At 45.1% G+C, this 287458-nt stretch overlaps 9 protein-coding genes across 17 annotated transcripts in view; 5 read left to right on the forward strand and 4 right to left on the reverse strand.

Moving 5' to 3' along the window:
* Positions 1-16856, forward strand: part of LOC115464337 — a 133760-nt gene extending 116904 nt beyond the window's left edge. The window contains exons 34-41 of the mRNA XM_030194726.1: positions 40-131; positions 5455-5639; positions 5848-5991; positions 12275-12351; positions 12835-12926; positions 13205-13328; positions 15176-15225; positions 16426-16856. Of these exons, the coding sequence (XP_030050586.1) occupies positions 40-131; positions 5455-5639; positions 5848-5991; positions 12275-12351; positions 12835-12926; positions 13205-13328; positions 15176-15225; positions 16426-16620 (959 nt within the window). The 3' untranslated portion in view covers positions 16621-16856. The remainder of the gene's footprint in view (positions 1-39; positions 132-5454; positions 5640-5847; positions 5992-12274; positions 12352-12834; positions 12927-13204; positions 13329-15175; positions 15226-16425) is intronic.
* A 17973-nt stretch (positions 16857-34829) lies between these two features.
* CFB (complement factor B) lies at positions 34830-109645 on the forward strand. 3 transcript variants are annotated; one of them, XM_030197322.1, is made up of 19 exons: positions 34830-34891; positions 38265-38391; positions 55348-55563; positions 56605-56790; positions 58564-58737; positions 59239-59337; positions 67552-67685; positions 72376-72514; positions 73852-73983; positions 76111-76200; positions 77763-77897; positions 79971-80071; positions 87055-87169; positions 87467-87614; positions 88018-88097; positions 107295-107407; positions 107607-107742; positions 108457-108506; positions 109245-109645. In XM_030197322.1, exons 2-19 carry the CDS (start codon positions 38271-38273, stop codon positions 109398-109400), a joined length of 2325 nt encoding a protein of 774 aa, XP_030053182.1. In that variant the 5' UTR covers positions 34830-34891; positions 38265-38270; the 3' UTR covers positions 109401-109645. The 3 variants fall into 3 exon arrangements, with proteins under 3 accessions (XP_030053182.1, XP_030053181.1, XP_030053183.1); XM_030197321.1 differs by having other exon boundaries at positions 34857-34891; positions 38207-38391; XM_030197323.1 differs by lacking the exon at positions 34830-34891 and adding an exon at positions 37562-37613.
* A 13316-nt stretch (positions 109646-122961) lies between these two features.
* Positions 122962-142156, reverse strand: LOC115466212 (negative elongation factor E-like). Its single transcript, XM_030197326.1, has 11 exons — positions 142010-142156; positions 134593-134688; positions 132744-132813; positions 132398-132543; positions 130026-130100; positions 127427-127464; positions 126414-126622; positions 126157-126301; positions 125444-125498; positions 124643-124745; positions 122962-123104 (listed from the first exon to the last, which is right to left on the reverse strand). The coding sequence occupies exons 2-11, from the start codon at positions 134665-134667 to the stop codon at positions 123031-123033; spliced, it is 990 nt and encodes a 329-aa protein (XP_030053186.1). The 5' UTR covers positions 134668-134688; positions 142010-142156; the 3' UTR covers positions 122962-123030.
* Positions 142157-142958: 802 nt separating this feature from the next.
* SKIV2L (Ski2 like RNA helicase) lies at positions 142959-173768 on the forward strand. Its single transcript, XM_030197327.1, has 29 exons — positions 142959-143212; positions 143515-143636; positions 145717-145826; positions 146318-146435; positions 148676-148790; positions 149701-149775; positions 149896-149949; positions 150950-151140; positions 151602-151745; positions 151975-152120; positions 152775-152921; positions 153121-153205; positions 153914-154020; positions 154656-154802; positions 155168-155261; positions 156592-156804; positions 157604-157714; positions 162278-162389; positions 164351-164469; positions 165739-165876; positions 166610-166747; positions 167503-167607; positions 168871-169015; positions 169180-169306; positions 169616-169826; positions 170628-170738; positions 170955-171173; positions 171944-172084; positions 172179-173768. Coding segments are annotated over exons 1-29 (3747 nt in total). The 5' UTR covers positions 142959-143211; the 3' UTR covers positions 172380-173768.
* A 6402-nt stretch (positions 173769-180170) lies between these two features.
* On the reverse strand, positions 180171-198560 carry ATP6V1G2 (ATPase H+ transporting V1 subunit G2). The gene is made up of 4 exons (XM_030195333.1): positions 198498-198560; positions 195285-195472; positions 194370-194470; positions 180171-180511 (listed from the first exon to the last, which is right to left on the reverse strand). Exons 2-4 carry the CDS (start codon positions 195364-195366, stop codon positions 180341-180343), a joined length of 354 nt encoding a protein of 117 aa, XP_030051193.1. The 5' UTR covers positions 195367-195472; positions 198498-198560; the 3' UTR covers positions 180171-180340.
* A 5156-nt stretch (positions 198561-203716) lies between these two features.
* Positions 203717-230846, reverse strand: NEU1 (neuraminidase 1). 2 transcript variants are annotated; one of them, XM_030197330.1, is made up of 7 exons: positions 230571-230846; positions 223926-224118; positions 223571-223833; positions 223039-223221; positions 216311-216530; positions 215226-215285; positions 204676-204764 (listed from the first exon to the last, which is right to left on the reverse strand). In XM_030197330.1, the coding sequence occupies exons 1-6, from the start codon at positions 230658-230660 to the stop codon at positions 215260-215262; spliced, it is 975 nt and encodes a 324-aa protein (XP_030053190.1). In that variant the 5' UTR covers positions 230661-230846; the 3' UTR covers positions 204676-204764; positions 215226-215259. The 2 variants fall into 2 exon arrangements, with proteins under 2 accessions (XP_030053189.1, XP_030053190.1); XM_030197329.1 differs by lacking the exon at positions 215226-215285 and having other exon boundaries at positions 203717-204764.
* Positions 230847-230857: 11 nt separating this feature from the next.
* Positions 230858-243756, forward strand: STK19 (serine/threonine kinase 19). 2 transcript variants are annotated; one of them, XM_030197331.1, is made up of 7 exons: positions 230858-230938; positions 235233-235349; positions 236730-236875; positions 239767-239999; positions 240276-240373; positions 241137-241284; positions 242065-243756. In XM_030197331.1, the coding sequence occupies exons 2-7, from the start codon at positions 235244-235246 to the stop codon at positions 242108-242110; spliced, it is 777 nt and encodes a 258-aa protein (XP_030053191.1). In that variant the 5' UTR covers positions 230858-230938; positions 235233-235243; the 3' UTR covers positions 242111-243756. The 2 variants fall into 2 exon arrangements, with proteins under 2 accessions (XP_030053191.1, XP_030053192.1); XM_030197332.1 differs by lacking the exon at positions 230858-230938 and adding an exon at positions 230955-231099.
* Positions 243757-250926: 7170 nt separating this feature from the next.
* DXO (decapping exoribonuclease) lies at positions 250927-265588 on the forward strand. 5 transcript variants are annotated; one of them, XM_030197334.1, is made up of 7 exons: positions 250927-250995; positions 256759-257177; positions 260333-260559; positions 260667-260886; positions 261212-261347; positions 262265-262359; positions 264074-265588. In XM_030197334.1, the coding sequence occupies exons 2-7, from the start codon at positions 256768-256770 to the stop codon at positions 264192-264194; spliced, it is 1209 nt and encodes a 402-aa protein (XP_030053194.1). In that variant the 5' UTR covers positions 250927-250995; positions 256759-256767; the 3' UTR covers positions 264195-265588. The 5 variants fall into 5 exon arrangements, with proteins under 5 accessions (XP_030053194.1, XP_030053199.1, XP_030053198.1 ...); XM_030197338.1 differs by lacking the exon at positions 250927-250995 and adding an exon at positions 255644-255690; XM_030197335.1 differs by lacking the exon at positions 250927-250995 and adding an exon at positions 255984-256015.
* Positions 265589-265689: 101 nt separating this feature from the next.
* Positions 265690-285595, reverse strand: LOC115466216 (kelch-like protein diablo). The gene is made up of 9 exons (XM_030197333.1): positions 285006-285595; positions 284151-284513; positions 282922-283108; positions 282673-282819; positions 281122-281250; positions 276739-276915; positions 275331-275477; positions 266894-267059; positions 265690-266076 (listed from the first exon to the last, which is right to left on the reverse strand). Exons 1-9 carry the CDS (start codon positions 285348-285350, stop codon positions 265917-265919), a joined length of 1821 nt encoding a protein of 606 aa, XP_030053193.1. The 5' UTR covers positions 285351-285595; the 3' UTR covers positions 265690-265916.
* Positions 285596-287458: the final 1863 nt, after the last annotated feature.

Consider the following 287458-nt stretch of genomic DNA (forward strand, 5'->3'; position numbering starts at 1 on the left):
TCCGTCTTTATATTTATTTAATATCTTTTCCCTGGACAGATTTTCCAGATTTTGGGGATATGTGCGGTTTGGCTAATGAGTCATCAGTGGCTACGATACGAGAGAAATTCCCTTGGCTGGTTCACATCAAGGTCAGGCCCGGGTCTACTCTGCTGGTCTTTTCCATAAAGTTCATTATGTCGATTCATTCACCAGTTGGCATAAAGTGGGTGTTGACGGCTCTTATTTTAAGCCCCTGCGTGTTTATAAAATAGACAAAACCAGCCCCCATAGTGCACTAATTCACACACAAAGCCTACCCCTTCTCCAAAGCTGGGATAAATATGTGCATGCATTCTATGTGTGTATCTGAATATTTTACAATACACAAGTTCATCACAACTCTAACCTACCTCTATCTACTCTTCAACCCTGAGACCACCTACCCACCCATCATTGGCTGCTCTTCAACCCTAGGACTACCTACCCACCCACCTCTGTCTACTCTTCAATCTTGGGACCACTTACCCACCCACACTGCCTACAGTTCATCAGGGGCGTAGTCAGATACCCAATTTTGGGTGGGCCTGGGCCCAAGATGGTGGACAGAAGAACTCCGTCTTGTCCCACAAATGATTTGGTCTCTCCCTCTCTCACCTGCATACATATGGTCTCTCAAACATCCCCCCCCCCCCCCCCCCACACACACACACTGCATACCTTTTAAATAGCAGATTGTCACTGGCAGTGAGCAGCAACTAATACACACTGCTCATGTTGGCCCCACAGCCTTCCTTCTGATGCAACTTCCTGATCCGCATAGGCGGGAATATATCAGAGGGAAATCTGTGGGGCCGGTGCGAACAGTATGCATCAGTCACTGCTCACTGCAGGCAAAGATCTGCTATTTACAAGGTATGCAGGAGGGACAGTTTTGGGGAGTTTTCGGATGGTGGGGCTTGGGGATCCCTGCCAGCCACATCATAGATGTGCTGCTACTGGGTGGGCCTGAGCCCAAAGTGGGTGGGCTCAGGCCCACCCTTGGCTACACTACTGCTGTTCATCCCTGGGATTATTTACCCACCCACCTCTGCCTACTCTTCAACCCTAGAACCAGTGGCGTAGCAAGGGGGGGCGGGAGGGGCGGTCCGCCCCGGGTGTCAGCTCAGGGGGGGTGCTCCCTGCCAGCTCCCCCCCCCTCGGCGCATCAACACCCCCCCGACCAGCTCCCGCACCCTACCTTTAAAAAGAATATCGGAATCCGAGGCGAGGCGCAGCGCCTCGCACCTGCCCTGCATGTAAAAGAAATTTGGACCGTCGGGCCTTCCCTCGCTCTATCTGTCCCGCCTTCCACTGACACAACTTCCTATTTCCGCAAGGGCGGGACAGACAGAGCGAGAGAAGGCCCACGTGCAGGGCAGGCGTGAGGGGCTGCGCCTCGCCTCGGATTCTGACATTCTTTTTAAAGGTAGGGTGCGGGAGCTGGTCGGGGGCTGTCGATGCGCCGAGGGGGGATGTCATCGTGCTGCACCCGGGGGGGGGTGCAACGGCGAACCGCCCCGCCCAAAGTGGCAGCCCCCCCCCCCCGTTACGCCACTGCCTAGAACCACTTACCCAGCCACCAGTGGCTACTGTTCATCCCGGGAACCACTTACCCATCCATCACTGGCTATTCTTGAACCCCGGGACTACCTACCCACTGACCTCTGCCTACTCTTCAACCATGGGACCACTTACTCATCACTGGCTACTCTTCAACCCTGTGTGCCCAAATTTGCATACCCAACTTTGGGCAACCTGTATAAAATCTGGGGAACAATACTTAGAATAAGATTTAAGTACCAAGATTTAAACATAAATATACAGGGTGAGGCAAAAAAAAAAAAAAAATAACCCCCTAGAGTTTACTGTCATTTTCTCAGCAACCACTTGGAATTTCAACAATAAAGAAAGGCCCGAAAGCTTGTCTCGACGAGCCCAGTTAAACAAGGGCTGGGCCCGTTCTGGGCAGGAAGGAGAGAGTGCGTGGGTGGGGGGAGTGAGGGGGGGTTAGTGTTCTCGGCCGGAGGGCTTGGGGGCTGGAAGGATTGGTTGGCTTAAAAGAAGCCATGTTCCAAATGCACTCCAATTATGAATATACAAACTTTTTAATATAACGACACATAAACATCCACATACATTTTTAAATCACACACATATTTTGCAGGGCTCCTATGCACCCATAATTCAACCCTTATTACACCGATTCAATACTGATAGCTCACAGTCATTCAGCATGACCTATTCAGTCGTTAATTGTACCAAGCTGGTCTAATAATTGTCCGCAAGTTCAACCTACGGCGGGCCTTAACCCGCTACGTGATGATGTCTCAACTTGCAAAGATCCTTGTGCTCGGTTTTTGTTGACTCCGATATTATTTATCCTTTTACCATCCAACTTATATGGGTCACGGGTCACTTTAACAGGTACTGGGGCGCCACAAAAATCAACAATCCGTGCTAAAAAGCAAGGATTTATTCAACGCCGTTCCTTAATAGGTCGTGCTGAATGACTGTGAGCTATCAGTATTGAATTGGTGTAGTAAGGGTTGAATTATGGGTGCATGGGAGCCCTGCAAAATATGTGTGATTTAAAAATGTATGTGGATGTTTATGTGTCGTTATATTAAAAGGTCTGTATATTCATAATTGGAGTGCATTTGGAACATAGTTTAGTATTGCACTCTGATTTAAAACAATATTCCCCTGTATTTGTTATATTGTTAAAAGAAGCCAGCCAGCCCTTGAGCCTGATTCTTGCTTCCAATTGGAGGAGAGGATGCCGGAGGCGGGGCAGTGGGGAGGGAATAAAGGCTGGGCTTCCTCCAAGGCTCAGGGCATTTCCTGATCCTCGGAGGCGGCTTTGCCCTCCCTCCCACCCTCACATTTAATTGAGGGGGCGAGGCTTCCTTTGTTGTGTTGTAGAATTCTGTTTTCAGGTGAATGGTGTTGGATTTGTCGCAGCGGCAAAAACCCAAGCTACAGGAGCAATGGCTCATGGGGATGAGCCAGGGCATTAAAGGCGGGTCGGGTGACCTGGAATAAATGTGTGGAGGTCCACACAGGTCAGGGCTCTTGCTGTTAGGGCGGAGCCAGGAAGAGGAAGAGTTGCGGTGACAGCAGGAAGTGGAAGTTGCTGCTTTGCTATCAAGGCGAGCGGTGGAGGGGGGCAGCTGTTGATGTTATGCTTTAACAACTGTAGCTCGGGGGTGGGGTTATCCTTTACTGATGTTAATTGAAAGTTTTAAATTGTTAATAAATCAAGCTGCAGCCTATGGTTACCCCACAATTGTGTGCAGAAAAGTTATTGATTGATGACGTATGGGGGGGGGGGGGGGGGGGGAAGCAAAGTAAGTGGGAAGGGGAGGGGTATGCCTGGTCGAATGGGTCCCTGCTCCAAGGGTTAATTGTACGTGCTTATTTAGTCATCATACTTACATCTTAATATTAAACAACAATTAATTATCTTAAGCTTTGTTGATGTTACCGACATTTTAACATTACTATCTACTGATTTTTGCGCGTTAAAAATGTTCGAGCTAAAACAGAGTAAAATTACGTCATTCAAACGATACGTGTCAAAATTTCGCAGTCACTGTGAATACTCAAAGTGTCCACCCCCAGCTTTAACACAGACCTTCAGTAGCTTTGGGAAGTTATTAAGAGCCTTGTCGATCAGTCCCTGTGGCAGGCTGTCCCAAATCATCTGCAGCACTTCATAGAGTTCAACGATTGTTTGGGTGGAGCTTATGACAGGCCTCTGACATTGCTTCCTAGACATGGTAGTCCAAGGGGTTTAGGTCCCACAAATATGGAGCTTCCAATCTGGAGCCACTATTGCCTTTGCTCCGAAACCTTGTTCACGCAGTGGGATTCTAATTTTGTCCACTACCGACACCTTGCCCACGATTGACGTTCCGATCCGAAATGCTTTTAAAAGAAATCATCTATAAATTATCAAATAAAAATTATTCAAATTATTGTTCACAAAAGTCTCTGTCACTGTGGTGTCATTAACAATAAGCCGGTACTCCCCTCCCCCCCCTTTTTTTTTTTTAAATAATGGTAGTTCTACAGTGCAAGTGACACAAGGATATGGTCTTTAGACGATGGTTTAAAAAAGTCCAAATTTATTGTGTAGCTCAAAAGACATGGAAAGTTCAGATCAATTGTGTAGCTCAAAAAGGCTTAACCCGGCCATGTTTCAGCCAACTGGCCTGCTTCAGGAGTTTTTGCAGTCTTTTAAGCTTGTCTATAGAAAAACCATGTGTCTGTCGATATTCTACCAGATAGAAACCTTGTGTACAAAGCTCGATGCTCAGAAAACAATGTTTTGGAGGAGGCAACTATTCACTACTGATTGTGAACAATGTTCTTTTCCTAGCATGAAGATTCATACACAACGTTTCTATTTGGCAGCAGATCGACAGACACATGGCTTTTCTATAGACACTCTTAAAGACTGCAAAGACTCCTGAGGCAGGCCAGTTGGCCGAAATATGGCCGTGTCAAGGCTCTTTGTAACATAGAGGGGCATAATCGAACGGGGACGGCCATCTATAAGGGCGGCCATCTCTAATGACGGCCCCATAAAGCGGAGTACCCGACCGTATTATCGAAACAAGATGGGCGGCCATCTTTCGTTTCGATAATACAGTCGGAGCCAGCCAAATCTCAACATTTGAGTCGCCCTTAGAGATGGCCGACATTGGTTTTCGCCGATAATGGAAACTAATGGCAGCCAGCTCAAACCCGGCCAAATCCAAGCCATTTGGTCATGGGAGGAGCCAGCATTTGTAGTGCACTGGTCCCCCTCACATGCCAGGACACCAACCGGGCACCCTAGGGGGCACTGCAGTGGATTTCACAAAATGCTCCCAGGTGCATAGCTCCCTTACCTTGGGTGCTGAGCCCCCCAAATCCCACTCCCCACAACTGTACACCACTACCATAGCCCTTAAAGGGTAACGGGGGGCACCTAGGTGTGGGTACAGTGGGTTTTGGGTGAATTTTGGAGGGCTCCCATTTACCAACACAAGTGTAACAGGTAGGGGGGAGATGGGCCTGGGTCTGCCTGCCTGAAGTGCACTGCAGTACCCACTAAAAACTGCTCCAGGGACCTGCATAGTGCTGTCATGGAGCTGGGTATGACATTTGAGGCTGGCATAGAGACTGACAAAAAATGTTTTTTAATTTTTTTGGGGGTGGGAGGGGGTTGGTGATCACTGGGTGGGTAAGGGGAGATGATCCCCGATTCCCTCTGGTGGTCATCTGGTCAGTTTGGGCACCTTTTCAAGGCTTGGTCGTGAACAAAAGGGACCAAGTAATTATGTCAAAACCGCCTGAGGTGAATCTCTTCATAAAGGCAGATAATAAATCCCAATAAATAAATGAATTAAATAAAAATCTACACGAAATATTTCTGTTTTTTTCCAGGCACCTCTAGGGTCAGACTCCTGCCTGGGGTCTTTAATTGCCACTAAGTGGGTCTTAACGGCTGCTCATTGCTTCCCTTTTACCATTGACTGGGGTCTGTTTTCCATCGGGATCAGGAGTGACCCAGGTACAGAATATAATTACAGGTATGAGATGCCTTTGGCTGCTGTCAGGGTCCCAGATCAGCAGAAAAAAAAGAGATGCCAATGATCAGAGCACCATCTGCTTATAAGAGACAGTCCATGTACAATAGAAAATTTTAAAAGATCTTTCTCCTGGGATATTTATATCTAAATTTTATTTTGATGTTCTTCCCTTTCTTCAAGGAGAAAGAACATGGGCTGAGGAGAGCAGGTTTTCCTTCAGTCTGACAAGGGCTTTCTGTCTCCGCAGAGCAAACTACAGTATCCGGAATGTCCACGTGCACAAACTCTATGACTACCGTAAGAAGCAGCACGAGCACATTAAGGAATTCTATGAATATGACATTGCCTTGGTAGAAATTCAACATGAATTCAAATTCTCCAAAGTGGCCAGGTAAGGAGCTGATGTCAGCAGAGGCTGGTTCTACCACAGAAGAAAAGTCGCTAGAAAATTAGGAGTCCAAGAATGTAGCATCAGCAAAAGATAGGGCTGGGGATTCTCATGGGGTCATCTAGAACCAAAGAAAGATGGTGTTCAGAAGGCCCTAAGGAGGTCATCTAGAACCAGATAAATATGATGTTCATGAGGACCTCAAGAGGTCATCTAGAATTAGAGATAGATCCTCAGGAGGTCATCTAGAACCAGAGAAAGATGGTGTTCAGGAGGACCTCAGGAGGTCTAAAGATAGGGTTGGGAGGAACCTCAGGGAGTCATTTAGAATCAGAGAAAGATGGGGTTCCATGGGACCTTAAGATGACTTCTAGAGTCATAGAAATACAGGGTTGGGAGGAACCTCAGGAGATCATCTAGAACCAGAGAAAGATGGTGTTCAGGAGGTCATCTAAAGACAGGATTGGGAGGAACCGCAGGGAGTAATTTTGAACCAGAGAAATGGGGTTCAGGGGGACCTTAAGATGACATCAGCTCGATTATGCACCCACACATTTAGGTCTTTTTAAACACCACATTTTTCCTTTTTCTTGAATTTACGGTTATTGACCATTTGATGGTGTTGCATTTTATTTAAAGACTCCTGATGCAGGCTACCAGCTGAAACATGGTACGGTTTCAAGACTTCACCAACAAATTGTTCATTTGTCTCTGGATTGCCTGGTCTATTTCCCACTTTTCTGTCTTTGCTCCCACATCAAGAGAAAGACGGTCTCATCATAACCATAAAGAAATCAAATCAAATCTAGCCCAGAACAAGAATATCTAAAACTGAACCTAACCACAATCCCTCCCCCGAAGAAATTAATATACTATCCTTTATGCTTCAGAACTCATCCCAAAGAACAGTCCCAAATTACAATGGATCTAAGAAAGCAGATTTATCCCCCCTGTAAGAGAATCTTGCATCCAAAGCCACCACCTCAGGTCTCAAGGCATGAAAGTCATAAGAACATAAGAAGGGAGAAGGGAGTTTGATTTCAGCTGAAAATGCACAGGCATTTTTGGTCAAAACCCAATACAAAATTCAGTTGGCCTCTACTGCCACAGGTACACAAGATCCTGTGGACATTCAAGGCAACACCAGAACACTTACAAAGAGCATTCTATAACTAGGCACATGCTGTTATGCTTGCCTTGTTTGTATAAGTGCACGGAATAGTAACATAGTAAATGATGGCAGGTAAAGACCTGAGCGGTCCATCCAGTCTGCCCAACAAGATAAACTCACTTTACATGGTATGTGATACTTTATACCCAAGTTTGATTTGTCCCTGTCATTCTCAGGGCACAGACAGACGTAGACTCTGCCCAGTACTGTTCTTGTACTAAGTTCTAAAGCTAACATTGAAACCCCTTAAAATTTACACTCCAGCCCATCCCTATCTATTGAGTCACAATCTGGGCATAGACTGTAGAAGTCTGGCTAGTTCCCGTTTTGTTTCCCAATTTCCGGCGTCACCACCCAATCTCCACTAAGATTCCGCGGAACCATTCCTTCTAAATAGCATTCCTTTGTGTTTATCCCACGCATGTTTGAATTCCATTACCGTTTTCATCTCCACCACCTCCCATGGGAGGGCATTCCACATATCCACCAACCTGTCTGTGAAAAAATACTTCCTGACATTACTCCTGAGTCAGTCCCGCTTCAATCTCAATTCATGTCCTCTAGTTCTACCGCCTTCCTGTCTCCAGAAAAGGTTTCTTTGTGGATTAATACCTTTCAAATATTTGAACGTCTGTATCATGTCACCCCTGTTTCTCCTTTCCTCTAAGGTATACATGTTCAGGTCAGCAAGTCTGTCCTCGTACGGTTTGCAACGCAAATCCCATACCATTTTAGTAGCTTTTCTTTGCACCGCTTCCAGTCTTTTTACATCTTTAGCAAGATACAGCTTCCAAAACTGAACACAATACTCGAAGTGGAGCCTCACCAACGACTTGTAGAGGGGCATCAACACCTCCTTTCTTCTACTGGTTATGCCCCTCTATATGCAGCCTAGCATCCTTCTGGTCACGGCTGTTGCCTTGTCGCATTGTTTCTTCACCTTTAGGTCTTCAGACACCAACACCCCAAGGTCTCTCTCCTGAGTCAAGCTTACTAATCTCTCCCCTCCTATTCGGTATCTCTCTTTTGGTTTCTGCACCCCAAGTGCATCACTCTACACTTCTTGGCATTAAATTTTAACTCAAAATACTATAGAAACCTCATTATCTTCTCAAAACTATTTACATAAATATCTTTAATATATAGTGATAGTGCTCAGTTTCGGGTGCATGTCATTGAGCTAATGAATAACTCATTAAGTCACACCTATGCCCACCATCATCGCACTATGTGTTCTTCCCTCCTTACCAGTTATTTCTTGCGAACCTCTCCACTCTATTACAGCGTGGAGGACTTTTATACGCCTGTCAAAAATCTCTATAATTTAGGGTTTTAACAAATTATGCAATTATTCAGGCTTTCACTTATCTTGTAGGGGCGTGCTGTCTCACATGTTCTTAAATAGTGCTGATTGGTGAGTTATAGCTCATGTTGTCCACTTTCTTTTTTCTTCTTTTTCCTTTTGCTTATTCCATGCTCCCCAATTCCGTACGTGAATAAAGTGATGCCACACACCGTGTTCTCTATCTTTGTTTTCTCCATCCCGTTCCCTATATGCACACATGTTTCGCTTTGCACGTCCTCAGGGGAACGATTAACTGTAATAGAGAAATATATTTATTTATTTGTTACATTTGTATCCCACATTTTCCCACCTATTTGCAGGCTCGATGTGGCTTACATAGTACCGTAGAGGCGTTCGCATATTGTGGTATGAACAAATACATTAATGCTGTGGTAGAATAAGATTCATGTGTAACAGACACATTAAGGAATCGTAGAGAGGAAGAGTTATTATATGTCCATTACGAGCTTTGGTTTCGTTGTGTTGCAGCGTACAGGCATTTAAGTTGGGTCGGTAGGGTAAGCCTTTTTGAACAGGCTAGTTTTTAATGATTTCTGGAAGTTTAGGTGATCATAAGTTGTTTTCACGGCTTTTGGTAATGCATTCCATAGTTGTGTGCTTATGTAGGAAAAGCTGGATGCATAGGTTGATTTGTATTTGAGTCCTTTGCAGCTTGGGTAGTGGAGATTTAGGTATGTTCATGTTGATCGTGTTGTTTCTAGTTGGTAGGTCTATGAGGTCTGTCATGTATCCCGGGGCTTCGCTGTAGATAATTTTATGAACCACCGTTCTCATTTCACTCCTATCCATCTAGTTACTGAATGCATCAATCCCTTTCATCTATATATATTCTTACTGGCATATAAAAGTCCTCCACGCTGTAATAGAGTGGAGAGGTTCGCAAGAAATAACTGGTAGGGAGGGAGGAACACAGAGTGCAATGACGGTGGGCATAGGTGCGACTTAATGAGTTATTCATTAGCTCAATGACATGCACCCGAAACTGAGCACTATCACTATATATTTAAAGATATTTATGTAAATAGTTTTGAGAAGATAATGAGGTTTCTATGTATTTTGAGTTTCACTAACAGAGAAACTGGGACTTTGGTTTAATTCCCCAGAGACTAATAATATTAAATTTTAACTGCCAGACCCTCGACCATTCTTCTAAGGTACGGAGATCCCTTCTCATCGTTTCTACTCCCGCCAGGGTATCCACTCTATTGGCTATTTTCATGTCATCCGCAAAATGGCCACACCTTTCCTTCCAACCCTTCAGCAATATCTCCCACAAATATATTAAACAGATTCGGCCCCAGCACCGACCCCTGAGGAACCCCACTGCTCACCTTCCTTTCCTCCGAGCGGATTCCATTTACCACCACTCTCTGCCACCTGTCGGTCAACCAGTTTCTTATCCAGTTCACCACTTTCGGTCCTAAGTTCAAACCTTTCAGCTTATTATAAACCAGGGGTTCTTCAGAAAGGGACTACGTTTTTCCTACAATATCCCTGTAAATGTGTAGTTAGATATTGTTGGTGGAGGTGTACATTGTACTTATGAAGGCCTGAACCAAGCAGTTTCAGTGCTGCTAAGTATCTAATATCTAAGAATTTACAGACGATGAGAAGTGGAAATTTCTCTTTTTTCTGTAAATTACAATGGTATTAAGCAGGCCAGGTGAAGCAAGTACCCCCACCTCTTCCCCCCACCTTCCTCTGACCAAGCAAGTGAAAGGCAATGAGCTCCTGCCATTTGTTGTCCATTTGCTGTTCACATGAATGTGTGTATTAACCTTTGAGAGACTTTTAGGATGCAGATCAAAGGAAGTTCCAGGTGTAGGGGGCAGGGTTGACAGAGGAGAGAGAGATAGAAATCCTGTAATAAGGACTGGATAAGAAAACATTATTCAATTGGTTAAATGAGTCTTTTTTGACCCTTCTCACCTTACAGCTTTCTTGCCAACAAAACGGATCACTGGGGTGTAATCTATACCTAGTGATTGGCACTCTTTATTTTGGGATTTGGGAATCCTGTTAACATGTTAGGTGTATTACCTTTCTATTTTTTTTTTCTTTTTCCGCTAAATTAGATTCTCCATTGTTTGTAATCTGGGATCATATAATGTGGACTTGAGTTTTATTTTCAATGTATAATATTCCTGCTTTTTCTTTGATATTAATATTGGAAAGTATGATTTTCTGTACAAGTGTTTTGCTTGGTTGTAAAAGTGAAATATTGATAAGTAAAATGTAAAAAAAAAAAAAAAAGAATAGAGTAGAGTAGAAATTCACGGGAGAAATTCATGAGTTAGGAGGTGAGAGTCTGATACACACAGGGAGAGGGATCTTGGGGTGATAGTATCTGAGGATCTGAAGGCAATGAAACAGTGTAACAAGGCAGTGGCTGTAGCCAGAAGGATGCTAGGCTGTATAGAGCGAAGTGTAACCAGCAGAAGAAAGGAGGTGTTGATGCCCCTGTACAAGTCATTGGAGAGGCCCCACCTGGAGCATTGTGTTCAGTTTTGGAGGCCATATTTTGCTAAGGAAGTAAAAAGACTTGAAGCGGTGCAAAGAAAAGCTACAAAAATGGTATGGGATTTGCGTTGCAAACCGTATGAGGAGAGACTTGCCGACCTGAACATGTATACCTTGGAGGAAAGAAGAATAGAGGTGGCACGATACTGATGTTCAAATATCGGAAAGGTATTAATCTGCAAACGAACATTTGCCAGCGACAGGAAGGTGGTAGAACTAGAGGACATGAACTGAGGTTGAAGGGGGGGGGGGGGCAAACTCAGGAGTAATGTCAGGAAGTATTTTTTCATGGAAACGGGTGGTGGATGCATGGAATGCCCTCCCATGGGAGGTGGTGGAGATGAAAATGATAACTGTATTCAAACATGCATGGGATAAACACAAAGGAATCCTGTTTAGAAGGAATGGATCCACAAAAGCTTAGCGGAGATTAGGTGGCAACACCGGTAATTGGGAAGCAAAGTTAGTGCTGGGTAGACTTCTACAGTCTGTGCCCTGAAAATGGCAAGGACAAATCAAGGTCAGGTATCCATATAAAGTAGCTCATACAATGTTTATCTTGTTGGTTAGACTGGATGGACCATACAGGTCTTTATCTGCCGTCATCTACTATGTTATTATATTTATATGCATAATTGCACTGTTCTATAAGTGCTATAGCTTGTAACCTCTAGGGGGTGTACGCATGGGTGGAGCTAAATATATAGACCAATGAGTTAATAAAGATTATTCCGTGAATTAAGTGATATAATTCTGCATTGTTAGACAATGAACTAAACAGCAAAAGTTATGATATATTTACTTGTTTGCTCATTTCAAAATCTCATCATTAATGTTTTCTTCATACTTGTAAAAATATATTGTATGCATTTCTAGTCTTAATTATTAAGCCACATAGAACAATAATTAATATTTGGATTATATGGGATATAAGCACCAATAAATAAATAATAAGCGCTGCCATACTGGGACAGCCCGAAGGTCCATCAAGCCCAGCATCCTGTTTCCAACAGTAGCCAATCCAGGTCACAAGTACCTGGCAAGATCTCAATACAATAGATTTTATGCTGCTTATCCTAGAAATAAGTAGTGGATTTTCCTAGTGGGCAGCAGCAATGGAAGAATCACTTCACGTGTCTTACATGTGATATCACAGTTAACACAAACTTATGTTCTTCTGCAGTCTGGGGTCCCAGCTTTCTGAAAGTCTCTTTATTTTGATGTTTCAGGCCCATCTGTCTCCCTTGCACAGAAGCCACAAACCGGGCATTAAAGAAGCCAGCTCAGATGACCTGCAATGAGCAAGGTAGGTGATAGATGGGGGCATGCAATGAAGCTACAAAGTAGTAAATTTAAAATGAATTGGAGAAAATATTTCTTCACTCAGCGAGTACTTTAATTCTGGAATTCGTTGCCAGAGAATGTAGTAAAAGCAGTTAGCTTAGCGGGGTTTAAAAAAGGTTTGGATGGCTTCCTAAAAGTCCATAAGCTATTATTAAGATGGACTTGGGGAAAATCCACTGCGTATTTCTAGAATAAGCATTATAAAATGTATTGTACTGTTTTGGGATCTTGCCAGGTACTTGTGACCTGGATTGCCACTGTTGGAAACAGCATACTGGGCTTGATGGACCTTCGGTCTATCCCAGTATAGAAACAGGTATATACTTATATACTTGAAGAGCAGCTTCAGTCTCCATGGCTTTCCCTCTATGGTTGGGGGCAGGGGCTAGGGGAATGGGAGAAAGAAGTAGTTCCCCTAACATGGCCCTTCTCCTTGTCTTCTTAGAAAAGTACCTGATCTCCGTCCATGATGTCCCGGCACATTTCCATACTGCTTCTGGTAGAAAATTGAATGCTAACATCAAGGCCCAGGACCAGGTATGCAGGTACCATGCATCCTGCCACCCTTATGGTGTCCATCGGGTGAGACAAGCCCAAGGACTGTAAGATCTGTGGGATAGCAGCATATGAGCTCTGCCCAAATCTATTTGTACCAATCGATGTACAGTTTCCATTCTGCATTTGCCAGTTCGAAAATGACAAGTGCCCTTCTCTATTACACTGTCTCTCTCTCTTCCTCCACCTCTTTCAGTTTCCCTGGATCTCTCTCACTCCCTTTGTCTCTCCCTGTCACCCTGTCTGTTATCTTTTCACAGAAAGATACCTGTAACAATGAGATCTCACGCTGGCCCGACTTCGAGAATGTGACTGACATCCCTGGATACACTTCACAGTTCCTGTGTACTGTTATGCAAGGGCGTGATGTAGCGGCTTGCAAAGGTACCACCTGGGGAAGCCACCTACCTCCCTCCTACCCCAGAGTGAAGGTTCAAATATGCACAAAGCCTTTGGTATGAGAAACCTGGCCACTAAACACCTGTCTGGGTGATATTCAGCGCTGGCCAGGTAGGTAACCAGTGGCATAGCTACGTGGGCCACGGGGGCCTGGGCCCCCCCCAAATTTCCTCTGGGCCCCTGTTTTCGCTGGCAGGGGTCCCCAACCCCTGCCAGTTGAAGCCTTGTCCAGTGCCGGTCTCCGGCGCCGCATTTCATGCCCTGCTCTGTCTTCCTTTCACATCTGGCATGCTCCTTTTAGTGAAACTGAGCATTCTCAGTTTCACTAAAAGGAGCGTGCAGGACATGAGGGGAAGAAAGAGCACAGCAGGCAATGCGGCGGTGGCGCCAGAGACCGGCACTGGACAAGACCAGCTGATGGGGGTTGGGGACCCCGACTAGCCAAGGTATTTGCTGCAGCAGTGGGAGGGGAGCGGCAGAGCAGCGAGGTGGCGGTGGGGGAGGTGGCGGCGGGGCAGATCAAAATGTGCCCCCCCACCTCAGGCTCTGGCCCCCTCCCACCGCGAGGTCCGGCTACGCCTTTGGTATAAACCGGCCAAAGATATTCCGGGTATTTTGACTGCGTAATTTGGCCATCAGTTCAGGAGAGCTAGCATTAGCGGTGAAGTGCATTTTTTTGTTTAAGCACTGCTGCAGGCGCAACTCAGGCAGGGGAGGTCTTCAGCTTTTGGGGTTTGGCATCCCTGCCAGCTCAGGTATTTAGATTTTGAGGAGCAGAGGGTGGAGACCGGGGGATAGGGGAGAGAGAATTGCATGCTAACCTACGTTGGGCTAAGGCCCACAAAGAATTGGCCGTCTGGCTACGCCTTTCGCTGAATGTGGTCACTGGCTTAGTGAACAATGCTATAGATAAATCCTATGTCTTAAAATTCCTGACATCAGACTGGAGGGCTCTCCCTTGCACAAAAGTCAGGGCCCGGGAGGCTACAGCCAACAGACAAATTTGAAATCTGTTCTCCCTGTTATATTTCTCAAACTTCCCTCCAGAATTTAACTCCCCCTTACTTTAATGTATCTGCCAATTAGATACCCCCTATTTCCCTTGGATGGACAGGATTTCTGAAATTACTAGTACATCTTGCTTAGTATGTCATTATTACTGAAGTACAACAGCATTGGTGAAGACTGAGGAATTTTTCTAGCCACATTTCTGGGTCAAAATTCTACAAATCCTAGAAACCTATGCCTGATGACATCACAATACAAGTTTTAGATTCTGAGGGTGTGGCAATGGCTGATGACTTCATAGTGCAGGCACACCTGGCTCATGGATTATGGCAATGCCTGATGACATCACAATGCAGATGTTAGATTCTGAGGGTGTGGCAATGGCCAACAACATCATAGTGCCAGTACCTCTAGCTCATGAATTATGACAATGCCTAATGACTTCACAATACAGGTATTTCAGATTCTGAGGGTGTGGCAATGGCTGATGACTTCACAGTGCAGGGACCTCTGGCTCATAGATTATGACATTGCCTAATGACATCATAATGCAGGTATTTCAGGTGTGACAATGGCTGATGATGTCACTGTGCAGGTGTTTCTTGCTCATAGGCCATGATAAGCCTAAAGACAGTGGTAGAATTCCACCTAAGCAACTTCTACTATGCTGATAAGCTCAAGGAAGAAGTAGGTGCACTTGATCCCTCTCCCAGATATCGCGACATGGTCCTTCCATATGCTTCAGGGGGCCTGTACTTATACTGTGGCCTGATTATGTCGCATTAGCACCATGAACTTTGACCTGCTTCTCTTTCTCTTTCCAGGTGAATCTGGAGGAGCACTTTATGTTGACAAAAGTAAGCGGTACATCCAGGTGAGTATCGATGAGTGAAGATAAGTCTATCATTGTTCTTCATAATGTATATGAATTGTACCCGGGCATGTCTGTGGCGAGTACCCCAGAGAAAAAGCATCATCTTTTATCACAAGAAGAACACAGGGACTGAGACTCATGGAGACTTCAGCAAATGCAGTGCAGATAGCAGAGATTCCCAGACTTTCTCAGTTCACAGCACCCGTGTCTAAATAATTTTTTCACGGTGCTCCTAGACCTTACATTTCCTTTGGGTCTTCTCCCCTCCTCACACCCCCCGTGACAGTGTTGTCCTACCATTGCTGGTGGGGATGCCCAAGCCTTGCCAGCTGAAGAGGTCTGCTGTCTGAGCCCCACCCCCGCATGGTGCCTGGGCAGCAAGGAAATTGTGGTGTAGTTCATCCACCAATGCCAGCATGCCCGCACATGCTCAGTTCATGTGCATAAAGTGGGCATGCACAGGAGTGCCGGCTGAAGCATGCTGCCAATTTACTCGCTGGTCTAGCAACACAAGGGATGGGCTCAAAGCACGGGCAGTAGACCTCGTCAGCTGACAGGGTTTGAGCATCCCCGCCAGCCATTCCACAGATGCCACAATTTTGGAAAGGGCCTTAAAACGTTCCGTAGTGCACAGTTTGGGACCCACTGGCATATGGTCTGATAATACCAGAGGAGACTCTAGTAAAATGTGAAGAGGGCAGGGGATGAAAATACCACAGAAAGACCCCAGCAAAATAGAGAGAAAGTGAAGGGGCAGAAAAGAACGGTGGTTCATTGTAGCAAAACACAAAAAATACCAAGGGGATGAAAATACCGAAGGGAACTCCAGCAAAATGGAGGAACAGTGCAGAGGCTGAAAATGTTGGAGATGGTGAACATGAAAACTGTATGTGATTTCTAGAAAACATGAGATATGCACATATGATCTCTAAGGTAGAGCGGTATTAATGGGCAGATTGGATATCCATATGGTCTTTATCTGCTGTCATTTTCTCTGGTTCTGCCTTTGACTGTAGCAAAGTGCAGGGTTTGAAAATACTACAGCAACAAAAGGCAGAGAGCGGAGGGGCTGAAAATACTGAAAGGAACGCCAGAAAAATGTGGGGATTATTTCTAGTGTTGACTTCCTCTGGGTGCTGATGCTGAGGTTTGTAGGGTGAATTGTTGAAGTTATACTCTTGTTCCTCTGCTCGCTTCCAGATGGGAATCGTCAGCTGGGGCGTTTATAACCCCTGCAGGAATAAAGCGTACGATTTTTCTACTCAGCCCCCGGAACTGATACGAGAGACTCCCAGGCCTGGACAGAACCCTCGAGACTTTCACCTCAACCTCTTCAAACCGGAGATCCAGACCTGGCTGAAGGAGAAGCTGAAAGGGGTGATCAGCTTCCTATAGCAGTAGTGACTGTGTGTGCAGACAGCCCTGGAGATTAACATGTGGACACGCATACACGCAGACAGGGTCATAAGCATGAACACGCACAGAGGAACACAGCAGGGCACAGACACAAGAACACTCACATACATTGAGACGTACACCAGGGTGAACACGCACCCACCAGAGCTGTCAAGTTACCCATTCCAGGATGGAGAATTTTTGGCTGGTCCTAGTTTTAAACTTACATCCCAAAGCAGTGTGGGATTTGTAGTCCATAATTCTATTCATTGAAATCAATGCTGCAGGTCCCATAATGCACCAGGATGAGGTTGGCAGAAATCCAGCACCAGCCAAGATTTCAATGGGTAAAATCAGGAACTAGAAATCCCACACTGCATTGGGATGCGAGCTCACAACCAGGACTGGCCAAAAAGTCTCCCACCTGGACCTGGGTAGCTCTCAGAGCTACCAAGTTACCCATTCCAGGATGGAGACTTTTTGGCCGGTCCTGGTTTTAAGCTTACATCCCAAAGCAGTGTAGTATTTGTAGTGCTGCAGGACCCATGATGAACATAAGAGTAGCCATACTGGTTCAGACCAATGGTCCATCTAGCCCAGTATCCTGTTTCCAAACAGTGGCCAAGCCAGGTCACAAGAACCAGGATGAGGTTGGCAGAAATCCAGAATCAGCCAAAAAGTCTCCTTCCAGGAATGGGTAACTTGGCAGTTCCGATAGGGTTGCCAACTGGATTCAGTGGGTTTGCGAATGGGGTAAACCTAAGATTGGATCAACCCTGTCAGGTGAATCTGGATCCAGTTGGCAACCCTATCCAGATTCACCTGACAGGGTTGATCCAATCTTAGGTTTACCCCATTGCATGCAGGGACATGTAGTCTTCTTTTACGGAGGTAATTCAATTGGGATAGCAGAACTACAAGTCCCTGCATTCAATGGGGTAAACCCAGGACTAGATCAATCCTATTGGGCAAGTCTGGATCCAGCTGAGAATCTGTAATGTGCATGTCCAAAAATCCAAGACTCTGCAGTACCCTGTCGATGAAACCTGGAGTGCCCATACAGTCACACAACATCAAACCGTTGTGATCTCACAGCCATCTCCAAAAATATCTGCCTGGACTCAGAGTGCCTCCATCGTTTGTTCTCATTATCTGCTCAATGAAGCTAGTCAAGGCAGACAGTTTTCACAGTGATATTTCTCCCCTGCCCCTTCCCCATTAGAAAATAAGTGAGAAGGTGCAGGGCTGCCAAGGGGTGGGGGGGGGGGGGGCAAAATTCCCCGGACCCAGGCCTCCAAGGGGGGCCCGGTGCTGGGGTCTCTCTCATGCTCCTGACGGGACAAGGGGGATCATGTCCCGACAGGAGAAACAGAGAGAAAACTCTGGCACTGGGCCCCTCTTGGAAGCTGCGGAGGACCCAGAGGAGCAGACACTGCAGGTCTTCCTCCATGCTGCTCTTCACTCTGCCCATCGCTTGCTAAGCGGTTGCTTTTCCTCTCAGGCGCACATGCTCGCTTTTGAAACCGAGCATGCCCCGAGAGAAAAAGCAGCCACAAGGGCAGGCAATCAGCAGAGTGAAGAGTCAGCGCTGGAGGAAAACCTTTTCTGCTGGCGGGACCTCGGGATCCCCACCAGCCAAGGTATTTGAATTGCAGCAGCAGACGATTGTGGTGGGGGAGCGGCAGAAGGGGGGGGGGGGTGGCAGCCCTGCCCCGGGCCCAGTTCAGTCTCTCGAGGGCCCTGAAAAGGTGGGCAGGGCTGTACGTTAGAAATCCAGGGGGTTTGAGAGAGAGTGTGATATGCCAAATTGAGGGGAGGGAGAGAAGGGTGCTGGACCAGGTGAAGGAGAAAGGGTAAAGGGGAGCCTCAACTTATACACTTGTCACAGCAGTTTTCCTTATTTTTCTCCCCAAAACTGGCCTCAATTTATACATAATATAATTATACATGAAGACATATTAATATAATAACACAAAACTTGTCGTGTGCCATCCAGCTCCATCACCGAACAAGCAAATCACAGTGCCAGATTTCAAATGCTATGTCAGGGATCAGCGTTCGTCTCCAAAATGTACACATCGATATTATTCCAGGGTGTGTGCGATTGCAGACGAGTGCTGATCCATGATGCAGGATTCAAAACCCAGTGCCATATCGAATACATAAGTGCCTTTGTTGAATTACAAGCAATTTGCTCGTTCAGCGGTGGAACTGGACGGTGCACACGACAAGATACTTACCTAGAAAGTCCTAGTTCTCCATTTTAAGATAAGTTAGAAGCACTTTAAGACAACACAAGGTCATTGGTTTACCAGCCATGGACAGAGTTTTTTGAGGTTTTGTTTCTGATTCATCAGCGAATTTATGCTAATGTAATCTGTGTATTTTCTTAATATTCTGATTTATGTATCAGCCAAGTGATCTTTACGATCTGAAACGATAATTTCACATATCGCCTTGTTGAGACTTGTACGCGTGCATTTTCCAGGGCACTTGAGACTTTGTGGGAATGTCCAAAATATTTGAAAACTCACTGGATTTGTGAAGGCTTTTCTAGAGAGATCATTTCGGACTGGACTTGCTGGATGTATAGATGAAGGTTTGAAATGTGGACTGATGTGGTTTTGTATGTGTTGGTTTAAATTATGTGTTTGATTGTAATCCACTTTGGTTAAAGCAGGATATAAATGTAGAAAATAAATAAAATAAATATAAATTTGTGAGAGGAATTTATGGTCTGTAAAATCCTCATGGGAGTGAAACAGGTAAATGTGAATCGACTGTTTACTCTTTCGAAAAGTACAAAGACTAGGGAACACTCAATTAGCACATTTAAAACAAATAGCAGGAAAATATTTTTTCACTCAGAGTAAGTTAAGCTCTGGAACTCATTGTCGGAGCAAGTGGTAAAAGCAGTTAATGTAGCTGAGCTTATGTTTCAATAATTTTTATTAGGGAGACCACAATAAACATATCTAAACAGTGCTGAATTTCCACTCTGTCTTATAATCTAGTTAACATATCTTCACTCGCAAACACAATGGTGACATCTATAGATCCACTTATCTCTCCAGTGACTTTAACATTTTCATCCCCTTCCCTCCCTCCTCCCCCCCTTCCCCCCTGTCCATTTGCTATCACAGACTCTTATTTCGCAGATCCCATACTCTGAATGCTCTAAAGCACCAGTTACATGTTCATTATTGCCCCTTGGCCTGGGATGTCAGCGTAAGCCAAAATGGGGTCCAACAGGCCCAAACATCCGAACAACAGGGGGGTCGTTGAATTCTCAATGTAGCTGAGCTTATAAAAGATTGGACAAATTCCTGGAGGAAAAGTCCGTAAACCATTATTAAGGTAGTCCTGGTGAAAGTCACTGCTTATCCCTGGGGTCAGTATCGTGGAATCTTTGGGATTCTGCCTTGAATTTATAACCTGGACTGGCCACTACTGGAAGCTGTATACTGGACTAGATGATCTGACCCAGTAAAAAATGATAAGGATCCAGTGACTGACAAAGAGGAGCTGGAAACTGTAGGGTTGTGCCTACACCCTTGCTCCATGTCTGAGGACCCCTTCCTCCACCTGTAACGTATTTGTTTTCTGATAGGAAGATATTATTTGTCCAAGTAAAATGGAGCTATCTGGTTTTCCTAGTATGACAGGTGTGTTCAGTTCTCCACTCACTCTGTCTTTCTCCCAACCCCAAAAAGAATGTGACCCCCACGCCCTGTTACAAAATGAAGAGGCACTTTCATCCACCACCACCACCACCATCTGTGCGACTGCATGCAGCCAGAGATTAATGGACACTGGAAATTTACCTCAGAAATTTCCCTGTTATGTCTGGAATTCCTCATGCTCCAGGACTGTTTCCAGGTACTTCCCCATTCTCTGTGCTTTCGTACTCCAGAGAACCAGGGCTGAGGTATGAAGGATACTGACCTTCAAAGCCTCACTGCTAAAGCTGGGAGAAAAGAGTGACGTACAGGTCGAAGCATTTTACCATAAATAATGGGGAAACCCCATTTGTAGAGGGGTGAAGAAAGCCCGGAATATCTCTAGATGCCAAAATCCAGAAAAACACTTGTCCCCGATGTGAAAACTCAGATACAGGCTATTAATTCAGGGCTTCTTAACATCATCCTCGGGACACACGTAGCCGGTCAGGTTTTCAGATTACCCACAATGCAGAGGCGTAGCCAGACAGCAGATTTTGGGTGGGCCTAGTCAAGAAGTGGGTGGGCACCAAGTGTTTCTCCCCCCCCCCCCCCCACAATGTGATGAGGCCAGTATCAGCAGCTTAGGAAGCTTAGACTGCTGAAGTGGAGAGCAGTGTTTCAGCACCATCAGGGGGAGGTCTTCAGCTGGCTGAGCTTGGGAACCCTACTAGCTAGCACTAAATGGGTGGGCCTGAGCCCTAAGGTCGATGGGCCCCGCCCACCCAGTGCCCACCTGTGGCTACGCCACTGATATGCATGAGATAGACCTGCTTGCCCTATCTACATGGTATGCATATTCATTGTGGGTAATCCTGAAACCTGACCGGCTAGGTTGTCCCCAGGGACCGGGTTAAGAAGCCTGAAATTAACCTGATAATTCTGTCTGGCCATTTCCTAAGACGTGTCCCCAGGGCTAATTATACAAGATTATAAGCAGGGGGATTCCACTACATCACATTAAACTGGCTGCCGTTGAAGCGAGAGGGATTTTTAAACTCTGCATCGTGCAAAATGCCAGAATATCTAAACCATGGTAAAACTTTGTCTTTGTTTACACCGGAGTCTGCAAATGCCGCTCCGGGACCATGTAAAGCCACATTGAGCCTACAAATAGGTGGAAAATGTGGGATAACAAATAAAATAAATAATACTACCTGAAAAGAGATTGAGAAGAATGAAGGGAATCTTCTGGACCTAGTATTTCTATCACAAAAGTGTCAGATTTAGACAGTAAACTCAACAACCGTATCCTATCTATCAGCAAAACGGGGAACGATATGCCAGTGACAGGAAGATCATATCATAAACAGTCGAAGACATCATGTATTCAGAAAATACATGTGTACGGTACCCCAATACCCCCCCACTACACCGTTATGACCCTAAAATGTAACATGTTTTTCTTCTTAAAATGTGTCGAGTCTAAAACGTAACAATATACTTGATGTCTTAATGTAAGTTGCGCTGAACTCAGTCCGGGAAGCTATGACTATAAGAAATAAAGTAAGTTACCCCAAATAATTACAGTGGAATCTGTGTCAACAGTTACGTCAGCAAATTGTTCTGTAATGCGCTCAACCAACGAATGTTAAAATTCCTAATCAACAGCAAAAGTCTGCACAGATGCCGACTCGACAATTTCTATACTGTCAAGGAGAAACAGGGGTGACATGATACAGACGTTCAAATATTTGAAAGGTATTAATCCGCAAACGAACCTTTTCTGGAAACGGGAAAGTGGTAGAACTAGAGGACATGAATTGAGGTTGAAAGGGGGCAGACTCAGGAGTAATGTCGGAAGTATTTTTTCACGGAAAGGGTGGTAGATACGTGGAATGCCCTCCCATGGGAGGTAGTGGAGATGAAAACTGTAATGGAATTCAAACGTGTGGGATAAACACAAAGGAATCCTGTTTAGAAGGAATGGATCTACGGAATCTTAGCGGAGATTGGGTGGCAGCGCTGGTAATTGGAGAGTAAAACCAATGCTGGTCGGACTTCTACGGTCTGCAACCTGATCGTGGCTGAATAGATATGGATGGGCTGGAGTGTACATTTTAAAGGGCTTCGACGTTAGCTCCAGAACTTAGTACAATAAGAGTTCTGGGCAGACTTCTACGGTCCTGTGCCCTGAGAATGGGCTAGGACAAATCAAACTTGGGTATAAAGTATCACCTACCATGTAAAATGAGTTTATCTTGTTGGGCGGACTGGATGGAGTGTTCAGGTCTTTATCTGCCGTCATTTACTATGTTAATAGAATTCAGCATTAAAGCCATCCAGTCCTGGGGCTTTTGCTGACCTGATATTCATATTAACGTATTGCAGTATGACTGGTGAGTTTAACTTCTCAATTTGAAATAAATTGAGACTGATAGTTCAATCTTTAATATTATTTCAGATTCACTATTGCAATGTATTAAATGTGGGTTGTAGTAATCTCGCTTGTAAAATGTTACAAACATTCCAAAATGTGTTGTTTTCAGTTTCCAGATTTGACAGGGCTACATCCGCAGTGGCGTACCAAGGGGGGGGGGGGGGCGGTAGGGGCGGTCTGCCCCGGGTGCACGCCGCTGGGGGGTGTCGCGTGCCTGTCCGCTATGTTCGTTCTGTGCTCCCTCTGCCCCGGAACAGGTTACTTCCTGTTCTGGGGCAGAGGGAGCATGGAAATGAACGAAGCGGACAGGCACACGGCACCCCCCCCCCCCAGTGGCATGCACCCGGGAGGGGGTTCTTTCGCCAGGGGGGGGGCACACTGCACCCAGGGGGCGGGGTGCATCGGCGATCCGTCCCAAGTGTCAGCCCCCCTAGGAACACCACTGCTACATCGTTCTTTGTTAAATTGCATTGGCTTCCAGTGGAGGCCCAGTGCAATTTTTAAGTTAAGTATGTTGAGTTTCATATTGTGTACGGTCAAGCTCCAGAGTATATGATTAATTTGGTGCTGTTACCAAATCATAAGAGTCAGGACATCTAGATGTTACCTGGAACTTCATTAACCAAGTCCTAAAAAGTAGTTTATTGGTCTTTTCCATCAGAATCTTTTCCATACCAAGCAGCAAAATGGTGGAACTTATGCTACTGATAATTTGTATTTCCCTAGGAATGCCTAGCTTTCTGTTTGTTAACTGTGCTGAACTCTGTTTTGGGTATACGCAGGACATAAACAATGTATTATAATGTAATGTTCCAGGTGATTTTTGTATTTAAAAGATAGGATATGACCTCACCTTGAATATTGTGTTCAATTCTGGTTGCTGTATCTCAAAAAAAATATATATATATATAGTGGAATTAGAAAAGGTTCAAAGAAGAGTGACCAAAAATGATAAGGGGATGGAGCTCCTCTCGTATGAGGAAAGGCTGAAGAGGTTAGGGCTCTTCAGCTTGGAAAAGGGACAGCTGAGGGGAGATATGATTGAGGTCTATAAAATCCTGAGTGGTATAGAACAGGTAGAAGTGAATCGATTTTTCACTTTCAGAAAGTATAAAGACCAGGGGCACTCAATACTTTAAAACAAATAGGAGGAAATATTTTTCACTCAACGAACAGTTAAGCTCTGAAACTCATTAACAGAGAATGTGGTAACAGAGGTTAGTGTATATGGGTTTAAAAAAAAGGTTTGGACATGTTCCTGGAGGAAAAGTGCATAGTCTGCTATTGAGACAGACATAGGGAAGCCACTGCTCACCCTGAGATTTGTAGCATGGAATGTTGCTACTCTTTAGGGTTCCAGAATCTTGCTACTCTGAGATTCTTCATGGAATCTTGCTATTCGTTATGATTCCGGAATCTTGTTACTCTTTGGGGTTCTGGAATGTTACCATGATTTGGGTTTCTGCCAGGTACTTGTGACCTGGCTTGGCCACTTTTGGACACAGGATACTGGGCTAGATCAACCATTGGTCTGACCCAGTATGGCATGTTCTTATGGTCTTAGTCTGCATAGTTTAGCTCTTTGGCTCAGTATTTACAGAAAGGGAAGGTAATGTTCCTGAAGCAGGAAACAGGCCTGAAAAAATTATGACATGATGACAAATATGTTTCCATAAAAAGAAGAATTTGCATTACTTATACAAATGAAAGCTGACAAAGCAATGAGAAACCACAGAATACTGAAAGACCTCATAAGAGTTGATTGCACCCTTGGCAAGCACTATGTTTACAGTGCTGTACAGTGCAGACACACAGAAGAGGCAGTCCCTGGTTCATAGAGCTTATAGTCTAATTAACAGACAGACAAAACATACAGAAAACACATAATGTAGTCTAGGCATTTCTATTCCACTTTATCACCACCCCCCGTAAAAAAAAAAAAGCTCTAGGCGAATTACAAAGATAAAAACAATGGTCCACAATTCCATTGAGTTACAAATAAAACATCAGTTAGATTAACCAGAGCCACGGGGGGGGGGGGGGGGGGGGGGGGGGGGGGGGGGGGGGGTGGGGCAGGGGGACAAGATTCTCCAGGCCCGGCCTCCAAGGAGGGCCTGTCACCAATAATCAAAAGAGACTGCTGTACCATCCACAGGTCTTTCTTCCTGCCGTGTCCTGCCTACGCGGAAACAGGAAGTTACTTCACAGGAGGCGAGATGCGGCAGGAAGAAGATCCTATAGCTGGTAGAGCACTCTCTTGTTCACTGCTGTGGGTGGAGGGGTGGAGGTGGTAGCAAATAGCAAAAGCTTAAAAGTGAGGCTGAGATTGGAAAGGAGAGCTAATTGTAGGAGGGTTATATATGACCCATTGAGAGAAAAGGTACCAAAAGTGAGGTAGGTGAGCTATTTATACCACAAGATAGAGGAGAATCAACTACATAATTCTGCTAAATACAGGGGAATCGACAACATAATCCTGCAAAATTTCAGCCTCAGGTCGCAACTAATTACATCTTTAAGAAATGAGAAACGTTTATTAATAAATGTATATCATAGAGGCCATGAAAAGGTGCAAACCACACATATTTCTAGTTTTTATTTTAATATTGCTATTTTGCTTTTCTTGAGCTGGGAGCAGATCTGGAATTGCAAGACAGCAATTTTTTCTGGCAACTACCTTTCTAAGGCTGTAGAAATTTGTGGTTTGACATTTGGCCTATGCTAACTTGTGATAAGTTGCTGGTCAGCAACTAAGAGTCAGAGGCTCTTATGACTAAGGACATGTGCAGTATCCAGATAAACAAACAATCAAAACAACCTTGACCAGGACAAACTTGAAAGTTACAGGCCAGTATCCAACATCCCGTTTCTAGGGAAACTCATAGAACAAACAGTCTGTGTTCAACTTAATGAATGCCTAGAAAAGAGTAACTGGCTAGATCCATGTCAATCTGGATTCAGACCTGGTTATGGAACAGAAACGGTCCTCGTATCCCTGCTAGATGATCTTCACAGAAACCGAGACAAGGGATTTGCCTCGATGTTAGTACTGCTAGATTTCTCAGCAGCTTTTGACACTGTGGATCATGATATCTTGCTAGCACGACTGACAGAAACAGGTATCAATGGAACAGTACTTGCCTGGATCAGATCCTATCAGACAGGCAACAATCCATAATGATTGGCAGCAACTCATCACCACCATGGACACTGACCTGCGGAGTACCACAACGATCAATACTGTCACCTATTCTGTTCAATATCTACCTCAAGCCACTAGCTGAGCTGATTCGGTCAATGGACACTCAGTTGTACATCTATGCGGATGATGTGCAGCTACTCATACCCATTGAACCTGACTTACCTACAACCTTGAATAAACTGATCACTTATCTAACATCAATTCAAGAATGGGCTAAACACAACAAACTTTGCCTGAACCCAACTAAAACCGAGCTTCTCTGGGTCCCTAACACAAGTGGATACATACCTGACATCAAAATCCCTTTTGGGAAGTATGAACTCCCCCTCAAATCACAAGTCAGGAACCTTGGAATACAGTTAGATTCAACACTTACTCTGATTCCCCAAATCCAAGTAACCTTCAAGAGCTGCTTCTACTATTTACGACAGCTACGCTGCCTCTCTCCTTACATCAAGTATCTCCTTACATCAAGAAGGTAAATCTTATCTCAGTTATGCATGCCATGGTAGCATCAAGACTGGATTACTGCAATGCACTATACAATGGTCTCACTACAAAGGGCCTGCACCAGCTCCAGTTGATTCAGAATGCAGCAGCAAGACTCATAGAAGGTTGCAAGCGACGTGACCACATCACACCATTTTTGCAAAAACTTCATTGGCTTCCAGTACAATACAGGGCTAAATTTAAAACTCTATGTCTGATCTTCAAGGCCCTGAAAGGAAATGGCCTCGAGTATCTGAAGAACAGGATGATCCTCCACACACCGCCAAGAACACTAAGGTCCTCCCAAGGACTTTCACTAATTACACCCTCTCCAAAAGACATTACACGATGATACTCGCAAGCGAGCCTTCTCCGGAGTAGCCCCCACACTCTGGAATGAATTGCCTGAAAGGCTTAACACAAGACTACCTCTACTTCAGGAAGCAAATGAAAGCTTGGCTCTTCAACCAAGCCTTTAATGGAAGAAGTAACTAACTTGTTAGTCTCACTCACACACACAAGGATTGACTCGGGCTGCACATACTGCAGCGGGACATGTTTATCCACTCCTACCCTAGCTGAGATAATATTTAACCATCTCTCTGACCTCACTTGCAACTTTCTTCAAATCAATCACCTTACTTTCTAATTCTTCCTACTTTCTTACTCATCTATATGTTACAACTTTGCCTTACCCTTCACTACCAATTATAATGTTCTAGTACATATTGTGTTGTCATGGCAAGTAGTATACCATGCCATACTTTGTATTGTTGTTTGAACATTTTTACTGCTCATGTTTGATCTCTTACTGTACACCGCCTTGAGTGAATTCCTTCAAAAAGGCGGTAAATAAATCCTAATAAATAAATAAAAGGGGAAGTAAGTGGGTGTGAGTAAAATTATAGCCTTAGCAAGAGGGTGAGGGTAGTAACAGAGTAACTTTACCCATTATCTAACTATCAATTTAAGGGAATAAGCTGTATCATGTTCCAACATGTTCCATCAAATTCTATCATTTAACAGGAAATAGAATATTCTGGAAAGATGCATATTCATTAGGTAGGAAGGGTAATTAAAATTAAGATAATGAAGAAAGGAAGAAAAAGTATTTAAGAGGAAACAGAACCGAGGATGGAGAGCCTCAGTGTGTCTACTAGCAGGTGGACATATTGACAGCTCCCAGGGAAAACTCTGTTTTTATTTGCTACATATTATACTGTATTGGAAGTTTATTTGTTACTATTTCAATAATTACTGATTGGCTTCTTTGATAATTTGAATAAACATTTACTATGTCTAATACTTATTTAGTAGCCAGAGTTTTTCTTGCCTGGAATTCTGCCTGGGGGAGTAAAGATTTACTCGAGGGTCCCCCCCCCCCCCCTGGAGATCTCCAGAAGGCAACCCCTGTCTCTGAGGCACAGACAGGAATGCATAAACAACAAACTTTGTGGAACGTGAATAGCATCAAAGTAGTGAAAAAAAATTGCATAGTCCTGTTCTACTGACCCTATAGTAACACCAGACTTTCAAAACTCCAAACTTTCATACTCTCTGTCATTTGGGTCCCCACTTTTAGTATGGTTTATAGTTTATTAACACTTCCTATACGCCACAACCAACTAGTAGATCTCAGCGGACTACAGTGTAAAATAACCCACAGATCAGGAAATTAAAAAAAAACCAGAAAAGAACTACAAAATTCATAATACTGGAAAGGAGTAATCACTCCTACAGTATCTCACAAGCCAAAAGAAAAAGAAGAGCGAAGAAACAGAAAGAAAAAGGAACAAGCCACAGGGCAGAGTGGAAACAGCCAAGTTGGACTTAGTCCAAAAAGAAGGCATTTTTAAAGAGCCACAGGGTTTTTTTTACTAAGCCGCGGTAGCATTTTTAGCTCACGGTAGAAATCAGCTGGTGGTAAACGCCGAGACACCCGGTGAGCTAAAAATGCTACTGTGGCTTAGTAAAACACCCCCCAAGTCTTTAGCTTCCTCTTCAACATCAGCAAAATTCGCCCTTTCCTATCTGAGCAAACCACACGAACTCTCGTCCATGCTCTCATTACCTCTCGCCTTGACTACTGCAACCTACTCCTCACCGGCCTCCCAAGTAGCCATCTATCCCCCCTTCAATCCGTTCAGAACGCTGCCGCACGTCTTATATTCCGCCAGAACCGATATACTCACAGCACTCCTCTCCTCAAATCACTTCACTGGTTTCTGATCAGATACCGCATACAATTCAAGCTTCTCCTCCTTACCTACAAATGCACTCAGTCTGCGGCTCCTCACTACCTCTCTACCCTCATTTCCCCCTATGTCCCCGCCCGTAACCTCCGCTCACAGGACAAATCCCTCCTGTCAGTTCCCTTCTCCACCACTGCCAACTCCAGGCTCCGCTCATTCTGCCTTGCCTCACCCTTTGCCTGGAACAATCTTCCTCAACCCCTACGCCAAGCCCCCTCCCTACCCATTTTCAAATCTCTGCTTAAAACTCACCTCTTCAATGCTGCCTTCGGCACCTAACCTTTCGAGAAATTTAGTATGCCCTATCAGATTGACTCTACACTTGTCTTTAGATTGTAAGCTCCTTGAGCAGGGACTGTCCTTCCATGTTAAATTGTACAGCGCTGCGTAACCCTAGTAGCGCTTTAGAAATGTTAAGTAGTAGTAGTAGTAATGGTTGTTCAGTGGCAATAGAGAGAGGGAGGGAATTCCAAAGGAAAGGGGAAGCAAAATAGAAAGTGCAGTGCTGCTCATTTCCAGGACCAGCAAAATAGAAAATCAAGCTGCTCATTTCTAGGACTAAGAAGAACCGAGCGATAGCCATTTATTAATTCATTTAATACATTTATTATACCCCACATTTTCCCACTGTTGTAGGCTCAAAGTGGCTTACACAAAACTGTAGTAGGGCTACAGTACAAAAGTACAATTATACAGTATAACAGTAAGATTATAAACAGACTAGTAAAACAGGCCCGTTTCTGACAAATGAAAAAGGCGCTAGCAAGGTTTTCCTCGGAGTGTGTATGTTTTAGAGAGAGAGAAAGTGTGTGTGTGAGAGAGATGGAGTGTGTGAGACAGAGTATGTGTGTGTTTGTGTCAGAAAGAGAGAGAGAGAGAGAGACGTGTGTATGAGAGTGAGTGTGTGACAGAGAGATAGAGTGTGTGAGAGACAGAGAGAGTGAGTGTCTGAGTGGGGCTCCGAGTTCCAGGCCCCCCTCCCTCCCTCTCCAGCATGTTCCATGCCAGAGAGAAGCCTTGAAGCATTCGTGCGCTCTGTAAGGCTCTATCTCCTCAATTGATGACACATAGTTCCGGAACATTGCAGGAATGCTTCAAGGCTTCACTTTCTCGGCTTCAGAATGTTGGTGGTGCATTTTATTATATAGGATTGTTATCAGTTTAACACAAGATAGTAAAGAAAATATAAGGTATTAGTGTCCATGAATTATTTTAAACCATTTATAGAATGCTCAGCGGGTCACATATGTAGAATTAATAGAGGAAGGGGTAGCCTATTTGAGGGGCCATTTTACTAAGGCATGCAAGCGCCTACGTTTGTCCAACATGCGTCAAAATGGAACTACCACCCGGCTAGGCGGTAATTCCATTTTTGACACGCGTCCAAAACAGGCGGTAGAAAATATTTTCTATTTTCTACCGCCTGGCGCTTCCCCGGTGGTAGTCGGCAGTTTACACATGCTGACGCATACCGCCCGGATAGCGTGCGAGACCTTATCACTAAGTCAATGGGTGGCGGTAAGATCTCAGGCCAAAAATGGACGCGCACTGGTTTTAATTTTGTCGCATGTCCATTTTTGGACACAAACAAATGTTTTTCTCCCCCAGGCATGCTGAAAAATGGACCTGCACACGTCCAAAACACGCACCTACACCAGCGCAGGCCACTTTTCGGAGTACCTTAGTAAAAGGGCGCCTGAGTTATTTGATTTATTGATTTGATATACCATTTTAACAATTGGGACCGTGTTTACTAAGGTGCACTAACGTTTTTAGCACGTGCTAAAAATTAGCACATGTTAATGGTATAACCAGCAGGAGGTGTTGATGCTCCTCTACAAGTTATTGGTGAGGCCCCACTTGGAGTACTGTGTTCAGTTTTGGAGGCCGTATCTTGCTAAAGATGTAAAAAGACTGGAAGCAGTGGTGCAAAGAAAGGCTACAAAAATGGTATGGGATTTGCGTTGCAAACCGTACGAGGAGAGACTTGCTGACCTGAACATGTATACTTTGGAGGAAAGGAGAAACAGGGTTGATATGATACAGACGTTCAAACATTTGAAAGGTATTAATCTGCAAACGAACCTTTTCTGGAGACGGGAAGCTGGTAGAACTAGAGGACATGAATTGAGGTTGAAGGGGGGCAGACTCAGGAGTAGTCAGGAAGTACTTTTTAATGGAGAGGGTGGTGGATATGTGGAATTTCCTCCCGTGGGAGGTGGTGGAGATGAAAACGCTAATGGAATTCAAACATACGTGGGATAAACACAAAGGAATCCTGTTTACAAGGAATGGTTCCATGGAATCTTAGCGGAGATTGGGTGGCGACGCCGGTAATTGGGAAACAAAATGGGAGCTGGGCAGACTTCTACAGTCTATGCCCTGATCGTGACTGAATAGATAGGGATGGGCTGGAGTGAAAATTTTAAAGGGCTTCGACGTTAGCTTCACAATGTTTAGTAGAAGAACAGTGCTGGGCAGACTTCTACGATCTGTGCCCTGAAAATGGCAAGGACAAATCAAACTGGGGTGTACATATAAACTATCACATACCATGTAAAATGAGTTTATCTCATTGGGCAGACTAGATGGACTGTACAGGTCTTTATCGGCCATCATTTACTATGTTACTCTTTGGGGTTCTACATGGAATGTTGCTGGTAATTGGGATTCCAGAATCTTCAGAACTTTTAATAAAAGAACAGTACTGGGCAGACTTCTACAGTCTGTGCCCCGAGAATGGCAAGGACAAATCAAACTCAGGTATAAAGTATCACATACCATGTAAAATGAGTTTATCTTGTTGGGCAGACTGGATGGCACGTACAGGTCTTTATCTGCCATCATTTACTATGTTACTCTTTGGGGTTCTACATGGAATGCTGCTACTAATTGGGATTCCGGAATCTTGTAACTCTTTAGGATTCCAGAATCTTCAGAACTTTTAGTGCAAGAATAGTGCTGGGCAGACTTCTACGGTCCCTTCAGAACTATAAGTACAAGAATAGTGCTGGGCAGACTTCTACGGTCTGTGCCCTGAGAATGGCAAGGACAAATCAAACTCGGGTATAAAGTATCACATACCATGTAAAATGAGTTCATCTTGTTGGGCAGACTGGATGGACCGTACAGGTCTTTATCTGCCGTCATTTACTATGTTACTCTTTGGGGTTCTACATGGAATGTTGCTACTAATTGCGATTCCGGAATCTTGTAACTCTTTAGGATTCCAGAATCTTCAGAACATTTAGTACAAGAATAGTGCTGGGCAGACTTCTACGGTCTACGCCCTGATCATGACTGAATAGATAGGGATGGGCTTGAGTGTAAATTTAATTCTGTACCCTGAGAATGGCAAGGACAAATCAAACTCAGGTATAAAATATCACATACCATGTAAAATGAGTTTATCTTGTTGGGCAGACTGGATGGACCTTAAAGGTCTTTATCTGCCATCATTTACTATGTTACTATATGTTACTACGTTATTATGTAATGCTAGAGACACCTATATAATCCTATGGGTGTCTCTAGTGTTAGTGAGTGGAGGAGTGGCGTAGTGGTTAGGGTGGTGGACTTTGGTCCTGGGAAACTGTGGAACTGAGTTCAATTCCCACTTCAGGCACAGGCAGCTCCTTGTGACTCTGGGCAAGTCACTTAACCCTCCATTGCCTCATGTAAGCTGCATTGAGCCTGCCATGAGTGGGAAAGTGCGGGGTACAAAAATAAAAAAAATAATTTTTAGCACACGCTAAAAACATTAGTGCGGCTTAGTAAACAGGGGCCCTTAGAATTAAAGTGGTTTAGAACTGAAAAAAAATACAATTTAGATACACAGTGCATCTTTTGATTAAAAAAAAAACAGTCAAAAGCATATGTTGACATATCATCAAAATATTACAGACTCAAAGATCTTTAAAGGCATTTTCAAAAATCCAAGTTTTCAAAATTTTACAGAATCCAAAACAACCGGATAACAACATCTAACAACTTCTACAAAGGCAAGAGAGTGTAGGCAAAAAGCAGAGATGGTAGAGGCCTTTTAAAAACTAACTTGCCTTTCACTGACAGCTTTAGCTATGCGTCACCCCCTCAGCACCATCATGCCACCACTCCCACTCCCAACCCCAGACCTCCAATGACAACCATACCTGGACTTGCATTCTCGTTCTCCTTTTGAACCTCAAGTCTCCCAGATCCCTGAACTTGTGATTGAGGCTCCCAACAATGAGTCAAAGTGGTTCCTGTTGGGGGGGGGAGGGGGTGGAGAGGCCCGTAGGGTTACCATATGGCTCCAGAAAAAGGAAGACAGATTGAGCCAGTCTGGGTTTTACTTCCATTGCATTCAATGGAAGCAAAACCCGGACCGGATGAATGTGTCCTCCTTTTTCTGGAGCCATATGGTAACCCTGGGAGAGGGGGAAGGTGACAAGTTGCATCTATTCCCCTCTCCCCCCCCCCCCCCCCAGAATTTTTCTGCCTCAGTCCAAGTGCATCTATGCAGAAATCCAGGCCTGTTGTCTTTGATGAGAGTAGAGGTTCCAAGAGGCAGTGCATTGAATACAGATTCGCCCAACAGGGTTGATTCAGTCCTGAGTTTACCCCATTGCATGCAGGCCGAGAGTTGTAGTTTTGCTTTTCTTGGGGAACTGAATTGGGCTATCAGAACTACAAGTCCATGAATGCAATGGGGTAAACCCAGGAGTGGATAACTTCTTTTGGGTGAATCTGGAGCCAGCTGGTAACTCTAGTTAAATGTTAAAGTCTGTAAGGGGGGGGGGGGGGAATCCTTTACATAAAATGTTGAAGTTTATACAGTTTACATTTGACTGCAGTATTGTGGTAGTAAGTTACAATGCCTGGAACTGATATTGTTTAGATTTTATTGCCCAAGTATATGAGCAACGTGACGAATATTGTATGTTGTTTTATTAGATTACTGAATAAAGACTTCTTACAAATTAAAAAAAAATGTTAAAGTCTGACCTGGGCTGAACCACTACACAACAAAGGATTTGGGCTTCAGGCGAGCTGAAGGACAGGGAGGAATTTTGCTTAGTGACAAAATAGCAACAGATTTCTGAGTGAGGTAGGTTAACAAAGAGAAAGAGGCCAAAAGGGAACCAGAGAACAAAAGAGCATAAATATCTGAACAACCAAATGGAGGAGGAGAATGTGCTTGGACAAACATAGACCCAGAAATGCAGAAGAATAATGGCCAGTCGGTGAAAGAGGCTAAATACCTCTTTAAATATACCAGGGAGAGGCAGGAGAAAGAGGCAAAGATAAAAGGAGGAAGTGGTTTTATTCAGCAGGAAACAGAAATCATAATCAAGATTTTACTGTTTGTTGTTGGCAGAAAGGATTGCTGCAGATCCCCCTCCAGAGAAGGAAGTACCTGATCAGGCAGTGTGGGACACTCCAGAATATCGAAAGGCCACAGGAAAGTGCCAAACGTGCCCTCATGGCTTTGATAGCCTTTGTGGATACAGATGTATTAGAAAAGTAACAGAGAATTGCAAAATTATAAAGTGGATGTTACAACTCCCCTGTGAGGAAAGGCTAAAGAGGCTAGGGCTCTTCTGCTTTGCGGGGAGATACGATAGAGGTCTATAAGATACTGAGTGGAAATGGGTAGAAGTGAATCGCTTGTTTATTCTTTCCAAAAACACAAGGACTAGGAGGGCATGCAATGAAGCTACTACGTAGTAAATTTAAAATGCATCAGAGAAAATATTTCTTCACTGAACATATAATTAAACTCTGGAATTTACTACCAGAGAATGTGATAAAAGTAGTTAGCTTAGCAGGGTTTAAAAAGGTTTGGACAACTTCTTATAATAAAAGCCCATAAACCATTATTAAAATGGACTTGTGAGAGCCAAGGACAGTGGACATCATCCCACACCACAGTGCTCAGAAGGAGGAGATAGAGAACCACAGACCTCTCTTCAAGATCAGTAATGGATAATGCTCTGGAAATGCTACTGAAGAAGAGAAAGTGCCAGACCTCAAAATTATCAGACTACAGTTTCTCAAAGGGAAGATCCTGTCAGACAAACCTGACAGAGTGATTGAAGTGGCGTGTTGCAGGAGGCCAAAACATGCCTTCTTTGAAGTAACAGGAGGAACTATCTGGGTCCCTGCTCTGGAGTACTGCCAGACAAAAGTAACGAAGGGTGAACTAGCCAGGGAAACACTGGTAGCAGATGATTGTTGCCACATCCGAGTAAGTGAAACTGATGTTTCAGCCATCGTACTGTGGCTTCCTTCTGGGTATGCTGCAGAGGCATAGTAGCCAGACCTTGACTTGGGGGGGGGGGGGGGGGGGGGGGGTCCTGAGCCCAAAGTGTGGGGGAGGCACATTATGTTCCACCTCCCCACTGCTCTCCGCCTCTCCGCAACCCGACATACCTGGGCTGACGAGTGTCCCCATGCCCCGCCAACAGTAAGCCTTCCTGTGGTGATACTCGGAGCCATGCTGTCTGCCCTGCTTTCCCGTCCTGGCATGCATGCTCGGTTTTGGTGAAATTGAGCATGCATGAAGCTCGCTCATGCTCGGTTTCACTAAAAATGAGAATGTGCCCGGGGGAGGGGGGAAAGCAGGGCAGGCAGCGCAGTGGCAAGTATCGCCACAGGAAAGCTTCTGCTGGTGGGGCTTGGGGGCCCCTACCAGTCAAACTAGCAGACCTTGGGGACCCCAAACCCAAATTTGGGGAGTCCCAGGACTCCCGTGGCTACTCTACTGATTGGCACTACATCAAGCCTTTGAAAATAAATAAATAAATGCTTGGGTAGTACGCGGAAATCTTGTCAGACCCAGGACCCAGAGCTGAGTTTTCCATTCAGGAGGAGACTTTTTAGCTGGTCCTGGTTTTAAACTTACATCCCAAAGCAGTGTGGGATTTGTAGTCCATGATTCAGTGCTACAGAATCTTGATCAAGGATCATTATCACCTATAATCTTTGACTGTCCTATTATTTAATAATTCTGAAAAGCAGTTTGGTCTCTTATACAGAAAATATTAAACTCCCTATCACACTGTCTGTAGTAATTTTGAAATCTGATCTTCCATTTATAACTATTCCCGCCTCTCTTAAACTCTTGGTAGATATTCTTAAGTATAGAAGTGTTGCCAAACTGGGACAGACCGAAGGCCCATCAAGTCCAGTATCCTGTTTCCAACAGTGGCCAATCCAGGTCACAAGTACCTGGCAAGATCCCCAAACAGTACAATACATTTCATGCTGCTTATCCCAGAAATAAGCAGTGGATTTTCCCAAGTCCATTTTAATAATGGCTTATGGACTTTTCTTTTAGGAAGCTAGCCAAACCTTTTTTAAACCCCGCTAAGCTAACTGCTTTTACCACATTCTCTGCAACAAATTTCTTTCAAGTGCTATTCAAATAATTCTGAAATCTTGGAAAAGCTCTACTACCATACATGACATATTATGTTGGCATAATGTATGTCAAATATATAAATTCAAACTGAAGATTGCAGACAAAATTAACTCATATTCAAGAACCAAACAACTTTGGCTTCCTGTGTGTAGAGGACTATTTAACTTCCACCCACTGAGAGACATGATATCTTGTGTAATTTCCTTATGTAACTGATCTCAATTTTTCTTTCTCCGGTATTGTTTGCTTGTTTGTTGTACAACTATTATTGCATTTTATAGGTGTTTCTTTGTTTAAAGCTATACTTTATTTTGCCACTTTATAAAACATTCAATAACATATTTGAACAACAAAAAATCAGGGCTGTAGGTCCCATAATGCACCAGGATGAGGTTGGCAGAAATCCAGAACTGGCCAAAAAAGTCTCCCTCCTAGAATGGGTAACTTGGCAGGTCTGTATCTGAATGTGAACAAGCAACAGACACAAAAGCTGCGTACAACCTTCAGTTCATGCTCCTAGGTCTGCTGAATGGACATTGGTTTAACTTTGACCAAAGTTAATTGTAGGAAAACACATGGCATAAACAAACACACGTTCAAATATTTGAAAGGTATTAATCCGCAAATGAACCTTTTCCGGAGATGGGAAGGCGGCAGAACGAGAGGGCATGAAATGAGATTGAAGGGGGGCAAACTTAAGAAAAATGTCAGGAAGTATTTTTTCACGGAGAGGGTGGTGGATGCTTGGAATGCCCTCCCGCGGGAGGTGGTGGAGAGGAAAACGGTAACGGAATTCAAACATGCGTGGGATAAACATAAAGGAATCCTGTTCAGAAGGAAGGGATCCTCAGGAGCTTAGCCTTGAATGGGTGGCAGAGACGGTTGGGAGGCGGGGCTAGTGCTGGGCAGACTTATACGGTCTGTGCCAGGGCTGGTGGTTGGGAGGCGGGGATAGTGCTGGGTACACTTATACGGTCTGTGCCAGAGCCGGTGGTGGGAGGCGGGGCTGGTGGTTAGGAGGCGGGGATAGTACTGGGCGGACTTATACGGTCTGTGCCCTGAAAAAGACAGGTACAAATCAAGGTAAGGTATACACAAAAAACTAGCACATATGAGTTTATCTTGTTGGGCAGACTGGATGGACCGTGAAGGTCTTTTTCTGCCGTCATCTACTATGTTACTATGTTACATATACACAAGCAAAAGAAAATACACAAACACACTCAGGAGACACAGAGACTGGCATGAACACATTAAATAACATACACACATGCCCATGGTTCATTCCTGTCATGGAGAAATTGCCCCCAAGACCGACCATAGTTTCTCAGTTCCAGGAGGGAAACCTTTTGGCCAGTTCTGGTTTTGAACTTCCATCCAAATGGATTGTGGCATTTGTAGTCAGCACGGAGGATCCCATAATGCATCTAGATTGGGGTTGTCAGACATCCAGGACTGGTCTAAAGTCTCCTTCCTGGAACTGGGTTACTTGGCAGCTCAACACACTTACACACAAGCTCGCAATGGGACTGTGACCTGCCTTCAGGTAATTATTCACCCGAAAAGGTTGATCCAGTCGGGTTTATCCCACCGCATGCAGGAAGCGTAACTGGGAAGATGGAACTTCAAGTCCCTACATGCAGTGGGGTAAACCCAAGACTGGGTCAACTCTCTCCAAATTTAGAGCCAGTTGAAAACTCATTCTTTTTCTCTCTCTAAGACATCAGGTTTACTTTTTATTGTCAGACTCTTCTAAACCCCTTTTAATACAGCAGAGCTGCCAAGTTACCCATTCCAGAAAGGAGACTTTTTTTGGCCAGTCCTGGTTTTAAACTTACATCCCAAAGCAGTGTAGTATTTGTAGTCCATGATTCTATCCATTGAAATAAGTGCTGCAGGTCCCATGATGCCGAGGTTGACAGAAATCCGGGACTGGCCAATATGCTCCCTCTTGGAATGGATAACTTGGCAGCTCTGATACAGAGGCATTTTTCTTCTAAAGCATTCTACAGCTTTTGGCCAAATTCCCCTGGAACAGGTTCCAGTAAACCATTTCTTATCAAGGCAGAAAAAGTTGAAAGGATGTAAGCACTGAAGAGATTGCACAAGCCCTGAGCACCCTCCTCTTCCTCCCCTCAGCCGTCCCCTTTACCACAGGGCTGGACTTCACACCCCTGTCCTCTTTAATACCTCCCAGTCCCAGATGCAATGCAGAGCTGAGATCCGGACCCCACTGCTGAAGTGGAAGAAGAGGGCACCTCCAAAGATGAAGTTTTTTCCAGTTTGCATCTCACTTCTGGTTCTCTATTCAACCCAGCAGGCTGGTAAGTGAGAGCAGTTTTTAAATCCCTACAGACTAGCCATGCGGGGGACTGGAATGGGCAGACAGAGAAACAGGGAACAGTCTATCTCGCTTGTGTCAGTTGTGCTCTGACAGGTCTTCCCCCATCCTACTATTATCATTTCTAAAGCACTACTAGGTGTACGCATAAGGTTGCCTGATAGCGTTGATCCAGTCCTGTGTTTACTCCCTTGCATGATGGGACTTGTAGTCTTGCTTTATTACTACTTTATCATTTCTATAGCGCTACTAGACATACGCAGCGCTGTACACTTAAACATGAAGAGACAGCCCCTGTTTGATAGATGTTACAATCTAATCAGGACAAACAGGACAAATAAGGGATAAGGACAATGAGTAGCAAGATTCCATACAGAATCCCAAAGAGTAGCAACATTCCGTGCAGAATCCCAAAGAGTAGAAACATTCTGGAATCCCAAAGAGTAGCAACATTCAATGCAGAATCCCAAAGATTAGCAAGATTCCGGAATCCCATGTGCAGAATCCCAAAGACTTAGTAGTCTGCGTACATCTAATAGTGCTATAGAAATGATAAGTAGTAGTAGTAGTACTACTACTACTTATCATTTCTTTAGCACTATTAGATGTACGCAGCACATGAAGAGACAGCCCCTGCTTGATAGATGTTACAATCTAATCAGGACAGACAAACAGGACACATAAGGGATAAGGACAAAGAGTAGCAAGATTCCGTGCGGAATCTCAAAGAGTAGCAAGATTCCGGAATTCCAAAGACTACTACTACTACTTATCATTTCTATAGCGCTATTAGATGTATGCAGCACTGTACACTGAACATGTAAGAGACAATCCCAGCTCGACAGAGCTTACAATTTAATCAGGACAAACAGGACAAATAAGGGATAAGGGAATTACTAAGGTGGGGATGATAAAGCATACATGGATACTGTACAAGTGAATAGGGGTTAGGAGTTAAAAGCAGCATCAAAAAGGTGGGCTTTTAACCTAGATTTGAAGACGGCCAGAGATGGAGCTTGACATACTGACTCATACTGAAGCTAGTTGGCAACTCTATATATGCAATGCTGTACAGACACATATAAGAGACAGTCCTTGCTCAATAGAACTTACAAACTAGTAGAGACATTCTGGATCTCTTTCCTCCATCTGCCATTAAGGGGTCTCGGGGGAGGGGGGAGGGGCAATTTTTGAAATGGTCAGGATGGTTTGTATGCCACTGGGGACCTGCAAACTATTTTGCACAGGGCAATGCTACGTATTTCCCTCTGAATATGTGGGTCAGACCACTTTGTATTTGTTTTCCTGAAAGTGCAAAGTTCACAAAAAACATAAGGGGATTCGGAAATGAAATGTTCATAAAACCCTTTCCCCTCCCTAATCCCGTCCCTGGACCCGCCCCTTTTCCCCACTGCACAACGTAGCTACAGGAGATCTGGGAAGTGCAAGTTTGAGCTTAGGCAGTTGACTTGGGTAACTCGCATCTCTGTACCCTGCACGCTTGACTTTGCCACTGTTTGGATTTGCATGGAAGTGGTGCATATCGTGCATTGTGGATATCCTGAAAAACCTGACTTGTTGGGTGTGTCTCGAGACTGGGTTAAGAACTGCTGTTCTAGAGCTCACCCTGGTCTCTCTGTATATGTCTAATAGAGAAAGGCCACCATTTTGGTGACCCTTCCTTGAATGCCTCCACCCAGTCAATGTCCTTCCATAGCTATGGTCTCCAGCACGTCACACTGTTCTCAAAGTGGGATTCTCACTAATATCGCTTCTCTTTTCGTAGTAATACCTCGTTTCATGAGTCCAAGTGGACCATTAGCTTTATCAACTGCTTTGTCCAGGGTAGGTGTTGGGAAGGGGCATGCAAACAAGGCAGTTGCCCTGGGCCCCCATATTACAGGGCCATCTTCCTTCATTTTCTCTGTTCTAAATGTGAAGGAAATACAGCCCACTTCCAAATTTCTGACCTGGCTTTGTCACACTGGGATCATCGGCGATGATAACCCTTGGGTCTCTTTCCTCTGATGATTGCTAGTTTCTGGTCTCTGAAGGGTTCTTGGAGTTTTGCATCCCAAATGAATTGTTTTACATTTTGTTTTGATTAACTGTAGGTGCCACATTGCTGAGCATTTTTCTAGCTTTTATAAAGTCACCAATTGTTTCGTCTATACCTTCTGGCTTGTCACATTGTCACACAATTTCCTAACGGGCACACTATCCTCTATACCCTTCCTCAAATTCACGTGAAGAAGTCTGGGTCTAACACTGGTCCCTGTGGCAACCTGCTGGTCACTTGTCATTCACCAGAGGGGATCCTACTGACTGTCATTCCCAAAGTCCCGTTGCGCAATCAACTTCTCACCTTATTTACCATTTGAGTTCCAAAAGTCTTACTGAACTTCAGACAGATCACATCTCTTGCATCCCTTGATCACTCCAGCAAAGAAATCAATCAAGCTTTTGCAACCCACTGGTTTTATCCATTAGCAGTGCTTCCATTACCTTACCCAACACTGAGGTTAAACTACCAGGTCTGTAATTTTTCACTTCTACCTCGTTTCTTCCCATTTTGTTTTAGACTAACAGTACTACAGCTGCTCTTCTCCTATTCTCATAAGATGTAAGCTGAACAAAGCTGGGAGAGATCAAATCTGCACCCCCCCCCCCCATAGTATTCTGAGAGGTGGACCATCAGGACCTGGAGCTTTGTCTACTTTCTTTTTTTTTTTAATTTTAGTTTGTTTTCAACCTCATTAATGCCAAGTTACAAACTGTATTCCACATCAAACAAGAGTCAACAATTCTTGTCTAACAAGGAAAACACCTCCCATCCCCTTTCCTCCATCCCCCACCCAATCTCACATATTACTGATTGATAAATCCTAATGTAATATCTCCAGGAAGGTTATTAGAGCTGCCCAAACCTTTTTGACTTTATTCTCATTTATCTCATCCACCTTACTGGAGCTTCCTTTTGAGGATGCTGCCTCTTGCTGGGACAACACACTCAGACCAAGTTTCTCCTGGTCCTCTCCTATTACAGCTTCCACTTCCACTAACACCCGCCCCCCAAGGGCTAGAACCCGTCTCTCCCCTCCCCCCAGGTTTCATAGTGGATTTTCTTTTATGCTCAAAGGACAAGTTCATAGGGCAGAGAGTCATTGAATGGCGTTACCACAACGCAGATTCTCATCAGGTATTTAAGACGGCCTCTTCCCATTATAACCGGGAAATTCAACTACCCAAATGTAATTATTACCTTACACTCCTTAGATTCTCCAAGAGCCCTGCTAGGGACCTGTTTCAATCAGTTGCTCGTCTCACTGAGTGTTGTCCATCTTACTCTTCTGATCTATCTTTATTCCCTTCTACTGATGCACTTAGTAATTATTTCTCAGACAAAATAACTTGACTTCAGAACACCTTTGGCTGATAATATATTCTTTGGAACCTTCTGTTTCCTTCATGCCACTGGACACGTCCACACTAAGTGCTGCACGAGACTTGTTCAAATGACTATATCTCACTTTTCTTTCAACTTAGACCCATTTCCCTCTAGTTCGTTAAAACATGGTCTGTCTCCTTTACTTCTTTACCTGGTTTCGACTAGTCCACTGGTGTTGTTCCTTCCTCTTGGGAAAAAAACCCATTGTTACACCCCTCTTGAAGAATCTGTCTAGCAATCCTCTTGTTCCTTCTCATTATAGATCCATCTCCAATCTTAGTATGGTCTCCAAGATCACTGAGAAACCTGTATTCAAGCAGCTCCTGTCCTTTGTCAATGATCTATCAATTCTTCACCCTAGGCAAATCAGATTCCAATCCAATCATAGTACTGAAACTACCATCACATGTCTTTAAGCGAACTCCATTCTATTCTGGATAAAGGAAATGTGGCACTTTTGGTCTCTCTTGATCTTTTGGCAGCTTTTGATTTGGTCAATCACTCTCTTCTACTCATGTGTTTACATGCTATCGGCATTGAAGGTGCATGGTTTACTTCTGGGTGGTCCTTTTCCATATCTGTCTACTTCTATGGAATTTCCACTTCAGTGCGGGATCCACAGGATTCTATTCTTTCCCCTCTCCTTTTTAACATCATTCTTAGCCCTTAGCTACTGTCCTCCAAGACTGTAACATCTGTTTCTTTTTCTGTGTGGATGACATCCACATAATTTTCCCAACTTCTTTCTCCTCTACTAATCTTGGTCCTTTGCACTCAGCTTTACAGGCACTTTTTAATTGGCTCTCTTCACACAGACTCATATTAAGTACTTCTAAGACTGCTGTTTGTTGAGTAACCGGGTTCCATCCTCAACTTTCTGTTTCCCTTACACTTTTCAATCTTCCTATGTCCTTGGTCTCCTCCTTCCGTTACTTCGGGGGTTATTATTGACTCTCATTTTTCTTTTGAGCATCAGGAGGTGTATTTTCAAAGCACTTAGACTTACAAAGTTCCACAGGGCTCATTTGCAAAAGAGAAAAATGTCCAAAAAGTGTCATAAAGCAACATTTGAACCGATTTCTTCTCAAAACATCCAAATCAGTATTTTCGAAATCTGTTTTGCAGAAGTCTATCTATGCATTTCGTCTACAGTGCGTCCAAATCACAAAGGGGCAAGTCGAGGCATTTTGAAAACAGGATTAGGGCAGGCTTAGGGTGTTCTTAACACTTGGACATTTTACAGCCATAATGGAACAAAACTAAAATGTCTAGAGCAAAAACTTCACATTTTGGTCTAACGAATAAGACACAAAAAGGTGCCCTAAATGACCAGATAACCACCAGAATGATTCAGAAGTGACCCTTACTCCTCCAGGGGTTATGGACCCCCTCCCACCACCAAAAAATGTGAATAAATATAGTACTCACCAGCCTCTATGACAGCCTCAGATATTATAGCCAGGTCCATTAGAGCAGAGTACAGGTCTCTAGCGTAGTCTAGTGGTGGGTGCAGTACACTGTAGACAGGTGGACCCAGGCCCCTACCTGTTACACTTGTGGAAGAAACTGTGAGCCCTCCAAAACTCACCAGAAACCCACTGTACCCACATTTAAGTGCCCCCTTCACCCTTAAGGGGTGTTGTAGTGGTGTACAGTTGGGGGTAGTGGGTTTTGGAGGGCTCAGCAGACAAGATAAGGGAGCAATGGTAAGATGTGTACCTGGAAGCATTTACATGAAGAAAACAACAATGTCCCTTGGGTGCCCCACTGCTCTCCTGGGATGTCTGGCGGACCAGTCTACTAAAAATGCTTGTCCCTCCTACATCCCAATGGCTTAATTTTCTCTGTTTTTCACGTGTGTGTGTGTGTGTGTGTGTGTGTGTTTTTTTTTAATGGCCTGAATAGATAAACGTACAGAGCACAAAACCTTGTTACAAATGGTATTTTCAAAAAAATAAAAAAGATAGACATTTTACTTTTTCGAAAATGTTTACATTTGCTACTTGGATTTGGGAAGTTTAGCGCTAAATATCCAAAGTCCAACTTAGACGTCATATTGGAAATGCCCCCTCCACATACCTTTATAAGTCTAAGTGCTTTGAAAATGAGCCCCCAGGTATCCCACATTCTTAAAAAGTGTTTTTTTTTCTGGTTACATTCTATTAGATATTTTTTGATTTTGCCTCTTTACATACACTGATTCGTGCTTTCATTATCTCTCGATTAGATTATTGTAACACTGTTCACGCTGGTATTTCTCAAATTCACCTTCGCCGACTTCAGACTTTGCAAAACTCTGCCGCCTGTCTCTTACAGAGTGCTAAAAAAAATACGATCACGTTATCCCTCTGTTTCTGCAACTGCACTGGCTCCCCTTACTCTACCGGCCCTGGTTTAAAATATTGGTCCTTGATCACAAGGTCCTGCACACAGGATGTCCCTTTTATCTCTCCTCAGCAATTATTTCTTTATACCCCTATCTCCTCCCTCTATTCTCTTGACCCTCATCACTTGGGGTCCTTTTACTAAGGTGACCTGAAACATGGCCTGCGGTAGTGTAGACGTATGTTTTGGGCTCGCATAGAATTATTTTTCAGTGCACCTACAAAAAATGCCTTTTAAAAAATTTTTTGCAGAAAATGGACGTGCGGCAAAATGAAAATTGCCATGCACCCATTTTGGGTCTGAGACCTTACCGCCAGCCACTGACCTAGTGGCAAAGTCTCACGTGGTAGCCAGGCAATAATGACCTACGCGTGTCCGATATGTGCATCCAAAAATAAAAATTATTTTTCGGACGCACACCAAAAATGAAATTACCGCAAGAGCCACGTGGTAGCCGGGCGGTAACTCCATTTTGGCGCACAGTTATGCGCTTAGTAAAAGGGCCCATTAGTTCTCCCGTCTGCTAAGCAAGCGCACTTGGAATAACTTTCCTCCTTACATCAGATCCAAGCTGTCCCTGCCCAGGTTTAAGTCGCTACTAAAAAGTCATTTTTTAAAAACTTTCATTCAACTTGCCGATGGATTGACTGCTCCTGAACTCTGTGAACTATGCAGTACCACAGGTGTCAAATTCTCTCTGACTCCTTTTCTTTTTATACTTTTGTCTATAGTATTTAATGTTCTGGTTATGATTGATTTGTCTTTGCTCTTTCCTGTTTTTACCTTAACTGGAGTTTCTTTCTGTTTTTTATACTGATTTAGTTAAAACAAATTCGACTCTTTTTTTTTTAAGTAAAGGCGGTATGTCAAGCTTTGGAGTTAACATATGTTGTATCACAGTACGCTTTTCCATCATAATTACTTTGCAAATTCTATTATGCAAAACTATTTTTATTGGTGACTTACAATCATACATACTGTGAAAAATACAGCAATACATCGGTGTATACAGGTACAGCAGCTATACAGGAATGAAAAGATACCAGTGAACCACCAAATTTCCTTGTAGAATATCCCCATGACCCCCCCCCCCCCCCCCCACACCCAACCTACCACTAAGTCCAGCCAGTATGAACCATAACAAATTACTAATACAGAACTCCCAAACCTCATATCTATCCTCGTCCCCTCCCTACCCTCCCACTCAAACCAAAAAAACAACAACCCACAACCAAGAGACTCCACTCTTAAGAAACATGATAATATAACCTACTAAGGTATAATCAAATGGGGGGACGGACCATCTGTACTCTTATGGCGTCCCCCATGAAAGATTATTGGACAAGCACAGAACAGACCATTTAAAAACAAAAGCCTCTTATATCCCTTGGAGACCCCCAAAGCCGAGATTACACTCTTGCCACATGACAAAGTATTTACTTTGCAAATTCTATTAATCCCATACCTCTTACTTGTGGGCTCAAGTTGTTTCCAATGATAAGAAACATAACCCCTGGGTGCACAAAGGCATGTTTTTATAGCAGTGTTTCCCAAGCCTGGTCCTGGAGGCACCCCAGCCAGTCAGGTTTCCAGGATATCCACAATGAATATTCATGAGAGAGATTTGCATGCACTGCCTCCACTGCATGCAAATCTCTCTCATAAATATTCATGGTGGCGTCTTATCATGCAGTGCGCACTAATCGTTAGCGAGAATTAAGGAGGAGATTCTATGTATGGCGCCTAAAAAATCAGCGCTGAAATCGGTGTCGACTAAGCATATTCTATAATTGACATCTAGATTTTGACGCCGATTATAGAATAGTTGATATTTCAGCGCCGCTATCTGCGCACTAATCCATTTATGTCAATGAAAACCCGGTGTAAATCTCAGTGCGTAGATTTAAACACATACAGGGGCGTAGCCAGACCTCACGGTAGGAAGGGGCCAGAGCCCAAGGCTGGGGGCACATTTTGAGTGGCGCACCACCGCCCCCCAAAAAACAAATACCTTTGCTGGCAGGGGTCCCCAATCCCCGCCAAACGAAGCCTTCTTCAGCATGGTCTCCGGCACAGCCGCGTTCACTGCCTGCCCCCTGCTCTTCTTTCTTCTTGCTCCTCCTGTGCACGCTGATGCTCAGCGTCAGCATGCACAAGAGGAGCAAGAAGAGCAAGGGGCAGGCAGCGAAAGCGGCTGCGCCGGAGACCATGCTGAAGGCTTCGGTTGGCAGGGGTTGGGGACCCCCGCCAGCCAAACCAGGGGCCTGGATGAAATTTGCGGGGGCCCAGGCCCCGGTAGCTACGCCTCTGGGCACACAGGGCCACATTCTATAACTAGGAGCCTAAATTAGGAATGCCCATGAAACGCCCATTTCCCCGCCCCTTTTTGCCTCGTGCGTTAGAAGCTTGGCGCACGCTGTTACAGAATATGCTTAGCGAGTTGTGCACCTAAATTCTATTTGGTGCCAATTAGTGCTCATTATTGCTTATTAAGTGCTGTTATCAGCGCTCATTAGCTTGCTAAGCCAATTAAGTTGTGTGCGGTGTTATAGAATCCACGCTGATTTCAGCGCCTAAATCTAAACACACTATATAGAATCCGGGGGTAAATCCATTATCATGCCTTAGTAAAAGGGCCCTCAAATGCCATCTCCTCTCCCAGAATGTCCGCAAAATAGCCAGTTTCGGTTAAGGCGCTTCCAGTACCGCTATCCAGTTAAGGACTGCTGAAAAAGACCAGCTAGCCCTGGACATGTGCAAATCTCTCTTACACATATTCATGCTGAGAACCTGACCCATGGTGGCCCTAGAGAACTGGGAATGGTTAAACCTTCCCCTTTCTCCTCTTTAGCTTACAGTAAAGATTGAAATATTCCACCTCTGGGAAAACTCAGCCCCCTTAAACATCGTATGTGGCCACCTTATTGATTTTTACTGGCAAAGACAACCCGCCCTGCACCGAAACTCAGAACGGAATTGGTTTCAACATGTGGAACTTGCCCATCGACAAGCTAGAGCTGATTATGAGGGGTAAATATTTGCTAACGTAACACCACTGAACAGTTTCTGGTAACAAGCGCCTTTCATAGCAGAGGTCTGATCGCTAATCGCTTTATTGATTACCTCAGCAAGTTCCTCCTGCCTCTTTATATACTTCCAGCTCAGTGGTTCCCAAACCTGGTCCTGGTGGCACCCCAGCCAGTCAGGGTTTCTGGATATCCACAATGAATATTCATGAGAGAGATTTGCATGTAGTAGAGGCAGTGCATGCAAATCTCTCTGGTGGGAGCCAGTACCAAGAGCCTCCAATCACAATTGCCTGGGGATTTCTCTTCTACTGTGCAGTAAATATTTGAAATTCTAATATGTATAAAAGAAACTACATAATATATATAAACACCCCATAAGAGGTATGAATATTTCAGAAATATTATTAAGATGGACTTGGGGAAAATTCACTGCTTATTTCTAGGATAACTGATCAAAACGTACGGCTAAATTCTACTACAACTCAATCAAATATACAAAACCACAGTTAGTAGAAAAATATACTGTGTATATGTACTTACTGCTCGTTACTGCCTATAATGCTATCTTTTTCTTAGGGAAAGTCTCATACAGTCGTAGGGGTTTGTTCTGCAATTTGCCAATTGTGGCATACCCCAATTTTACGACACATTTAATCACAGACAATCCCTTCCTCCACCCTGAATGACCCTGAATGAGAAAAGGCTGTTACGCTATCAATGCAAGATTAACCCCTTGAAAAAGCTGTGTTGAGCGGAACAGGCACCTGTCGGGGGAGCGATTTGCACCTGGAGATTTAAGCTAAGTTATGCATTTCCATTACAGAATGTGCACAGCCTAGATTTAAAAAGTTCAAAGCTTCATCTCAACATAAGAATGTATAGTGCATGCGCGTACATACTGTACATGTGACAAAGCCCTCTTTGTGTAAAGAAGAACAACGTATATATTAAAAAAAAGTTGAAAAGATAAAAAAGTTATATAAACAGTAAATTTGTAAGAAAAAAGTGGGTGGAGGAAGGGATTGTCTGTGATTAAATGTGTCGTAAAATTGGGGTATGCCACACTTGGCAAATTGCAGAACAAACCCCTACGACTGTATGAGACTTTCCCTACGAAAAAGATAGCCTTATAGGCAGTAACGAGCAGTAAGTACATATACACAGTATATTTTTCTACTAACTGTGGTTTTGTATATTTCTAGGATAAGCAGCATAAAATGTATTGTACTGTTTTGGTTTCTTGCCAGGTACTTGCAACCTGGATTGGCCACTGTTGGAAACTGGATGCTGGGTTCGATGGACCTTTGGTCTGTCCCAGTACGGCAACGCTTATGTTCTTATTGCAAGAGGACCCGTCTTCAGAAAAGGAAACACTACTTACCAATTTTAAAACTCAAGATGTCACGGTGTCCCTTTACCTCAGGTTTCAGCTCTCTGAGGGGCCCTTTTACTAGTGGAGGAGTAGCCTAGTGGTTAGTGCAGTGGACTTTGATCCTGGGGAACTGAGTTCAATTCCCACTGCAGCTCCTTGTGACTCTGGGCAAGTCACTTAACCCTCCATTGCCCCTGGTACAAAATAAGTACCTGAATATATGTAAACCGCTTTGAATGTAGTTGCCAAAACCTCAGAAAGGCAGTATATCAAGTCCCATTTCCCTTTCCCTATTTGAGATTCTACATGGAATGTTGCTACTATTGGAGATTCTAGATGGAATGTTGCTACTATAGAGATTCTGTTGCTACTATTTGAGATTCTACATGGAATGTTAATGTTGCTATTCCACTAGCAACATTCCATGTAGAAGCCTGCCCTTGCAGATCAGCAACGCAGCCGTGCAGGCTTCTCTTTCTGTGAGTCTGACTTCCTGTACGTGCAGGACGTCAGACTCACGGAAACAGAAGCCTGCGTGGCCGCATTGCTGATCTGCAAGGGCAGGCTTCTACATGGAATGTTGCTAGTGGAGGAGTAGGCTAGTGGTTAGTGCAGCGGACTCTGATTCTGGGCAACTGGGCTCAATTCCCACTGCAGCTCCTTGTGACTCTGGGCAAGTCATTTAACCTTCCATTGCCCCTGGTACAAAATAAGTACCTGAATATACTATGTAAACCGCTTTGAATGTAGTTGCAAAAACCACAGAAAGGCTATATATCAAGTCCCATTTCCCTTTCACTAAGCCGCGTAAGTGTCTACGTGCGCCCAATGCGTATCAAAATGGAGTTACCACCCGGCTACTGCATGGCTCTTGTGGTAAATTAATTTTTGGCGTGCGTCCAGAAAATAATTTTTATTTTCGGCCGCACGTATTGGACGCGCGCCAAGTGGCATTTGGCACACATAGGCTATTACCGCCTGAGAATTTACTGCTAGGTCAATGGCTGGTGATAAGGTCTCAGACCCAAAATGGACACACAGCAATTTTCATTTTGCCGTATGTCCATTTTGGCAAAAAGTTTTAAAAAGGCATTTTTTTGTAGGTGCGCTGAAAAGTTATTCTGCGCACGCCCAAAACCTGTGTCTACACTACCGCAGGCCATTTTTCAGTGCGCCTTTGTAAAAGGACCCCTGATATAAGTCTTTACATTTAAAAAAAAAAACCTCTTCCTTCTCTCTCAAAGAAAGGAGGAATGAAATTATTTAAATTAAAATTAATAGATGTTAGCAGAGAAAAGATGTTACACTCTGAAGATTAAATGTAAGTTTTAATTAATAAACATAAAAATGTTATTCAAATTGTAATAGTAAAGTTTCAATTAAGTTTATATTTAAATATGAAAGGAAAAGTTTTTAAATATTGAGGGGTCCTTTTACAAAGGTGCACTGAAAAATGGCCTGCGGTAGTGTAGACTCGTGTTTTGGGCACGCACAGAATTATTTTCAGCGCACCTACAAAAAATGCCTTTTTAAAATTTTTGCCCAAAATGGACGTGCAGTAAAATGAAAATTGCCGCGTGTCCATTTTGGGTCTGAGACCTTACCGCAAGCCATTGACCTAGCGGTAAGGTCTCACGCCGTAACCGGGCAGTAATGGTCTACACGTGTCATATGCCACTTGACACGGATAGCTGCCGCGCGCCAGAAAGTAAAAAATATTTTTCGGGCACATGTAGTGGACGCAGACCAAAATTGAAATTGCTGCGAGGGCCACGCGGTAACCGGGCAGTAAGTCCAATTTGGCACACGTTGGGCACACGTAGTTACCTACACGGCTTAGTAAAAGGGCCCCTGAATGAGTTAACAAATAACTTGTGTTACAAAAGTAGGAAGTAATCTTCCTTATGGCCTGCATAACAATTTCCCTTCATGTGTCTATATTGTATTTCAATTATTTTACAAAAATTCTGAACTTCAGTTTAAAACTATTACAGGTAAATATTTTATTTGTTTGTCCTTACAGTCTTTTTCTCATATAAGTAATGCTTTCGCTTTCAGGGGTCCTTTTACTAAGGCGCGCTGAAAAATGACTTGCGGTAGTGTAGGTGCAGGTTTTGGGCATACACCAATCCATTTTTCAGCACGCCTGTAAAAAAAGGCCTTTTTTAAAAAACTTTTGCCGAAAATGGACGTGCGGCAAAATCAAAATTGCCGCACGTCCATTTTGAGTCTGCGACCTTACTGCCAGCCATTGGCCTAGCGGTAAAGTCTCACTCAGTAACCGGGCGCCAAATGCCACTTGGCGCGCGTCCGCAAATAAAAATTAGTTTTCAGCCACGCGTATCGGATGCGCACCTAAACTGAAATTACTGCAAGAGCCACGCTGTAACTGGGCGGTAACTCCATTTGGGCGCACGTAGACGCTTACGCGGCTTAGTAACAGGGCCCCTCAGTTTGTTGTGTGATGCTGGTGAGTGTACACTGTAAATGTTAACTTATTTGTCTTCCAACTTCCTCAAGCCAAATTCAGCGTTGGGTCCTTTTCTTCTTTACCTACACGTATTCTTAAATGAATAAAAAAAGGAGGAAAACTATCTCCCTATGTGTTTGAATTAATTTTGGGGTATGTTTACTAAGGTGCATTAGCGTTTTTAACGCGCCCTTACATTTCTATGGGCGCATTAAGCGTTTAACGAGCATCAACCATTAATACGTGTTAAAACCGTTAACAAGCCTATAGCACACCTTAGTAAACCTAGGCGTTTATGTTTTCTGACAAGATTCCTAAACTGTATTAAATCTTACTTTTGAAAATAAAATAAGGTTAATCTCTTAATTATTTTTCCTATACTATCTTTTACTTAAATCCCTATCTCAAACTTTCTGTCTTCTGTTGGACTGGAGTTCTTCAGAGGGTTTCTTCCTTCCAGTCAGTTTTCACATTCACTTCACTCACTTCTTACTAAACTTAGAAAAGTTTCAATATCCAGCACCAAAAATAATATCTTTCCTAAAATATGTTTTAGAATTTTATGAGAGAGACAAACAAGAAAAATGTCAAATTCATTTCTCTCTCTTATCAACATTCTTCCTAGAAGTTCTTTTCAAATTCTCAGAACTAATAGGATTTCACTCCCCTTTATAACCTTTGAGAAAAGCTATGAACTTTCTACATTAAGGGGCCTTTTTACTAAGCCGCATATGTACGCGCGCCCAACGTGCACCAAAATGGAGTTACCGCCCGGCTATCTTGTGGCTCTTGTGGTAAATTTCATTTTTGGCACACGTCCGATACTCACAACTGAAAAATAATTTTTATTTCGGTCACGCGCCAAGTGGCATTTGACATGCGTAGGCCATTACCACCCGGTTACCGCATGAGTCTTTACTGCTAGGTCAATAGCTGGCGGTAAGGACTCAGACCCAAAATGGACGCGCTGCAATTTTCATTTTGCCGCTCATCCATTTTTTGTAAAAAATATTTTTAATGCATTTATTTGCAGGTGTGCTGAACAGTGATTCTGCGCGTGGCCAAAACACGCATCTACACTTTTTCAGCGCACCTTAGAAACAGGACCCCTAAATTCTCAAGTCTACGCATGCCAAAATGGAGTTACCGCCCGGTTACCATGTGGCTTTTGCGGTAAATTTCATTTTTGGCACATCTGAAAAATAATTTTTATTTTCGGACGTGCATATTGGGCATGCGCCGAGTGGCATTTGACACGTGTAGGTCATTACCACCCAGTTACCGCGTGAGTCTTTACTGCTAGATCAATGGCTGGCGGTAAGGACTCAGAGCCAAAAGGGCCGTGCGGCAATTTTTATTTTGCCGCATGTCCGTTTTCGGCAAAAACAACTTTTTAAAGCATTTTTTGCAGGTGCGCTGAAAAATAATTCTGCACACACCCAAAACACGCGTATACACTACCGCGGGCCATTTTTCAGTGAACCTTAGAAAACGGACCCCTAAATTCTCAATGGTTTATACACAAGTTTCCTCTCATTAACTGAGCGAGTAATCTCAGAATTTTCAGAAATGCATTAACGGGTTCTTTTACTAAGCCGTGTAAGCATCTACGCGTGCCCAACGCACACCAAAATAGAGTTATCACCCAGCTACCACGGGGCTCTTGCAGTAAATTTCATTTTTGGCGCGTGTCTGATACACGCACCTGAAAAATAATTTTTATTTTGGACGAACACCAAGTGGCATTTGACACGCGTAGGTCATTACTGCCCGGTTACCACGTGAGTCTTCACCGCTAGGTCAATGGCTGGCGGTAAGGACTCAGACACAAAATGGACGCATGGCAATTTTTCATTTTGCCGCACGTCCATCTTCGGCAAAAATTGTTTTAAAAAGGCATTTTTTTTGCAGGTGCGCTGAAAAGTGATTCTGCGCGTGCCCAAAACACGCATCTACACTACCACAGGCCATTTTTCAGCCCACCTTAGTAAAAGGACCCCTAAATTCTCAATGGTTTATACACAAATTTCCTCTCATTAACTGAGGGAGTAGTCTCAGAATTTTCAGAAATGCATTAAATTTACTCACTAAACACTTCCTCTAAACACACACTCTCTATCCTTAACTCTTTGCTCAATATAATTTTCAAATTCACTTTTACTAAATTTCCTCACAGACACCAATCTCGCAACACCTTTTCCTTCTTTCCAGTCCAACTGTCAACTCCCCAAAATTGCAGAACTTCCCCTCAGAAACAGGTTCCAGCTGTCAGTGGGGCAGCCAATCGGATTCATGTCATAGGATTTGACAAGCTCAGATTCATGCACAGCTCCTACCATTATAAAAACATTATAATTTTAGGGGCCTACGCACGCCAAATTGGAGTTACCGCCCGGTTACCGTGTGGCCCTTGTGGTAATTTCAATTTTGGCGCGCATCCACTACGTGCGTCTGCAAAATATTTTTTTTATTTTCTGGCGCGCGTAACGGACGCGCGCCCAGTGGCATTTGATTCACGTAGGTCATTACTGCCCAGATTCTTCACCGCTAGGTCAATGGCTGGCGGTAAGGTCTCAGACCCAAAACGGACACGCGGCAATTTTGATTTTGCCGCACGTCCATTTTCGGCAAAAAAAGAGGCCTTTTTTACAGGCGCGCTAAAAAATGGATCGGCGCGCACCCAAAACCCGTGCCTACACTACCGCAAGCCATTTTTCAGCACGCCTTTGTAAAATGGACCCCTTACTATTTTAAACCTTCATTTTTAAACTTTAACCGCTCAGAATACCTTACAGACATGATTTAAACATTATTAAGTAAAAATCTGCATTTTTTTAACCCCCAAGAACTTTCCACAAGAATTCCCAATAATTACCCTCGTCAATATTCAAACGGAGCTCCAATGACATTGTAGCACACATTTCTAAGCTCCTTACACCTTAATTCTTTATTTTAAAACTTCTTAAACACTTCTTTAGAATTACTTTAAATATTAACTTAAGTGAGAAGGTGTCCTTGCAGGTCTCCTTTACACCTACAGCGTATGTACCCAAAATTGTGCTGTTTTTGGGACACTCTTGGGCTTTAATGACTTCCCCTCGCATCCCAGCATCCTTAGAGTCAGAAATCTCTTAAATGTGCCATTCGCGCATGCAGGATTGTGCAATAGCGCCAATCATGCCGCAATACAAATTTACAATAAACAAACCCTTCTATGGGTTAAAACATGTTTCCTACTAATTTTCAAAAGAAACATTGGTGGTTTAAGGGTCCTTTTACTAAGTTGCGCAAGCGTCTACATACGCCCAATGTGCTCCAAAATGGAGTTAGCACCCGACTACCACGTGGCTCTTGCAGTAATTTAATTTTTGGCGTGCATCCGATACACACGTCTGAAAAATATTTTTTATTTTCAGGGATCATGTAACGTACGCACGCTGAGTGGCATTTGGTGCATGTAGGTCACTACCGCATGGTTACCACATGAGTCTTTACCGCTAGGTCAATGGCTGGCGGTAAGGTCTCAGACCCAAAATGCACGCGCGGCAATTTTCATTTTGCCGCAAGTCCATTTTTGGCAAAAATTTAAAATAGGCCTTTTTTTTTACAGGTGCGCAAAAAAATGGATCAGCGCATGCCCAAAACCTGCACCTACACTACCGAAAGCCATTTTCAGCATGCCTTTGTAAAAGGACCCCTTAGTGTCTCCCGGACTCCACAATATCTTAAGAGCCATCCAGACTGTCAGAGCAACAGCGCATGCGCGTGACATCATCAATGAAGTCACTGCCCCTTACAGCATTGTGCCGGCCCCCAGAGCCATTCCCAGGGCACAGCAAGGCCCAGCATCACCCGGGGATCTCCTAAATGCTGATGCCGGCTCTTCTCCACCTCAGAGCAGCCCGGAACGGGTGCTCCCGAGGCAGGATTGCGACCACCGTGAACCCCACCCGCTGGCACCCAAAATGCCTGCCCCAGCTCCCCGAGTCCTCCCCCAGGTAAAAATAAATTAATTTTAACCACGGGTTACATTATGACATGTTGAGCAACATGGAATCTTCTGGTAACTATAGAGGCTTTTTGAGAAAACTGATTTGATCACGCATTCAGATCTTTGAAATACAATTTTGAGGGTTGAATCAGAACATTATTTCAAAAAATATCCTGGCACACAGCTCAACCAGAAATTCTATACTTTTTAGCTGATGGATAGTTGTTCTCGGTGTCTTTTGCAGGCTCAGCAGAGCTGCCTGAAAAGACCTGTGACCTGAAGAATGTGGATATCGTAGGAGGGGAGTATACCCTTAACAAAGATGGCAGCAAGCTGCAGTTCAAGTGCCCGGAAGGGAAGTACCCGTACCCTGTGTCTAGCAGGAAATGCACTCATCTTGGCAAGTGGAGCACCATGAGAAGTCCATCTGGGAAAGCCGTTGCAAAGGCTCTATGCAAAGGTGAGACCTTTTCATTCTATTGGGGTTGGGAGCAGCGAGATGGTGTTTCTCAAAATTCTTTTCAACATGGACCATAGCTGCACTTAACCATGGGTGTGAACAGGGGCGTAGCCAGACCCCAAGGTGGGGGGGCACATTTTGGTCGCTGCCCCCCTCTGCCGCGCCGCTCCCCACCCACTGCTGTACATCTTGGCTGGCAGGGCACCCCTACCCCCCGCCAGCTGAAGCACCGCTGCCGCAAATACCTTGGCTGGCGGGGGTCCCCAACCCCCGCGAGCTAAAGACTTTGTCCAGTGCTGGTGTGCGACGGCGCCGCCACATTGCCTGCCCTGCTCTCTCTTCCCCTCACAACCGGCACAGAAGAGAGAGCAGGGCAGGCGATGTGGCAGGAGCATGCCAGATGTGAGGGGAAGAGAGGGCAGGCAATGCACAGAGCAGCACTAGACAAAGTCTTCAGCTTCTGGGGGTTGGAGATCCCGCCAGCCAGCCAGGGGTCCAGCGCAAATTTGGGGGGGGGGGGCGTAAGTCCCCGTAGCTATGCCACTGGGTGTGAATGGCTGACTGTTGCATGAGGAGAATGGGGGCATTGGTGACAGCTAGGAATGGATGACCATGGTGTGAAGTGAATGGGGATCACTGACCTTGGTAGAAAGAGAATTGTGTGTGTGGGGAGGGGGGGGTTCACTGAGAATGGATGACCACGATGTGAAGTAAATGGGGGTCACTGGTGATGGCTGGGAATTTTTTAATTTATTTTAGTTACATTTGTACCCCGCGCTTTCCCACTCATGGCAGGCTCAATGCGGCAGGCAATGGAGGGTTAAGTGACTTGCCCAGAGTCACAAGGAGCTGCCTGTGCCGGGAATCGAACTCAGTTCCTCAGTTCCCCAGGACCAAAGTCCACCACCCTAACCACTAGGCCACTCCTCCATGGATGACCGCAGTGTGAAGTGAATGGGAGATCACTGATCTTGGTAGAAAGGTTTGAATACAGGAGAGGTCTCCATTCTCCATCTGTCTAACCCCCTTCTTTGTCCTCAGATGTGACATGCCCCACCCCCGTGCAGTTCGAGCATGGTTCCTATCACCCTCGACAGCAGTATTTCTACAACGGAAGCGTCTTGACCTTCGAGTGTTACGAAGGATACATACTCCAGGGCTCTGTCAACCGTACCTGCTTACCCAATGGAAAGTGGAGTGGCCAAACCACCATTTGCGATGACGGCTGTGAGTTATAGAGGCATGGCTCCCTGATGATGGGGAAACAACCTTATTCTGAGATGCCATAAACCTGTGTCTGTTGCCTCTTCCAGTTCCACTTAGGCAAGGGAGTAGGGACAGCTGTAGAAACTAACAAAATTATACCGTCCATGCTGATGGTGAAATCAGCAGTGCCAGATAAAAGTAGTACTGTGTACAGATTCATAACAGGAAAATCCCAGCGTACATCTGCCTTTTCAGTCTCTTGTAGTTAAAGTTTAGGATATTCTATCTCAACTATTTTTATTAAGTGTTGAAGATATAAACTTCATAATCAGAAATGTTGTATTAGTATCAAAATTAAAGTCTCTCAAGTATTAAAATACTATATGCAATCTGTAGGACCCTATTGCTAGTGGTTGTGTTATATGTAGTAGACTGTGGATCGCTTATAGTTTAATGTGGTTTGAAAATGTCCTATAGTTAGGCTACCTACGGAACAATACAAGAATATCGTGTCTCTGGTAACATCCAAAACTAAACAAAATAAACCAGGACCTTAGCCACCGATTATTAAAGTCTCAGCTGTCACCAATGCACTAGTCCACTCATCCAATATTTGTAATACAATGCACACCCATGAGTAGCAAGGGAACCCTCAGATGATTTTGCCACTTCTCATGCAGTCAAGCATACTGCTCTGAAATGGTATAGCGTTTCTTTCATCGGGTATCCCTGCAGTGAGTTCGGAAGTCTTCCGAACTCACTGCAGGGATACCCGATGAAAGAAACGCTATACCATTTCAGAGCAGTATGCTTGACTGCATGAGAAGTGGCAAAATCATCTGAGGGTTCCCTTGCTACTCATGGGTGTGCATTGTATTACAAATATTGGATGAGTGGACTAGTGCATTGGTGACAGCTGAGACTTTAATAATCGGTGGCTATAGTTAGGCTAGACATTACCCTGTACTTAGACTAAAGGCTCCTTGTAATTATTTATTTTAAAAAATTATAGGTTGTCAATCTACATAGTTTAAACTCAGATAAAAACAACCAAACTTAAATCAATACAAACACAAATAAAATCAATACAAACACAAATAACATTTAAAAAATAATTTAAGCTTGCTTCTGTGTTTAAAATATTCTTAAGGGGATCTTTACTGCATGCTAGTCATCATGACCGCAACCTGGGCAGGAGTCTTTCAACTGCCTTGCTGCCAGTGGGAGGCTGTGCTTCCACATTGTATTTTCAGTTTCTAAGGACAGACAGGTCCCCTGGAGTCCTGCCAAGGAGGCTTGAGAAAGAACAGGAGATGGCGTGACATCACAGAGCTGAAGCCTGTCCACCCAAGGAGGTTTTCATTCTTCCCAATGCAGCTGCTGCCATCTTGGTACACCCAACAATGTAATTGATAGGGCAACAATTTCCGCCTACTGGCTTCAGCCCAGATAATGAGCAAAGCATGCTCTTGCCGTCTCCTGTTCTTTCTCCAACCTCCTTAAGTCCTGCGGAGCTTTCCTGTCCTTCATTAGTAAAAAATGTCATAGTGAAACAGCACCAACCAGTGGCAGGACTGTAAGTGGAAGACTCCCACTCAGCTTAGAGGGAACAATGCCGCCAACATGGCTGCCCCTACAATCCCTGCATTTAAACTGTAGGTCAGGCAGACAACAGGCCCCCTGTATTTTTTTTTCTGTGGGCTACCTGTAGTCATTGTCAAGGTATTTACAGGTGACTGCTTGGTCCAACATCCCAGCTGCATTTTTGGACCCACCTTCTCTTCTCTGTTCCAGCTGGGCACTGCAAAAATCCTGGAACACCTATAGGTGCTATCAAGTTTGGAACCCAGTACCGAATTGAGGACAAAGTGAATTATCAGTGTCAGAACAGACTTGTCATGTTTGGCTCCAGTGAGAGGGAGTGTCTGGAATCAAAGGAGTGGAGTGGCACAGAGCCCACCTGCCGAGGTACAAGCATCTGCTGGTCTCCCTCCATGGTCTGCTTTCATCATGTGCCTGTCTTTCTGTGCTAGGAGGGACATGGTTGACCCTCAGCCCCTTCCAGTAGTCGCTCCTGCCCTTCTGGCATCCCCATCAAACTACCTTTAAAGGGGATCCTTCATGAGTGGGGATTTAGATCGGAGTGGGGTGGGATGAAGGGATGTGCTGGGGGGGGGGGGGGGGGTCGGGCAGGGGACTGGATCGGCCCTTTATGCTGTGGCCGTGAGCATTGAGGCATGGTTTTGAGCCTGTTGCTCTGGAATGCGGGGTGGCAGGCTAGCAGGGATATTCTTTTACCACAGGATTCAGCAACCTGTGGTACGAAGGTACCACAGATTGCTGAAACCTGTGGTAAATCAAGGTGGGGTAAAAGCCCACCATGAACTGCACTTTGATACCTTTCTCTTTTAGGCTCCATGATATATAGAATGAGTCACTTGGACTTTAACCCTATTTCCTTCATCCTAGCTTGGTACACCTACGACACCCCTGAAGAGGTCTCCGCCTCCTTTATTTCTTCACTGGCTGCTGCCATCGAGGTGGCAGACCCAGACAAGGTGGACAACAGTAAGTCATGTTATAGAGACTAAGGGTTTATTGTCCCTTGGAAAGAAACAGTGTGAAGCATCCAGGAAGAGTTTCAGTATCAGAAGAAGAAACGTCAGCTATTGCTGTGCGGCCTCTGATTTTAGGTTTTAAGCTAGAAACACCAATAAAGCACCCCCACTGCAAAAATGCTAAACGGCATTAACAGGGCCACTGTGGGGCAGGGGGGACAAATTTCCCTGGGCCCAGCTTCCAAGGAGGGCTGGCGCTGGCCATAAATTCCTAGACATGCCCTCTGTGGTCTGATATCACTGTCATCCTTCCCTCCTCCCCTTCAACAGTCCTCCATCATTTCTGAAGGGCTGCCGGCAGCGTCAATAAGGAGAGCAAGCTGCCTCTGGCTGGCACCGGAAGTGTTCCCTCTGCCTGCCTCCTATGACACAACTTCCTATGTCTGTGTAGGCGAGACACAGCAGATTAAATGCTTCCAGGCCAACCAGAGGCAGCTTGCTCTCTTTATTGGCATTGCCAGCTGCCCGCAGAAACGATGAAGGATTGCTTAAAGGGAGGAGGGAAGGACGACAGTGATACTGGACCATAGGGGGGGGCAGGGAAGAAGGGTAAAAGATGCCAGCCTGTATGCAGGGAAGGAGAGAGATGCCAGTAAGCAGGCAAGGGGGAGAGGGACAAAGATGGTAGACCAGGGGGGTGGGGGCAGTGGCAGGCCCTAAAGATTGTTTGCCCCAGGACCAACTTTGACTCTCGGCGGCCCTGGGCATTAAGCTCATAATGCACAGTTAGCGTATGAGAAAAGGCTACCATGTAAATGCATTAAAGCATTTTGCAGTATTTTCTCATGTGCTAACTGTGCGTTATGGGCTTAATGCCCAGGTCTGCCAAGAGACAAAGTTAGGCCCGGGGCTTTAAGCCCATAACGCGCTAAGGGGGAAGTTATCAACATATGGTGAAATAACCTGAATTACAGTAGCCCAAGCCAGGCTAAAATTTGACCTGTGTCTTCCAAAATACTATATGGATTGGCCCCTGATTATTTCTGCATTTTAATAGCTCTCCCACTAAGGAATGCATTAATGGGCATTCAAGATTTTCTTTTACTTCATTTTCTTAGTTGCAAGGGAGTAATTTATAAATCGATTTAGGCTTGGGGGGTTTTCTTATCTTGCAACAAAGATGTGGAATTTACTGCCGAAAAAGATAAGATGGATAACTAATTATCTACTTTTCTGTAAAACCTACCTTTAAAAAAATGTTAATTAGCAGAAATCTAGTTATCATGATCAATGTTCAAGAATAGATAAGGGAAAGGGAAATGGGACTTGATATACCGCATTTCTGTGTTTTTTTGCAACTACATTCAAAGCGGTTTACATATTATATTCAGGTACTATTTTTACCAGGGGCAATGGAGAGTTAAGTGACTTGCCCAGAGTCACAAGGAACTGCAGTGGGAATCAAACTCAGTTCCCCAGGATCAAAGTCCACTGCACTAACCACTAGGCTACTCCTCCACTAGCAACATTCCATGTACAGGACGTCAGACTCACAGAAACAGAAGCCTGCGCGGCCGCATTGCTGATCTGTAAGGGCAGGCTTCTACATGGAATGTTGCTAGTGGAATAACAACATTAACATTCCATGTAGAATCTCAAATAGTAGCAACAGAATCTCAATGGTAAAATTATGTATAATCATACCTGATAATTTTCTTTCCATTAATCATAGCTGATCAATCCATAGACTGGTGGGTTGTGTCCATCTACCAGCAGGTGGAGATAGAGAGCAAAGTTTTGCCTCCCTATATGTGGTCATGTGCTGCCGGAAACTCCTCAGTATGTCGATATCAAAGCTCCATCCGCAGGACTCAGCACTTAGAGAATTACACCCACGAAGGGACACTCTGCCCAGCTCACCACCGCCGAAACGGGGGAGGGGAATTAACCCAGCTCATCCCCACACAAGTGGGGGGGGGGAATCCGTCCAGCTCATCCCCGCGGAGCGGGGGAGGGACACCACACCCGCCGATGCGGGGGGATCTGGCTTATCCTGCAACCGCAACCACGGGAGGAGCTGACTGACCCTAACACCGCCGAAGCGGGAGGGGTACAAAGCTGCCCTACAGCCGCACGAAGCGGGAGGGAGTGCCGGCAGAATTTATGTCTCAATCCAGCCCCGTAAAACGGAGGGGAGAGGAATGCAGCAGCTCACTGTAACACAAACTCGTCTTAACTCTTGAAGAATCCAAGTGAAAAAACTTGAACACGAAGTCTTTCTGAAGTAACTGAAGACTAAACTTGAACCTGAAATGCAACCAGAATAAAAACAGAACAGATATCTGGGAGGGGCTATGGATTGATCAGCTATGATTAATGGAAAGAAAATTATCAGGTATGATTATACATAATTTTACCTTCCATATCATCAAGCTGATCAATCCATAGACTGGTGGGATGTACCGAAGCAGTCCTCACCCAGGGCGGGACATTGAAATCCCTGACCTCAACACTGAAGCTCCAAACCGGGCCTCCGCCCGTGCAGCCACAGTCAAACGGTAATGCTTGGAGAATGTATGAGCCGAAGCCCAAGTTGCCGCCTTGCATATCTCTTCCAAGGAGACGGGCCTTCAGCTGGATAGGCGGCACCTTCCCCGCGGCCACATAAGCCGCTGCAATGGCTTCCTTGACCCATCTTGCCACTGTAGGCTTAGCAGCCTGCAGACCCTTACGAGGACCTGCAAACAGGACAAACAGATGATCCGATTTCCGGAAATCATTGGTCACTTCCAAGTATCTGAAGATGACTCGTCTCACATCCAGATATTTAAGAGCAGAGTACTCCTCTGGGTAGTCCTCCCTACGAAAGGAAGGGAGACAGAGCTGCTGATTCACATGGAAGCGAGAAACCATCTTGGGCAGGAAGGAAGGCACTGTGCGAATAGTCACTCCTGCCTCAGTGAACTGCAGAAAAGGCTCTCGACATGAGAGCGCCTGGAGCTCGGAAACTCTTCTGGCTGAAGTGATAGCCACCAAAAAGACTGCTTTCAACGTCAGGTCTTTCAGAGATGCCCTCGACAAGGGTTCAAAAAGGCGGCTTCTGCAATGCTCTTAGCACCAGGTTGAGATTCCACGCAGGCACCACTGAGTGCAGAGGAGGGCGCAGGTGATTAACTCCCTTGAGAAAGCGCACCACATCTGGCTGCGAAGCCAGGGAAGCACCCTTCAGGCGGCCCCTGAAGCAAGCCAGAGCCGCTACCTGGACTTTAAGGGAACTGAGCGACAGGCCTTTCTCCAGACCTTCTTGCAGGAACGCCAACACTGAAGAAATTGGAGCAGTGAAGGGAGAAAGAGAGCCTGCTTCACACCATGCTGCAAAGATACGCCAAACCCTGGCGTACGCAGTAGAAGTAGAGCGTTTCCTCGCTCTCAGCATAGTGGCGATGACCTTGTCTGAGAAGCCCTTCTTCCTCAGACGCTGCCGCTCAATAGCCAGGCCGTAAGACCAAAGGGAGAGGGATCCTCCATCACCACGGGACCCTGATGTAACCGGCCCTGCTCCACTGACAGCCGCAGAGGATCGTCGACTGAGAGCCTGATCAAGTCCGCATACCAGGGACGTCTGGGCCAATCCGGACCCACCAGGATTACCCTGCCGGGATGCTTTGCCACCCGGTCTAGCACCCTGCCCAACATGGGCCAGGGCGGGAACACATAGAGGAGCTCTTGTGTCGGCCACTGTTGGAGAAGAGCATCTACTCCCAGGGATCGAGGGTCCCGTCCTCTGCTGAAAAAGCGCGGCACTTGGCAATTGGCCGATGACGCCATCAGATCTAGGCTCGGCTGGCCCCAGCGCTTCGTGATGTCCAAGAACGCCTGAGCAGATAGTTGCCACTCTCCGGGCTCCAAGGTATGGCGACTGAGAAAGTCCGCCTTGACATTCATGACTCCGGCAATGTGGGCCGCTGAAAGCTGCTCCAGGTTCGTTTCCGCCCACTGGCAAAGACTCATAGCCTCCTTGGCTAGAGGGGCGCTCTTGGTACCTCCCTGGTGGTTGATATAGGCCACAGCCGTGGCATTGTCCGACAGGACCCGTACAGGCTACAACACCAGTACCGGGATGAACTCCAATAACACCAACCGAATGGCTCTGAGTTCCAGGAGGTTGATAGACCACTTGTCTCTGCAGGAGACTAGAGCCCCTGCGCTGTCCTTCCCAAGCAGAGGGCTCCCCAGCCCATCAAAGAGGCGTCTGTCGTGACGACAATCCACTCCGGGGTCACCAGAGGCAATCCTGCAGACAACTTGTCTGTCTGCGTCCACCAGCTCAGCGCCTTGCGCACTGCTGGGTCCACGGGAAGGCGCACAGCATAATCCTCCGACATCGGAGTCCAGCGCAGCAGCAGAGATAGCTGTAGTGGTCTCATATGAGCCCTGGCCCAGGGCACTACTTCCATCGTGGCCGTCATAGAGCCCAACAGCTGCACGTAGTCCCAAGCCCGAATAGGAGAGGCTACTAGGAACTAGTCCACCTGAGCCTGAAGCTTGACAATCCGATTGTCTGGCAGGAACACTCTGCCCACTTGGGTGTCGAATCGAACTCCCAGATACTCCAGGGACTGAGTCGGGCGCAGCTGGCTCTTCTTCTTCTTCCAGTTGATGATCCATCCCAGGGAGCTCACAAGAGCAACTACCCGGTCCATAGCTTTGCCGCACTCTGCATAAGAGGGGGCTCGGATCAACCAGTCGTCCAGATAAGGATGGACTTGTACTCCTTCCTTTAGCAGGAAGGCCGCTATGACCCCCATTACTTTGGAAAAGGTCCGCGGAGCAGTAGCCAACCCGAAAGGGAGGGCTCTGAACTGGAAGTGTCGTCTCAGGACTGTAAAACGCAGAAAGCGTTGGAGAGGAGGCCAGATGGGAATATGCAGGTACGCTTCCTTGATGTCCAAGGAAGCCAAGAACTCTCCTGCCTTCACTGCCGCTATAACAGAGCGGAGAGTCTCCATGCGAAAGTGCCTCACTTTCCAGGCCCGATTGACCCCTTTGAGGTCGAGGATAGGCCGGACAGAACCTCCTTTCTTGGAACCACAAAGTAAATGGAGTAACGTCCCTTGCCAATCTGATTTTTTTGGCACCGGAACGACCGCACCCAGGCGGATCAGGTTGTCCAAGGTCTGCTGCACTGCCACAGCTTGACCGGAGACTTGCAGGGAGAGAGTACAAACCCGTCTCTTAAGGGTTGGCAGAACTCTAGCTTGTAGCCGTCTCTGATGACTTCCAGCACCCCACGCGTCTGAAGTTATAGTGGTCCACTCGCCCAGAAACGAGGACAGCCGTCCTCCAATCTGCACTGGGGCGTGGACCAAGGCCCCGTCATTGGGTACGAGACCCAGGGGGAGGACCGGAGGGAGCACCTCCGGGACGGCGGTCTCTGCGAAAGGAATGCTGCTTGGGGGAGAAATTCCTCTTGAAGGAAGAGGGGGCAGAGGAACCCGACTTGCCCGGGCGGTACCGACGGGCTTCCAGCAACCGTCCTCTGGAGGTACCGGGACGAGTACTAGCCCGAGCCCTGACCTCTGGTAATTTCTTGCCCTAGACGTGCCGAGATCGGTCACGATTTTGTCCAGCTCGACCCCAAAGAGCAGCTTGCCTTTAAAAGGCAATCTAGCCAGGCGGGATTTAGAGGCGTGGTCAGCAGACCAATGTTTTAGCCAAAGCCACCGCCGCGCAGAGACTGTCTGAGCCATGCCTTTAGCTGAGGCTCTCAAGACATCATACAGCAAGTCTGCCAAATAGGCTAAGCCCGATTCCAGGGCCGGCCAATCAGCCCTCAAGGAAAGATCCGAGGGGAAAGCCCGCTGCACCATAGTCAGGCACGCCCTGGCCACATAGGAGCCGCAAACTGAGGCCTGCAAACTTAAAGCAGCTGCCTCAAAGGACGACCTTAAGGCCGCCTCCAATCTTCTGTCTTGGGCGTCCTTTAGGGCCGTGCCACCTTCCACCGGCAACGCCGTTTTCTTAGTCACCGCAGTGATTAAAGAATCCACGGTAGGCCACAGATAGGCCTCACGTTCACTCACAGCCAAAGGATAGAGGCGGGACATAGCCCTAGCCACTTTAAGGCTCGTTTCCGGGACATCCCATTGAGCCGCAATTAAGGTGTGCATGGCATCATGCACGTGGAAGGATCTAGGCGGGCGCTTCGTCCCCAGCATAATGGCAGAGCCAACAGGGGCTGAGGGAGAGACGTCCTCCGGAGAGGAAATCTTCAAAGTGTCCATGGCCTGTAAAAACAGGTTGGGCAAGTCCCCTGGGCTAAAAAGCCGCGCTGCAGAGGGGTCATCCGCTCCATCCGAGCGGGGATCTATCTCCTCCAAGGAATCCGCAAAGGACCGTTGGGAGACCTCAGACACGCTGCCCTCATCTACATCGGAGGAGACAAAGTCCTCCAAGGCCTGGAAATCAACCCGAGGGCGTTTACCTCTGGGAACCTCAACCTCTTTATCAGAAGAGGGAGCAGGGGCAGCGTTTTGCATGAGAAAAGCCTGATGCAGCAGCAAAACAAACTCGGGGGAGAAACCCCCCAGACTGTGCACTTCTGCAGCCTGGGCAACAGCCCTAGACGCACTCTCAACCGGCGCTCGCAATAGCGGGGGAGAGACATGCTGCGCATCCAAAATGGCGTCCGGCGCGAAACTCCGCGAAGGAGCCGCGCGGGAAGAACGGCGCTTAACTTTAGCCGCTTGTGCCGTCGCCCAAATTAAGGGCGTTCATGGCATTAATGTCTCCAACCTCAAGGGCGGCCCACGAAGAAGCCGTCCGAGCCGCGTGGCCGGCCAAGATGGCGGAGGCGAGGAGCGGGGGATGGGCGTTTATGGCAGGAAAAAACCGCCACGCCGGAGGAACGACCGGGACATTCATCGGTCACTAAACTGTCACCCATCAAGGGCGAATCAGGTTGTAAAACCCCCGCATCCCCTCTAGAAGCGCTCCAGCGATCCGGGGAGCGACCCTTTGCGCCCTCGCCCTCCGACGCCATATGCCACGAGGAGAAGAATCGGGGAACCCCCTGCCCGCTATAAAAAGGTAAAATTACCTGCTTGCCGCTCCGAGCTGTAACGAACTGGTGTCCCAGTGAGTAGCTGCAATGAACGTTTAAAGAAACGTCGAATTAAACGCCTTTAAAGACGTTTAAAATTTTTTTTTTTTTTTTTTTTAAACGGAGCCAGCGGGAGGGGGGAGAAAGGAGGGACCTGGCACCACCAGGTTTGCACTTGCTCAAAAGAGCCCTCAACCCCAGGCCTCAACAAAACCTAAGGATTAGGCTTGGAGGCCTAGCCAGAGCTGCTGCTGTGTGTGACCACCACCTGCTGAGATAGAGAACATACTGAGGAGTTTCCAGCAGCACATGACCACATATAGGGAGGCAAAACTTTGCTCTCTATCTCCACCTGCTGGTAGATGGACACAACCCACCAGTCTATGGATTGATCAGCTTGATGATATGGAAAGTAGCAATATTCCATCTAGAACCTCCAACAGTAGCAACATTCCATGTAGAATCTCAAATAGGGAAAGGGAAATGGGACTTGATATACTGCCTTTCTGAGGTTTTTGCAACTCCATTCAAAGTGGTTTACATAGTATATTCGGGTACTTATTTGTACCAGGGGCAATGGAGGGTTGCCCAGAGTCACAAGGAGCTGCAGTGGGAATCGAACTCAGTTCCCCAGGATTAAAGTCCACTGCACTAACCACTAGGCTATAAATATACAGCATCAACCGCTTATCTATTCTTCAACATTGGTCACGATAACCAGATTTCTACTAATAAATTTTTTTTAAAGGTAGGTTTTACGGAAAAGCGTGGTACATGCATGACAAGTCTTGCCGCAGTTTAAAAAAATATATATATGTTTTCATTTTTATACTTATTCATAATCCATACCTTTATGGTTTACTGTGTCTGAGAGCTTTAGGGATATGCATCTATTCCTAGGATCTATGTATTTACTGTCATCTGAATATGACAGCCTTTTGAATTGCTATTATTGTAACGTAAATGAGAATTTCTACAGTGCTTTATCTCTATTATAAGCCACATTGAACCAAATTTGTTTGGATAATATGGGATATAACAGCCAATAAATTAAAGTGAAATGAAAAACATGCCATCCAGATACACCATAACCATGAAGGCTTTCCTCTCTCGTGCCTACAGTATTTTCGCCGAGGAAAATAAAGATCGAAAAAGGCGGAAAGTTGGATATTTACATACTCCTGGATGCGTCTCTTAGCGTTGGGCAGGACGATTTCAAGAAAGGCAAAGACAGCGTCATTAAACTCATTGAGAAGGTAATAGCACAAGAAAGAACTACTGGTTTGAAAATCACCTGTTTACCTGGTCCCTGAGTTAGAGTTTACAATTTAAGGGGCAGATATGCTAAATGGTTTTTTCCCCCCAAAATAAGTAATTCTACATCAATTATTCTGTATCTGGAGAATTAAATATTATTCACTAAGAAATTAGTGGAGAAAAAGACCTCAGTGTGAACGACAGACACCCCAATTTGAAAGATATACCTTCATTTACAAAGATGGCTCCTTTTAATCATAAGACTAAAAAACACTTTTATGTATAGAGTGCCCCTCCACGATACAGAAATGAGAAGAGACTATAACTGAAATGTTTTAAAGTTATACTCTTACCTTGGATGCAGCTTTCAATAAACCTGTCAACCCTTCACTGAAATACAATCAGAGTCCCGATCACTTCTTTTAAATACTGTAGGCACAAGAGGGGATTTTAAAAGAAGTGATCGGGACTCTGATTGTATTTCAGTGAAGGGTTGACAGGTTTATTGAAAGCTGCATCCAAGGTAAGTGTATAACTTTAAAACATTTCAGTTATAGTCTCTTCTCATTTCTGTATCATGGAGGGGCATCCTTATATAATAATTCTCACCTCCAACGTTCAGACGCTGCCTGGAATTGTGGCTCCCCGACCCGTCCCCGAGTCGGAGGTGGTCTGCTTCATGCTGTAGATAATAGTGACATCATACATCCCACACCAGATTGACCAGTAGAAGGGAGAGGGGAGGAGCCGCGATGCAGGGAGCAGCCAATCAGCACAACAAAGCAAGCAAACCTATGACATGCTGCAGGACGTTTAATAGACAAAAGTGAGCCAAGCAAGTTTACAGTAAGCAAGGAAGCCCACTGGTTAATCTCTGTTTCTACTCCCCCACACAGCCGTCATTGGTATACACTCAAAAACAAGCAAACCTAGGAGCTGTTTCAACTGGCTAGACAGTGCCTTAAAATGTGGAGGACAAAAGGGGGGGGGGGGAGACAGACAGACTCTGCAACTGGGAGGGAGGGGGGGACCCTGCAACTGGGAAAAAGGGAGGGAGGGAGGGCAGGAAGGGGGGACCCCCCTGCAACTGGGAGGGCAGGAAGGAAGGTCCCCCCTGCAACTGGGAGACAGACCGGGGGGGGGGGGGGGGGGGGAAGACTCTGGAACTGGGAGGGAGGGGGGACCCTGGCACATACTCTCATTCTCATACACACACTTGCACCCAGTCTCACTCTCTCTCTGTCACACACACACACACTCGCACATTCACTCTCTCTCTCACACAGTCACTCTCACACACACTATCTCAAACATATACACTCTGAAGAAAACCTTGCTAGCGCCCGTTTCATTTGTGTAAGAAACGGGCCTTTTTTACTAGTTTTATACATAAAAGTGGAGCTTTTTAGACTTATGATTAAAAGAAGCCCTCTTTGTAAATGAAGGTATATCTTTCAAATTGGGGTGTCTCTCATTCACACTGAGGTCTTTTTCTCCACTAATTTGTTAGTGAATAATATTCAATTCTCCAGATACAGAATAATTAATGTAGAATTACTTATTATTGGGTGATATCGAGTTCTCAGACTCCCTACTTTCTGAGTTTCCCCCCCCCCCCCCATTATTTTTTGTCCATGGGGGGGGGGGGGAACCCGGACCCAAATGTGTTGTTAATTCACCTTATTGGTACAAAAACATCAAAACCATCCTGAGCCCCTCAGTGCTAATAAGGCCTGAGCTGCCACAGAATAGCTATTAGACAAAACAATTTGATCTGTATTGGAAATATTTAAAATCTCAGAAAAATACTCCCTTAATATTTATTATTATTTTAAGCAATTTAGGGACCCTTTTACTAAGCCACATAGGCGCCTACACGCACCCAGTGCACGCCAATTCGGAACTACCGCATGGCCCAGGTGGTAATTTCATTTTTTAACGCACGTCCAGTACATGAGCTGGAAAATATATTTTATTTTCCGGCACGTGGTGCTAGCCGGGCAGTAATTGGTATTGTACACGTGCTGACGATTACCTCCCGGTTAATGCATGAGACCTTACTGCTAAGTCAATGGGTGGTGGTAAGGTGTCAGGCCCAAAATGGACGTGCACCAATTTTTATTTTGCCGCACATCCATTTTCAGCCCCCCCCCCCCCCCCAAAAGGCCTTTTCTGCAGGCGCGCTGAAAAATGGACCGGTGCACATCCAATACACATACCTACAACAGCACAGGCCATATTTTCAGCGCATCTTAGTAAAAGGACCCCTTACAAAATAATTCCAAGAATAAATCTTGATACAGAAAAGATGAATAATACTGAAATATCCAGTGTATGCAAAACACCAAAAGCAAAATATTATATAATCCAATCTCTTGTCCAAGGTATAATACCAAAGGAAAAATCACAACACTAATGAAAATTAGAAACAAGAAGAGAGTAGCTCGGGCTTAAAATTAAATTAAGTTCATTTTTGGAATCCAAGACTGTTGTAGCTCCACTTTCACAGCCAAAAGTAGTCATTTTATCTACTCCCTTAGTAAACAGTCTGGATGTTCAGATTTTGAGCCAGCTACAGCCATGGGATCTGGAGCCGCTGCTCCAGGTCTACGCTGTTCCTTACAGCGGGATGAGCTACCGGCCATCAGAAGTTTTCCTCTTAGCTCTGTTCTATGACCGAAGGGTCCGATATTGAGCTCCCAAATCTGTGTCCTATTTTCAGCCAAATGTAGGGGCCCCTTTTACTAAGCCACGTAAGCGTCTATACAAGGGGCGTAGCCAGACCTCAGTGGGAGGGAGTCCAGAGCTTGAGGTGAGGGGGCATATTTTAGCCTCCCCCTGGCACTGCCGCCCCTTCCCCACCATTTTCGAGCTCCTTCTCCGCCGCCGCCAGGTATCTGCAGGACATCAGGAGTCAAGACTCACAGAAACAGATCAGCGAACGTGCCGGAGAGGAGACCAGTGCTGAAGAGGACTTCGGCTGAGTTACCTGGTGGCGGCGGGGGGTGGCGGGAGGGGGAGTCGAAAGTAGCGGGGGAGATGCGGGGGTCAAAAGTGGTGGGGGGGCCAGGGCTAAATCTGTGGGGGCCCATGCTCCCGTGGCCCCACTTTGCTATGCCCCTTGTCTATGTGCATCCAAACGCATGCCAAAATGGAGTTACCGCCCAACTACCACATGGCTCCGACACGAGCATCTGAAAAATATATTTTTTTTTATTTTCGGGCGGGCATAATGGACATAACCGCCCGGATTCTTTACCGCTAGGTCAATGGCTGGCGGTAACGTCTCAGACCCAAAATGGACACGCGGCAATTTCGATTTTGCTGCACATCCATTTTTACAGGCGTGCTGAAAAATAGATCGGTGTGTGCCCAAAACCCAAGCCTACACTACTGCCAGCTATTTTTCAGCGTGCCTTTGTAAAAGAACCCCTTAGGGCCCTGTTTACTAAGGCGCTTTAGACCTTTTAACACACCTACAATTAACGCGCACACTAACCATGTCATCGCCTATAGGGATATTGTAGGCACGTACACAGCTAACGCACATACTTTAAAGATGCTAACATGCCAATAACGCGGCTTAGTAAACAGGGCCTTTAGAAGCCTAACTCCTCTGATTACTAAGCTGCACGAAGTGAATGGGCTGTGTTGGAATTAGCATGTGGCTTTGCAATCGGGGGAGGGGGAGTTTTCAGCAGAAGATTCATCTTAAGAGTTTAAAAGTTATTCTTATAAATTTAGGCCTTTTGTCTTGGAAGATATAGTGGAATTAGAAAAGGTACAGAGAAGGGCGACGGAAATGATAAAGGGGATGGAACGACTTCCGTAGGAGGAAAGGCTAAAGCGTCTAGGGCTCTTCAGCTTGGAGAAAAGACAGCTGAGGGGAGATATGAATGAGATCTATAAAATAATGAGTGGAATGCAACAGGTAGACGTGAATCACTTGTTTACTCTTTCCAAAAATATTAGGACTAGGAGGAATGCAAATGAAGCTACAAAGTAGTAAATTTAAAACGAATCGGAGAAAATTTTTCTTCACTCAACGTGTAATTAAACTCTGGGATTCGTTGCCAGAGAATGTAGTAAAAGCAGTTAGCTTAGCAGGGTTTAAAAAAAGGTTTGGATGGCTTCCTAAAAGAAAAGTCCATTAGCCATTATTAAGATGGACTTGGGGAAAATCCACTGCTTATTTCTAGGGTAAGCAGCATAAAATGTATTGTACTTTTTAAAGATCTTGCCAGGTACTTGTGACCTGGATTGACCACTGTTGGAAACAGGATGCTGGGCTTGACGGACCTTTAGTCTGTCCTAGTATGGCAATGCTTATGTTCTTAACCAGTTGCCATGTGGTAATAATAGCTGCACTGATAGAACAAGGATGTCCACTCTCTGCCCCCTGACAAGCCCCCTCCAAAAATAAATTCAAAAAATTATTAGCGCCCGGTTTAGCATGCACTAATTTGGCACTTACCACAGGACGATGAGGGTATCTTGCCATTTTAAGCTGCATTAGGCATGCATAGCACCTAACACAGCATAGTGAAAGGGCCCCAAATCCTTTGAATACTGGACCTTAAGCATATAGACTGTGGTTTTTTCCCCTTTCCCCACCTCCCATGTCCCCAATTCCTCTCCAGCCCCAAATACCCTCCGTTTGATGCACTCCTGCTCAATTTTCCTCTACAGGTCTCCAGTTATGACATCAGCCCCAGATATGGGGTGATAACCTTTGCGACTGAACCTAAAATCATCATGAACATACAGAACAATAACAGCACAGATGCCTCCGAGGTCATAGATAGATTGGAGAAATTCAGCTATAAAGGTGAGTCATAGAGTTGCTGGAGGCACATCATCACTCTAAATTTTGTGTGGGGGGAATGAGGTCCTCCTGGGAATCCTTTGTGGAGGATGCAAACACTGGTTTCATTTTATCCAGACCCTTTTTTGTTGACTCTTTCACGCTTCTCAATAGTTATCTATATATAGCATCTACAAAATTTATCACATTTACATATTTTTTAAGTTCAATCATCTTTATTAAGGTTATACCAACAGAAAAGGAATGGAAAACAAAAATGAGGACGTTATAATGCCTTTGTATCGCTCCATGGTGTGACTGCACCTTGAATACTGTGTTCAATTCTGGTCGTCGCATCTAAAAAAACATATAGTGGAATTAGAAAAGGTGCAGAGAAGGGTGACGAAAATGATAAAGGGGATGGGACAACTTCCTATGAGGAAAGGATAAAACAGCCAGGGCTCTTCAGCTTGGAGAAAAGACGACTGAGGGGAGATATGATAGTGGAGTGGAACGGGTAGATGTGAAGCGTCTGTTTACGCTTTCCAAAAATACTAGGACTAGGGGCATTCTATGAAGCTACAAAGTAGTAAATTTAAAATGAATTGGAGAAAATTTTTCTTCACTCAACGTGTAATTAAACTCTGGAATTCGTTGCCAGAGAATGTGGTAAAGGCAGTTAGCTTAGCAGAGTTTTAAAAAGGTTTGGACGGCTTCCTAAAGGAATAGTCATAGACCATTATTAAATTGGACTTGGGGAAAATCCACTATTTCTGGGATAAGCAGCATAAAATGTTTTGTACTTTTTTGGGATCTTGCCAGGTATTTGTGACCTGGATTGGCCACTTTTGGAAACAGGATGCTGGGCTTGATGGACCTTTGGTTTGTCCCAGTATGGCAATACTTATGTACTTATGAACAAAATAAAAAAAAAAAAAGAAATCCCAGATTTCTACAATCCAAATGAGAGACATCAGGCCTACAGTCCAAATATTCCCTCAGAATAATGTATCACATTTCTAAGAATCCTGCTCATTGTGTGAATCAGATGCTGTTCAATACCCATTAGTGATAGACCAAGAACCCCCAGTGCCTCAAAGAGATCTGGTTTTGAGAATAACCATATTATGGACATTAACCTGGTCATTGGCTCAAATAGATGTGTGTGTAGTGAATATTAATGGTGGGGATCCTGAAAAAATACAGTCAATCCTAAAAGGTGGCCCTTCATCTCTGACGCCCCAGGCCTAGCTGATGGCCTACTCAGACGGCAAGATTCACAAAATTTTCTCAGGCTTTCCAGATGAAGTTTTGTTCTGAGAAACGTCAGAAAAACGTGACTGTCGTGTCTTCTTTTAAAGAGCATGCAGATAAAGCTGGAACAAACATTCGTGATGCCATGCAGGAGGTCTACAATATGATGATACTTCAACAGCTCATGCAGAAAGATACATTCATGAAAATCAGGCACGTGCTGGTCCTTATGACGGACGGTAAGTCTGTTGTAAAATTCAGTGCTGGCTGGTCCTCAGTTTACATATTGCCTTAGACTATCTACACCACAGGGCACTTACCCCATGATAATCATTCAAGAACATGCTTCCTTAGATCCTAGGGTGTGGGAAGGATGGAAGAGTGGAGGTGTTTATAATCAACTTTCTACCCAGTGACAGAGTGGCCTCTGCCTACACCCACTCTTCAACTATCTCCATCCTAGGACACTTGTCTTCTTCAGTTCTATGGATATTAAGAGGGTACTACTACTACTACTTATCATTTTCTATAGAGCTACTAGACATACACAGTGCTGTACACTTGAAAATGAAGACACTTGTAACTGATAAAAAGTCCATCCTACCACATAGTAATATGGCCCCTGCCTACAGTTCCCCTTCTGCAGTCTTCATTATTTATTTATTTATTACATTTGTATCCCACATTTTCCCACCTATTTGTAGGCTCAATGTGGCTTACATAGTGCCGGAGGGCTGTTTGCAGACTCCGGAGTAAACAAATACAAGGTGATGTTGTGGAAGGATAAGGTTCATGTTGTTGGGCCACATAAAGGAATTGTACAACGGAAGAGTTGTGTGATGGCCATTACGAACTTTAGTGTTGTTGTGTCGCTGAGATCAGGCGTTTATGTTGGGTTGGTAGGGTATGCCTTTTTAAACAGGTGGGTCTTAAGTGATTTTCTGAAGTGTATTATAGGTACTTATCTTATGATGATCCCTGAAGAACGAGATTTCTCAGATACTTTAATACTACGGTTGCCCTTATCCCTGATGTTGTTCATCTTACCATCAAGTGACAGATGCTGCTTACACTCATCCTTCTGTAGTCTTTGTTATGTTACCAGCATTCAAGAACAGGCATCCTCGAATGCATCAGAAGTGGTCCCTCCCCTCCTCCAACCAACGGATGGTTGATCCTATTATCTAATAGCAAAGCCTTCACATCTCCATTCGTGGCAGGCTTGTCATCAAGAAGAGAGCGTACACATATATGGGAGAATTCTGCATAGGTTGCCCAAAGTTAGGTGCCAGAATGATCCACACTAATCTGGAACTATCGCCGGCCCAATGCGGCCGCCGGTTGTAGTTCTGGCTGGCGCATGCACTCTGGGAATTCTTTTTTCAGTAACGCAGCGCTAGCCTGGCGGTAATTGGGTATCGCTGCACACTGCCCAGTTACCACTGGGTTACCACAGGAGCCCTTTCTGCCACCTGAATGGGTGCCGGTTAAGTGCTCCTCACCACATGGCCATGTAGCCATTTTTGGGGGGGTGCATTTTACCCAGTGCAGTAAAATGGCCCCTGCCGCTACCGCAGGGCTCTTTGACCTGCAGCTTATTAAAAGTACCCCTAAGCGCAAATTCTATAAAGGCTATTGTGCAGAATAGCCTTAATAGAACACTAGCTTAGCGTGCAGTTCACATGTAACTTTAGGCAGATTTACGTCTGCTAAAAGCTGGTGTAAATGCTGGTACCCAACTAATGGCAGTTAGGCACAGAAATACAAGTATTCAATAACGTCACACTTAAATTCTGGAAATGCCCCTAACCTGCACGTGCCCCTCCCACGGCCATTCTCTTTGGAGCTGCGCGCTATGAAAATTAGGCAGGCATGTTATAGAATAAGGCATAAGGCTTATCTGTGTGTAACGCCTAATGACTGTCAATTAAGTGTTTAACACCTATTATTGATCGTTATCATCAATTTAGCCAATTACTTTATGCATGGATCTTTGATCAATGTGCAAAATTGAGCACCTAGCTTTGGACAACCTATACAGAACCCTCACCCCCCATATTGGGTATTTGATTTTGTCTATTAGACTTGCAGTTCCATCCTTCTCCTTCCCAAATTTAATCAATGTCTACACTGGCATAATAAAATGTTGTAGCTCTGCACTTGTCAACCTCAGAGTTCATTTAACCTGGAGAATGGCACAACGTCAGGCCAATATTTCATGACATTTCCCATAAAACAACATAGATGTAACAATCTCTTCCAAGAAGCTTTGTAACGCACATGATATTTTTTGCTCTCTCAATGCCCAGACCCTTCTACCAGAAACCCAGAAACACAGCAATAATCTTTCTTCTTGGCTTCTTTAGGTAAATCCAACATGGGTGGTGACCCCAAAGTTGTGGTTAGGAACATCCGAGACCTCTTAAACATCAGGAAGACAAGAGAAGACTTTCTTGGTAGGAACAATCCTTTGTTCAATTTTTCTTCATTAGAAAGAACCAAGAGTGGTCGTGGTAGTGGTGAGGATTACAGAGGAAGAAAGGAGCGATGGCAATGATGATAATTAATGAATGGGGAGGATGAAACCAAGGGTGGTGATAAAGAGTGCATGGAAAGTGATGAACATGAACGAGTAAAAATGGAGATGACGGATGGTAGTGGTGGTGATGATAGCAATGATGCTCGTGTGATTGTGGGTCATAATAACATAACATAGTAACACAGTAAATGACGGCAGATAAAGACCTGTACGGTCCATCCAGTCTGCCCAACAAGATAAACTCATTTAGCATAGCAAGTCAAAATATCAATTAAGTACTAAAAATCATTTTAAAATTCCATAAATAAAAATGGTAATGAACATGAATAGTAGCTAGCTCAAAGAGTGCACAAACATACAGCTGTCAAATATGCGTATAAGAGAACATTTGTGCAGTATAACATTATTTCCACAAAGCATTTGTCAGATGATATACCAGCAGAGGAATCATGTAGAAAGAGGAACGAACCAAGCAACGTGGAACTAGTCTACCTGTTAGAACATTTATAGTGATTGATCCCAAGCTGTGGAATTCATTGTCATTGGAGTTGCATTAGGAGATTAAATTATCCAACTTTAAAAAAAAAATTGAAGGCATGTTTTTTTTCAAGGGCCTTTGGTTGACAGTGTAATCTTATTGGCTACTGTTGTTTGTTTTATTAATGGAAGGAGGACTATGTTTTTATGTTTGACAAAGGGAGGGTGGTGGGGTTTTAATTTGCTATATTAGTTTTAAATTTATCGTGACACACTTCAGGCTTATTGGTGAGGAACGATATCAAGTAAAGTAAAGAAATGGAGGAGCACATAGTGGAAATATTCAGAATAATTAATAAATTGGAAATAATTATACCGGTAGGTATGAGTTAGCCCAGAGTGACAAGGAGCTGTAGTGGAAATCAAACCCAGTTTTTCAGGCCGCTGCACTAACCACTAGGCTACTCCTCCAGTGTTACAAAATAGTATCATTTCCGCACCTAACTTAAGTTTGAGATCTGTACTAAAGCATTATTCTATACAGCTCACTTAGCTCTAAGTGACCTTTATAAGATTTGCGCTGAGCACGGACCTTAACGGCACCCAATTTGGGGCGCCATATACTGAATCTGGTTGTAAATGTGTATCTTTGGCACTTAGGTGCAGAAACTTATACCAGCTCTATGGCCAACATAAGTGCTGACGTCTATAGACGCATATTTTCACTGATACGCAGGTATTCTATAAAGAAAAACTAGGCACCTGCATTCCACTATAGATCAGGCTCCTACTTGATTATCAGTTATAGAATTGCCTCTGTAGTGGGTATTATTGATCCACTGTTCAGGTTTGTGGAGGTCTAGCATGTCATCTTGCATAGACTGGTGGAATATGAAACATGGATCCATAGGATAATAGATGAATGGAATGAACAGAGAAGAGAGAATCCGATGATCTATGCACTTTGGGGATATTTCTTTATCTCTATCTCTTGCTTTCCAGATATCTACGTGTTTGGTTTGGGTGACATCGATGACGAAGAAATCAATGCATTGGCATCCAAGAAGGACAATGAACATCATGTGTTTAAGCTGAAGGATATCGCAGACCTACAGAAAACCTTTGAGGACATCATAGGTGGGCAATCAGGGTGATACTTCCAAACCACCTGATTAGATCCTTCCACCTCTGGTGGAACAATGCTAGGTACAGCTGTCCCACTGGCTACTTGAGAAGTTCCAAAAAGTGGGTTATTTATTTATGACATTTTTACCCTACCTTAGCCCAAGAGTGACTCACGGGGTTGTATCTGTCGCACTGTGCAGGTTTACTTTTGCTAGGATTTCTTAGGGTGTAATTTCATTTTATAGTTGAAGTGCTCTATGCTTGAGTTACATCCTGTTGCCTTTTAGGGATCCACTATGACTCAGGTTCAATGTGGCTTACATAACAATTAAATGAATGATACATATTAAAAATTACATAGTGTCAGGTTTTCTCACGGAAACACTAGGTTTGTGAGCCCTTGGACCACTGCCGAGGAGCGGCAGTGGCAGGCAAAACCACCTCCAAACTAGAGACAAGTCAGAACAGGACTGGAACCCCGGACTGGAGTTGCAGCTGAGGCAAACAAGCTGGAACAGACAGAGCAGGTAGACTTCACCTGCTCCTGACCACCATTCCCCAGGGGTTGAGCCCCTGGGTTCAAGCAGCCGGCAGGACTTACAGGACAGGGCAGGAACTGGATACCAACAGGATACACGCAGGGGCTAGAATACACAAGGGAGGCTAGGCAGACTAGGACTCTCAGACAGACAATACCACACTAGGTAGAAAGCAGAGAGGCTCAATAACAAGGACTGAAAGCTGCAAAGCAGCCACTAAGAAAGAAACACAGACAACCAAGAACTAGACAAAGAAATACAAACAAGGAACAAGGCTCAATAACAAGGACTGAAAGCTGCAAAGCAGCCACTAAGAAAGAAACACAGACAACCAAGAACTAGACAAAGAAATACAAACAAGGAACAAGACTAGGAAACAAGCAATAAAGAACTAGCTAAACTACACAAAGACTAGACTAGAATCAGGCAAGGAATTCAGACAATACACTGGACTAGGCAGAAGTGCACAGAGCACACCAACATAGCAGGGACCTTAAACGATGCAAAGGCAAACACAGAAGTCTCCAGATGGCTAATAAAGCCCATCAGCTGATGAAGTTCAGCTGCAGGAAACACAAGGCAGCTACCGGTGCTGTTCAGGCACAAACAAGAAAAGCAGTCTGGCAGTCCGGAAGATCTGGACCGGACTGGGCTGAAGTCAGGAACATGAGACGGTCCATAGCAGCCACCGGTTCTGGCCACCAGAGGGCGAGGTGAGCACAGACAAGGAAACAGTCACCACCGTGACAAACAGATTATAAAGTACAATAAATAATGCTATAACATTGGCTTTGTAAAACAAAAATAACATATGTGATGAATTAACCTGGATGCAACTGTTCTTAAGGGCAGATGGATAGCGAAGAAGATTAAATCATAATTAAATTTGTAAATAAAGAAATGAAGATGAATAAATATGGGTACAAATAGGGCTAGATAGGATAAGAAAGAAGATGGGAAATGAATTGTATGGAGAAAATAACTTGCATTGTGCGACAGATACAACACCCAATAACATTCCTGTCCTATCTTGATTTGTAATTCTTTTTACAATTTCCTATTAATTATCGTAGACCGCATTGATCTGTGTGCCAGTAAAGGCGGCAGTATATCAAATTTAAATAAATAAACATTAAACATATCCTGTTTCCCAAAGCACCACAAAGATGGTCCATATTCAGAAACCAATCCCCTTGGTTGAGATTGTTCCATCCCAATTCTGTGAAATCCTGATCAACTCCACAGGTTTTCTACCTCCCATCTCAATGCTCTGGATTCTACCAAGGAAGAGCCCAGAGGGCCAGAATGCAATGAAAAAGAAATTTAGAAATAATTATATAAAAAAAAACAAAAAAACAGAACTGGGCCGGGATCTTTCAACAATATGGTGATTGATTGGTGTATTTGGATGAGTAGGAGCCCCTCCCTCCCCCCAATCATAGTACATCCATGTTACAAGGGTAAAAGCCAGGACCGACTGTTAGCCTCCAACAACATGAAATTGCCTAGTTACTTCATCTATAACCTTCCATCTTTCTGCCTGCAGATGACACGGATGCCATGGACATGTGTGGGATGGGAAAGGAGTCCAATGATCCTGAGGATGCGCTTATAAAGAACCCATGGCTAACCACCATCACCATCTCTGTGAGTGATCAAAGATCAGGGGCATATTGGCATGGGGGCAGGGGGAGCACGGGAAACCAAGAGTGCCTCATCATGGATGCAGCACTGCCCAGGAGTTAGGGGTAGAATTCCCCATAAAGGGGGGGGGGGGGGGGGGAATTCTACATATGGTGCCAAAAAACCCCACCTAAAGTTAGGCGTAATTTATAGAATACGCATAGCTCCCTCCCCATGACTACAGGCATGGCCATTCACGCCAACTAAAACCCAGTGTAAATGCTGCACTTAACTTAGGCATGGATAGTGCGTATGCTATAACAATGCACACAAATTTTAGAAATGACCACAACCCATCCACACCCCTCCCACGGCCACGCCCCCTTAGATCTATGCAGCAGAATTTATTTGCACTACTTTATGCTTTATCAAGCTGTGCACGTAAATTCTAAGTGGTGTCTATGGAACTCCCTTCCTATTAAAATCAGAAAAGAGAAAAACTACACTAGTTTTAGAAAAAGGCTAAAAACCTATTTCTTACCAACCACCACCTAGTAACTCGCACCTCATCCTCCTCCCTCTCAATCATAGTCGCTCTTCATAAGATCTAGATCATGTTCCTTCTCCTCTCAAGCTATTAACAATCCTTACCTGACGCATTTCATCATTATACTCTAATCATTATAAACTGCACTGAACCCTGACAAGGGGATTATAGAAGTACTAGTAAAGAAGGCCCGTTTCTCAGAGCAATGAACCGGGCGCTAGCTTGTTTTGGGGGGGGGGGGGGTGACTCACATACGGAGAGCAGTGTGTGTGTGCGCGAGTGAAAGTTTGAGTCTGTTTGCCTCACCGCTATACAGGAGCTTTCCTGTCTCCCTTGCCGTCTCCCGATGTCGTGGAACCGTCTTTTGTCACGCTGCCGCCTTCTTCCATGCGGGGTCCTCCTAAACGGACATGTCAGCGTGTAAGGTTTCCGTGTTAAAGCGTTGCATCGTTCTGGTGCGCTTTAAGACAGAGGCAAGAGAGGCTGATATGTCAGTGAATGCTGTCCGTGACAGAGGGAGGAGTGAGCGGCGGCGATGATGGTTGCTAGACATGGGGGTAGGGCAATCGATTTTGTCCTTCACGGAGGGTTGTGGGTTGTTGGATGTCGTTTGTGAAGGTCCGGGTGGGTGGAGGTTGTTTGTGAGGGGGGCGGGATTGTTTGGTGGGTCTGGGTGAGTTGAGTTTGTTTGTGAGGGGGGCGGTATCGTTTGTTGAATCTGGATGGGTGAAGTTTGTTTGTGAGGGGCGGGAGTATGGTGTCCGTGAGGGAGGAGTGAGCGGCGGCGAGGATAGTTTATGGTCAGGGAGGTACGGAATGTATTTTGTCCTTCATGGAGGCTTCATGGGTTTTTGCAGGGTTTTTTTGAGGGAGGCTGGAGTGTTTTGTGGGTGGAGGTTGTTTGTGAGGGCGGCAATCTGTGCAGGAGGGTTTAGTGGGTGCGGCAATGCGATTCGCTGAGTGTCATAGCCCCGCCCTCAATGTCATCCCGTTGTGGGGCAGACAGTCATGGGGAAAAATTCCGATCTACACCACCATGCAAGCGGAAGTTGCAGCTTCATTAGAACGTTGGGGTTGCGAATTATGTGTGGAAGGGGCGTGGCTGAGGGCGGGTCTATGAGTGACAGTGCGAGGTGCATGAGTGACAGTGAGTGGTGCTGACAGCCTAGCCTACCAACAGTGCAGGGCTTCAGTGTTTCCCTGCCACAGAGTGAGCTTCAGAATGTTTCAGGTGAGAATTATTTATATAGATATTTATTTATTTTTAGATTTTGCTCACGCCTTTTTCAGTAGTAGCTCAAGGTGAGTTACATTCAGGTACTCTGGATATTTCTCTGTCCCAGGAGGGCTCACAATCTAAGTTTATACCTGAGGCACTGGAAGGTTAAGTGACTTGCCCAAGATCACAAGGAGCAGTAGCGAGATTTGAACCGGCCACCTCTGGATTGCAAGACCGGTGCTTTAAACACTAGGCCACTCCTCCACTCCAATAAAAGCCCCAATTTTGATTTGATTTGTTAACCAATCGTTGTGTGCACAATTTGGCCATGTGGCCAAAATTGCAGGAGCATCTTTAGTTGCCATATATAGAATTCCTCCCAAAGTGCAGAATCCATCCATTTGGGATCCAGAAATCCAAGTACATGATGGAAGTTGCAATGTTCTACATGTAAGAATACATCAAAAAATTCCTTGGTTGCAAGATCTGCATTGGCTACCTGTCAATGCTTGCATTGAGATTAAGGTACAGTCCTTCCAAAAGTGCTGTCTCAAACACTCAGCTAGACTGTCAGCTAAACCATCACTGTGAAGACTCAGAACTCTTGAACCAAAATCTTCTTTAATGCAAGTTCAAACAAAGCAAAATAACTTACAGTTTTGTAGTGCTGTACAAGGGTGTCTGCCCTGCAGATTGGCAGTCTGTTCTCAAATAGCCCCCGTTCTAGTTTAGCATGCATGGAGGGGCTAGGAGAATTTCAGATCTGTGCTGGAAGTGGATGCTGTAAATACTTTTAAATACACTCGCACCTAGAGAAACACAATATAGCTCTGGTTGTATCACTAGACTTACCTTCCATGTTTGATTTGGTTAATCATACACTTTTATTGTCCCAACTTGCAACACTAGGGTTATCCAGATTAGTTTTTTCTTGGTTTACCTCTTTTCTTTCAGATCGGACCTATCAAGTAGTCAGCCTCTCCTCTAGAGCCCACCCCGGCCTCTAAACTGCAGAGTTCCCCAGGGCTCTGTTCTTTCACTTCTTCTCTTTAACATTTTTCTTAGCCCCCTTGCTGCTCTTATTCAATCTCGTAGTATATCTTTTCACTTCTATACGGATGACATTCTACTATTTTTCCTACTAGTCCGTGCTCTCTTTCCATCCACCCATTGCGAGACTGCCTTTTTGCAGTTGAGAAATGGCTTCTCGCACACAGGACGGCGCTGAATAGGGATAAAACAGTAGCCTGTTGGTTTACTGGAGGATGCCCTAGACTAACTGCGGCCCTAAATCTGTTTGGAACATCTATTATCCTGGTCCCTTCTTTCCACTATCTAGGTGTTATTCTACATTCTCATCCGACATTCACACCCCAAATATCTAATGTTTGTAAAATCGTTTTTTTCATCCTTAGACAGCTGCATTTGGTAAGGAAGTATTTTGATCACAATTAGGCATATTTTCAAAGCACTTAGCCTCCCAAAGTTCCATAGAAACCTATGGAACTTAGCCTCCCAAAGTGCTTTGAAAATATGCCTCAATGTATTTCACTCACTCATTTTGTCCCTATTAATTTCTAGAATAGATTATTGTAATATTTACCTTGGATCTCCATGCTATATACTTAAGCGACTCCAAAATTCCGCTATTAGACACGTTGCCATGATAAGAGATCAGATCTTGTTTCCCCTTTATTCCTAAAATACCACTGGCTTCCTATCAGCCAAAGAATCATTCACAAGCTAACCCTTACCTTCAAAGCATTCCGAATAAGTTTTCCACCATACTTATCTAACCTTACCATCCCATGCATCTACTCAGGTCTCTAACTGATTTTCGTCTGGTCCTTCCCAACCCAAAATAAGCCATTCTTGAAACTACCAGGCATTGTGAATTCTATTTCACTGCTCCTTTCCATTGGAACTCCTTCCCACATGATATTAGAGTGGAATCATTTAAAAAATTTAAGCCAGCCATAAAAACTTGGCTGTTCCATCAAGTCTTTAATACCTCATAGGATGTTTGCCACTGTAGGTTCGGTTCTCTTCTGTATTTTGCTTAAACTGTCTCCTGCCTCCCCTCCCTTACTCTCTTTCTCCTTCCCTTGAAACCCTCGTTGCTATTCTAGCCTAGTTTGGAGGAATGAATGTGACACTTTCCTATCAACATATTGCAGTTACTTTCCTCATTTCCTCTTATTGTTTTTTTAATTTGTACATCGCCTAGATCTATCCATTAGTTAAGGCGGTATATTAAGTTTGCCATAATAAATAAAAGGTGAGAATTTGATGATGTTACAAGGCTTTTGAAAGGCTTAAAGCAGCAAAGGCATAGTGTTTGAAACAGCTCATAACAAGCATGCTACAGATTCCTTTCACTCAATGGAGAAAGAATGGACAGGCAGTCTACAGCCCAGTATACACAAGGACACAGGGCCAGCCAACAGGAAAAGTTCCACAAGGCATATGGAACAGGGACAGGTGCTCAGGAAGAGCCTATCACAAGAGAACTACAATTACATCACTTTGTAGTCCTATGCCACTTAAAGAGCACAAAACATACAAACAGGCACCCTTCCTCCATGACTATGAGTGAGTGTATACAATTATTACTGGTTGTTGTCCTCAATCACTTGTATAGTTGCTACCCTTTCCTTCTTCTTGGTTGACATCTCCTAGCTCCATACTTAAGCTGTGTTTTCCATCTGTGAAAAATCTTCAACTAAACCATTTTCACGATCGTTTTTTTTAACTATCAAATCTAGTAAGATATGGAATCTACTACATGTTCACATTCAAACTTTACCTACGTATTTTCAATTTCGCAAAGCCTTGACAACCTATCTTTTTAGTGAGTACTTTGATTCTATTCTATGAGAGAGTTTGCGGATTCTTGTATTCTGAACATTATTTTAATTACAAAATGATATAATGTTAATGTGATTTAGATGTTATGTAACCCGCTTTGACTCCATAGCTGATTTAAGAGGGCTATAAATGCCGGAATAGAATAGAAAGCTGGTATGCAAGAACCACGAGAGACACCTTGAGATGACAAGTCCAGTGATCAAGGTAGCAAAATAATGTAATACAACAGTGATTGGATGCTAGAATGTTTAGGCACAAGGCAAGTGGGGATGTGTACAGGCAAAATATTTTCACTTTTGGATTTTTCTAAATTTTTTCACAATTTCAGGTATTTTATGTTGGTTCATTCCATGCATTTGTTTTAATTAAAAAAAACTGTAATGAACATCAGAACTCTTCATGTACTACTACTACTACTTATCACTTCTATAGCGCTATAAGGCATACGCAGCGCTGTACACCATACATGAAAAAGACAGTCCCTGCTCAAAAAGCTCACAATCTAAATTGGACAGGCAAACAGACAGAACAACTAAGAGGTAAGGGAATTAAAGAGGTGGGGATAAAAGGGTACAGGGCAAGTGAATAGAGGTTAGGAGTCAAAAGCAGCGTTAAAGAGATGGGCTTTTAGCCTGGATACATATATAGATAGATATATCTGTACAAAACAGATATATGTGTATTAATTTGAAGGTTGGTGCATATTCAATCAATTTTGCAAGCCCTATGGGTCTGATATTCAGCTATCGGTGGGCAGCAATTTTTAAGGCACTCATCATCATGGCCTGAATTTCACCTGGATATTCAGTGCTGGGCATTAATATGAGTATGTGGACCTTGCCCAGCTGCCAGACATTATTTGACTTTGGGGCTCATTTTCAAAGCACAGACTTACAAAATTCCATAGGTTACTATGGGGCTCATTTTCGAAAGAGAAAAACATCCAAAAAGTGGCATAAAGCAGCATTTGGATGAATGTCTTCTCAAGATGTCTACATCGGTATTTTTGAAAAACCTATGCAGACGTTTATATATGCAATTCATCTGCAGTGTGTCAAAATCACAAGGGGGTGGTTTCAGGGGTGGGCTTGGGGCATTCCTAACGCTTGGACGTTTTACAACCACAATGGAACAAACCAGAAACACCCAGGGCAAAAATCAAAACGATTTGGTCTAGACCCGTTTTTAGAATGAATAAGGTACATAAAGTTGCCCTAAATGACCAGATGACCACTGAAAGAAATCAGGGATGACCCCCCCCCCCCATTCCCTAACCCCCTCTCACTCCCAAATATGTAAAAAAAAAAAAGTACATACCAGCCTCTCTGACAGCTTCAGATGTTATAGTCAGTCCTATTAGAGCAGCAAACAGGTCCCTGGAGTAGTGTAGTAGTCAGTGCAATGCACTGTAGAGAGGACTTGGACCTATATCCCACTCTACCTGTTACACTTGTGGTGGAAACTGTGAACCATCCCACACTCACCAGAAACCTACTGTACCCACATATAGGTGACCCCTTCACCCATGAGGGCTATTGCAGTGGTATACATTTGGGGTTGGTGGGTTTTGGAGGGCTCAACAAACAATATAAGGGCATATTGGTGACATGTGTACCTGGGAGCTTTTATATGAAGTCCACAGCAGTGCCCCCTAGGGTGCTCCATTGCTCTCCTGGGATGTCTGTGTGGCCAGTCTACTAAGAATGCTGGCTCCTTCTACATCCCAATGGCTTGACTTTGTGCGTTTTTCACTTGGATGTTGTGTGGGGGTATTTTTCTTAATGGACCAAAAAGATAAAACACACAGAGCACAAAAACATCTTGTATGTGGCTATTTTAGAAAAAAATAAAGGACATTTTGCTGTTTCGAAAATGGCTATATTTCCTGTTCAGATCTGGAACATTTTGTGCAAAACATCCAAAGTCCAACTTAGATGTAATATCAAAAAATGCCCCTCTATGTAACTTTGGGGCTCATTTTCAAAGCACTTAGACTTACAAAGTTCCATAGGTTGCTATGTAACTTTATAAGTCTAATTGCCTTGAAAATACAGATCTTTGTAAGTCTAACTGCTTTGAAAACACACTTCGACATAACTTAGGCTTCCTATCGTGGTCATCTATATCTGGGCGTCCATACCCCCCTTTCCACGTTTTAGTTGTTCATTGTAAACTGTTTAGATATTTCTTAATTGGCGGTGTATCAAATAAAGCTGATACTTAGACGGCACCTGGATCGAGTATTATGTTCAGTGGCTGTTCTACATGTGGAAACAGCATCCAATTATGTAGCAGGGGACGATTCTGGATGTAGTCCTGCCTACCTCAGATAGCTGAAGTCTCCTCTCATTTCTTTTCCCTCCCATCCTCTAGCGCACAGATGGAGAAGAGGCCTGTAAGGGTGCACTGGTGTCAGAGTACTTCATCATAACTGCCGCTCACTGCTTCAACGTCGATGATGAAGCTCATCTAATAAGTGTGAAAATCGGTGAGGTTTTTTTTTCCCAGTGTTCCTTCTAGTCCATCATTTCCCTTGACCCTACTTCTTTCCCACTCTTCATCCCCTCCCTCAATACTCATCTGCCTTCCCCACCCCAACCATGTCGGTTTGCCTCCTGCTAGGGCAAATGATGGTAGTAGAGCTTCCCTGTTCCTCGCCCCACTTTTCCATTCCTTGTGTGCTCTGGCTCTCCACCATAGTAATCTAGATGGGAGGGAAGGTGAGCAGAGGGCCCAGTTTCAAATCTGAAGTCTGTCTTGACCCAATCCCTGCTGCTACCCACAGGGCGATCACTGAACAAAGTGGAAAAAGTCATATTTCACCCCAACTACAACATCAATGCCAAGAAAGCAGAAGGCATTAATGAATTCTACGATTATGACATTGCACTGGTGAAAGTCAAGTCAAAGGTGAAGTTCAACCCTGAAGCCAGGTGAGTCTGTTTCATGGGAGCAACTGCAAAGTGTTGCATTTAATAGCCCGAAAGGGTGCCCTGCAATAGATGGTAACACCAACGAGAACACATCATAGAATATTCCACAGTCTTAATCTATGGTGGGGAGAAGCCAGACCATCGAGGGCTACATCTGGCAGAACTGGCATTCAGGTGAAAGTCATAAAGATTTACCAAGCTCCAAGTCTCCTTTCTCAAGGGCTTTGGATTTAGATCTCATCTTCATCTCTGTAGCTGGCTCAAGTCCACACTTTCTCCTGTTTTTAATGGTTGAAGCTCCCAAGCTATTTGATGGTGGACTGCTGAGGACTGAACATGGGTGACTGATGTCCCACCCTCCTTTTTCTACCACTCAAAGGCTTTTCTTTGTTTGATCTTTCAGACCCATCTGTATCCCCTGCACAGAAGGCACGACAAGGGCGTTGAGGAAAGTTCACCCAGATACCACCTGCAAGGACCACGGTAGGAAAACTCCTGATGCCTTAAATAAATACTGATCCAGCCCACTGCTGTCCTCTCAACCCATTTTCCTAATGACCCGCTATGGGCCACAGAAGGATGAACAATGGAATGGATGGATACATGGGGACAGATGGAGAGTGGATGGATGGATGAATGGACTCAATGCTAACAGGCTGATGGACAGAAGAATAAGTAGAAAGACTCAATGTATGTAAATATGAATACATACAGGGTGTGGCAAAAAAAAGTAACCCCCTACAGTATTATTTCAATGAGAAATTTTACATATTTAGTCAGCATACTTGCATATTAGGTCAAAATGATCTGCTTGACCGATCGAGCTCTTCATACAAGTTCTCCTTCTTACCTAGCGTCTTTAACTATCCCTTATATCCCGTGCCATGCACTCAGATCTTGACTCAAATCGCCTTGTTCTTCCATCCCTTCAAATGGCTCACTACAAATCCATTCGGTCTTCTGCATTCTTTTTATTGCCATATATGTGCTGACCAAATTGTGGTAACGTCTGTTTTCCCAAATTCAATTTACAAATTTTTATTTTTTATTATTTGGAGAAAAAAGCCTCTGCGCGTCCTCAGTCATTAATATCCTATCCTATGTAATAATTTGCACATCCGTTTGGATGCCTGGGTTCGTAAAACACTTCCCATTCAATGGGAAGTGAGAGGGAAGGGAAGCCAGCAGCAGCCACTGGAGGTGACTACAGAATCGCCCCCCCCCCCGAGTTCCAGCCCCCTCCCCTCCATGACCCCCCTCCCTCCCTCCTTCCACTCCCGTCCAAAGTCTACGCCCCCCTCCTCCTCCGAGTTCCACCGCCTGCGCCTCCCTCCCTCTCTCTCTCTGTGGCCTCCGAGTGGAAGCAGGACGTGTGTGGCTGCCCCTCCCCTTCGTAAGTGCCAGCTGTTAAAACTTTTTACCTCCTGGTCCGCCGGCAACAGTGAAGTCGAGCAGGCACGGCACGGCACTTCAGACTGCCTTCGCTTCTGTTTCAGCTCTGCCTCTGGTCCCACCCTTCCGCAAACAGGAAATGAGGACGGGACCAGAGGCAGAGCTGAAACAGAAGTGAAGGCAGTCTGAAGCGCCGTGCCGTGCCTGCTCGACTTCACTGTTGCCGGTGGACCACAAGGTAAAAAGCTTTAAAGAACAGCCAGCACTTACGAACGGAACTTTTTACCTCTTGATCCGCTGGCAACAGTGAAGTCGAGCAGGCACAGCACGGCGCTTCAGACTGCCTTCGCTTCTGTTTATATATATATATATATATATATAATAGGCATTACTGAGACCTGGTGGAAGGAGAATAACTAGTGGGACACTGTCATACCGGGGTACAAAGTATATCGTAGTGATAGGGTGGACCGGACTGGTGGAGGGGTAGCATTGTATATTAATGAGAGCCTTGACTCAGATAGATTACAAATTCAGCAGGACACAAATCACACCCTTGAATCATTGTGGGTTGAAATTCCATGTATAAAAAGGAAAAGGACGGTGATAGGAGTGTACTACCGTTCGCCTCGCCAGGATGAGCAGGTAGACGCAGAAATGATAAAAGAAATCAGAGACGCAAACAAAATGGGCAATGTGATAATAATGGGTGACTTCAATTATCCAAATATAGACTGGGTAAATGTAACATTGGGACACGCTAGAGAGATACAATTCCTTGATGAAATCAAGGACAGCTTTATGGAGCAGCTGGTGCAGGAGCTGATGAGAGAAGGAAAAATTCTAGACTTGGTCCTTAGTGGAGCGCATAATCTGGTGAGGGACGTTATGGTACTGGGGCCGCTTGATAACAGTGATCATAACATGATCAGTTTTGATATCAACCTTGAAGTAACTATACACAGGAAGTAAAATCCGTTAGCGTTTAACTTTAAAAAAGGAGACTATGATAAAATGAGAAGAATGGTGGAAAAAAAACTTAGGGGGACAACTGAGAGGGTAAAAACTGTACAACAGGCATGGACGCTGTTCAAAAATACCATCCTGGAGGCCCAGGCCAAACATATTCCACAAATTAGAAAAGAAAGACAGAACTCCAAAAGACAGCCGGCCTGGTTGAAAAGTGAGGTGAAGGAAGCTATTAGGGCTAAAAGAAATGCCTTCAGAAAATGGAAGAAGGAACCGTCTGAAAATAATAAGGAGTGTCAAAGCAAATGCAAGGCGCAGATAAAGAAGGCCAAGAGGGATTATGAAAAAAAGATAGCATTAGAGGCAAAAAAGCATAGTAAAAAATTTTTTCGGTATATTAAAAGCAGGAAGCTGGAAAAAGAATCGGTTGGGCCGCTGGATGACCGAGGGGTAAAAGGGGCGATCAAGGAAGACAAAGACGTAACGGAGAGATTGAATGAATTCTTTGCTTCGGTCTTCACCGAGGAAGATTTGGGTGGGATACCGTTTCGGAAATTATATTTCAAGTGGACGAGTCGGAGAAACTTACTGACTTCACGGTAAACCTGGAGGACGTAATGGGGCAGTTCAACAAACTAAAGAGTAGCAAATCTCCTGGACCGGATGGTATTCATCCTAGAGTACTGATAGAACTGAAAAATGAGCTTGCGGAGCTACTGCTAGTGATATACAATTTATCCTTAAAATTGAGCGTGGTACTGGAAGATTGGAGGGTGGCCAATGTAACGCCCATTTTTAAAAAAGGTTCCAGGGGAGATCCGGGAAATTACAGACCGGTGAGTCTGACGTCTGTGCCGGGGAAAATGGTAGAGGCTATTATTAAAAACAAAATTACAGAGCACATCCAAGGACATGGATTACTGAGACCGAGTCAGCACGGCTTTTGTGTGGGGAAATCTTGCCTGACCAATTTACTTCAATTCTTTGAAGGAGTAAACAAACATGTGGACAAAGGGGAGCCGGTTGATATTGTGTATCTGGATTTTCAAAAGGCGTTTGACAAGGTACCTCATGAAAGGCTAGAGAGGAAATTGGAGGGTCATGGGAAAGGAGGAAAAGTCCTATTGTGGATTAAAAACTGGTTGAAGGATAGGAAACAGAGAGTGGGGTTAAATGGGCAGTATTCACAATGGAGAAGGGTAGTTAGTGGGGTTCCTCAGGGGTCTGTGCTAGGACTGCTGCTTTTTAATATAGTTATAAATGATTTAGAGATGGGAGTAACTAGCAAGGTAATTAAATTTGCTGATGACACAAAGTTATTCAAAGTCGTTAACTCGCGACAGGATTGTGAAAAATTACAGAAGGACCTTACGAGACTGGGAGACTGGGTGGCTAAATGGCAGATGACGTTTAATGTGAGCAAGTGCAAGGTGATGCATGTGGGGAAAAAAGAACCCGAATTATAGCTACGTCATGCAAGGTTCCAAGTTAGGAGTTACGGACCAAGAAAGGGATCTGGGTGTCGTCGTCGATAATACACTGAAACCTTCTGCTCTGTGTGTTGCTGCGGCTCGAAAAGCGAATAGAATGTTGGGTATTATTAGGAAAGGTATGGAAAACAGGTGTGAGGATGTTATAATGACGTTATATCGCTCCATGGTGCGAGCGCACCTTGAGTATTGTGTTTAATTCTAGTCGCCGCATCTCAAGAAAGATATAGTGGAATTGGAAAAGGTGCAGCGAAGGGCGACTAAAATGATAGCGGGGATGGGACGACTTCCCTATGAAGAAAGACTAAGGAGGCTAGGGCTTTTCAACTTGGAGAAGAGATGGCTGAGGGGAGACATGATAGAGGTATATAAAATAATGAGTGGAATGGAACAGGTGGATGTGAAGCGTCTGTTCACGCTTTCCAAAAATACTAGGACTAGGGAGCATGCGATGAAACTACAGTGTAGTAAATTTAAAACAAATCGGAGAAAATTTTTCTTCACCCAACGCGTAATTAAACTCTGGAATTCGTTGCCGGAGAACGTGGTGAAGCCGGTTAGCTTGGCAGAGTTTAAAAGGGGGTTAGACGGTTTCCTAAAGGACAAGTCCATAAACCGCTACTAAATGAACTTGGGAAAAATCCACAATTCCGGGAATAACATGTATAGAATGTTTGTACGTTTGAGAAGCTTGCCAGGTGCCCTTGGCCTGGATTGACAGCTGTCGTGGACAGGATGCTGGGCTCGATGAACCCTTGGTCTTTTCCCAGTGTGGCATTACTTATGTACTTATGTAGCTGTGCCTCTGGTCCCACCCTCATTCCGCAAACAGGAAATGAGGGCGGGACCAGAGGCAGAGCTGAAACAGAAGCGAAGGCAGTCTGAAGCGTCGTGCTGTGCCTGCTCAACTTCACTGTTGCTGGTGGACCACGAGGTAAAAAGTTTTAAAGAACAGCCAGCACTTACGAAGGGGAGGGACAGCCGCACATGTCCTGCTTCCACTCGGAGGCCACAGAGAGAGAGGGAGGGAGGCGCGGGGGATGCATGGAACTTGGAGGGCAGGGAAGGAGAGGAGAGGGAGGGAGTTCTGGAACTGGAACGGGAGGGGGGGTCCTGGAACTCGACCGGAAGGGGGGGCCTGGAACTGGAAGGGGAGGGCCGGTCCTGGAACTTGACGGGCAGGGGGGTCCTGGAACTCGAAGAGGGGGGAGGGGGGTCCTGGAACTCGAAGGGGAGGGGTGCATGGAACTTGGAGGGAGGGAGGCAGGTAGGGGGGCATGGAACTCAGAGGGGAGGGGGGCTCCGAGAGAGAGGGAGGTAGGGAGGGGGCCCTGGAACCTCGCTAGCACCCGTTTCATTTCTGTTGGAAACGGGCCTCTTTTACTAGTGTTTTTTATGATTCGCTGGATGTCAACTCTTCACTGAACCCGTGTTAAGTTGGAAGACTGGGTACACAGAGATATAAAGCATATACACCAGGTCCTTCTCTATCATTGATCTTTAAAAGAACCTCCATGATTTTTAATTCAAAGTATAGGCATAAATTCTTCTCAAATCTTCCCAACAAAGAACTGTGAGCTGTGTGTACATCACAAATGTCTACCTTATTGCTGATTTGCCTGCTTTTCAGTTAGGTAAGACAATCACAGCCAACTGAGGTCTTTTTCCTCCTTTTTTAGTGAAAAAGAATAAAAGAAAAAAATAGTACAAAGACATTTAAGAAATGATATAAGAACTGTAGTGTGTATGCACTTACTATTTTGTATTCCAGATTCTGGAATTCATTTGAAGTGTCATTGATCCGCTATTTGAATTTTTGGGGTTTTACAGTGCAAACATTTTTAAATGCATACAAATCACTGGGTGGTCACACTAAAAAGAGCGAGCCTTCTCCGGAGTAGCCCCCACACTCTGGAATGCACTGCCTGAAAGGCTCCGCTTAACACAAGACTATCTCTACTTCAGGAAGCAGGTGAAAGCTTGGCTCTTCAACCAAGCCTTTAATGGAAGAAGTAACTAACTTGTTAGTCTCACTCACACACACACACAAGGAGTGACTTGGGCTGCACATACTGCAGCGGGACATGTTTATCCACTCCTACCCTAGCTGAGATAGCATTTAACCATCTCTTTGACCTCATGTGCCCCCTTCTTTAAATTAGTCACCTTACTTTCTAACTCTTCCTACTTTCTTACCTATCTATATGTTACATCTTTGCTTTACCCTTCACTATCAATTAAAATGTTCTATTACGTATTGTGTTGACATTGAGGGGCATAATCAAACGGGGCGCCCAAGTTTTCCTGAGGGTGTCCTCGCAGGACGTCCCTGCGAAAGGGCGGGGAAACCCGTATTATCAAAACAAGATGGGCAGCCATCATTCGTATCAATAATACAGTCGGGGACGCCCAAATCTCCACATTTAGGTCGACCTTAGAGATGGTCATCCCTAGAGATGGTCGTCCCCGATTTTCGGCGATAATGGAAACCGAGGATGCCCATCTCCGAAACGACCAAATGCAAGCCCTTTGGTCGTGAGAGTAGCCAGCATTCTTAGTGCACTGGTCCCCCTCACATGCCAGGACACCAACCGGGCACCCTAGGGGGGCACTGCAGTGGACTTCAGAAAAAGCTCCCAGGTGCATACCTCCTTTACCTTGTGTGCTGAGCCCCTCAACCCCCCCCAAAACCCACTCCCCACAACTGTACACCACTACCATAGCCCTTAGGGATGAAAGGGGGCACCTAGATGTGGGTACAGTGGGTTTCTGGTGGGTTTTGGAGGGCTCACATTTACTACCACAAATTTAACAGGTGGGGGGTGGGGATGGGCCTGGGTCCGCCTGCCTGAAGTGCACTGCAGTACCCACTAAAACTGCTCTAGGGACCTGCATACTGCTGTCATGGAGCTGGGTATGATATTTGAGGCTGGCATAGAGGCAAGAAAAAATATTTAAAAAAATTTTTTTTTTAGGATGGGAGGGGGTTAGTGACCACTAGGGGAGTAGGGGGAGGTCATCCCCGATTCCCTCCGGTGTCATCTGGTCATTTAGGGCACATTTCTGTGGCTCGGTCGTTAAAAAATAAGGACCAAATAAAGTCGGCCAAGTGTTTGTCAGGGACGCCCTTCTTTTTTCCATTATCGGCCGTGGACGCCCATCTCTTAAGCACGCCCCAGTCCCGCCTTCGCTACGCTTCGGACATGCCCCCAGGAACTTGGGTCATCCCTGCGACGGAAAAGCAGTTGAGGGCGCCCAAAATCGGCTTTCGGATTATGCCGATTTGGGCAACCCTGGGAGGACGCCCATCTCCCGATTTGTGTCGAAAGATGGGCGCCCTTCTCTTTCGAAAATGAGTCCAATAGTAAGTAGTAACTATGCCATACTTTGTTTTTGAATATTTTTACTGCTGTAATTGTCTATTGCTCATGTTTGATCTATTCTTACTGTACACCACCTTGAGTGAATTCCTTCAAAATGGAGATAAATAAATCCTAATAAATAAATAAAAAAGTCAGTAACTTCGCTGTGTTTAAAAATAACCACATTCCACTTGGCATATAAATGTACATAGTAAGAAACAAATAAAGTTGTAAAATTTCACATCAACGTTCCAAGTGGTTGCTGAGAAAACAGCTTAAAAAACTCTAGGGGGGGAGGAAGTGACGTCACGAACCTGAATGGCTGCTTAGGTCCATAGCTCCGCCACAACCTTCCTTCATTGAGCTAAAAACAGCGATCTTCTGCAGCAACATCGTGCTCGTTCATATCCAGCTAGAGAGCCTGAACAGAGAGCAAACAGCTGACGGGGTTTTTTTTTTTTTTGCTGCCGGTTGGCGATAATGGCGGCGGCGAGAAAGGAAAGTCTCCCTGACAAGCAGACAGGCCGAGCGCTGCGGCGCCATGTGCTCTCTTCCGCACCTCCCTCGCAATCGGACTCGGATTCTGCATCTTCAGTGATCGGAACGGGCAAAGTGAGTTCAAAGAGAGGGCTTTCTACAGAACTAGCGAAGTTCCTCACGGAGATCCGTTCCGAGATTAAGGCCTCTAAGGAGGAAATTCTGGAAAAAATGGACGGGCTGAGCGTTGATCTTCGAGAGCTCGGCGGCCGCGTGGAAGACCTTGAGGTGAGAGTGGACGAGAATGCGGAAAAACTGATTGAAACCGAGACGCGCCTTTCCAAAGCGCTAGCCTTCAATGCGGAATTGCAACTAAAGGTAGATGACCTTGAAAACCGGGGGCGCCGAAACAATTTACGATTTAGGGGCGTCCCGGAGGTTGAGGACCGCGAGGATGTTGGCGCCATTGTTAAGTTGCTATGTGGTAAACTGGTGGACAACGTGGACATCTCGATTGAGCGTGCACACAGAGCGCTGGGCAAACGGCAAGACAACAGACCGCGAGATATAGTGGTTTGCTTTACCACGTTCACTACCAAGGAGCTGGTACTACAGAAGGCAAGACAACTGCCATACATTGATTACAACAATGCACAAATCCGGGTCTTTCAGGATCTATCTGCTCACACATTGTTTTTGAGGCGAGAGATGAAACCTGCCCTGGAGGTACTGATAAAGAAAAAAATCCCCTACCGCTGGGCATTTCCATTTGCCCTTTGTTTTACTGCTGGGGGTACCTTGCACCGGATCCGCTCCATTGAAGAAGTTTGGAAAATCCTGCGCCGTGAGGGTCTGGTGGCCACAGATGGTCCAGCACCGGAGTTGGCCCCCGTCACACGTGCTAAGCTTCAGAAGTGGCAGAGAGTCCAGGACAAGGCGAAGAAGGCACGGACTGAAACTTAACAGGACTGTGTTAATACGTCTGTAGGTTTTGCATGCTTTTATTGTCCGGATGGCTCACATTGTGGTAAAATGGAACTATCCGGCTGTCGGTTAGAATGATTTCTAAAGTAAAGTTAAGGGGGGGGGGGGGTTTTGATATTTGCGTTAAGCTGGGTTGGAAGGGAGAGTGGAAGAAGGGGGTTAGGAGTGTATTTGATTCAGCTTCTTGTTAGGTGGGAGTAGTGATAGGTTAGCAGAAGTTTGGATAGCATGGGAGGGGGGTTGGGGGGGGTTGGTCTTGGGAGCCAGGACGGGAGAGTGAGTGCTTCCTCAGTCTTTCCTAGGTAAGGGTTCATGTTCCTTCCTAGTGGTTATCAGGGGGGGATGGAATGGTTGGGAAGGGGTAAAGGGCAAGCTTTGGGATGGTGTAATAGGGGGTACATGAGGGTGGAGTGGGTGGGTGGGGGGGTTCCCTATTTTGGGGGGGGGGTTGGGATAAAGGGGGGTTGTGAATCTGACTGTCATTCTCCCTTTGCAATACAGGCTGGCTACAAACAAGTGATATAATGTCTGATTTTAAGGTACTTACCTATAATGTGAAAGGGCTTAACTCTCCATATAAGCGTCACGCCCTCCAGCGAGAATTACACTTATTGAGCCCGAAGGTAGTCTTCTTGCAGGAAACGCACCTGTTAAGAAAACATGAGGGGCTGTTGGTTTCTAAATTATATCCAGGTGTATACTGTGCCTCGGATGCCAAGGGGAAAAAGAAGCGAGGGGTTGCTATATTGTTTAACAAAGATGTTCATGTTCAGGTACTCCATGTCAGGAGAGACACTGAAGGTCGTTTTCTGTTTATGCACGTGCAGTTGGAGCGGGAGGAATACACCTTGGCTAATGTGTACGCCCCTAATGATCACCAGGAAATATTTTTTGGGTACCTACATAAGGAGTTGCAGCGGTTTGCACAAGGTAAGGTGATCATGGCTGGAGACTTTAATGCTACGATGCAACCGGGGCTGGACAGGTCTGCTCCTCCTGCTCCGGCTGATCAAACCGCCTCCCGGGCTCTGAGACACTTAGTAGAAGACATGGGACTGTGTGACTGGTGGAGACTGTGTCACCCTGGAGGCAGAGACTACACCTTTTATTCATCAGCACACCGTTCCTATTCCAGACTGGATTACATCTTTCTTGACAAGACCCTGTCAGAGGGAGGGGGGGATTCTGACATAGGCCAGATTACAATCTCAGACCACGCTCCGGCCTGGTCGGTCGTTCCCTCGTTAGAGGGGGAGCGGCGGGACAGGAGATGGACATTCAATAATTGCTTGTTACAGGACCCTCAGATTGTTGAGGAGTTCCTTCCAGTCCTAAGGGAATACTTTGAGATTAACATGGGATCGGGTCCAGACTTGAGTATAGTATGGGATGCTTTTAAAGCGGTGTCGAGAGGACACTTTATTAAGTGCGCTAGTCGAAGAAATAGAGATCATAAAGAACGATTGATAAAATGCATGGAGAAAATTGGTGAGCTAGAGATAAGGTATAGAGCTTCAGGTCGGGTGTCTGATTATCGTAAGCTGCAAGATGTGCGACTGGAGTTGGCTGCTCTGCATGAGGATAGTTTGCAGTTTGTCCATGCACGATTGAAACAGATTTGCTATGAAAGATCCAATAAGCCTGGGAGGATGTTGGCTATGAAATTGAGAAAGATCAGAGCGGCTAGACATATTGTGCGTGTGAAGGATGCAAGTGGGGCTATGCTATATAAATCTGCCAAGATCAGGGAGCGCTTTGCTCAGTTTTATGAGTCCCTTTACAGGGAGGATGCTGCCGTGCAGGAGGGGGAGATGGGCAGATACCTGGAGGCCCGAGGTTTGGTTGTATTGTCGGAATCGCAAAAAAGAGCCTTGGACGCACCGGTGACATTAGACGAGGTGTTGCATGTTATTAAGGCCTTGCCGACAGGTAAGGCGCCTGGCTTGGATGGCTTCACCAACGAGTTTTTCAAGACTTTTGCCCGAGAACTGGCGCCTTACCTCACATTGGTTATCAATTCGGTGAGAGACGGGAAGGCGCTCCCTAGAACAATGATGGAAGCCTGGGTAGCAGTCATACCGAAACCTGACAAGGATAGTACGGAGTGTGCCTCTTATCGCCCAATATCAATTTTAAATACTGACGTAAAAATCTTGGCTAAGGTGCTTGCGAACCGATTGGGTAAGATGTTGCCTTGCTTGGTCCACCCGGACCAAGTGGGGTTTGTGCCAGAGAGGCAGGCAATGGACAATATACGTCGAACCTTAGATTTGATACACATGGCTAGGTCGCGGGCCTGTCCGTTGGTGTTGCTGGGGTTGGACGCGGAGAAGGCCTTCGACCGAGTCCATTGGGGGTTTTTGGATAAGGTTCTGCAAAGAGCTGGAATAGGGCCCTTATTTAGAGCTTGGATCCAATCGCTGTATACTCACCCGCAGGCGTGTGTTAGGGTGAACGGTGGGAATTCGGGTGCGTTCCTGTTGGGGAGGGGCACTCGGCAGGGCTGCCCGTTGTCTCCATTACTGTTTGCACTGACGATGGAACCGCTGGCGGCTGCTATTCGAGAAAATGTAGACATCTCCGGGGTTCAGGTGAGGGGGCAGGAATACAAGGTGGCGTTATTCGCGGACGACGTGTTACTGTCATTGACCAATCCTTTAATTTCACTCCCTAATTTGATGCAGGAGATAGAGGGATACTCACGTGTTTCGGGCTACAAGCTTAACGCTAACAAGTCAGTGGGTATGGCAGTGGGGGTGTCGCAGAGGACGTGTGAGGCGTTGAAAAACTCGTATGTATTTAAATGGAAAACTAAGTCCATACAATATTTGGGGGTACAGATATCAGCGGAACCGTCTGAGCTCTTTGCGGTTAATTACCCGGCACTTCAGAAAGCGATATATAATGACCTCGACAGATGGACTCACACGGGGTTGTCTTGGTTTGGCCGGATCGCGGCTATTAAAATGAATATCCTGCCTAGGCTACTGTATTTCTTTCAGGTTCTTCCCCTAAGATTGTCAAGGTCCTACCTGTCCGGCCTGCAAGACCGTTTGTTACGCTTTGTATGGAACGATAGGAGACCCCGCTTGCCACGGGCTGTTCTATATAGGAATAAGCAGCTCGGAGGTCTGTCAGTGCCAAACCTTTACTGGTACTACTGTGCCGCCCAGGCCAGATCGGCGATTGAGTGGTTTAGGGGGGAAGATCATAAATTATGGGTACACCTCGAGCAAGCTATGGTGGGGACTCGTAGGTTGGGACACTTGATGTGGCTACCCAACAAATACAGAGGACAGGTTGTTCGGTTCCCCCCGACAGTACAGGCTACCTTTCACTATTGGGACCATATGTTTGCGGAGCATCAGCCTCCTGTTTCGGGACTGGCACCTGTGGTCAACAACCCTCTCTTTGGACCGGGTGTGGAGAGCCCTACCTTTGTACGCTGGGCAGAGTCTGGCTTGGATATGATGGGACAGTTGCATGTGGGGGAGGATTTGATCCCCTTCGATAACTTGAAGGAAGACTTTAAGTTACGGCAAAGTGACTACTACTCTTATTTGCAGCTTGTGCATTTTTTAAAAGGACCTAAATACGTTGCTTGTCTTGGGAGGGAGGCACACCCGATGGAAGAAGTCTGTGTGCGGTTTCAGAGTACGCGGGGTATGATCACCTTTTTATATTCATCCCTGGTGTCGCTCCAAAAGCCTTCATTATTACATAGGAGACGGTGGGAGCAGGAGCTAGACTTCTCCTTACCTGACGAAAAATGGCTGCAGTTGGAGAAGGGGATTATGCGCTCCACGAGGTCAGTGGCTATGAAAGAGAACGCAGTTAAAGTGTTTTTCCGGTGGTACCTTACTCCAGCACGTCTGCACCATATGTTTGCGCAGGTGACTGAAGGTTGTTGGAGGAAATGTGGGGCTGTTGGTACTATGGGACACCTATGGTGGAAATGTCCAAAGGCCCAAGCCTATTGGAGGGCTGTACAGGCGCGGCTTCAGAAGTGGCTGGGTAAACCTGTACGGTGGCATCCCTTAGTCTTTCTGTTGGGGCAGCGGCCAGCAGGCCTGGAAGGGTACGAGTGGCTGTTGGTGAAGGGGGCCTTGCAGACAGCGAGAGTGAACCTGGCGCAGAATTGGAAGTCACCTCTGGTGCCTTCGCTGGTACGCTGGTACACTAAATTACGCTATATGTGTGAAATGGAGAGACTGACAGCAGTAAAATGTAAGACAATGCCTAGGTGGGAGAAGACCTGGAAGCCTTTCTTGAATGTGGAGTAGGGGAGAATGTTACTAGTCTGAATGACAGGAGGGAGTTATAGAGTTGGGTACAGGGGGGGGGAGGGAGGCCTCGGGAGGGATGTAGTAAGGACGGAGGGGGAATTAATTTTTTTTTTTTTTTTTTTTTCTCTCTCTCTCATTGGGGAGGGGGGATTTTACTAATGTAATCAACACAGGGGGGGGGGAAAAAAACAAAAAATCGAAGTTACTTGGGGATTTCTGGTAGATTGATACAACTTATTGTTATTGTTAATTCTTGTAATCAGACTTCTGTTGTCTCGCTGAGGTGTTATAAGATGTCTACAAGTTGTCTTGTATCAATATAAGTATAATAAAGACTTCTACAAATTAAAAAAAAAAAAAAAAAAAAAAAAAAAAAACTCTAGGGGGTTACTTTTTTTTTTGCCTCGCCCTGTAGATATAGGACGAAACATACACACAGACTAGATAAGTGGATGGCAAGAATGATGTGTAGAGAGATGAATGAATAAGGAGAAATTAGATCTTACCTGCTAATTTGCTTTCCTTTAGTCCCTCCGGACCGGACCAGGATTGGACTGTTGGGTTGTGCCCGCCTACCAGCAGGTGGAGACTGAGAAAAACTCTGACTCTAGAGAGCCAATAGGAGCCCTGGCCATGTGACCTTAGCCTCAGTATTTGAATAACAAAGCAGGAAAGAAAGAAAGAACTTCTGTGCTGTATGGAATCCTAGCAGCCACAAATTCCTCGGCAAAACCGAGTACTAGAGCTCACCAGCAACTCTCACCAGAGAAGTGGTATGGCCCATTTGTATTAGAGCTCGCCAGCAACTCTCACCAGAGAAGTGGCATGGCCCATTCATATTAGAGCTCACCAGCAACTCTCACCAGAGAAGTAGTATGACTCACTTAAGGTTTCATATATATTCCATCAACTGAGCTCACCAGCAACTCTCAACAGAGAAGTGGTATAACATATTCAAGGCTTTATATATATTCCAGCAACTGAGCTCACCAGCAACTCTCACCAGAGAAGTGGTATGACATATTTAAGGCTTTATATATATTTCAGCAACTGAACTCACCAGCAACTCTCACCAGAGAAGTGGTATGACCCATTAAGATTTTATATATATTCCAGCAACTGAGCTCACCAGCAACTCTCACCAGAGAAGTGGTATGACATATTTAAGGTTTTATATATATTCCAGCAACCGAGCTCACCAGCAACCCTCACCAGAGAAGTGGTATGACATATTTAAGGTTTTATATATATATTCCAGCAACCGAGCTCACCAGCAACCACCAGAGAAGTGGTATGGACCACGCAAAGTCTTTTTTTTTTTTTTTTAATATATATACAGTATCATCTGTTTTGGTTTGTTTTTTGAAACATTCCACTTCCAAACTTAATAAAAGAATCTAAAGAGTTGATAGAACATGGGAGGGGCCTGGTCCGGTCCGGAGGGACTAAAGGAAAGCAAATTAGCAGGTAAGATCTAATTTCTCCTTCCTTAGCGTCCCTCCGGACCGGACCGGACCAGGATTGGACTGTTGGGAAGTACCAAAGCAGTAATCTTACGGGAGGGACAGACATTGAGAATGCGGTAGAGTCCCTGAAAACACCCAAACTAGGATGAATACGAAGCCAAAAGCTTGACGATCCAAGAACCGCCAATAAACTAAATAGAATGACTACAAAGCAAAAAAAGCTGAAAAGTCCAAGCGACGCTGAACATTGTCCCCTACCAAGTGGCCGCTATATAATGTCCCCTATCGCAGTGCAGCGCAAAGGACAGAGAGACTCAAGAAAAAAAAAAAAAACAACTGAAAGAAAGATGGCAAAGGTAGAAGCAGAGCCGCCTGGAAACAAAAAACTGCAATGAATCTACCTCAGCTGAGAAAGTGGAAACCGAGATCCTGAAGTACAATACTCCAGATATCGTAGACTATTGCTGACCTAGCAACAGATTGGAAGTATTAAAGCCTGTCAGTGAGAAAGTACCTGATCACTAGAAGCTAAATAGGTAAAAACAAGAATGCAGTTAAATACTATGCAAAAGAAGAAGGTACCTAAATCCCTGCTGCAAACTAGACTGAAGGTCCAAATAAACTGACAGCCGCTGCAGTTACCCAACATGAAGAAAACATATCTCAGAGCGCAATTCAAATGAGAGAGAAAGAATCATCTGTAGCTGTTGCCTCTGCAAGCAGATCACCTGAGACTCTTGTCATAGACCCCAATTAGTGAAAATGGGAATAAATCAACAGTAGACACTTGTTAGTACCTTTCATCTGTTAGATACATATAGAAGTCCATAAAACACTACACAGTTCCAGGAATAACATGTATAGAATATTTGTACGTTTAGGAATCTAGCCAGGTGCTCATGGTCTGGATTGGCCGTGGACCGATAGGTGGGCTCGATAGGACCTTTGAGCTTTTCCCAGTGTGGAATTAAATATGTACTTATGTAGTAGAACTATAAATATACATATATTTTCACAGATGCAGCCATCAAAAAACTGCTCACTGTGTATATGCTCCCGGCATACTTGCAGGAAGAATGCTCAATCTCAACCACCAGACCCAAGTGCTGCACTAGTGAGAATACAGAGGCCAACTGAGCGGAGGGAATTCCATCCGAGATAAATATCTGGATACGAGAGGGCATCTATCTCTGCCGCTGACAAGTCTTTTTAGCAAGAGAGTAAGCGAGGCACATGGAAGGTCAGAGTGAAAAGAAACAGTTCTAGAACTGGGACCTCCCCTTAAGGTACTATCCACTGAGAACTCGCAGAAGTTTTTTTTTTTTTTTTTTTTTCCAATGGTCACGAAATTGACGGAGTGAAAAGCTGCCAAAAAAGACTACCGAGACTCCAAAGAGAATGAAGAAAAAATTCCTTCTTGGGAGCTAGAAAGTAAAATTTTACTCTGCAAAATAGAGCAAGGTAATGGCTGAAGGCCCAAGAACATCCAGAGAAAACAGAAAGTGGCACGCTTGTAGAGAAGACAAAAACAGTCTGCGCCAACTTGACTAAACAAAGAGAGAAAAAATAGAGACATGCTACAAAATCTAATGAGATCACATGAGAGCTCAAAAGAGAGATCAAATGAGAGACCTGGCTACATGCACCCCATAACAACCTAGAGTGTGCCCGAAATGCACCACCCGTTGCTGGACCTGACAACTCTGCCAATAAGACTGTCTGTAATGAACCAGACATCTAGGAAAGGATGAAACGAGGAGACGTTGTTTCATGAGCGCCGCTGCTACTACGACCGTAACTTAAGAAAAAAGTGCGCGGAGCCGACGCAAGACCGAAGAGCAGGGCAAGAAAACTGGTAATGAGGACCTTCTCATCATCCTCGTATCGTGGACATTACTCCTCCTATACTGAGATGTACTAAGATGTACTAAGATGTACCGACCCACACCCATAAGAAATGAATGTGGTACTTGCAACCTGGATTGACCACAACTGAGGACAGGATGCTGGGCTTAATGGACTCTTAGACTTTCCCCGTATGACAATACTCATATACTAATAGCAAAAAATGCACAGGAAGTGAAAGAATCCCCTTCCAATTGAAAGGAAGGTCTGGAGTGAGGATGTATAGAATGAAAATGAAAGGATCACCATATGTTGAGCGTGGACTGAGACACACTGGCCTTTAATTTTACCGGATCTCCCCAAACCTCGTATCATGTCATGCCTCCTTCCTCACTGAGATGTACAGAGATGAACAGATGCACACTCACGAGATATGAATGTGGTATTTGCAATCTGGATTGACCCCATCTGAAAACAGGATGGGGACTCTTGGCCTTTCCCATTATGGCAACACTTATGTCCTTATGGCAAAAAATGCACAGAAAATGAGTGAATGTCCTTCCAAGAGAAAAAAACTCTGGAGAGAGGAAGAATAAAATGAAAATGAAAAGGAATAGACTTGGAAAATACCTATTACGGAAAAGGTGGTGAATTTGTGCCACAGGAGACAACACTGTACCTGACGTCAAGAAAGCTTGAAACAAGACCCTAAAATCTGTAAGGAAGAGAAAGGGATAGCAGATGTTATGGATGGTCATACTGGACAAAACCAGAATGTTTACCATGTGCCCAGGCTGAATAGATAGAGGAAACAAAAATACAAGAAGATGGCATGAGGACCTCCCACTATCCTTAAGTGGGAGAAAATGCAAATTGACCGGATAACTTTACTCCCTAAGTGGACATATATCTTGTAAGTCCTAGAAGAAAACTAAGATAACACATGAGAAACTCCAAGACAGTTGGAAAGTAGAGAAGACGTGAATAAAACATGCCTTCTAAAGCAGCTGAGAAAACTGGGTGCTCGGTAGACAGGACTAAGTCTCCTAGAATATGAGAACCATCTGAACCATGTAGCCTACGCAGCTGTCATCTGCTATGCCAAAGAAAACGCATAGCCATGAAAGAAAATTGCTGAAAGGAAGTAAGACCTTATGTCCAGAATTGCAAAGTACGCAACAACTGAGTATCAGACAATGTATTTCATTGCACATGGCATCTGAACCATACAGCCTACACTCTAGAGAACGTTTGTTAAGATCTTAAAACACTGTATAAGAACATAGCCACGGAGGAAAATTTCCTGAAAGGAATTAAGATCTTATATCCAGCATTGTAAAGTACCAAACAATGGCACATGGCACCTGAACCAGATAGCCTATGCCATAGAAAATGTTTGTTAAGTTCTTAAAAACACTGTATAACATCATAGCCATGAAGGGAAATGCTTGAAAGGAACTAAGATATTATGGCCAGATTTGTAAAGTACTAATCAATTGACTATTAGACAATGTAGTCCTATTCACCAGGAAATGAGAAAGACACAGAGTGACGTACACTGGACCCCCATAAAAACTGCGCTAGACAATAGCGAAGACCTTTCCTTCAAACATCACACACAAGGGAAAGGAATAGGAAAATGGTTATTTTGGAGCTGAGATACAATTTAATTCGCCCCATTGTCAAAAACAGAGAATTTCCGACTGAGCTGCACTTTAATTCACAACATTGCTAGCAACCAAAAAGTCCCCGACGGAGAAAAAACAGAGGGAAAAACAAAATGAGCGCCATTCGTATCGTAGCATTTCTTTTTTTTTTTTTTTTAATAGCTTGAAAAATACATGTAAAAATTAATTTTGGGGCAAATATACTACCAATTGCCCCAACTACCGGAGAAAAAATATCTCCTTTCCATTGCACAAACAGCCAAACACAGTAAAAGCAGAAAAACGCTGCCGCGTCAAGGGAAATTGCAGCTGCAAGCAAAACAATGGCGGCCAAGCGCACCAAAATGAGAAGAATAAAGTTCGGGGGAGAAAACCACTGACCGGACTGACGAAGAAGCAGGAAATCCGTGCCGCCGAAAAACAGATAGCCTCTGATGCCGCATAAAACATGGTTTAGCTTCTGGCCCAAACAGGAACCGTCAATACAGCTCCCAAGCTATACAGACCCATCCAAGAGCGAGCACGCGCTTAACAGTTCGCGCCTCTTATTTTTTTTTTTTTACAACTACCGCCGCTAACAACGCCGGATAGCAGAGGAAAAATAATGAAGATAACAAAAAAAAAACGCCGATTAAAGTCACAGACGCTGACTTATCACTTTTTTTTTCTTTTTTTTAAATAGCTCCGCCAGAAAAGAAAATAAAGATTATTCAAACAGAATAAGATAGAAGAGCTACCTGCTCATTATAAGCCTGGGGAAAGCAAAAACTACTTCCTTTAAATTCCTTTCAATTGAATTAATTATTTTAATTTTCTTTTACTTGATTTAATTCTTTAAAAACAGCTGCCTATTAAAAGTGGCTGCCTCTCCCAAAGACGGTACACCTTTCCAGAGAAAGGGACGGCCCTTCCCTGCTAAGCCAGGGAGATGGGGAGGAAGGGGGGTGGACTCGAGACACCCGAGTTTAAACACCCCAGAGGCTGTCAAAGAAAGAAAAGAAACCCTGTCAAGCCTCTAATTACGATTCCAGGCACAGAAGAAGTATTATAAATATATCTGTAATATCTTATAGAGAAAAAGAGAGAGAGAGAGACTAATGGGCTCACTTCCTACCTGCTGAGAGACTGAGAAAATACTGGGGCTAAGGTCACATGGCCAGGGCTCCTATTGGCTCTCTAGAGTCAGAGTTTTTCTCAGTCTCCACCTGCTGGTAGGCGGGCACAACCCAACAGTCCAATCCTGGTCCGGTCCGGAGGGACGCTAAGGAAATGAATGATTGAGAATTAAGGAGCCCTTTTACTAACCCCCATAGGTGCGTACGCGTGTTCGACGCTTGTCAATTTTGAATTACCGCCTGGCTACTGCAAGGCCCAGGTGGTAATTTCATTTTCTACACGCACCCACTACACATCCCAGAAAAGTTCTGGCGTGTGGCGCTAACCGGGCGGTAATCATCATTGAACGCCCGCTGATTACTGCCCAGTTAACGCGTGAGACTTTACCGCTAGGTCATTGGGTGGCGGTAAGGTCTCGGGCCCAAAATGGACGTGCGCCAATTTTTATTTTGCCGCACGTCCATTTTCGGATTTAAAAAAAAAAGCCTTTTTTTGCAGGTGCGCTAAAAAATGGACCTGCGCGCGCCCAATACATGCATCTACACCAGCGCAGGCTTTTTTCGGCGCACCTTAGTAAAGGACCCCGAAGTTAATTGCTGCTGATATATGTCTCTCTCTTCTTCAAGAGGATGAACTCCTGAACGTAAATGTGGGGATTGTTCCTGCTATATTTATTGCACAGAAAAGAAAACACGAAGACTTGGAGAGAAAGAATGTAAAGATCAAAACTGGGGACAAGGTGGGTGTCTTCCTTCTCCTTTACAGCGCAGCTGCACCCCAGTCCAATAGTGCCACGATTCACCCTCCCTTATCTCCTAGTTCACTGATGCTCAGCCTCCGAGTGCGATAGGATTTCCCCGCCCCAGTGAATTACTGCCATTTAAATCATATCGCAATTCTCTCCCATTTTAAAACACATTTTCTCTTACTTCTCCTAGAAACATGCTTGCAATCGGGATGCGTTGGAAGCTTCTATTTATAAAAATGTTGTTAAGAATGTGAAAGATGTTGTCACAGAGCGTTTCCTGTGCACTGGCGGCATTGATCCAGTGGTGGACGATAACACATGCAAAGGTGAGAGTATGCAGGTCAGACTGCTGCTTCAAAGAGGAGTGTGCCACTACAGGTTTTACCAGCCACAGCTTTGTCAACATGACAACTTCTACACAAGGCCGTAGAATGGGCTCTTTTCTCTTTAGACCTCTCTGACCGTTGCTGTTCCTGCAGCCGGGGCTGTTTTCTTTTTAATTCCTCTGTCTCTGTTCCTGCAGCCAGGAATTCGTTGCCAGAGAATGTGGTAAAAGCAGTTAGCTTAACGGGGTTTTAAAAAAAGGTTTGGATAACTTCCTAAAAGAAAAGTCCATAAGCCATTATTAAGATGGCCTTGGGGAAAATCCACTGCTTATTTCTAGGATAAGCAGCATAAAATGTATTGCACTGTTTTGGGATCTTTCCAGGTATTTGTAACCTGGATTGGCCACTGTTGGAAACAGAATGCTGGGCTTTATGGACCTTCAGTCTGTCCCAGTATGACAACGCTTAGGACTCTTTTCTTTTTAGTTCTCCTCAGGAGTGTCTCTGTTCCTGTAGCTGGGGCTCTTTTCTCTTAGCCTCCTCTGAGAGTCTATTCCTGCAGAGGGGCTCTTTTCTCTTTAGTTCCCCTCTGTTCCTGAGGCTGGGGGTCTTTTCTATTCCCCTTAGAGCATCGCTCTTCCTGTGGCTTTGTTTTCTTACCCTTAATTCAGCCCTTCAGTTAAGACTATAATACATATTGCTTTCATTTTACAGGCGAATCTGGAGGTCCTCTGATTATTACCAAGAAGAAACGTTACATTCAGGTTCGTATTTTCCCTTCTTTTGCTTTATCCTTCATACAAGCCCTTGTAACCAAACTCCTTCATGGAACTGTTCCATCTCTCTTGCTGATGGTCTACAATTGCATTTAAAGAAAAATCAAGGAGTTGGAGGATCACTATCAGAGTGGAGAGAATGTCGGGAGGCTGTTGTGTAGGGGAACAGAGACTCCACTTGTCTTCTCCATAAAAGAATCACAAGCCCCTTGTGGTTTTTCAAAATGACTGCGGGGGGAGGGGGGGTCACATCTCTTTTCCTATCCCAGCTCCTCTCTCAATTTTCTTTACATCTTTCAGCTCTTCTCTTTGCCATAGTCTTTGTCCCCTCTCCCTCCTCCGTAACCCATGTTCCCTCAGTATCTCTCACTCTCAGCTCCTGTATCTCCTGCTCTCCCTCTTCTCCCAGCCATTTTTCCTCGCACCGCACCACACCCCTCCACCTTTCCCATCCTCTATTACTCTCCACCTTTCCCAACCTCTATTGCCCTTGCATCTACACTCAAGGCCCTCAATCTGCTCTTCCCCTCTCCAGCCCAGACAGGAAACTTGTTCATCCTGTGCTTTGATGCTGCTCCCTGCTCTTCTTACAGGCCATTGGTCAGTCATTTCTCAGCCAGCCAATAGGCTGCAGAGGGAGGCAGGAGTAGTATCTCTTCCCTTGTGATGCTCAAGCACTCGCAGACCTGGCACCTAGGCATGAATACATTCAATTTATATCTGCAGGTGGCCGTCATCAGCTGGGGCGTGTACGACCTCTGCAAAGGAGGTGAGCGGCATGGCCAGAGCCCCCCCTTCGCCCGGGATTTCCATCTCAACCTCTTCCAAGTTCTCCCCTTCCTCCGAGAACACCTGAAGGAAGAGCTGAAGTTCCTGCCCTAGTGAACTGCTGCCTGCCGCCCCTACCCCTTTTCACCCAGTGTGGAGGACCTTTAGATGAACTAGGCCAGGATGAACAACCATTTGCATCTTTGCATCTGCCATGTTTTCCGAAGCTGCATTGTGGGTGCAGAGCCACACGTTCCATTGATTTCCTCTGCAGTGAGCCCCCTTTTCTTTCATCAGCTCCACATTCCCCTGAAGGCACTGTATCTCACGAGACCAATAAAGCTTGCCTTAATCAAAGGGCCATGGTGCAGTCATTCAGTATGGAGTGGTCGGGGAGTGTCTTCCCCTTAGGGAATGACAGCAGAACTACTACTTAACATTTCTAAAGCGCTACTAGGGTTATGCAGCGCTGTACAGTTTAACAAAGAAGGACGGTCCCTGCTCAAAGGAGCTTACAATCTAATGGACTGAGATGGGTTTACTGGTCCCAAGATTTCTGTGCATCTGGGTGCAAACAGGGAAATAATGGGAATAAGATTGGGAAAGGGGGAAAGATTTCTTGGTTTGATCTGAAACTGTGAACCACTAGGAACACCAACCGGAGGAGTTTATCAAATGCAGGGAATATAGCAGGAAAAAGGCCAGTGTTGGGGACATGAGTTGATACAAGGCAAGTCACATAACCCTGCACTGCCTCAGGTACAAATAAGTACCTGCTTATACTATGTAAACCGCTTTGAATGTAGTTGCAAAAACCACAGAAAGGCAGTACATCTAGTCCCATTTCCCTTTCTCTATTTGAGATTCTACATGGAATGTTGCTACTATTTGAATGTTGCTAGTGGAGGAGTAGCCTAGTGGTTAGTGCAGTGGAACATGGAATGTTGCTACTATTTGAGGTTCTACATGGAATGTTGCTACTATTTGAGATTCTACTTGGAATGTTGCTAGTGGAAGAGTAGCCTAATGGTTAGTGCAGTGGCACATGGAATGTTGCTACTACTTTTTTTTTTTTTTGTTACATTTGTACCCCGCGCTTTCCCACTCATGGCAGGCTCAATGCGGCTTACATATTGTATACAGGTACTTATTTGTACCTGGGGCAATGGAGGGTTAAGTGACTTGCCCAGAGTCACAAGTAGCCTGTGCCTGAAGTGGGAATCGAACTCAGTTCCCCAGCAAGTCCACCACACTAACCACTAGGCCACTCCTCCACTCCACTTCTTGAGATTCTACATGGAATGTTGCCAGTGGAGAAGTAGCCTAGTGGTTAGTGCAGTGGACACTGATCCTGGTACAAATAAGTACCTGTGTATACTATGTAAACCGCTTTGACTGTAGTTGCAAAAACCACAGAAAGGCGGTATATCAAGTTCCATTTCCCTTTCCCCTTCCCTTCCATGTTCCAGAGAGACATACTAACAGAAAAAGACACAGAGGGGGTAATTCAGTACAGCTTGTCCAACATTAGGAGCCAAGACACTGCACACAAAATGAAAATACAATAATCGTCTGTAATCGCTGTTATAGAATACGAGCATAAGTCCACAGTTACATGCCCGACACGGACACAAGCTCTGCACCTAACTGGTCTGCTAGACACACCCCCTGATCTGCCTATGCCCCTGCCAGGTAAGCCCCCCTCCCCCTCACAGTTACGCGCTATGGATTTTGCGAGCTCAATTTCTAGAATTCTAAGGGTACTTATTCACATTACTGCTAATCATTGCCAATTACAGCTAATAATTGGTTAAATGGCACTCAGTATTCGGCGCCAAAACAAATGGGCACTGAACAGCATTCTGGGATGAGCACCCTTTATACAGAAGTGTATAGTGCTGGGCGTGAGGAGTTACAGCAACCAAAAACAGACGTAAATCCCTGTGTGCAAGCTGGGCACAAATCTGCATTATTCTGTAGCGCTGTGCGCATTTCAAGGGAACGCCCCCGACCCGTCTATGTCCCTCCCATCATTACACCTCCATGCGGAAACATTCAGGCGCTATTTAATTTAGACATTTATAATCCGCTTAACCATCAAGTTCAAGGCGGAGGACAATCACACATTATAAGCAGGTACTTTCTCTGTCCCTAGAGGACTCAAAATCTTGGTTTTTGTACCTGAGACAGTGGAGGGTTAAAGTGACTTGCCCAGGGTCACAAGGAGCTGCAGTGGGAGCTCCAGGATGCCGGGATCAAAGCCTTTCCAATAAACATTAGGCCACTCCTATAAATGGAAACATGTGTCTTTGCGCAGATCTGCTCTTTCTGTCCCGTTTCAGTACCTTGCATCCGTCAGAATGCTTGTTCCGCGCCTCACTGTCTGCACCATACCTAGACTTCCTCCATTAGTGCAAAATTCAGCATGCAAGTTTCTGGCATTAAGGGGAAATTCCATACAGAGATGCACATAGCACACGGCTACCCACACTATGACGGACAAAGAGACGACCAAGAGAGAGACAGATGTACAAACATGCGTGTAGACCGTAGAGCCATGCCTAACCTAAGACACACAGAATTAAAGATACTGAGATGTCATGTTTTAAGTACATAAGTATTGCCATATTGGGACAAACTGAAGGTCCATCAAGCCCAGCAGCCTGTTTCCAACAGTGGCTAATCCAGGTCGCAAGTACCTGGTAAGATCTCAAAAACGTACAATAAATACATTTTATGCTGCTTATCCTAGAAATAAGCAGTGGATTTGCCCGAAGTCCATTTTAATAATGGTCGATGGACTTTTCCTTTAGGAAGTCTTCCAAAGGAAAAGCACAGAAAACATCAAAGGCCACCTACACATCTCCACGAACCCCAACTTAGGCGTGAGTGCAAAGTGATGCATGTGGGAAAGAGGAACCCGAACTATAGCTACGTAACGCAAGGTTCCCCATTAGGAGTCACCGTTCAGGAAAAGGATCTAGGTGTCATCCTTGATGATACGTTGAAACCCTCTGCTAAGTGTGTTGTGGCGGCTAAGAAAGCAAATAGAATGGTAGGTATTATTAGGAACGAGGATGTTATAATGCTTTTATATCGCTCCATGGTGCGACCGCACCTCGAATACTGTGTGCAGTTCTGGTCATCGCATCTCAAAAAAGATATAGTGGAATTAGAAAAGGTACTGAGAAGGGCAATGAAAATGATAAAGGGGGTGGGACAGCTTTCCAATGAGGAAAGGTTAAAGAGGCTAGGGCTATTCAGTTTGGAGAAAAGACGGCTGAGGGGAGATATGATAGAGGTCTATAAAATAATGAGTGGAGTGGAAGGGGTAGATGTGAATCGTTTGTTTACTCTTTCCAAAAATACTAGGACTAGGGGGCACGCGATGAAGCTACAAAGTAGTCATTTTAAAACAAATCGGAGAAAATATTTCTTCACTCAATGTATAATTTAATTCTGGAATTCGTTGCCAGAGAATGTTGTAAAAGCAGTTAACTTATCAGGGTTCAAAAAAAGGTTTGGATAACTTCCTAAAAGTCCATAAGCCGTTATTAACATGGCCTTGGGGAAAATCCACTGCTTATGTCTAGGATAAGCACGATAAAATGTATTCTATTTTGGGATCTTGCCAGGTACCTGGGTTGGCGACTGTTGAAAACAGGATACTGGGTTGGATGGACCTTTGGTCTATCCCAGTATGGCAAACGCTTATGTTCTTACTGTCAGGGTATGTGCAAAACTAGTCCCCTTGGAGACATCACTCCCAACAACAGACACAAAAGCACTAAAGAAAAGAGACACACATGTACACAATGATAAACACAGAAATAAGGTTGCTGAGCCACCACTCAGAAAGAGTCACACACCATGGAGCCAGCCACTCATGGCTGGATGTATTACAGGGACACTCTACCCTCCTGCTGTCTCATGGCAGGATGTGCTTCACAGAAAAGAAATAATAGACCAATGTGTTCATATTGGTCATAGGCTACTGATCAAGGACCACATAACCTTCAAAATCTGCTCGTTGGTTTACATAATAATATTTGGCATCTCACCAAGCTACATGACCAACCTAATAGACTTACCAATCCGAAACACAAAACGTATCAGCAAGATCCTGCCTCACCCTCCACTTCCCATCATTTAAAGACATGAAATACAAATTGACTCTCGCAGCTAGTTTTTCCTATATCTGCACCAAAACCTGGAATACACTTCTAAAAGACCTAAAACTGAAAGACAACTATCTAACCTTCCGAAAACACATCCCCACTGAAACAACCTAACCTCCAGCAGACCAATCAGATCGACCCACAAACTAGACAGTTGGAACAGAAAAGGCACAAGCTCAGAACGACCAACCAGGATCGAAACACTTAACACACCTTCCAAAATTTACAACCCAACCCACCCTACAAAATACATACCCACTGTCCTCCGGAACAGCAACCCGACTTCACCAATGATTTAATCCTATCTGACTATGTTATGACCTTAATCGACCCTTTTTATAAGTCTCTAACAATGAAGCATATAAACCACAGTGAATCGCCTTAATCTGGTTCAATACCTCCACAAACTCTCGCCGTCTCTGTCGAACTGTTATCCCCGCTCGATACCTAGTAACCGCCCCCTGTTCCATTTAAGCCACATTGAACCTACCCAATAGGTGGGAAAAATGCAGGATACAAATGTTTACAAACAATTCAGAATACGGCCGCCAGTATTATCTGTCGAGCCTTAAAATACAATAAGGCCACGCCTCTTTTACATCGTCTTCACTGGATCCCCATAGACTTCGGAATAAAATATAAGGTTTTCATTTTGATATATAAAGCGCTTCATTCAGCTACTCCGTCTTACCTTGCGAACTTAACTATTCCATACACACCAACACGAACGATTCGCTCGCTCACAGACAACAGACTGGTGGTCCACCCGTGCTTCGGCCATTTTCTTTTTTGTCCCCAGCACTGTAGAATTCCCTTCCACAATCAGAATAGAAGAATCATACCCTTTTCCATAAACCTTTTAAAACTTGCTTATGTAAAAAGACTAGAATCGGTGCAAAGAAAAGCTACAAAAATGGTATGGGATTTGCGTTGCAAACCGTACGAGGAGAGACTTGCTGACCTGAACATGTATACCTTGGAGGAAAAAAGAAACAGGAGTGACATGATACAGATGTTCAAATATTTGAAAGGTATTAATCTGCAAATGAATCTTTTCCGGAGATGGGAAGGCAGTAGAACTAGAGGACATGAACTGAGGTTGAAGGGGGGGCAGACCCAGGACTAATGTGGTGGATATGTGGAATGCCCTCCCACGGGAGGTGGTGGAGATAAAAACAGTAATGGAATTCAATCATGTGTGGGATAAACACAAAGGAATCCTGTTTAGAAGGAATGGATCTACGGAATCTTAGTGGAGATTGGGTGGCAGCGCTTGTAATTAGAGAGTAAAATCAATGCTGGGCGGACTTCTACGGTCTGCACCCTGATCGTGGTTGAATAGATATGGATGGGCTGGAGTGTAAATTTTAAGGGGCTTTGACATTAGCTCCAGAACTTAGTACAAGAAGAGTTCTGGGCAGACTTCTATGGTCTGTGCCCTGAGAATGGCAAGGGCAAATCAAACTCGGGTATATATATATATATATATAAAGTATCACATACCATGTAAAATGAGTTTATCTTGTTGGGCAGACTGGTTGGACCGTACAGGTCTTTATCTGCCGTCATTGACTATGTTACTGCTTTTGAAATATAACTATGCTGAGTAAGAAGGTCACACAGGTATAAATATTGCCTTACATTTCACAAGGAGAATTAAATCATTAGATAATTGTGTATGACTGACATAGGGGTATGTTTACTAAGGTGCATTAGCATTTTTAACACGCCTGTAAATTTACGGTGTGTTAAACGCTAATGCGCCTATACATTTCTATGTACCTAACCTTTGACTAAAATTTGTTTACCATCATATCACATATCATCTCGCACATTCCTTAATCTGCACTTCCCCAACTGCAAAGGTCTAAAATACAAAATAATGCATGTGTCAAACTTTATACCTACTTGAGTACAAAGTTATGGAACGCACTGCCGCACAACTTAAAAACGACTTACGAACTAACCAACTTCCGCAAACTACTGAAGACCCATCTCTTTAACAAAGAGGCATATTTTCAAAGCACTTAGCCTTCCAAAGTTCCATAGGTTTCTATGGAACTTTGGAAGGCTAAGTGCTTTGAAAATATGCCTCAAAGTATACCACAAAGATCAACAAATGTGAACACACACCATTCCTCCACATATACTCAGAACTGCTCTACAACTTCTACTTGCTATATTACTATCATGTTTTATCATCACCATGTTACCCAAGATTCTTCTGTAACATTTATAGTCTAATTTCTAATGCTTTTCCACCATTCTTGATATATTGTAAGTCATTACCATGTTACCCAACATCCTCTGTAACACAAAATGTCTATCTTCTAATGTAATTCCACCATTCATGAAGTATTGTAAACCACATTGAACCTGCAAAGAGGTGGGAAAATGTGGGATACAAATGCAATAAATAAATAAATAAACACTTACATGTACTTCCAATTGTGTTGTTTATTATAAACTTGTGAATTCTAATTATAAATCATAAAAGTGACACAACTGACACTGTATCTTAATCACCTCATCAAGCATAAGAGAAAAAGAAAGGGAAACAGATTGTCCTTAAACGATTTCCAGCTGCTTGACTTTTAACAATCCTTAACATCCATAGTCCTTTTGCAGAAATATACATTTCTATGGGCGCGTTAGCGTTTAACGCGCGTAAACCATTTATGCGTGTTAAAAAACTCTAACGCACCCATAGCGCTGCTTAGTAAACATAGGTGATAATGTTTGTCTATGTTATTATTTTCAGTATGGAAGTTCTGTCTGTGCTATCCTATCAAATAATGGATTTCTTAGCTTAAACGAAATTGTATGTTATTGTACATTTTTCACATGTAAACCATTCTGGCTTGCTATGAAATAAGTGATGGTATAGTAAACAAATAAACGATAATAAATAAATAAAGATTATGGTCCCCTTACTAAATGAACAGTGCCATAACTGGAACTCGTATCCCAGCTGACCGCAAAAAGATATTAGACAAAGAAACATCCAAGCACCACAATACACACACACACCCAAGCTAAAGGATGAACAAAAGGTCTGCGGCTCATGAACAGAGTCAAAATATATATATTTTAAAAAAATGAGGTCACGTGACGCTATGAGCGGGAGTGGGCGCTAGTTGGATCGCTCCTGCCTTCTCCTCAAACATCTAGGCAAAAAATCGCTGCAAACAAAGATTAACATCCTGCTAACTGAGAGCGAACAATAGCCGAACTCACAGTGAACGGATTGAGTGCAGAAGGTTACGGCAATGGCGACAAAAAACACAAGAAAAGAAAAAGAAAAAACTCGCCTAGTTGGAGACAAAATGGCGGCGCCGGTGAGCCCGGGAACGTCGGAGGTGGGGTCCGCCTGGGCCGCGGAAATTGTGGGAGAAGTTACACAAGCGCTAGAGGTAATATTAGATAAAAAACTGAGTTCCCTGGACAACAAGTTGGAATCCCTTAATAACAGTATAGCCCAAATACAAACGGATATGGCGCAATATCAACAGCGGGCCAGTGAAACGGAAGACCGAGTCACTGTACTAGAAGCAGAGATAAATCAACTGAAGAAAACAATTACCTCATACGACGACAAACTCGAAGACCTAGAAAATAGGTCGAGGAGGAACAACCTCCGAATTGTGGGACTAACTGAAGGGCAAGGAGATCGTGAACTCAGCAAATTTCTTGAAACGTGGTTCACAGCAGAACTGGAGTTACCTGAGATGTTGGGGCCGCTAAGAATCGAGCGTGCACATCGACTAGGGCCGAAGAACGTGGCGGAGGGAAGACCACGTGTAGTCATCTGCAAAATTCTCAATTTCAGTCACAAAAACGCCATACTGCAAGCCCTGCGCAACGGCAAAGAACTATACAGCGGGAACCGCAAAGTTCTTTGCTTTCAAGATTATTCATCGGCGGTGGCGGCGCAAAGAAAAAAGTTTTCATCGATATGCTCAGCGTTGGTGAATAAAAAGATTAAGTTTGCGCTATTATACCCTGCAAAGTTGAGAATCATTCATTCTTCGGGCACAAAGTTGTTTACCACTATGGAAGAAGCAAAACTATTTGTGCAACAGATGGAAGAGAGGCCGGAAACTTGAGAGCTAAGGATTGCACTGCTGAAAAAAAGACATTTTCTAACTGACTTCGCTAAATGCTTGAGAAAAAAGTATAAAGAAGAGACCTATAATTGAAATGAGAATTATAAACAGAGGATGTTGGGGCAGATGATACATAAAAGAGACTATCAATGGACACACTGAACAGCGACACAAATTGGATTTAAGGTGGACATAATGCACACTGAAACCATTAGAGGGCCAATTGAAACACAAACAGGATAACAGGAAAGGACGATTTAAGCATGAAAAGTGGCCAAGAATCTTGGATATTAGGAAAGTATGTTATAATAGATATAGTATAAGGATATTAAGATATTACTTTTGTTGTTAGATATTTGATACTGCAGATAATGTAAGCTGCAAGGCCTGAAATCAGTTAAATTAGATTTGAAAGTATTACAATCTAGGTTTGAAAGAATCTGACAACACTAAGATCTCATAAGACTAATACTACTCTTGATTAACAATTGTAGAGACTGGCAAATTTAAAAGTCAAATGAGATGGGGGACTGAATGATAAAGAGGTAATACATACTCACACAATCATAAAAATATGTTATAATAGATATAGTATAATAAGGTTAAGATACTACTGTTGTTGATAACAAGTTGACACTGCAGGTCATATAAGTCGTAGAGCCTGAAATCAGTTACATTAGATTTAAAAGTATAACAAGCTTAGTTTGAAAGAATCTGATAATCATAAGATTATTTATGACTAATAATACTGCTTTTGCTTAATAATTGTAGAGAATGGCAAATCTAAATGTCAAATGTGTTGGGGGACTGAATGTTAAAGAGGTAATACTTACTCACACATACATGTATCATTAATGGAAGAACGAGCAGAAAAGGGACGGATACAAATAATGGGAGGAGGAGCGTTGAAAGTGACCTGCTTCCTACGGGAAGGAGAGGGCTAATGGGGGGGAATGGGGAGAGGGGGGAGGTTAGGGAACAGATAACTACAAGACAATGTAAGGGGGGGAAGAGAGTAACTCAATGTAACCTACAGACGCAAATAAATATGAAAATGAGAACATGGGGTATGAACAGGAGTGGTTGGAGGCTGGGCTGGCTACTCTTGATAGTAAAAGGTAATCAGATGATGGAAAATCGCTATATGAATGATAACTACTTAAGGTAGCATCCTGGAATGTGGGGGGAATACATTCCCCCATCAAGAGATCAAAAATATTGCGCCATCTTAAACATATAAGAGCAGATATTGCAATGCTCCAAGAAACACATTTGTCAGCAGAGGAGCATGCCAAATTAGCCAAATGGTGGGTGGCAGATTGTGTGGCAACTGCGGCAATGGGTCGAAAAGGGGGAGTAGCCATACTTTTTCGGAAAGGGCTAGCAATCAAGATACATAAAACTATTTCAGACCCAGAGGGTAGATTTGTGCTAAGCATAGTAACCATTAATAAAAAAACTATAATTTTGGGAAATGCCTATGCTCCTAATGTGTTAGATTTAAAATTCTATAAGAAATTGCTTTCCCAAATCACTCAACTGGAAAACTTGCCCCTAGTGATGGGAGGAGATTTCAATATGACTTGGGACCCGAATATGGATAGATCGCATCCGCCTAAGGAGATAAGAAAAATAGATACTAGGGGTCTACCGGATTTATGTGAAATATTAGATTTAATAGATGTCTGGCGCACCTTGCATCCTATGGAGAAAGAATACACACACCAATCTAGAGCACATGGGTCAGCATCAAGAATTGATTACTTGCTGGTATCACGAACTATAATAACAGACATTACTGAGGTACACATAGATCCCTGTGTCATATCGGATCATTCAGTGGTCGGAATGACATGGAAGGGAGGAGAGGATGAAGACTTGCTAAAAAGCTGGACGTTTCCAACATACTTAATTAAAGATGCAAGATTTGGAGAGCTTTTACATGCTAAATGGGCAGAATTTAAGCATTTTAATGAAGGCTCAGTGGATGAGATCAGCACTTACTGGGAAGCAGCGAAAGCGGTGTTGCGGGGGGAAATAATTAGCTATGTCACGCACTATAAACGAATGAGAGACAGAGAAATAATGAGACTAGAACAACTTTTAGGTAAATTACACCGCCAATACGGTATGAACCCTAGTAATGATATCAGACAAGAGATTCTGACCATACAAGCAACTTTAAATGCCAAACTACATGAGAGAGAAGTGAAATCTCAGGCCTACTATCGCTTTCAACTTTACAAGCACGGGAATAAAGGGGGCAAATATTTAGCTCGACTTATAGCATCTAAGGTTAATTCCCGAAATATAACAACTATTAAACAAAAAAAATGGGAAACTCATACACTCTAATAAAGAAATTCGACAAGCTTTTCAAAATTTTTATCAAGAACTTTATAAGAGGGCAGATCAAGACGAGCTACAGGGGGAGTCTTACTTAGAGGGTGTTCACATTCCGAGGCTGCAAAGTAGAGACAGAAAGCGGCTAAATGCTAGGATTAGTGAAGACGAGGTAGGATGGGCAATCAAACAAAGTAAATCAGGCAAGGCATCAGGTCCAGACGGTTTTAAAGCAGAATTTTATAAGATGATGGGGGACTCGATTCTCCCTACCTTGACTGAAATGTTCAATGACTGGATAGAGAAGGGGGCCTTGTCTGATAATATGAATTTAGCTAGGATAGTAGTATTTCCTAAACCAAAACGAGATGAACAGTTGGTTACATCATATAGACCCATTTCCCTAATTAATCAAGAGGCAAAATTATTTGCAAAAATATTGGCCAAAAGATTAGGAGGGATATTGCCTCATCTAATTCATCCAGCACAGGTGGGTTTTGTCCAAGGGCGAACAAGTACAAAAAACTTGCGGAATATTTTGGCGTCATTGGAAGGACTAGGTCACTCCAAAGAACAAGCTGTGATGATCAGCTTCGACGCAGAAAAAGCATTCGACAGAGTGGAATGGCCCTTTCTATACTCGGTGCTACAGAAATATGGATTTAATGGCACCTTTGTGCAGGCAATTAGAGCACTATATCATAACCCAAGGGCACAAGTGCTGGTAAATGGAAATATATCGGGGGAAATTCAGATCACTAGGGGAACTAGACAAGGTTGTCCTTTGTCGCCTCTGTTATTTGCACTTCAATTAGACCCATTAATTAGAGACATACATGATTGTGCAGCGATAACAGGGGTACATATTAAAAATCAGGAATTTAAGATAGCTGCATTTGCGGATGACTTGTTAATGATTATTACGAAGCCAAAAGATACTCTAGAGAATCTTTTACAAATTTTCAGAGAATATGGAGATTATTCGGGTTTCAAACTGAATATAGACAAGTCAGAAGCGCTTCAAATTAATGTGGACATACACGAGTTATGGGGGGGAGATTTCCCTTTGAAGCAGGCACATAAATCTTTTGTATATTTGGGTATACAGTTGCCGGCCAGACCAAAAGAGCTATATCATTTAAATGTTGAAAAATTACTGGAACAGACAGCACAGCAGTTGGCATCATGGGGCACGCTAACACTCTCGCTCATAGGGAGGATCAACCTTCTTAAATGGTGATCTTACCGAGATGGTTATATATGTTGCAGATCTTACCAATAGCCCTGTTGCAGAAAGATATAAAGCGCTTATACCGAATGCTGCTCAGATTCTGTTGGGCTAAGAAAAAAGCTAAAATACAACAAAAATACATGTTGGGAGGATGGAGACAGGGGGGTTTGGGAATTCCCAATCTTAAATATTATAATATGGCATGTTTATTGCGACTGGTGAGAGATAGATTATTTCATGCTTCCGACTATACACCTATAGAGATGGAAGATGCATTATTTAACCCATATCACTTTACTACCCTAATGCATTTGCGGAGCGGGGAAACTCCTCCTAGAATTAGGCACAATATTTTACTTAAACCCATGAGAGAGGTATGGAAATTTATAGGCAAACTATTAGGCGGAGACTCGAGAATAACGGAGTTAATAAGTATTAGAGGGAATCCGGCCTTCCAACCAGGAATGGAGAACAAAATCTTTGATGACTGGGGAAAGATAAGTGTGGAAACCCTGGCAGACGTACTAGGAGAGAATGGGGATATTAAGCCACTGCCGCAGCTGCTTCATCAAGAGGAACCTGGATGGCAAGATACTTATGCGCACTATCAGCTTAAACATTACATACAAAATTTAAATAAAGAAGCACTTATAATTAGGTTAGGTAATAAAATTATTACCTTCTTTGAGGAAATTACAGAAAATGCCCCTTCTATATCGCAATTATATCAGAGACTATGGAGCCTAACTCCTGCGAAGGAGATGACTTTGTTGAAACAGAAATGGGAAAAAGATATGGGAAGGAACTTGCAATCCTGGGATATAATGGCACAAATCAAAAGTATTCCATGCCTGATAGGGGGAAATGATTATAGGGAATGTGCATTTAGAATGATACACAGGGCATACTTTACACAGGTTCAATTGTATAAAGCAGGGGGTATAGAAACAGCTCTTTGTGTAAAATGTCATAATGCCGAGAACTCCATTTATCATGCGATGTGGAAATGTGTATTAATACAACGATATTGGAGACAAATAACTAACTATCTTACAGGTATGTTATGTAGTAGAGTAGATATGAATCCATTACATCTCATATTGGATATGAAGGAGGTACAATCGAGTTTAAATGCAGATAAAGTATTGCTAAAGCGCAAATTATGTTTGATAGCAAGGAAATGTATTATGCAGCACTGGACTACACACAACCCGCCAAATTTCTGGCATTGGCGTAATCAGGTACATCAATTGTTGGTTTGGGAAGCAAAAGAGGCTAAAGGAAATGATAAAAGAAAAACGAGATTTCTTAAAATCTGGGGATGCTACTTGGAAAAAATGACGCAGAAAGGGCGAAGTCTGATTATTAATACCTTATGAGTGGACTTTATGCGATACTGGAAAGTATGGGGAATTTTATAGGTTACAGGGGGAACCATGAAGAATAAGAGGGCAGGGAGGGTGGGAAGGGGGAAAGGGAAATAGTAGGTATAAGGATGGAAGAATGCAACATTATACTATGGTGGGAACTAATAATGGATTTGTTGTACTAATATCGGATAATGAAGGTGGCACAATATTTGGTTATGTTAGATGTTGACAATAATGCAATGTTCTGTTGAATTCATGGATAATACAAATTAATGAAACACACAGAGAAAGAAAAAGAAACACACTATCCTTGTGTAAGATAATTATTGTTTTATTATGCTGTTACAAGATAATGGAGGAACAAAAAAATACTTGTATTAGTTCTATAATGTCTATAAGATGTGGATATGTTGATTTCTTTCATAATAAAAAACAGTTGAAACATAAAAAAAATGACAGCTTCATTGTACTACAAAGACCCGTGTAATATTACTGACAACGTAAAACGCTGAACTGTTAAAAGATTTCTTCGTTGTACACGACCTGTGAGCGCTTGTCACGGTGAGAGCCCTTCGTGCTATTCTGAACAGCTGAAATGAGAAGAAACAGAACAGTCTCATATGGGATCCGTGAGACAGTCAGGCAGCACGTAATAGTTCTCCCTGTGGCCTGCAAACCTAATGGGGCAGCCCTACCCCCCACCCCAAATCACTGTGTGCAGACAGACACTGGAGGATATGGAGGGGGGAGAGAATTGGGATCGGTTTCTCTGGGGACGGTAGTGAGGGCTCAGGAACAGTGTCGCAAAAACCTTCTGTCAAAGCACGCTCTCTCTATTGGGGGTTCTTGACCCATTGTTCGGGACACACCCTGTCGCTCAGGTTTTCAGGATAGCTACAATAAATATGCATGAAATAAATTTGCATACAGTGGAGGTGGTGCATGCAAATTTATCTCATGCATATTCACTGTGCACCTCTCAAAAAAACAGACTGCCTTGGTGTGTCCCAAGGACTGGGTTCAGAAGCCCCATCTCTTGAGCAAAGCCCTGTCAACCCCTCCCTTCCTATGAACGCTAACTCCCCCCCCCCCCATTTTTTCCTGTTTTTAGAGCCCTAAAGAGGGCTAGTTCAAATTTCTGTTCAAAACCAGTGAAAATTGTTTGCTCTGAAGGCTGGAAATTGGGATTTGGGGACCCGTGGTTTTCCCCTGCCCCTTTAGACTTGCACCTCCCCTCTCCAGGACTGCAGCACAGTGAGCCTTCGTTCAGAATAACCTGGGGAGTACACTCCATTTTGGCCCCCATCCCCAAGCACAAGTAGCAAAGCAATAAACCTCTGGTTCAGGGGTGTGGACCACTTCTGCCACAGTATCACACAAAGGCATTTTGATGTGGTAAAGGCGGGGGGGGGGGGGGGGGGGGGGAGGGGTTAAGCCTGTGCTTCTCAACCTGGTCCTTGGGGCACATCCAGCAGTCAGATTTTCAGGATATCCACAAAGAATATGCATGAGCGAGTGCATGCAAATCTCTCTCATGCATATTCATTGTGGATATCCTGAAAACCTGACTGTCTCAGTGTGTCCTGAGGACTGGATTGAGAACCCCTGCTAGCCAGTCAGGTTTTCAGGATACCCACAATGAGATATAAATTTGCATACAATTTAGGTAGGGCATGCAAATCTCTCATGCATATTCATTGTGGGTATCCTGAAAACCTGACTGGCTTGGTGTGTACTGAGGATTGAGAACCCTTTTATTTTTGTTACATTTGTACCCCGCGCTTTCCCACTCATGGCAGGCTCAATGCGGCAGGCAATGGAGGGTTAAGTGACTTGCCCAGAGTCACAAGGAGCTGCCTGTGCCAGGAATCGAACTCAGTTCCTCAGTTCCCCAGGACCAAAGTCCACCACCCTAACCACTAGGCCACTCCTCCACTCCTTGCACTAGGGTGTTAAGAAAATTCTTTTTTGCTCCCAGTAACTAAAGAACAACTGGGGAAAAACCTTCTCTGACTATCAACCTCTGCTCTTCTTTCCTTGCCCCTGCTCCTGTGGCAGCATCGAAGGATTCCAGCAAGGAGAATCCAGCACCACCCGTCAGATCCCTCTCAAGTCCCTTTCCACTCACCTAGGGACCCCCAGACCGATTTTCCCGTGGCGGCCTCCAGCATTGGTTGCTTCCGAGCGATGCTCACTTTAATCTGTACGTCCTCCACCACCGCACCGTTCAGCTGAATACATGGAAGAGAAACAGAAGGACAGGATTAAGGTTAAAAAAAAAAAAATAGCAGCTGTCCGCTCATTTATATAAAGTGGCAAGCAAAAAAAGCCTGTTTCGCTAAAAAATGAAACTGGCGCTAGCAAGGCTATTTTTCCCTCTCCTCCCATCCCATGTCCAGCGATTCTCCTCTGTACTGCCCTCCCCTCCATGTCTCACGATTCTCCTCTCGCCTCCCATCCCATCCACATCCAGCGATTCGCCTCTGCTCTGCCCTCCCATCCCATTCATGTCCAGCGATTCTCCTCTGCCCTGCCATGCCCTCCCATCCATGTCCAGCGATTCTGCCCTCCCATCCCATCCATGTCCGGTGATTCTCCTCTCCCCTCCCTTCCATGGCCAGTAACTCTGTCCTTCCTGCCGCCCTGCCTTTAAGCCGTTCATCTTACCTGAGGTAGCGGCAGGCTGGGCTCGCGTCGCCTCCAGCCTTCCCTTGCCTTCTCGCTCAATGTCCCGCCCTCCTCTGACGTTACTTCGTACGCGAGGGTGGGACACTGAGAGGGAAGAGAACGCTGGAGGCGAGCTGACGTCAGCATGCTGTTACGATCCCAGCTAGCCAGCCATCCAGGGAAGCAGAGTTGCAAATTATTATATAGATAAGGCATCACTTCTGCACTGGGAGGGGAGTTGTTTGCACCGTCTTTTTCTCACCTCTGCAATGGCCTGATCTGCAGACTCAATCTTTTCAAAGGTAACAAAGGCACAGCTGGAAGGAAAAGGGGAGACTAGTTAAATTTAGAACAAATTCCTGGCTTTATATTTACAATGTACACATTGGAGCCAGAGTCGCAAAGCTAGTGCTATTAATTGATTTGATTTGCTTACTTTATTTATTTATTTTCTGTTAGATTGTAAGCTCTTTGAGCAGGGACTGTCTTCTATGTTTGTTCAGCGCTGCGTATGCCTTTTAGCACTATAGAAATGCTAAATAGTAGTAGTAGTAGTATTCTGATAGGTGGCCCACTAGCCACACCTCTGAAATAAACCCCATAAGAAAAAAATTCTGTGATCCAGCCTTCCAGGAAAGTCCTCCAGGCCCTCTCTGAGAGGAAAGGGATCTTTACACAGAGGGAGGTGCCTATTACTGAAGTTTTTATCTATAAAGACAGGCACGGTTATGACAATTTTGTCTACAGAAAACCAGAAAGGCTAATGCAGACATGGGCAAAAGTGCTGATCTAGGGGACTAAGCCAGATTTGAGGATTTAGATGTTTACGATGTGGCGGAACTGTATGTGGATGCACAGTCTGTGTTTTTTTTTTAGCCTTCCAGTGGATTATAGAAATTGAAGAGACTTTACATCATCACTCTTTTACAGAGCTGTTCCCCCTTCTGTTGCCCCCCATCTCTAAAGCTTCCTTACTTGCGTGGGCTATCCATGGAAAGATCAATAATTTTCCCAAAGCTGCTGAAAGCAGTCCGGAGCATGGACTGTGTCATTCCCACACCGTTCACGTACACAGTGTTCCCCTTTCGAGGCGCCCGGCGGTCAGGGAAGGAATCAGATCCTGAGCATAAACAGAGAAGGAAGGTTGCAATCCTATCTCAGCCATCAGCTCATATAGATCAAGCCTCTAACTGATTTGATTTGATCAGGCATAAGAGCAGGAAGCCACTCACTCCGAAAAGACCCTTCTCGGTCCCGGTCTCTCTCTCTGTCCCTATCCCGGTCTCTGTCACGCTCGCGATCTCGATCCCTCCCACGTTCCCGGTCGTAGGAATCACGCTCATGGCTCCTCAGACTGTCCCGCTCCAAGTCTTTATCTGAGTCCCGGCCTTCCTCTGGCTCTTTCTCGGTCTCCCTGTAGCGGTCACTGGAGCTCACAAAGCTGGAAAGGGACAAAAAAAAAACAGAGAGAGTGGGAGCTAGTGAGGAAAGAAAATCGGAGACAAGGCAAGGTTTGTAAGTTAAAATGATACCACAGAGAAATGTTAGTGTAGGAACACACACTCCACCTGCACAGTCCCTGCAGTTGTCTCACCATAGGATGTGCTACAGGACACTCAGTCCTCCTACATAGTCCCTGCAGCTGTCTCACCACAGGATGTGCTACAGGGACACTCAGTCCTCCTACACAGTCCCTGCTGTCTCAATAGAGGATGTTACATGGAAACTCAGTCCTCTTGCGCAGTCCCTACTGCTGTCTCACGGCAGAGGCACTCACTCCTCTTGCGCAGTCCCTGCTGCTGTCTAACAGCAGAGGCACTCAGTCCTCTTGCGCAGTCCCTGCTGCTGTCTCACGGCAGAGGCACTCACTCCTCTTGTGCAGTCCCTACTGCTGTCTAACTGCAGAGGCACTGAGTCCCTGCTGCTGTCTCACGGCATGATATATTACAAGGACACTTGGTCCTCTCGCACAGTCCCTGCTTCTGTCCCATGACGGGATGCATTACAGGGACATTCAGTCCTCCTGCTGTCTTGGGGCAGAATGTGTTTCACAGAAAAAAAAGTTAACGTAACAATGTGTTAATATTACTGCCCCATTACGAATGAAGGCACTAACATTAAACCGCTGTGTTCAAGGTTACAACATAGGTCAGTGCCATAACTGGAACTCCTATCCCAGCTACTTCCCAGCTCACAATTCTCTATCACCTCCTCTGTTGTCCACACAGGCAGGTCAGAGACTCACCTTTCATAGAGAGACTTCCTCTGTGGACGCCTGGAAGACTGCCAGAGCGAGAGGGGAAAAGACAGCCAGAAAGAGTGAAAGTTAAGAGCGAGAAAAGACATTAAAACAGCAAGATTAAAATAGGTTCCGATGACATGGGCCACGCTGGTGCTTTTAACATTCATATTTTGCGCAGATTTTTTAAGAGACACAATCTAGATTGTATCACTTTGAAAATTAGGCACAGAGGATGTGTGTTTGCATGATTTGGGGACCAGTCTATAAAGGACGGTAAAAGATACACTTCAAAAATCTGTGCGTTAAAGATAGTATTGTATTACGCCTCTCGGTGCCCAGGTTCAGTTATAAAGTATAGCCTAAGTCGCAATTGCACGGCAATATTTAGGCTGCGTCACCAAGGAGGTTTGATAAACAGGAGGTGTCACGTGACAAGGTTGAAGCTGTCTACACCCAAGCAGCCATCTTGGTACACTCAAAATACATTACTTTGTACAACAGCAAGCTCCGCCTACTGGCTTCAGGCCAGATAATGGGCCAAATGCACTCCCGCTGTCTCCTGTCAATTAAACCTCCTTGGGTGTCACTTACACAATGTAAAACACAAGTGTAAATATTAGCAGCTAAACGTTGGCATCTAATTGCACCCGACACCTCTTAATGCAGCTACAAGTAGGTGCGTAATGAAACCCAAACGTATTTCAGCCGTACTGAGGAAGGAAAAATTCTCAGTCAGGCCTCTACCTGGTCAATACCGATAGATCTAGTTAAATGCCTTCGAAAATTACTCTAACCCAGTGTTTCTCAAGTCCGATCCTGGAGTACCCCCTTGCCAGTCAGGTTTTCAGGATATCCACAAAGTGCAAATGAAATTCATGTATATTCATTGCGGATATCCTGAAAACCTGACTGGCAAGGGGGTACTCCAGGACTGGACTTGGGTAACGTTGCTCTAACCAGCTAATTGTGAGCATGGAGAAGCAGGATGAAGTTATTGAGAAATTAAAGGGCTGGTTAATCAACCAATAAATTGAAGCTAAATCCATCAAATTGTGAGGCATTACAGCTGTCTGGAAAAAAAAGGCCATTGCTGTCTGCTGCTAATCAGCCAGTGACGTCGTGTGTATAGCAGAGGTTTTGAACCCAGTACTTGGGACACAGCCAAGCCAGTCAGGTTTTCAGGATACCCACAATGAACATGGATAAGAGAGATAGTACCTATGAATCTCTCTCATCCATATTCATTGTGGATATCCTGAAAACCAGAGTGGCTGGCCATTTATGTCCTACGGACTGGGTTCAGAACCCCTGCTATACAGTGAAGCAGGACACAGCAGGGTCTTCTCCCGCTGCTCCTCTTCATCTGGAAGGGTCCTGGCAGATGGCTTTTATGTAGCTGGGTCCTAGGATATGAAGTGAAGAGCCAACAGGCATTCATTCATGGACTCGCTAGTGGGAATGTCAAAAGACTGAAAACCTTCTTGTTTTCTGACCAATTGATGGTGTGAATTTGTTGTGCGATGTGTTGCTTACTTTAATATTGATTCTGTTTTTATGTTGATTTTATTTGTATACTAGTAAAAAAGGCCTGTTTCTGACACAAATGAAACGGGCGCTAGCAAGGTTTTCCTCGGAGTGTGTATGTTTGGGAGAGTGTATGTGAGAGTGACTGTGTGTGAGAGAGAGAGTGGATGTGCGAGTGTGTGTGTGTGAGAGAGTCTGGGTGTGAGTGTGTCTGTGAGAGTGTGTGTGAGAATGAGAGTGTGTGCAAGTGCATATGTGAGACACAGTGTGAGAGAGAGTGTATTTTACACAGATACAGTGTGTGCAAGAGAGAGAGTGTGTGTGAGACACAGACTGTCTGTGAGACTGAGTGTATGAGACCAAGAGAGTGTGTGAGTGACTGTGTGACACAGAGAGTGAATGTGATACAGTGTGAGACATAGAGTGTGTGAGAGTGAGAGAAAGACACTGACTGTGAGAGAGAGAGAGAGAGAATGTGTGTGTGACAGAGATACCTCCCCCCCTCTCTCTGTTGTCAGGCCCCCCTCCCTCCCTCTCTCTGGTGACAGGCCCCCCCCCTCTCTCTCTCTGGTGTCTGAGTGTTACTGTGCAGGACGCTGAGCTCTGGCTGTGCTTCAAGGAACTGACCAATCCTATTTAACAGAATGCACCTCCAACATTCTGAAGCCGAGAAACCTCGTGTGGTTGGTCACTTCTGCTTGTGACGAACCCGGAAGTACTTTATGTCAATTCAGGAGATGGATACAGAGAGCAGGAATGCCTCAGTCATGCAGTCAGCTTCAGAATGTTGGAGGTGCGTTTTATTATATAGGATAATTGGCTTAGAGATTGTTGAGCACAGATGAACCATCAGATGTGATGTACTAGACAGGTCAGCGCCTGGCTAAAGTTTAACGGTGAAGCACAGACAGTCTCATGGATTCTCAAAGGCTGGGAAGCTCCAGTCTGAAATCAGTAAAAATCTCTCTGTAAGAAAGTCTCACAAACTGTCTATCAGTGGTCTCCTGCACAGATGTGATCTAGGACTGGGGCCTGCATCTCTCTCATGTTAAAGGGTAACTGGTCCCGCTCTGCGTACCTCTGCCGTCTCCTCTTCAATCGACGTGCTGCGCTGGAAAGGCTGGAAGGCGGGTGCTGGCCCCTTCTCCGGGTCCTGGAGAGAGACAGAAGTCAGGACATGGACGCACACACACAGCCAGGCACACACACAGAAACAGACAGTGTGAATAGAAATACAGACACAATCGAAATACCCTAAAATACAGAAGTTCTGGTGACAAGTGTGTGTGTATGTGTATGTGTGTGTGTGGGGGGGGGGGGGTTTATGGACTCCGCCATTGGGGTTCAGGTGCAGGGCACGCCACAGATGTGCATCTTAGGGAGGACAATTGGGAAACGACCCTGGTGGCCACAGAGACTAAAAAGGATTGGAGTAGGCAGGGCGGCCTGACCATTAGGCCACCTGAGGCAGGGGCCTCAGGCGTCATGCTTCAGGAGCAGCATCTCCCCCTTCGCGGAGTTTTACCTCGTCACATTCCAAACCCGGCAGTGGCAGCAGTTCCCATACGCTGCCCTGCCTCCGGCACCCGCCTCTTCCCTTTATTGTGGCCGCCTCTCTGATGTAACTTCCTGTTTCATCAGAAACTCAAGCAGACGCAGCAAAGGGAAGAGGCGGGTGCTGGCGGCAGGGCAGCGTATGGGAATCACTGCCAGGTTTGAAACATGATGAGGTAAACACTGCCCTGGGGGGGGGGGGGGGGGGCAGTATGTTAGCTCCGCCTCAGGCAGCATCTTGCCTTGGGCCGGCCCTGTGCAACGTGAAATTGTGGTTTACTGGAAATGTGCAGAAGGTTCCACCAGACAGAATTGTAAGCAATGACTATGAGTGCTGGGGAAAACGTAAAATTTAATGGCTAAATGCCTGGGCAAATACGACAATCCAGACTGCCACACGAACTCAAGAAACAATAGGAGGTACTTTTACCAGCAGGGAGGGATGGGCAGTTTTGAGCCCATTGACTCAGATAATTCAGGAAGAGGTGGACTAATACCCTTGCACCAGCCCTGACCTCTCAAGCCTTTCCCCCCCCCCTCCCCCCAGCAGTGGCCCTTGCATCTGTCCCAAGCATGTCCAGAAATTGCTACAGCCTCCACAGGTCACCCATTTCAGGCCTTGATTTCACCTTCTTTGATCCACCACCCAGGTCCCCTTGTATGTCGTATTACTGTGTTTTGTGTTAGTTCACATATCTACTCACTGAAGTTTGAGTTTTAATCATGGTCGTCCCCCCGCCCTCCCAATATGGGTCACCCCAGCCTCCTCTGAAACCTCCTGTGCTGATGACTGTAAATGCTACTCCATGCAGTTCAGCCAAGTACTTCTCTATCCACTTGGGTAGATATATTTACAGTATCCCACAGTTAATTCCACAGCTGCTGCCTTCCCTGCCTGTGTTTCAGCATCAAGCTTTTTAATAATCTAAGCAGCTGCCAAACCTACTGAGGCCAGAGGCGGCCCGTGGCTCAGTGTCAGTGCTGTGCACTGACAGATGGAGGAGACCTGGGCTCCAATCGCAGCTGGGGGCTTTTACTCCCCTGGCTTGGGGAACTTGTGAAGGAGGCAATATTAGAATTCAAAGCAGCGTGCACATAAAAATTACTGAATGGATTTCTACTTAGTGGTTAGCGTATCTAGATTTTAAAAAGGTTTGGACAAGTTTCTGGAGGAGAAGTCCATAGTCTGCTACTGAGATAGACATAGGAGAAGCCACTGCTCGCCCTGGGATTGGTAGCATGGAATGTTGCTACTCTTTGGGGTTCTACATGGAATCTTGTTACTCTTTAGGATTCCAGAATCTTGCTGTTCTGTGCGGTTCTACATGGAAACTTGTTACTCTTTAGGATTCCAGAATCTTGCTGTTCTTTGGGGTTCTACATGGAATGTTGCTACTCTTTGGGATTCCGGGATCTTGTTAAACTTTGGGGTTCTGCCAGGTACTTGTGACCTGTATTGGCCACTGTTGGAAGCAGGATAGTGGACTAAATGGACCATTGGTCTGACCCAGTACAGTTATTCTTATGTTCTTCTGTTAATGGCAACATCTAGAGGTCAGAGTTAGGCCCATGACTGAATGGTTCTGTAACGAGCCACAAGGTCCCCCAAAGTAAGTCAGCAAGGATATATTAAAAAAAAGAGTTAAGTACTCATGGTCCAGCCTCCAGCCCTGGTTCTGGTTAAGCGGAATTATCAAAGAGCAAAAGGAAACCTGCCAGCTTTAAAAAAAAAAAAATCCACAATGATGCTATTGCCTATCTACTTATTTTCACAGTGCTGTACACAGTCCCTGCTCCACAGAGCTTACAATCTATTCAAGACAGACAAATAGCACAAACATGAGGTTAGGGCATTTAATTTATTATGGGGCCCTCCTGAAGGTCCCCAGCCATTACCTTCAGCTTCCCCTCCAGGGTACGTGAACGCTTGAACCCAGAATTCTTGTTTTCCGCCTTGATAGCACTGATAGCTCCGCTCTTCACCAGCATCTTGGCCTGCTCCGTGGCAGTGGCCGTGTCTACTACCGGCTGGTCTGAGAGAGCTGTCCGTGGACAAGACGAAAGGATCAGGAGGAATCATAGTGCCAGAAAGTCTAATACTTTTCTTTAATCCTTCACAACCCACAAAATAATTAGGGGTGTTCTGTCAGACCATCTTATTGGTATAAGGAGAAAGAGGATGAGATTTGATAAGCTGCCTTTTCGTGGTTACAGAGTGGTTTACGTATTATAATACACTTACACCTCTTAATGCCTCCTTGGGTCGTCTGGCTGGTGGAGCTTTGCTTTTTCAAGGCCATCAAAGCCTTTTTCTGAAAGAGTAACACAAACATAATCAATGTCTTCATGTGACCAGGCCTCCCCTGCCCCTTCAAATGTCTCGCCTCCCACCCACCCCCTTCAGATGCATCTAGCCTGCAGCATTTATATTTAACTTTGGAGGGGAAGAAGGGAGAAGCATGAAGCCAAAATTTAAGCCATGCAGGAGACGCAAACAAAGAACTCCAAGCTAGAGGCAGCTGAAGGGGGGGTACCAGACTGGAAAGAGCATGTCTCAGGATCATCGGTTCATGAGGCAGCCTAATAGATAGATCTGCAGGCCAAGACTCTGTAACGAAGCTTAGTAACGTAGTAAATGACAGCAAACGAAGACCGGCATGGGCTGCTCAGTGTAGGTTACCCCCCCCCCCCTTTGTTGTTAGGGTTTTAACTGCTGCTTCATGGAGGATTCCCCCTCCCCTATAACTTTTAGAAAGCGGGTGGTATAAGTGTCAGTGATACATGTATACTTTATAGTATGTGTGAGAAAGATTTGCATGCAATGGGGGCAGAAGATATGCAAATCTCTCATGCATATTCATTAGGACAGTGCTTCACAACCCAGTCTTCAGGGCACACCCAGCCAAGTTGGTGGGTTTTTTTTAGCATATCTACAATGAATATGCATGAGAAAGATTTGCATGCACTGCCTTCTTGGTATGCAAATCTGCCTCATTGAGATTTCACTGTGGATACCCTAAAAACTGACTGGGTGTGCCCCGAGGACTAGGTTGAGAAGCACTGCATTAGGCATATCCCAAAAACCTGTTGGCAGCCCTCTAGGATGGAAGGCCAAGGCTTGCAACCAATGGGAACCAGTAGGTTGCAACTCTCTAAAAACAATGCAGTCAACGCCAGCAAGTTGGGGGTGGCAAGACCACGTGAACTTAGAAAGTCAGAAGTTAGGCCAATGGCCTTGCCGGATCTAGTAGCTGTTTAGATTATTATAGACCTTGGTAATAAAACACACCGGGGGGGGGGGGGGGGGGGGGGGGATTGACTTGAACATTCTATGCAGGATGGTAGGGAACCAAGGAACCAGGGAACAAACACTGACTCTTACAAGGAACGATAACCTGCAAGCAGCCAAACTTCTTTAGCTGAAAGCTGTATCCTCAGCAGAATAAATGGAAAGAGTGGAACAGCCAATGGATCTGTATCTACCACTATGAACTAGGTTCCCATGTAGAATCCTGATGTGCCCAAGTCTTGTTTCCCTTCAGCTGCTTGGGCCAAAGTCAAATTTCAGAATGCAACAAGTTGTAAACAACATAGCAGCACCCTGCTTTTCTGATATTTACATAGTAGATGACGGCAGAAAAAGACCTACACGGTCCATCCAGTCTGCCCAAGATAAACTCATATGTGTATACCTTACCTTGATTTGTACCTGTCTTTTTCAGGGCACAGACCGTATAAGTCTGCCCAGCAGTATTCCCCGCCTCCCAACCACCAGTCCCGTCTCCCATCACCGGCTCTGGCACAGACCGTATAAGTCTGCCCTCCACTATCCACACCTCCCAACCACCAACCCCTCTTCCCCCCACCTGCTCTGCCACCCAATTTTAGCTAAGGTTCTGAGGATCCATTCCTTCAGCACAGGATTCCTTTATGCATATCCCACACATGTTTGAATTCCGTTACCGTTTTCATCTCCACCACCTCCCGCGGGAGGGCATTCCAAGCGTCCACCACCCTCTCCGTCTTTTACAAAACTGAGTGCTCAGGGCACAAAATGACCCAGGGAATTAAGCAGAGGCTGGAGTTCGCACCTTCTTTTTCAGCTTGGCATACTTCTTCTGCAGCATCTCCTCCTCCTCTGTGAGGCTGGCAGGGTATACAACCATCTTGTCCTTTCCTCCGCTCTCCTTTCAGGGAAAAAAAATAAAGAATATTAAAATACAAATGAGAAGAAGAAAAAAAAATCCTTTTAGGTCCTTTTGATTGTCACATCTAATGGATTTTCTCTCCCTACGTGCGGATTCCCTTACACTTATGAAGCCCCTGCCACAAAGAGCTTCTGAGACTGGATGAAAGGAAGTTAAGTGACTGCTAAAGATTACACAGCAGGCAACAGAAGATAAGGGGTAGGCCTATCATTAGGCAAGACTTAGCAGCTGCCTAGCACAGCAGCTTCATGGTGGAAGCAAAGAGCAGCTGTAGCCAAAGCAGAACAACAGGCCCCAACAACCACTAGAATATTATGGGATAGTCACGTGATCAAGACTGACGTTTAATTACACTCCCACCCTAGCAGAACTTATATTAATGCATCCTTCTGACTTCACATGCAACTTTCTTTAAATTACACCTCCCCCCCCTTATTTCTAACCCTGTTATTTTAGTTTCTCTGTGTTCCACCTTTGCTTACACCCCATGCTATCTATTAAGAAGTTTTATTGTGTATTGTGTTGCCAATCTATCTTACAAAAGGCAAAATGTGGCTTAAATTTGATGGAAGAAACTATAAAACAGATCAGCTTCACTGAAATCAATTGCAGATAATAATCAAAACCCAACCAATGAAGAATGATATCACAAGGAGAAAAAAAAGATCTCATACAACTGTGGCAAATGAGGAAAAACAACTCTTTTTTTTAGCGATTCTTCTGCCCACAGTGCAAAAAGTAATCATGGATCAAAAAAACCCTGAACATATTTTTTAATATATTTCTTTTATACCTTGCATTATAAAATTTTATCTTTTTTTGTTTTTCCTCGTTTGCCACAGTTGTATGAGATCTTTTTTTCCTCCTTGTGATGTCATTCTTCACTGGTTGGTTTTAAATTTGATGGAAACCTGGGCCTCAGAATCCAAACTAAAGCTAAATAAAGAAAAACCTAAATTCATGGTCATTGCCAACCTATTTGACCAAAACGACTACAACAGTTTCACAATTGACAACACTTCATTCCCCATTGACAATAATCTGAAAATTTGAGATATAATTATAGACAAACAATTAACATTTGATACCAAAGTTTCCTCAGTAATCACAAAATCTTTCAGGTCTCTTTGGAAACTAAAAAGGATCAGACCCTATTTCTCATCAGAAACATTCAGACTATTGGTACAATCATTAACATTATCCCAGTTCGATTATTGTAATGTCATATATGCTGGCTGTAAGGAGAACCTGTTGAAAAAACTCCAAACAGCTCAAACCACTGCAGCCACGTTCATATACAAAATCTCTTGTTTTGAAAGTGCCTCTAATCAAATTACACTGGCTTCCCATCAAAGCGAGAATCACCTTCAAATTATGTACATTTATCTTTCAAATACTAAATGGCACAGCTCCAGACTATATGGTACCATTAATAAGCTTACCTCATAGAAACACTAACTATGAGGCAAGAAACTATCTCAGACTACACCTCCCAAAAAGTGATCTACAAAACTGTCCACGCTGCAGACTTCACTTACCTAGGAAGCAAATGGTGGAACTCCTTACCACCCAAAATAAGAAATATACAGGAATATACTAGATTCTGCAAAATCCTCAAATCGTTTCTATTCAAACAAACCCTCACAAAGAACGACCATATCTCAAACAATTAATTATTACCTGAATTGGCTATTACTCTATTTACCATTAACTTTCTCTTTGCTTCATGTACAATTTCTCATTCATAATAGATTTTCTAAAAGTTAAACATCCATAGCTATCCCAGTATGTTTATGATACTATATTGTAAGATTGGATTCTTACAACAAATTACTTTCTTTTTTTTTTGTAAAACTTTTTTTATTACTACATCAAAGCAACAAATTCATGGAGATTGATTCTCCTATAACTAACTAATACAACAATTTTCCTACTGTGTCCAAGAGACAAGCATTTAGAAATCAATTCTCCCATATGATCTTGCTATGACAATCATCCTTTTCCCTTCCCCTTTTCTCCCCCTCCTCCCTCTCCCCACCCATCCTCACTATCCCAATTACCCCCCCAGCTCGTATTCTAAATCACTATCTCCCTCTCTCCTCCTTTTCCATTCAACAGCCCTAATAAATGTACCCATTCCTCTGTGTTTGGATTGTACTTGCCCTTATGCTTGTCTGTCATCTTTTCCATTCCCATCAACATATATAGTTTATCATTCCATTCTTGCTTTGTAGGGCCTAGCCTTTGTTTCCATTTCAATGCTATCATTGTTTTAGCTGCAGCCAAACACATACGTTTAATTCTAGTTTGCCAATTCTTTCCCCTTTTGTTCCCATAACAAATTACTTTCTTATGCATTATTCTTTGTTATATATCATATACTGTTTATTGTAAACCACATTGAACTCAAACTTCTTTGGGATAATATGGGATATAAATGTCACAAATAAATAAATAAATACATTCTATGTACTGTTATCTTAATATTTTTACCATTGCAATTGTCTGTTGCCTACGTTCAACTTATTCTTGCTGTGCACACCTCGTCCTTGGGTGAATTTCTTCAAAAAAGTGGTAAATAAATCCTAATAAATAAAACATCAAAATCGGGGAGGGGGCAGGCTAAAGACTTGAAAAGTAACTGAGGTGGGTGTATGGCTGAAAGTTGGTCTAGGGCAGGGGTGGACAACCTCAGTCCTCAAGGGCTGCAACCCAGTTGGGTTTTCAGGATTTCCCCAATAAATATGCATCCTATACTTATTGATAACAGTGCAACAGCTTTATAAATACTCTCTAATGTAGTCAAAAAAAATTATTATTTATTGTAATCTTAAACACCTTAGTTTACAATACCCTGTCCAAGATTCCATACACACCACGCACTCACACATACATCCTACAAAATATTACACTGTGGAACGATCATCACTGAAAAAATTATCTATAAAGGTTCACATAAACAATGCCTTACTAATACATGCTATAAGTTGTACTACATCAATCCTTAAATATGCTTACAGTGCTCAAACAAAATGAGCACTGCTACCATAGTCCTCCGATGTTAATTATTTGCATATAAATTTCAGTCCGTATGTCTCTCCAAATGAAAAACAATGATTTTATCCTGTGAGCTTGAAAAGTTCAGCAAGTACGCTCAACAGTGCTGCCAGAAACGGATAGCTGTAGACGTCATCAAACCGTGCCAAGCGCTAGCACAACTTGTTTCAACAGTGTGCCAAAATGCTGAAAAATCCAGCATTTCTCCGTGTGCCTTATTATTCTCTCTACCCGCAAGGGTTGATCAAATAGATCTTCAACTGTTCCAATGCACAAATGTTGCACTGTTATCAATAAGTATAGGATTAAGAAAGATTATAACACAGTGGCGTAGCCAGACTGCCAATTTTGGATGGGCCTGAACCTAAACTGGGTGGGCACAAAATTTTCTCTCTATCCCCCTTCCCCAGCAAAATTTAGTCACACTGATCAGATGCATTTGTCACACAGGGGTAAAGTGCTGCTTTTCAGTGCATCAGGTTTCAGAAAAGTTATTTAAAAGCCTAACACCCTTTTCAATGAGCTTTCAGAGGCCAAAACCTCCTGCCTCAGGTCAGCATAACGCTGTTATGGTATCCTCTCCTGACCTAAGGAAGGAAGTATTGGTCTCTGAAACTTTATTAACACAGGTACCATATTACTTTATCCTAAATTAAAATAAAATTATTTTCTTTACCTTTGTTGTATGGCCATTTACTTTTTCTCATTGTGTGGCTCCCAGTCTCTAGATTCTGCTTTCCTTCGTCTTTCTCTTGCCAGGGTTTCCTGTCCATTCACCACCTATGGCTTTTAATCTTTTCCTCACCCTTGTTCTCCACATGCCCCTTCCTCTTCTCCAGTCTTTCCCTACTCTGTCCTCTCCCTCTTTCTATCCAGCAGCTCCCCTCTTTCTTTTGCATCCAGCGTCTCCTTTTTCTCCCTATCCTTCCATCCAGTGTCTTCCCTCTTTCTCTCCTCATCCTTCCACCCATCTACCCTCTCTCCTGATCCTTCCATCTAGTGTCTCTATCTCGCTACCCTTTTCTGTTCAGTCTCCCCTCTCTCTTTCCACAACCTTCCAGTCTCTCCCCTTTCTCTCTGCATCCTTCCATCCATCTCCCCTCTTTCTCTCCCTATCCTCCCATGTCCAGCAGCTCTCTCTTCCCTCCAGTCCCTTCTTCCTCTCCCTCCCATGTCCCAGTGGCTCTCTCCCTTCCCTCCAGTCTCTTCTTCCTCTCCATCCCATGTCCCAGCGGCTCTCTCCCTTCCCTCCAGTCCCGTCTTCCTTTCCCTCCCATATCCAGTAGCTCTCTCTCTCCCTTCCCTCCAGTCCCTTCTTCCTCCCATATCCAGTAGCTCTCTCTCCCTTCCCTCCAGTCCCTTCTTCCTCTCCCTCTCATATCCAGTAGCTCTCTCCCTTCCTTCCAGTCCCTTCTTCCTCTCCCTCCCATGTCCCAGCAACTCTCTCCCTTCCCTCCAGCCCCTTCCTCCTCTCCCTCCCATGTCCCAGCAGCTCAGCCATTTTCCCTCCAGGCCCGCCCATCCGCATCTATCCCTTTTGTCCCACGGAGGCAGCTCTTCCTTCCTGCCCTCTCTTCTCCCCAAGCTCCGCTGCATCGGTCCCTCCCTGCAAGTGGAATCCTCCTTCGCCGGTCACGCTGCGCTGCCATGCACACGCAGCTTCGTTCCTCCCCCTGCTGCGTTCATCCGGCCCTAAACAGGAAGTGCATCACAGGCCAGATAACGCGGCAGGGGGAGGAGCGAAGCTGCGTGTGCATGGCAGGCAGCGCAGCGCGACCGGCGAAGGAGGATTCCACTTGCAGGGAGGGACCGATGCAGCGGAGCTTGGGGAGAAGACAGGGCAGATAGGAAGTGCTGCCTCCATGGGACAAAAGGGATAGATGCGGATGGGCGGCCCTGGAGGGAAAATGGGTGGGCCTGGGCCCATCCAGGCCCACCCGTGGCTACGCCCCTGTTATAACAGGATAAATATTTTCACTCTAAGGTTGGGATCAATGAATATGCATGAGATCTATTTGCATGCGCTGCTTCCATTGTATGCAGATACATCTCACGGCACATTCATTGGGGAAATCTTGAAAAACCAATTGGATTGTGACCCTCGAGGACTGAGATTGCCCACCCTTGGTCTAAGGCAGTGTTTCTCAAGTCCAGTAAGGTTTTCAGGATATCCACAATGAATATGCATGAACTTGATTTGCATATACTGCCTCCATTATAGGCAAATCTCTTCATGCATATTCATTGTGGATATCCTGAAAACCAGACTTGGGGAAACACTGATCTAGGGCGCCCTTTACTCTTGCACCAGCTCTGGGAACCTCCTCCCTTCAAGTTAGGAATGGAATGGAAGTCTAAGCAGAGTACAAGCTGAGGTTAAGTCAACTTGCTGAAGGTGACACAGCAAGCAGGGGTCAGAATGAAAGAAATCGCCCTTTCTGGCTAGGAGTGATGGGAGGAAGGTCTCTGCCTAGGGTTGCCAACTAGATTCAAATTCGCCTGACAGGGCTGATCCAGCCCTGGGTTTACCCCATTGCATGAAGAGATTTGTAGTTCTGATTTTTCCATTTGATTCCCTATGAAACGCAAGGCAACAAGTTTCTGCATGCATTGGGGTAAGCCCAGCACTAGATATAAACCCATTGAACATAGATTTAAAGCCAGCTCAGGATTGTCTCGACGAGGTTGCTAGGTGGCTCTCCAAACACTGTTTGATATATTAAACCCTGATAAGACCATAGCGTCCTGGGTAACGGGCCATAGCCCTGTGGCATCCTTAATACCCATATTGTTTAACAGACAAATAGCTCTGGTACAATCATTTAAATATCTAGGTGTGATTATAGACTCTGCTCTTTCCTTCAATGACCAAATATCTGATGTAGTAAAAAAAGTCTTTTTACCATCTAAGGAAATTGTGTTCTATCAGAAATGCTATTGATAAGGACTCCTTACGTATCCTAGCTTATGCCTATATTAAAACACGGTTTGATTACTGTAACATTATTTATGCAGGCACTACCAAATCCAACTTAAAACGGTTACAAACAATTCAGAATACGGCTGCTCGTATCATCTGTCGACCCTAAAGATATGACAGGACCACACCACTTCTATATCGCCTTTAGTGGTTTCCGATAGTTTATACAGTAAAATTAAAGGTTCTCATTTTGACATATAAAACGCTCCATTTTCCAACCCCATCTTACCTTGCCAATCTTACTATTCCATACACACCAACATTATTATTATTATTAGCATTTGTATAGCGCTACCAGATGCGCACAGCGCTGAACACCTGATACATACAGTCCCTGCTCAAAAGAGCTTACAATCTAAATAATACAGACAGACAAGACAGTTACAAAACAATAGACTAGTGATCCCTCCACCCTCAAGGGCTAGATGGCAGTCCACACGTACCTCAGCTTTCTTCTTTTTATCCCCCACACTGTGGAACTCCCTTCCAAAATCAATTAGGGAAGAAGAATCATACACGCATTTCCGTATATCTCTAAAAACTTATTTTTTAAAAACTGCTTTTGAAATATGATTTCTTCTGTTGATAAAGAAAACCACACAGGTATGATATAAATTGCTTTATGCAATAAGGAGGGCTATAACTTAGATAATTATGTATGACTGATGAAAATGACTGTCTTTGTTATCTCCTGTATGGAAGCTTTGTTTGGGCTATTCTATCAGAAAATGGATTTGCTAGTTTAAATTATATACTTTGTTATTGTATATTTTAGATGTGTAAACTGTTCTGATTTGCAAAGCAATAAGTTACGGTATAGTAAACAAATAAATGATAAACAATAAACGATCAACCCTGTCGAGCAAATCTGGATCCAGTTTGCAACCCTATCTCTGCCCCGGTAGAGCTGCTAGGGTTAGCCACACATCATAAGTGGGGAACCTGCTCCTACCCTAGCTGAGATAATATTTAACCATCTCTCTGACCTCATGTACAACTTTCTTTAAATCAGTCACCTTTTTAACTCTTCTTACTCTCTTAACTATCTATATGTTCCATCTTTGCTTATACCCTACACTGTCAATTAAAATGTTCTATTACGTATTGTGTTGACATTGTAAGTAGTAATTATGCCATACTTTATATTGTTTTTGAATATTTTTACTGCTGTAATTGTCTATTGCTCATGTTTGATTTGTTCTTACTGTTCACCGCCTTGAGTGAATTCCTTCAAAAAGGCGGTAAATAAATAAATAGCCTCACCTCCTTGTTCAGATGCTGGTCCTGGTGCTACTTCCTCCTCCTCCTCCACCACCAAACCACTGGGCCAGAATCCGAGTGCCACTCCGAACCAGTACCAGAGTCCACTCCAGACTAAACCACTGTCCGCATGATGATGACATCCCAGAGCAACCCCGCCCACTGCGGCGCGCTGTTAATGACACAATCAGGAGTCTCCTTTTTCCCCCGCCCATGTTGTCTGTTCGCGATCCTCATTGGTCGAGATTTTTGGCGGTGTTTACTTCCGCCCCTTCTGTCGTGCAAGGAGGTTAGCCAGCATGGAGGACTTCCGCCCCGTAGGGGGCGGTCGTCGTGCGCGCGTCACTTCCGGGGTGGAAGGTAGAAGCAGCCGCCGCCGGGGTGACAGGACCATGGAGCTGCAAGAGAGAGAGAGTGAGCTTGTGCCTGGGAAGGAAGGACTGTTTCCCTCGCCAGTCATCCTAAACCCACCCAGCCCCTTCCCCCACCCTGCATGTTGCCCTCCTCCAACAACTTCTCTGTATTCCCCCATCATTTTCCCCACATACACCTCATTTTCTTTCCCAACCAGCTTACATGCCCCCCTCCCATTACTGTCCTCCAGACTCCCTACACTGGTCATCTGTGCCCCACTCCTCCACCTCCCTACCACCCATCATCCCCCCCCCCCCCACACACTTTCCTACATATTCCCACTCCTCTCTTCCCCCACCACCCATCCCCTTCCCCACTCTCCTTACACGCCTGCCCTCATGCCCTCCCTCCTTCCCATCTCCCTCATCTTCAACTTCCCATGTCCCATCAACCACCCTCATACTGCATCACCCCCACACCTTCCTTGCTGCTGTTCTGTCACTTCACACCCTGACCTCCTCTCGTGTCATTACCATCAACCTCCCCACTCTATATTAGTCCCACAACTTCACTATACTCCCCCATCACTCTCCCTTGCCCTACATTGGACCATCACCCTTCCACACATCCACCTGTATTTTTGCTACATGAATGTGCATGCTTAATCCCACCTTATTAAACTGAGACAATTTATGGCATGTTTATTTCATTCTAAGCTGTGCTTTATAACATTTAGAGCTGCAATTCAAGCCAATGCCTAGAAGGCAACATCTGTAATTTGTAATTCACTCCTTCTTTCCATTTGCTATATTGCTTTGACAGCACCTGGATATGTTGTTGGATTGAGGATTAGTGTGTGCCTTTTGGGCTAGTTCTGGGTTTTGAGCTTGATGTTTTGGTATTTGTAGTCCAGTCTTAGTGTTGGGGTGTCAAAAGCCATGGCCTTCTTAAAGTCATTTGGCAGTTATAAGAAACCTTATTACATGATCAGCTAATGTATGACACACTTACTTCATGCTAAGTTGACCATAGAGATCTGTGGACTAGTGAGTGGCTAGAGGAGCTACAAACCTCTGATTGCCTGCTTGCCCTTTGAAGTGTACATGTCCACTGTCCTGTAACCATTCTCTCTCCTTATATTTCTCTGGATGCAGTGCTACCTCCCAGGAGCCCAATGGATCTGCCCCTCTCCATCCTGGAAGTAGGCTGCTCAGGAAGGTTTGAGCTGATTACGCAGACTCCTGAGCACAACGGAACCACCTTCCCTCTCACCACTGTGAGTTCGTCACCCATCTGTCATTTGTAGCCAGTCTCTACCTTTCTCTCTGGGGCCCTGATAAACACCATGTTAGCACACAGCATGGAAAACTATAAATAGAAATTATTCTCATTTCTCTAGTATTGCTAGGCATACAGAGCACAGTACAAAGACACATAATAGCCAGTCTCTTCTCCCTAGATCTTACAACTTAAGGAAGACACGCAGACAAGGTAAACAGTGGCTAACAGAAAAGCCAGAAGTATATATACAGAGAGAGGGTGGGAAGCAGACATCAAAACACGGGAGAAGAGAGAGTCCTAGAAATGCAACAGAACCCCAAAACCTACCCTGGGACCTCAAAGGAATTATCTGATTTGGTTCATAAAATGAAGATAAATACTGCCCTTGAAAGTTGTGTGCATGATGGACTCCGCTGCAGCCTATTAGGTGAAATGAAAATATGCTGTCAATTCCTGGTTTTAGAAGGCTTTGAAATCTTATCTGTTTCTTAGAAGATATGTTGGTTGAAAATCAGGGCTGTGGAGTTGGAGTCAGTAAAAATGTACCGACTCAGACTTCAGCTTCAAAATTAAAAAAAGACTTTGTAACATATGGTAAATTTACTATTTTATACTTTTATATATGTACATTTTATTTTATACTTTTATATATGGAATGAGGGGGCATATGACAAAGTTAAGAGTTAGGAGTAACCTAAGGAAGTATTATTTCACTGAAAGGGTGGTGGAGGTGTGGAATGGCCTCCCAGTGGAGTTGGTGGAGTCTAGGACTGTTCCAGAATTTAAAAAGGCATGGGATAAGCATGTGGGATTGCTTAGGAACAGGTAGAATTGGGGGTTACAGAGGATGGGCAGACTCGATGGGTCATATGGCCTGTATCTGCTGTCATGTTTCTATGTATCTTTGTCCTGGCTCTAAAGTAACATAGTAACATAGTAGATGACGGCAGAAAAAGACCTGCATGGTCCATCCAGTCTGCCCAACAAGATAACTCATATTTGCTGCTTTTTGTGTATACCCTACTTTGATTTGTACCTGTGCTCTTCAGGGCACAGACCGTATAAGTCTGCCCAGCACTATCCCCGCCTCCCAACCACCAGCCCCACCTCCCAACCACTGGCTCTGGCACAGGCACAGACCGTATAAGTCTGCCCAGCACTATCCTCACCTCCCAACCACCAGCTCTGGCACAGACCGTACAAGTCTGTCCAGCACTATTCCCGCCTCCCAACCACCAGTCCCGCTTCCCACCACCGGCTCTGGCACAGACCGTACAAGTCTGCCCAGCCCTATCCCCGCCTCCCAACCACCAGCCCCGCCTCCCGATCTCGACTAAGCTCCTGAGGTTCCATTCCTTCTGCACAGGATTCCTTTATGCTTATCCCACGCATGTTTGAATTCCGTTACCGTTTTCATTTCCACGGGAGGGCATTCCAAGCACAAAGCATAGGGGCTGAAAATACCAGAGGCACTCTAGCAAATTGCAGAAAGAACAGGGGCTAAGAGCACCCAAGAAGAAATACAGGCAAAATGCAGACAGTGCAGGGACAGAAAATACAAACCGTGTAGGGCTATCCTTATAACTCTGATTATGAAAAAGGAGAAAGATGGAATGGAGGTTCCAGGGAAAGGGTCTCTCATTACATAAGTAATGCCACACTGGGAAAAGACCAAGGGTCCATTGAGCCCAGCATCCTGTCCATGACAGTGGCCAATCCAGGCCAAGGGCACCTGGCAAGCTTCCCAAACGTACATACTTTTGTGGAACATTTACTTGTGTTTTATGTATATTATTGATGTTATTATTATAGACTGTCTTGAATGGTAATGCTGAGAAGAAAGCATAACAAGATGTATAAATAAATAAGGCTTTAATGGTGAATTACAGAGGGGTTCTGGTGTACGGGTCAGGTAAGGCTGCTTAACCAGTTAGAAGCCATTGATATTTTCTTTCAATCTGTGCAAAAGGTTCTTCTCTTGGAAGTGCTGTGAGAATTGTAATTGTGGTTTAACTAGGAAGCAGCTAAGTGGGAAAAGCAATGGACTAGTAGACTGATGATATGTCTCCCCATAGCTGCCTCATGGCCTCCCTCCCCACGCACTGGACCTTCTTTCAGAAGCTGAGCTCCGTTTCCTGGCCGATCCCGACTGGCTGCCCATCCACCACTTTGAGAGGTCGCAAATGTGAGTGTATCCACCAACTGTATGAACGCTTTGGACGACCTGTTTGCAAGGGCTTCCTGTCCCCAAGAACCCACTGTTCTGAATTAGGCAAGGGAGTCTGCAGGATTCACAGTTTTGTGCTTTGGACACCAGGGATAGTTTGTGCAGTGGTGGGATTAGAATCTGGAGCCATAGCCTTTGCAACTCTGGAGATGGGGGAATTGAAGAGCACTTTTCCAACTCTCACTCAGTCCATTTTTTGTCAGTTTTAAGCAATACGATTAATTTTGTTCATCAAGGCAAAATTCATTTACTGTAGCTTATTCCTGTGCCAAACTCACTAAGTCCATGAGTTTTGGCACAGAAATAAGCTACAGTAAATGAATCTTGCCTTGATGAATGAAATTAATTGCATAGTGGACTGAGTGAGTTTTGGGAAAAGTGCTCTTCAGCTGCCCTTCTGTTTTTCTGGATACTAAGCTGCATGTTCTGCATTACTTACATGTGTCCAGGGTGTGGCCACGGCAGAAGGATGTGCATTCCCTATACCATATGGATATCACGCCGGTGCACTCGGAGCTTCAGGTAGAGCGGAATCCCACAACTGGGGAACTGCTAGGGTTCAAGGAGGTGAGTTCTGGGTGCTTTCTCCCCTTTCCTTTGCCTCTGAATCTATTATTTCTGTGTTCCTCTCCTTATCTCTGCTCAGTCTGTGTTTTTCACCATCACTTTCATGCTGCTTTTACCTCTGCTCTTTTGGTCTCACCTTGTCTTGCTCTCTGTCACTTTACCATTTGTTATTCTATGCACATTGGTGTCTCTCTCTTTTGAGTCCCTCTCCATGGCCCCTCATGGGACTACAGAAGTACCCTAATGATTAGTGCAGTGACCTGAGAATCAGGGGAACACCGGGTTCGATTTAGAGAGTTGCGTGTGAACGGGGCTAGCAGAGATGGATCCAAGCCCTGCGGGGATCCTACGAAAGCATAGGCGAGTCAAGTGACGTCTCCCCTCCCTTTCCAGCCCTGGGTGCCCTCCCTGAGCATATCTCTGTACATCCTGGTGTCTAGTGGGGCAGGAAAAATCCCCACTCTTTCCTGCCTTCTGCAGCTGTTGCATTAAACTTCAAGCGGCGGCCTCGGAAGACTTCCGCAGAAGTCTTGCAAGGCCACCGACTGAAGTCTCTGCAATCAGTTTAAAGAAACAGCTGCTGAGAGAGGATTGGCGACCACCAGATGTACAGAGGTATGATTGAGGAGGGGAAGGGAATGGGACTTTGTGATTTTTGCAGCTACATTCAAAGCGGTTTACATAGTATATTCAGGTACTTATTTTGTACCAGGGGCAATGGAGGGTTAAGTGACTTGCCCAGAGTCACAAGGAGCTGCAGTGGGAATTGAACCCAGTTACCCAGGATCAAAGTCTGCTGCACTAACCACTAGGCTACTCCTCCATAATCCACAATGCTAAAAAAACATCAACACTTTTTTTTTAAGGAGAATATATGTTAAATGTTTGTGCAAGAAAAAGGTGAACTTTTAAAGGTTTTCTAAAAGGATCCTGCTGTATCCATATTTTACTATTTGCTGATGAAGTCATGCATGGGAGGGGAGGACGTGGGTAAGAGGGAGAGATGGGGCTGTAAAAAGGGAGGGAGGGAGGGAGCTGGAATAAATTTTAGTAACGGGGACATACATGGAGAGGGAGGAAGGGAAAAGGGGAAATAGGACACATGGAATAGAAGAGGATGGAGAGGAGAGGGGGATTCTACTCATGGACAGGAGAGAAAGGAAAGGGGGACATGTTGCTCATGGATGTTTGCTTTTTTTGAAAATGTGCATTTTAAAACAATGGAAGAAAATGCATTTATGTTACCTTTGCCAGTATTTGTAGAATCTGGCTTTCTTGGGGGGGGGGGGGGGGGGGCGGAGGGAGACTCTAGGTGATTGTGCAGCGAGGTGCGATGCAGTGCAACAGGGGTGGAAATGGAGAAGATTACTTGTGGTGGGGACGGGTTAGATTCTCGCGGGGACAGGTTAGATTTCTGTCCCAGTGCAACTCTCTAGTTCCATTCCCACTGCAGCTCCTTGTGTCTGTGGGCAAGTCACTTAACCCTCCATTGCCCTACGTACAACTAAGTACCTGTATATTATTTATTTATTTATTTATTTTTTATTTGTACCCCGCAGTTTCCCACTCATGGCAGGCTCAATGCGGCTTAGGTACTTATTTGTACCTGGGGCAATGGAGGGTTAAGTGACTTGCCCATAGTCACAAGGAGCTGCCTGTGCCTGCAGTGGGAATCGAACCCAGTTCTCCAGGACCAAAGTTCACCACTCTAACCACTAGGCCACTCCTCCACAGTGTGAATGTTGCTGCAAAAACCACAGAAAGGCTGTATATCGTCCCATTTCCCTTTCCCTATTTGAGATTCTATGTGAGATGTTGCTAGTGGAGGAGTGGCCTAGTGGTTAGTGCAGTGGACTTTGATCCTGGGGAACTGGGTTCAGTTCCCACTGCAGCTCCTTGTGACTCTGGGCAAGTCACTTAATCCTCCATTGCCCCAGGTACAAAATAAGTTCCTATGAGGCATATTTTCGAAGCACTTAGCCTTCCAAAGTTCCATAGGTTTCTATGGAACTTTGGAAGGCTAAGTGCTTTGAAAATATGCCTCTATATGTAATAAGTAAACTGCTTAGATTATAGCCATAGAAAGACAGTATATTAAATTCTATCCCCTTTCCTTTCTTCCTGCATCTGGATTTTTTTTAATTTTTTGCTCCATGCTCCATTTAAGATCCCCAGAGTGTTAGGGAGCCTCCAGCTCAGCACCAGGCAGGGATGTAATATTATTTTATGCTCACATGTAGATGCTTCTGGATGACACAGGACTGTCTGCGAAAAACTCACTCTCACTGCAGCGCCCCCCTGGACCTCCCACCCAAGCTGTCCGAGGAAGCACCACTAATTACCCTTTCTGGCCTGGTGAGGATCTGGGGGGGAGGGGGTCATGTGTTTACAACCTGCAGAATCCAAGTTTCCAAGTTTATTAAATTTGATATACCACACGGCAAAGATCTATGCGATGTAGAATTAAAAAAAAAAATAGAAAAGGAATGCTATGAAAACAATAGGATAGAGAAATATGGAAGAGTCCTGCGAATTCTACACACTGTGGAGGCCCTTTCACCTCAAGGGGCATTCAGACAAAAAGACTGTTATAAAAAAATAGGTCTTAAGAACCATTTAAAATTTAACATAACAAGTCTTGAGTCTCAAATATTGTGGCAAAACATTCCACAACGTGGGTCCAGACTCCAGCAACCTCAAAAGTAGAATTACAAGTAACGGTGAGATGAATCTGTTTCAAATTAGGAACTAGCAGAAGGTTCTGTTGAGAAGAACGGAGAAGACGAGAAAAACAAAATTGCAGTGGAAAGATCAGAATGTGTTTTTCATGCGATTATGACATCAGACATTGGTGTGTTATCTGCTAAGGACAGCTAAAGAAGAAAATATATTTTTAAAAAATCTTTATAAACCACTCATCCAAACTAGCATCAGATTGCAGCAGTAAACATTGTGCTCCTAAGTTACTTTGCAGTAACTGAGAGTAAAGTGCAGCAAAGTCTGAGCAGGAAGACCCAGAGAGACAGCCCAATACACACAGGCAACACCCAAAGGGATCATCCATATGCACTGACCTGTTACAGAGGGGAAAAAACACATCCTGAGCTTTGTGCTCTAGTGTCACTCAGCAGTAACTCAGTGTAAACTACATCAAGATCTCAGCTGAAGTCCCAGAGGCAAATTAATACTTGGAATTGTTTCATAACTCTACTTAAAAGTGGGACTTGACTTATTTTCTTTCTTGTCACTCCACCTTTTCACCTAGGTGGTATGGATGAGCCCAGCCTCGAGATGATCCAGTCTCATGGAGGCTCAGAGGAAACACTGGACTTCGAGAGAGGTGTGTGCGCTGGGATGTTTTCTGTTTCATTCACTGCTCTACTTGGCTGATCTACGTAAAGAATAAAGCTTTCAAATTAATACAGATCCAGGGATTAACTTTGTCTTGTCTTCTGTCCAGATCTACTGACTGTTCCTCCTGGTTGGAAGAAGGGTGTGGATTTTACTCAGAAAGGTGAGAAACTGTGGAATTGGAGGAGAGGGTTGACTGATGGAGCAGGAGCCTGAGCTGAGCCAGGGGTGTAACTGAGGCCTTTGCTCAAAGTACAGTCAGAGCAGCAAGAACCAGGAATGGAATCCACTAGGAGGAGTTCCAGAAGCTGGAGATGTAGAAAACTAGAGCAGGGAATAGAATCAAAGCCTCCCAGGGATGAGGCGTTCAGGCCTCGAGTGCCACAAACGGACCAGATTTTTAAGATATCCATATTGAATATGCATGATTAGATTTGCATGCACTGCCTCCTCAGTATGCAAATCTCTCTCATGCGTATTCATTATGGATATTCTGAAAACTGGACTGGCTGTGTGTGCCCCAAGGACTGGGTTGAGAAGCACTGCCCTAATGAATATGCACAAGAGAGATCTGCATGGATACTAGGACCACTGTATGCAAATCTCTCTCATGCATATTCATTAGGGATGCCCTGAAAACCTGGCCTGTATGTGGCAAGGCCTGAATTCCTGCATCTAAGATAGCCCGAAGTGTGAGGCTAGAGTGCAGACCAGGTCTTCCTCCAGGGCACAGAACAGAGTCTGAGATGCTAGAGTGGGGTATAGAACCCATATCTCCCAGCAGCGGAACCCTGCAATGCAGGAGCCAGAGCCAGGAATGGAATTTAGGTCTCACAACTGACAGATGGCTCTTCTGTACTGTGGAATTCAGAAATGCCGAGCTACCCAGTTCCAGGCTGGAGACCTTTTGGCCAGTCCTGATTTTGAACTTACTTCGAAAAAGCAGCGTGGGATTTGTAGTAGCTGATTCTGCCCATTGAAATCAGTGCTGCAAGGCCCATAATGCCCCAGGATGGGGTGGTCTGAAATCCACGACTATCCCAAAATCTCCAGCCTGGAACTGGATAACTTGGCATCTCTGAATTCTTGATCCTTAATTATATGAGGGACAGCAGGAGACCAGAAGAGTCATTCTGAATGTGTGTGCATTTGTTCCCCCGCAGAGCTGAAAGCCTCCCCGAGCACGATGACCCTCACCAGCTTGCTGGGGGCACTGGAAGACTTTGACTTTGGAGACTCTAGTGATGAGGAAGAAACAGAACCGGTCAAGGGAAGAGGGAGCAAGGAAGAGGAGGACAAAAAGAAGTTGAAGAGTCTACAGAGAACAAACAGCCTGGAGGGGCTGAACATACAGGTGAGATGGCCCACACCCTTCAGATTCAAAGAAGGGGCAGGTAAGGGATAATATTAACATATCATCAAGACAGCAGCCTTCAGCTCTCCTTACCCCGTCCCCTCTGTCTCTCCTTTTCTGTTACATGTCACTCTGTGTGTTTTTTTAACTCTCTGCTTGTCTCTTTCCTAACCTCTCTCACTCTTCTCTCATACGCTCCTGTTCTCTGCCTGTCTCATTTTTTCCCTACCTACCCCTTTCGTTCCATCCATTTCTTTCTCTCTCTCTCTGTTGCATTTCACACTCTGTTTCTTTCAGCTCTCTGCCTGGTTTTTTCCCTACCTCTCTGATTCTCTCCCTACCCCACTTCATATTCTCTGATTTCCTCCATATGTCTCTTTCTGTTGAATTTCACTCTTGTCTGTGTGTCTGTCTCTTTCCCTACCCCTCTCACTCTCACAGTCTCTTCCCTTTTATTTTAGGTCTCAGCCCCCGAGCCTCAGCCCACCCCAGCGCAAGGACCTGTGGTGCCAGCGGAGCCCCCAAAGGAGCAGTGGGCCATCTCTGTGGACATCAGCTGCCCGGTGGATGATTTCTACAAACGCATTCCTGACCCCGCCTTCAGAGTAAGGACTGGCATCTCCTATCCCCTCTCTCGTCTCGATCCTCTTCTCTCCCCTCCCTTTCCTTTACTGTCCTGATATGCTCTGCTCTTCACTCCTTTTCCTATTCTCTACCTCTCTTCTTTGCCCCTTTCTCTCCCTTTTTGCACGTCACCCAACCCTTTTTCCTCACCCTTGTGGTGGGTATCGTTTTGGACTTTTCCAACACCCTGGGTTTTTGTTCTCTCTGCAGTGGCCCTTTGAGCCTGACGTCTTCCAAAAGCAGGCCATCCTGCGGCTAGAAAGCCATGATTCCGTCTTCGTAGCTGCTCATACATCTGCAGGGAAGACTGTGGTTGCCGAGTATGCCATCGCACTGTCCAAGAAACACATGACTAAGTATGTCTCTAGCATATATGCCTATTTTATGCCCCGCCTCCCTCACCTGCAAGTTCCGGTCCTTCTCCCGTAGGGGAGCAGCCATTTTGTTGAAAGCATTGATCAGTAGAGTTAGCAAATCGCGGAGCTGCCAAGTTACCCATTTCCAGGAGGGAGATTTTAAGCCAGTCATGGATTTCTGGCAGTTCTATCCTGTGCATTATGGGACCTACAGCACTGATCTGAATGGGTAGAACTGGAACTATAAATACCTCACTGCACTGAGATGTCTTGGATCTGGGTAATTAGGCAGTTCTGAAATCAGTGGTTCTAAGAAACACGACACCCACCACAAGATAACACAAGTTCTCAATGACATACAAGAATTGTCCTCCCTCCCCGCTACACTTGGGATTGCAGGCTGTGTTCACAGTAGCTGACCATTGGCATCCCTCACCTCAGTTCTGTCTTCCAGTTGCTTCCTTTGGGGTCAGTATAAGCCTGTTTTAATCTGATCTACAGAGAAGTTTGGCTAGTGGAGAAGTTTCATAGTTTCTCCCATACCTTTATCAGTGGTTCACCACCCCCACCCCCAGTTTTTTGTTTTTCTCTCCACTAACTCTGTAATTTAACATCTTCTCCTCTTTCCTCATTGCCCCATTCGTCTTCTCTAAGGACGATCTACACGTCTCCTATCAAGGCCCTGTCGAACCAGAAGTTTCGGGACTTCAGGAACACATTCCAGGATGTGGGACTGCTGACAGGGGATGTCCAGCTGCATCCAGATGCCTCCTGCCTCATCATGACCACCGAGATTCTCCGGTACCACACTGCTGAGACCCCTGTCCTATGCCAAACATGCATCTTTATCAGTGTCTCTTGTCTATGCTGTTTTTCCTGTTTCTTTCTACTCTCTGAGTTTCATTTTCTTTATACTGTCTTCTTCTATGTTCTTTACTGTTTCTTACCACCATGGGTCCACCCTGTCCATCTTACCGTGCACTCTCTCTCTCACTCTTAGATCTATGCTGTACAACGGTTCCGATGTCATTCGAGATCTGGAATGGGTTATTTTTGATGAGGTTCATTACATCAATGATGCAGAGGTAAACCAGCATGAGAGGGGTAGTACTGTTTTTCAGATATTTCTCAGGTAGGGCATTGAGGGAAGGATTTATCCTAAGAAAACAGAAGGATCTGTCCATTAGGTGGGATGAAACAGACTGTAATGGAAACTGGCAGGTTTTGTGGTGGGAGGTGGCTGGCACATTCTCAGAAAAGCGTTTTTCCAGCCTTTTCTGAGCTCTAGGAGAGCTGATCTGTCCATGGTGCTGACGTCATCAGTGTGTGGCTGACTTATCTTACTTGTGGGTGGAGAACATCAACCATGAGAAGTAAGCCAGTACCAGAGTGGATAGAGGTGAAGGGAGCAACAGAAGGCCAAAGATAACCCAGAGCACAGGTAACGGAAGGGGGTGGACCACTGGAGACGTGGCCCGAATGATATTTTGTCCAACACGGTATCGACAACTAGAGAACTTGTGGGTGGAGCTGGAAATTGCTTTGTTTGGCCCCTTCAACCAAAAAGATGCTTTCTGGGTCAAAGGCAGTGAACATGTGTTAAGCAGGGAATAACCCCCATCTGCTGATGAGGGGGAGCAGCAGCTTATAAAAATAGGATTTATGTCAACCTTCAATCTCGTTTCTAAAAACATTTGAGTATGATGTGCGCACCCTTCATGGGATGTGGTTACTGGAAGTACTGATGCATCCTCATGTCTCTCTTCCCACTTGGCCATTCCTCTCCCCCACAGCGAGGCGTTGTATGGGAAGAAGTACTGATCATGTTACCAGAACACGTGAACATCATTCTCCTCAGTGCCACAGTCCCAAATACCCTGGAGTTTGCAGATTGGATTGGGTAAGAGAATGAATCAGAGACTAGTTTTCTTTGATCATGTATGATGGTTGAGTATAAAAGGGAGAGACTTGATTTCCACTGAGTACGATTGTATGAGAGCTTTGTAGAATCAGAGTTAATGAATTGATGGACTGAGTGTTGAGTGAAGTGCAGAAGCGAGAGGATAAATGAATTAACTGAATGAGAGATTTGGCAGTTGAATGATTGGATGAGTAGACAACTGAATGGATAGCTCAATGAATAGTCAAGTAGATGGTTGAGTAATTGGATGGTTGGTAGAATTTTGACAATGGATAGCTCAATGAAAAATTGAGTAACTTAGTAGATGATGGCAGGTAAGGACTAGTTGGCCCATCCAGCCTACCCAGTTGCCTTTCTGGTTCTGTAATCTTGAGAATGTAGTGTTGATGTACATGTCAGGGAATGAAACTGGTATAAGAAAGTTAGATGAAGGAAGGGTGAAAGGCTGAAGGGTTAGATAGCGGACAGATTGGAGACTGTGGCGGATGGTTCGATGGAACTATGTAGAATGGAAAACATAAAATATGGAAATCACAGAGCAAGAGTAAGATGATGGATAGAAAACTGATGTTTTCAGTAGATAGTCTGAAGTCTGACCATCACTGTTCCCACAGGAGGATAAAACGTAAAAAGATCTACGTTATCAGCACTATGAAAAGACCAGTCCCCCTGGAGCACTACCTGTACACAGGCAATAGTCAGAAGACCCAGAACGAGCTTTTTCTGTTGGTGGATGCCAAGGGAACTTTCTTGACCAAAGGGTAAGGATAACTCCAACTCGGGATCAACTATCATGATGCCATTATTCTCATCCTTAGTGCCGTGGGTTCCTAGTTCTAGTCAGCTCTGCGACCTGTATAGCCATCGTGAATTGTGATCAGAAGAAAATTGCTACTTTTGTTTCCCCATGCTGAAACTTTGCTGGATCGGATGCATTTTAAGCTTTAGCAAAGAGAGGTTAAGTGACTTTGATTAAGACCTACCGGTGCAAATTTGTGGTAGTGGTGAGATTGGAGCCTGGGATTATATGTCCGAATTCTGTGCTTCCACTCTGAGTGCTCAGGATGAAAGCTTTCTCTGTAGTTTTCATCTGTTTCCAATCTCACCCATCTGTCTCCTCTCACAGGTACTATGCCGCTGTTGAAGCAAAGAAGGACCGGTCAAGTAAACACTCACAGTCTTTTGGGGCCAAACAGCCTCACCAGGGAGGTCCCAGCCAGGTGAGCTCCAGGCCCTGAATCCCCGAACCCCATAGGTCATGGAGGTGACAGTCCCCAGAAAAGGGCCATTTAAAGTGTCAAAACTGGGAAGGGTCAACCAGGATACCACTTTCTGATCATCGGTACTTACCGTAGAAGGATGTATAGAGCCCAGGGCAAATTTTGCTAGAACAATTTCCTTTTATGAGTGGGGTGTAGGGGTGGGCAGGGGCCTGGAAGTTTTAATGATTTTGTGCCACATTAACTTGTCAACCACCGCCATTCAGGCTGCCACAGTTCCTAGCACATTGGTGTTTATGGAAGAGGAAGTATGACTACTGTGGCTGTACAGGGCCCAAAATGGTTCCCTGCCAACCCCAAAGTTGGCTCTGGAAATCATTGTCACAGACTTAACTAGTTGCAACTGAATTTCTGCAAGGGTGCATCTGAAAGCTTGGCAAATGACGTTCTTATTAAGAGCTGACACAACCTCTGAACTGCTACTCGATGGGATTCTTTAATTGCTCCCCTGGTTTATATGTCCCCATTCCATTTGCTGGAAGTGTGAGTCAGCAAGCGAAAATAAGTTGGCTCCTGAACTGTAAATGTATCACTAAAGCACTACAATAGAGCCCGTGGTAGGAGCAGAACTGGAGTCTGTAGGTGTCACAGCTCTGTGCTCAGCAATAGGCTTACACGATAAGAGCTGGTGTCAGAAGTGGGATGACCTGCAAAGAGGGAAGTCTGAAAGCATTATCAGGAAAAGCATTTCACGGAAAGGGTGGTGGATGCCTGGGAAGTGGCAGGGACAAAAACAGTGACAGTTCAAAAAGGCATGGGAGAAACTCAGAGGACCCTTATACGGCAAGAGGACGAAATAAAAGTATAGAGAATTTCCACTCAAAGCAAAATTTAAATGACTTTCAAACTTAAGACACAGAGGGGCGGCAGTTAACAGTCCTAAAAACAATGTGGTGGGGGTAACCTGCTCAAAGTGGTAGGTACAACCAGGGAGGTTTAATTGACAGGCGACAGCGTCACGTGACAAAGCTGAAGCCATAACTGCCATCTTGATACACTCAAAGCAAAACAAACTATTGCTCCACACATAGGCAGTCCTTATTTCTAATAAGCATTTGCTATTGTTTTGGGTGACTCAATATGGCAGCAAGCTCTACCTACTGGCTTCAGCTCCGATAATGAGCCAAGCATGCTCCCACAGTCTCCTGTCAATTAAACCTCCTTGGTTGCAACCCTGGCCACCTTTCTGGATGGCCGCTTAGGTCCACCATCATTTGCTTTATTACTATTTGATCACTTATTTTTCATTCTGTTTTGGAATTGGTCTCAGGACAAGAACGTTTGGCTCTCTCTCATAGACATGCTGAGGAAGAAGGACCAGCTGCCTATTGTGGCCTTCACCTTCTCACGGAACCGTTGTGATGAGAATGCTAGCATTCTGACCACCGTCGACCTGACCACCAGTGCCGAGAAGAGTGAGATCCACATTTTCTTCCAGAAATGCATTTCCAGGTTAAAGGGCACTGACAGACAGCTACCTCAGGTACCCCTTAATCTGGTTCTATCTTTAGCTCCTAGCAGGGTTCCATTTTTAGGAAGTGTGTGTCTGGGTCAAAGGTCACGCAACAGGAAATTAGCTGAAAATACATCGCTGTATAAAGCTCTGCCTTCAGGGAGTATTTTTTTTTTCAAGTTAAGTCCCCCACCAGGAAATGGACGTAACCCTCACAGCCCTACAAAGTTCTGCTTCCAGGAAGTAGTGTGGTCAAGTTAGAGTTATAAAGCTTTTTAATCTGTATTTCAAGTGAAGTATCGTGACAGGAAGTTAACCCTAAAAGTGTTGACCTTCTAACCTGCACTTTGTAGGTTAGAGGTCATCCTAATAGGAAGCTGACCTGAAGGCAACAAAGTTGCAGCGAGTCGTCACTCTCAGGTGAATTTCTGGGTTAAAGGTCATCTTATAGGATCTAAATCCTAAATGCTACCCCCTGTGCCCTGATGTCTGTCCCAGTGATTTTGGGCTTTTTCTCCCCACCCCAGTATGTTCGCAGACTTGCCAAGTCTCCCGCTTTTCTGGGTCATCTCCCACAGAGGAGCCAAGTTCACTGAGCAGCTTCTCTTCCAGTGGCAGTAGGAGAGGCCCTCTTAAAACGTCATCTCCTGCTGTCGCTGGAAGGAGAGGCTACCACTGGTGCTGCTGTGGATGGGGCTGGGCAGAGTTATGGGTGGGGTGGGGGCCCTAAATCTTCCACATAGGAGGTTGGCTCCCATGGCAGCACAGTTCTTGAGCTATGTGTAATTGATTCTGTTTAAATTGATATTGCATCCTGTCACTCTTTCAGGTTATTCACATGGTGGAACTTCTGAAGCGGGGGATTGGCGTTCACCACAGCGGGATCCTGCCAATCCTGAAGGAGGTTATTGAAATGCTGTTCAGCAGGGGGCTAGTAAAGGTATGAGTAAAGGGTCATGGATAATATCACCTTTTCCGTTCTGTGATTTTGGTGTCTACAACCAAAGTGGTTTACATACATTATATACAGGTACTTTCGTTGGGCCGAGAAGCTCCTGGATGATTCGGTAGATGTTGGTTCTTCTGGGGGTCAGGAATTAGCCAACTTGGACATGGGTTCATCCTTTTTGTCTGAGGCTTTTATGATTTGTTGCGTACTTCAGACAAAAAATATGGCTATGGTTGTGGGTCTCTGCCACTTAAGGGAGCTATGCTCTTTGGAGAAGATTTGGACAAGTTAGTGCGAGGTCTTAGTGATACCAAGGTTCTATGGCTTCCAGATTTTCGGTTCAAGGCAGGGGCCAGAACTAGTTCCTCTCGGGGACGGTTTAGGGAGGCTCAGCGGTATAGGCCGGGCAGATCGAGTGGGACCTACCCCTAGCTGTCTGTTCGTCTGTCCAATTTAGATTGTAAGCTCTGTTGAGCAGGGACTGTCTTTTCATGTTAATTTGTACAGCGCTGCGTAAGTCTAGTAGCGCTATAGAAATGTTTAATAGTAGTAGTAGTAGTAGGACCTCTAGGGGTCGGTTTTTCCAGCGCACACAGTTCTTTCGTGAGAGTCGTCGCGGAGGGCGTGGCTTTTCCGCGGGAGGTTAGTATTCAGGCCGCAATTCCCAATGAAGGTGTGCGGGCTCAGGCTCTGGTGCATGTTGGGGCTCGGTTGAGTCTGTTTTACCAGAGCTGGGCCCAAATCAGGTCAGATCAGTGGGTTCTCGAGGTGTTTCGAGGTGGATATGCGCTGGAATTCGAAAGCTGTTCTCCCGAAGTGTTTTCTGGAATCCCTCTGTCGGTCTTGGAGCAAGAGGGCAGCAGTGAGGGACACTCTGCGGTGGCTGCTCGCGTTGGGAGCCGTGGTTCCTGTTCCTTCAGATCAGCAACGCTCAGGGTGCTATTTGATCTATTTTGTGGTCTACAAGAAAGAGGACACTTTTCGTCCCATTTTAGATCTCAAAAGGGTCAATGCGGCACTCAAGGTGTCCTCTTTCCGGATGGAGACGTTGCGGTCGGTCACTGGTGCGGTCCGGAAAGGAGAGTTTCTCACTTCCCTGGATTTGACGGAAGCTTATATTCACTTTCCTTCGTGCGGCCTTTTGGTGCCAAGTTACAGGGTCCGATTCGTCGGTTCCTTGCAGAGAAGGCGCCGACGGCCCGTACTTATCGTCAGGTCCTGGGCCTGATGGCGGCGACCATAGAGGTAGTTCCGTGGGCCAGGGCGCACATGCGTCAGGTACAGTCAGCTCTGCTCAGTCGTTGGTCCCCTCTGTCGCAGGACTTGGAGATGTGTTGTCCGCTGTCGGTGGCCCCTCGTCTCAGTCTCCGCTGGTGGCTCAACCCACGCAATTTGAGAAAAGGAATGCCGTTGGAGTTCCCACAGGGGCTGGTAATGGTTACGGATGCCAGTCTGCAAGGTTGGGGGGGCACATTGTCTCGGTCAGGTAGCTCAAGGCCGGTGGTCTCGGGCAGAAGCAGAGTGGTCCATCAACCGGCTGGAAACTCGGGCCATTCGGGTGGCGCTCCAGGCCTTGCCGTCGGTGGTTCGCCACAAGGCAGTCCGAGTGCTCTGCGACAACGCCATGGCAGTAGCGTATGTCAACCGTCAAGGGGGGACGAAGAGCCTTGGCGGCGCAGTTGAACTCATCTTCAGGCTCTCTTGGCAGCGCATGTGGCCGAGGTAGGTCACATAGATGCAGATTATCTCAGCAGGCACACTCTAGTTCCCAGAGAGTGGTCTTTTCTTCGGTCAGTGTTCCAGCGAGTTGTGTCGGTCTGGGGACTTTCGGTGATAGATCTTAGGGCAACGGCTCGCTATGCGAAGAGACCCTCGAGCGGAGGGAATCGACGCTCTTCTGTTGCCTTGGCCTCGGGAGTGGCTGTATGTGTTTCCTCCGTGGCTGTTAGTCAGTTGAGTAATAAAGCGCATCGAACATCACTCCGGTCGGGTGATTCTGGTGGCTCCAGATTGGCAGCATCGACCATGGTACGGAGACCTGGTGCGGTTGGCAGGGGTGGCGGCCCTGCCTTTGTTGGGATCAGTTCTGTGTCAAAGCCCGATTATCATGCAGGATCCGGCTCGGTTTTCGCTTACGGCGAAGAAGGGGCTTTCGTCCAGTGGCTTTGCTACGATGTTGAGTTGGCGTAGACGATCCACTTCCTTGGCGTATGTCCGGGTTAGGAGAATCTTTGAGCACTGGTGTGAAGACCATCGAGTTCGGCCGTTTCACTCTTCGGGGGCGGAAGTTTTGGAATTTTTGCACGATGGTGTTGATAGGGGTCTGGCCTTGTCTACACTGAAGGTTCAGGTGGCAGCTTTGTCATGTTTTCGTGGGAAGCTTCAGTGAAAGTCCTTCGCTTCTGTGCCTGAGGTAGTGCGTTTTTTGAAGGGTGTTAAGTTGCTGCGTCCGCCTCAGTGACGGATGGTGCCTCCGTGGGATTTGAAGCTAGCTTTGGATGCTTTGCTCAGGCCTCCGTTTGGGCCTCTGGTATCGGCATCTTGTAAGGATTTATCTTTAAAGACAGTCTTGTTGGTGGCGATTACTTCAGCACGGAGGGTTTCAGAGCTTCAGGCTTTGTCTTGTAGGGAACCATTTTTGTCCTTTCTGAGGGAAAGGTTTCGTTGCGGACGGTGCTTTCCTTTTTTGCCCAAGGTGGTTTCCGAGTTCCATGTTAATCAGGTCATCTCTCTGCCAGTGTTGGGTGATATGGCTGGAGATTCGGAGCAGTGTGGTATTGCCAAGCTGGATGTCAGGAGAGTTGTTATCTCTCTGGAACTCAGGGCTTCAGAGCCTCTGACCGTTTGTTCGTTCTTCATGGTGGCCCAAAGAAGGGTGCAGCGGCTCCTAAGGTGACCATAGCACGGTGGTTGAAGGAGGCGGTTGCATCTGCTTACTTGGTGAAGGGTCCTGTGGTGCCTAGGGGCTGGTCTGCTCATTCCACTAGAGGAATGGCAGCCTCGTGGGCGGAGAATAGTATGATTTCTCCGTTAGATATTTGTCGGGCTGTGGTTTGGTTTTCGTTGCATTCTTTTGTGAAGCATTATAGGATTCCTGTGCATGCAAAGGACGAGGTGCACTTTGGGGCAGCAGTTTTGACCTCTGGCCTTAGTAGGTCCCTCCCGTAAGTTAGTTACTGCTCTGGTACGTCCCATGCGTCTTGACCGGTCTGGAGGGTCGCTGAGGAAGGTGAAATTAGATCTTACCTGCTAATTTTCTTTCCTCTAGACCCTCCAGACCGGTCAAGAGCCCGCCCTGTCTGTATTGGAGGCCAGGAGGTGTGTTTGTTGGATAATTCTTGGCTGCTGTAGATTGTTGTTTCTCTAATTGCAGACTCTGTTTATTTCTGTTTTGTGATAGGAGTCTGGGACAGGTGGGGCTCTTCTTTGGTAGTCCACCTGTAGAAGCCCAACTGTTTTATCAAAGGCAAAGGAACATGTTTCCGTAAGAGCAAGCGGAAGATGTTTCTTGTTTTTGCAGTTTACTGTGACCACGTACAGGGTTGCTAGTTGTTAGTGTTTTTTGTTTCTCTGCTTTGTCAGGGTTATACTGGCTAGTGGAGGTTCTGCACAGGTTATATATACAGGCTTCAAAAGCTTAGTGTTTTCTCAGTCTCCCTCTGCTGGTAGGAGGACATAACCCACGCGACTTGACCAGTCTGGAGGGTCTAGAGGAAAGAAAATTAGCAGGTAAGATCTAATTTCACCTTTTCTTGTACCTGGGGGGAGGGGGTTACGTGACTTTCCCATGGTCACAAAGAGCTGCAGTGGGATTCAAACCCAGTTTCCTAGGTTCTCAGCCCATTGGTAAGCTTTGTTGGCCAAGCTCCCAGCAAGGGTGTGGAAACTAGCAATCAACCCACCAGCATCTCTCTCTGGAACTCAACGGGTTGCCTGTGGAGTGGGAATAGGCTGTGAAAGTTGCCATGAGGAAATACCAGAGAGCAAGGAGGAGAGAGAGAGCACCATGGTAGTATCCACAGAACTTATGGGGAAGAGCATCCTGGGAACACAGAGCACCGGTAAATCAGGGCTATAAGGAGGGAGAGGGGAATTATGAGAGCAGCAGGGGGGAGGAGGTATAAAGACAGGAAGGGGAATCACTGGAAGACACAACAGATGTAAAGGAGATGTATAAGCAGCAGAGAAACAGCACAAAGGGTTTTCAAGACTGGAGCAGACAGTTTCACTTTATTCAAAGACTCAACAAGGGCTGTGTTTCAGCAATACAGTGCCTGCATCGGGTAAATCTAAAGTACAGCACGTATAACGTATGTAGAAGCAGAATCATAGATTTGACGATAAGTCCGCTCGATGAAAGCTTCCCAACAGAGTTCCGACCAGAAAAATTTCTGTGTCGGTGGCACCGAAATGAAAGGGATGTATAAGAACAGAGGAGCTTCATGGGGAGGTCACAAGGCAGCCGCTGTTAATTTTCCAAACTGTTGCACTGTCCTTCAGGCCAATTAGCCGGGTAGGAGTAATGCTATTTCTTCCTCTTCTCTCACCACACAGATCCTGTTCGCCACCGAGACGTTTGCCATGGGCGTGAACATGCCCGCCAGAACCGTGGTCTTCGACTCCATCCGCAAACACGATGGGACCAACTTCCGCGACCTGGTTCCAGGTGAGAGTGAAAAGGAAATTGCATTGTGGGGCAGGATCCAGCTGCTCCCCCCCACCCCTTCCCACTACCATCCGTATTCTCCTCTGTCTATAAGAGGTGCCTCCTTTCCTTTTCTCGATCCCAGCAGTACCTGAAATATATAAATAGTTTTTAAAAACTGGGAGCCTCCCTCCCTGTGAGTTCCCATGGGCCCCAGGAGAAGGATATTCCATATCCATCTACTTTGAGTTTCTACTGTATCAAGAGATGAGTAACCTAGTAAATGACGGCAGATAAAGACCTGTATGGCCCATCCAGTCTGCCCAACAATATAAACTCATTGTACATGGTATGTAATACTTTATATGTATACCCGAGTTTGATTTGTCCTTGCCTTTCTCAGGGCACAGACCATAGAAGTCTGCCCAGCACTCTTGTACTAAGTTCTGAAGCTAACATTGAAGCCCCTTAAAATTTACACTCCAGCCCATCCCTATCTATTCAGTCACGATCAGGGCGTAGACTGTAGACATCTGCCCAGCTCCCATTTTGTTTCCAATTACCAACTCCGCTAAGATCGCGACAGGATTGTGAAAAATTACAAGAGGACCTTACGAGACTGGGCAGCTAAATGGCAGATGACGTTTAATGTGAGCAAGTGCAAGGTGATGCATGTGGGAAAAAAGAACCCGAATTATAGCTACGCCATGCAAGGTTCCACGTTAGGAGTTACGGACCAAGAAAGGGATCTGGGTGTCATCGACGATAATACGCTGAAACCTTCTGCTCAGTTTGCTGCTGCGACTAGGAAAGCGAATAGAATGTTGGGTATTATTAGGAAAGGTATGGAAAACAGGTGTGAGGATGTTATAATGCCGTTGTATCGCTCCATGGTGCGACCGCACCTTGAGTATTGTGTTCAATTCTGGTTGCCACATCTCAAGAAAGATATAGTAGAATTGGAAAAGGTGCAGCGAAGGGCGACTAAAATGATAGCGGGGATGGGACGACTTCCCTATAAAGAATGATTAAGGAGGCTAGGGCTATTCAGCTTGGAGAAGAGACGGCTGAGGGGAGACATGATAGAGGTATATAAAATAAATGAGTGGAGTGGAACAGGTGGATGTGAAGTGTCTGTTCACGCTTTCCAAAAATACTAGGACTAGGGGGCATGCGATGAAACTACAGTGTAGTAAATTTAAAACAAATTGGAGAAAATATTTCTTCACCCAACATATAATTAAACTCTGGAATTCGTTGCCGGAGAAAGTGGTGAAGGTGGTTAGCTTAGCAGAGTTTAAAAAGGGGTTGGACGGTTTCCTAAAGGACACGTCCATAAACCGCTACTAAATGGACTTGGGAAAAATCCACAATTCCAGGAATAACATGTATAGAATGTTTGTACGTTTGGGAAGCTTGCCAGGTGCCCTTGGCCTGGATTGGCCGCTGTCGTGGACAAGATGCTGGGCTCGATGGACCCTTGGTCTTTTCCCAGTATGGCATTACTTATGTCTTAACCATTCCTTCTAAACAGGATTCCTTTATGTTTATCCTATGCATGTTTGAATTCCATTACCATTTTTTTTCTCCATATAACAGGAATGATAAAGTCTATAACAGAGTGAGTGTTCAATACTGAATTTACACAGCCGGTGTGTGGCTGTGTTGTGATTTTCAATTAAATTTTAACTGCCAGACCCTCAACCATTCTTCTAACGTTCGGAGATCCCTTCTCATCGTTTCTACTCCTCCAGGGTATCCACTCTATTGGCTATTTTCGTGTCATCCGCAAAAAGGCAAACCTTTCGTTCCCCAAAAGTAGATTCCACAAAAGCTGAACACACAACTGTACATTCATTGCCCACACGCCCTGCTTCACTGCGCATTTCTGCATTGGCATAGAGTGAAAACATGCAATAAATGTGGGGAATTTGGAAAACGCATCGCCTCTTACACTCCCCTTTTGTTCCGTGGTATTCCAGGTGAGTACATCCAGATGGCTGGCAGAGCCGGACGCCGAGGATTGGACACCACCGGAATGGTCATTATCCTCTGTAAGGCTCAGGTGCCGGAGATGTCCGATCTTCACAAGATGATGCTGGTAAGCATGTGACACCCATCCATTAACCCTCTTCCTGTCTATTCAGCCATGTATCCATCTCTGCTACCACCCCCCACAAAAATCCGTCCATTCCTTAGCATCCCTCTGGACTGGCCCAGTGATTGACTGATGGGTTGTGCACACCTTCCAGCCAGGTGGAGACTGAGACTTCTGACTCATCTAAGCTAGCCAATAAGAGCCCTTGCCAGATAGAAGATTCCAGTATTCTCAGTCTCCACCAGGTGGAAGGTGGTGAGCCCTGTCAGTCTCTCTTCTTTCTTCCCTTTTCCTTTCCTTTGCTTTCCCTTCCCTTTTCACCCCCCACAAAAATCCATCCATTTGTTTAGCCCATCATCCTCCCATACCTCTAGCCAACCGCGTCCATTAACCATCCTCCAATCACTAGCTATTCTCTTTCTGACCATCAGTGATAAGCTATCCAACCACTGAGCATCAATCTATCCAGCTATTGGCCATCCTTAATCTATTATCCTGTGAGGGAGGACAAGTTCAGCAGGGAAGAAGCAAAGGAAGGAGGAATGTCTAGGATCAGTAGCTCTGCAGTGACATTCAGAGGAATAGAATGAGTGAGTGGTTTAAAGGGATAAATCACTGAAAGGGTAAGCTAATGTGTGGATAGTTGCAAGAAATGACAGGAGAGCGGTCAAAAGATGGATAGTCAATAGCTGGTCAGACTAATAGAACAGTGGCTGATGTTGGGTAGAATGAGAAGAGGATGGCCAATAGTTAAATAGTTCATTAGTCAGTAGATGGTTAGAAGAAAGACTGATGGTTGGACAAAGTAGTAGAAAGATGGTTAATAATTACACGGCTGATACTGGATAGATCGATAGAAAAATGGTTATGGTTGGATACAGTAAGAAGATGGCCAGTAGTTGAGTAGATTGATCAATTCTTGGATAGAATAATTTGAGGATGACCAATACTTGGCCAGATGGATGCAGATGGATGGTCGATGGTTGGACAGAGTAAACAGGAGAACAGGTGATGGTTGCACAAAGTACTAGAAAGATGCTTGATAGCTGGCTGATGAATACTTTGATGGACTAATAGGAAAATTTCTGATGGTTGTTATAGTACAAGAAGAGGATGGCCAACGGAGAGGTGGATAGTTGATGCTTGGGTACAGTAGTGTTCCCTGATCTTTTCAAGTCCTGGAAAAACTGAGGTATTTCTACCTCATAGAGATTTTTCTTTTCTGTTTCCTCCCCCCCCCCCCCCCACCTCTTTGTGTGATCTGTCTTTCAGGGACGACCTATGCAACTGCAGTCCCAGTTCCGCCTGACCTATACCATGATCCTGAACCTGCTGCGTGTGGAAGCTCTCCGTGTGGAGGACATGATGAAGCGAAGTTTCTCGGAGTTTCACACCAGGAAGGATACTAAGGTAAATAATCCTTCCACCCACTATATCATTTCAAGCTATGCTGAGTTTCAGTCACTGGGAAGCAAGCATACAATCTTCTGCCGATCAGAGAGAGAGAGAGAGAGAGAATGACGGGTAAGGTAAAGAAGGAGGTAACTTGATACTTCTGGGAGCCATTGTTTAATTTTACCATTTTCACAACATTTTCTAATCTTTGAAACCCGCTTAATCCCTAGAAAAAGGTCCAAAGTGGTGTACCATACAGTTAATATGGGAAATGATACAATGAATAATAATATTAAACCAATATATAATATGCAGTACATAAATTTAAATTAACTAATCATTAGTGAAATGTTTGCCAAACAGATAAGTTTTTAAACTTTTGCTAAAAGAGAAGAATGTTATATTATTCCAGAAAAAAAAGCTCTTGATATGAGAGAGAACTTTCTAATAGTTTTTGTTTGTTTGTTTTTTAAACGAACCCCTTTAAATGATGGGAAATGTAATTCTAATCGGTCCAATGGTTTTTTTTTTGTATATGATAGCCATATAGCTCAGAGTAGGGGATTGCCCATTGTTCTTTCAGGGGCCCAGCCTAGTCTCATCCAGCCATTCCTAAAATTTAGTGTTTTTAGTATCGCTACCTGTCTCATCTTTTCATGTAACCAACAATGGTGCGTAGAAGCCCAAAAAGGTAGTAGTAATTGTGTTGGTCCTTTGAAAATATGTTTTTCTTCTGCTTTCTTTCTAGATCTATGAGCACAAGATATCGGAGCTCACACAGACGCTGTCGGGCATGGCGGAGGTGGAGTGTGCAGGACAACTGAGTGACCTGGAGCAGTACTTCACGGTAGTCAGGGAGTTACAGTACACCCGCAACACTATTCAGGTGAGGTGACTGCATTCAGCTTGGAAAAGAGACGGCTGAGGGGGGATATGATTGAGGTCTATAAAATCCTGAGTGGTGAAGAATGAGTAGAAGTAAATCGATTTTTTTACTTGTTCTAAAAGTACAAAGACTAGGGGACACTCAAGTAAGTTACATCGAAATACTTTTTAAATAAATAGGAGCAAATATTTATTCACTCATAGTTAAGCTCTAGGACTCGTTGGCAGAGGATGTGGTAACAGCAGTTAGCCTATCTGGGTTTAAAAAAGGTTTGGCCAAATTCCTGGAGGAAAAGGCCATAGTCTGCTATTGAGACAGACATGGGAAGCAACTACTTGCCCTGGGATTTGTGGTATGGAATGTTGCTACTCTTTGGAATTCTACATGGAATCTTGCTATTCTTGGGGATTCCAGAATCTTGTTACTCTTTGGGGTTCTGGAATGTTGCCACGATTTGGGTTTCTGCCAGGTACTTGTAACCTGGCTTGGCCACTGTTTGGATACTGGGCTAGGTGGACCATTGGTCTGACCCAGTATGTCTACTCTTATGTTCTTATGAGGGACAAGAGAGGAGGGCAGGATTGGGGAATACCCAGAATTCTTTGCACCAGGTGCTTTTTGCTTGTAGCTGTGCAAGACAGGGACTTGCGTTCAGCCGAGGTTCCAATCACCTTCAGTAACCCAGAGAAAGAAGGTTCTCGATCCCTAATCCATCTCTTTTCCTCTCTCTTTTGCTTTCTCCTTTCCTTTTTCAGAGAAAGGTCATGGAGTCTGTGAATGGACTTAAGGCTTTGTCGGTGGGCCGTGTAGTGATTGTCTTTAACCGGAAGCACAAGAATGCCCTGGGAGCCATCCTGCAGGTAACAGAGTGAGAAAAGCTATACCTAGTGGGAGTGTGAATTGAGGCCCTTTCCCCTTGTAATAAAGTTCATGCCGCGGTAGCCACGGCATAACCTTCCCATCCCCCCTTCCAAATCAAACATCAGATAGCATTACATTACATTAATGCTTATATACCGCTAACACTGTAAGGTTCAAAGCGATGCACAATAAGAGCTTAGCAGGGTTTTAAAAAGGTTTGGATGGCTTCCTAAAGGAAAAGTCCATAGACCATTATTAAATTGACTTGGGGAAAATCCACTGCTTATTTCTGGGATAAGCAGCATAAAATGTATTGAACTTTTTCGGGATTTTGCCAGGTATTTGTGACCTGGATTGGCCACTGTTGGAAACAGGATGCTGGGCTTGATGGACCTTTGGTATGTCCCAGTGTGGCAACACTTATGTAGAGAGAAGGGAATTACATAAACATAAATTATAGAATTCACAGTTAAGAATAAAACCCAATGATAGCAGATTAAACAAATCTTGTAAAGAGTAAAGTCTTTGTTCCTCCAGGTTGGATCAGAGAGCCTCCGATAGCTCATATTTAAAAAATCATAATAAACTTTGGGCACTTTTTAAATGTATAACAGTTTGTAATGCACTGCCTTGTCTACAAAATTAGCACTTAGACTTTTTTGTTTTTGTATGGACTTCTTAAATGTTTGACACAATAGGTTAGAAGTGCCAGCTGCACGCCTGTTGCCCCTAGGTGGGAAGAGGGAGGCATTAGAGCAGGTGGAGAGTGATGGAAAGAAAGAAATCCTGGCTGGGGGTGGTGGGGAGGCTGTTAAGAGGGAAAGACTGGAGCCCCAGAGGTTGGCAGGGTGACTGTCTAACTCAGGCTTGTCCAAGTTCATCCTCATGGGCCACAAGCATTCCAGATTTTCAGGATATCCCTAATAATTAATATACAGGAGTGATTTGCTTATAATGGAGACTGTGGCGTATTCATTAGTGATATCCTGAAAAGCTGGCCTATTTGTAGCCTTTGAGGCCTGAACTTGGACAAGCCTGGTATATAAACAGAGAAGAACTGGAGGTGGAGGGAAGGGCAGTAAAAAAATACCAGGGTCTGGTAGTTGGGTTCTAGGGGGAAAGCACTGGTGAGAGGAGAGATGCACCAGTGGGGTTGGGGAGAGAAGAAAGCATTTGAGGGAAAAGAGCAGACAGACATGTTATACATCAGATAGATAACCAATGTCGGATGTTGAGTAGTTTCTCATTGTCGTCTTGTGCAGGTCTCCTCTGATGCAGCCAACCGGACCTTCACGACATTGGTGCTCTGTGAGAAGAACCAGGAAGGGGGTGGAGAGGCCCAAGAGGAGCATCCTGAAGCCCCTCTCCCCGATGAGCTTCTGAACAGCAAACTTTTCCTACCAGAAGGTGAATTGGTTCCAAAGTGACGCCTCCCCCCCACCCCCCCACCCCCCACCCCCGTTTTCTGTATAACAACATAATACGAGCAGGCCATGACCTCTCGATCCGACTGCCCTCATCCCTTATCTCATTTCTTGCTGCCTTTTTTTTTTTTTTTGCCTCCCCTCCAGGGCCCTGTGGTCATGTGGTAGAGAAGCTCCATGCCTCTGACCTCATCGGCATCACCACAAAAACCCTCCGCCTCAATGCGGAGAAGATCCTGGATGACTTCAACAAACGGCAGATCCCCCGCTTCAGGTAAGGCAAAGAGATCTGCAGACACAGAAGTACCTGATCCTGCAGTGTGTCCTCATTTTGCATGTGCGAGGGAGAGAGAGCAAGTGCAGGGTGCTGTGCTTCATCTGACCACTAGGAGTCACTCTCTTCCTCACTTTTGAATGCTGTAATAGCAGAGCCACAGCCAAAAAATAGAACCCAGACCACCACCTAGGAGGCAGCATAGGTCTCAATGCAGAGGCAGAACTGGGAATGGAACCCAGGTTTGCATACACAGTAATTTTTTCTCCCATGTTTTGAACCCCCCCCCCCCCCCCCCCCCAATGTCAGGCATGACCCACCCGGTCCCTCGGTCACTACAGCAACACAAGAGCTCCTACGTCTGCTGGAATCAAACCCTGGCGGTCTGGTGACCCTCGACCCTGTCAACGACCTGCAACTCAAAGATCTGGATGTGGTGGAGGCCTGCGTGCGCAGGAGGAGCCTGGACGAGGCACTGCGATCCTTCACTTGTGTCCACAGCCCCCACTTCAGTACACAGGTTGGTGTATACTGAGACATTCTTAGGCCTTGCATAGAAAATGATCTAGGGAATCTCTCGGGGGGGGGGGGGGCAGTACTTGGGAAGGACCGTGATACATGGAGAGGGAGTGATCCTGGGGGGGGGGGGGTGTCTTGTAGGGGCAGCACTGCAGAGGGAGTGTTGTATATAGAGAGCATGATCTGGGTGTCTCGTAGGGGCAGTGCTGTGAGGATGGAGTTTTGTATGTAGAGAGGGGAAGAGCTCAGAGGTCCTCCTCTGCAGCAGTGTCCCCGAGAGTCGTACATGGAGAGGGAGTGACCTGGGAGTGCCTCTTGGGGGCTGGGATGTGGAGCGAGTGTCGTACATGATGAGGGAATGACATGGGTGTGTCTCTTGGGGGCACTGCTACTGAGGGAATGTGGTACATAGAGAGGGAATGACGTGGAGGGTGTCTCTTAGGGCAGTTTACAGATGGAGTGTCGTACATATGTACAGCTTGATCTATCTTTTAGAGGCAGGACTGCAAAGAGACTGTCATACATCGAGAGGGAGTCACCTGGAGGTGTCTCTTGGGGGCAGAGCTTCGGAGGGAGTGTCGTACCTGGAGTGTCTCTTGGGGGCAGTACCACAGAGGGAGTGGCTTGGGGGTGTCTCTTAAGGGCAGTGTCAAGAGGGTGGCTTGAGGGTTTCTCTCAGGGACACTGCTGCAGAGGGAATGTTGTTCATGAAGACAGAGTGACCCGGAAAGTCTCTCTCGGCTGTTGAGGGAGTGTCATAAACGTGTGGAGAGTGACCCAGGATTTCTTTCTCCACAACCAGTACCTCCGGCTGCAAGAGCGAATGAAAATAAAAGATGAGTTGGCCCAGCTCCGTTACCTGATCTCTGACCAGTCCCTGACGCTGCTGCCGGAGTACGAACAGAGAATAAATGTAAAAGTCTCTTCTCGCCCCTGCCACTCTCCCATTCCTGACAGAATCCTGAACACGCTTTCCATCTTTTCCCTTTTCTTTCTTACAAAGTGTTTTCTTCTTCTCTCCTCCATTAATTCTCCCTCTCAAAGTTTTTGTCATTCTCCATTGCTTTTCCCTTTCATCTGATGTTTTTCCTCTTCTCTACCCTGTCTGCTTCTTCCTCCTCCTCTCTAGGTGCTGAAAGGTCTGAATTATATCGATGGGAACAACGCAGTACAGCTGAAGGGCCGGGTGGCCTGCGAGATCAGTAACTACGAGCTCATTGTGACGGAGCTGGTCTTTGAGAATGTGCTGACTGAGCTGAGGCCGGAGGAGATCGTGGCGCTGCTATCTTGCCTGGTCTTCCAGCAGAAGACGCAGGTGGAACCTGAGATTAATGAGACGCTGAAGAAGGTGAGGGAAGATTACGTGACAACGTAAGCATTGATATACTGGGGCAGACTGAAGGAAACAGGACACTGCGCTTGATAGATCAACAGTGACCAATCCAAGTCACAAATACCTGGCAAGATAGTAAAAACAGATTTTATGCTGCTTCTTCCAGGAATAAGCAGTGGATTTTTTTCCCAAGTCCATCTTAATAATGTCTTATGGACTTTTACACTTTTTTTAAAACCCTGCTAATCTAACTGCTTTTACCACATTTTTGGCAACAAATTTCAGAGTTTAATTACACGTTGAGTGAAGAAATATTTTCTCCAATTTTGTTTTAAATTTACTACTTAGTAGCTTCATTGCATGCCCCCTTGTGCTTGTATTTTTGGAAAGAGTAAACAAGCAATTCACATCTACCCGTTCCACTCCATTCAGTATTTTGTAGACCTCTATCATATCTCCCCTCAGCTGTCTCTTAGCCGCTTTACTGTTTCCCCACTGGGGAGGCCTCCCATCCCCTTTATCGTTTTGGTCGCCCTTCTCTATACCTTTTCTAATTCTCCTAAATATTTTTGAAATGTGGCAACCAGAACTTAACATGATATTGGAGGTGTGGATCTGTACAAAGGCGCTCTAATCTCAGTTTCGTTTTGTATTTCTTCCCTAATGATTCCTAACATTCTATTTTGCTTTTTTGGCCACTGCTGTACACGGAGCAGAGGGTTTCGACCTATCATCAAGCTAACTCGCACTCACCCGTACAAATCTTTCCCCTCCTGTACCCTCAGGGAATTGAGCGAATCCGCGGCGAAGCAGAACGTATAGCTGTACTACAGCGCCAGTGTGGGCTGCGTGAATCCGTGGAAGATTACGTGGAGCAGTTCAAGTTTGGACTGGTGGAGGTGGTCTATGAGTGGGCCCAGGGAGTGGTGAGTCATATCGTCCCCTCCAGCTTCACGTTTTAATTCTCCCCTCCAGCTTGAACATTGCAGTTCGTCATCACTGCTCCTCTCTCTCCCTCAGCCCTTTGCAGAGATAGCCAAGCTCACGGACGTGCAGGAGGGGATCGTTGTGCGCTGCATCCAGAGACTAGATGAGACCTGCCGGGATGTGAGGAATGCCGCACGCATCATCGGCGACCCTGTACTGTACGCGAAGATGGAGGACGCCTCCAACATGATCAAGAGAGATATCGTCTTTGCCGCCAGCTTGTACACGCAGTGAGAGCACCACAGCTGTTCCAGCAGACACAAAGGTTATTTGGTGTTTGTTCATCACGGAAAAAGGATTCAGGAATGCTTACACACCAGGCGGTTTCAGCGCTGGAAATTTGTGCCTTGTTAAAGAGACAATTTTTCCTTCCTTGTCTGGGAGGGAAGAGGCTTAACTTGAATTGATCCTGCACAGTTCCTACATTTGATTCATATTTTTTTAAAAACTGCAGAGTGACATTTAGAAAGCAAAGCTCATGTTGTATAATGGAATGCTGCTAAGACAATAAAATGGTCACCTTCCTGCATCCCCCCTGTCCCATTAAACCAGCTCAAGTAAAGCAAACAACCTGAGCTTTTCCTTCTATTGTCACTTTGCAGTTTCTGAGTTTAGCATGACATTTATGGGGATCACTTTTATGCCTGAAGTTTATCACTTGGCATCGAAGCCATCTGTCCTTTTTACATTACTTTTCCCTCCCCACCCCCCCACCCCCGCTCCAGGCTCCTCAGATGATTGTCACATTAAAGCAACTCAGTTAAAGAACACATCCTGAGCTTTACCTTCCATTGTCACTTTGCAGTTTCTGAGTTTAACATGATGTGTATGGGGATCATTTCTGTGCCTGAACTTTATCACTTGTAAATGAGACAGACAGGTTTGATGCCTTCCTCCTCCATTACCTTTCCTCTCCCCACCCCTCCTTTGACTCTCATATGAATATGCTTTTTTTTCAGGGGGGTAGGGGGGGTCATGCTCTGCCTTTCACGATGGCAATAAGGACACAAGAGTAAACATTACACATCCAATATACTGAAGCATGGCAACCAAATGGCTACAAAAAAGCAGTTTTTGACTCTTTGTATCTCATCTCCCTCCCTGCATTATCACTGAAATACGGTCCCCACTGTTCGCCTGCTCTTATCCACCACCCAGAAGCAATTGAAGAGATGTGTGCCAAAACTAGAAGGGCTGCTCTGACCTTTGACCCATAGTGTAGGTATCCAAGGGCAAACGTAGTGCAAAAGTCATGATGGAAGCTGGGCGTATTCCTTGTGGCTTTAGTGGCTCTCTGGGTATCTGCCTTTGTTTTATTTTTATTTTTTCATGCTCGAGTCTCCGTTGCAGTGTTTTACTCCAGTGGTTCCCAAACTTTCTCAGTTCACAGCGCCTCTAGGCTACACATTTCTTCTGAAGTCTCCCCCTCCCACCCCCAACAGCATTGAGTCCTACCGTTGCTGGCAGAGACGCCCAAGCCCCTCTAGCTGAAGAGATCCGAGGCCCAAGCTCCATGCTGCTTGCGTAAGCAAATCGGCAGCATGCTTCAGCCACCAAAACTTGCATTCCCATGCATGTCCTCCTCCCCCCCTTCCATCCAACCTCTGCCCTCCCCCCTTCCATCCAGCATCTGCCCTCCTCTCTCCTTCCTTTCCTCCCTTACGCCATTTTCATCCAGCCTCTGAGTAGCTTAGTGGTTAGTGCAGTGGACTTTGATCCTGGGGAACTGAGTTCGATTCCCACTGCAGCTCCCTGTGACTCTGGGCAAGTCACTTAACCCTCCATTGACCTTGGTACAAAATAAGTACCTGAATATATGTAAACCGCTTTGAATGTAGTTGCAAAAACCTCAGAAAGGCGGTATATCAAGTCCCATTTCCCTTTCCCCCTCTCATATTCCTCCTTCCATCCAACCTAATCTCCTTCTCTGTTTCTCTCTCAATCCAGTGTCTGCCTCCTGTGTCCCCACTCCCCCCCCCCATCCTTGCTGCTTTTCTAGATGAGTAGCAGCAGCGGAAAAACAAGTTGCAGCCAAGCAAGACCAGATTCTCCATACATACCGCTGCTGGCTGTGCTGCGGAACAGGAAGTGATGTTCGAGGGGGCAGAATCGACAGATGTGTTATGAAGAGTCTGGCGCTGTGTAGCTGCAGCTTTTTTGCCGCTGCTGCTCATCTAGAGCAGTGGCAGGGAGGGGGGGGAGCGGGGACAGAGGAGGCAGATGCTGGATTGGGAGGAGAAGTGTGGCGGCGGGAGGGAGGTTGGGATTTGCTGCGGCACCCCTGAGAGTTTGCTGCATGCAACAGAGTGCTGTGCTGCATAGTTTGGGAACAACTGTTTTAATCACTCGAGCAAAGGAAAAGTGGAGCAGTAGTGATTCTGCAGCATCATATCAATTTTAGATGTTCAGTACACAAACTTATACAAATCCCCAAAGATAAAAAGAGCTGCGTATGAGGAAAATTAGATCATACCTGCTAATTTTCTTTCCTTCTAGTCCCACCAGATCAGTCCAGAGTAGACCTTGTACCTGTTGGCAATAGGTGCAAAACCTGCAACACCTGCAAGTTCTGGACTGAAATGGTGACGATGCTAAGTAATTCTATGATATTACTATGTTGACAGAGCTTGGGCAAGATGGGCTGCCAGAAGTTGGTTGTGTTTCTCTTTCTCAGTAGCCAACTTGGAGATATTTTTGTTTATTTATCAACTCCTTAAGGTACTTTAGTACCTTGCCCAACCGTAGGAAGGTGCCAAGATCTTCCCTGCTGCGGATCCCATCAAGGGTACGATTGACAAATTCTCTGTGCCAGCGGCAATAACAGGAGAAGCCAGCAAGGCTGCAGCCACTGTGATGGGAGTCCTCTTGTGAGGCCACAGCAGAATGAGATGCCGCCATGATGTGCTTTTCCTGAGGATATTAAGAGTCCAGGATTGGTAATTTTCTCCCCCATCCCTTAATAAGGCCCTTTATACGACCAAAGTTTACCTCACCTTACTGGGATTGTGTTGCTGGGGCCTCCACGAGGTGGGGGACTGGGTATGAGCGCCATTTCATCGGAGCCCGACTGAAGGCTTTTCCAAATAGATTGGCGAGTTTTCCTAGTAATACTAAGTCAGAGAAAGGGTTGTTTTTGATCTCAGAAAAGACCTGCTTCCTTGATGTGGGCTTAGTTTTTTTTTTTCATTTTATTGCTTATAATTGGTATTTTTTCACACGGTCTCCTTGTTTGCTTTGTCATTTAGAAATGCAGAAAATTAAATAGATAAATAAGACATTAATCTTTGGCCCTTTCTGTGTGTAATTCAAAAGGTTAAATGGATGTGGCTGAATCATTACAGGCACTGGGTGTCCGAAGGTGGTAGCTTTAACCACCAGAAGGACTGAAACAATTTAGAGTTGCTATTTGTCAAAAGAATTCATCTTGTGAGCTTTCCTCAGGGTCACACCGAAATGGTTATAATATTTAATGGAGTTATTTACTACATTTGAAAGAGGTTATGTGTAGCGACGAGTTTGTGTTTTTTGACACAAGCTCCCCCACAGGCTTTTTCCCTGCACAAGAGTCAGAGGGGATTCGTTTTCTGTATATCAGCTGTCTGATTTCCCTTCCCTGTTGCTTTGGCATCGGCTTCTATCTTGGTTGCTTTGGAGTTCTGTCTTTGCTGAGACTGTCTCTGTTTGCCTACCTGACCCTTCTGCTGGACCTGGATACTACTGTCTCTGCCTGCTGCCTGCCTGCTGGACCCTTCGCCTGCCCTGGCCCTGGACACTGTCTGCTGTCTGTCTGACCCTTCCCTGTCAGCTGCCTGCACCCAGGGACTCAACCTCCGGGGAGCGGCGGTCTCCACAGGTGAAACATCAGGTTTGCCCGACTGCCGTGTCTGGACTTGCACTCCCCTATCTTGGGCCTTTCAACTTCCGGCTCGGCACAGGAATTCACAGATCCTAACATAGTTCAAGCATGTTACTTGTTGCTTTTCTGTTAAAACCTGTTTTTAAAAAAAAAAATCCTGGTTCCGTGTTCTTTTGTTATATTGCAAACACCTTTTTGGGGCATTGTTGTGTCAGTTTATTCCAGGGGTTCTCAACCCAGGCCCAGTCCAAATAGATTCGCATGGAACAGTGGTTCCCAAACCTGGTCCTGGAGCCACCCCAGTCAGGTTTTCAGGATACCCCTAATGAATATTCATGAGAGAGATTTGCATGCACTGCTTCCACTGCATGCAGATCTCGCTCATGAATATTCATTACGGGGATATCCTGAAAACCTGACTGACTGGGGTGTCTCCAGGACCAGGTTTGGCAACCACTGGCATAGAATGGAGGTAAGTGCATGCAAATTTATCTCTTTCATATTCATTGTGGATACCCTGAAAAACTTGACTGGCTAGGTTTGGCCTGAGAACTGGGTTGGGTTGAGAACTCCTCATTTATCCTGATGCATAGTGTAAATGTACACTAAAGTTTCCCAAATCCAGTCCTGGAATACCCCCTTGCCAGTCAGGTTTTAAGGATATCCACAATGAATATGCATGAATGTGATTTACATACACTGCAACTCTTTCATGCATATTCATTGCGGATATCCTTAAAAAATGACTGGCAAGGGGGGTACTCCAGGACTGGACTTGGGGAAACATTGGTGTACATTTTCAAACCCGGTCAAGAGCAAGAATTTTTCCTTGTGCTTTGAGATTTTTCTGAACTAAAAGTCGTTTTTGATTTGAAATCTCCAGTATAAGATGGTGTAAAGTAAGATGTTAAATTACACCAACTACTGTGCAAATCTGTGTGGAAGGGCCCAGTTCAATCTCAGTCATTTTCCTCCTCCCAGGCTGGTTATGGTAGTACTTCTTAAACCCACTTGTGGTGATCAAACTGTTGTGGTTTGTCTGGTTGTAACTTTTGTATTTTTATTTTTTTTTTGTTTCGGAGGAAAAAGTCTTTACTCGTCTATAGTCAAAATCAAATTTTCAGTTATGGTTATGAGTTAAGACATTTGGAAATTACTCAGAGAAAAATATTTGAAAAAAAGCATACAAACACACACGGAGGTTTTTCAACCAATGAAGAAATAGACTGTGAGTCATATGAAAATTTGATTTTGACCATAGACGAGCAAAGGCTTTTTCCTCCAAAACAAAAATACAAAAGTTACAACCAGACAAACCATAACAGTTTGATCACCACAAGTGGGTTTAAGAAGTAGTCTTCAAGAGTTGGTGGTGGTAGTTACAGTCAATAGATGGTTATGGTAGTAGACAAAGCAGGGGAGGGAGTTAGGGTCATTATTTAAGAGTGACACCGAGTGGCCAGCTTCAGGATTGCAGGCTTGAGGGAGAAGCCACGGCTGAGGATTGCCACGGAAATGACCAGTCTAAACACGTTGAGAGCGGATATAAAATAAGCTTGATTCTCCGCAGACAAGAAGGGAACATGCAGGCACAGTTGATGGTGGTGGTGATGACGTCCACAATGGATCCACGGTGCCAAGTGTGGCTGTATTTCCCTGTTGTCTACAGCGAATCCCCGTTTATAGGTAAGCCACTTCGCTTTACAAATGAAAGCTCTTGGCACCCAGTCCCCAACAGGAGCAGAAACAGGATGGCCTTTTGGAAACCACGCCAACCACGCCACGCCTCCTGCACTATGGTCTCGAAGCAGCATCAGCTCTTTCTGCGCTCAGGGGTGATCTGCACGATCCATTTCAGATGCTTGGTTCTTACTTTTTGTTAAGCATGTGTTTGCTTTCACTGACAGTTTGGTAGGTTCCCTGCAGCTTTTTTTTTATTGTATTTTTTTACTTTATAATTGATGCCTTGGCATACCTGAGTGTCATGAGTATCTTTCTTTGAACCTTTGTGGGTTTTTTTTTTTTATTATTATTTTATTTTTGTTACCTAAAAAAAGTTTATTCCAAAAGGTCCATATGAACACGCCTGTAAGTTACATATTATAAAATAATAAAGAGTTAAATGCAAATTGTACTTTTTGCTTGAAAAGTTTGACTAAAGCATGTTATTAAAAAAAAAGAAAAAAGTGTTATATTAAGACAAATACTTTGTACCTTTCTGAAGGAAAAGTGACTCGCCCTAAGGCCACATATAGAAACAGTGCAATAAAATCACATTGAAGAAAGACCTCAGCACCTATCTGGTCCGGTGATTTCCCTGCTGTGATACCATGCTACTACATTAATCTCCAGTTTGACCCCTGCCCCCCTTCAGAATATTATGCAATTATCCAAGGCTTGTCCTCACCCTGCTCATTAAAATTCTCTGCAGGTCTTGATATATGTATTTATTTATTTCACTGCCATTAAACAAGACTTCAGCACATGAAAAGGATTTTGGAACAAGGTAAGGGAAACAGAGAAGCACAGCATAGTTGATTTGGTGGGTTGGTTGTCTTGCTTCTATGTGGTGTGTTGTAGAATGGTTAGGTTTCTGATACGGAAGTTCTTTGGGGGAATTTTTCTTGTCTCTTGCATGATCTTATAGATTCCAGTGAATCTTAGGTTTTGGGGTTTTTTACCACTATATATCTGATGGGTCTCATGTTGGATTGAGTTGGATCTGATCATGATAGGCAGTTCTGGAGGGTGTTGATCCAAACTTTTCATGTTATAATTCTGGTATGTCACAGAATTTGGTGGGATCGATTAGATCCCTGCATGTTAAATCATAGCTGGTGGGTCTCTTGTTTAGATATGTTGGGTCTCTTCATGATAAGAGGCCAAAAAAAAAGGTGGGAAATGGACCAAGGACTCCAGAAATGAGAGAAACAAACAATACTTTAAAAGGTTTATTATTCAAAGACTCGACATGGTGCTGTGTTTCGGCCTGAGGCTTCAGTGTTCTAAAAACAAATATATATTGGATACAATGAATTATAAATAGAATATAAATAATATAAAACAAAACACAATTCAAAACCTTAATACAATTCCAAAATGTATGAATACATGTAAAAGTGATGAACATAAAAGTCCCTTTTCATTGGTAAACACCTTTTATGTTCATCACTTGTACATGTTTTAATAATTTTGGAATTGTATTAAGGTTTTGAATTGTGTTTTGTTTTACATTATTTCTATTGTTTTTATAATTAATTGTATCCAATATATATTTGTTTTAAGACTCCTGAAGCAGGCCTGAGGCCGAAACACGGCACAGTGTTGAATCTTTGAATAATAAACCTTTTAAAGCATCAAGGGTTTGGGATCTGAGGATCTCAGGTAAGGGTGTCTTTGAGAGTGCTTTAGTTTTCTCTGATATCATTGTTTTGTGGTTTGGAAGAACTGAGTTTCTCCATGATGGGGTATGGAAGTTTATTTTGGTATTTTTTTTCTTTTGTTTGTTGCACTGGTGGTTTGTTTTATATTCCTTATTTTAATGTTTTGTAATTATTGTACTTTACTCTGAGCTTGGTTTAGGATGGAGTAAGAAACAGATCTACAACAGAAATTATAGAAAAGAGAGACCCAACTAATTCTGTCACGATACAACGCCTTTCTGTGGGTATGAGAAATACTGTATCAAGTCTCATTTCCCTTTCCCTTCCCTTTTTTGGGGAGGTGGGGGAATAAGTGTGGAATGGGTAGGTCTCTTCATGCTATCGTTCCAGTGTGTCTCAGATTGGGATTAGTTGGATCTGTCCTTTCTCTAACATGATGCAGTATTTTGTGGGTGGGTGTGCCTTGTAGCGCTATATAAATGCTAAATAGTAGTAGTAGTAAGATAAGTTAGGTTGGCTGAGTCCACAACAGGATGGTTTTGGTGGGGGAGGGGGGATGTCAGAGGCTTGTGGGATTGGTTGAAGTATAATTCCAGTGTGTCCCAGCATGGGAGTAGTTGGGTCTCTTTTTTTCAGTAGTTCTGGTAGGGGGTAGAATGAGTTGGGATTGGTGTGTCCATGACAGAAGAGTGTTGGGTTTGTTTGGGGGGGGGGGGGGGAGGAGGAGTGAGATGGATTAGATCTCTCTCTTCATAGTATAGTTCCAGTAGGCCAGGATTAGTTGAGACCTCTGTTCACATGATGAAGTGGGTTGGGGGGGGGGGGGTGCTGGGACTGTTTATATTCTCTCTATCACATGACACAGTATTTCTAGTAGGAGGGGAATGGGTTTCTTAATGATTACAATAGTGGCAGTGGGTCTCGATCGGCTGAGTCCCCTGCTGCTCTCTCTCACATCACATGATACGGTAGTTCTTGTGAATCTCTGGCTTGATGTTACACACGAATGTAAGCAGCTGCCTCAGCATCTTTTCCTTATTCTTCTGGTGGCTGCTCTGCATGACCTGGATCTTCTTCCGGGTCTGCAGCTCCACCTCGCTGGACAGGTTCCCCTGGGAGCCCATAACCTGCAAGGCAAAGGAGGAGCCTTTGAAAATCTGGAGCAATGCAGATTAGCAACTTGAATTCAGCCTGCAGTGACTTGGAGCCTGACTTAAGAAGACTCCCCCACTCCCCCACCGTTTCGAGGTTAATTTTGTAAACCTTTTAACTGATAGAACAGCATTTGATATGAAAAAATAGGTACTCAGAAAATTATTTGAGCGTATATTCATGCACAAATTATGTACGGTCACTGCAGAGCCTGTAGTTTTAGGTCAGTGATTCCCAAACCTGGTCCTGGAGGCACCCTAGCCACTCAGGTTTTCAGGATATCCACAATGAGTCCACTACATGCAAATCTGTCTCATGAATATTCATTATGGATAGCCTGAAAACCTGACTGGCTGGGGTGCCTCCAGGACCAAGTTTTGGGCACCACTGAATATGGGTATGCCAGTGGCTTTTGAACCCAGTCCTCAGGGAACACCCAGCCAGTCAGGTTTTTAGGATATCCACTGTGAATATGCACGAGATAAATTTCTATGTACTGCCTCTTTGGTATGCAAATCTATCTTATGCATATTCATTGTAGATATCCACAAGATTGAAGAAAGCAATAAAAACTGAGCAGATCAAATGGACGGCAAAATAAAATTTAAAATACATGCAAACAAACAATGCCCAAAGTGCCCAACACAGGCTGTGTTTTGCCCACGCAAGGTCTGCATCAGGGTTAAAAAGTAAATAAAAATAATAATTACGTTCCAATATCTTACTTATATTTATATATAAGATAAGATGCATATGATGACTAGACAGAAGCATGAAAATTTCTCACATCAAAAAGTATATAAAACAATATGATATAAACACCATCTTCCGCCTCTCGCCCGTGGCCACAAAACTGCTATTCCAATGAGCCGTAGCAGCGCTGCAGGCACAGTAAGGACTAGAAGGCATGGGGCTGAAGTGCTAGGACACTTGCTGTTGTTCTCTGCTGACCCCCTGCCCAGGAACAGGAAGTTGTCATCAGAAGGGCAGGGGATAGGCAGAGCTGACAGCACATGTCTGAGCACTGTGGCCTCCTGCCGTTTTCTTCTTGATTTTCCCGCCGCTGCTGCTGGTTGGAAGAAGCGGCGGCGGCTCTAGGAGAGTTGCTGGATGGGGTGAGAGGGGGCAGGGAAGAAATACTGGATGAGGAGGAGAGGGGACAAGGGGAGAAATACTGGAATGGAAGGAAAAGGGACAAGGCGAGAAATACTGGATGGAGAAGAGAAAGTGGAGAAATACTGGAATGGGAGGAGAGGGGACTAGGGGAGAAATACTGGAATAGGAGGAGAAGGGATAAGGGGAGAAATACTGATGGGGAGAAAAGGGGCAAGGGGAGATATGCTGGATGGAGAGAGAGAGGACAACGGGGGGAAATACTGGATGGGGAGAGAAGGGGCAAGGGCAGAAATACTGGATGAGGAGAGAGGAGGGCAAGGGGAGAAATGCGGGATAGGGAGAGAGGAGGAAGGGGAGAAATATTGGATGGGGAGAAAGGGGACAAGGGAAGAAATACTGGATGGGGAGAGAGGGGACAAGGGGAGAAATACTGGAATGGGAGGAGAGGGGACAAGGGGAGAAATATTGGATGGGGAGAAAGGGGACAAGGGGAGAAATACTGGATGGGGAGAGAGAAGGGGCAAAGGGAGAAATGCTGATGGGGAGAAGGGACAAGGGGAGAAATACTGATGGGGAGAGAGGGGCAAGGGGAGAGATGCTGGATGGAGAGAGAGAGGACAAAGGGGGAAAATACTGGATGGGGAGAGAAGGGGCAAGGGCAGAAATACTGGATGGGGAGAGAGGAGAAAGGGAGAAATGCTGGATGAGGAGAGAGGGGACAAGGGAAGAACTGCTGATGGGGAGAGAAGGGGCAAGGGGAGATATGCTGGATAGGGAGAGAGGAGGAAGGGGAGAAATATTGGATGGGGACAAAGGGATAAGGAAGAAAATACTGGATGGGAGAGAGGGGACTAGGGGAGAAATACTGGAATGGGAGGAGAGGGGACAAGGGGAGAAATGCTGGATGGGGAGAGAGAAGGGGCAAAGGGAGAATGCTGATGGGGAGAAGGGACAAGGGGAGAAATACTGATGGGGAGAAAAGGGGCAAGGGGAGAGATGCTGGATGGAGAGAGAGAGGACAAAGGGGGAAAATACTGGATGGGGAGAGAGGAGAAAGGGGAGAAATACTGGATGAGGAGAGAGGGGGCAAGGAAAGAAATGCTGATGGGAGAGAAGGGGCAAGGGGAGTAATGCTGGATAGGGAGAGAGGAGGAAGGGGAGAAATATTGGATGGGGAAAGAGGGGACAAGGGGAGAAATACTGGATGGGGGGAGAGAGAAGGGGCAAAGGGAGAAATGCTGATGGGGAGAAGGGACAAGGGGAGAAATACTGATGGGGAGAAAAGGGCAAGGGGAGAGATGCTGGATGGAGAGAGAGAGGACAAAGGGCAGAAATACTGGATGGGGAGAGTGGAGAAAGGGGAGAAATACTGGATGAGGAGAGAGGGGGCAAGGGAAGAACTGCTGATGGGGAGAGAAGGGGCAAGGGGAGAAATGCTGGATGAGGAGAGAGGGGACAAGGGAAGAACTGCTGATGGGGAGAGAAGGGGCAAGGGGAGATATGCTGGATAGGGAGAGAGGAGGAAGGGGAGAAATATTGGATGGGGACAAAGGGGACAAGGGAAGAAATACTGGAATGGGAGGAGAGGGGACAAGGGGAGAAATACTGATGGGGAGAAAAGAGGCAAGGCAGAAATACTGGATGGGGAGAGAGAGGACTAGGGGAGAAATACTGGAATGGGAGGAGAGGGGACAAGGGGAGAAATGCTGGATGGGGAGAGAGAAGGGGCAAGGGAGAAATGCTGATGGGGAGAAGGGACAAGGGGAGAAATACTGATAGGGAGAGAGGAGAAAGGGGAGAAATGCTGGATGAAGGAGAGAGTGGGCAAGGGGAGAAATATTGGATGGGGGACAAAGGGGAGAAAGGGAAGAAATACTGGATGGGGAGAGAGGGGACTAGGGGAGAAATACTGGAATGGGAGGAGAGGGGACAAGGGGAGAAAGCTGGATGGTGAGAGAGAGAAGGGGCAAAGGGAGAAATGCTGATGGGGAGAAGGGACAAGGGGAGATAATACTGATGGGGAGAAAAGGGGCAAGGGGAGAGATGCTGGATGAAGAGAGAGCGGACAAAGGGCAGAAATACTGGATGGGGAGAGTGGGAGAAGGGAGAAATACTGGATGAGGAGAGAGGGGGGCAAGGAAGAACTGCTGATGGGGGGAGAGAAGGGGCAAGGGGAGTATAGTGCTGGAGCATAGGGAAGAGGAGGAAGGGGAAGAAATATTGGATGGGGACAAAAGGGGATTAAGGGAGAGAAATACTGGAGTGGGTGAGAGAGGGTCCTGTAGGGAGAATACTGGACATGGGAGTGAGAGGGTGACAAGGGGAGAAATGCTGGATGGGGAGAGAGAAGGGGCAAAGGGAGAAATGCTGATGGGAGAAGGGACAAGGGGAGAATACTGATGGGGAGAAAAGGGGCAAGGGGAGAGATGCTGGATGGAGAGAGAGGGACAAAGGGGGAAAATACTGGATGGGGAGAGAGAGAAAGGGGAGAAATACTGGATGAGGAGAGAAGGGCAAGGAGCAAAAAGAAATGCTGATGGGGAGAGAAGGGGCAAGGGGAGAGTATGCTGGATGGGAGAGAGAGGAAGGGAGAATAATGGATGGGGAAAGAGGGGACAAGGGGGAGAAATACTGGATGGGGAGAGAGAAGGGGCAAAGGGGAAATGCTGATGGGGAGAAGGGACAAGGGAGAAATACTGATGGGGAGGAAAAGGGGCAAGGGGAGAGATGATGGATGAAGAGAGAGAGGACAAAGGGCAGAAATACTGGATGGGGAGAGTGGAGAAGGGGAGAATACTGGATGAGGAGAGAGGGGGCAAGGGAAGAACTGCTGATGGGAGAGAAGGGGCAAGGGGAGATATGCTGGATAGGGATAGAGGAGGAAGGGGAGAAATATGGATGGGGGACAAAGGGGATAAGGGAAGAATACTGGATGGGGAGAGAGGGGACTAGGGGAGAAATACTGGAATGGGAGGAGAGGGGACAAGGGGAGAAATGCTGGATGGGGAGAGAGAAGGGGCAAAGGGAGAAATGCGGATGGTGACAAGGGACAAGGGGAGAAATACTGATGGGAGAAAAGGGCAAGGGGATAGATGCTGGATGGAGAGAGAGAGGACAAAGGGGGAAATACTGGATGGGGGGAGAGGAGAAAGGGGAGAAATACTGGATGAGGAGAGAGAGGGGGCAAGGAAGAAATGCTGATGGGGATGAGAAGGGCAAGGGGAGTAATGCTGGATAGGGAGAGAGGAGGAAGGGGAGAAATAATGGATGGGGAAAGAGGGGACAAGGGGAGAAATACTGGATGGGGGAGAGAAGGGGCAAGGGAGAAATGCTGATGGGGAGAAGGGACAAGGGGAGAAATACTGATGGGGGAGAAAAGGGGCAAGGGGAGAGATGCTGGATGGAGAGAGAGAGGACAAAGGGCAGAAATACTGGATGGGGAGAGTGGAGAAAGGAGAGAAATACTGGATGAGGAGAGAGGGGGCAAGGGAAGAACTGCTGATGGGGAGAGAAGGTTCAAGGGGAAAAATGCTGGATGAGGAGAGAGGGGACAAGGGAAGAACTGCTGATGGGGAGAGAATGGGCAAGGGGAGATATGCTGGATAGGGAGAGAGGAGGAAGGGGAGAAATATTGGATGGGGACAAAGGGGACAAGGGAAGAAATACTGGAATGGGAGGAGTTGGGACAAGGGGAGAAATACTGATGGGGAGAAAAGGGGCAAGGGCAGAAATACTGGATGGGGAGAGAGGAGAAAGGGGAGAAATACTGGATGAGGAGAGAGGGGGCAAAGGAAGAACTGCTGATGGGGAGAGAAGGGGCAAGGGGAGATATGCTAGATAGGGAGAGAGGAGGAAGGGGAGAAATATTGGATGAGGACAAAGGGGACAAGGGAAGAAATACTGGATGGGGAAAGAGGGGACAAGGGGAGAAATACTGATGGGGAGAAAGGGGACAAGGGCAGGAAATACTGGATGGGGAGAGAGGAGAAAAGGGAGAAATACTGGATGAGGAGAGAGGGGGCAAGGAAGAACTGCTGATGGGAGAGAAGGGGCAAGGGGAGTAATGCTGGATAGGGAGAGAGGGGACAAGGGGAGAAATACTGGAATTGGAGGAGAGGGGACAAGGGGAGAAATAATGGATGGGGAAAGAGAAGGGGCAAAGGGAGAAATGCTGATGGGGAGAAAAGGTGCAAGGAGAAAGATGCTGGATGGAGAGAGAGGGCAAGGGGAGAAAGGCTGGAAGATTGGATAGTAAGAAAGAACTAAATGTGGCTAAAGGTACAAAATAAAACTGAAGAAAGCTGAAAGGAAAAGGAGGAGAGAAAAATGACAAACAGGAAGTCCTGGCAATAGAGTTAAGAGAAGATGAGGGAAGTAGAAACCAGAGACAGGGATTAACACAAATGAAAAGAAGTGCATAGCCAGACAACAAAGGTAGAAAAAAGAATTTTATTTTTATTTTAAGATAAAGTCATGCTGTAGCTGTGCTAATTTTTTTTTTTGTTTTATTTGTAGTTGTTAAATTGTAAGGTAGTGAATGGAATATTTGAAATTTATGTCTATTTTTATAGCAAGGGAAAAATATTTTTGTTTTTCTGCTGTTATCCTGCATGCCAGAGTCTGTTTTTTTGGGGGGGGGCCTTCAGCTGATTTTTTTGTCTACATATCGTGTTAGTTTAAGGTCAGTCTTAAGGGTTCTTTTGTTGAACCTAGGGACTTGTGTACTATTTTCAATGATACCTTTTTATATTCTCCATGGCTGGTAAAATGGGTGTGGCTACTGTGGGGGTGTGGCTAATGTAGGGTGGGCACACACAATCCATTAAATGTGGAGTACGTTAGTGGATTGTGTATGCAGGAATGTACTTCTGGTTAACTTATTGAATCCCCGAAGAACAAATAATGTAGGGTGGGGCCATATATAGTAACTCCGCCCTTAAGGTAGGCACTGTATGAGCACCTGCTCCTTTTTTCCTACAAAAAAAGCACTGTGAATAGTCATTGTGGATTTCCACAGTGAATATGCATGAGATAAATTTCTATGCACTGCCTCCTTGGTATGCAAATCAATCTTATGCATATTCAGTGTGGGTATCCACAAGATCCAAGTTGGTAATAAAAACACAGCAGATCAAATGGACAGTGAAATGGACAGTGTGCTAATGCCGACACAGTCCATTCACTTTGAGTTGGCTATGTCTTAGTAAATGGGGGGGGGGGGGGGGGGAATCTTTTCTTACCTCTAAGTGAAGGAAAAGAAAACAGATAAACATAATTTGATGTTCTAACTCTTGAAGAAATAGCAAACTGGAAATGTGAATAAAGATAAAGAGGGGATGATCCAGGGGTGTAGCCAGACCTCCAGGTGGGAGGGGGCCAGGGCCCAAGATGGGGGGACACATTTTGGTCCGCTGCCTCACCACTCCCCACCCACTGCCACTGCTGTATATATCTTGACTGGCGGAGGTCCCCTACCCCCACCAGCTGAAGCACCGCCATCCAGTGCACCACCGGAGACCAGCACTGGACGAAGGCTTCAGGTGGTAGGGGTTGGAGACCCCCGCAAGCCAAACCAGGGGCCATAAAACCAGGGACATAAAAAGAAGAAATACTATCATAGGTGGACAAACCAAAAATTAAATGTACAGCCATAACTAGTGAGAAGCACTGAATGTATAGGAGCCAACTTTTCAAAATGATCGGGGGGTGCTCAACTTCCACACTTTACCATGTCTGTAAAAAGGAAACAAAAAGACGGAGTCATGACCACAACTGGCCAGGCCATAGAAATCAGCAGGTGGAAGGAAGAGTTTGGGAAGCAGTGAATGTCCCACCAGCCTCTCTTCCTCCCCCAACCTACCCTCATCCCCACCAGTTTACTCTACCTCACTTTTCTCCTCCTTCCCCACCTTCTCCCCACCCACAGTCATGTCCCTTCCAGTCCAGCCTGTCCTATCCATACCACCCACACTCAGGCAGGACGACTGTTTTATTTTTGTGGAAAAGGAACATGATGTTCACCTCCATTTCTCTTTCAATTTGAGACCTGACTGTAGGTCCTCTCCATTACAGAACTTTTTCAGACCACGGCATCACATACTGCCCAAACTCCTTCTGCTCCCTTCAGTAAAATAACTCGTTTGTCCTGGTGACCGTAGGGCTGGAGGAGAACGACAACATCCTTGACCCGACCCAGCTAGCACAGAAAGCTTTACTTTTGTGTCTATAGCTTGTTTTACATCCTCTATCTCTGCTTATTTTTGGTCTTCTCTTGTGCTTCCTCTCTGCCTTTCATGTTTATTAGGATTTATTTACCACCTTTTTGAAGGAATTCACTCAAGGCGGTGTATAGCAAGGCTAGATCAAACATGAGCAATAGGCAATTACAGCAGTAAAAATATTCAAATAACAATACAAAGTATGGCACAGTTACTACTTACAATGTCAACACAATACGTAATAGAACATTATAATTGACAGTGTAGGGTATAAGCAAAGATGGAACATATAGATAGTTAAGAGGAGTTGGAGAATAAGGTGACTAATTTAAAGAAAGGTGCACATGAGGTCAGAGAGATGGTTAAATATTATCTCAGCTAGGGTAGGAGTGGATAAACATGTCCTGCTGCAGTATGTGCAGCCCGAGTCACTCCTTGTGTGTGTGTGTGTGTGTGTGAGTGAGACTAACATGTTAGTTACTTCTTCCATTAAAGGCCTGGTTGAAGAGCCAAGCTTTCTTTCTCTTTTATGAATTCTTTTCCAGTGTTTTTCTCATTTCTCTTTACTCCATCGACGCTTAGCGAGTGACTGTTCTACGCATGCACTAGGCGCTTTTCCTACCGAGCTGCTTGCTGAAATTGCATGCAGCTATTTGCAAGCAATTTCCTTTGAGCATCGCTCACTATTTCGAAATCAGTAACTTCAACCACAGATCTAAACACATGCGGTTTTTAACAGTGACTTTTGGGCGTTGGCAGCTGAGTCTTCTTTCAATGTCTATCTGCTACTCTTTTCGCTCTCAATTGGAAGCTGGAGGCAGGAAGTGCCCTTATCCTTGGTTACAGTAGCTCCATCCTCCCCCTGGAGCCCATCAGTCTGACACAGCCAGCCAATAGGCTGCAAAACAACTCTCAAACGCACGTGTGCGCTCTCTCTCTCTTCCTCCTGTAACCCATTGGTCAGATATTCCAGTCAATATGCTACAGAGGGAGAGAGGACAGGAGCAGTAACTGGGCTACTTCCTTCCTGCCTTGCTTTGGTGCCCTGCTAAGTGTGCCTCCAAGGGAGGTTGAGAAGCCCTGCCCTAAGCAGTTAGCTTAGCGGGTTTAAAAAAGGTTTGGATGTATTCCTGAAGAAAAAGTCCATAGACCATTATTAAAATGGACTTGGGGAAAATCCACTGCTTATTTCTAGGATAAGCAGCATAGAATGTATTGTACTGTTTTGGGTTCTTGCCAGGTACTTGCGACCTGGATTGGCCACTGTTGGAAACAGGATGCTGGGCTTGAAAGACAATCGCAAAGTGGCTGGGGGGGGGGGGGGGGGGGAGGGGGAGAGAGGAGACTCGTTGGGTGGCTGGAGGAGGGCCGGGGAGAGAGGAGAATCGCTGGGTGGCTGGAGGGGGGCCGGGGAGAGAGGAGAATCGCTGGGTGCCTGGAGGGGGAGCAGGGGACAGAGAAGAATCGCTGAGTGGCTGGAGGGGAGGCAGGGGACAGAGGAGACAGTCTCACTCTCTCTCTGTTACACACACACACTCTCACATTCACTCTCTCTCTCTCTCTCACACAGTCACTGTCAAACACACTCTGTCAAACATACACACTCCGAGGAAAACCTGAAAAAAGGACGATAAGATCATATCATAGTCCAAAACATATTGTAAAATATATAATATATAACAAACATTAGATAATATCTGTTTAAAAAGGCATACCCTACCAACCCTGATCTCCGCACCACAACAAAAACTAAATACGGAAATGGACATAACACAATTCTTCCGCTGCACAATTCCCTTCTGTGGCTGTACCACATGAACTGTATCCTATCTCAACATCACTCTGTATTTGTTTACACCAGAGTCTGCAAACGCATCTCCGGCACTATGTAAGCCACATTGAGCCTGCAAATAGGTGGGAAAATGTGGGATACAAATGTAACAATAAATAAATAAATAAATACTTATCTACGTAAGTACTTATGATTACCAGAGCTGCCAAGTTACCCATTCCAGGCGTGGAGACTTTTGGCCAGTTCTGGATTTTTTGTCAACCTCATCCTGATGCACTATGGGACCTGCAGCACTGATTTCAGCAGACAGAATCATGGACTACAAATACTACACTACTTTGGGATGTAAGTTTAAAACCAGCCAAAAAGTCTCCCACCTGGAATAGGTAACTTGGCAGCTCTGGATTACCCAGTCTGATGAACAGTTAGCCTGGCCCTGGAAGCCAAGGTTAAATTTGTAGGACTGTCAAACTGCAGCATTGGAAGGCCACAAACTAGCCAGGTTGCCAGGATTTCCATAATGATTATACAGAGAATCTATTTGTATGTTCAGTTTTGGAGGTCGTATCTGGCTAAAGATGTAAAAAGACTGGAAGCGGTTCAAAGAAAAGCTACAAAAATGGTATGGGATTGCGATGCAAACCGTATGAGGAGAGACTTGCTGACCTGAACATGTATACCTTAGAGGAAAGGAGAAACAGGGGTTGACATGATACAGACGTTCAAATATTTGAAAGGTATTAATATGTGGAATGCCCTCCCACAGGAGGTGGTGGAGATGAAAAACGGTAATGGAATTCAAACATGCGTGGGATAAACACAAAGGAATCCAGTTTAGAAGGAATGGATCTATGGAATCTTAGCGGGACACTGGGTGGCGACGCTGGTATTTGGAGAATAAAACCGGTGCAGGACGGACTTCTACGATCTGTGCCCTGAGAAAGGCAGGGATAAATCAAACTCAGGTACACATATAAAGTATTACATACCATGTAAAATGAGTTTATCTTGTTGGGCAGACTGGATGGACCGTACAGGTCTTTATCTGCTGTCATTTACTATGTTACTATGTATGCAAATATATTCATGCATATTCACTAGGGATATCCTGAAAACCTGACTGGATCGCGGCCCTACGGTATGGTAGCGTAACACCCCTGGAACCAAGCTCCTCATAATAACAGAGCTCCCAAAATACCCACCAGTTCCAGGAAGGAGGTTTTGGGCCAGTCCGGGATTTCTGACCCTACCCTGGTGCATTATAGGACCTGCAGCATTGATCTCAATAGGTCGGATCAGGAACTACAAATCCCATGATGCCTTGAGACATAAGTTCACCTGACAGCTGTGTCCTAAGAGGAGGAACTGGGGAATGCATTTCCTCTCCTTTCTGTCCTGGGGCTATGTCCAGCTCCTCTATCTGCTGCAGCTGAAATCTGTTGTCTGTTGAGGACCTTGGTCTCCAGCTAATGACTTTGGCTGGATAGCATAGCTCTGAACAGTGAGTTGGGGAATGGAGTAGCGATAATGATAGTGAGGAGGTTTTCATGTGAGGGAAGAGCATGAAAGAGACAATTTGTACAGTACCAAGGACTGGAATATAAGCCCAGAGGGTGAGGACACTTTCCCTTAAACACTTTTAACCACACAGTGTTCCTTGGTCCTAAACCTCCTGAGATTACAGTGTTTGTCTCCCTTAAACCCTCTAACAAGACAGTCTCTCTTATACTCTCATTTGGATCCTCAGGAGGTTTAGGACAGTCTCTTTCACACCCTCAAGTGTGTTCCTGGCTCAGTCTCTGCCTCTGGTTCTGATCCAGGTTTCCCTATTTTCACTGTATCTGCCCTGTGTCAGTCACTTCCAATCCAACATTTAGACATTTAACACGGGATTCAGAGAGCAAAGGTTGGGCTGTTTCAGCCTGATGTGAGGGTGGCCATGGCCAACCCTGTGCACTTATTATCTTATGTGTTGCTCTTCTTGTCCCCTTAAAAGAGGCAGTGGAAGAGAGAAACTCAAATGCCTGAAGTCCATTTAGAGGGTATTAGAGGGTGAAATAAAGTAATGTAAGCAGCAGCAGGAGGCTCAATACTGTGTATTAAAGATTTCCTGGGTTTAAATCCTGCAATGATGCTGTTTTCTAAGTGTGTCCAAGACCAAGAGTGGAGGAGTGGCCTAGTGGTTAGGGTGGTGGACTTTGGTCCTGAGGAACTGAGTTTGATTCCAGGCACAGGCAGCTCCCTGCGACTCTGGGCAAGTCACTTAACCCTCCATCGCCCCATGTAAGCTGCATTGAGCCTGCCATGAGTGGGAAAGTGTGGGGTACAAATATAACAAAAAAAAAAAGGGAGGGAGGGGAGAACAAGAGAGTGTGATTCTCATCTGATGAGCTAGGGCTCCGAACAAGTGGTCCTGCCCTATCTGCCCTATGCCAGAGAGTTGGTGGGTTGAGCCTCTCTCTTGCAGGACGTCCCCTTGATCAAATATAGGAGGTCGTGGGTTCTAGTCAAGCTTAGTCAGAGCTAGGTGGGGCCAGAGCAGGTGGGTGGAGGGGGCAACAGCACAGAGAGACCTGTGTACTGAGTATATTTGGTGAAAACTCAATAATTGCAGATGGGCCACCAGCAGCCAGGGTTATGCTGCTTTTTCCTAGGAAAGTAGGCCAAAAAATTAGTAAAACTACCTGCTGGTGATCAGTTGGAGTCTGTGGGAGTCAAACCCACATGTGTACTGTTACTAACCCAGGACCCAATCTCTTGGTCAGCTAGGCTTTCACACTAGTAGCTATTGGGAACGTGTACTTCTCCTCATCTGGACTCTGAGGTCTACAGGATAGAGAAGAACATTTGAATAGAGATCAACTCAGGGAAGCTACTGGTAGCTCAGAGATAAAATCCACCTACTGAAAGGCAGGTGGTCAGGGGTTCAAATCTCACTTGTGCCTTTAGTTTAAAGATATTACAATTACTAAAACACAAAAGTATTCTCTTGAATTATATTTTCAAAGAAGTAATAAAACATTTTTTTGTAATCAGAGTTTCAATAGACTCTAACTCAACTTCAATCATTTAAATCCTGTCAGGTGATATCAACTAATGAGCAACCCTTCCATAAGCCCCCTGGTCTTCTCCAATGTCTACCCCACCCCTCACCCCCAGTACAGAGCTAGTGGTCTCATGTCTAATTCTGTTCAATGAAGTCAGAAGAAGGGGCTGGTGGGGGTCCCTGTACTGCACCAGCTTTTCATGGGACATCAAAAGGAATCACAACCCAGAGAGGCTCCCTCTTCTGAGATGCTGCAGCACTGAATATCCTGGAGATTCAGACACAGCCTTGAGCAGAGAGGAGATTTCAGCTGCTGCAGAGATGGATTAGATCACCCTTCTGTGACTCACAGAACAGAGAGAGGAAACAGAGAGGTGTAAAGGGAGTAGTAACATAGTAGATACGGCAGAAAAAGACCTGCATGGTCCATCCAGTCTGCCCAACAAGATAACTCATATGTGCTATGTTTGTGTATACCCTACTATGATTTGTACCTGTGCTCTTCAGGGCACAGACGTATAAGTCTGCCCAGCACTATCCCACGCCTCCCAACCACCGGCTCTGGCACAGACCGTATAAGTCTGCCCAGCACTATCCCTGCCTCCCACCACCAGCCCCGCCTCCCACCACCGGCTCTGGCACAGACCGTATAAGTCTGCCCAGCACTATCCCCGCCTCCCTACCACCACCCCAGCCCCGCCTCCCGATCTCGACTAAGCTCCTAAGGTCAATTCCTTCTGCACAGGATTCCTTTATGCTTATCCCACGCATGTTTGAATTCCGTTACCGTTTTCATTTCCACGGGAGGGCATTCCAAGCACAAAGCATAGGGGCTGAAAATACCAGAGGCACTCTAGCAAATTGCAGAAAGAACAGGGGCTAAGAGCACCCAAGAAGACATACAGGCAAAATGCAGACAGTGCAGGGACAGAAAATACAAACCGTGTAGGGCTATCCTTATAACTCTGATTATGAAAAAGGAGAAAGATGGAATGGAGGTTCCAGGGAAAGGGTCTCTCATTACATAAGTAATGCCACACTGGGAAAAGACCAAGGGTCCATTGAGCCCAGCATCCTGTCCATGACAGTGGCCAATCCAGGCCAAGGGCACCTGGCAAGCTTCCCAAACGTACAAACATTCTATACATGTTGTTCCTGGAATTGTGGATTTTTCCCAAGTCCATTTAGTAGTGGTTTATGGACTTGCTCTTTAGGAAACCGTCTAACCCCTTTTTAAACTCTGCTAAGCTAACCGCCTTCACCACGTTCTCCGGCAACGAATTTCAGAGTTTAATTATGCGTTGGGTGAAGAAATATTTTCTCCGATGTGTTTCATTAAGAGTGATCTGGGAGGAGGTCTCTCATTATCAGTGATTTAGGGAGAAGGTGTCATAGAACAGAGGATCTGGGGAAGGGGATCTCTCATTAATAGAGTGATCTGGGGAGGAGGTCTCATGGAATGAAGGATCGGGGAAGAAGGTCTCATGGAATGGAGAATATGGGGGGAGGGATTTTTATAGGACTGATGATTTACAGGAGAGTGTTCATGGGATGGAGGATCATGAGATGTGGCTCTCAGAGTGATTGATTTGAACAGAGGGTCTCATGGGACAGTGGATCCTTTTAGTACGAATAAACTAGGGAGGGGGGATGTCTCTCACCGCCTGCTCCTTCTGGTGAAACTCCTTCTCCCGCTGCTGCCTGTACTGCTCAATCTCGGCCTGTGCTTCTTCCTTCGCCTGCTTCAGCCTCCGAGCTTTTCCTGAGGAGGCAACAGACAAGAAGGGAGTGTAGAATGGGAAAAAGGGGGAAGGGGAGGGGGCAAACAAAGCACAGGCAAGCAGACAGTGACAGAGAAAAGAGAGACTCACAGACAGAGCACACACCGAACAGAAGGGAAGCATGAGCTGTGGACTGTGTGCCTGCAGGGCTGTGTGTTACATGTGTTGTGCTGTTCACGCGTGTGGGTGCAGCGATTCTGTAGGACATGCGTGTGTGTCTACGCTCCGTCCTCCCCCCCATTCGTATGACTAAATTTCCCCACTCCCTGTTACACCCACATCATCTTCTCATCAGATGGCTGTGGACCCGCTGCTCCCTCCCCTTTCATAATGAATACAGATGAAAAGGCCTGATTTACTGAACATTTTTCCCATTTAATGGCTGGAGACATAGGCCCCAAATTAATTACACTGCCTCTCTAGAAATCACCCTGCTCTGCCCCATGTAAAATGCTTGTGCATCACCCATTTGCCATACTCTACATATTCCCGGAGTTGGTTCCCTCCCCTCTGGAACCTGTAAGCCACATTGAGCCTACTGCTATGCGGGGAAAATGTGGGACACAAATGTAATAAATAAATAAATACAGCACAGTGTGGTGGTGCTGAGGCTGCAGTGAGGGGGACAGTCTGCGAGTCTGTGCCACAAGGATTTTGTTTCAGGGGTGATGAAATCTGGTCTCTCTCCCTGGTGACATTGTTTGTAGCTCAGCATCTTTCCCCCATTTCCTTGAATTTATCTCTGTTTACTCCTCCCAATAGCTCAGGTCGGGATGGGATGGGAAGTAATCTTACTTTTCCTGGCCTCGGCTACCTTCTCGGCTGCCCGTTTCTCGGCTTGAAGCAGCTGCTGAATTCCCTGGGACTGGCTGGCCATGGCTGCTGTCTCTTTCTGCCTGGATCCTGCCTCCTCTAGATGCCTGGGTATCACTGGTGGGGGAGGAGGCTGCAGGGTCCTAGCTCCCTCCTCTCCCAGACCTGACCTGGTCCAGGTGGCACCCCAGAAACACATAAAGGAGTAAAAGAAAAACATTAGACAAGTCAGAAGGACACAGAGAATTATACTATCAAGTTACAAACATTTGTAAACTTCGATCACTAATTGCACCTCCAGACCTCCTGAAGTACAGATGGGCAGGGGATATTTGCAACTTGCTCCCAACACCATCCAAATTTTGGTCTCTTTCATCCCACTTAGCAAGTTTATCCAGTGACATAGAGCCTGGAGAGAACTTTATAACTGTTTTCCATTGTTTTTCATCATTGGACTGAGATTGAACTGAAAAGAAAAAAATTTTTGGAACACAGTCTTTTGGGACATACTGAGTGGACAGTGGATATAAAGAGGATTCACGACTATGGATGTCGTATGGTGTGGACTATAAGATATGTGGAACAATTGATGTACTTTTCAGTCCCGTAGTTTGTAAAAATTCTTTGGGGGGATTGGATGGTTATGTGTGTTTGTTAGTGTGTATAAACGATTAAGGGAGGGAGTGTGAGTAGCAATAAAGAGCTGCTAAATATTGAAAAATAATTAATCTTGTAGTAGTCTCATTAAGAGTAGGTAATGCATATACATTAGAGACATCCTGAAAACCTGGCCCATTGCTATTGATTCCCAGTCCTAGAGAACTGCCCACTGCCCTATTAGGAGAGGGCCAGTTTGGGTTCTGATTTTGTGGCTGAGGTAAAGGATTCTGCTAGCTCAGGGATGGACAACCGCGGGGTAGTGGGAGGCGGGGCTGGAGGTTGGGAGGCGGGGATAGTGCGGGGCAGACTTATACACTCTGTGCCAGAGCCAGTGGTGGGAGGCGGGACTGGAGGTTGGGAGGCAGGGATAGTGCTGGGCAGACTTATACGGTCTGTGCCAGAGCCGGTGGTGGGAGGCGGGGATAGTGCTGGGCAGCAGTGGCGTAGCCAGAAAGCAATTTTTGGGTGGGCCAACAGGTCAGATGGGTGGGCACCAGGGTTGCCAACTTTTTTGAAATTGAAAAACTTGCCACCTGATACCCCACCCCATGCTCCAGCTCTACCCCACTCCCAATAACTTCAATAAGGGTAGCAGTGCAGGCTTCAGGGGGAAGTTCAAGAGATTGCATGCACTCTTCCACCTCCATTGAGCCTCGGTTCCCTAACACACATACTTAGCCTGTATAGCAAGACCAAACACTTTTCAACATATCTTTCCAGTTACATGCTATAGAAATGATCCCAGAAAGTATAGTCTAGTATTAAAGGCAAATAAATTCTGCATCCACAGAACCCCCTGTCCCTCCCCCAATGGGTACAGAGCAGAGTTAGGACATTTCCCCATAAAACTCACCGTAATATCAACAGCCGCCATATAGTAAATAAAACGATCTTTAAAACAAAATGTCACTCATAACCTAGAGCAAATCTACAATGCCAGCACTAACTTCCAAAAGAAGGATCCTACCTATGAAAAAGGCATTGCCCTACATATTACAGTGGGGCTGTAAAATATCAATACATCTATTGGGAAAACTAAATAAACCAAACTTACTACAGAAGGCTACATAGAAAATTCATGCTAACGGAATACCTCGATCACACACACGGAATAAAAATGCCAAATATAGAATAATTGACTAAAAAGTATAAACATAAATATAACCAAAACCCCAAAAAGCCAAACCTTGCATGTAAGACAATACCAGAGATACAGAAAGAAATGCATTTCCTCCTGTGCAAAATATAAGCATAGTACTTGCCAGGGATGCTGTTGGAGTGCAACTAGAGCAATTGCTCTTGGTCCCCTGGCCAGAGAGAGCCACAAGCATGATGGAAGCTGAAGGCAGTGCAGTCTGGTGATGGGCTTTGGGGTTCCCTCCCAAATTTATGGCCTGGGCTCCAGCCATGTCTAACACCAGCTCTGGCAAAATGTACATTCTAAATGTGACATATTCTAATCACAAAATTGAAAAAAAAAAAGATTTTTTTTCTACCTTTTGATGTCTGGTTATTTTATTTTTCAAATCAGCTTGGTTCTAGTCTCTGGTTTCTGCTTTCTTCTGTCTTAATTCACTTACCAGGGTTTCCTGTCTATTTGTCATTTCTTCTCTCTCCATGTCCACCATCCATCTCCCATCTCTGTGTCCCTATAGTTCCTTGTCCAGTATCTCCACTATGTTCAAATTCCTGCATCCATCACCACCCTTCTATCCCCTACCCCTGTGTCCAGCATCACCCCTTGTGTCCCTATGCCCTCACATGCCCAGTAGCTCCCTTTTGAGTTCCTATTGTCCCCTATGTCTAGTATCTCTCCCCTGTGACCATATACCCCTCCCTCCCAGTGTCCAGCATAGCCTCTCTATTCCCGGCACCATCTCTCTCCCTTCCCTCTAATCTCTCCTCCTGGTACAGCACCTCTCTCCCTTCCCTCAAGCCTCCCCTGCAGGCCTTCCCTCCAGCCTCTAGCCCCCCCTCCCCACAGGTCCAGCACCTCTCTCCCTTCCTTCCAGCCTGCCCCCCTTGCAGGTCTAACAACTCTCTTCCTTTCCTCCAGCCCCCAGCCTTTCTCCCTTGCAGGTCCAGCACCTCTCATCCTTCCCTCCATCTTCCTCCCCCCTTTCAGGTCCAGCACCTCTCTCCCTTGCCTTTTTCCCTTGCCTCCAGCCAGCCAGCCAGCCAGCCAGCCAGCCACCCCCCCCCCCCCCATTGCAGGTCCAGAACCTCCCTTCCTTCCAGCTAGCCACCACCCCTCTTTGCAGATCCAAATCTCTCTCCCTTCCCTCTAGCCAGCCAGCCCCCCCTTGCAGGTCCCAAACCTCTCTCTCCCTTCCCTCCAGCCAGCCATCTCCCCCCTTTTACAGGTCCAGAATCTCTCTCCCTTTTCTCCAGCCAACCACCCCCCTTTTGAAGGTCCAGAACCTCTCTCCAATCCCTTCCCTATGGCCTCAAGCCCCCCCATCTCCCACCCCCAAACAGGTGAAGCCACTGTCTCCCAGCCTGTCCCTCTCCCAGCCTACAGGTACAGCCACTCACTCCGCTTTCCTCCCTCACTATCGCTTCACAGATGAAGAAACCTGCTCCAGAGCCTTCCCTCCGCAAGATCAGCTCTCTTCAGCACAACTTCCTGTTTCCAGGGCAGATTGTGGCAGAGGGAAGGCTCCGGAGTGCTCAGTGAATCACTGCTGGCCCCGCCCTTAATTTAAACCAGATGCTTACGGCAGGGGTGAGGGAGGGGAAAGAGATTCATCTCAGCAGCCACAGAGGGAAGGCTCCGGAGTCCAGATGCTTTGCGGTGGGGGTGAGGAGGGAAAAGAAGACTCATCTGAAGCTGTGGTTGCGAACGCGGTTGCGGTTGTGATCCACTATTTTTGGGTGGGCCTTGGATGGAAATGGGTGGGCCTGGGCCCACCCAGGCCCACCCGTGGCTACGCCCCTGCTGGGCAGACTTAGACAGTCTGTGCCAGAGGCAGGGATAGTGCTGGGCAGACTTATACGGTCTGTGCCAGAGCCGGTGGTGGGAGGCGGGGATAGTGCTGGGCAGACTTATACGGTCTGTGCCAGAGCCGGTGGTGGGAGGCGGGACTGGAGGTTGGGAGGCAGGGATAGCGCTGGGTAGACTTATACGGTCTGTGCCAGAGCCGGTGGTGGGAGGCGGGGATAGTGCTGGGCAGACTTATACGGTCTGTGTCAGAGCCGGTGGTTGGGAGGCGGGGATAGTGCTGGGCAGACTTATACAGTCTGTGCCCTGAAGAGCATAGGTACAAATCAAAGTAGGGTATACACAAAAAGTAGCACACATGAGTTGTCTTGTTGGGCAGACTGGATGGACCATGCAGGTCTTTTTCTGCCATCATCTACTATGTTACTATGTCCTTGAGGACCACAACAAACATGCACGAGATGCATAGGCATACTATGGAAGCAGTCCATGCAAACTAGTGTCATGCATATGCACTGTGGAAATCTTGAAAACCTGACTGGGTTGTGGTCCTCGAGGATCGTGGTTGCCCACCCCTGTGCTAGCCTGTAGTTTCTGTGCAGTGATTTGTAGCGGTCTGGCTCATCCTGTTTTTCCAGTAGGTGTTCTAGGGCCTGGTGTAATATTTACAGTGCTGCCTTTTCACAGATAGGGTGAATCCTAGCATTTAGTGCCGTTACAGTAGGGCATTAAATGCTAGTAGGGCAGATTTTTCCCAGTAAGAGGTAGATCGGTGTTCTAGGGCCTAGTATAACATTCTCAGTGCTGCTTTTTCACAGGTAGGGTTGTTGCGGAGTCCTGGCAGTTAGTGTTGTTATGGTAGGGCCTGGTATTATATTTGCAGTGCTGCCTTTTCACAGGTAGGGCTGTTGTTGTCTGAGTCCTGACAATTAGTGCCGTTATGGTAGGGCAGTGTCTTGTCACTGGGGAGTCCAGCTATCTACCCCAGAATAAACTGCCCCAATGTCCAGTTATCTGCCCCGATTTTGGGAAAAGACCTGTCACTGACAATTCTGTCAGAAAATGTCTCTGTGCCTCCTAGTCGTGAACTGCTGGCATTTTTCTAACCTTTCTGCTCTCCCGCATCCAACTAGGGTCCAGACGCTCAAAGCTTACCGTACTTGCAACGTTCGATTTAGACTGGTTGTAGTTAGTCTAGCATGCACATTATTCAGCGTCTAATGCACAAAGAGGTTCTGTGTCACTTTTACCATTCACAGTAGCAACTACCAATCATCCTAGACAAATGTATTATCAGCTGATTAGTACATAAGTACATAAGCACTGCCACGCTGGGAAAAGACCAAAGGTCCATCAAGCCCAACACTCTGTCTCCGACAGTGGCCAATCCAGGCCCCAAGAACCTAGCAAAAACCCAAAATTTAATAACGATCAATGGACTTTTCCTTCAGGAATCTGTCCAGATCCCCTTTAAACTCAGCAAGGCCAGCTGCCGTCACTACCTTCTCCAGCAATGAGTTCCAGAGTCTAACCATGCGCTGAGTAAAGAAAAACTTTCTCTGATTTGTTTTAAACCTACCACATTCCAATTTCATCTTGTGCCCCCTGGTTCTATTATTGTTAGAAAGCGTAAGCAAACGCTTCCCATCTGTCCGCTCTACCCCACTCATTGAGACCTCTATCATATCACCCCTCAGCCGCCTTTTCTTCAGGCTAAAGAGTCCTAGCCTTCTTAACCTCTCCTCATAAGGTAATCGTCCCATCCCTTTTATCATTTTCGTTGCCTTTCTCTGCACCTTCTCCAATTCCTTTATATATTTTTTGAGATGAGGCGACCAGAACTGAATACAATACTCCAGGTGCGGTCGTACCATGGAGCGATATAACGGCATTATAACGTCCTCATGCTTGTTTTCCATCCCTTTTCTAATAATACTCAACATTCTGTTCGCCTTCTTAGCCACCGCAGCAGCACATTGAGCTGAAGATTTCAACGTCCTATCCACGATGACTCCCAGATCCCTTTCTCGGTCCGTAACTCCTTAAGTGGAACCTTGCATGACATAGCTGTAATTCGGGTTCCTCCTTCCCACATGCATCACTTTGCACTTGTCAACGTTGAACTTCATCTGCCATTTGGACGCCCAATCCCCCAGTCTCACGAGGTCCTCTTGTAATCTTTCACACACCTCCCGTGACGAGACGACCCTGGATAATTTTGTGTCATCTGTGAATTTAATTACCTCACTAGTTACTCCCATATCAAGGTCATTTATAAAATGAGCATTCTGTGTGAGGCATAGAAAAGAAGCAGCTATCTTTAAAACATTCAAAATGTTCCAGCAGGTCTGGAGTTCTCGTTGCATGAGGGCGAGTTCTCGGTGGAGCAGTCCGTTTGCATTGTTTAATAGTATCTGCCTGCGTGTGTGAAATGTGCCGTGTGCATGTATTGTGTGTGCGTGTCCCGCCCCATAGCAGTAATGTTAAAAAGTTGTTGTGGAAAAAAAAAAGTGGCACGTATTGTTACTGGATCGTCTTTGACGTTGTTGGCGCGGGGTTTTTTTTTTCACTGTTCTGCGCATGTGCTAGGCACTTTTCCTATCATGCCAATCGCAGAATTTCCACATATCTCATTTGCATGTGATTTCCTTTCAGCATTGATCCTCGTTTCAAAACTGGTGATTTCACCGTGGATACAGATGCACGCGGTATTTAACAGTGACTTTTGAGCATCAGGACCTGAGTCACTATTTTAATAAGACACTAGTAAAAAAGCCCAGTTTCTGATGCAAATGAAACGGGGGGCTGGCAAGGTTTTCTTCTGTGTGCATGTGGGAGTGTGTGTGTCCCTGCCTCTGCCCTCTCTCCCTTCCCCTGTGCTGTCTGTCCTCTCTGTCCCCTTCCCCCTCGGAGTCGAGTCCTTCAGTGTTAAGTTTCCTGCTGTGCTGTATTTATGTTACAGAGATAGTGAGGGCTTCTGCCCTCTCTCCCCTCCCCACTCTGAGTCCTTCACTGTTACAGAGAGCGATTTGATTTCGTGCTTTGCTGTGTTTTCCTTCACTGTTTGTGTTACAGAGAGAGCGAGGGTGGGGCAGACACTCATGGGGAAACCGGATATCTCTCCCCCTTCACACTTCCTGCTGGAGGCTTCATTTAGAACGTTGGTGGTGCCTTTTATATATAGAGATGTCTGTGCGACTTTCACAGTTTCCAATAAGTCCTTTGCTTTCGAATTCATCCCCCCCCCCCCCGAATAGGCAACTTTTGGCCACATAATTCAATAGGGGGATAATTCTATAAAAGTCCTTTAAAAAGCGACACCTGCTTACCTGTCAAAGTGGCCCTTCTATAAGCTGGTATACATACGTCTGCATTTTTCTATTTTGCTCCAGCACTATGAACTCTTTACCAGGATTGTTACAAGCAATCAATTCGTGTCAAGAATTTAGATCGGAATTGAAAACTTTTTTTTGTTTTCATCTGTCTTTGATTCTATTTGATATTTTGATCTGTTTATGAGCAAGTAGCCCCCACTCCACATGTAATTAAACTCTGGAATTAGTTGCCAGAGAATGTGGTAAAAGCAGTCAGGGCCATGCCTAGGGTCTCCGGCGCCCCCCTGCAGTTGGCCGCCCCCCGCCCCCCCGAAAACGATCGCTACACTACCCGCCCTCTTCTCCCCAGATCCTTTTCCTTAAATTTACCTCTGTCCGGCGGCAGCGTAGCGTTAGTGAGAAGGAGGCGGCGCTCCCCCGCCCCGACGTGTCAGTCTTCCCTTCGCTCAGTGTCCCGCCTTCTTCTGACGTCATTTCTGATGTCAGAAGAAGGCGGAACTGAGCGAAGGGAAGACTGACACGTCGGGGCGGGGGAGCGCTGCCTCCTTCTCACTAACGCTATGCTGCCGCCGGACAGAGGTAAATTTAAACAAAAAAAAAAAAGGAAAAGGATCTGGGGAGAAGAGGGCGAGGTAAGCATGGTGCGGCGGGGCGCCCCCCAGAGGATGGCGCCCTCCTGCCATGCTTACCTCGCTTACCATGTTGGCACGGCCCTGAAAGCAGTTAGCTTAGCAGGGTTTAAAAGGTTTGGGTAGATTCCTGAAAGAAAAGTCTATAAGCCATTATTAAGATGGACTTGGGGAAAATCCACTGCTCATTTCTAGTATAAGCAGCATAAAATCCTTTACTGTTTTGGGATCTTGCCAGGTACTTGTGACCTGGATTGGCCACTGGTGGAAACAGGATACTGAACTTGATGGACCCAGTATGGCAATGCTTATGTTCTTAAGATTAGTGATTGTCTGGGGTTTTTTTTTTTTATGCAGCCTCAGGCAGAAGACAGCAGTAGGAGAGGAAAGGGAAGAGGGAGTAGAAAAGGACCGATGCTGGATACGGTAGGGGAGATGAGGAAGGGCAGTAGGAAGAGAGGGAGGTTGAATTACATTGGGGGAAGAGAAGGGGAGATGCTGAAAACCTGGAGGAGGGTAGTGAAGAAGAGATGCAGGATATGGTGGGGGAAAGAAGGAAAAATGCTTGAATTCTGGGGAAAAGTGAAGAAGGATGTGGTGGGGGAGGAGAGATGTTGAATGGGGGTGTGGGGGTGAGAAGGGAGATACTGGACACCTGGATGGAGGGTAATGGAAAGGAAAGGAAGATGGAAATATATGCTCAAGTTATGCATTTATATTTGAGGGCACTGGCCCACTGACCATCACCCATATGTCTTCCAAACTACTTACACATCACCACCTTTAAAGCTAGACAACTATTCCCCAATAAATGGATCAGTTTTTTAAAAAATTATTTCTTAAGCCTTTTTTCTTTTTAATTGATTGTGACCATTTTATAACAAACGTTGCTCTGGAATTTTTAACAATTTAAAATTAATTTCCTCTTTTTTTATACATAAGGAAATACAAGAGACACAAACATATGTCTTTCATGATACCACCGCAAAACAGAGAAGTTCGGTCACCCTTTATCCAGGGTCAAAGTTTTAGTCTGTCTCTGGGCTGATTGAGAAGCAGGAAATTAGAGACAACTCTTTGCTCAGAGAAGAATCCAGGAATCTCGGCCAGAAGCACAAGCCCACCCAACACTTTGCCAAAGACAGATTTTTATTTAGACAAAAGCAGCCACCAACTCACAGAAGCTAATGAATTACCCCATCTTCCCCAAATAAAATAAGTTATAAACACCTCTTTCTACTTCCCCCTTTCTGTCTTTTATAACACAAAAATGGTTTGAATGTCCCTCGCTCTGCTCCTCTTCATCGGTTTAAGAATCAACGACATCAGACGTGCTGGTGTCCTCACAGCGTGTGATTCTCCAATCCCTCTAACCCCTCGCCGAATGCAACTGTCCCGGCCCCAGATCCTGGAATTCAAGTTTAAATGTGGATTTATCAGGTGGGAGAAAAGGGTGACCGAATTACTAGATTTACTTGGTAAGGCTGAGCCTTTGGCACAGACACGGGAAGAAATTCGTTTAAGGCTGAATGGCACTGAGCCCGTCTAGGTTTTGCTCCCAAGTTTTAAAAGCAGCTGCAACACTAAGCAACCCTCTTTTCCAGAGTGAGGCAAAAGTCTGATGTAAAACCTGGAGTGGCTCAGAGTGCGCTGTAGTCGGAGTTCTTATTTTAACCCCTTCATAGATGCCCATAAATGTTTATTTTCACAAGGGAGATGGATTCGGTGATGTCGTGCCGCCCTTTCTCATAGATGATATAGAGGTACTGCATGTCGTCCACAGAATGGTTCAGTGATGTCATGGCGGAGTAGCCGCTGGCATCGCCCCAGATTTGCATCGTCTCCTGCGCCCAGAATAAACCGTTAGTGTAGCTCCAACGCAGGGTCAGGTTCACCCCTAGATATGGAAAGAGAAAGCAGGAAATAGTCCTTATAAACAAAATAGAACTGGTCTAGATACTGCTTGGCAGCACTAGACTTCGAAGCTTGGAATGTGTTTCTTACACTAAGTGAGTCTCACTGAAAACTCAGCAAATATGGATGGATATCCTACTGCATGACGACACCACTCACGGCAAGAAAGACAGCCTGAACTTTGCATTCTAATTTCAAGAAACTGAATCAGATCTGAGCTGAGAGCCCTAGGGAAAGTCACACAAAAGCAGGTACCGAAAAATACATTCTGAGCTTTGTGCTCCAGTGCCACTCTTCAGTAACCAAACGTGAACTGTAAGGTCTGAGCAGGAAGACCTAGAGACAGTCACACAAACACAGGCAATGCCTGAAGGGACCATTTTTAAAAAGGACTGTACACCACAGAATCACATGGGGACAGGGACCCATGGAAATAAGGACAGAGCCCACAGGGACAAAACCCATGAGGATGGAGACCAACTTTGTCCCCATGTCATTCTCTACTTTGAAGGCTGTTAATGAATTGGCCAGTTATTTATGTTCAAGTGATGCAGATGACTATCCTGCTTATTTTCGAAGTAGAAGGGCGCCCATTTATTTATTTATTTACTAGCCGTTGAGCCCGTAAAAACGGGCTGGTATAGAGGTTTTCCTCCCCCCGCGGTCACCACCGCTCCCCTCCCCCCCTCGAAGTCGTCGCCGCCGCCACCCCTCCACCTGGTCCGGGCCCTCTCTTCCCTTCTGAACTTACAGATCCATTCGCCGAACGCAGCAATGCACATCAGCTGAGCTGCCCCTTCCTTCTCTGCCTGTGTGTGTCCCGCCCTCGCTGACGTTACGTCACAGGAGGGCGGGGCCACAGGCAAAGAAGGAAGGGCTCACTGCAGCTCAGCTGATGTGCGTTGCTGCGTTCGGCGAATGGATCTGTAAGTTCAGAAGGGAAGAGAGGGCCCGGGCCGGGTGGAGGGGTGGCGGCGGCGACTCCGAGTGGGGGGAGAGAGCGGTAGCAACGTCGGTGGCGCAGTTTCCCTCTCTGTCCCGCCCCCCCCCCCGTCATCACGTATTGACGCGGGGGCGGGACAGAGAGGGAAGTCTCTACTGCGCATTTGCAGTGAGTACGGTCACTCGCCGTTTATATATATTGATAGCATTTATACCCCGCTGTTTCCCACTCGATAGCAGGTTCAGTGTGGCTTACAATGTATGGGTACAAAGTATCATAGAGGTAATACAATATATGGGTAAAACGTATCACAAAGATAATACAATTGTATAGAGACACAAACCTTCTCCTAAGGTCGCCCAAATCGGCATAATCGAAAGCCGATTTTGGGCGTTCTCAACTGCTTTCCGTCACGAGGACGACCAAAGTTCAAGGGGGCGTGTTGGCAGTGTACAGAAGGTGGGATGGGGCGTGGTTAACAGATGGGCGTCTTTGGCCGATAATGGAAAAAAGAAGGGCGTCCCTGACGAGCATTTGGCTGACTTTACTTGGTCCATTTTTTTTTCACAACCAAGCATCACAAAGGTGCCTGAACTGACCAGATGACCATTGGAGGGAATCGAGGATGACCTCCCCTGACTTCCTCAGTGGTCACTAACCACCTCCCACCCCGAAAAAAAACAACTTCAAAAACTTATCTGCCTTCGCTATGCCTCTGTCCCTGCGATAGCAGTTGAGGACGTCCAAAATGTGGATGTTTTTGTGAGAAGGACATCCATGCCTTTGCTATGCCTCCAACACCCTTTTTTTTTTTTTAATTTGAATTTTGGATCACAAGTAGCAGCAGTGGGATTTGCTAGCCACCTCTGGATTGCAAGACCAGTGCTCTAGCCACTAGGCCACCCTGCCACTCCTCCACTCCATTCCACTCCCTTGAAATTTGGCCATCCCTGTGGGGGGGAGGCAGTATGCAGGTTCCTGGGGAGGGAGGGAGGGAGGGAGGGAGAGGTATGTGTGTGTCAGCAGAGGCATAGCATGGACGGCCTTCTTTCAAACATTTGATTTATTTATTTTATTGCATTTGGATCCCACATTTTCGCACCTATTTACAGGCTCAACGTGGCTTACAAAGACCTGTTATGGCATCGCCATTCCAAGGCGACAGATACAATTGGTGTTACAACAAGATCAAGGATGAGAAAAAAAGATGTAAGCGGACAATTATAGAAAGACTAGTAAAAAAGGCCCGTTTCTGACACAAATGAAACGGGCGCTAGCAAGGTTTTCCTCGGAGTGTGTGTGTTTGGGAGAGTGTATGTGAGAGTGAGTGTTTGAGAGTCAGAGTGAAAGTGTGAGTCCAATCCATGCTCCTCTGTCACCTGGCCCCTCCATTCATCCCTATCCAGCAATTCCGCTGTCTCCCTGAGGCCTGCCCTGCAATCCATATGCATCCATGGCCATCTGTCCCCTCCATTCATCCCTATCCAGCAATTCCCCTCTCCCTGAGTCCTGCCCTTCCAATCCATGCCCATCCATGCTTCTTTGTCACCTGGCCCCTCCATTTTTCCCTATCCAGCATTTCCCCTCTCTGCCTGAGGCCTGCCCTGCAATCCATATCCATCCATGGCCATCTGTCCCCTCCATTCATCCCTATCCAGCAATTCCCCTCTCCCTGAGTCCTGCCCTTCCAATCCATGCTCCTCTTTCACCTGGCCCCTCCATTCATCCCTATCCAGCAATTCCCCTCTCTGCCTGAGGCCTGCCCTGCAATCCATATGCATCGATGCCCATCTGTGCCCTCCATTCATCCCTATCCAGCAATTCCCCTCTCCCTGAGTCCTGCCCTTCCAATCCATGCCCATCCATGCTCATCTGTCACCTGGCCCCTCCATTTTTCCCTATCCAGCATTTCCCCTCTCTGCCTGAGGCCTGCCCTGCAATCCATATCGATCCATGTCCATCTGTCCCCTCCATTCATCCCTATTCAGCAATTCCCGTCTCCCTGAGTCCTGCCCTTCCAATTCATGCCCATCCATGCTCATCTGTCACCTGGCCCCTCCATTTTTCCCTATCCAGCAATTGCCCTGTCTCCCTGAGGCCTGCCCTGCAATCCATATCCATCCATGCCCATCTGTCCCCTCTATTCATCCCTATCCAGCAATTTCCCTCTCTCCCTGAGTCCTGCCCTCCCAATCCATGCCCATCCATGCTCCTCTGTCCCCTGCCCCCTCCATTCATCCCTTTCCAGCAATTGCCCTCTCTCCGAGCCCTGCCCTCCCAATCCATGCCCATCCATGCTCCTCTGTCCCCTGCCGCCTCCATTCATCCTTTTCCAGCAAGTCCCATGTCTCCCTTCCATGACCCCCCCTTGCATCCATGCTCCTCTCTCTCCCATGTCCCACTCCCAGCCTGGGCCGCCCTCTTCTCCCCCCCCCCCCCCTTCGCATCCATGGTGTCGTTTCTCCCCTGCCCTCCCGCTCCCATTGTTTTTCTTTTGTGGCCACCCTCTTCGCTCCCCCCAACATGTTTTTTTTTTTTCTTTCTTGTTTTTAAATGTACCTCCGTGGCGGTTCCGGCAGCGAAGCGTCAGGGAAGGAGGCGGTGCTCCCGACGTCTAGGTTTCCCTTCGCTGTGTTCCGCCTTCTTTTGACGTCATCCTTGACGTCAGAAGAAGGCGGAACACAGCGAAGGGAAGGCTAGACGTTGAGAGCGCCGCCTCCTTCCCTGACGCTTCGCTGCCGAGCGTTGCGATTGGTTGAGTGTCATTGCTCCGCCCTCGACGTCATCACGTTTGACGCGTGGGCGGGGCAGACACAATGCGATCTCACCCCCTTCACTTTTGGCTAACAGAGGCTTCATTCGAACGTTGGAGGTGCGTTTTATATAGAGAGATGACTTTCCGAATAAGGTGAAGTGGTGAAGTGTTATAATTAAGCTATGGATTCTCGTTGTAGGCCTTGTTGAAGAGATAGGTTTTCAGAGATTTGCGAAAGTTAGTTATCTCGTTAATCGTTTTCAAGTCAGTTGGTAGTGCATTCCACAGCTGCGTGCTCATGTAAGAGAAGCTAGTCGCATGTGTTAGCTTCTATTTTAATCCTTTACAGTTGGGGAAATGTAAATTTAGGAATTTGCGGGCTGATCTTTTAGCATTTCTGGGAGGCAGGTCCACGAGGTCTAGCATGTAGGTCGAGGCATCTCCGTGGATGATTTTGTGAACAATCGTGCAGATCTTGAACATGATACATTCTTTAAGTGGGAGCCAATGAAGTTTCTCTCTTAGGGGTTTTGCGCTTTCATATTTTGTTTTACCAAATATGAGTCTGGCTGCGGTATTTTGGGCTGTTTGGAGTTTCTTGATAGTCTGTTCTTTGCAGCCAGCGTACAGTGCGTTGCAGTCGTCCAGGTGACTTAGCACCATTGACTGTACCAGGTTATGGAAAATGAATCTTGGGAAGAAAGGTTTTACTCTTTTGAGTTTCCACATGGAGTGGAACATCTTTTTCGTTGTATTCTTCATGTGGGTTTCGAGTGTGAGATTTCGATCAATGGTAACTCCAAGAATTTTCAGATTGTTTGAGACGGGAAGAGAAAAGTTTGGTGTGGTTATGGTGGTGAAGTTACTTGTGTTATGTTGTGAGGTGAGTATAAGGCATTATGTTTTTTCTGCATTGAGTTTTAGCTGGAATGCATCAGCCCAGGAGTGCATGATTTGGAGGCTTTGATTGATCTCGTTGGTGATTTCCTTTAGATCGTGTTTGAACGGGATATAGATCGTGACATCGTCTGCATATATGTAGGGGTTGAGGTTTTGATTGGCTAGTAGCTTGGCTAAGGGTATCATCATTAGGTTGAAGAGGGTTGGTGAGAGGGGGGATCCTTGGGGGATCCTCAACTGCCCCCCACAGGGATGTCAAATTTCAAGGGAGTGGAGTAGAGTGAAGGAGTGGTAGAGTGGCCTAGTGGTTAGAGCACTGGTCTTACAATCTAGAGGTGGCCAGTTCAAATACCACTGCTGCTACTTGTGATCCAAAATCCAAATAAATAAATAAAAAGTGTGTCAGAGGCATAGCAAAGGCATGGATGTCCTTCTCAAAACACATCCACATTTTGGAAGTCCTCAACTGCCCTCCTCTGAGGTAACTTCCTATTTCCGCGAGGGCGGGACACAGTGAGGCCTGACGATGACGAGGAGAAGAGATTTACTTGTTTTACAAACAGCCGGGCAGACGTGAGGCGCTGCCTGCAACTTGGCTTCACAAAATGTTTTTTAAAGGTAGGGTGGTGGCAGGAGAGTCGGGGAGGGGGTTCTCAGATGGGAGAAGGGGGGGTTCTCAGATGGGGAGGGGGTTTTCAGATAGGAGCAGGGGACTGGGGTGGGGAGGGGATTCTCAGATGAGAGAAGGGGTGGGGTGGGGGTTCTCAGATGGGAGAAGGGGGGACGGGAGGGGTCTCTCAAATGGGAGAAGGCAGCTGGAACTGGGGTCTGAGAAGGGGTCATGAGGGAAAATGGGGCATGCCTGGGTCAGGTGGGAGAATGGGTTGGGCTGAAAAGGGGTGCCCTAATGCAAGGCATGTGGATGAAGGAGGCTGGAACTGTGGGCTGAAAAGGAGGGTAGGTGCGATAAGGGGGCTAGTACTGGGACTGGGGGCTGAAAAGGGGACAGGGAGAAGTGGCTGGGGGCTGAAACTGGGGACTGGTGGGATAGTGGGGCTGGAACTGGGGGCTGAAAAAAGGGGCAGAGAAAGGGGACAGATCCTGGATGGATGGGAGAGGGAGGTCAAATGTTGGATTGAAGGGGCAGAGAGAAAGGGCAGGCAGTGGATGGAAGGGATAAAAAGGGCAGACAGTGAATGGAAGGGGGAGAGAGAGAGGGCAAACAGGGGCAGATGGTGAATGGAAGGGGCAGAGATAGAGGGCAGCTGTAGATGGAAGGGGCAGGGAGAGAGGGCAGACATTGGATGGAGGGGACAGCAGAGAGGGCAGACACTGGATGGCAGAGAGAGAACAAAGAGATGCTGGATGGAAGGAAGACAGTGAAAAGAAGATGATGAAAGCAGAAACCAGAGACAACAAACTGTAAATAAAATATATATTTTTATTTTTTTGCTTTAGGATAAAGTAGTAGTGTAGCTGTGTTAATAAATGTTTATAATAGAACATGTAAACAAGGTAATATTTTTATTGGAGTAATTTTAATACATTGTGGTTAACTTTCGGAGAATAAAACCCCCTTCCTCAGGTCAGGATAGGATACTGTAACAGCACTATACTGTATTGACCTGAGGAAGGATGTTTTGGCCTCTGAAAGCTAATTGTATTAGTCCAATAAAATGGTATTATTTTATTTTCTATATTTATTTTATTTCTATTTGTTAATTTGTAATTGTGTTCCAAGACATATGAAGAGAGACTTGCTGACCTGAACATGTATACCCTGGAGGAAAGGAGAACAGGGGTGATATGATACAGACGTTAAAATATTTGAAAGGTATTAATCCGCAAACAAATCTTTTCCAGAGATGGGAAGGCGGTAGAACGAGAGGACATGAAATGAGATTGAAGGGGGGCAGACTCAGGAAAGATGTCAGGAAGTATTTTTTCCACAGAGAGGGTGGTGGATGCTTGGAATGCCCTCCCGCGGGAGGTGGTGGAGATGAAAACAGTAATGGAATTCAAACATGCGTGGGATATACATAAAGGAATCCTGTGCAGAAGGAATGGATCCTCAGAAGCTTAGCCGAAATTGGGTGGCGGAGCAGGTGGGGGGAAGAGGGGTTGGTGGTTGGGAGGCGAGGATAGTGGAGGGCAGACTTATATGGTCTGTGCCATAGCTCTGTGCCATAGCCGGTGATGGGAGGCGGGACTGGTGGTTGGGAGGCGGGACTGGTGGTTGGGAGGCGGGGAATCCTGCTGGGCAAGACTTATACGGTCTGTGCCCTGAAAAGACAGGTACAAATCAAGATAAGGTATACACATATGAATTTATCTTGTTGGGCAGACTGGATGGGCCATGCAGGTCTTTTTCTGCCGTCATCTACTATGTTACTATGTAAGTGGTGATTGGTACTTGTTAGTTTTTTCAAATTTACATCTGCTGTTTCTGTGGTGTTGCATTGTATGCAGAGTCTGGCATCTTGGGGATTCAGTTTAATTTTTGTCTAAATAGAAAGTTTATTATTACTTATTCTATAGTGGATTAGGGTGTATCTGTGTTTGTGAAAAAGACATGGCTTTCAGTTGGCATTGACTGTGCAGGATCGACGATCTGTATTATTCTGCCTGGTTTCATTTTACAGTAGGTGAATTGATGTTCTAGATGCTTTCCTTTTCCTTGTGTGACTCGTAGAAATTACTGCTTATGGTATGGTAGAACTGCTCTATAGGTCCTGAGTGTTTTGTATTCTCGGCATGCCTAGTACTAGATTTTGGAGGGGGGTGTTAAAAAACCTGCACATTGATGGAGAAAATAGGCAGAAGCTGGATCCACTGGACAGTCAAGTCTGCAGAGGACCCAGCTTTTACTTACTGATGTAAGGCAAGAAATGAAGAAGAAAGAAGGAAAGTAAAGAAATAAATGGAAAGGAAGACCTGGAAATGGAGTTAAGAGGACAGATAGCAGCAGAATCAGGTACTGGGCCAGCATGATCAGAAAAACAGTCACCAGACAACAAAGGTAGATAAAATCATTTTATTTTCATTATAGTGTTTGGAATATGTCCACTTTGATAATCAGGTGCTCAACGTTAAAAGTTTATATTTATTTTCTTATTTATGGTATTTTATGCTAGACGGGGGTGGGTGGGCGCCAACTGATAGTCTGCAGGGGGGCACCAGAGACCCTAGGCATGGCCCTGCCAGTGCACTACAAATGCTGGCTCCTCCCACGACCAAATGCCTTGGATTTGGTAATTTCTGAGATGGGCATCCTCGCTTTCCATTATCGCTGAAAACTGGAGATGACCATCTCTAAGGTTGACCTAAATTTCATGATTTGAACGTCCCCAACCGTATTATCGAAACAAAAGATGGGCGTCCATCTTGTTTCGATAATACAGGTTGCCCCACCCCTTTACGGGGCCGTCCTTAGAAATGGGCGCCCCCGTTCAATTATCCCCCTCCACGTTTTCATTTTTTTGGAAAAACAAGCAAATGTGCTGGTCACAACTAGCAAAATTTGCACGGGGGATCCTGAGCATTCCTACTACCAGCAAATCTGCTGAAAAGACATGTTCTATTGCGGGAAGGACTGTGGAAGACAGGAAAACTAGACTGAATCCTGAGATTGTTGATGACTTATTCATTCACAGATTTAAAAAAATCATAACAGTGCTTCATAGGGCATATTTCTCCCATCTAGGGCATACAAAACAGGTTGTATTTTGTATCCCTGGACATTTTAACAGGGTGGATTAAGGTTCCTTGTGGTAGCAGAAGTCAGCTATTGTTGAGGATGGAAGGGTAGAGGGTGGTGGTGGGAAGGAGGGTTATTATAGCTGCTCATTGTTATTGTTTTCTATTAGTGACTTATAAACAACAGTCGCACAGAACATTGTTCCTTTTTATACTTCAATAAAAAGATTTAAATATAAAATCATAAGTGTTCGAGGCTTGTGCAGATGAGGACAGACCCTGCTGGGATGGGATGGGGATTGGGACAGGGACAAACACTGGCCCCATGTTATTTATTTATTTACTAGCCGTTGAGCCCGTGAAAACGGGCTACTTTTGGAATGGGGGGGTTCTGAGCCCCCCCCCCCCCCGGAGTCGCTGCCGCCGCCCCTCCACCTGGCCCGAGCAGCACTGTAAACTTACATCAGCACGCAGCAACAGGCACATCAGCAAAGCTGCCGTCGGGGCAGGCTTCCTTCTCTGCCTGTGTCCCGCCCTCTGTGACGTAACGTCGGCGAGGGCAGGACAAAGGCAGAGAAGGAAGGCCGATGGCAGCTTTGCTAATGTGCCTGCTGCTGCGTGCTGATGTAAGTTCACAGTGCTCGGGCCAGATGGAGGGGCGGCGGCGACTCCGGGGGAGGGGGGAGGGGGAGCGGTTCCGACGTCTGCAGCATGCCAGTAGAGACTTCCCTCTCTGTCCCGCCCCATCATCACACATTGAAGCGGGGGCGGGGCAGAGAGGGAAGTCTCTACTGCGCATTTGCGAGTGAGTACGGTCACTCGCCGTTTATATGTTTGATTTGTTGCATTTGTATCCCACCTCTTTGCAGGCTCAAAGTGGCTTACAATACATCATGAGTAATGGAAGAATGTTAGTAGATAAACATTTGGTATTGCAGGATCTTGGTCAGCATGATGATAATAAAACAAACAAACAAAATAAACGAAGTCATAGTATACAAGCAGATATTATGAAACAAGTTCTGAATATAGATGTGCGAGTTGTGCATATTTACATTTGTTGATCTTTGTGGTACGCTTTATTAAAGAGATGTATCTTCAGTAATACTTCTCGACTCTACACTCATTTTATTTATTTTATTTGTTACATTTGTATCCCACATTTTCCCACCTATTTGTAGGCTCAATGTGGCTTACATAGTACCGGAGAGGCGTTTGCAGACTCCGGTGTGAACAAATACAAAGTGATGTTGTGGTAAGATAAAGTTCATGTGGCAGAGCCACATTAGGGCATCATATAACGGAAGAGTTGTGTTATGTCCATTATGTACTTTAGTTTTGTTGTGTTGTGAAGATCAGGCATTTATGTTGGATCGGCCGGGTGTGCCTTTTTAAACAGGTTAGTTTTTAGTGTTTTCCAGAAGTTTAGGTGATCGTACGTAGTTTTCAAGGCTTTTGGTAATGCGTTCCACAGTTCTGTGCTGATGTAGGAAAAACTGGACAAGTAAGTTGATTTGTATTTGAGGCCTTTGCAGCTTGAGAAGTGCAGATTTAGGTACATTCATGTTGATTCGGATGTGTTTCTAGTTGGTAGGTCAATCAAGTCTGTCATGTATCCCGGGGCTTCACCGTAGCTAATTTTGTGAACCAGAGTGCAGATTTTGAAAGCAGTGCGTTCTTTAATTGGGAGCCAGTGTAGTTTTTCGTGGAGGGGTTTTGCGCTTTCAAATCTCGTTTTTCCGAAGGTAAGCCTAGCTGCCGTGTTTTGAGCGGTCTGAAGTTTTTTATAAGGTTTGTTCTTTACATCCTGCATAGATCCCATTGCAGTAGTCTGCATGGCTTAGTACCACTGATTGTACCAGGTTGCGAAATGTTTCACTCGGGAAGAATTGCTTCACACGTTTGAGCTTCCACATTGAGTGGGACATTTTCTTTGTCGTGGATGTCACTTGGCTCTCTAGTGTTAAGTAGAGGTCCATAGTAACGCCGAGGATTTTCAGGCTGTCTGAGATGGGAAGGGTGTAATCTGGGGTGTTGATGATTGTGGGGTTGTCCGCGCTGTGTTGGGATGAGAGGATGAGACAGTGTGTTTTTTCTTTGTTGAGTTTTAGTTGAAATGCATTAGCCCATTTTCTTTCGTGAGTACCTACCAGCAAAAGCGCAATGGTGTGGCGGGGTCAGGCATTAAATAGCACAGAGAGTAATGAACACTGGCAGCATCAGGCCCAGAATAGACAAAAGATGAAAAAAACAGAAAAACAAACAGGAGTTGTACCAGGAGACCACTGGTTCTGATAAGTCAAGTGTTGAAACTCTTATTATAAAGATACCCTGTTAGAAAAATGCAATTAGAAAGTGCGTACTGACATGAAACGGTCACTGAACTGCACCTTTGGTTTGGTGCCAGAATAGCTCATCTGGCAATAGGCACCTGTAGCCGAAACAAAAAAGGAGGTAAAAACCCTCACGAAACCGTGAGATATAAAACAAAAAGTGAGGAGAGTGAATAAGGATACCAAAAAATATTTATTCACATGAAAAATAAAATATGATATAATCTGTATTAAAAATGACCCGACACGGCCGTGTTTCGGCCCAAAGGCCTGCCTCAGGGGTCTTTATAACCTTGGTAAATATGACTTAGAATATATGCTCCAAGGGAAATAATAAAACGAAACTCTCTTGGGTCTCCTCTCTTCAAAAAGTGTTAAAAAACAAAGCAACTTCGGAGAGGAGTATAACAAGTTGCTTTGTTTTTTAACACTTTTTGAAGAGAGGAGACCCAAGAGAGTTTCGTTTTATTATTTCCCTTGGAGCATATATTCTAAGTCATATTTACCAAGGTTATAAAGACCCCTGAGGCAGGCCTTTGGGCCGAAACACGGCCGTGTCGGGTCATTTTTAATAGGCACCTGTATAAATTAGAAACATACCAACAGCACTTTGATATAAAATAAGTTTAACTAATAAGAAATGTAGAAATTAAAGGGTAATGTAAGAGGTTGATAGCAGCAGCTTTCTTTATCATAATAGGGTGTCACGTACAGATGAGACAGCTCGCCAGAACTGCTTGTCTCACTGGGACATTCTTAGATAGATAACAGTGCTTCTTATTTTGCTATAAAACTGTGTCGCACCAGTAGACACTCCCCCAAAAAATGAATCGTGTCAGGACAACAGTGGGAGTCGGGCTATGATGTATCCCTGTCTCTCCCCTATCGCTAGCTGCACTCACGGCTGCTCTGGTGGGCGGGATTACTGAAGAAGATGATATTGTTCTTCACGAGGGCGCCAGCAGCAACAGCAGGGTCCACCAGGGTCTCGTCAAAGGTCAGGTGCTCAGGCAGCAAACTGTCGCAAGCGTCATAGCTGCGCACCACAATGCGACAGTTGCAGTGGTAGAAGTTCTGGTTGCGGGCGTTAATCACCACCGAGCCATCCGAAAGCTCGTAAGGCTGCCGAGAAAACAGAGATCACCGTGAGAGCATCGGCAGTGAATCATCAGCTGTTTCCTCTTCGTTTATCGTTTATTTATTTACTATACTAGACCTGTTCAGAAGAGCATACCCCACTGACCCAACATAAAAATACCGGTCACTTGCGACACAACATAACCAAAGACTAAAACGGACATTACCTGACTCTTCTTCCCCCTTCCCCTCTCTAAGTTCCCCCCAACTGTTTCCTACCATACATATACCTCATTATACCACAATATCACTTTGTATTTATTCATACTATGTATTTGTTCAAACCGTAATCGGCTAACACCGTTAACGGTTATATGTAAGCCACATTGAGCCTGCAAAAAGTGGGAAAATGTGGGATACAAATGGAACAAATAATAATAATAATACCATTACTTCTTACATAGCAAATCAGAATGGTTTACATCTTGAAAAATACAAAAAAATCCATTTTTAATAGGACAGCTCTAACAAAAACTTCCATATCAAAGAAGACAAAAAACCAATTACATAGCACATCAGATAATACTATTACCTTAAAATAGCATATATTACCTGTTCAAATAAACCATACTCCATTTCCCGAGTGGTTTTCTCTAATAAATAAAACTAGATTACTCTTTATAAACAGCTCTTTATAAAAACTCTATAAATAGCTCTTTATAAAAATAGGTTTTTAAAGCTTTACGAAAGAGCATAAATGATTTTTCTACCCTGATATATTTTGGGAGAGAATTCCACAGTGATGGTGATAAAAAGAAAAATGCTGATGCTCAAGTTGATTCCCACCTCGCTCTCAAAGGCGGTGGGATTACCGACCTATTATCAGTAAGTGAATGTAATGTTCACGATGGTGTGTATGGAATAGTTAGTTTGCAAGATATGATGGTGTAGATAAAATATAGCGCTTTATAAGTAAGGATGAGAATCTTAAATGAAATTCTCATATGGATCGGAATCCAATGTAGTTGACATAATCAGAAGCTTAGCGGAGATTGGGTGGCAGCACCGGTGGTTGGGAGGCAGGGCAAGTACTGGGCAGACTTTTATGGTCTATGCCCCGAAAATGGCAAGGATAAATCAAGGTCAGGTATACCTATAAAGTAGCACATATGAGTTTATCTTGTTGGGCAGACTGGATGGACCATACAGGTCTTTATCTGCCATCATCTACTACGTTACTATAATAAAGGCGTAGCCTTATACTACTACTACTACTACTACTTAACATTTCTAGAGCGCTACTAGGGTTACGCAGCGCTGTACAAAATAAACAAAGAAGGACGGTCCCTGCTCAAAGGAGCTTACAATCTAAAGAACGAAATGTCAAGTTGAGCAGACTAGATTTCCTGGGTAGAGGTGTAGAGGTTAGGTGCCGAAGGCGACGTTGAAGAGGTGGGTTTTAAGCAGAGATTTGAAGATGGGCAGGGAGGGGGCCTGGCGTATGGGCTCGGGGAGTTTGTTCCACGCGTGGGGTGAGGCCAGGCAGAAAGGGCGGAGCCTGGAGTTAGCGGTGGTGGAGAAGGGTACTGAAAGGAGGGATTTGTCTTGAGAGCGGAGGTTACGGGTAGGAACGTAAGGGGAGATGAGGGTTGAGAGGTAAGGAGGGGCTGCAGATCGAGTACATTTGTAGGTTAGTAGCAGAAGCTTGAATTGAATGCGGTACCTGATCGGAAGCCAATGAAGTGACTTGAGGAGGGGGGTGGTATGAGTGTATCGGTTCAGGCGGAAGATAAGACGTGCAGCAGAGTTCTGAACAGACTGAAGGGGGGATAGATTGCTAAGTGGGAGGCCAGTGAGGAGTAGGTTGCAGTAGTCAAGGCGAGAGGTAATGAGAGAGTGGATGAGAGTTCGGGTGGTGTGCTCAGAGAGGAAAGGGCGAATTTTGCTAATGTTATAGAGGAAGAAGCGACAGATCTTGGCTGTCTGCTGGATATGCACAGAGAAGGAGAGGGAGGAGTCGAAGATGACACCGAGGTTGCGGGCAGATGAGACGGGGACGATGAGGGTGTTATCAACTGAGATAGAGAGTGGAGGGAGAGGAGAAGTGGGTTTGGGTGGGAAGACAAGAAGTTCGGTCTTGGCCATGTTCAGTTTCAGGTGGCGGTTGGACATCCAGGCAGCAATGTTGGAAAAGCAGGCCGATACTTTGGCCTGGGTTTCCGCAGTGATGTCAGGTGTGGAGAGATAAAGCTGAGTGTCGTCAGCATAGAGATGATACTGGAAGCCATGAGACGGGATCAGGGAGCCCAGGGAAGACGTGTAGATAGAGAAAAGAAGGGGTCCAAGGACAGAACCCTTGAAGCTCTACAAATTATACGAGCACGTGTATTTTGTATAGTTTGTAAGCGTTTCAAGTTGAATTTTGTAATGCCCACATAAATGATGTTACAATAATCAAGGCGTATCATAATGTAAGCATTGTATTTCTAATGAAACGTAATTGTCTTAGATAAAAAGATTTTTTTTTACTACCTCCGATATCTGATCATAAGTACATAAGTCTTGCCATACTGGGAGAGACCAAAGGTCCATCAAGCCCAGCATCCTGTTTCCAACAGTGGCCAATCCAGGTCACAAATACCTGGCAAGATCCCAAAAAAGTACAAAACATTTTATACTGTTTATCCCAGAAATAGTGGATTTTCCCCAAGTCCATTTAATAGTGGTCTATGGACTTTTCCTTTAGGAAGCCGTCCAAACCTTTTTAAAACTCCGCTAAGCTAACCGCCTTTACCACATTCTCTGGAAACGAATTCCAGAGTTTAATTACACAGTGAGTGAAGAAATATTTTCTCCGATTCGTTTTAAATTTACTACATTGTAGCTTCATCGCATGCCCCCTAGTCCTAGTATTTTTGGAAAACATAAACAGACGCTTCACATCTACCCATTAAACAATAGGTGTGATTATAGACTCAGCTCTAAGTATTTGACAGATTGTACCGGGACGATTTGCCTGTCAAACAGAATAGGAATTAAAGTTGGTATTGAACTATGACCTGATGTATGCACACTTTTCTAAATCACATTTTTCCTCCCCAGCATAACCAAGAGTGGGGGGTGGAGGCTGATCACAAAATGCTAAAAGGCAATTTGGAAAATCGCCTGTCAGCATTTGGTGATTGGTTTCCACTTTTGCTATTGTCCATTATAACACCATTTGCTCTGCTCTAACATGTCATCTGGCAACTCTTGCAAGTCCTGCTCACTAACAGAGTCATTTACTAACAGTGCATGCATGGTGTTCATGTGTTATTTGCTGTAGTGCTCTGTGGCAGGCAATATGCATTATAATGGCCTTATTATACCCTAATTGTACAATAACTATCTAAATAAAAGCAGCCTATATGGTTTTGAAAGTGTGGAAAGAGTTTATTCTCAGCCTTTGTGCCTATTGGTATGGCCAGGTGCAGCCTCCAGTCCAGTAGGCTGTGGGAAAAGAACCGCATGGGCTGTACAGAGAAGGAAACACTGTTGGGAGATCTAGGTCAGTTGAGGAAGGGGAGGTAGGAGAGGACGACAGAGATGGGGGAATAAAAACCTCCTAAAACCTAGAAGAATGAAAAACACACCTTTAAAAATAAATCTGCCAGGTACTTGTGACCTGGATTGTCCACTGTTGGAAACAGGATATCGGGCTAGATGGACCATTGGTCTGACCCAGTATGGCTATTCTTATGTTTTTAACCCTCCCACGCCCAAAGAGACTCAGATCTGTCTTTCAAGGTAAGCTGATTGATGCAGAATGAATCCAATATCATTGAAAAATCTGACAGGTCCCCAGCTCCTCTCTTTTAACCTAACAAATTAATCCAGGCTTTAATTTTGATCGCTTTTCCTTCCTTCCCTCATTGCATGCAGCTACAAAACAACACATTCTGAGCTCTGTGCTCCAGTGCCACTCTTCAGTAACCAAATGTAAACTGTAAGGTTTGAGCAGGAAGACTTAGAGGCAGCCACACAAACATAGGCAATGCCTGAAGGGACCGTTTTTACAAAGGACTCTACGTGCATTTATTTTGTGAGAACATGGGATCGGAGGTAGTGTCTTACTGTGGATTAAAAACTGGTTGAAAGATAGGAAACAGAGAGTAGGATTAAAAGGTCAATATTCGCAATGGAGAAGGGTAGTTAGTGGGGTCCCTCAGGGATTTGTGCTGGGACCTCTGCTTTTTAACATATTCATAAATGACCTAAAAATTGGGGTAACTAGTGAGGTAATCAAATTTGCCAATGACACAAAGTTATTCAAAGCAGTCAAATCGCGGGAAGATTGTGAAAAACTACAAGAGGACCTTACGAGACTGGGCATCTTAATGGCAGATGACGTTTAATGTGAACAAGTGCAAAGTGATGCATGTGAGAAAGAGGAACCCAAACTATAACTATGTCATGCAAGGTTCAGCGTTGGGAGTCACGGACCGAGAAAGGGATCTAGGTGTCATCGTTGATGATACGTTGAAAACTTCTGCTCAATGTACTGCTGTGGCTAGGAAAGCAAATAGAATGTTGGGTATCATTAGGAAAGGGATTGAAAACAAAAATAAGGATATTATTCTGCCGTTGTATCGCTCCATGGTGTGACCACACCTTGAGTATTGTGTTCAATTCTGGTCACCGCACCTCAAAAAGACATAGTGGAATTGGAAAAGGTGCAGAGAAGAGCAACAAAGATGATACAGGGAATGGGACGACTTCCCTATCAGGATAGGCAGAAGAGGCTGGGGCTCTTCAGCTTGGAGAAAAGGCGACTGAGGGGAGATATGATAGAGGTCTATAAGATAATGAGTGGAATGGAACGGGTCGATGTGGAGCATCTGTTTACGCTTTCCAAAAATATTAGGACAAGGAGGCATGCGATGAAGCTGCAGTGTGGTAAATGTAAAACGAATCGGAGGAAATTTTTCTTCACTCAACGCGTAGTTAAACTCTGGTTAAGGCGGTTAACTTAGCGGACTTCAAAAAAGGGTTGGACGGCTTCCTGGAGGAAAAAGTCATAGAATGTTATTGAATGGACGAGGGAATAATACAGTATTTCTAGGATGGGCGGGACAAATTGCTTGTTCCTTTGGCCGCTGTCGGTGACAGGGTGCTGGGCTCGATGGACCCTTGGTCTGTCCCAGCATGGCGATGCTTATGTCTTAACAATGGCGTGGCAAGGTCAGGCATTAAATTGGTCATGACCATCGGCAGCATCAGACCCAGAACAGACAAAAGAAGACTGACAAATCGGTACAGAAGTAGCGCATAATGCTAGGTACCATATATAGAATTCTCTAGCTAGTGTCTACTTTTACACACTCTGCATGTAGGGGACCCCGGCAAAATAGCCCCGACAAAACAGCCTTGTAACAAAATAGCCTTTGACAAATCAGCCACCTAGAAAAAAAAATAACACATCACAAAAAAAGAAGACAAACTACAAGTGAAATCTTCACTGACAAAGGTTCCTACCAGCATCGCATTGAATAAAGCATATATAAATAAACAAAATTCTATAGCTACCAACTGGTAGGATGGAGTCGGTCCAGAGGGCGGCTAAGAAATTAGTAAGCGGTCTTGAATGCAAAAATTATAGGGATAGGCTTAGGTATCTCAACATGAATACGCTGGAAGAGAGGAGGGAGACAGGAGACATGATAGAGACGTTTAAATATCTCAAGGGCATTTATGTACAGGAAGAGAGCCTTTTTCAAATGAAGGAGAGCTCTGGAATGAGGGGGCATATGACAAAGTTAAGAGGGAATAGGCTTAGGAGTAACCTAAGGAAGTATTATTTCACAGAAAGGGTGCTGGAGGCGTGGAATGGCCTCCCGGTGGAGGTGGTGGAGTCGAGGAATGTTCCAGAATTTAAAAAGGCATGGGATAAGCATGTGGGATCGCTTAGGAACAGGAATAATTAGGGGTTACAGAGGATGGGCAGACTGGATGGGTCATATGGCCTTTATCTGCCGTCATGTTTCTATGTTTCTCTTTGTGACCTGTTCTGCTGTTTAAAGAAACCATTCTTCAATCAACATGCTAATTAAAAAAAAATAAAAACAATATTGTCATCATTTTCACAGTCTTACCAACCTTATCCTGTTTGGCAAGGTAAGATTATTAGGAAAAAAATGCAGTGCCGTATTCTGAGCAGCCTGATCGGGCCCTTTTGTCAGGGGGCTATCTTGTCAAGGGTTATATTGTGGGCAGGTCGTTTTGACAGTGGCTGTTATGTTGGGGACTATTATGTCGGGAGGTTTTTTTGTTTGGAGCTTTTTTTGTCAGGGCTATTTTGACTGGGTACCTGCATTGTAGTTCAGACAAAGAAAAGGTGGAGTTGTGAGATACGAGACACTGCTTGTAATGAGGTAAAACCAATACTGGATCAGCCTTCGCTGGAGAGATGGAATGAGTTGCATCAAGCCTCGGGAGGAGAGGGTGCAAGGGGTGGAAGACTGTTAGGAGGCAGCAGGGGACATGGGGAGGTGGGGGGCAGTAGGTAAGCTCTTACCTGGCACTCGTCAGGATTGAAGTCCCGGGCTTTCTTGGGCTGGTTGTAGGGGATACTTTTCAGGCTTCCCCCATTCCACCAAATTCTCCCATGGTCATCACTGAGCAGACAGAAAATCCCATCACCGCTGATGGTACCATGCCCACAGACGATCAAGCGTCCCTTCTTAGGGTCCTGTTTCTTCTATAAAGAAAGACAAAGGCTGCCTGTGACAGCTCCCTGATGAGAGCCAGACAGAGAGGAAGACAGGAAGGACAGAGGCTGCCTGTGACACCTCCCTGATGAGAGCCAGACAGAAATGGAGACAGGAAGGACAGAGGCTGCCTGAGACAGCTCCATGATGACAGCCAGACAAAGAAGGACAGGAAGGACAGAGGCTGCCTGTGACAGCTCCCTGATGACAGCCAGACAGAGAGGGAGACAGGAAGGACAGAGGCTGCCTGTGACAGCTCCCTGATGAGAGCCAGACAGAAAGGGAGACAGGAAGAAGAGGCCTAGATGGCATGGATCCCACAGGGTCCCGCTTGCTCACCTGGATCCCATAACCAGGGCCTGCCGAGAACATCTTGGTGCCCACCTCACGGGACAGGTTGCGGGGCGGGCTCCAGTTCAATCCATCATCCGTGCTACGGATGATCATGGTACTGGAGACATTACAGCGGATGTAGTGGCCGCAGAGGGTGTAGATAATAAAAATGTAACCCATGTCATCATCTACCAGCACTGACCCCAGGCTTAGCCCATCCTCCACTGAGCCATCATCCTCCAGGAGTGAAGTTGGACCCCACGTGGACCCTATGGGTGGGAGGAGAAAGGAAAGAAAGTTAGTGATTCACATCCTGCATCACACCAGTGCCAGGGCACACATGACCTCCCCCTTCCCTCACCTTTATCTTCTGAGCGCCGGATGGCGATGAATTTGGCACCCCAGTCGTAAGCTCCATGCTTCCGGGCCTCCGAGATAGCCAGGAGGTGGCCCTTGGGGGTGTAGGTGATGAGCGGAATACGGTAAGTATCTACCTCGCCGATCTCATTGCCGCTAACCCAGAGCAGCTGCTCTGATGTGATCAGGGGCTTCACCTGTAAAAGGGTTGTGAAAAAGGAAGAGAGCAAGGAAAAAATGTGGCATACAGAGATCCTTGCCACCACAGACAGTATAAATGTATACAGAGAAGACTGTTCCCCTTCTCTCCCTTCCAGCTGAAGTGATACCAATGTGACTGCACAAAAAAAAATGCAAATTAATCACCCTTGGGCATTTAAAAAAAAAATAAACAGGATGATCATCAAAATAATGTAAAATATTATTATTTAACAGAAAGAGGAATATTATCATATGGCAATGTGTTGAGGACGGCCTGATGGGGGATAAATGTTCATTCCTTGTACGCTTGATCAACTTCTTTGACTGGTGAACACAGGATGAGATCAAGTAGAGGCACGTGCTGGATGTGGATCACTTGGACTTTGGCGGCATTTTCACTGTTGCTCCCCATAAAAGGCTCAGAAACAGCAGGGTGGATCCCAAGTCAGAGGATGGGTCAGAAACTGGTTGAAGGGTAAGTACATAAGTATTGCCACACTGGGAAAGACCAAAGGTCCATCAAGCCCAGCATCCTGTTTCCAACAGTGACCAATCCAGGTCACAAATACCTGGCAAGATCCCAAAAAGAGCTCAATACATTTTATGCTGCTTATCCCAGAAATACACAACAAAAACTGGACAAAGTTCACGTATTGCAATAGGACCATAAACGGCTAGGGAGGTTATCTCATAACGTCAGAAGTATCCGTGTGTGCCAACTGTTGTTCTGGCTCACCGGTCTGTATGTATTTGTAATCATTGAACACCTCCAGCCAACCAATGGTACCCGCTAGTACTCATATGTGAAAAAAATTGCCTATATATTGTTCATTAATTTCAGGAAAAAGGCACAACAATGTCCGTGGGTACCATTGTTCAAAAATTCAAAAATTAAACATTATTGCAATTAATAAGCAAGTAATGCACAAGATCAACTTAAGTAAATGAGCAAGTAATGCACAAAATCAACTTAGCTTGTAAGCTCCCAGCGCTGTCTAATAACTTCAACGGCTGGAGCTCATCGGGTTTCAGTTTAGGTTAGTGAAACCTCTTTAGGCAACTCCGGTAATCTGATAAGCCCGACAGGACCCTGTTTCGCGGTCTCTTGCTTTGTCAAGGGCATATAGGTCTAGAGAACAGAGAACAAATAGTTAGTATTAAAAATAACATGAATAACGCTTACTTGTTAAGTAAACCCAGCGTTAGGACTCACAGCAGCCTGAGTTGTTGTCGGTAAATCGCCAATCCAAGATGGCGACCGCGTTGTAATTATAAGCTTATTAAGCTCCACCTCTTAAGGTCACGTCATAGTCAGCTGTTCGTAACAGTCAGTAAATTAAAAGAAACAGTTCCAATGGAGAAAGGTGTTCAAGCCCTGAGGCGCCACTGTATTCAGGCGAAAAATCCATTGGGTTTCTTTTTGTAACAAGAGTCTATTAATGTTACCTCCGCGGGCATTAGGCACAATACAATCAATCACCATACATCGTAGGGATTCAATCGTATGTTGGTTTGCAACACAATGTTGGACAAGCGGAGCTCCAATCATACGGGCAGAAATTCTGGATCTGTGTTCAACCATTCTCGCGTTCAAAGATCTGTTAGATTTACCGATATAGATCTTATCACATGGGCATTTGATATAGTAGATGATATGGGTAGTACGACAGGTCGTGTGGTGTTTAAGTTGAACTGTCTGGCCATTGTGGTAAAAACTGGCTGTCTCGATGGTCATGGGGCATGTTTTGCATCCACTTCTATTACATTTTGTGTGGCTCCCATGCATATTAAGCCCAGTAGTTGCAAGGACTGGTAAATCAGCTGGACTTAGGATTTCACTTAAATTGCGTGCTCGGGAAAAAGCCATTCTCAGGCGGCAATTTTCAAAAATGGGATGAGCACGCATAATGTCCCAATGTTGTTTAATAATATGCGTGGCAGCTTCCCCACCTTGTATATATCTCATAATAAAGGTCATCGTAGGATCTTCTTGTGGATTTGATGACATATTTCGTAAGAGCAGATCTCGGTTGACAAATTTAGCCTTTGTAAAAGCTTTATTCAAAACATTTTTCGGATAATTACGTTGTAATAGTTTGGAGCTAAAAGTGTGGGCTTGCTGGCGAAAATCTGATTCTTCAGAACAGATTCGTTTAAATCGTAAGAACTGAGAATAGGGCAAACTCTGGCGAAGAGTTTTAGGGTGACAGCTGCCAAATTCCAAGATAGCGTTCCTATCTGTGGATTTGGTATGTACCTTAGTTTGGAAACCCCCGGCTCTCAGAGTAATTTCAACATCAAGGAAGTGAATGTTGTTATCCGAAAACGTCACAGTGAACTGAATCCGCGGATTACCGGAGTTGCCTAAAGAGGTTTCACTAACCTAAACTGAAACCCGATGAGCTCCAGCCGTTGAAGTTATTAGACAGCGCTGGGAGCTTACAAGCTAAGTTGATTTTGTGCATTACTTGCTCATTTACTTAAGTTGATCTTGTGCATTACTTGCTTATTAATTGCAATAATGTTTAATTTTTGAATTTTTGAACAATGGTACCCACGGACATTGTTGTGCCTTTTTCCTGAAATTAATGAACAATATATAGGCAATTTTTTTCACATATGAGTACTAGCGGGTACCATTGGTTGGCTGGAGGTGTTCAATGATTACAAATACATACAGACCGGTGAGCCAGAACAACAGTTGGCACACACGGATACTTCTGACGTTATGAGATAACCTCCCTAGCCGTTTATGGTCCTATTGCAATACGTGAACTTTGTCCAGTTTTTGTTGTGTGTTTTTTACAAATTTTTGTTGGACTAAGTTTAGCCATTATTTATTCTTTGTTGTTATATCCCAGAAATAAGCAGTGGATTTTCACCCAAGTCCATTTTAATAATGGTCTATGGATTTTTCCTTTTTTGAAGTCAGCCAAACCTTTTTTTAAACCCCGCTAAGCTAACTGCCTTTACCACATTCTCTGGGTAGACTGAGGGTGATGATAAATGGAATTCACTCTGGGGACAGAGAGGTGAAAATGGAGTGTCTCAGACTGAACTACCACAAGACTACTGCTAGAATCGCAGCTGCTAGGGGCAGGAGCGAGTGGGGTTCATACCTGCCCCAATGACCCACTGGTGATGGTGAAGTGGGTGGGTTGAGGGTGTAAATGAGCGACTTATACAGAGCACATCTATAGTTTGGTACAATCTTGCCATACCCCACGTGTCTGAAAGCCACACGTTATTCTGCTTTTTTTCTTAACTTGCACTTCCCCATGGAATTCCATGTCTTTAACCCCCCCCAACCCCCCCCCCCCCACCCCTTTTCCTGCTTCTTTTCTACCAAAGCGCCTGCCGGCTCAGTGACACAATCTGTGCGTTGAACTCCCCTGATTTGTGTGGCTGCTGTTTAATCCTTGCTCCTATTTTTGCGAAGTGTGTCCATAAATTTTATTTATTTATTTGTTACATTTGTATCCCACGTTTTCCCACATATTTGCAGGCTCAATGTAGCTTGCATAGTACCGTAAAGGTGCCCGCCAAGTCCGGTAGAGAAACAAATACATGGTGGTGATGTGGTCGATTATAATTTGTTTGTTATGGTATTTTATGACTATTGGAGACGGTTTTGCTGCCGCATTGTCGAAGGGGGTACTTCTTGCAAAACTAAAAAAAATTGAACAAAGAGTAGACGCAGGGAGGGTCGGCTTTTGGACTGTGCAACTACATAGGATGTGCCATGTTGGAATTGCACAAGGTCTTTCCACAGCAGGTACACTGGGGGGGGGGGGGGGGAGGAGGGACGGGAAAAAAAACCAAAGTCTCACTCGCATACACAAGGAGTGACTCGGGCTGCACGTACTGCAGCAGGACATGTTTATCCACTCCTACCCTAGCTGATAACATATAATCATCTCTCTGACCTCATGTGCAACTTTCTTTAAATTAGTCCCCTTATTTTTTGACTCCGCTTACCTATCTATACGTTCCATCTTTGCTTATGCCCTACGCTGTCAATTAAAATGTTCTATTATGTATTGTGTTGACACTGTAAGTAGTATACTATGCCATACTTTATATTGTCATTTAAACATTTTACTGCTCTAATTGTGTATTGCTTGTATTTGATTTATTCTTACTGTACACCGCCTTCAAAAAGGCAATAAACAAATCCTAATAAATAAAATAAAAATAAATAAATTAATAATGGGGAGAGAGAAAGGGGACTGTCGCTGCCAAAGAAGGGGGAGGGCTGCTGTGCCAGAGATGCTGCTGAAGGGAGGGGGGGCTACTGTGTGAGACCCACCATTATGGAAGGTGGGAGGCGAAGGGCAACATTTCAAGATTTTACACAGGGTACCAATTAGCCTACAGCCACCCTGAATTCAGGAGCATCATTAGACAATATTTCTTCATGAAAAGGGTGCTAGAGATGTGAACTGACCTCCTATGAAAGGTGGTGGGGGCAAAACCAATAAACCAGGGGTCAGACACAGAAAAACCCTAGTTATAAATGCTGACGAGAACAACAGAAATAACTGGGCTCTGCAGCAATCAGAAACTGAAACTGGGCAGGAGGGAGAAGTCTTATGATCCTCTCTGCTGTAGTACATTAGCTTTTTATGAGAAATATTTAGCACACCATGAGCATGTGAGCGTCTGTTCTCATCTGCATCTCAAAGGGAAGTAAAAATCTATTTAATGGTGGGAGAAAGAGATAATTGTTGATTGCTGATTTATTGTTACTGTACACCACCTTGAGTAAATTCCTTAAAATAGGCAGTAAATAAATCCTAATAAATTAAATAAACTGGAATTTCCAGTGCTAAGGCTCATAAAAAGCCGCAAGCCACAGTCACCTGACTCCCAAGTTGCACGCTGAAAGGGAAGCTACGCAGTTGCCAATCACTGCTGGCAGCTATTCCACAACACCATGTGGAATCTACATGCCAATCTCGCTCATGAATATTCATTGAGGATAACCCAAAACCTTGACTGGCAGGGGTGCCTCCTGGACCAGGTTTGGGAACCAAGGACACCATGAAGAGTGGAATTTGAACTATCAAACTCGGTATGTCACTAAAATGTATTTGCTGTCTGATCCATTAAACCAGAACTCAAGAGAGCAAATCCCACCCTGACCTCCCTGGCGAGGAACACTTGGGTGTCAACCATTAGAAAACTATTCACATTTGTATAGTGCTTCCAGGTATACATAGCATTCCGATAGACCAGTTGTTCCCAAACCTGATCCTGGACCTGGAGACACCATAGACAGTCAAGTTTTCAGGATATCCACAATGAATATTCATGAAAAAGATTTGCATGCAGTGGAGGCAGTGCATGCAAATCTCTTTCATAAATATTCATTGTGGATATCCTGAAAACCTGACTGGCTGGAGTGCCTCCAGAACCAGATTTGGGAACCACTGCCATAGACACCTAATAGCCAGTTCCTGCCCCCTGGAGCTTACAATGTAACCAAGTTACACACAACAACATCCAGTGTTGATGCCCCTGTATAAGTCATTGGTGAGGCCCCATCTGGAGTATTGTGTTCAGTTTTGGAGGCCGTATCTTGCTAAGGATGTAAAAAGAATCGAAGCGGTGCAAAGAAAAGCTACGAGAATGGTATGGGATTTGCGTAACAAGACGTATGAGGAGAGACTTGCTGACCTGAACATGTATACCCTGGAGGAAAGGAGAAACAGGGGTGATATGATACAGACGTTCAAATATTTGAAAGGTATTAATCCGCAAACGAACCTTTTCCGGAGATACGAAGGCGGTAGAACGAGAGGACATGAAATGAGATTGAAGGGGGGCATACTCAAGAAAAATGTCAGGAAGTATTTCTTCACGGAGTGGTGGATGCTTGGAATGCCCTCCTGCGGGAGGTGGTGGAGAGGAAAACGGTAATGGAATTCAAACATGCGTGGGATAAACATAAAGGAATCCTGTTCAGAAGGAAAGGATCCTCAGGAGCTTAACCGAGATTGGATAGCAGAGCCGGTAGTGGGCGGCGGGGCTGGAGGTTGGGAGGCGGGGATAGTGCGGGGCAGACTTATACAGTCTGTGCCAGAGCCAGTGGTGGGAGGCAGGGATAGCGCTGGGCAGACTTATACGGTCTGTGCCAGAGCCGGTGGTTGGGAGGAGGGGCAGGTGGTTGGGAGGCGGGGATAGTGCTGGGCAGACTTATACGGTCTGTGCCCTGAAGAGCACAGGTACAAATCAAAGTAGGTATACACAAAAGTAGCACACATGAGTTGTCTTGTTGGGCAGACTGGATGGACCGTGCAGGTCTTTTTCTGCCGTCATCTACTATGTTATGTAACCTTCACCTCAGATCACACCAACAAGAAGAACCAACCCTTTAACTGAATTATTACAGCAAATCTGAATTTAATCATGAGACTACATTTATGTCGGAGGGAAAGGATCTTACCTCTGCGAAGGCTAGGAGTCCCTCTGGGGCAAGAAGCAGCGCCAGAAGTGCCCCCAGGCAGGGCAGGATCGGGGGAGGAAGCACTAGCATGAGCGCAAGATCGGACAGAAACTGGCACCTCCTGTTCCCTTGGATACTATGTTACTACCCCCACTTCCCTTTATTATTACCCCAGATACATGGTTTCCCTATTTTCCTCTCTGTAAACTGTTTGCAGATCAGCTGATCCCAGGCCAGAACCAGGGCGTAAGATACCGGTCACACTTCCACCCCTCAACACCCCGTCACGTGACGAAGGCTAGTAGGACGAGTCACATGACCCGCCGCATGCGGAAGTGTCTGCAATGAGAAAACAGTTCGATCAATGCGTATGTAATATGATCTAAGAAGTCGATGCATGCATTCCTTAATATCTTTGTTTCTTTTTTACTCAACGCTCTGGGCAAATGTGCCTCTTTCCTCCTCTCTCTGCATAGGTGCCAGCTCTGTGGGTGCCTAAGCACCCCAACCTTGACCAAGATTCCTTACTGTGAGTAGTGGGCATTCCTTGTATCGAGTTTAGCACCCCATTCATTTTGAAAAGTTGATTTCTATGCCTCTCTGGATGTTTCTGTTGTTTAGCCACTCGGAGTCTGAAAGAACACCACCTATGTGACAATCACTGGGCATCAGGTTCCCCTATGGTCAATTGGTTGAAGAGGCAAAAAAAGATGTGCTTGGTTTACCTCCAGCACCCTTATATTCATTGAATTGTTAATTAAAGCTGAAGGCACATGCCACACCCAAAATATGTTGAGAGACAGTATGCCCTGATGCACAAACCTTCTGTTAAAAAATCACATTCTCAGTGGCGTAGCTAGGGAGGGGGGACACAGAGGGAGCGGTTGCTCCCCCAAACAGACCTTTAGAAAACAAAGCAAGCAAACTTATGAGCTGCTGCCTCCACCTTGTCATTTTTCTATTGTTGGTCCATCTGTAGCAAGTCTAAAGCTGTTTCAGTTAGATAGGCAGTGCCTTTAAAGCTGGAGGAGAAAAGAAATAACAACTGAATATCACTAAAACAGCTTCAAAAAATATTGTAGCCGGTAGAAACCGCAATTATAAACTCTATAGGTTGAGCTTATTTTTCTTCACTGTTCTTGTTCTATACAATACAGATGTCCAGATTTCAGTGAGGATATCCTGTTTCCTGGTGGGTTCATCTTAACTGCTGTAATCTGCCTTGGGAAACCTGGTGTTTTAAAGGTGATAGAATATATTGAAATTAAATGGAAGTAGAATTAAACTCTCCTTTCATTGGGGCACATGGAATCACATCATCTAATTTGAAGAACTTTCTTTTAGATACACAAATGAATTATTCTGTTTTGAAAGTGTTTCAGGGGCAAGTGGATTTATAAGTCAAAATAAAAATAAATATTTTGTTTCATCAGATCTCTTTTGATTAAACATAAATGGGCTAGGAAGGACCAGGCGAAGCCGCCTCTTGCTCTCTCCAGTCTCCAGCGTGGCGAGAGCCCATCGCCATTAAGGTTCGTTCACCGGCGGCCCCTCCCCAACACGTGACCTGCCAAGTCACGCCCCCTTCCCATGTGACCCACAGCGGGGGACCCCACCCCTCCCTCTTATCACCTCTCCACCGCAATCCCGGAACCGGAACTCCATGACGTCAAATCCCGGAACTGGAACTCCGCTACGCGTTCCCAGGCTGCACGTCAGGTGGGCGTGACGTCACAGCCCCTAAGGCAATAACCCAGGAAAAGACAGAGGTAGCTCGTCCTTTGCATCTTTATTTTGATCTTTTGAGCCCCCCATCTCTGTCAGGTTCCTTTACTAACTGCGAGCTCAAGGCACTTTCCACATTCAGGTACAACACACGGTTTCCTTCCTGCATGGTTAGTAAATTAGCCTCCATTGAGGGGAGGGGGTGGTTCTTGCATTAAAGCTGGGGTTTTGGGACACAGCCAGCTAATCAGGATACACATGCATGAGCCAGGATTTGCATATAATGAAGGAAGTGCATGCAAATTGATCTCATGCATATTCATTATGGATATCCTGAAAACTTGGATGGATGTGTTTTGAGGACCAGGCTGAGAATGGCTGCATTAAAGTAGCACTGGTGCAGAGGCGTAGCCAGGTTTTGATCTCAGGGGGAGCAGACTTTTATAAAATAGGTGCTGGTCTGAGCAGTGTCTGTGTTGTTGCTCAAGGGCTGTGGCAGGCACTGATTAATACAGGCTGTCTCTGTTGAGTCCTGCCTACAAGGAAACAGGAGGCAGGATGCAGATGAGGTCCCTGGACTGTCCAGAGCAGGCAACCTGTCTTCTTAACTACCTAGCACACACATTTATTCCACTGCTAGACACCTCGTTAACATTAGAGTAGGCAGACTGGATCAGACCAATGGTCCATCTAGCCCATTATCCTGTTTCCAACAGTGGCCAACCCAGGTCACAAGCACCTGGCAGAAACCCAAATTGTGACAACATTCCACGATAACAATCTAATACAGAATAGGGAGCCGCAAAAGAAAAAAAAAACAACAAAAATTGAAATAGAGACCCCCTCCTCTCTGCCCAAGGAAGCCAGACTCTATAAACAGTGCAATACTGGTAAAAAAAAAAAAAAAAAGAAACAGAAATGCATTTTCTCCTGTACTTTGCAAAATAAAAATTGAAAAAAATGTACCTTTTACAAAACAGGTATTTGTATTTTCAAATGTAAGCCACATTTAATCCGACTTAGCTTGGGATAATGTGTGATATAAATGTGTAAAATAAAATCCTTTATCCTCCACTTTTTAAGACACTGCCTATCCTGCTGGATAGTGATGGCACAAGGAAAGCAAGTTTGGTCCAGTGAAGACTAACTCAAAATAACCTGTTCCTTAGATGGGCCCTAGTATTACCATTATTAAAAACGCGACCATACCATGCCTCTGTGGCTATGTTCCACTAATGTTAAATGATTAACTGGATTTCTTGAAAGGATTATATAAACGTAGGATGCAAGACTAGGGACACAAATATACATTTATTTATTCAATGCCACAATTCCTCAAGCACAAAACGACTTTTTAGGGTGGATAGTGTTCCATTTATTATCGACCAGATAGAGATAAGCGTTTTCAGTTTTGGCAGTCATCACAAGCAAAAAATATAAGAAAACCAATGGACTGCATTAGGGGCTTATAGCCCATTTATGTTTAAACAAAAGAGATCTGATGAAACAAAATATTTCTTTTTATTTTGACTTATAAATCCACTTGCCCCTGAAACACTTTCAAAACAGAATAATTCATTTGTGTATCTAAAAGAAAGTTCTTCAAATTAGATGATGTGATTCCATGTGCCCCAATGAAAGGAGAGTTTAATTCTACTTCCATTTAATTTCAATATATTCTATCACCTTTAAAACACCAGGTTTTCCAAGGCAGATTACAACAGTTAAGATGAACCCACCAGGAAACAGGATATCCTCACTGAAATCTGGGCATCTGTATTGTATAGAAGAACAAGAACAGTGAAGAAAAATGAGCTCAACCTATAGAGTTTATAATTGCGGTTTCTACTGGCTACAATATTTTTTGAAGCTGTTTTAGTGATATTCAATTGTTATTTCTTTTCTCCTCCCGCTTTAAAGGCATTGCCTATCTAACTGAAACAGCTTTAGACTTGCTACAGATGGACCAAGAATAAAAAATGACAAGGTGGAGGCAGCAGCTCATAAGTTTGCTTGCTTTGTTTCGAGTGAACGGCAATGGCGGCTGCGAGGGGAAGTGGAAACAGATTTAACCAAACCGGCTTCCTTGCTTACAATGGACTAGATAGGCTCACTTCCACTCCTGTCTATTAAAGCCTCCTTGGGCAGCTCTTTCTCCCTTCTCCACACCCCCCCCCCCCCAAGAGTCTTACATCTTTCGTGTGTCGCCCGCAGCCTCTCTAAAGTCCGCGTGGTCATTTTCAGTGCCCTGAAGCATTCTCCGTCCGGCACCCGCGATTCAGATAGCCTTCTGCCAGTGCCGGGGCCTCTCAGGCGCGTCCCACCTCTGCGGAAAACACAACGTTGCATTACAGTAGGCGGGACGCGCCTGAGGAGAGGCCCCAACGCTGGTAAGAAGGCTGACTATCTGAATCGCCGATGCCGGACGGAGAACACTTCAGGGCTGTAAAAACGGCCACATGGATGGGATAGGCAGAAGATACAGAAGAAGCTCGCACGGGAGGTGAGAGGACGGAGGTAGAGAACGATATTGGCATGCGGCGGCGGCACATAGGCGCCATTTTTTTCTAAAAGTCTGTTTGGGGGAGCAATTGCTCCCCCTGCGCCCCCCCCCTCCACTAGCTATGCCACTGGCATAGAGATTTCTGATAGGGGAGACCCTGAATGCTTTAAGAAATCTAGAAAATCCCTGGTACTTAATGCTTGCTCATTCTCTTCTCTGACTCCCAACCCTTCAGCATTTTCTTTTTGTCTGCTGATTTTTGCACTTTATACTTTTTATCCTTTTTTTTTTTCTGTGTATTTTCCCAGACACAAGCCGTTCCTGTTGAGAAACTATGTGAAAAATTGTTTGTCCCAGTCAGGCTCTTAAAATTTGTAAACACGTATATTTGTTTCTCTAAATGTTTAATTTTCTTACTATTTTGCTTCTAAAAGGCTAACTTGCAATGAACAGGAAGAGGAGTTTGATCTCGGACACCTTTAAAGCAAAGAAGAGGAAAGGGAACCCTGGAAATGGTTGTGAAAACGATGCCTGTCGTTCCCCGTTTCCAGGTAACAGAACGGCCTTCTTGCTCCCAGCAGTTCTGGACTGGGTTTTCCTTTGTGGGGTGGGGGAGAGAAAGCAGAGTCTATAGAGACCCTCATTCTCTGTTGTGGCCTTGCTGTTACTAGTTGAGGTGGCCATCTTTATTGTCACTCTTGTTACACAAACCATGTTGATAAAGTGTGCTACAGGTGGAAGAATGGATGACTTCTAGGGAAGAACACAAGCATGCTTGAACTTATTTTGGGGTGCCATCATAGGGTTATTTGATTCTGTGCAGCAGCAGAGAGGGAGAATGGAGACATCTGACTTAGCTTTGTAGATTAATATGGTTTCAGCTTTTATTTTTAAATTGAGTTTTAGAAATGTGAATATCATAATCCAAGAGAAACTTTTACACACACACACAGAATAATGTGTGTGTATGAAAGTTTAAATTTCTCAGATATTATAAGGATAACTAATGAACAGTATAGCCAGAGACATTCATGGTAAAAACAGCTTTAGAAAAAGGATTTTAAAGTCTCTGTAATAATATTGGAACAAATATTTATTTTATTATGATTTATTTACTGTCTTTTTAAAGAAATGTGCCCAGGGCTGTGTACAACAAGATCAATTTGGACATAGATAATATAAACAGAAAAAAAATACTTGAATAACAGTACATATTATGTCATAGTATGTTATTTACAGTGTCAACACACCACACAATAAGACATCTTAATAGACAGCCTAGGGTTTAAGCGAAGGTGGAGCATAGACAGATATGATAGATTAACAGGAGTTAGTCTTCTTATCCTCTAGCTTAAAGGAAGTTGCATATGGAGTCAGAAAGGTACATGAAAATGATCTCAGCTAGGGGAGGAGTGGATGAGCAAGTCCTGCTACAGTGTGTATAGCCGGAGTTAGTCCTTGTGGGTGTGACTAGCTAGTTAGTTGCTTCTTCTATTAAAAGCTTGGGAGAAGAGCCGAGCTTTCACCTTCTTCCTGAAGTGGAGATAGTTTTGTGTTGATTGAAGCCATTCAGGAGTGTAGGGGTTACTCCGGAGAAGGCCCGCTGGTGGGTGTCATATCAAGCGATTTCCTCTGGAGAAGGTGTGGTTAGAGATGCTCCTTGAGAACTTTGCTCCCTAACATTAATTCTTCCCAAACTCCTTCCCATTCACTTTGTTTATAATTCAGTATGAAATAAATGTTTGTGTTCTCATAAGTTGGACAGTTAGATCAGATCCCAGCATCTTTTTTCTAAGCCTTGATAACAGTGATTCATAAAGAAGGAAAGGAGCTGATATTTCCTAGTAATTACTGTAGCTTAATCATTACTGTTAATTGTTTGGTTTGGCTTGAGTGTCATAGCTTTGATGTCTTTTCTTGTTGCTTTTCAGGGGTAGCACAAGATGCCCACGGGGCGATGAAATACCTGACTTCTCTCTTCCCCCGTAAACTGTTTAACAATTCTCTGCCACCCATGGTCTTTAAACACCAGATCTATAGTCTCGTTCGGGATAAGACTGCAGTGGATCGACAGCTGGTAAGTGTGTAAACCGATGAGGCCTGCTTTGTCAGGCCCCTGAAAGAAGTCGGGTCAAGACTTCTGTGATATGTGCATATATTAGAGCAGGGCTTCCTTTCAGGAAGTCCACTACAACACCATATGCCAGTATGGTTTTGTTTTTTTCAGTTCGTTTGGAATAAATTACCTGTACATCTTCGTCTCTCATCTTCCTTATCCAAATTTAAAACTGATTTAAAAACTTGCCTATGCCACAATGCCTATGATTAAAGCCGATTAAACCCTTTTCATGCACAGTAGACTGGCCGGTGTCCTGGAAACCACTAAAACCCCCTTTCGTACTGTCCCTTCCCAGCTTTTCTATCATAGTTATTGTATTTCTCCTCCTCCCCCCCACAGTTTGTTGTCAATGCATTCCCTTACATTATTTTATTGTAAGCCGCTCAGATATTTGATGAGCGGGGTATAAGCCCCAATAAACTTGAATTGGGGTTAGAGCCTAAGTCAGAAGTACACAGGCACATCATTTCCTCGTGTTTCAGGGTTGCCGGCTTCGCCATGGGGTCACAACCCCAAAAAAAGATTGGTAAGCACTGGAGTCCTGTCCTAGTACGTAGGAACCTTGAAAAAGTTGTTTTCTTGTAACAGCTTTTGCTAAGTACAAACTTTGCAAGCCTTGTTTGGATTATATTCTGGAAATTAAGAAAAACAAGGAAAAAAAAAACATGTACTAAGTATACTAATGAATTGTATACTACAGGGTGTCTGGAAAAAAACAGGACCCCTTGCAATGGTTTAAACATTTAGTATGACCTTTGAAAATACATTAGTGGAACCTTTATTAGGGAACTCCCTTAGCACTTTGCACTGTGTGCCTTATTTTGTCGCAAAATGTAATCACAACTTTATGTTCACTAAACCTCCATTTTGCTAAAATGGATCTTAATGGTCATTTCCTGAATGACGTCATTTTGAAACCAGGGATCATCTAGCTTTTACAGCATCTCGCAGTAACGCCTGCCAAGAATAGGAATCATTTTTTAAGAATAGTAAAGTTGCTTTTGGGTTATCTGGAAAAATGTTGAGCTCCTGTTTTTCCAGACACTGTTTATATAAGACCCGAGCCCCAAGGGTGGGGCAGAGAGTTTTCTGCTGAAAGGCGGATTTTTCCATCTGCTTTTTGTAATAAAAATAACGTCTCTGATAGAAGAACAAATTGGACTTTAGGAAATGTTTTCATCATGGCTGTGGGGTTGGTACACCAAAACTTTCTCTGACTCCTCTATTTTTCTACTGTCTGACTCTTGACTATATAGAGCAAATCTTACAGAAGTCTGATTACAGAAACATAGTCCAGTTTTTCCTACATAAGCACACAACTGTGGAACGCATTACCAAAAGCCTTGAAAACTATGAACGACCACCTAAACTTCCGGAAAACACTAAAAACTAACCTGTTTAAAAAGGCATACCCTACCGATCCAACATAAATGCCTGATCTCTGCAACACAACAAAACTAAAGTACGTAATGGACATAACACAACTCTTCCGTTGTACGATTCCCTAGTGTGGCTGTGTCACATGAACTTTATCTTACCACAACATCACTTTGTATTTGTTTACACCGGAGTCTGTAATGCCTCTCCAGTACTATGTAAGCCACATCGAGCCTACAAATAGGTGGGAAAATGTGGGATATAAATGTAACAAATAAAATAAAATAGTGGGGCTTATTCTCAAAAGAGAAAAAAAATGTCTCAAAATGACATAAAGTGGCATTTGGATGTTTTTCGAAACTCGGATTTGAGACATTTTTCTCTGCAGGTCATCCAAATCACAAGGGGGTGTGTCGGGGCGGGATTTGGGCGTTCCCAAAACTTGGAGTTCTGCTGTAATGAAACAAAGCAAAAACGTTCAGTATTAAAAGTTAGATGTTTTGTTTTGGAACTGTTTCAATCACACTTAAGTCACAAAAAGGTGCCATAAATAATGAAATGACCACTGGAGGGATTAAGGCATGACCCCTCCCTTACTCCTTTAGTGGTCACTGACCCCGCCCCCCCCCCCCCCCCCCCCCCCAAGATGTGAAAGAAACAGTACATACCAGTCTCTATGACAGCTTCAGATGTTATGGCCAGTCCTTTTAGAGCAGCAAATAGATCCCTGGAGTAGCCTAGTGGTCGGTTCAGTGGACTGTAGAGAAGGGAACCTAGGTCCATATCATACTGTACTGGTACACTTGTGGTGAAAAGTGTGAGTCCTGCAAAACCTACCGTTACCCCCTTATACAAAATAAGGGGGTAACGGTGAGATGTGTACCTGGGACCTTTTTTGTGAAGTCCACTACAGTGCCCCACTGCTCTGCTGGGATGTCCGTGTGGCCAGTCTGTTAAGGATACTGGCTTCTCCTACATCCCAATAGCTTATTGTTTGTGCATTTTTCCCTTGGAGTTTTTTGAAAACGGTCCTAAAAGATAGACTCACTGAGCACAAAAACATCTAACAAATGGCCATTTTCAAAACAAAAAGTTGGATGTTTTTCTGGTTCGAAAATGGCCATGTTCGCTACTGGATTTTTGGACGTTTTTTGGTTTCATATTGAAAACGCCCCTCAGTATATTGCTTTATGTACAAAATTAGGACTAATAGACCACAAAATATATATATTTTAAAAGTTTGAACGAAAAAAATATATGTTTACCACATATTATAATATATATATTTTTTTAATTTTAAAGCTGGAGTTGGTATATTTTTACAGACTCCAACTCTGACCCACAGCCCTGGTTTTCTTCCAAAATACATACATAAGCACACACACGCTGCCGCATCATAGGTACAGCACAGGCAGCAGTGGAACACGCTTCCCTCACACCCCCTTCTTCTCCTCTTGTGATTTGCGCCACAGAACGAGCTAAAAGACCGAGGAGAGATTCGCTTCTTCCAGCATGGGTTCTCTACCGATGTGTTTGGTATGGTCTTCACAGAAGATTACAGGGACCGAGTCCTGGCGGGCAGCGCAGGCAAGGAGTGCTCGCTGGCAGTGCAGAGGTTTCTGGAATCTGTGCTGACCTGCTCCGATCTCAGCTTCAGCAAGGAGAAAATGATGCAAGAGTTCTCCTTCCAGGACAGGCAGATCACGTAAGGGTAATCGCCTCTTTTGCGGCAGTGTCTGCAAATGAGTTGATTTTTGTGTGTATTGTGACTGGAGTGAGCCTCACACATGTGCAGGATATGACGGAGATGATCTGTGTCTCAGATTCACTGCTGATGCCTCTAGGTACTTTTTTCTTTTTTTCAGTAAGGGTGTCGGACAGGTCTGGTGTTTGTACCAGGGCTCCTCTGTCCAGTAATGTCAAAGTGAAAACTCCCCTCCAAATGTTTTTGCTGATCTCTGTTTCCCACGGTGCCTTGTAGGGAGCTGGTGAAGGCTGGAGTGCTGACGGTTAGGGATGCAGGGAGCTGGTGGCTGGCCGTGCCTGGAGCTGGACGCTTTGTAAAACATTTTCTGCATGGTACGTATACACCGGGACCAGGTCTGTAGAGTCAGAACTAATAACAATGTACCAACTCTGACTCCAGCTTCAAGATAAAACATTATAATATATGGTAAATGTTATATCTTTGTCCTGGATCTAAAGTACCGGTGTATATATAAGTTATATATTTAAAAGTACTTTAGAGCCAGAAGAAAAATTTAATATCAGCCAGAGTCAGAGGTTTGATGTAACAGTTCCACAGCCCTGACTGGGACGCCAGTGGCCGTCAATAGTATGAGGGTTTAAATAGTAATCAGTTGCTCTTAGTAATCTGCCCCCTCCCTCTGTGTAACTGAGGTAGACCGGTGCAAGGTGCATTAGACACTAACCACTGTCCTGTCACTGGCTGCAGCTCACAGCAGGAATGCCAGATCTTTTAGGCTCAGGCCGGAGGCGCAGTCAGAAATAGCATCCTTTGGTGGGTGACATTACAAGTGACATCACTTATTTGTGAACCAATCAGGGAGCAGTCAGTGTGAAGTTAGTTATGGCATTGGGCATGATGTGTGGTTTATAAGGTTATGAAAGTTTAATCCTTGGCAGCTTAGAGTAATGATATAATTATATAGTTAAAACCAATTTTTTTTTCTTCCTGAGAAAAATATTGTTCCCCTTGGGAGTTTGGATACCTGCCTCTATAGATTTTCCTTGTGCATTTTTGAAGGCTTCAGAGAGGGGAGTCTGCTTGTGTAAGAAGAATTTTAGCGACTAACCATACAAATGTGTCTGCCACTCTCAGGTCGCAAGGCTTTACTAGGAATGATCAAGAAAACCAAGTACAAGGAAGTGATGCTGTCAGACCTGCAGGGCCGCAAGGTGCCTACGTCCATGAAACTGGGGCTGGAGTACCACATCCATGACATCATCGGGGCTGAGCTGGTTGACTGGTAATATATATCACAGCTGGTACGGGTAGGGATAGCAATAACAGCAACAAAACGCAAATGTTTTAAAATTTACTGGAGAATATCAGTGGATTGAAAATTTTAAGCTGTAGTTCTCTGTAGACAGCATTGTGAGGTAACAGCTTTTTCCTTACTGTCTGCTGATGTCATCGCTGTATAGAAACACAGCCTCAGCTCTGTATTCCATTGCCACTCAGTAGTACTCCCTGCACATATAACCAGTATAATCAGGCAGGTTAGGGCCAAGGTTGTAGAGAGAGCAGTCAGCAAATAAACCCTGATTGTTCAGGCTTAATTTTGCAGTAACTGAGTGTAAGCTAATGTACAAGCTAAGCTGGGAGTCCCAGGAGCAGGCCGAACAGCCAGTGCCTGAAGCAATCATTTACATACAGGAATCCCACAAGCCCATCGGAAATGCTTATCTGATGATATAAACTAATTCCTGTTGTGATCTCTCCCCCTAAATAGAGAATTGAGGTGGTGACAATAAAGGCATTGTTGGGAGGAAAGACTGCAAGTTAAAAATCTGATAAAAGCAGTGTTGAAAACAAACAGCTGCTGACAGTCAAATACTAATTTCCAATGTTTAATTTTTACAAATGCTTTAATAGCTGATACTGAGAGCAGGACGGTTGACCTTTTATAATGAAAGGAAGAGCTGTGTGAGGAGTTGAGAATGAAGTCCTAAGATACTGGTTCTATGTAGTGTTTGGCTGCTTGTTTTTCTAATGCCAGCTCCTCCTTTTTCCCTTCTCTCTTTAGCGTTGCCACCACTTCGGGGACGCTGCTGCGCCTGGCGGACATTTGATCAGGAAAGTCTGTCCCCATGGAATTCCCCGTCCCGCTGGAAGACTTTTTTTAACACCTGCCTTAGCTCTCTGCAATTTGAATTCCCTTCTTGTGCCCTCACTAGTGATTCCTGTGTGGCAATGAAGCCCATTGACAGTGAATTGCTAGATTGCTTTGGTAAAAGAGGCCCTTAGTGCGGGAGCAAAAAAACCCAGATTTTTTTTCTATGGTAGTTTTCAGTGAGATGCTTCATCTTGTGGCCTTGCTCACTTGCTGTTTAAAGGAAAAATCTTTTCTTTTTTTTTTTTTAGGGAGCACAAAATAATGCTGAACGTGGACCAGAATCAGCATTGTGCTACAGATGTGGGCAAGATATATGAGGAAAACTTGGGAGTAGATTATTAGCAATGTCTACTTTGGCAAGTGTGATGAAGTTAAAAAAATTAAAATAATAATAATTTATTAAAAAGTTAATTTGGACCAACCAACTGTGATATGGTGCAAATGGCCTTTGCATTCATAACCCTTCCCCCTTATCACAGAATGGGTCTATTGGAGAGGAAGGGGGGGGGGGGTAGAAAACAGAACAGGTTGTTTATTGCAAAACAAGTGAAAAACACAACCTGAATTTTGTTCTACTGTCACGCTGCACTAACTGAAAGTAAATTTTGCCAAGAAATGAGCTGCTTCTGTATACGCTATACAGCACCTAAAGGGAGTGGGTATTAACTTTAGCTTGTAAGCCAGTTTGGGCACAAGAATATGTAACTTACTTTGAGCTAGGATTTGAAAAAAAAAAGTGAGTAATAAATCCAAATAACCCTAATTATTTTGCAGTAAGAACAGCTATAAAGCCAATACCAGAAGCAATCCTTTTATATGCAGGACTACTGGCTACAACCCCCCCCCCCCCCCCCCAACACACACACACACACCAACAAAGACATTCTGAGCTTTGTGCTCTAGTGTCACTCTGCAGTAAATATAAACTGCAGCAAATGGAGCCACAGTTCTGGAGCAGCTGTATACACACCCACACACCATACAAAGGGAGCAGGTATACAAGTCTATTAAATTATATTTTGATTATTGTAAGGCATGTGAATATAAATATTGTATTGACAAGGATGTAACAGTACAATTGTATTTTTTTAGCGTAAACTTTTAATGCTTTTGCAATAAATGGTATAGCAAATGATTCAATTACATTCCACATTACCGGGGCTGGATTTAAGATTATGGTGCCCTTAGGTAGAGGACTAGGGGAGGGTGAGATTGGTGAGTTGAGGGTCTCAGACACCCAGTTTTTTGGGCTCCTTCAGAACCTGCCTATGTTGCCAGTGCTTAAACACAGACCTGCATGTGACCTTTAATGCCCTATCCTGTCATTGTGCCAAAATGCTTTATATGCAAGACGTTGTGCTAGTTCCCCAATATGTGAAGAGAACTGGATGGAAGGCACCGTCTTGCCTTATCGCAGTTTCTATTGGTTCTACAGTAAATGCTATCTGTGACATTGCATGTAATACGGCTTAGATTTAACTATCTGTGTGTATCTGCATGCATCTCCCATTTGCATTAGTGCATGTATATCAGTCTTGATTATCTGTGGATACATCTACATAGAAACAGAAAATGATGGCAAATAAAGACTGTGTGTCCTAATATCAAGGTATTCTAGGGAGTTAAAGTTCCTAGATGAAATCAAGGCTTACTTGATGGAGCAGCTGGTCCAGGAGCCAACAAGAGGGGGAACATCCTAGATCCAGCTGTTATTGGGCCGCATGATCTGGTGTAGGATAGTAACTGTGGTGGGGCTGCTTGCCAACAGTGGTCATAACAGGCTCAGATTTGATTTAATAACTGCAGTCAGTACACACAAGGAATCCAATCGTTAGCAGTTGACTTTCAAATAGGACACTATGGACCAAAAAACCTTAGAGGAGCAGCTGCAAAGGTCAAAAATTTACATTAAGCATAAAGGTTGTTCAAAATACTATCCTGGAAGTCCACACCAGATATATTTCATGTATTCAAAATGCATTAGGAAGGCCAAATGACAGCTGGCATGGTTAAAAAGTGAGGTGAAAGAGGCTATTAGAGCTAAAAGAACATCCTTCAGAAAACGGAAGAAGGACGACTGAAGATATATAAAACAGCATAAGAAATAGCATGCAAAGTGCTGATAAGGAAGGCAAAGACAGACTGAAATTGTGCCTTGGAGGAAAAGACATGTAATAAAAACTTTAGGTATATCAGAAGCAAGAAGCCAGTAAAAGGAACACTTACAGGCTTATTTTTGAAAGAGGCGCCCATCTTTCGACACAAATCGGGAGATGGGCGTCCTTCTCCCAGGGTTGCCCAAATCGGCATAATTGAAAGCTGATTTTGGGCATCCTCAACTGCTTTCCGTCACAGGTACGACCAAAGTTCATGGGGGCGTCGGAAGTGTTGCGAAGGCGGGACTGGGACGTGCCTAACACATGGGCATCCTCGACCGATAATGGAAAGAAGAAGGGGGTCCCTGACGAGCACTTGGGCGACTTTACTTGGTCCATTTTTTTTTTTTACGACCAAGCCTCTAAAATGTGCCCTAACTGACCAGATGACCACCGGAGGGAATCGGGGATGACCTCCCCTTACTCCCTCAGTGGTCACCAAACCCCCCCCCCCCCCCCCCTAAAAAAAAACCTTTTGAAATATTTTTTGCCAGCCTCTGTCACAGCAGTATGCAGGTCCCTGGAGCAGTTTTAGTGGGTGCAGTGCACTTCAGACAGGTGGACCCAGGCCCATCCCTCCCCACACCTGTTACACTTGTGGTGGTAAATGTGAGCCCTTCGAAACCCACTGTACCCACATGTAGGTGCCCCCCTTCACCCCTTAGGGCTATGGTAGTGGTGTACAGTTGTGGGGAGTGGGTTTTGGGGGGCTCAACACACAAGGTAAAAAAGCTGTGCACCTCGGAGCAATTTGTGAAGTCCACTGCAATGCCCCCTAGGGTGCCCGGTTGGTGTCCTGGCATGTGAGAGGGACCAGTGTACTACAAATACTGGCTCCTCCCACGACCAAATGCCTTGGATTTGGTCACTTCTGAGATGGGCGTCCTCAGTTTCCATTATGGCCGAAAATCGGGGACGACCATCTCTAAGGTCGACCTAAATTTCGCGATTTGGGCGTCCCTGACTGTATTATCGAAACAAAAGATGGCTGCCCATCTTGTTTCGATAATACGGGTTTCCCCGTCCCTTCGTTAGGACATCCTCAGGAAAACTTGGGCGCCCCTTTCGATTATGCCCCTCTTAGGGAGAACAAATGAAATCTTTGCTTTGGTCTTCATTGATGAAGATGTGGGGGGAGATACCACTGCCAGAAACAGTGATAAGCTGGAGGAACTGAAACAAATCTCTGTAAACCTGGAAGATATAATGGGACAATTTGAAAAGAGTAACAAATCACCTGGACCTGATGGTTTACATCCCAAAGTACTGAAAAAACTATAACATGAACTTGCAGAGCTATTATTAGTAACTAGTAAAAAAGGCCCGTTTCTGACACAAATGAAACGGGCACTAGCAAGGTTTTCCTCGGATTGTGTATGTTTGAGAAAGTATGTGAGAGTGACTGTGTGTGAGAGTGAATATGCGAGTGTGTCTGCGAGAGAGAGAGTGTGTGCGTGAGAATGAGAGTGTGTGCAAGTGTGTATGTGAGACACAGTGTGAGAGAGTGTGTTTCACACATAGTGTGTGCGAGAGAGAGTATGTGTGAGACGCAGACTCTGTGAGACTGAGTGTATGAGACCAAGAGAGTGTGTGAGTGACTGTGTGACACATAGAGAGTGAATGTGATACAGTGTGAGACATAGAGTGTGTGAGAGAGAGAAAGACATTGACTGTGAGAGATTGTGTGTGTGACAGAGATAACTCTCCCCCCCCCCTCTGGTGTCAGGCCCCCCCCCTCCCTCCCTCTCTTTTGTTTCAGGCCCCCCTTCTCTCTCTCTGGTGTCTGAGTGTTACTGTGCAGGACACTGAGCTCTGGCTATGCTTCAATGAACTGACCAATCCTATGTAATAGAATGCACCTCCAACATTCTGAAGCCGAGAAACCTCGTGTGGTTGGTCACTTCTGCTTGTGACGAACCCGGAAGTACGTGATGTCAATTCAGGAGATGTGGGTTTCACCACCATGCATTTAGAACGTTGGGAGTTGTGGAGGCTTCATAGGATGTTGGAGGTGCGTTTTATATAGAGAGATATGTAATTTATCTTCATTACTACTCTCCTTTGGATGGAATGACTTGTGGTTTGTGACATTCCTTCCTCTTAGGGGTTACAATTTCAGCATATGTGGCCTCAGTTTTGGAATATGTTTTCTCCAGTAGCCCGCAGCAGACTACTGAATATATGATGCAGTATGCTATTGCTTTTATTTGGGGTGGGGGAGTTTGGGATTGAGATCTCCTTTTTGACATCTGAATATTTTGGTTCTTTCAGAGTTCTGTATTGTTACTTAATAAAAAAAAAGATTTGAAACATAAGTGTGGTACTGGACAATTGGAAGATGGCTAATATAATACCAATGTTTTAGAAGTGTTCCAGAGGTGACCTGGGAGCTTATAGACTGGTGATCCTTATGTTGGTGCTGGGCAAAATAGTAGAGATTCTTATAAAGAACAAAATTACTGAGCATACATAGTAACAGTAGATTTCGGCAGAGAAACACCTGTACGGTCCATCCAGTCTGCCCACAAGATAAACTCATATGTGCTATTTTATGTGTATGCCTGACCTTGATTTGTATCTGCCATTTTCAGGGCACAGACCGTAGAAGTCTGCCCAGCACTAGCCACGCCTCCCACCACCGGCTCTGCCACTCAATCTCGGCTAAGCTTCTGAGGATCCATTCCTTCTGAACAGGATTCCTTTATGTTTATCCCATGCATTTTTGAATTCTGTTACCGTTTTCATCTCCACCACCTCCCGCGGGAGGGCATTCCAAGTATCCACCACTCCCTCCGTGAAAAAATACTTCCTGACATTTTTCTTGAGTCTAAACAAAAAAAAACAGCACCACGGGCCTTTAAAAATGGAACACAGTTCTTTAATGAATGAGCCTTGACAAAAAGACCCGACACAGGCCATGTTTCGGTGACTAGCACCTGCGTCAGGGGTCACAGTGATGACGTGGAAAACTTGGGGAATAACTCAAATATATTCCTCTACAATATATTATTCCTTACCCCACGTCTCATATAGTAAAAACTACAAAGCACCAAGGCACTTTCACTTTGGATACATTAAAGAACTGTGTTCCATTTTTAAAGGCCCGTGGTGCTGTTTTTTTTGTTTGGACTTTAGTTTGTACTTCGTTCCCTCTCTTTTGTTATATCCATTTTTCTTGAGTCTGCCACCCTTCAATCTCATTTCATGTCCTCTAGTTCTACTGCCTCCCCATCTCCAGAACAGATTCGTTTGCAGATTAATACCTTTCAAATATTTGAACGTCTGTATCATATCACCCCTGTTTCTCCTTTCCTTCAGGGTATATATGTTTAGGTCAGCAAGTCTCTCATACGTCTTGTAAGGCAAATCCCATACCATTTTTGTAGCTTTTCTTTGCACCGCTTCAATTCTTTTTACATCCTTAGCAAGATATGGCCTCCAAACCTGAACACAATACTCCAAGTAGGGTCTCAACGACTTGTACAGGAGCATCAACAGCTCCTTTCTTCTGCTGGTCATACCTCTCTCTATACAGCCTAGCAACCTTCTAGCTACGGCCACCGCCTTGTCACACTGTTTCGTCGCCTTTAGATCCTCAGATACTATCACCCCAAGATCCCTCTCCCCATCTGTACATATCAGACACTCACCGACTAACACATATTGTGTATCTGAATTTTCAGAAGCCATTTGCCATTAATTAAAGATTCCTGAGGAAATTAGAAAGTCATGGGATAGAAGGCAGTGTCTTAATATGGATTAAGAACTGGTTAAAAGAAAAAAACAGAGTACAGTTAAACGATCAATATTCTTAATGGAGAAGGGTAAATAGTGGGGTTCCCCAGGGGTTTGTGCTTTTTAACATTGATAAATGATCTAGAAATGGGAATAGTGTATTTGCTGATGACGCAACACCCCCCCCCCCCCCCTTTTATAAAGCTGTACTAGCAGCTGCTAGTATGGACTGTGAATGGCATTACCATATTGGTAGCTGCGAGCGTGGCTTTATAAAAAAAAAAAAAGAGAGGGTGAGTTATTAAATCACAAGAGGATTGTGAAAAATTGCAAGAGGACCTTAGGGGCCTGGGCATCCAAATGGGAGATGATGTTTAGTGTGAGAAAAGTGATGTATGTAGGAAAGAGTAATTCAAACTATAGCTATGTGATCCAAGGTTCCACAGTTGGAGTCACTGCCCGGGAAAAGGATCTAGGTCTCCCACATTGAAACTCTTGGCTAAGAAAACAAATAGAATGTTTGGCATTATTAGGTTATCAATAGAAATCAAACAAAATAAAACACGGAAAAGAAAATAAGATGATACCTTTTTTATTGGACATAATACATTTCTTGATTAGCTTTCGAAGGTTGCCCTTCTTCCTCAGATCGGAAATAAGCAAATGTGGTAGCAGATAGTATATATGAGAGAAACATCAAAGCATTACTTTGACAGTCTGACAGAGTGGGAGGGTGGGGGTATGCATGGGGACATCAAAGCATGTCATTGATATTCTAACAGAATGGGTGTTGGTAGGTGAGATTGTAAGCTCTTCCGAGCAGGGACCGTCCTTAGTTATTAATTTGTACAGCGCTGTGTAACCCTAGTAGCGCTCTAGAAATGTTAAGTAGTAGTAGTAGTAGTAATAAACAGAGAAATACAGCTTTATGTTTTATAATGAGTTAGAAAACCCAGATCCTTATTAAGTCCTGTTTGTTGGGTGTCAAAATATTCAATCATTCTTATTTCAAAGGTCTTACGTTCCTGTATTGTTTTAAAATTACCTTTCAGTATTCTTACTGTGAAATCACTGGTACAGTGTTCTGGTCTTGTGAAGTGTTGGCCCACAGGGGTGGGGGCCTGACTGGCACCGGCTATTTTCATGTGATGTCCGTGCAGACTGAATCTTGTCTTAAGCATCTGGCCTGTTTCTCCAATATAGCATCCTTCGTTACATTTTTTACACTGAATGATATATACCACATTGGAAGATGAGCATGTAAAATAGTCCTTTATGTTGAATATTTTTCCGTTGTGAATGACTGTGGGGTCTTGTGAAATGTTTTGGCATAGTTTGCAGCTGGCTGTGTTACACGGAAACGTGCCCTTTTCTTTTTCTGTCTGTGTTGGAAGTTTACTTCTGATCAGCTTGTGATTTAAATTTGGTGGCTGTTGGAAGGCCAGGTGGGGATGGGAATATCTCTTTCAGTAATTCATCTTCCTGAAGTAGTGGCTGTAGGTCTCTTATGATTTTCCTCAGTTTCTCCAGCTCTGGGTTGTATGTCACTACAAGGGGAATTCTGTCTGTGGCTTTTTTTTCTTTGTACTGTAGCAGATTTTCCCTGGGTGTTTTGAGGGAGGAGGCAATATTCTTGGAGATTATTTTGGCATTATTAGGAAAGGAAAATGAGAATGTTACAATGCCTTTCTATTGCTCCATGGTGCAACTGCACCTTAAATATTGTGAACAATTCTGGTCACCGCATCTCAAAAAACATGTAGCTGAATTAGAACAGGTAGAGAAGGGTGACAAAAATGATAAGGGGTGATGGGATGAGTTCCCTATGAGGATAGGCTAAAGAGACTAAAAGTTCATAAGCCAGCATTATTAAGATGGACATGGATAAATCCACAGCTTCTTCCCTGGGATAAACAGCATAAAATTTGTTTTACTCTTTTAGGATTTTGCCAGGTACTTATGACTTGGATTGGCCACTGTTGGGAACAAGATTCTGGGCTTGATGGACCTTTGGTCTGTCCCAGTGTGGCGATGCTTATGTTCTTATGTACTTTTCCTTTCCCTTAGAGATATTCTGTGCTTGTCCTATGCTTTCTGGAATTCAGATCCAGTCCTGGCCTCCATCACCCCTCTTTGTAAGGAAATATTTCCTTAGATTACTCTTATCTATCCCCTTTCACCTTCATCTTATGCCCCCTCCCCTACTTCCAGAGCTGTATACGTCTATTTGGGCCTGCATATTTCTATGAATGTATGTATATGTGTTCTATGTATATATGTGTCTGTATGAATGTGATTTTTAAACAGGAGGTTTGTGCATCTGGGCATACTGTCTCTAAACATATGTTGGGTGTAGCATGTACATTGAGCTCCAATTAACACTGCAAGCAGGGGTGCTGGGGATAAAACCAGGCACATCTTTTTTTTAAGCCTCTTCAGCCAACTGACCATAGGGGAACCTGATGCCCAGTGATTGTCTGCATAGATGGTGTTCTTTCAGACTCCAAATGGCTAAACAACAGAATCATCCAGAGAGGCATAGGAATCAACTTCAAAATGAATGGGGTGCTCACTACTCACAGTAAAGGATCTTGGTCAAGGTTGTTGGGGTGCTTTGGCACCCACAGAGCTGGCACCTATGCAGAGAGAGGAGAGAGGAGGAAGGAGGCACATTTGCCCAGAGCATTGAAAAAGAAACAATGATATTAAGGAATGCATGCATCGACTTTTTAGATCATATTTCATAGGCATTGATCGAGTTGCTGTTCTCATTGCAGACACTTCCGCATTCATGTGACTCGTCCTACTAGCCTTCGTCACGTGACGGGGTGTTGAGGGGTGGAAGTGTCACCTGTATCGTACTTCCTGGTTCTGGGATCAGCTGATCTGCAAATCAGGCTACTGAGAGGAAGATTGGGAACCCGTGGAGTAATAATAAAGGGAAGCGAAGGTACTCTGTCTTGCGCTCATGCTGGTGCATCCTGCCCAGTGGCGTAGGGGGAGCGGTTCCTCCCCCAAACAAACTTTTAGAAAAAATGGCACCTATGCGCCGCCACAAGCCAATATCGTCCTCTGACCGCCTGTGCGAGCTTCTCCTCTCTTGTGCCTCTCCCATCCGCGTGGCCATTTTTGCAGCCCTGAAGCGTTCTCCATCCGGCACCAGCGATTCAGATAGTCAGCCTTCTGCCAGCGTCGGGGCCTCTCCTCAGGCGCGTCCCCCCTACTGTAATGCAACATCGTGTTTTCCGCAGAGGTGGGACGCGCCTGCCCTGAGGAGAAGCCCCGACGCTGGCAGAAGGCTGACTATCTGAATCGCTGGTGCCGGATGGAGAACGCTTCAGGGCACTGAAAATGACCACGCGGACTGTAGAGAGGCTGCGGGCGAAACGCGGAAGATGTAAGACTCGGGTGGGGATGGGGGAGGGGGAAAGAGCTGCCCAAGGAGGCTTTAATAGGAGTGGAAGTGAGCCCATCTAGTCCATTGTAAGAAAGGAAGCCGGTTTCGTTAATCTGTTTCCACTTTCCCGCGCAGCCGTCATTGCCGTTCACTCGAAACAAAGCAAGCAAACTTATGAGCTGCTGCCTCCACCTTGTCATTTTTCATTGTTGGTCCATCTGTAGCAAGTCTAAAGCTATTTCAGTTAGGCAGTGCCTTTAAAGCATGTTTGGTCCAGTGAAGACTAACTCAAAATAACCTGTTCCTTAGATGGGCCCTAGTATTACCATTATTAAAAACGCGACCATACCATGCCTCTGTGGCTATGTTCCACTAATGTTAAATGATTAACTGGATTTCTTGAAAGGATTATATAAACGTATGATGCAAGACTAGGGACACAAATATACATTTATTTATTCAATATCACAATTCCTCATGCACAGTCACAAAACAACTTTTTTAGGATGGATAGTGTTCCTTTTATTATCGACCAGATAGAAGCGTTTTCAGTTTGGCAGTCATCACAAGCAAAAAATATAAGAAAACCAATGGACTGCATTAGGGGCTTATAGCCCATTTATGTTTAAACAAAAGAGATCTGATGAAACAAAATATTTCTTTTTATTTTGACTTTCTAGCTGTTGAGCCCGTTAAAACGGGCTAGTGAGTCGCTGCTGCCCCCTCCCCCCTGAGTTCGCCGCTGCCGGTCCCCCCCCCCCCCCGAGCCGCCGCCACCACCCCTCCACCCGGCCGTCTCTTCGCTATTCAACTTACATCTCCGCAGCAGGCAGATCAGCTGAGCTCCTGTCGGCCTTCCTTCTCTGCCTGTGTCCCGCCCTCATGTGACGTAACGTCAGCGAGGGCGGGACACAGGCAGGGAAAGAAGGCCAACGGCAGCTCAGCTGATCTGCCTGCTGCGGAGATGTAAGTTGAATAGTGAAGAGATGGGCCGGGTGGTGGCAGCGGCGACTCCGGGGGGGGGGGTACCAGTGGCGGCGACCTCAGGGGGGAGGGGGAGCGGTGGCGACCTCGGTGGTTCCCTCCCCTTCGCGCAGTTTCCCTCTCTGTCCTGCCCCCTGTCATCACGTATTGACGCGGGGGCGGGACAGAGAGGGAAGTCTACTGCGCATTTGCGAGTGAGTATGGTCACTCGCCTTTTATTTTATTTATTTATGACATTTGTATCCCACATTATCCCACCTCTTTGCAGGCTCAATGTGGCTTACAATTCGTCATGGATACTGGGAATAGCAGTGAATATACATTTGGTTTTGTGTTACATGGTGGTGAAATACATGAAGGCGTTAAAGCAGAAAGACATTATAAGACAGTAGACAGTCTGGAAGTTTTAAGATTATACAGTTACACATTAGATTATACAGTTACACATGTTGATCTTTGTGATATATCTTGTCGAAGAGATAGGTTTTCAGTAGTTTGCGGAAATTGGTCAATTCATAGACTGTTTTCAGGTTACGTGGCAGCGCGTTCCAGAGTTGCATTCTTGTATAGGAAAAGGTAGATGCATGCATTGATTTGTATTTCAGACCCTTGCACTTGGGAGGATGAAGGTTAAGGAATGTGCGAGAGGATCTTTTTGCGTTCCTGGGTGGTAGATCTATCAGGTCTGACATGTAGGCTGGGGCATTACCATGGATGATTCTATGGACTAGGGTGCAAAGTTTGAACGTGATACGTTCCTTTAGTGGGAGCCAGTGTAGTTTTTCCCTCAGGGGTTTCGCGCTTTCATGTTTTGGTGTGCCGAATATTAGTCTGGCTGCCGTATTTTGGGCTGTCTGGAGTTTTTTAAGTATTTGCTCTTTACAGCCAGCGTAGAGTGAGTTACAATAGTCCAGATGACTGAGTACCAATGATTGTACCAGATTGCGGAAGACAGTTCTTGGAAAAAATGGTCTGACTCTTTTTAGTTTCCACATTGAATGAAACATCTTTTTAGTTGTGTTATTTGCATGGTTCTCGAGTGTTAGGTGTCGATCAATGGTGACGCCAAGGATTTTTAGGGAGTCCAAAACTGGAAGATTTAGTTTAGGTGTGTTGATGGTGGTAAATTTATTCTTGTTGTATTGCGAGGTTAGTACCAGACATTGGGTTTTCTCTGCATTGAGCTTCAACTGAAATGCATCTGCCCAGGAATTCATAATATGTAGGCTTTGCTTGATTTCATTGGAGATTTCCCTTAGATCTTGTTTGAATGGGATGAAGATCGTTACATCATCAGCGTGTATATATATATATGGGTTTAGGTTCTGATTCGATAGTAGTTTGGCCAAGGGTGTCATCATTAGATTGAATATGGTCGGTGAGAGGGGGGATCCCTGTGGAACTCCGCATTCAGGTATCCATGTAACTGATGTAGTCGAATTTGATGTCACTTGGTAAGAGCGTGTAGTGAGGAACCCATTCCGAAGTATTCGAGGATGTGTAGTAAAATTCCATGGTCAACCATGTCAAATGCACTTGACATGTCGAATTGTAAAAGTAGAATGTTGCTGCCGTTTGCTATCAATTGTTTGAGTTTGGTCATGAGCGTGACTAGTACGGTTTCAGTGCTGTGATTAGAGTGAAATCCTGACTGAGAATCGTTTATATGTTTGATAAAACCACTTGCCCCTGAAACACTTTCAAAACAGAATAATCCATTTTTTATATCTAAAAGAAAGTTCTTCAAATTAGATGATGTGATTCCATGTGCCCCAATGAAAGGAGAGTTTAATTCTACTTCCATTTAATTTCAATATATTCTATCACCTTTAAAACACCAGGCTTCCCAAGGCATTACCTCTCGTCTGGACTACTGCAACCTGCTCCTCACTGGCCTCCCACTTAGCCATCTATCCCCCCTTCAATCTGTTCAGAACCCTGCTGCACGTCTTATCTTCCGTCAGGACCGATATGCCCATATCACCCCTCTCCTCAAGTCACTTCACTGGCTTCCGATCAGGTACCGCATACAGTCCAAGTTTACCTACAAATGCACTCGATCTGCAGCCCCTCACTACCTCTCTTCACTCATCTCCCCTTACGTTCCTACCCGCAACCTCCGCTCACAGGTCAAATCCCTCCTCTCAGTACCTTTCTCCACCACCGCCAACTCCAGGCTCCGCCCTTTCTGCCTCGCCTCACCCTATGCTTGGAATAAACTCCCTGAGCCCATACGTCAAGCCCCCTCCCTGCCCATCTTCAAATCCTTACTCAAAGCCCACCTCTTCGATGTCGCCTTCAGCATATAACCGTTATACCTCCATTCAGGATATCTAGACTGCCCCAACTTGACATTTTGTCCTTTAGATTGTAAGCTCCATTGAGCAGGGACTGTCCTTCTTTGTTGAACTGTACAGCGCTGCGTAACCCTAGTAGCGCTATAGAAATGTTAAGTAGTAGTAGTAGAGTACAACAGTTAAGATGAACCCACCAGGAAACAGGATATCCTCACTGAAATCTGGACATCTGTAGTGTATAGAACAAGAACAGTGAAGAAAAATGAGCTTAACTGAACCTATAGAGTTTATAATTGCGGTTTCTATCGGCTACAATATTTTTTGAAGCTGTTTTAGTGATATTCAATTGTTATTTCTTTTCTCCTTCCGCTTTAAAGGCACTGCCTATCTAACTGAAACAGCTTTAGACTTGCCACAGATGGACCAACAATGAAAAATGACAAGGTGGAGGCAGCAGCTCATAAGTTTGCTTGCTTTGTTTCGAGTGAACGGCAATGACGGCTGCGAGGGGAAGTGGAAACAGATTAACCAAACCGGCTTCCTTGCTTACAATGGACTAGATAGGCTCACTTCCACTCCTGTCTTTTAAAGCCTCCTTGGGCATCTCTTTCTTCCTTCTCCACCTCCCCCCCCCCCCCCCCCCCCGATTCTTACATCTTCCGCGTTTCGCCCGCAGCCTCTCTACAGTCAGCATGGTCATTTTCAGTGCCTTGAACCATTCTCCGCCCAGCACCAGCGATTCAGATAGCCTTCTGCCAGCGTCGGGGCCTCTCCTCAGGCGCGCCCCACCTCTGCGGAAAACACGATGTTGCATTACAGTAGGCGGGACGCGCCTGCGGAGAGGCCCCGACGCTGGCAAGAAGGCTGACTATCTGAATCGCCGGTGCCGGACGGAGAACGTTTCAGGGCAGTAAAAAACAGCCACGCAGATGGGAGAGGCAGAAGAGAGGAGAAGCTCGCACGGGAGGTGAGAGGACGGAGGTAGAGAACGATATTGGTATGTGGCGGCGGTGCATAGGCGCCATTTTTTCTAAAAGTCTGTTTGGGGGAGCAACCGCTTCCCCTGGGCCCCCCCTAGCTACGCCACTGACTGGGTTAGTGTTGCCCAAGTCAGTCCTGGAGTAGCTAGGTCAGGTTTTTAGGATATCCACAATGAATATGTATGAAAGAAAGTTGCATATAATGGAGGCACTGTATGCAGCTGAAGTTCATGCAATATTCATTGTGATAGCCTGAAAGTCTGACTGGCAAGGGGGGTACTTCAGGACCAGCTTAGGAAACACTGGGTTAATGTGCGTTAATTCATAATAATACTCTTATTTTTATAGCGTTACTAGTCATAAACAGCACTGTACAGTAGTGATGCATATTCAAGTACAACATGCTCCTGGCTCTGAAGAGTTTTACGATTTACACGAGTACCTGAGACAATGGGAGATTAAGCGGAATGCCTAAAGTCACAGGAAGTGAGGGTGGCAAATTTGGGATTTGAATCTTGGCTTCCCCGATTCACAATTCACATTGTAATGTTCTACAGGTGGTGGGGATAAGTTCCTGAAATCCCATTAAGAAGCGGGGACAGGCCTTGTTTTTAATAATTTAGGTAAAAACAACATTGCATTAACTTAAAGTAATTCAGATCCCACAAATAATCACTGCAGTTTAAATATGCAACACCTTTATTCCATTGGCAGCCTGTACCTTTGGACCAGAGCACAAAAAATAGTGGGGTTGTGGATACTGCTCATTTGTATCGTAATTATTATTGAAATTGTTTAAAAATTGGCTGTAGCAGTTTTTATATTAATGAGGGGGGAGGGGTACCAAACTTTGCAAGTCTTCATGTGATGCATTAATGGTCCCATGCAGGATGAGTCAGAGAGAGTTATAATCAAGCACCTCCTCTAACTGATGAAAATGCCAAAGTGGACACACTTCATCACCACTGCTCGTCCCAGCCAATCTGGTGGTTGGGAATGTTGAACCACATGTTCTCCTGCACCTTTCAACCCCATCCCTTTCTCCATCTCCACAGGGAGAAGTGATGGAGAACACATTGAAAACTGAACAGCACCTGTGCCTGAAGCGCAGGGGAGACACCAGGCAAGAGGAGGCGGTTAAGCGTCACCACACTGCATCACCCCCCACCACTCTACATGTTCAGGAGAGCCTCTACGATGCTGCCTTCCCTTTCTACAAGCAGCCACTGGAGGTTGGCCGCTTTTCCTTGGATGCTACTCGGAACTTCTTCAATGACTCCCGCCAACTACGTTATTATTCACCGCCACCACCTGGGGACAGCCCACAATTTGATTTGCGTGATGGCTACAGGGATCGCTATGTGAAACGCGATGACAGCATCAAGGAGCGGCTGGATCACCTGCTGCAATGGATCCAGCAGAACCAGAGCGTGCTGAGGGCTGGGGCTGCAAGCAGTGAGACCACAACTTCAAGGTTAATGTCTAATGAGAGTGAAAGTATATCTCATTCTCTGGTCATGGGCAACTACATTTGGACAAGCACATCAGTGAACCATTCTTATGAAGGAAATCACTGTGAAAATGGAAGCTGTAATAGAGTAAATTGACAGATTAAAGTGTAACAAATCACCAGGACCGGATGGTATTTACCCCAGATTTCTGAAAAAACTCAAGTATTAACTTTCCAACCTATAACTAGTATTCTGTCATTAAAATCAGTTGCAGTACCTGAGGACTGGGGAAGTGGCCCATGTAACACCAGGTTTTTTTTTTTTTTTTTAAGGGTTCATGGGGTGACGTGGAAAAGTACAGATCAGTGAAACCTAATTTCAGTGCCAGGCAAAATAGTCAAAGCTATTTAATAAAATAAAATTACAGGTTATATAGATAGACATGGGATTAAATAAGGATGAGTCAACATGGATTGAGCAAAGGGAAGTTCTGCTTTGTCAACTTATTAGATTTTTTTGAAGCAGGGTAATAAATGTGGATAAAGGTGAGCTGATCAGTTTAGTGTATTTGGATTTTCAGAAGGTGTTTGACAGGGTCCCTCATAAAGGACTCCACAGTAAATCATAATCATGGGCTGGGAGGCAACATCTGATGTCAATTGGTAATTGGTTAAAAAATGGAAAACAGAGAGTAGGACCAACTACTCAGTTTTCCCAGTGGAGAGAGGTAAATGGTGGAATTCTTCAGTAACTGCTATCGGGACTGATGCTTTTTTTAACATTTATAAATGATCGGAAATGGGAATGACAAGTGAGGTGATTTTATTTACAGATAGAACACAGTTATTTGGTTACTAAGGAGTCCTTTTACTAAGGTGCACTAACAGATTTAGTGCGTGCTAAATGATATGACACCCATAGGAATATAATGGGTGTCTTATCAATTAGCGTACACTAAAATTCATTTGCGAACCTTAGTAAAAGAACCCCTAAATCACAAATGGATTACGAGGAGTTTTAGGAGGACTTCGCAAGACTGGATGCCTTAATGGCTGACTGAATGTGGAAAAGTGCAAAGGGAAAATGTTTAAGTAAGTGGGATGGCAAGGTTATTTCAGCAATAGTACCAGAGATACAGAATATGCTTTTTTTGGGAGCTGCACGCTGAGGAAAATTTGCCCTTTAAGAAGTATTTAAAAACTGTCCTTTTTTCCTGGTAATATGTTACTGGGAGATTATTGTCAGTTTTGATGATAAGAGTAAGGGGTTTCTCCCTCATAGAAATAGTGGATTTTACTACTTATTTCTCAAGCATTACTAGGCAGCACGTAGCACTGTACAGATAAGAGAACCAGGCCCTGCTCCACAGAGCTTACAATCTAATCAAAATTCTAACCCACACATGCAGACGGCCGCATATGAGTGTTGTGTTTTGATATGCTTTTAGGTTGGGGTTTTGATGTTAGTGGATGGGCAATTACGATTTAGTATGTTTTTAGCTTGGGGTTTTGATATTGGCAAATAGGCGTATATGAGTAATGTGGTGTTTTAGTATGTTTTTAGGGTAAGGTTCTGATGTTAGCCGACAGGTGCATACGAGTGTTGTGCTGTTCTGGTATGTTTCTAGGTTACAGTTTTGATGTATGAGTGTTGTGGTGTTTAAGTTTTTTTAGGTTAGTGTTTTGATGTTAGCAGATGAGTGCATAGAAGCGTTGTGCTGTTTTAGTATGTTTTTAGGTTAAGGTTTTACTATTAGCGGATGAACGTGTACAAATGTGCCGTTTTAGGTTAGAATTTTGATGTTAGTGGATGGGTGAGTACGAATGTTGTGCTGTTTTAGTATGTTTTTAGGTTGGTGTTTTGATGTTAGCAGATGGCACAAAGGGTATTGTGGTGTTTTAGTGTGTTTTATGTATTTTTAAGCCACATTAACTGCTTTGAATGATGTTTGACAAACTGGCAGTATTTAAGTGAGGTGGAATGGGTAAATAAGGAACAGATGTTTATCTATTTAAGTAGGACTAGATTTGGAGGACTAATCAATAACAGATTTAATTGGAGAAAGTATTTTTCCATTCAACACAAAATCAAATTGTGGGAGTTGTTGCAAGAGGATGTGGCCAAAGCAGGTTAAAAGGATTTGGACCTTAAATCTTAATTAGCCAGCTAGACTTGGGGAAAGCCACTGCTTATCCATGGGAATGAGCACCAAGGAATGGATCTACTCTTTGGGATCCAGCTGCATAACGTGAAGGCATATTGGTATTTGTGGCATGATTCAGCCACTAAATAAAGGACACAAGATATTAGGCTCATTCAAGTTTGTCACCCTATCGATTTCATTGCTTCGGGTGTACCAAGATGGCGACAGCTGCACTGGGGAGAAATATGAGCTCTGTGGGTGGAGACCACCTTCAGCCTTATGACATCATGTCATTTCCTGTTATCAAACCTCCTTGTGCCTTTGCTCTGACCCAGTGTGGAAGTTCCTCGGTTTCCAAGCAGCTGTAGAATGGATCTGTAGATGCAAAAGAACATTGATAGGGCCACAGAGGGACCAAGTTTCTGCTCTTTATTCTGCCCTGTTTGGATGTATGCTACTCTAATATGGAAGCATTAGGAACCACCAATACTGCCAAGAGAGTGGGGGTGGGGAAGAATGTAATTGAGTTATGTTATGTTATAGAAGACTTATCACCTGCCAACTCCCTCCAATTGAGATTCAAGGCGAGATACAATAGGTGGAAAACAAAAGCACTGATACAAGACATCAGAAATAAAAAAAAAAAATCAGAAATGTAATCAAACATTATATCTTACTAAACAAATACATTTTCAGAGCTTTACGGAAAGAATAACATCATCTCACTAAATGTGATTCTACAGGAAGATCAGACAGCTAAAAATAAAGCCTTAAATCTCACATCCTTGACCGTAGGGAATAAACCAAAACCAACTGATTACTGCGCCTAACAGTTGTATTAAGAGTTTAATACTTTCACCAGTCAAAATAACCCCCCTCCCCCCCCCCCAACACACACAAAGATACCTTCTAAAATCTTAAAAACTAAGCATAACACCTTAAAATAGATCCAAGCCTATACCGGTAAATCAGGAGTGGGTTTGAAATCTCCCTTCAAAAACTGACTCCACCATGCTTCCCATTCTTTCTTAATAGCTGGCTGAACAAGGATTTTGTGACGTGGCGAGGTCACCTCACTAAAGTACTCACCACTCCCTACGAGAAGCAGGAAGGATGGCTGCTGGCGGTGACTCACTTCCGTGGCACCTACTACATCAGCGAGGTAGAAACAGAGGCAGCCAGAAGGCAGCGAGAGGAGCGGACGGCAGCTCAGGAAGAGCTTATGTACATGGGCTACAAGTTCGAGCAATACTTGTGTGCAGGTGAGCAATGTAGAATCCTCCCGTCCCACCGTCCGTCACAGGTTCTAATCCCACTGCTGCCACAAACGACTCTGCTAGAATTGTTTTTGTTTCGTCTTTTTGTGAAGCCACACCTGGGGGCATACCGGATACAGGTGGAGTGGTGAACACCAATGAGGCATTCTGCACAGTGGTGCAGACAAAGTTAAACGGACACTCGCTGCTCTTTGCTGGAGAGGTGGACTGCGCAGACCCCAAGTACCCCAGTCAGAAAGCGCCAGACTGCTACGTGGAGCTGAAGACCTCAAAGGAAATACACAGTGCCAACCAACAGCGTAGCTTCAACAGGTATGCACCATTGAAAATCCACATTAACATCCTATTTGTACCCTGGGATCCTGCCGCTTTTGCAGGGAGTGAGGAACCGTTATGCTTGTGTCAGCGGTGGGATCCTGACAATGATAGTGGCTGTGTAGGACCGATCTTGACAAGCCTTTAAAAATAGCTGGGTGGCATTCGTTTCTCCTGCAAACTGTATTATCTCTTTTGACAGAGTTGAAGGCTGGAGCTGACAGGGTGGCATAGTGGGGGGACGAGGAGTTTTGCTGCCGGAATACCAGAAAATAGTTGTACCGTTACCACATTCTTCCCCTTTTCTTTCCTTGGCCAATAGGTACAAGCTGATTAAGTGGTGGGCACAGTCCTTTCTGCCAGGGGTTCCCCGCATTGTGGCTGGATTCAGAAATGAAGAGGGCATAGTCGCATCACTGAAGACCTTTGAGACCATGAAGATCTCCCATATGATCCGGGTACAGATAAGACAAGTTCTCAGTGCTGAGCTGTAGGGTGCAGGAACTTTTTGCAAGTACAGAAATATACGATCATACAAACACACTGCCCCAAGCAGGCAGGTAAGCCACATTGAGCCTGCAAATAGGTGGGAAAATGTGGGATACAAATGCAACAAATAAAATACATAAATAAAATTCCTAGATACAGACGCTACCCCTCTACAGAAAAGATACAGCACAGGTGACAGCTGTACCAGCCTCTCACACACACACATTCATCTTAGGCTGTCACAGTGTGAGCTTCACACACAAACACACACTGCCAGCACAGAATAGGTACAGGGCAGGGCTGTAGTGAAGGCTTCCTTCGTACACAGCACGGATTTTATTTTGTCCAGGATGCCGACGTTAGCTTCAGAACTTTTAGTACAAGTACAGTGCTGGACAGACTTCTACGGTCTACGCCCTGATCGTGACTGAATAGATAGGGATGGGCTGGACTGTAAATTTTAAGGGGTTTTGACATTAGCTTCAGAACTTAGTACAACAGTGCTGGGCAGATTTCTACGGTCTGTGCCCTGAGAACGGCAAGGACAAATCAAACTCAGGTATACATATAAGGTATCACATACCATGTAAAATGAGTTTATCTTGTTGGGCAGACTGGATGGACCTACAGGTCTTTATCTGCCATTTGTTACTATGATGAATCAGCCATAGATAGGTGAAATCATCTGAAGGTGCCACAGCCAGATTAGCTCTTCTAGCGTTCTGAAAAGCCTGGAAAGGCCCTTGACCACGCCAGCTAGGCTTCATGGAGCTCAAGAACTGATCTGTCCATGGCCTTGTCGGATGATGTCACTGGTGAGTTGGCTGCATTCTCTTTATCCACAGAGAATCCCCGTTACAAGTAAACAACTGCCTTCTTGTTACAGGGTGACTGGAACAGCTGGAAGCCAGCCGTGTGTATGAATTTCTGCAATGCCTTCCTGTCCTTTGTGAAAAAAGTAGCAATTCAGGATGACCCCCAGTAAGTCTGCCTTTCCCAATTCCCTTCTTGCAATGAAAGTGAGGCTCTCTTTTTTTTTTTTTATTAAGGTGGCAGGTTTTTTTTCTAGTTCAGGTGACACAGGAACTGGAGTTCTGGACTGGGGGAGATGAACCCCGCAAACTTATGCCCTAAATTCGGTCAATAGATGTCATCGTTTTCCAGTAACCATCAGCTCCAGTCAACCCAAGGCCTGGAGGACTTGAGTCAGAAATCAGACCCAGTTGTCTGTATCTGGCCCTGCACAGTCCTGAGTCTGAACTAGCAGGCTGTTCCTTTCCTTCCAGTTACAGTATCTATATCCAGTAGAGTCTTGATTATCTGGCTTAATTGGAACCACATCTGCCCAGCCCCAAACAGCAGCTGCCCCACCAAGGTAGCCCCCTCGGGTCTACCTTTTCAAGCTGTGGTAGTCCAACAGTGAGTTCAGGGTATGAGCAATCCCCTCTCAACTCATGCCCGTGTAGTCTCTTGTCTTCAAACCGGCTGCTGTGAACTCTGATAGCAACCTCACAAGACTGCTGTCATTTTGAAGATAGAGACCACACGAGCGAGCAGGGATCACTTGTGTTCTGAACTCACCACTGGACCACCAAGGTTTGTCAAGGTAGACCAGGGGGGTGGGGGCTACCTTAGTCGAGTGGCTGCTGTTTGGATGGGTGGAGCCCAGTTACCAGACCATCATATGCCCTACAGCCTGCCTCAGTAGATAGTGGTGAGGTGGAGCCAGGGCAGTCCCAGAACTTACCCGGATAGTGACAAGATTCAGTCTGCTAGACAGCTGCCCTAAGGTATCCAAGATCACAGACACTATCACCATTATCTGGATACATTCCAGCGGTGACCATCCAGCGAGCAGGTGGGGGAAGAGGGATTGGTGGTTGGGAGGCGAGGATAGTGGAGGGCAGACTTACACGGTCTGTGCCAGAGCCGGTGATGGGAGGCGGGGAATCCTGCTGGGCAAGACTTATATGGTCTGTGCCCTGAACATAGTAGATGACGGCAGAAAAAAGACCTGCATGGTCCATCCAGTCTGCCCAACAAGATAAACTCATATGTGTATACCTTACCTTGATTTGTACCTGCCTTTTTCAGGGCAAAGACTGTACAAGTCTGCCCAGCAGTATTTCCCGCCTCCCATCACCGGCTCTGGCACAGACCGTATAAATCTGCCCTCCACTATCCTCGCCTCCCAACCACCAACCCCTCTTCCCCCACCTGCTCGCTGGATGGTCACCGCTGGAATGTATCCAGATAATGGTGTTATTGTCCGTGATCTTGGATACCTTAGGGCAGCTGTCTAGCAGACTGAATCTTGTCACTATCCGGGTATGTTCTGGGACCGCCCTGGCTCCACCTCACCCCTATCTACTGAGGCAGTATGTTATTAGCTATCCAGATGGCAGCACTGAACATCTGTTATTTGACTGCCACAGCTGGCATTTTAATAAATGCAGACGTCAGCAGCCAAATATTGGCACCATAGGTTTTTTCACACTGTATTGTTACTGCAGAAGGGAAATGATGTTCCCTCCCCCCTGTGTTGCCAGCAGACAATGAACCACCTGTTGGTTGGGGCAGAGTCTCAGAGTGGTTTGCACTACCCGTGTGCAAAGTGATGCTCTCATCAGAAAACTAACCAGTCTAATTTAATGCATAGTTTGCCAATTCTGTTCCCTGATTTCTTTTGTCATAGATTAGTGTACCTCTTCTCCTGGGAGCCTGGGAGTGACGTCTCATACAGCGTGCACAAGGAGCCCACGCTCACCTTCGTGCCTGCTTGGTATGTGCAGTTGATTACGCAGCTAGAGACTTGAATATCAGCAGCAGGGCTGTGCCCCCTTCAAAGGCAGAAGAAGGACCACCGAGCCAAAAACCTTAATAACAGACTCCTTGCTTCATTGGATCTTATGCTAGTGACATGAAGGGTGGTCTTTACAGGTCTCTCCATTCTGGCAGGAGACTCAAGTTTCTCAGGGTGCTTTTTTGCATGTCTTTTCAAAGGCAAAGACCCTGTCTTTACGTTCTGATGCGCTTCGATCCATGAGTTTCATAATTAAACACTTATCTGATCTCCAGAAACCCTCAGGCAGAACACCAGCTTATCAAGAAGGCAACTATGAGCTTTGAAAAGGAGATGGACTTTCAAGCCTATACTTTCTTTGTGTGAAATGTAAATAATTATTGTTTTGTTTTTAAAAACAAGATAGTTTACTTCACCACTAAAATAAACTTTAGTTAAAGTATACCCCTCAGAGTGACCTGTGCCTAAAAATGTTTGAAGATCAATGACTTATCTTTTAATTCCTCTGCCTGTACTTCATCGAGGGGAAATAAATACATCAGCTGCCTCTAAATTGAAGTTTGTCTATAAACAAGAAAATGCCCATCGCCCTGCGAACAGAACAGCATTCTCCCCCAGACATGTGCAAAATTGTTATATATTTGTTTTAAGTTCTATAATAACAAAATACTTATAACAGTGTTTCCAATGACAGTCTAATTATGTACGCTTTCGCCTCCTACCCAACACACAGATATTAATTACAGCTGCATTTCTGAAGCAGACTGTGAAAACCTTAAGGCTGTTTCTAGCTATTCTGCATGCTGTTTTAGATTCTTTTTATTCTTTAATTGATTTAGGGCTGCATGCTGATTAAAATTTGTAATCACGATTAATGGTATCTTATTTACCTATTTTCCCACTGCAGCTCCTTGTGACTCTGGGCAGTGGAAGGTCAAGTGGCTTGCCCAGAGGCACAAGGAGCTGGGGAGAGGGAGAGAGTGTGAGTGAGACACAACAGCATACCATTAATCGCTCGATTTAAATTTTAATCGAAATGCAGCCCTAATTCTAATGCAGAACACAGATCTATATTCAGTTTGTACTTCCCACAAGGACCTTTTTGTCTATAAACTATTTTCTGTCTTCCCACTTTCTGACTGCCCTTCCCCTCTACAGCATAACAAATTCAAAAAGGGTGAACTAGGAACAGGAAGGCAGTCATCTTGGTTCTTCCAGAAGCAGGAAACTCCCACGATGCACTGGGGCTACACAATGATTGGATGCAGTTCCACAATGAGTCTTTGTGCACTGTGATATCATCAAAAGCAACCAAACCAAAAAAAAAACTACCTGATTAATTTTATCTGATGGCCAGACTTCAAGGTTTTTGAGGGAAAGGGCATTCACTGTTTCTATTTTTTTTTTTTAAAAAGAGAAACAAGGGGTGGGGAGAAGGATAGTTACATCAGAAGTTCATTACTGAAAGATGTCGATACTCCACAGGACAAGGGAACTATTAAATCCGTAAGTCTGTTTTCCATGCAGGCTCACTGAAAGATTTGGACTGACAGCTTCCCAAAATGTCTGCCATCCAAAAATCTTTCTCCGCCAAAGGAGACGTGCTGCTGGTACTGGGAGGGGATTTAGCAACCTTTCATTTCATTTAACACTCAAGAGGTTAACTTTTCCTAAAAGTCTTCTTCACTCCAGCACCTCAGTGTTCTTGAATTTACAACGGACAGAGGAATGAGGTTCAGCCCCCAGGGTTCTCCTGCTCTCGGGGGTCTGTGGTTGCCAAGTCCTTGCGAATCTGTAGGGGAACACAGCTGAGCCAGCTGCGACTACTGGGCATGTCTCCTGCGAGCTCCCAGGAGTCCGTCTCTTCGCAGTATCGTTCGATGGTGTCATGGTATCTGCAGAGCCAGGTAGAGAGAAAAAAAAACAGACATGAGGACAGAAACCATCTCACTATGCAGACACTTCCCCACCCCACCCTCTTAAGAAACCCTGCTGCCCTAGAACTTCCTTGCCCCATCTCCCAAGACACTCAGTTCTGTAAAATTTGCTGAAACATTCTGCAGAAGATGGTGCCAGCATTAAAAATGTTGTTTGGATGGTGGTCTCTGAATACATTCGGAGCCCTATAGTCCCTCCCCCCCTACCTATTTCTAATGCATCATGGTCCCTGTAGTTCCTCCCTTCCCCAACCTATTGCCAATGCATTCTGAGTCCTGTGGGCCCCCTCTATACTCCACCCCCAAATATTTTAATTACATTCTAGGCCCTGCAGCAGTTACCCTCTACCTATTTCTGATGCATGCTAGGCTATGTTCCCCCCCCCCATCCAAATACACACACTTATTCCTTAGCTCCCTCTATACCAGTCCAGACACTTGGGTTTACACACACCCACCAGCAGATGGCGACAGAACCATTGGCTTCAATGGGACCAATAAGACCCTTTTTCAGTCTACATCCAGCCACTATATCTCAGTCTCCAGCAGATGGCAGACATGGGTAAACCTGTGCAGCCCAGGTCCATTAGACTACTACTACTCAACATTTCTAGAGCGCTACTAGGGTTACGCAGCGCTGTACAATTTAACAAAGAGAGAGGTAGGTTGGTAGTTATATAGGTCCCATTCTGTGCACCAGAGTCATTTTGCTTCTATTAATGAGCTCCAGAGTTTAGGGAAACTGACATTCACTGAATGATGCATCTGTACTTACCGGTCCCAGCCCTCCTCCCCACCCAGGACATAAATCTTCCCGTCCACCACAGCCACGCCTGGCCGGTACCTCCGCTCGTTCATGGGGGAGCACATAGACCACGTGTTTGTTTTGGGGTCATAGCGCTCCACTTTATCCGTGTTCTCTGTGGAAGCATGCCAGCCACCTAGCAGGACAAAGGCATAGTTATTCAGGAGGTATCAGTTCCACAGTTTAGATCCTTAGCCCAAAAATAGGTCTGCCAATACACCTCATTCCTGCCTTATAGCAACTCTGCTATTCCAGTACTGTGAACCCCACACACAGTTCTTTCAATGCATCTCATTCCTGCCCTGCAGCACCTCCTGCTATTCTAGTACTGAGATATCACTCCCTCCTCCACCCAGCACACATCTTTCCTAAAACACCTTATTCCTGCCATGTAGCAACCCTGATTCTCCAGTACTGAGAACACCACAGACAGCTCTACCAATGTACTGTATTCCTGCCCTGCTACACACCCAAGTACTGAGTACTGAGCATGATGTAAATAGGAACAACAAACATAGTTAATGCCAGGAGCCTAAGAAATAAGATGGGAGAATATATTGCACTAAATGAAAAATTAGATATATAAGGCATCTGGTGGACCTGGTGGAAGGAGGATAACCAGTGGGACACTGTCATACCGGGGTACAAATTATATCGTAGTGATAGGGTGGATCGAATTGGTGGAAGGGTAGCATTGTATATTAACGAGAGCCTTGAATCAAATAGATTGAAAATTCTGCAGGAAACAAAACACTTCTCGGAATCACTATGGATTTAAATTCCATGTGTAAAGGGGAAAAGGATAGTGATAGGAGTGTACTACCGTCCGTCTGGCCAGGATGAACAGACGGATGCAGAAATGTTAAAGGAAATTAGGGATGCAAACAAACTGGGCAACACAATAATAATGGGTGATTTCAATTACCCCGATATTGATTGGATAAATGTAACATCGGGGCACGCTAGGGAAGTAAAATTCCTTGATGAAATCAAGGACAGTTTTATGGAGCAGCTGGTACAGGAGCCGACGAGAGAAAGAAAAATTCTAGACCTAGTCCTTAGTGGAGCGCATGATCTGGTGCAGGAGGTAATGGTGCTGGGGCCACTTGATAACAGTGATCATAATATGATCGGATTTGATATTAGCTTTGAAGTAAGTATACATAGGAAATCAAATACTTTAGGGTTTAACTTTAAAAAAGGAGATTATGATAAAATGAGAACAGTAAAAAAAAAAAAAAAGCAGCAGAGGAGCGACTGCGAGGGTCAAAAATTTACATCAGGCGTGGATGCTGTTCAAAAACACCATCCTGGAAGCCCAGGCCAAATATAATCCGCATATTAAAAAAGGAGGATGGAAGACCAAACGACAGCCGGTGTGTTTAAAAAGTGAGGTGAAGGAAGCTATTAGAGCTAAAAGAAAATCCTTCAGAAAATGGAAGAAGGAACAGACTGAAAATAATAAGAAACAGCATAAGGAATGTCAAGTCAAATGCAAAGCGCTGATAAGGATGGCTAAGAGGGGCTTCGGAAAAAAAATTGCGTTGGAGGCAAAAACACATAGTAAAAATTTTATTAGGCATATTAAAAGCAGGAAGCCGGCAAAAGAATCGGTTGGACCGCTAGATGACTGAGGAGTAAAAGGGGGCGATTACTACTACTACTACTTAGCATTTCTATAGCGCTACAACGCATACGCAGCGCTGCACAAACATAGAAGAAAGACAGTCCCTGCTCAAAGAGCTTACAATCTAATAGACAAAAAATAAATAAAGTAAGCAAATCAAATCAATTAATGTGAACGGGAAGGAAGAGAGGAGGGTAGGTGGAGGCGAGTGGTTACAAGTGGTTACGAGTCAAAAGCAATGTTAAAGAGGTGGGCTTTCAGTCTAGATTTAAAGGTGGCCAAGGATGGGGCAAGACGTAGGGGCTCAGGAAGTTTATTCCAGGCGTAGGGTGCAGCGAGACAGAAGGCGCGAAGTCTGGAGTTGGCAGTAGTGGAGAAGGGAACAGATAAGAAGGATTTATCCATGGAGCGGAGTGCACGGGAAGGGGTGTAGGGAAGGGCGATCAGGGAAGACAAAGCTGTAATGAAGAGATTAAATGAATTCTTTGCTTCTGTCTTCACCGAGGAAAATTGGTGGGATACCGGTGCCGGAAATGGTATTCGAAGCTGACGAGTCAGAGAAACTTAATGAATTCTCTGTAAACCTAGAGGATGTAATGGGGCAGGTCTACAAACTGAAGAGTAGCAAATCTCCTGGACCGGATGGTATTCATCCCAGAGTACTGATAGAACTGAAAAATGAGCTTGCGGAGCTACTGTTAGAAATATGTAATTTATCCTTAAAATCGAGCATGGTACAGGAAGATTGGAGGGTGGCCAATGTAACACCGATTTTTAAGAAAGGATCCAGAGGAGATCCGGGAAATTATAGACCGGTGAGTCTGACGTCGGTGCCAAGCAAAATGGTAGAGACTATTATTAAGAACAAAATTACAGAGCATATTCAAAAGCATGGATTAATGAGAAAGTCAACATGGATTTAGTGAAGGGAAATCTTGCCTCACCAACCTACTACATTTCTTTGAAGGGGTGAACAAACATGTGGATAAAGGTGAGCCGGTTGATATTGTGTATCTACATTTCAGAAGGTGTTTGACAAAGTACCTCATGAAAGACTCCAGAGGAAATTGGAGAGTCATGGGACAGGAGGTAGTGTTCTATTGTGGATTAAAAACTGGTTAAAAGATAGAAAACAGAGATAAATGGTCAGTATTCTCAATGGAGAAGGGTAGTTAGTGAGGTTCCCCAGGGGTCTGTGCTGGGACCGCTGCTTTTTAACATATTTATAAATGACCTAGAGATGGGAGTAACTAGTGAGGTAATTACATTTGCTGATGACACAAAGTTATTCAAAGTCGTTAAATCGCGGGAGGATTGTGAAAAATTACAAGCAGACCTTACGAGACTGGGTAATTTTTTTTTTTGTTACATTTGTACCCCGCGCTTTCCCACTCATGGCAGACTCAATGCGGCTTACATGGGGCAATGTGGTGGACATGGCTACTAGGTATCCTTGGGCTATTCCTCTCCGCAACACCTCAGCCAAAGTCATAGCCTCCCATCTCATACGGAATTTCTGTGAGGTGGGGTTCCCCAGGGAGGTATTAACAGACCGAGGTACCAATTTTCTGTCCCGTACGCTGAAACAGGTATGGGAGGCATTTGGGATCCAGCACCTCCGTACCGCGGCCTACCACCCCCAGACCAATGGGTTGGTGGAACGCTTCAATAAGACCTTGAAGATGCTGTTAAGAAAGGGACTCAGTATCCATCATGAGCAGTGGGATTTGTTACTTCCCTTTGTGTTGTATGTGTGTCGGGAAAGTGTGCAAGCCTCCCTAAAGGTCTCTCCATTTGAGATGATGTATGGGAGAGTACCCAGGGGAGTGCTGGATATTTTAAAAGAGCAGTAGGTGCCACCCGAGGAGCCGGATAAGGAAGTTAGTAGGTATTTGGTTGATCTAAAGGAGCGCTTGAGGAGGGTGCAGGAGGGGGCGCAGCAGGAGCTAGCCAGAAGCCAGGTCACCCAAAAGACCTATTATGATAGGAGGAGTGCCAATCGGACATTTCAGGTGGGGGAAAAAGTGCTGGTATTGATATCTGACTCCCCGCATAAATTCACGAGCCGGTGGAAAGGGCCAGTTACAATAGAGAAACAGTTGGGTCCCACCACCTATGCAGTGAGGCATGAGCAAGGCCGGATACAAACATATCATGTGAATGTTTTGAAGCCCTGGCGGGAGAGAAAGGGGTTATGGACTCAGGGGATACAGGAAGGGGAGGAAGACCTGGGGCCCCAGATTACGGAGTTCTCACAGAAGTGTGAACCCCAGATACTGTTAGAAATATGCAATCTGTCCCTAAAATCGAGTGTAGTACCGGAAGACTGGAGGGTAGCTAATGTTACTCCGATTTTTAAGAAGGGTTCCAGAGGAGATCCGGGAAATTATAGACCGGTGAGTCTGACGTGGGTGCCGGGCAAGATGGTGGAGGCTATTATTAAGAATAAAATTGCAGAGCATATACAAAAACATGGACTGATGAGACAAAGTCAGCACGGATTTAGTGAAGGGAAGTCTTGCCTCACCAATCTAATGCATTTTTTTGAGGGGGTAAGCAAACATGTGGACAATGGGGAGCCGGTTGATATTGTATATCTGGATTTTCAGAAGGCGTTTGACAAAGTGCCGCACGAAAGACTCCTGAAGAAATTGCAGAGTCATGGAATCGGAGGTAGGGTATTATTATGGATTAAGAACTGGTTGAAAGATAGGAAGCAGAGAGTAGGATTGCGTGGCCAGTATTCTCAGTGGAGGAGGGTAGTTAGTGGGGTCCCGCAGGGGTCTGTGCTGGGTCCGTTGCTTTTTAATGTATTTATAAATGACCTAGAGATGGGAATAACTAGTGAGGTAATTAAATTCGCCGATGACACAAAATTATTCAGGGTCGTCAAGTCGCAGGAGGAATGTGAACGATTACAGGAGGACCTTGCGAGACTGGGAGAATGGGCGTGCAAGTGGCAGATGAAGTTCAATGTTGACAAGTGCAAAGTGATGCATGTGGGTAAGAGGAACCCGAATTATAGCTACGTCTTGCAAGGTTCCGCGTTAGGAGTTACGGATCAAGAAAGGGATCTGGGTGTCGTCGTCGATGATACGCTGAAACCTTCTGCTCAGTGTGCTGCTGCGGCTAGGAAAGCGAATAGAATGTTGGGTGTTATTAGGAAGGGTATGGAGTCCAGGTGTGCGGATGTTATAATGCCATTGTATCGCTCCATGGTGCGACCGCACCTGGAGTATTGTGTTCAGTACTGGTCTCCGTATCTCAAAAAAGATATAGTAGAATTGGAAAAGGTACAGCGAAGGGCGACGAAAATGATAGTGGGGATGGGACGACTTTCCTACGAAGAGAGGCTGAGAAGGCTAGGGCTTTTCAGCTTGGAGAAGAGACGGCTGAGGGGAGATATGATAGAAGTGTATAAAATAATGAGTGGAATGGATCGGGTGGATGTGAAGCGACTGTTCACGCTATCCAAAAATACTAGGACTAGAGGGCATGAGTTGAAGCTACAGTGTGGTAAATTTAAAACGAATCGGAGAAAATCTTTCTTCACCCAACGTGTAACTAGACTCTGGAATTCGTTGCCGGAGAACGTGGTACGGGCGGTTAGCTTGACGGAGTTTAAAAAGGGGTTAGATAGATTCCTAAAGGACAAGTCCATAGACCGCTATTAAATGGACTTGGAAAAATTCCGCATTTTTAGGTATAACTTGTCTGGAATGTTTTTACGTTTGGGGAGCGTGCCAGGTGCCCTTGACCTGGATTGGCCACTGTCGGTGACAGGATGCTGGGCTAGATGGACCTTTGGTCTTTCCCAGTATGGCACTACTTATGTACTTATGTAGATAGATCCAGGCCTTAGTGAACCCCAGCAGAAGGATCTGCAGGAACTTTTAGAGGAGTTTCGGGATGTGTTGACCGCTCGTCCCGGGGAGACTACTCTCATAACCCATGATATTATATCTGAACCAGGGAAAGTAGCGGCTCTATCGTCTCTCCCTCCCCCCCCCCCCCCCCCCCCCCCAAAGCGGCAGGAGGTGGTCCGGCAGGTTAAGGAGATGGTATCCTTTGGAGTAATCGAGGAGTCCTTCAGTCCCTGGTCAAGCCCAGTGGTGCTTGTACCAAAAGCTGATGGTACCTGGCGGTTCCGCATTGACTTCCGCCAAGACAATGCCCTGTCCACCCCGGATGCTTACCCAATGCCCCGCATTGAGGAATTACTAGATCGGCTGGGAACCGCCAGGTACCTGTCTACCCTGGACTTGACCAAGGGCTATTGGCAGATACCCCTGATGGAGGGAGCACGGCCGAAAACTGCTTTTGCTACCCCGGTGGGACTTTATCAGTTTAAAAGAATGCCGTTCGGGTTGCTCTCCGCGGCGGCATCCTGCCAACGGTTGTTGGATAGGATATTACGTCCGCATCAGGAGTATGCGGCAGCCTACTTGGACGATGTGGTCATCCATAGTGAGGACTGGGCCACCCATGTAGTACGACTCAGGGGGGTACTGGAGACGTTCCGATGGGCAGGTTTAACCTTAAACCCCCAGAAACGTCATTTCGGTCAGCGGCGCGTGAAATATTTGGGGTACATGGTGGGGGACGGACAGATCACTCCCTTATGTGACAAAGTGGCGAGCATTAGGGAGTTTCCTCGTCCGGGGAATAAGAAAGGGTTAAGGCGGTTTTTGGGTATAGTGGGTTACTATCGGAGGTTTATTCCCCATTTCGCCTCAATAGCAGCCCCTCTAACAGATAAGTTGAAAAGCAAGAGCCCGAACACGCTTCAGTGGGATGGGGAAAGTCAAGGGGCCTTTGATAAGTTAAGGTCGATATTGTGTCAGGAACCAGTACTAAGGGCAGTGTTATCCCAGCTCCATGAGGGACAAGAACATCCCCTCCTGTACCTGAGTCGCAAGTTGTTACCGCATGAGACGAGGTATTCTACCATTGAGAGGGAATGTTTGGCTATCAAGTGGGCCGTACAGGCCTGTCACTTCTATTTGGATGGCCGAGCATTTACGTTGGTGACTGACCACGCTCCTCTCAAATGGTTGGGGCATATGAAGAACAGTAATGCCCGGCTTACCCGGTGGTACCTGGCCCTGCAGCCCTACTGCTTCCGAGTGGAGCACCGGGCAGGTAGGCTTTTAACCAATGCCGATGTCCTGTCACGGATTGCTAGTGAAGAAACAGAAGTCCCTAGCAATCAGTTGAGGATGGGGGTATGTGAGAGGGTAGGTGAAAGGGGATCCGGGAAGGCACGCAGAAGGGGGGTGCAGGCAGCCGGGGAACCCCAACGGGGCAGACCATGTGCACAACACCCACATTCAGAAAGCTGCACTACCGGAGGCAGAGAGGTTGGCCGGGTTAAGGAAGAAGAGGAACTACCAGTCCCAGAATCCCTCTCTTCCCCACCCGGCTATGCAAGAGTTAGGGGAGGAGATAGAAGATTGGGAAATGGTCTCTGAGGAAGGTGATGAGGGCTAGCTGGAGAGGTTGGGGACGGGGGAAGTTGAAGAGGAGGATAAAATGGAGGTTACTGAAGGACTAGGGGAGGAACTGATGGAGATTGGAGCTCTGGCTCAAACCCGAAAAGCTGCTGAAAGAGGGTGGCTAGCTGTGCCTTGGAGAGACTGAGGCGCTGGGGGAGATCTCTACTAAAGAGGAAACAGGTGCAGCCCCTGGGAGAGAAAGAGGGCTAGGCACAATTGAAACCCCAGTCTGAACCAGGTGGGACCAAAGCTGTGTAGCTGTGCTGTAAGAAAGACGGTGTAAACTGTTTCATACTGAAAAGGTCTGGGCCTGCAACCTACCAAGCTATTGTGTTCTCTTTCTGATAATGTACTGTTCCCTAAAAGAAGTAATTTTGGCTAAAGTGAAATATGGACTGTTTAAACCCTGAATGAGACTTGGGCAGCAAACCTTAACAACCTGGGAGTAAGGTGTTTTCCTTTTGTGTCTATGCTGAATGGAAGCAAGAAAATAAAGATTTTTTTTATAAATGTTTTGCCTTGATTGAGCCTCTGTGGAAACAATAGAGAGAGGAAGTCCTGCAAGCTCTCAGGGGGTCTGGCGCTGAGTTCCCAGAACAGGCCAAGGTGGTGTGGAGCAAGGCAACAGTTGGGTGAAGAAGGAAGCTGAGCAGGGTCAAGCCCGGCTGGGTCCTGGAAGGGGGACCCAGCTACAAGTTGAACGGGTAGATTTGAAGCGTATGTTTACGCTTCCCAAAAATACTAGGACTAGGGGGCATGTGATGAAGCTACAATGTAGTAAATTTAAAACGAATCTGAGAAAATTTTTCTTCACTCAACGTGTAATTAAACTCTGGAATTCATTGCCAGAGAAAGTGGTAAAAGCGGTTAGCTTAGCGGAGTTTAAAAAAGGGTTGGACAGCTTCCTAAAGGAAAAGTCCATAGACCGTTATTAAATTGGACTTGGGGAAAATCCACTATTTCTTGGATAAGCAGTATAAAATGTTTTGTACTTTTTTGGGATCTTGCCAGGTATTTGTGACCTGGATTGGACACTGTTGGAAACAGGATGCTGGGCTTGATGGACCTTTGGTCTTTCCCAGTATGGCAATACTTATGTACCCTGCTATTCCAGTACTTGTAATCACACACACAGCTCTGCCAATGCAGCTCCTTCTGCTATTCCAGTACTGAACTATCACTTCCTCCCCCTTCCAACACATGATAACTCTGCCAATGCACCTCACTCCTGCCCTTCAGCACCCTTTGCTATCTCAGCACTGAGATCCCCCACTGCCTCTTTTACCTATGATGTAGATTTTCCCTTTCAGGACACAAGCGGCGGATCCAGAACGTGCTATCCTCATGGGCGCCACTTCCGTCCAACTGCGGACCTTAGGGTTGTAAACCTGGACTAGGTCCATTCCATCCCCATCTTCCAGGACAGCACCTCCTATAAAAGAATAATGTCAAGTTCTTACTGCATGGATCAACATAGAGCAAAGCTTTCCAAATTCATCCCGGGAGTCACACATAAGCGTTGCCATACTGGGACAGATCGAAGGTTCATCAAGCCCAGGATCTTGTTTCCAACAGTAGCCAATCCAGGTCAGAAATATCTGGCAAGATCCCATAACAGATTTTATGCAGCATATTCCAGGAATAAGCAGTGGATTTTCCCAAGTCCCTCTTAATAATGGACTTGGCCAAACCTTTTTTTTTTAAACCCTGCTAAGCTAATTGCTTTTACCAGTCAAGTTATCAGGATACCCACAATAAATATGCACGTGATAAATGTGTACAGTTGGAAAAGAAGCATATATAAATGGATATATGTTGTGACAATAAAGAACTTCAGGTAAAATGGCAACAACTTATTGAGACACCAGTAATATCAAATTATACTTTTCAAGTGTCCAAAATCATATATATATATACCACACTTTAAATGCAGAATTTTTTCACAACTTCTATAAATTTCTCATCAAATCATTCAATTGACCTCAGCGATGTTCATTGCCAACCATAGTTATCTTGTAAGGCAATGTTAACAACATCCATCATCTTCATAGGTCAGCTCTACCATACTTAGCTTTTAAAGTTATTTTTAAATTTTTATCAATAAATTAACTTTAAACTTTTTTGACTTATCTTATTTCCATTTATCATCGGACCCAGAGGTAAAATTGTCCGACATATGTTTCGCTCAAACCTGAGCTGCCTCAAGGACCGTCCCCCTGAGCATTTATTCCAGCGCCAGCTCTGCTCAAACTATTATAAACAGTTTTACCTCTGGGTCTGATGATAAATGGAAATAAGATAAGTCAAAAAAGTTTAAAGTTAATTTATTGATAAAAATTTAAAAATAACTTTAAAAGCTAAGTATGGTAGAGCTGACCTATGAAGATGATGGATGTTGTTAACATTGCCTTACAAGATAACTATGGTTGGCAATGAACATCGCTGAGGTCAATTGAATGATTTGATGAGAAATTTATAGAAGTTGTGAAAAAATTCTGCATTTAAAGTGTGGTATATATATATATGATTTTGGACACTTGAAAAGTATAATGTGACAATAAAGAAAGCATGGGCATCTGTGGGATCATCAGTACAGGTTTGGGAAACCTGGCCTTTTCACTCTAGGATTCAAGTGGACAGTAAGAATCCTATGAAAAGATAAAGCACTGGGGACAAGAGGACAAAAAGCATACCCATCACGTAGAGAAGACCATCATGTGCTACCACAGCAGGGCTGGTCACTGCCATCCTCATGGGCTCCACGAAGTGCCAGGTGTTGGTGTGAGGGTGGTAGCACTCCACCGAGTCTAACCGTGAGTAACCCTCCCATCCTCCAACCGCAAAGATGAAGCCGTCCAGTGTGGCCAGACCTTGGGAGAGGAGAGAGAAGGGGGTGTGAGAGTAGAAGCACTCCAAGAATGAAACCATCCTGTACATCCATGCCTGGGGAGAGAATGACAGGCCAGTCCAGTCTGGAAGGAAAGAATATGAATGCAGGTGCTAGGGATGGGCCTTTCCAGCAGAAGAGACACACAGAAAACCACAGTGAGGCAAAGGCTACCACAAGGGAAGATATTTTGGATTTAGCGGATATCTTTTTCAGTAGTAGCTCAAGCTGAGTCACATTCAGCTGCACTGGGTAATTTTTCTGTCCCCCCCCCCCCCCCCAGGCTTACAATGTAAGGGGTCCTTTACTAAGGTGCATGCTACATAATAAGATGCCCATAAGTATATAATGGGCTTCTAATCATTAGCGCACTTTGGTAAAAGGACCCCCCAAGTTTATACGATTTATCAGAAATTGCAGACAAAATCAATCTCAGCTTCCAGGTTATGAATTCATGGTCGGATGCATTTCATCTGAAGCTCAACGCTGAAAAGACACAATGCCTTATAATATCATCGCAATATAATAAAATCAAATACACCAATATAAACACACCAAACCATACTCTTCCTGTTGCGGACACCTCGAGACTCCTACGCCTAACAATTGATCGTAATCTAAATCTAGATAACCACGTGAATAATGTTATAAAGAAAATGTTCTATGCAATGTGGAGGTTTAGAAGAGTGAAACCTTTCTTCCCAAGGGAGAAATTCTGTAACCTAGTGCAATCATTAGTACTGAGTGATCTGGACTACTGTAATTCCTTATATGCGGGATGCAAGACTCAAACTATCAGTCTGCCCAGAACACCGCAGCCAGACTGATTTTTGGGAAGGCAAAATATGAAAGTGCTGCACCCCTTAGAGAAAAATTGCATTGGCTTCCTCTGAAAGATCGAATTGCATTCGAAATATGCACCTTAGTCCATAAAATTATTTACGGAGATGCCCCTTCCTATATGTCAAATCTGATAGATCTACCAGAGAGAAATAACAAAAGTTCATCACACACTTACTTAAATCTCCATTACCCTAACTGCAAAGGACTTAAATACACATCAATACATGCATCCAGCTTCTCATACATCTATACACAACTATGAAATGAATTACCGACCACCTTGAGAACAACATATGACCTGATGACCTTCTGGAAATTACTGAAGACTTATTTGTTCAAAAAAAAAAAAACGTACAAAAAAGATCCCCCATAAAAACTGGCACCTAAACTTCACCAGATACAAGATTAATGAAAACTTTCAAATTCGTTTATTCTAACTTACACCCTAATTATCGAACGTTTTATCTTGTCCTGTTATCATTGTTATGTTTTATCTACTCACCCACTTCTCATTATACATAATTCTCTTATACACCTTAACCGCAATAAGGCTGACATTATTATTCCGTTAATATGATTACCATGATTTTCTCATGCACCTTATTTGTTATTTATAGTCTGATTTCCTTACCCCATCACTGTGATGTTGTTGTTGTATTACATTGTAAGCCACATTGAGCCTGCAAATATGTGGGAAAATGTGGGATATAAATGCAGCAAATAAATAAAACACCTAAAGCAGTGGAGGGTTAAGTCACTTGCCCTAGATCTCAAGGAGCAGCAGCGGGGATTTGAACCCTGGCTTCCCTGAATCTCAAAGAATCCAACCTGGTAAGGAGACTCCAGAAGGGCCAAGCAAGAAACACCACCAACCAGTACGGCAAGAAGATAAGTTTTATTCACAAAGATCAATTTGATGTGACCGTGCTTCAGCAAATGCCTGCATCAGGGGTACAATATTCAATACCAGTAAAATAAATCAATAATAATTGTATCCCAGACTGCAATCGGTAAGTAAAATTCTATTGTCAATACAAATAGCACTGGTCATTGTGTTGCAGAGACCAAGCACATAATGCTGGTGTCTACTTACCGAGTCACCTTTTTAGGAGTGTGGGCACCACTGGTTAAAACACCCTGAGCTACTCCAACCCCAAACACAGAGAGTTTGGGGGGGGGGGGGGGGGGGGGGAGGGAGAAGCAATACAAAAGACAGAGACTTATGGGCATAGAGAGGAAACGGGAGAAAAGTGGGCACAGAGTACATTTGATGGAAAAAGTGAGAAAGCGGCCTAGTGGTTAGAGCAATAGACTGAGAATAAGGGATCCCAGGGTTCAAATCCGGTCACTGACACTCTTCAGGCAAATCACTTTATCCCCCATAGGTACCACATAGATTGTAAGCTCTTTGAAGAAGGAACATATTGTACGTGATTAATTATCACATTTATAACCCACCTATCCAAACATCTAGGCGAGGTGCAATAAAACATTCATTAAAAAAAAAAAAAAAGGTAATCAATAGAAATAAAACAAAATAAAACATGGAAAAGAAAATAAGATGATACCTTTTTTATTGGACATCTATATAAATAATTCTCACCTCAAACATTCTGAAGCTCACTCTGTGGCAGGGAAATACTGAAGCCCTGCACTGTTGAGGCTGTCAGCACCACTCACTGTCACTCATAGACCCGCCCTCAGCCACGCCCATTCCGCACATAATTCGCAACCCCAACGTTCTAAATGAAGCTGCAACTTCCGTTTTGAGGTGGCATAGATCGGAATTTTCCCCCATGACTGTCTGCCCCGCCCTCGCATCACAACGTTATGACGTTGAGAGCGGGACTATGACACTCAGCGAATCGCATCGCCACACCCACTACTAAACCCTCCTCCACACATCTCCGGCACTCCCTCCCCCTCCCTCAGTCCCACCTCAGCTGTTTTAAACTGCAGGTCTTCAGGGTATCCCTTTCCTAACCACTCCACGTTACCTCCGCACAGCAACTTCAAAAAAAATATGAACCGTTACCTAGCTCCACTTCTCAGCTGGTCTTCGGAAAGGTAAAGAAACTGAAGACGAAGCCCCCTCCCCCTTCAGCAAACTTCTCCCCGTTAAGTTTCACAGCTCCACTTCTCAGCAGGTCTTCGGAAGTAAACAGAAAAGGAAACTGAAGAGGAAGCCCCCTCCCCCTTCAGCAAACCTCTCCCCGTTAAGTTTCACAGCTCCACTTCTTAACCAATCTGGGCCACTTGCCACTTTCCCTTCTGTTCTACATCCTACAGCTGCCCGGAGCACTGACTGAGTGGACTACAGCATTTTTATTTCTTTTTCCGTTACCAGTTTTGAAAGGCAGGGTGAATGCTGGGTTCCCCGGGCCCAGAGAAAAAAACAAGTCTTTTTTTAGTGTCCAACAATTTTATTGGTTTTACAAAAATCTAAACACTTTATCAAGTAATCATATCTATCACACACACACACAGTCAACTCTCTCTCTATCACACACTCACTCTCACACACACTCTGTAAAACACACACACTCCAAGGAAAACCTTGCTAGCGCCCGTTTCATTGCTCTCAGAAACGGGCCTTTTTTACTAGTAACAATACATTTCTTGATTAGCTTTCGAAGGTTGCCCTTCTTCGTCAGATCGGAAATAAGCTAATCAAGAAATGTATTAAGTTATATCCAATAAGAAAGGTATCATCTTATTTTCTTTTCCATGTTTTATTTCTATTGATTACCTTTAAAAGTGGACTAACACGGCTACCACACCTCTCTATAAAAAAAAAAAAAAAACCCCACAAACAATACACAATCTTACAAATCACAAACTCTAAAAACTCAGAACCCCCATCAGCCAAATGCCCTAGAAAATAGCCAGGTTTTTTAGCAATTTCTGTAACTGGGGAGCCGATACCGACTGGCGCATAACCAGTGGTAACAAATTCCACAAACGAGGACCAGCAATTAAAAAAACAACTACGAATTACCTCCAAATGTGCCAGATGAAAAGATGGAACGACCAATAAATTCTGGTTTTTGAGACTGTAATGCCAGAGGAGGACAATAAGACTGCTGCAAACTGCGCACCGAGGCCTCGGGAGCGACACCCAGCCACGCTTGAAACACCAACAACAAAAGTTTAAATTCAATACGCTGTGCCACAGGCAACCAATGCAAGAAAATTAAACTGAGGCGTCGTAAGCGCCTCCCGACCCAAACCCAAAAGAACTCGTGCAGCAGAGTTCTGGGCAACCTACAAGGCTCGCAAATCCCACTACAGCACTGTGTAGTACATCTAGTAGTATCTTTTTCAAGGAGACGGTGGAGAAAATTACCTAATTCTGACCGTGCCACGTTCATCGATGCCATCTCCTGCCAGCTGTCAAAGCAAGGATCATAACGCCACATCTCCCTGCTGGCCGAGCTATCCGAGAACTCTCCCCCGGCGAGATACAGCATGGCACCTGCAGAGAGAAAGCAGAGTGTACCGGGAACCAGATTTGTTTCACCTTCTTAAGAAGCGAAAATAAAGAACAGGACAGTCAAAGATCAGTGGGAACTCAAAGCAATATAACAGGAATTAAATGAAATACCTTCACTCTAGTGCTCTGTTAGACCTTGTGGTAGGAGTGGGATTGGTTTCATAATTCTAATCTCTTAGCAATAAGCTACCAGAGGAAATGTTTCTGCCAGCGGTGAGATAAACTATCAATCTGCAGCTGTCAGAGCTCTGTGCTCTCAGTAAGACTGTTGACACAGGAAGAGTTTGTGGCAGTGGTGGGATAGTGGCCTGGGTCTGTGGGTATCCAAGCTCTGATGCACAGGAGAGTTGGTAGCAGAAGTGGGATTGGAACTTTGTGCGTCTGTTTACGCTTTCCAAAAATACTAGGACTAGGGGGCATGCGATGAAGCTACAAAGTAGTACATTTAAAATTAATCAGAAAATTTTTCTTCACTCAACGTGTACTTCAACTCTGGAATTTGTTGCCAGAAAATGTGGTAAAGGCAGTTAGCTTAGCGGGGTTTAAAAAAGGTCCGGATGGCTTCCTAAAGGAAAGGTCCATAGACCATTATTAAATTGTCTTGGGGAAAAATCCATTGCTTATTTCTGGGATAAGCAGCATAAAATGTTTTGTACTTTTTTGGGATCTTGCCAGGTATTTGTGACCTGGATTGGCCACTGTTGGAAACAGGATGCTGGGCTTGATGGACCTTTGGTCTGTCCCAGTATGGCAATACTTATGTACTTATGACCACTAGGCTGCACAGCTGCTCCCAGCTCTGAGATGGTGTCAAGGAAACAAAAACTGTGAAGCATGCACTCACACATATTTGTGTATCATAGACCACAGTGGAAAACAGCAAAGTGGAGAGCTGATGTACTGTTTACCATAATAGTGACACAACAATGACGATGGACGGATGATGACGATGACAGAACACTGGTAGTGACTGATGACATGTTAAGAGGGACAGAGTGGCTGTGTGTAGTTATCTGTACACACATGCATCACTAATTTAATATCCAAGAAAACAAATAAGGCAGGTGATTCTCAAGATCCAGCACGGAATAGAAAAAAAAAAAAAAATGTGAATCGCCAATGGCAATGTTGAAAAAAATAATTTATTGACTACGTTATATAAAATAGGCCCGACACGGCCGCGTTTCGCCCTCCTAAAGGGCTCCGTCAGGGGCTAACATATAACAACCCAGTGGTGCAATAAAACCAGTTCTACCTACTCGACTAAAACACTTCTTCTCCTGAGAAGCAGCCCATATTGGGCCTATTTTAAATAAAGCGGTGAATCAACACTGCCGTTGGCGATTCGCATCTTTTTGTTCACTAATTTAATAGGCAGCAATGGTCGTGGTGCTAGAAGATTACCTGATGCTACCAGCCCATGTTTGCTCACGGCAAAGGAGAGGCAGGAGAGGGAGCGCCACCGACTGGTGACAGGGTCAAAGCTCTCCACGCTGCGCAGGACCACTTTATCATCTTCCCCACCCACAGTCACTATCACCTCCGAAATGCCTGGAGGGAAGCGGGCAGAAGGATGGAGATGTTACTGCAAGCATCTCACAAGTTATTATTCCAGAAACAGAGAGAGCGAGGGAGGAGTAGGGTACTGGTTACCGGTGGACCTGCGAGGCCTGGTGCGGGGCCCGATGAACTCATTGCGGCGATCCTGCAGCAGCAGGAAGTCCTTGGCTTCCGATATGAGGCGCTGGCATGGTGGTGAATCCTGGATGATGCTGTGAGGCTCGATCACATCGTGGATGTAGTAAGGGCTGATCAGGGGCAAGCGGATGTGCTCAAACACCTGAAAGAAAATTTTGTAAATGCATGGTTACTGTACCCCAGAGCTACTGCACACACAGAAAAAAATGTGGAAATAACCCTGTTATGGTCCCCACACCAGACAGACAGGGTCTTAAGTACACAGGTATTGACACACTGGAACAGGCCAAAGGTCCATCAAGTCCAGCATCCTGTTTCCAACAGTGGCCAATCCAGGTCACAAATACCTGGCAAGATCCGGAAAAAGTTCAATACATTTTATGCTGCTTATCCCAGAAATAGCAGTGAATTTTCCTCAAGTCAATTTAATAATGGTCTATGGACTTTTCCTTTAGGAAGCCGTTCAGACCTTTTTTAAAACCCCGCTAACCGCCTTTACCACATTCTCTGGCAACGAATTAATTACACGTTGAGTGAAGAAACATTTTCTCCAATTTGTATTAAATTTACTACTTTGTAGCTTCATCGCATGCCCCCTAGTCCTAGTAGTTTGGAAAGAGTAAACAAGCGATTCACATCTACCTGTTCCACTCCACTCATCATTTTATAGACTTCTATTATATCTCCCCTCAGCCATCTTTTCTCCAAGCTGAAGAGCCCTAGACGCTTCAGCCTTTCCTCATAGGGAAGTCGTCCCACTCCCTTTATCATTTTTGTCGCCCTTCTCTGTACCTTTTCTAATTCCACTATATCTTTTTTGAGATGCGGTGACCAGAACTGAACACAATATTCAAGGTGCAGTTGCACCATGGACCGATACTATGGCATTATAATGTCCTCACTTTTGTTTTCCAATCCTTTCCTAATAATACCTAACATTCTATTTGCTTTCTTAGTCGCCGCAACGGCTTCATTAAAGCCACCATCCTCCTTCAAGACAGGGAGTCCCATTACAGCCACCACTCCTGACAGAGGAGGCCCTAATAAAATCACTGCCGTATACAGTCTAATAAGAGAGCCACCATACAGTCATTGACCCCACTAGCATCTTGTACTCATTACTGGCTGTATGTCAGGAAGCCTGCACGTCTGAATGCCTGTAACTAAGAGATTATTCTCATCACCTTCTCAAAGTTCTGCTTCCGGCCTGGCTCCTTCTCCAACCACAGGGCCACGGCATCAAACACCTCCTCCTCCTGAGCCACATTCAGCTCATCACTGGCCACAATCTCCGTCAGCTTCTCCCTGGCCAAGCACAGGAACTCGTCCTGCCTGCTGACGCTGCTGAAGTGTCTGAGAATATATTCCAGGCTCCGGTGCCTCAGCTCCAGGCAGGCATGCGCCTCTGCAAAGCAGTGGATGCCCACGCAGTTGGTCTCATCCATGTGCTGCTCCATGAAGCAACAGCAAGCTTCCCTCACAGCCAACACATCCAGAAGGTTAGAGGCTGCGAGTAGGCCCTGCACATTGGACTTGTTGATGATAACCTAGGAAGAAAGACAAAGACAAGGGCTCAAAATTCCAAAGACAGGGCAGTCATTGGACAAAACAGCACCTAGGGCAAGACTTGCTGTTGGCACTCCCCTCCCTTTCAGGCTCAAGCACTGGCAGATTAACTCAAAAGGGCAGTGAGGCACCCCTCTTTCCAACTTAGTGTACAGGATTGTCACCCATCTTACCCACTCCGTGCCAATGCTGCCACCCTAGGGTTACCATATTTACCATGATAAACACCCGTCACACCCCCACCACGCCTCTGCACCGCAGTGTCACCCGCCCAGACTTCCTGCGGTGTCCTCAAAAAGAGAACCCATTCGGGTAAAACCGGACGTATGGTAACCCTATGCGGCTGCTTATCTGCCTAGTGGAAAAGTTGAGCAAAGGAGCCTGTAGTAACACCCATGGAACCCTGGGTCTGAAAGTGCCAGAAATGGTCAAAGATAAATGGAAATTGACATGGTCATGGTCCATCCTCACACCTGTGCTGTGTAGGCATACTCAACAAGGGCGCCAACCATGGCGGGCTCCACACCGTTGATGGCCACACGCTCCTGGTTGGCTTCGGCCAGGCCAGTGTGGGAGAACATGGCACGAAAGTAGGAGCTGCAAGAGGCCAACACCAGGCGGTGGCAAGGGAAGTCGTGGCCCCCACAACATAGGACCACATCGCAAAAGCTGCGTAGCAGCCGCAGGCTGTTCAGCCCTTCCAGCACACGCTGGGGGTGCAGGGGGTCAGTGAAGAAACTTTCCTCTTCTCCCGCCACCACCCCTGAAGTTCGCTGGAGCCCCCGGCTTTCGGGTACATTGCGGGGAGCAGTATCCATAGCTCGAAAATGGGCGGCAACAGAGTCATTTCCGGGCTGCTGTACGGCAATTTAGCCTGACATGGGCATCGCCATATTGGGATTCCGGTCCGGCATAGCAAAGACAAAGAATATTTTTTAAATAACTTTCATTTCATTATACCCAGGTGGGAGAAGGTAATGAGAAGCGGTTCAATCGTTTCGTAGGTTTGGAACCTCCGCTTCCTTTCTTTCGCGCACAGTGATACAACGAAACCTATCCAACGGGCGATTGTACGGAAATGAGCGTTCTAAGGCGACCGCCATGGTTTTGTGTCGTAATTTCCGTTCAGAGAGGAGGAGGATCCGTACGGCAGTGGAAAGGATTTGAACTTAAGTTCCAGTAGGCGCCGCTATGTCTTTATGACGTTGTAACAACATGGTAACATAGTAGATGACATAAGTACATAAATAATGCCATACTGGGAAAAGACCAAGGGTCCATCGAGCCCAGCATTCTGTCCACAACAGCGGACAATCCAGGCCAAGGGCACCTGGTGAGCTTCCCAAACGTACAAACATTCTATACATGTTATTCCTGGAATTGTGGATGTTTCCCAAGTCCATTTAGTAGCGGTTTATGGACTTGGCCTTTAGGAAACCGTCCAACCCCTTTTTAAACTCTGCTAAGCTAACCGCCTTCACCACGTTCTCTGGCAACGAATTCCAGAGTTTAATTATACGTTGGGCGAATAAACATTTTCTCCGATTTGTTTTAAATTTACTACACTGTAGTTTCATCGCATGCCCCCTAGTCCTAGTATTTTTGGAAAGCTTGAACAGACGCTTCACATCCACCTATTGCACTCCACTCATTATTTTATATACCTCTATCATGTCTCCCCTCAGCCGTCTCTTCTCCAAGCTGAATAGCCCTAGCCTCCTTAATCTTTCTTCATAGGGAAGTCGTCCCATCCCCGCTATCATTTTAGTCGCCCTTCGCTGCACCTTTTCCAATTCTACTATATCTTTCTTGAGATGTGGCTGCCAGAATTGAACACAATACTCAAGGTGTGGTCGCACCATGGAGCGATACAACGGCATTATAACATCCTCACACCTGTTTTCCATACCTTTCCTAATAATACCCAACATTCTATTCGCTTTCCTAGTCGCAGCAGCACACTGAGCAGAAGGTTTCAGCGTATTATCGACGACGACACCCAGATCCCTTTCTTGGTCCGTAACTCCTAACGTGGAACCTTGCATGACGTAGCTATAATTCGGGTTCTTTTTTCCCACATGCATCACATAGTAACATAGTAACATAGTAACATAGTAGATGACGGCAGAAAAAGACCTGCACGGTCCATCTAGTCTGCCCACGATAAACTCATGTGTATACCTTACCTTGATTTGTACCTGTCTTTTTCAGGGCACAGACCATATAAGTCTGTGCAGCAGTATTTCCCGCCTCCCAACCACCAGTCCCGCCTCCCATCACCGGCTCCGGCACAGACCCCGTATAAGTCTGCCCTCCCCCATCCTAGCCTCTCAACCACCAACCCCTCTTCCCCCCGCCACCCAATTTCACCTTGCACTTGCTCACATTAAACGTCATCTGCCATTTAGCCGCCCAGTCTCGTAAGGTCCTCTTGTAATTTTTCACAATCCTGTCGCGATTTAACAACTTTGAATAACTTTGTGTCATCAGCAAATTTAATTACCTCGCTAGTTACTCCCATCTCTAAATCATTTATAAATATATTAAAAAGCAGCGGTCCTAGCACAGACCCCTGAGGAACCCCACTAACTACCCTTCTCCATTGTGAATGCTGACCATTTAACCCCACTCTCTGTTTCCTATCCTTCAACCAGTTTTTAATCTACAATAGGACATTTCCTCCTATCCCATGACCCTCCAATTTCCTCTGTAGCCTTTCATGAGGTACCTTGTCAAACGCCTTTTGAAAATCCAGATACACAATATCAACCGGTTCCCCTTTGTCCACATGTTTGTTTACTCCTTCAAAGAATTGAAGTAAATTGGTCAGGCAAGATTTCCTCACACACATGACGGCGTGACGGCGGAATTATCAGCTGTTTGGTTCAGTTCAGTTCAGCTTGCTTCCCTTGCACTTATTCCGAGG

The sequence above is a fragment of the Microcaecilia unicolor genome, chromosome 3 (genome assembly GCF_901765095.1).
Source record: "Microcaecilia unicolor chromosome 3, aMicUni1.1, whole genome shotgun sequence".
Classification (NCBI taxonomy): domain Eukaryota; kingdom Metazoa; phylum Chordata; class Amphibia; order Gymnophiona; family Siphonopidae; genus Microcaecilia; species Microcaecilia unicolor.

What these genes read in the sequence shown, in the direction of transcription:
- CFB (XM_030197321.1), top strand. Translation starts at nt 34,872, where the DNA reads ATGATTGTTGCCACATCCGA. An exon ending in TAACCACCATCACCATCTCT is followed by an intron (nt 80,072 to 87,054) that starts GTGAGTGATCAA and finishes CCCATCCTCTAG; the next exon opens with CGCACAGATGGAGAAGAGGC. An exon ending in GGACGATAACACATGCAAAG is followed by an intron (nt 107,743 to 108,456) that starts GTGAGAGTATGC and finishes TTCATTTTACAG; the next exon opens with GCGAATCTGGAGGTCCTCTG.
- LOC115466212 (XM_030197326.1), bottom strand. Translation starts at nt 134,667, where the DNA reads ATGGTTGTATACCCTGCCAGCCTCACAGAGGAGGAGGAGATGCTGCAG. An exon ending in ATGCCAAGCTGAAAAAGAAG is followed by an intron (nt 132,814 to 134,592) that starts GTGCGAACTCCA and finishes TTACTCTTTCAG; the next exon opens with AAAAAGGCTTTGATGGCCTT. An exon ending in CCCTGGAGGGGAAGCTGAAG is followed by an intron (nt 130,101 to 132,397) that starts GTAATGGCTGGG and finishes GTCTCTCTCCAG; the next exon opens with GACCCGGAGAAGGGGCCAGC.
- SKIV2L (XM_030197327.1), top strand. An exon ending in ATGACCACCGAGATTCTCCG is followed by an intron (nt 152,922 to 153,120) that starts GTACCACACTGC and finishes TCTCACTCTTAG; the next exon opens with ATCTATGCTGTACAACGGTT. An exon ending in TCAGCAGGGGGCTAGTAAAG is followed by an intron (nt 157,715 to 162,277) that starts GTATGAGTAAAG and finishes CTCACCACACAG; the next exon opens with ATCCTGTTCGCCACCGAGAC.
- ATP6V1G2 (XM_030195333.1), bottom strand. Translation starts at nt 195,366, where the DNA reads ATGGCCAGCCAGTCCCAGGGAATTCAGCAGCTGCTTCAAGCCGAGAAA. An exon ending in GGTAGCCGAGGCCAGGAAAA is followed by an intron (nt 194,471 to 195,284) that starts GTAAGATTACTT and finishes TTGCCTCCTCAG; the next exon opens with GAAAAGCTCGGAGGCTGAAG. An exon ending in TTCACCAGAAGGAGCAGGCG is followed by an intron (nt 180,512 to 194,369) that starts GTGAGAGACATC and finishes TTTGCCTTGCAG; the next exon opens with GTTATGGGCTCCCAGGGGAA.
- NEU1 (XM_030197329.1), bottom strand. Translation starts at nt 230,660, where the DNA reads ATGCTAGTGCTTCCTCCCCCGATCCTGCCCTGCCTGGGGGCACTTCTG. An exon ending in GCCCTGGTTATGGGATCCAG is followed by an intron (nt 223,222 to 223,570) that starts GTGAGCAAGCGG and finishes CTTTCTTTATAG; the next exon opens with AAGAAACAGGACCCTAAGAA. An exon ending in TCAATCCTGACGAGTGCCAG is followed by an intron (nt 216,531 to 223,038) that starts GTAAGAGCTTAC and finishes TTTTCTCGGCAG; the next exon opens with CCTTACGAGCTTTCGGATGG.
- STK19 (XM_030197331.1), top strand. Translation starts at nt 235,244, where the DNA reads ATGAACAGGAAGAGGAGTTTGATCTCGGACACCTTTAAAGCAAAGAAG. An exon ending in TTCCAGGACAGGCAGATCAC is followed by an intron (nt 240,000 to 240,275) that starts GTAAGGGTAATC and finishes GGTGCCTTGTAG; the next exon opens with GGAGCTGGTGAAGGCTGGAG. An exon ending in GGGGCTGAGCTGGTTGACTG is followed by an intron (nt 241,285 to 242,064) that starts GTAATATATATC and finishes TTCTCTCTTTAG; the next exon opens with CGTTGCCACCACTTCGGGGA.
- DXO (XM_030197334.1), top strand. Translation starts at nt 256,768, where the DNA reads ATGGAGAACACATTGAAAACTGAACAGCACCTGTGCCTGAAGCGCAGG. An exon ending in AGATCTCCCATATGATCCGG is followed by an intron (nt 261,348 to 262,264) that starts GTACAGATAAGA and finishes TTCTTGTTACAG; the next exon opens with GGTGACTGGAACAGCTGGAA. An exon ending in GCAATTCAGGATGACCCCCA is followed by an intron (nt 262,360 to 264,073) that starts GTAAGTCTGCCT and finishes CTTTTGTCATAG; the next exon opens with ATTAGTGTACCTCTTCTCCT.
- LOC115466216 (XM_030197333.1), bottom strand. Translation starts at nt 285,350, where the DNA reads ATGGATACTGCTCCCCGCAATGTACCCGAAAGCCGGGGGCTCCAGCGA. An exon ending in AGGGAAAATCTACATCATAG is followed by an intron (nt 267,060 to 275,330) that starts GTAAAAGAGGCA and finishes TTGTCCTGCTAG; the next exon opens with GTGGCTGGCATGCTTCCACA. An exon ending in GGGGAGGAGGGCTGGGACCG is followed by an intron (nt 266,077 to 266,893) that starts GTAAGTACAGAT and finishes CTGGCTCTGCAG; the next exon opens with ATACCATGACACCATCGAAC.